At 45.3% G+C, this 255,431-nt stretch overlaps 5 protein-coding genes and 1 long non-coding RNA gene across 14 annotated transcripts; 1 reads left to right on the plus strand and 5 right to left on the minus strand.

Moving 5' to 3' along the window:
• Nucleotides 1-34,389: 34,389 nt before the first annotated feature.
• LOC125462917 (uncharacterized) lies at nt 34,390-53,443 on the minus strand. 2 transcript variants are annotated; one of them, XM_048553420.2, is made up of 6 exons: nt 53,266-53,443; nt 50,784-51,541; nt 45,372-45,518; nt 43,793-43,857; nt 39,850-40,110; nt 34,390-35,890 (listed from the first exon to the last, which is right to left on the minus strand). In XM_048553420.2, exons 2-6 carry the CDS (start codon nt 51,520-51,522, stop codon nt 35,849-35,851), a joined length of 1,254 nt encoding a protein of 417 aa, XP_048409377.1. In that variant the 5' UTR covers nt 51,523-51,541; nt 53,266-53,443; the 3' UTR covers nt 34,390-35,848. The 2 variants fall into 2 exon arrangements, with proteins under 2 accessions (XP_048409377.1, XP_048409376.1); XM_048553419.2 differs by having other exon boundaries at nt 34,390-35,893.
• An 11,472-nt stretch (nt 53,444-64,915) lies between these two features.
• LOC125462767 (uncharacterized) lies at nt 64,916-90,462 on the minus strand. Of its 2 annotated transcripts, XR_007249713.2 has the most exons (4): nt 90,351-90,462; nt 80,252-80,441; nt 74,968-75,253; nt 64,916-66,253 (listed from the first exon to the last, which is right to left on the minus strand). It is a non-coding gene; the product is annotated as an uncharacterized LOC125462767 (long non-coding RNA). The 2 variants fall into 2 exon arrangements; XR_009447017.1 differs by lacking the exon at nt 80,252-80,441.
• LOC125462766 (apoptosis regulator BAX-like) lies at nt 89,208-108,846 on the plus strand. 2 transcript variants are annotated; one of them, XM_059653485.1, is made up of 5 exons: nt 89,749-89,858; nt 93,650-93,869; nt 95,557-95,678; nt 100,535-100,759; nt 107,549-108,846. In XM_059653485.1, the coding sequence occupies exons 2-5, from the start codon at nt 93,770-93,772 to the stop codon at nt 107,567-107,569; spliced, it is 468 nt and encodes a 155-aa protein (XP_059509468.1). In that variant the 5' UTR covers nt 89,749-89,858; nt 93,650-93,769; the 3' UTR covers nt 107,570-108,846. The 2 variants fall into 2 exon arrangements, with proteins under 2 accessions (XP_048409069.1, XP_059509468.1); XM_048553112.2 differs by lacking the exon at nt 93,650-93,869 and having other exon boundaries at nt 89,208-89,858.
• A 626-nt stretch (nt 108,847-109,472) lies between these two features.
• Nucleotides 109,473-155,879, minus strand: klhl12 (kelch-like family member 12). Of its 3 annotated transcripts, XM_048553109.1 has the most exons (13): nt 155,700-155,879; nt 153,713-153,827; nt 151,667-151,901; nt 140,379-140,532; nt 139,328-139,545; nt 138,067-138,216; nt 132,019-132,133; nt 125,080-125,186; nt 122,619-122,814; nt 119,896-120,054; nt 115,564-115,662; nt 112,756-112,942; nt 109,473-110,454 (listed from the first exon to the last, which is right to left on the minus strand). In XM_048553109.1, exons 3-13 carry the CDS (start codon nt 151,847-151,849, stop codon nt 110,328-110,330), a joined length of 1,695 nt encoding a protein of 564 aa, XP_048409066.1. In that variant the 5' UTR covers nt 151,850-151,901; nt 153,713-153,827; nt 155,700-155,879; the 3' UTR covers nt 109,473-110,327. The 3 variants fall into 3 exon arrangements, with proteins under 3 accessions (XP_048409066.1, XP_048409068.1, XP_048409067.1); XM_048553111.1 differs by lacking the exon at nt 119,896-120,054; XM_048553110.2 differs by lacking the exons at nt 153,713-153,827; nt 155,700-155,879 and adding an exon at nt 152,749-153,294.
• An 11,689-nt stretch (nt 155,880-167,568) lies between these two features.
• On the minus strand, nt 167,569-191,471 carry LOC125463015 (adiponectin receptor protein 1-like). Of its 2 annotated transcripts, none has more exons than XM_048553632.1 (8): nt 191,380-191,471; nt 177,593-177,764; nt 172,706-172,831; nt 171,963-172,134; nt 171,400-171,586; nt 170,790-170,977; nt 169,234-169,427; nt 167,569-168,492 (listed from the first exon to the last, which is right to left on the minus strand). In XM_048553632.1, the coding sequence occupies exons 1-8, from the start codon at nt 191,424-191,426 to the stop codon at nt 168,364-168,366; spliced, it is 1,215 nt and encodes a 404-aa protein (XP_048409589.1). In that variant the 5' UTR covers nt 191,427-191,471; the 3' UTR covers nt 167,569-168,363. The 2 variants fall into 2 exon arrangements, with proteins under 2 accessions (XP_048409589.1, XP_048409590.1); XM_048553633.1 differs by having other exon boundaries at nt 177,593-177,787; nt 191,380-191,463.
• A 4,533-nt stretch (nt 191,472-196,004) lies between these two features.
• On the minus strand, nt 196,005-201,239 carry mrpl16 (mitochondrial ribosomal protein L16). 3 transcript variants are annotated; one of them, XM_048553649.2, is made up of 4 exons: nt 201,122-201,239; nt 199,660-199,732; nt 199,063-199,211; nt 196,005-196,511 (listed from the first exon to the last, which is right to left on the minus strand). In XM_048553649.2, exons 3-4 carry the CDS (start codon nt 199,135-199,137, stop codon nt 196,026-196,028), a joined length of 561 nt encoding a protein of 186 aa, XP_048409606.2. In that variant the 5' UTR covers nt 199,138-199,211; nt 199,660-199,732; nt 201,122-201,239; the 3' UTR covers nt 196,005-196,025. The 3 variants fall into 3 exon arrangements, with proteins under 3 accessions (XP_048409606.2, XP_059509469.1, XP_048409605.1); XM_059653486.1 differs by lacking the exon at nt 201,122-201,239 and adding an exon at nt 200,965-201,083; XM_048553648.2 differs by lacking the exons at nt 199,660-199,732; nt 201,122-201,239 and adding an exon at nt 199,529-199,653.
• Between the last annotated feature and the right edge of the window lie 54,192 nt (nt 201,240-255,431).

Consider the following 255,431-nt stretch of genomic DNA (forward strand, 5'->3'; position numbering starts at 1 on the left):
TGTGTGATGGACTGGTCTGGGCTGCATTCATGACTCTGTAATTTCAGGCTTGGGCAGAGTGGATGTCATACCAAGCTGTGATGCATCCAGATAGAATGCTTTCTGTAGTGCATCTATAAAAATTGGTAAGACTCACTGTGGACAAATTGAATTTCCTTAGCCTTCCGAGGAAGTAGAGACATTGGTATGTTTTCTTGACTGTAGCATCGCTGTGCATGGACCAGGACAGACTGTTGGTGATATTTACTCTCAAGGACCTGATAACTCTTGACCACCTTCACCTCAGCACCATTGATACAGACAGGAGCATGTCCTCCACTCCGCTTCCAGAAATGGATGACCAGCTCCTTCATTTTGCTAACATTGAGGGAGAGATTGTTGTCTTCACACCACGCCATCTTCTTCTGTCTCACCGTTGTTTGAGGTCTGACCCACTACGTGGTAGTGTCATCAGTAAGTCTGTAAATGGAGTTACAGCAGAATTTGGTCACACAGCTGTGACTATGTAAGGGGCTAAGTAGGTTCCCTTGTGGGATAACAGTGTTGAGGATTATGGTAGAGGAGGTGTTATCGCCAATTCTTACTGATTGCGGTCTATGGATCAGGAAGTCAAGGATCCAGTTGCAGACTGCAGGAGCAGACTCCTAGGCCTCAGAGTCTGGAAATGAGTTTTGTTTGGAAATGTGACATTGAAGACGAAGCTGTTGTCAATAAGTAGGAGTCTGTCACCGATCCTGATCTGGTGCCAGACCCAGTCGCTGATCCACGTCCTGATCCTGAACAGTTCTTTCTGATGTACCGACCTCAGTACGAAGCAGCTTCACTGGAGCGTAAACACAGCTCATTCTGAAACAATGTAACCCATTAGCTCCTGGCCAGACACTGATCCGTGTCTGTCTTGTTTCGATGGGAAGTTGATTGCCCAAGGCCTGGCTGTATAAATTCCAGTTCTGAGGTTTGCACATTGCAGATTCCAGCTAGGTTTAAACTTGGCTTCCACACTCGAGTTACTTTCGATCTGTGCCCTATGAAAAATATATCAACATTTCTATAACAACCCTGGGTTAAGGGTCACTTGACCACACCCAGATCTTTACTGATGGCTGTATATATCCCCAACTGGGTCAGCACCAATCCCTGCTCCAGTTCAACTCACAATCCACATCCCAGAAGCCCCCATTAAGCATGCCCCAACCAGATACCTGACTGTGGCCAGTCCCCTGGACTGGTGTAGCTGGCGAGACAAGACGTGGCATGGCATGAACACTGTGAGCATGCAGGTCGTTGCTAAGTGAGCAAGCACTGAGACAGCAAGTGTCTCTGAGGGTGCACCCTGGTCTAAGCCAGGAGCTCCAGCAAGCGTAAGGTCAGCCTTGAGTTTGTGGAATAGTACGTTTTGGGGCTGAATGGGTTACTCCTGCTCCTGATCCATATGTTCACATGTAAACATTCTAATGGCCAAGTACAAGTGTGAACCATCCAGGATGACTTGAGAGCTGAGAACTTCAAGACTGAAGGTTGGGTTGAGCATCACCAACAGCAGGATAGACTTGAGGACAGTTCCTAGTGGGGACAGTATGATGCTTCAGTCTGCAACCATTACAAGCATAGATCCATTTCAGTTTCTGTGAATGGAAATATGCTATATGGATATTCAAGCTTGTCCATCAATAAGGCTGATGAGAAGAGGATTACAAGTTTTCAAATGAAACTCAAGTTAAAGGGGCTTGGAATCAGCTGGCCAGAGCAAAGAGCCTGCAAATGTGTCTGCAGGAAAGTCAGAATCTGAACGTCTGAAGTGAAGTAGCAAAAATTGAGAAAGTATAACAAAAGCGCAAGGGAGAGTGAGAGTCTGTATTGATGTTAACAGAAGGTGAAACATTGAGAAGTACTCAACGGGTGAACAGTTCATGCAGGGAGGAATGACAGTGCCACCCAGAATTGAAGGGAGAGAGAGTTTCCCCGTGGGCAATGGTAACTGTGGATAGACTGAAAACTTGCCACAACAGATAGCTGGCAGAGCCCTTGGAGACACAAGGTTTGACAGGAGTAGGGGCCTCACCACGGCACCTGTGGGAAAAGCAAATACTCCTCATAAAGGTCAAAACACGTGCCTCCTAGCTGTTTCTCCACTAGTGCATGCTGATCTGCAAATTTGTCAGTTAAATGCTTGCAATGTCAGCATTACCTGCTGCCTTATTGGGTTTTCTTTTATTTATTTGCATTTGCTGTACCTTGTAGGCATGGGCATACAAGGGCAAGCTCAGCAATTTTACTGAGCCAGACACTCAGCTCTTATTCCGCTAAACCGCCTAAACTTTTCTCTTTGTATTTTGCTTTCTTGAGAACAGTATTGTTATTGGCAAGAATTTTGTATGCATTTATTTCAGACACAGAGCCTTAATCTTATGCAATTCACAAGAACTAATGACTACCTCTGAGGTGAGACCTGTCTTAACAATGGGGCTAAAAAGAAGGTGCTTGCAAGAAAGATATGTGAAGCTTTTAGATGTTAGCGAGGAATATTTTGTTTAGCCCAGGTGCTGCACATTCAGAAGCATTTCAAGGCAAGCCTGGAACCCAGTCCGTCACAGATTTGCCACAGTAGCGTCGTTGAGGGATATTCGTTATGTGGAGAGGTTCAAGAATTAATTTCTTTAAACTAGGGTGGGTTAAAATTTCAAAGGATTTTGGAAGCGTCAGTAAGAAGAAATATTTGCAGATACAGGATCATGTTAATTATCAAAAATAAAAGATGATGTGGGAAATACAGCACTTAGTTGCAATGATCACATTTAATCAATGGTATAAGAGTGGTGGCCTCAAACTTAATTGTATCTTTCAGAATGGAATTAAATAAATACTTAAAAATGGAAATATTGCAGGGCTATGGGTAAATAGCATGGAGTGAGGTGAACTGGGCTTTCAATGAGCTAGTACAGGCAGGATGGACCATAAGCCTCCGTTTGTTTCTCTGATGAATTGGTGCAATCTGAAGGAGTGTTGAAGTGAGCATGTTTTGAATTCTGATCCCTTCGGCTGAAACTGACCTGCAGTTCCATATCCATGTTCAACATCTTGAGCCACTAATCCAGTGTCTCCACCTTTTCCCAAATATTGAGGTTTGAAACTTGTCATGAGTTCTCAGTGTGAACTGTGAGAATGCAGCGGGTGAAAGCTGGAGTACAGGTGTTCTAACCCAGACAGATCTCTGCAGTAGCCATTGCCACCTCTGAACTCTGCACCCCAAAATGTAAACCGCCCTCCTGTTTGGGAAGCCCTGCCCTAACTATTCTGTCTCTTCCTCCTTCTGAATCAGAAGAACAGAAGTTACTGGGCCAGCATTGACAATAGTTTATCGAAGTCAGCATGGTGAGAATCTGCCCCAGATTCACGTTATCAAACAATTCATGAAGATGAATGCTTCTGATTCATTGCATACTGTCCTATTTTGATCATTAATACCCAGTAACGCAACAGTACAATAATAAATAGGAATAAAGGCAGCAACCTCAGTAAGAGACTTTGAGGTGTGTTTATTATGCTTTCTCAGTCTTTATTTAGTGTATTAAAGTCAATCCTCAAACCGTAAAATCTTTCCTTATTATCTTGAGATGGAGTGTGTTGGTAACTGTTCAAACACAACAAGATATCAATAGGAATCTGTCTCATTGTTATTCTTGTATTGTACTTGCCTCTGTCCAATAGTTATAGAATGTTATAGTCTGAAAATGTGTAATTGTAACAATGGATAAAGGAAACAATTGCAGATGAGATTAAAGATACAGAACATTTCTCAGAGCACTAGGACTTGGGTCAGGCGGTATCATGATGATCAGTTCTGGAGTCACTTCTTTTCCATGTAAATTTTAATAATTTGAATAGAGGTCAAGACAGAATGATGTTAAAATTTGCGTGATACCAAAATACAAACTGAGCTAATTTAGAAAAATCCAGAAAACTGTAAAGGAACATGAATAAATGGGGAACAGTTGAATGAATGGCAAATTGAATTCAATGTCATTATATGTGAAAAGATTGAGTTTCAAGCGGAAGGTCATAAGAGGGACATGGGAGAGGCAAATAATAACAACACCACTCCTCTCAGAGAGTTGTGTGTCTTTGGAATGGTCTCAGAAGGTAATGAAAGGAGGGCCATTGAATATTGGTAAGGCAGAGATAACATCTGATTAGACAAGGGAAATGAAGACAGATGAGAATATAAAGATGAGAAATTGAAGCAAACAGATTCACCATGATCTTACTGAATAATTGACTGGCTCAAGGGGCCAAATGGTCTACTTATGCTGTCAACTTGAACGTTTGTATGAATACGTAGCTCAAGTCCTGCTTCTTAAGGTGATTGTCTGGCTTCACAAAAACAAGGCGTTATTGATAATAACTCTTGTACCTCATATCCTTGATTGGCATCACATCTACAAGCATCCACTCATTCCACCATAGCGCTCAATACCAGCAGTGTGTACTATTGACAAGATGCACTGTAGAACTTCACCAAAGATCCTCAGACAGCACCTTCCACACCCACGACCACATCCATCTAGAAGGACAAGGGCAGCAGATGCATGGGAACACCACCATCTCCAAGTTACCCTCCAAGTCACTCACCATCCTGACTTGGAAATATATTGCCGTCTTTTCACTGTCGCTGGGTCAAAAACCCGGAATACTCCCTAACTGGTTTGTGGGTTTACCTACGACACATGGACTGCAGTGGTTCAAGAAGGAAGTTCATCAGCACCTTCTCATGAGCAACTGGGGTCAGGCAGTCAATGTTGGCCCAGCCAGCGACACCCACATCCCATGAGTAAATAAAGAAAAGATTATGCTTCAAAATTCCTCAGTTGGATAAAACATTTGAATTCTACACTCACGAAATAAAGCTAAAAAAGACAAGTTTGCTGTTTCTTTTGAAATGTCAAATTTTCAAATTATAGTCGTGGATGGAATGGTTTTTCAAAGAGAGTTCTAACTGTTCATCAAAAGCTGTGACAGCCAACTTCAGCATCGTAAGATAGAACTAGAAAAACTTCTGTGAAGAAGTCAGCACTAACTAAAGCATGTTCTGCAGATCAAGCAACAGGTTTGTGGGCAGGAAGTGTGGCTCTCTATCAGAATCAATGAAATATAGCCCTTAGCCAATCGTGTATTAACTGTTATGGAAACATCATTGGGCTGCAGAGAGTAAAGCTTTGCATTCAACTGCAACTTAATGAATATTGGAGAAATTTCCGGACACATTGGAGTATGAGCGCTGTGATGTTATAAATACATGTTGTTGTGAACCTCATCAATTCTTTTCAGCTTTGACCATCTGTTCCGTACTGGAGGCTGTTTCTCCCCCAGCATGGCAGTTCCATATTTAACATTCACATTGTGTACAACATCAACAATCCTGAGGAGAAATTAAAGTTTTACAACACCTGGGTGGCAAGATATGAGAAGGGGATCTTGTCCTTTAAATCTCTCTCTCTCTCTCTCTTCATTTTTAATTCTCTGCTCCTGGAATCATTTTCAGTTTGAATGCCCTGTGCTCCAGATATTCATTTCATTTCCTTACAATTCGTAGAATACAAGCTATCACAAGCAGGCCAACTATGACAACTGCAAGACATATATTGCAGTTACAGATATTTCCAAACAGCTTGTTCAGAGACATTATTAATCCTTCTCTGGAACAGATGGGACTTGAACCCAGGCCTACTGGCTCAGAGATAGGGGCACCATCACCATGCCTCAAGGACCCTGGATTGATGCTGCTTGTTTATATGGGAAGGGAAGGTTGTAAACATTAACTTGGTGGTTAGCTCCCCTTGTAGGAAGAAAGGAAAAGGGAGATAGACAAGTCATGACATAGCAATAGGAGAGAAAGCCAATAAGCTAAAGCTCATGTTACACTCATCTGCTGCTCCTTGACCAAATGGCCCATCTCCTCAAGGTCCCACTGTACTCTGAAGTAACCTTCTTCACTGCCCACTACACCACGAATGTTGGTGTAATCTGCAAACTTACTAACTGTACCTCCTATGTTCACATCAAAATCATTTATATAAATGACAAACAATAGTGGACCCAGCACCAATCCGAAAACAATCTTCCACCACCACCCTCTGTCTCTGAGCTTCAAACCAATTTTGTGTCCAAGTGGCTACCTTTCCCAGGATTCCATGGTGATATAACCATACTAAACCAGTCTCTCAAGCAGAACCTTGTTGAATGCTTTGCTGCAGTCCATATGGACAGCATCTACCATTTTGCCTTCATCAGCCTTCTTTGTCACTTCTTCAAAAAACTCAGTTAAGTTAGTGAGACATGATTTCCAAGTTGACTATCACTAATCAGTCCTTGCCTTTCCAAATACATGTAAATCCTGTCCCTCAGGATTCCCTCCAACAACATGTCCAACACCGATGTTAGGCTTACCAATCTATAGTCGCCTGGCTTCTCCTTACCACCTTTCTTAAACAGTGGCACCACATTAGCCAACCTCCAGTCTTCCAGCACTTCACCTGTGGCTATCAGTGATACAGATATCTCAGTGAGGGGCCCAGCAATCACTTCCCTAGAGATCCCACAGAGCTCTAGGGTACACCTGATCAGATCCCAGGGATTTATCACCTTTACACATTTAAAGATGTCCAGCACCTCCTCTGTAATATGTTCACTGTTTCATTAGTTATTTCTCCAAGTTCTGTAACTTCCAAACTTTTCTCCACAGTACATATTCAAATGAAATAATTGTTTAGTATCTCACCCATCTCCTGTCGTTCTACTCATAGGCGGCCTTGTGTTCTTTCAAGGGCCCTATTCTCTCCCAAGTTACCCTTTTGTCCTTAATGTATTTGTAGAATCTCTTTGAATTCTCCCTAACCCTATTTGCTAATGTTATTTACTGTCCCCTTTTTGCCCTCCTGATTTTATTCTTGAGAACACTCTTCGTGCCCTAATACCCATATAGGGATTCACGCGATCCCTGTTGTCTATACCCGACATACACTTCCTTTTCCTTGAGCAGAGCCTCAATTTCTCTAGTTATTCAGTGTACCATACCTCTACCAGGCTTGTGCTTTCCATTAGCAGGAACATACTGTCTCTGGGCTCTCCTTATCTCACTTTCCAACAGCCCTGCGAATATCTGTGAATTGCTTCTCGCAATCAATTTTTGAAAGCGCTTGCCAAATACCATTAAACTAAAGAATGCACTGTAATTATGTTGAAACGTTTGAGGGTGTGGGAATTGAGAAATAGTTGTTGTATAAGACCAATCCTCTTGGTGAACTGTTATAACTTCAAATATGTTGGAAAGATGCCAGATGACAAGAGACTGCATTTATAAGAAAGGAGATCAACAGTTTTTAAGATCTTTTTCCAATGATTATTGCTTGTTTTGTCATGACCAAGGTATTACAGGTTTTGAGTGAATTGACAGTTTTCAGTACTGCTCCTTGTTTGGCAGGAGTTAAAAACAGTAGGCAGGATCTTCCCTGGCTCTGGCCGATGCAAACAAGAAATGTTTGAAAAGCAATGAGATGTCCAGTGAGTTCCCTCTTGATGTCAAAACCAAAAAGTTGCACTTTCCAACCCAGTGCTAGACATTGAGATGAGATTCTTGGTAGTGAACAATGAGAGGCTTGTTAACATGAACTGTCACTTATTACCACCCTCATTATTAACTGAGTCACGCCAGTCAGGAGTCTGATCTGTCATCATAGAACCCCTACAGTGTGGAAGCAAGCCATTCAGCCCTCTGACTCCACACCAACCCTCCGAAGATTATCCCACCCAGACCCACTCGATCCCTGGGACCCCACATTTCCCATGGCAAACCCAGCTAACCTACACATCACAGTACAGTATGGGCAATCTTGGCAAGGCCAATCCACCTAACCCACACAAATTTGGACAGTGGGAGGAAACCGGAGGATCCAGAGGGAACCCACACCAAGAAGTGGGGAATGTGCAAACTCCACGTAGACTGTGGCCCAAGGGTGGAACTGAGGGTGAGACTGAGGCATCGTGCTGCACCCTCAGTCCTATTCTCCCACTCATTGCAGGAGTAGTCTTCTTTTAGGATATCCCATGATCCCTCTTTGGAGCATCATCTTTGAAGCCAAGTCAGACGCTGGCAGTCCAGAAATGTCCTTCATTGTACTGGGAGAGGAGCTACAAACCATGGTCTCTCAGGCCACAGCTAGCACTTCCCTGCATATTTGCAATTCAGTGGCTTCACAAGATGGTGGCAGAGTGGGTGGGCTCAGCATGGGGCACATCCACTCCAATGAGCTTCCTTCCTCTTGTTTCTTCTTTTTTTCTCTTTGGCTCTTTTCCTTTTCTTTATTTTTCTTCTTTCCTTTCCTTTTGAGTCCGATGGGTGAGGGAGGAAGCCTCTAGCAGCAGCAGCAACAACACTAGGATTAGCCAAACATGACTCCAACCCAGCCCCGGGTCTCCCAGCAACTAAGCAGGTCCTAGCTATTGCTCCCAGCCCAGACCTGCAGGCAAGGCTGAGGCTTCGGGTCCGCAGGTGGGCCCAGGAGCCTGAAGGAAGGGAGATAGCGGTCTTGTCCCACTGTGGAGGTCTTTGTCTTTGGCTTTCAGGTCTTCCAGCAGCCCAGCTTGGTGGTCTTGCCCTGGAATGACGGGTCTCCTTCTGGAATGACGGTCTTGTCCTGGATGCGTCTTCAGAGTATTCCACTGTTGCTTAATCAACTTTCCCCGAGCCCAGAAGCTATCATGTGAACTTAATTATAGTGAACTTTGTCTTAACTTTTTTTATTATTATTATGCATTGCGTCTGTCATTGACGCAGGTGCGACTATAGAGGTGACTTATAAAACTTTCCACTGTATTTTTCATTTAAGATTTTTATGTGACCATAAATTTCTATCCTATTCTGATGCTGTCTAAACATCCAGCCACACAGTTTGCCCATCCTTAGCCTCATTTCATTTTATATCCTGTCCAGATCAGTGCCACTCATTCCCCAGTGCCCAGAGTAACCCAGCATCTTAGCACTGTTTAGTGTGGGGCCATCACATACAGGAAGCCTGCAAAAAGTTCAAAACATTCATTTTAAACAGCGCCAACAGAAGCGCACGATAAACAAACAAACAGAAGCTGTGATAATATGGTGTGAAGCTGAGAAGGGTCTCGACCCAAAACATCAATTTTCCTGCTCCTCTGATGCTGCTTGGCCTGGTGTGTTCATCCAGCCTCACACCGTGTTATCTCAGATTCTCCAGCATCAGCAGTTCCTACTATCTCCCAAACAGAAGCTGTGTTCGCTTCTGGAACATACAGGAACTACAACGTTTCAAGCGCCGAAACAGTCGATCTGTCATCTCTGTACCCAGTTCTCATCAACTGGAGCCAGATTTTAATTAAGACCTGTCCAGCTCCAGGGCAACAGACTGTGGGCCTCCCATCTCTCCTGCATATCCCAAGTGGACCTCCAGTTATGGCCTCTTTATGGACAGGCAACTGAGCAGCCCCTAGAGGTTGCTGTTGGTCCTGGGCTTGCTAGTGAATCTGATCCACCCTCATTGCATCACTGCAACAGAATCTCTGCTGTGGCTGGGTCCATCGGTCACAATGACAGTGAACCAGGTGATCAGGTGATCAGAACAGGTTCCAAGGGGCGTGAGCAATTAGCTTTCACAGCAAATTCAAACAACGGATTAGCATGCTCCTTGATACAGTGGCAAATGGAGCACTCCTACACGGGGAGGGGAGGAGGTGGTTCCATGGAACCTTGACATTGGACCTCATTCTGAGGGACATACAGCACCAGCGACGAGGGACCAGTAGGAGATGGGAAATGCTGCATGAGACTGAATCCTTAGCATCCCAGCCAAGCATCGCTCCACTGAAAGGAATCATTACATCTGGTAGGTTGGTGAATTCTAACATTTCAAAAGGGGAGGAAATCAGTTCCACGCCCCTGTGCAGTCTATGAGGGCTTGCATTAGCTTTGTGCTTTGTGGTGCCCAGTCATCTCTTTTAAGGTCACCTGGGATTACAGCTGCTTAAGATGTGAATATCTTCAGCCTTCAAAGAATAGCGTTTGGATTAACAAAGACCAATAGCATGGTCGGGATTGCTAGTGAACAGCATTTACCCCTCCCAGTTGGATACTGCATGCAATTCACATACACCATTCTAAAGCACCTGTTTGAAGCAATTGCCATAAGGGTCACTAACCTCAATCACCTCAGGACATCTCTGCAGGAGTTTCTCAGGCTAGTGTCCTAGGCCCAACCATCTTCAGCTGCTTCATCAATTAACTTATCTTTCTATTTTGTTCGTGAAATGGGCATGTCACTGCCTGGACTGGTATCTATTGCCCATCCTTAACTGCCCTTGAGAAGGTGGTGGTGAGCTGCCTTCTCAAACCTGCTGCAGTCCACATGCTCAAGGTTGACCCATAATTTCTTTAAGGATGGAGTTCCAGGATTTTGACTCAGCAACAGTAAAGGAATGGCAATATATTTCCAAGTCAGGAATGTGAGTGGCTTGAAGGGGAATATTTTGCATGTCGGCCATGATACATACCACAACATGCTGCCATTATCCTTGAAGGTGCCAAGGAAGATGCTTTGGTAAGATGCTGCCATACATCTTTTACATGGTACACCCTGGATGCCAATCAAGTAGACTGCTTTGTCCTGGATGGTGTCAAGCTTCCTGAGCGTTGTTGGAGCAGCACTCATCGATGCAAGTGGGGAATGTTCCATCACACTCCTGTCTTGTACCTTGTGGACGATGGACAGGATTTGGAAAGTCAGAAAATAAGTTGCTTGCTGCAGGACTCCCAGCCTCTGACGTGCTCTTGTAGCCACATTTGGTTGGTCAAGTTCAATTTCTCCAAAATGTTGATAGTGGGAGTTTAATATTTCTGTTATGTGTCAGGGTTGGATTTTCTTGTGTTCAAGATGGCCATTTCCTGGTACTGCGAGTCAAAAATGTTACCCGCCACTTGTCAGCCCAAGCATGGATATTGTCCAAATCTTGTTGCATTTGAACACGGACTGCTTCAATATTTGAGGAGTTGTGAATGTTATTGGACATTGTGAACTCATCAGTGAACATCCCCACCTCTGACCTTATGATGGAGGAAAGGTCGTTGCTGAAGCAGCTGAAGGTGATTGGCCCAAGGACACTACCCTGAGGAATTCCTGCAGAGATGTCCTGGAGCTGATATGACTGACCTCCCACAACCACAACCATCTTCCTATGTGTCAGGTGTGACTCCAAACAATAGAGAGTTTGGCCCTGATCCCCATTCATTCCAGTTTTGCTAGAGCTCCCTGATGCCACACCCAGTCAAATACAGCCTTAATATCAAGGTCTGTCACATTCACCTCCCCTCTGGAATCCAGATCTTTTGTCCATGTTTGAACCAAAGCTGTAATGAAATCAGGAGCTGAGTGGTCCTGGCGGAACCCAAACTGGGCATCACTGAGCAGGCTATTTCTGAGCAGCTGCTGCTTGATAACGCTGTTACTGACACCTTCCATCTCTGGTGGAGTTAGGTATTTGGCTGAGTTTTGCTGGAATATTGTTGGGGTCCATCACCTTTGCAGGGTCCGATGCCTCCAACTGTTTCTTGACATCACAAGGGGTGAATCGAATTGGCTGAAGACTGGTATCTAAAAAGCTGGGGACCATAAGAGGAGGCTGAGATGGATCATCCCCTTACCACTTCTTACTAAAGATTACTGCAATGCTTCAGCCTTATCTTTTGCACTGATCTTCCACCGTTGGGGATGGGGATATTTGTGGAGCCTCCTCCTGGAGTGAGTTTTAATTTTCCACCACCATTCACGACTGGATGTGGCAGGACTGCAGAGCTTAAATCTGATCCGTTGGTTGTGAGATTGCTTAGCTTTGTCTATCACTCACTACTTATGCTGTTTGGCATGCAAATAGTCCTGTTTGGTAACTTCACAAGGCTGGCACCTCATTTTCAGGCATATCTGATGCTGGTCCTGATTTCCCGTCTTCCTCTCTCCATTGATCCCCTGGCTTGGTGGTCATGGTTGAGTCGGGGATACGCCAGACCATGATTTTGCAGATTGTGTTGGAGTACAATTCTGCTGCTGTTGACAACTCACAGTCGTTCATGAATGCCCAGTCTTGAGTGGCTAGATCTGTTCAAAGCCTGTCCCGTTTAGCAAACAACATGATGGTGGGTGTTCTCAATGTGAACATGGGATGAAAGCAGATTGTTTGTAAGGGAGTGTAATCTGCTTTAGTAATCTGCTTTCGTCAGTCTCTCCCACCCCCCAGGATGCCCCAGCTCCACGTCCTCCCAACCCACACTTCCTCACCCCCACCCCACCCTCACCTTCTCCCACCAGCACTTCCTTAACTCATCCCATTAAATGAAAATGCTTAACCTTAATTCAGCAAAGTGAACCAAGTATGACACTCCCCGTATGAAATCAATGAAACTATTTTTGTGATAGTTCCTGATTCATATAGGTGTAGTGATTGTAATGATGTCAACCAAGTGAACCTCGTAGAATATGAATTCGCTGACTGGGGCTGTTGGCCTGGCCTAACCAGGGAGCCCTCACTGACAAGAGTGGTTACTGTGTCTCACACCTACACAGACACACACAAAAAAAACAAAGAGATTAGCAAAGGCTACCTCCTCATTTATTTTTTATTTGTTAATTTTCCATGCAGCCGAAGAAGCTTGACGTATTCGACGAGTTGTGAATGGTGCTGAACATTGTGCAAGCATCAGATAACATCCCTGTTACTGACCTTATGATGGAGGGAAGGTCATTGATGAGGCAGCTGAATTGCCTTATAATGGCTTTCAACAGCAAACATTTAATTTAAATGCATAATTATTTCTAAGAACATGCAGAGGAATCATAATCCCAATTCAAAGAATTCATACCACTTGGAGAAAGGTCTTCTGATACTGTAGGTGGCATCCTGCCCACAAGCCAAGAGCTTGAGTCTCAAGTCCCATTCCAGGACTTGATAAAATGAAAGTTTATTTATAGTATAGCCAGCAGATTGTGTATCAACTTCTAAGTCCTTCTAATATCCACCAATGGCAGGCAGTACGATCTTCCTGGTCAGCCATTTATTTGAAAGAAATTGGTGCCTGTACCATTACCGGCCATAGCTCTAGACCACAACATGTACATGATGGTATATGTTACCATAGCATCTACATCCTAAGAACAAATTTAAAAAGTTGACTTCTTGGGCAAGCCCATTGGTCCAATTGTAGATCAGATAGGTTTCAAAAACACAGGGCTCTATTTCCATTCTGGTTGGGGTAGATGCAGGGCCTACCATCCTGTAGTGGTCACTGTAGAGATTATGGTGCAGGGCTTTTATTTACCTCTATGCTGAGAATTCAAGAAAGGGAATCATCTGGGGTTGTTAATCCAACCGAGAAATAGCAGGCACCATATTGTGAGAATGAGTAGTTGAGAAGTTAGTCACCAGCTCCCATTGTGTAATGAAACCTTCGGCCTTTTGTCAATAAACAAAGTATCAGAAGTGATTTGTTTTATCAATCCAGGCTCAATTTTCAAAGATTTCGGGGGCAAGTTGTTCAAATGGCCTGGAAACTTGAAAGTTATGGCACTTTTGATGAGTGTTTTTGGTAATTGCTCTGATGTGTATGGGTGTTTGCGTATCTAAAATGCACACAATAGAAATGTACTCTGTCCTGGCAAAATAATAAGTAGCAGGTTCTGTAGAGGGGACTTGCAATTTTCAGGCACTTCGATTATCTTCATCATGTTGGGAATTTCCACTGTGAAAATCAAGGTCCTTGTCTCAGAGACTCATTACTTGTAACTCTTCCATCACTCTGATTATTCTCCCTTTTGTTTGTTCTCTTTTCATCTAACCTTCCTTTCCTTCTCTTTTTCTGTTCCTATATCAGTACTGAATTCACCCATTCTAGTCCCCTGTCTCTTAGGCTTCTGTTGTTTATCTTTCTTTCTTTATTCTTTCATGGGGTGTGACTGTCTCTGTCTGGACCAACATGAGCTCCCATCACAAATTACGTCTTTAACTGAGTACTTTGTGCCCCCTTTCAGAGGGCAGTTAAAAGTCAACCACATTGCTACGTAGGCCAGACCAGGTAAGGGCAGCAGATTTCCTTTGCTAAAGAACGCCGAATGAGTTTTTACGATTATGCTTGAGACTCACTTTACATTTCATACTTAACAATTGACTTTAAATTCCACCAGTTATTGAGGTGGGATCTGAACTCATATCATTTGTGTTTCTAGTCCAACCGTATTACAATTATTATTCACCATCTGCCCTGTTTTATTTTCCAATCCTTAAATCTAACTGGGGGTGAAGGAGATCTCCTGTTACTTCCCTTGTTCACTTAGATCCTGCAGTCCTAATTTCGTCACCGTGCTGTTGGCAGGTCACTCTTTCAAAACTTTTCTCAGCTGAAGGTGAAGAGAACAATTCTAACAAATCGTGCATTCCATTAGACATAGTGCTTTGGAAAAACTAGCCCATTGCTAAACACAAATTGAGATGATTCTAACACACTGCCCTGTTCTTCAAACATATCAATATACATCAGATGCAATTACAATGAAATTTAATTGTTTTGCTGAAGAATAATAAATATCAACATCCCTAATTTTCACTATCTAATCTTGTGGCAACACTTCGTCCCAATATCAGACTCTCAAGTTTTTTTTGCTTGCTAACCTTTCCCATCCCTAGAGGGATACATAAACTAAATTAATGGTGAAGAGCTTGGAACAAGTTAATCTGGTATCACTGATAACCTGAAAATAGCAATTTGAATAAATCCTTTGCAATTCTCACAGAGGCTGAATAGGCTGGGGCTATTTTCCCTGCAGTTTTGGAGGTTGAGGTATGGCCTCATAAAAGTTTATAAAATTAGAGGGGCATGGATAGAGTGAATATCCAAGGCCTTTTCCCTGGGGTCGGGGAGTCCAAAACTAGAGGGCATAGATTTGAGGTGAGTGGGGAAAGACTTATAAAGGGCAACTTTTTCATGCAATAACGCAATCTGTACGCCTCTAGTTCTTTTTGATCTACGCATCCTTTGCTTGCTGTGATCTGCCTGCAGCACTCCTAAACAAAGCTTTTCACTGTGTTTTAGTACACATAACAATAAAGTCAATCAAGGGTTGAGAGAAAGAGAAGGAAACATTTGAACTCGTAGGAAGCAGCTTTATCATGCGTGATTCTCAGTAATATGCTAATCTGCATTCACTTTATGCTGAACAGTATCCATTAGGATAATATCAGTTTTCTGATCATATCATATTTTCATGCAGAGGATGGTGCATGTCTGGAATGAGCTGCCAGAGGAAGTGGTGGAGGCTGGTACAATTACAATATTTAAAAGGCATCTGGATAAGAACATGAATAGGAAGGGTTTAGTGGGATATGGGCCAAATGCTGGCAAATGGGACTAGATTAATTTAGAATATCTGGTCGGCATGGATGAATTGGACTGAAACATCTGTTTCTGTGCTGTATGGCTCTACGACTCTATGTCACAATATTCACGTAAATGCATTCTTATTTGGGGTCAAGGAGGGAGGAGCAGTTAAGAATGGGGATGCTGTCAACTCTATCTACATCACAAAGCCTAAGTCACAATGCCAGAAGTAAACCAGACATGCCTCACTGTCACTTTGGTTGGAATCAGCTAACTAAATATAAACCAGCAATCAAACCTGAGACTTCTGGATAACGTTTTTACCAACTGCACCTATGAATGCATTTTGAGCAAGAGACAAGGAGGATTGAGCAGGGTAGTGCAGTGGAATTTGTCTACACAGATTTAGGTAAGGTATTTGAAAAGGTTCCACATGTCATACTGATCACAAAAGCAAAACCCATGGGGTATAGGGGAATGTGGTGAATTGGATCTAAAATTGTTGCAGTGATAGGAAACAAAGGGTAATGGTTGATGGATGATTTAGTGATTGGATTGTGTTTTACAGTGGCGTTCCACAGGCTCCGTTGTGGCTCCTTGCTGTCTGTTATTCATATTAATGATTTTTGACTTAAATGTGGGAGACACAATTGGGAAATGTACAGACAACAGAAAAATTAGCCACATAGTTGACCTTGAAGAGGGTGACTGTTGATTAGAGGACAGTAGTAATGGTTTGATTTAATGGGTTAACAGTGGAAAATGGAAATCAATCCGGAGAAGTGTGAGGTGATACATTTATGGAAGATAAGCAAAGCAAGAGAGTACACAAGACCGAATATTGAGTGAGGTAGGACAAGTGAGAGACCATGGAGTGAATGTTCACAGGTCCCTGGAGGTGCAGGACAAGTAGCTGAGGTGGTAAAGACAGTATATATTATGCTCTCCTTTATTACATGAAGTACAGAATATAAAAGCAGGGGTGTAAAGCTGGAACTATAGAAGAAACTAGTTAGGCTACAGCTGGGGTTTTATGCCTTTTCACCACATTACAGAGGGACTGCACACTAATGAGAGTAGAGAAGAGGTTCCCAAGAATGTCGCCAGGACTGGAAAATTGCAGTTACAAGGAATGGTTAGGATTGTTTTCCTTGGAAAAGAGGAGGTGGAGGAGTGGCATAATTGAGCTGCGTAAAATAATGAAGGCGGAGGCCAATTCCCGGGGGCACAGATGTAAGGTGATGGTAGAATGATTAGAGGGAACAGCAGGAAAATCTCTTTCACCCAGAGGCTAGTGGATATCTGGTATGCATGGTCTAGTTTGCTGAAGGCAGTAACCATTTAAACACATTTAAAACAACCTGGATTGACACCTGAAGCACTGGAACACATAGGCTGTATACGAGCTGGAAGGCAGGATTGCGATGGGTGGCTAGGTTTCTTTCGGTCAACGCAGACACGATGAGCTAAATGGTCTCTTTCTGTGTCTTAACCTTTTTTGATTCCTAATTAGGTATCTGTTTTGATTGTTTCACATAATGTGTCAAACAGACAGGCACTCTTTCCACCTTGTAATTATTTCAGAAAACTGATATTATCCTGATGGATACTGTTCAGCGTAAAGTGAATGCAGATTAGCATATTACTGAGGATCACACATGATAAAGCTGCCTCCTACGAGTTCAAATGTTTCCTTCTCTTTCTCTCAACCCTTGATTGACTTTATTGTTACGTGTACTAAAACACGGTGAAAAGCTTTGTTTAGGAGTGCTGCAGGCAGATCACAGCAAGCGAAGGATGCATAGATCAAAAAGCACTAGAGGCGTACAGATTGCGTTATTTGAGGTTAGAGTGCATTCATCAGCTTAATAACATCCAGGAAGAAGCTTGCCCTGAACCTGCTGGTGCATGTGTTCTGACCTCTGTATCTTTTGCCAAATGGAAAAGGTTATAGGAGCTCATTACTTGGACACAATGGATCTTTGATGATGTTGGCCACCTCTCCATAGCAGTGAGCCAGGTAAATGGAGTCCATGGATGGGAGGTTGGTTTCTGTGATGGTCTGGGCTGTCCACACCACCTTCTGTAGTTTCTTATGTTCCTGGGCAGAGCCGTTGCCATATCAGGCCGTTATGCACCCAGACGCTGTATTTCCTGTAGCAGTTGGTAATGGACCTTACGGGCATGCCAGATTTCCTGAACTGCCTGAGGAAGAAGAGGAGTTGTTGTACCTTCTTGACTGACGCATTTATGTGGAAAGCCCAGGACAGGTCATCGGTTATCGTCACTCTGGGAAACTTGAAGCTCTTCACCTCTCAACCTCAGTTCCATTCATGTAGATGGGGGTGTGTTCTCCTGCTTTCTTTCTGATGTTCAGTTCTTTAGTCTTGCTGACATTGACAGACAGATGGTTTTCATTGCATCACGTCACCAGGCTCTCTATGCCCCTCTGTATTTTGACTCGTCATTGTTAGATATCCATCCCACTACAAGAGTGCTGTCAGCAAACCTGTAGATGGCATTCATTCAGAATTTGGCAACAGTCCTGGATGTACAGGGAGTACAGGAGGGGGCTGAGGACACATCCTTGAGGAGCTTCAGTATTGAGTGTTTTGTGATCTACTTTAATACTTTGAGCTACCCATTGAGAGCTTCCGTAATTGATGTAATGTTCTGTTGTCACAATCTGCTGTTTGTATACTGATATCCTACTAAAGCAGATTACACTCCCTTTCTCCAACATCAAGAGGAGAGTACATTTAGTTGGAAAAGGAATTATTGCCAATTTCTACGAAAACGAAATGATTGATCAGTGTTTTGTCATTTTCCAGGAGCTTATCTCTGTTCCTCTGCAAAAGATGAAAGGGGCAGCGATTTCATGCTTACATGGAAGAACTGGACAGCAAAGGGCAGTGGACCAAGGTTATAGGTAGATAGACGGGCTCTTGATTATCAAGTGGATCAAGGGCTTATGGGGAGAAAGCAGAACAATGGAGTTGAGGAACTTATCAGCCATGATTGAATAGCGGAGCAGACTCGGTGGGTTGAATAGCCTAAATTCTGCTGCTATGTCTTAGGGTCTTACAGTCTTATAATTATGAAGCAAAATATCGAGTGTTGGCGAAAGGTTGTATTGGAAGCGGAACCAGGCTCAGAGTGCATCCTGGAGCTTGTGGCCATTTATAGAAAAAGAGATTTACATTCTGAGAGTTCTGCTTTGCAATCACTGCTATTATCGTGGATATTAGCTACACTAGTGCTTATGTACACAGCAAAATAAAACTAAACTTCAGTCCAAACATGAATCTTGTGCAAATGGTTTCTTAAATGGCATTCTTACACAGATAACCAGTAAATCTCAAAACTCTGAGCTGGAAATCTGCTCAGACCAGCCTCCAGGTATACCTGACAGATACATTGTGAGACTCCCTGAAGGTCCTTGCACACTCGTTACTCAGTAAGTGCCCAGGAAGTGTAATGTCTAATCAGCAATTACCCAGCACCTACAGTTTTCTGAGGAAGTACCCCAATTCTGAGTTAGAGTTGAAGACTTCAGAGGCTGACTTCAGACTGACTAACCTGAATAGTCACACAGGAAAATTTGGGACTTTACAGCCTTCTGTAACTCTGGATGAGCTATAGTAGCTGATTACTTGCACTGTACTCCATGTTGATTACCAATCTTCCAAGAGTCATACCCTGGGCACCTCCCCTTCCCCAATCCTACCTCACCAACACGGGGTGGGTACGGTGGCTCAGTGGGTAACACTGCAGCCTCACAGCGCCAGGGACCTGGGTGCAATTCCAGCCTCGGGTGACTGTCTGTGTGGAGTTTGCACAATCTCCCCGTGTCTGCATGGGTTTCCTCCAGGTGCTCCAGTTTCCTCCCACTGTCCAAAGATGTGCAGGCTAGGTGGATCGGCCATGCTAAATTGCCCATAGTATTCAGGGTGTGTGGGTTATAGGGGAATGGGCCTGGGTGGGATGCCTCAAGGGGCAGTGTGGACTTGTTGGGCTGAAGGGCCTGTTTCCACACTGTAGGGAATCTAATCTAAACATACAACACACCTTTACCTGACCTGAGCCCTTCGTACCTGACCCACTGACCTATCATCTGTACCCCTTCACTTGCCTCCTATCTGACCCCGAGATTCACTGTCTCCCTTTACTCCCACCCGCCTCTATCTCCGTCCCCTACTCACCTGGCACTTTACCCTCTCACCTACCTGGCACCCATCCATCTGCCACCCCAGTCCCTAACTCAGTAACCTTCTCTCCTTGTCAAAGGGACCTGAGACCTCCAAATCCTGAGAGTATGGCAGTTACTGCTGTAAAAAGGGGATGTGGTTTGGCCCCTGCAACTGGTCCTCCTGCACTGTGCTGAGAGGCTCTTAGACCAGGTACTTTGGACATTTCTGAAGAGGCCTGAACGCCAAGTTCAGGACAAAAGCATGGTGCTCCAGATCAGGATTAGTAAAGTGCGGGCTGGCAATTTGACTATGAATGTGCCTTTTTCAGAAGTTCTAGCTCTTGGTTTTTCTGACTGCCATCACATCTTCGCTAAATACACAGGTCAGGTTCTTGATAGTAAAAGGAAGTTGTTTCAAACAAATGCAGTTCACTTCAATCTTTGTGATAGCTGTAGTTTATTTGAAAATGCTTAGAAACAAACGAGAATTAGGGAGACAATTTCACAACTTTAGAACTAGAGGTACAACTGCCAAACAAGCCAGTGGATGGAAGTAACAAAAACTTTGCAGTTTTGTAAATTTGAGGATTTTACAGGAATAGAGGTTGGGTATGACTAATGGAATTTAAAAACAATTTTTTAATCAAGACAGTGCTTTTCCAAGGAAAACCATGTAGGTCTGATTGGCTACAACATATGACCTGGAAGAGGAGGCCACAATGGGAAATGCATTGACGATGGTATTGAGGGATCTATATGCTCTTATTTCCATCTTGTCACTACATTGTACACTTGTACAATTGTAATTGCTGTTATCTCATTTGGGTATTTTAATTTAAACAGCATCAGCTCACTTTCTGTCGCATAATTATTGGAATTTCCTTTGTCCTGGTAATATTAGGCCAATGAATGTAACTAACCAGCATGTCTGTGCCATTGAAATGGATCAAGAATATTTTGTGTTGAACAACCTTTGATAACGAATTCCACACTGTTTCCCATTGCCACGAGGACTACAATAGGAGGAGATAGTGTAAGACTGAAAGTGATAGGGTTAGGATAGAGAGCAAGTTAAATGCCTTTATGCAGAATTTTCTCAGATTGCATGGTACAGGTCCAACTAAGGCTCAGGTCAATGAGAGTAGGATAGTCGACTGAAAGGAATATCAGGAGATAGGTGAGCACAAGAGATCGGACTGCTTATGTAGAGGGGAATAACCAACAAGAGCTATTTTGCAGGGATGTTGTAACCTACCTTCTATGTTACACATTAATAGTGACGGAATTTGATGGTGAACTGCTGGGTTACTCATTACAGTAGCTGAGCTGCTCTAGCAGAGCAGTAAACATTCAAAGACAGTTTTCAGTTTATGAGAAACTTGGCACGCAATTTGCAACCATAAAATGTGTTAGGCCGAGGACAACTTGTATTACGCAGAGTTCCTGGTAAGGGCAAACACTGGAGAACGCAACCAAGGGTCAACACTGCTGACGCATGAAATAACTGAGGGATCATTCAATGGGGCTTTGTGGATAGAGCTAAGAAATAAGAAGAGGATGGTGACATTGGGGTTGTGCTACTGGCTCCCAAATTGTCAACAGGAATTAGAGGAACAAATATGCAGGGAGATTGTGGAGACTTGCAGGAGAAAGAATGTTGTCGTAGTGGGAGATTTTAATTTTCTAACATAGGCTGAGACTGCCATAGTGTTAAGGGCTTATATGGGGTGGAATTTGTTAAATGTGCCCAGGAAAATTTCCTCAAGCAGCGTACGTACAGAGGGTCCTGCTCAGGAAGGGGCAACTCGACCTGCTCTTGGGAATTGGGCAGGGCATATGACTGTGGTGACAGTGGGGGAGCATTTTGGAAGCAGTGATCGTAGTTCTATAAATTTTAAAATAGTTATGGAGAGGGTAAAAAAAAACTGGTCCACAGGCTCAGATTCTAAAATGGGGCAAGGCAAATTTTGATGGAATACACAGGAGCTTGCAGGAGTTGATTGGAGTAGCTAGTTTGCAGGCAGAGGGACCTCTGGCAAGTGGGAGGCCTTTAAAAGTGTGAGAGCAAGTGTTCCAGTGAAGGTGAAGGGCAAGGTTGGCATGAGTAGGGAGCCCTGAATGACAACAGATATTGAGGTTTTGAACAGAAAACAGAAGAAGACACAGCTCAGGTCCAGGCAGCTGGGATCAAGGGAATCCCTGGAGGTCTATAGGGGATACAGGAGTTTACTGAAGAAGAAAATCAGGAAGATGAATAGGGGGCACGAGATTGATTGGTTGATTATTTATTGTCACGTGTTCCAAAGTACATATCCCACTTGGGAACCCTGCAGCCTAATGGTATCAATGTGGACTTCACAAGCTTCAAAATCTCTCCTCCCCGAACTGCATCCCAAAACCAGCCCAGCTCGTCCCTGCCTCCCTAATCATTCCTCCCACTTATCCCCTCCTCCCACCTCAAGCCCCATCCCCATCTCCTGCCTATTAGCCTCATCCCACCTCCTTGACCTGTCCATCCTCCTTGGACTGACCGATCCCCTCCCTAAATCCCCACCTACACTCACCTTTATTGGCTCCATCCCTGCCTCTTTGACCTGTCTGTCTCCTCTCCACCTATCTACTCCTCTATACATCTTCTATCCACCTCCCCCTCTCTCCCTATTTATTTCAGAATCCCCTTCCCCTCCCCCATTTCTGAAGAAGGGTCTAGACCCAAAGCATCAGCCTTCCTGCTCCTCTGATGCTGCTTGGCTTCCTGCGTTCCTCCAGCTCTACACCTTGTTATCTCAGTGAAAAGCTTTGTTTATGAGCAGTACAGGCAGATCACAGCAGGCAAGGACGTACAGGTCAAAACAACTTAGACAGAGGCATACACGTTACATTGCACAGGGGGTGCGCTAGGCAAGGTCAACATTAGCAAGGCCAGTGCTATTTGAGGCTGGACAGTCCATTCATCAGTTTAATAACAGGCGGAAGAAGCTGTTCTTGAACCTGCTTGTGCATTTGTTCAGACTTCTGTATCTTCTGTCTGAAGGAAGAGGTTGTAGGAGGTCATTACCAGGGTGCAGTGGGTCTTTGATGAAGTTGGCAGGCTTTCCACGGCAGCAAGCCATGTAAATGGTATCCATGGATGGAAGGTTGGCTTCCATGATGATCTGGGCTATGCGCACCACCTTCTGTAGTTTCTTGCAGCCCTGGGCAGAGCAGTTGCCGTGCCAGGCCATTACGCACCAGGGCAGTATGCTTTCAATGGTGCATCTGTAGAAGTTGATAAGGGTCCTTATGGACATGCCAAATTTCCTGAGCCACCTGGGGAAGAAGAGGTGATGTTGTGTCTTCTTGACTTTTGCATCTATGTGGGAAGTCCATGACAGGCCATCGGTTATCATCACTCTGAGGAACTTGATGCTCTTCACCCTCTCAACTTCAGTTCCGTTGACGTAGATGGGGACCTGTTCTCCTCCTTTCTTTCTGAGGCAATGATCAGTTCTTTCATTTTGCCAATGTTGAAAGAGTTGTTGTCATTGCACCAAGCCTTCTGGCTCCCTTCTGTATTTTGACTCATTGTTGTTAGATATCCATCCCACTTTGACTGACAAGATTAGGGTGAATGCAAAGAGATTCTTTAAGTATATTAAAGGAAAAGAAGAACTAGAAAGAGAATTAGATCCCTCGAGGACCAAAGTGGAAACCATGTGTGGAACAGCAGGAGATGGACAAGATCCTCAATGAATATTTCTCCTTTGTATTTACCATGGAGAAGACATGTAGACTTGGGAACTTGGGGAAGTTCCTGGGGACAGTCCATATCACAGTACAGGAGGTACTGGAAGTATTAGAATGTATGAAGGTGGATAAATCTCCTGGCCCTGATCGTATGTATCCAAAAACCCTGCAAGACTCTTAAGAAGAAATTGTGGGGACCCTGTCTAATATATTTGCATCATCGTTAGCCGCAGGTGAGGCCCAGAAGACTGGAGGGCAGAGAATGTTTTGCCTTTATTCAAGAGGGGCTGCAAAGCAAAACCTGGGGATTATAGACCATTAAGCCTAACATATGTGGTAGGTAAGTTATCTGAAAAGATTCTAAGGGATAAGATACGCATGCATTTGGAAAGACAGAGTTTGATTAGGAGTAGTCAGTATGGTTTTGTGCGTGGGAGATCATGTCTCACAAATTAGAGTTCTTTGATGAAGCGAGCAGGAAGGTTGATGAGGGCACGTCAGGAGACATAGTCTGTATGGATTTCAGTAAGGCCTTTGATAAGGTTCCACATGGCAGGCTGCTCTGGAAGATTAGATCACATGGAATCCAGGGAGAGTTGGCAAATTGGATACACAATTGGGTGGATAGGAGGATGCAGACGGTAATACTGCAAAGATACCTGTATGACTAGAGGCCTGTGACTAATGGTGTGCCTCAAGGGTCAGTGCTGGGCCCATTGCTGTTTGTTATCTATATTGATGATTTGGATGAGAATGTACAAGGCATGATTAGTAAGTTTATGGATGACAGTAAAATAGGCGGTTTTGTGGACAGTGAGGAAAGTTATCAGAAATTGCAACAGGATCTTGATCAGCTGGGGAAGTGGGCCAAGAAATGGCAAATGGAGTTTAATATAGATAAGTGTGAGGTGTTGCATTTTGGAAAGTCACATCAAGGTAAGCGTTTCATGGTGAATGGTAGGCCCTTAAGGAGTGTAGTGGAAGAGAGGGACCTTGGAGTTCAGGTGCACAGTTCTCTGAAAGTGGAGTCACAGATAGACAGGGCAGTTAAGGCTTTTGGCACACTGGCCTTCATCAGTCAGGGCATTGAGCATAGAAGTTGGGAAGGTATGTTGCAGTTGTACAGGACATCGGTGAGGCCGCACTTCAAATATTGTGTTCAGTTTTGGTCACATTGCTATCAGATGGATGTTATGAAACTAGAAAGAGCGCAGAAGAAATTTGCAAGGATGTTACCAGGACTCAAGGGATTGAGTTATAGGGAGAGGTTGGACAAGATAGGATATTTTTCTTTCGAGCATAGGAGACTGAGAGATTTGTCAGATCATGAGAGGCACCGATAGTGTGAATGCACTCAGTCTTTTTCCCAAGGTTGGGGAATTGAGGACTATTTGGAATGACCTGCAAGCGTGGTTAGGTGGGTACATTAACAACATTTAAAAAGCATTTAGGCAAATATATAGATAAGAAAGGTTTAGCATAATATGGGCCAATTGCAGGGAAATGGGGTCAGTGTGGACGGTCATTTTGGTCAGCATGGACCAGTGTGGGCCGTAGGACTCTATGACTCAATGAATCTTTCTCTGCACAGGGAATATTTTCCAATACAACTTTGCATGAAGTCTTTGAAAAATCCTTTGGTTGAATAATAATTGTGGTACAAAAACAGAAATTGCTGGGGAAACCCAGCAGGTCTGGCAGCATCTGTGAAGAAAAATCAGAGTTAGCATTTTGGGTCTAGTGCCCCTTCCTCAGAACTGGAGGTGGCTAGGAAAATTTTTTTTTAATGCAGAATAATTGTTATCCTGAGATCAGGAAGTCACTCCCCTCTACTGCTTTCAAAGGCCCCTCAAGACCAGCTCCTTGGACCATCATTTTGATCACCTGCAATGTATTTATGTGCTCATTTTCCCATTTTAAAGAAATGGCACTTATGAGCTCAGCTCATTACAGCTTTTCCTTTGTTTTTCAAAATTTATACAGTTGTCACAGAGCTCTGTGTGTGCCTGACAGGAGTTGAGTTCAGGCAACAGGATGCGAATATAAAAACCGCAGGAATGAAGCCGATCATAATTAACATACCTGAAAATCTTCATTTGGCACTTTCATCAACATCTTCCCCCCTTTCGACACCACCAAAAAAAAATTAGATGAGCTAGCCATTGAAATCCTCCCTGTGGAATCTCGCTGTGCACAGAGACTGCTCTAACAGCCTACACACCACCACTCACTGTGATACATTGTAAATGACGGACTTTCCCAGGACACAATTCAACAAAATTTTGTTCCTTTTTAAAGTTAGATTGCTGCTCTGATATCCCAGATATGGAAGAGACAGAACTTTTGAATTTGGCTCATAAGTCAGATAGTGGGGTTTGGGAAATTTCCTGGTTTATCCTGATGATCTCGAGAGAAACTTTCTTTAAATGACATGGTCTACATTCTGGGTTCGGGAAGGCTGTGCAATCAGAGTTAGGCTCACCAATCCCATACACAAACCAGTTTTTATCCATAGGATGACTGAATGCCAAGTTGGGTTCTTTTTAAAGACCGGCCTCCATTCACTGGACTTCACCCAAATATAGTGTTGGCCTCGTAACCCTCTCCCCCCACCCCCACCCATTCCCCATTACAAGGCAACAAGATGGGATAGTGTAGGGGGACAGGCTTAGAATAGTTCACAGGTCGGTGCAACATTGAGGGCCGAAGGGCCTGTTCTGCACTGCATTGTTCTAAGTTCTAAGAGCACAGGAATAAGGTAGTGTTGCTAACATTTTAGAAGGCTTTGGTGAGACCATATTTGCAAAATTGCCTGCAGTTTTAGCCTCCACATTTATGAAACAATGTGATTTCATTGGACAAGGGACAACGAAGGCTCACAGGATTGAGAGGGCTATCCTGTGAAGAGAAGCTGACTAAACTGAGCATTTATTCTCTGGAGTTTACAAGAAGGGAAGAAAATCGCATTGAGATATATAACATTCTGAAACAGTTTGAAAGGTTTCACATAGAGGCAGTTTCTGTTGGTCAGGAAATTGAAACATAGAGGCACGATCTCACGACAAGGGCCGACAATATTTAGACTGAGATGGGGAGAGAAAATATTTCATTCAAAGGGGTTAGATCCTTTTGAATTCTCCATCCCAGAGGGCCATGTGTCCCCAATAATGAATACATTTACAGTTGGGACGGACAGGTTTCTGGGCATTGATGAATATGGGGAGTAGGCAGAGGAATGGATTTGAAGCCTAAGATCACCCATGATCATAATGAATGGCAGGGCAGAATCCACTTGCTACTTCTGCATCTGTTTCTTGTGTCTCTCTGCTCTATAACATGCCAACACATGCTCCAAGCCGTCCCAATGTCCCCATGTATCTTCCATGCTAACCTGTTCCCTTCGCCATCCTCAACCACCCGTTATAGTACCCATGCTTATTAAATGTCTCATACCCCTGGCCCCGTGTCATCACAACCCAACCTAATATCAATCCATGCCTGTCCACCTAGCACCCTTTGCTCTTTTAAAAGTCACACTGGGACAAAACAAAATAGTTGCCTCATGTCTAAATTAGTCATTACTCTAGTAAAATAGATCATATTCATTAAAGCCCGTTTAAAACAACAAAAATACCTCCAAATCCCCTCACTTAATCCCCAAAAAATCAAGCAGTCACATTCATAACACCACATCAAATACAGTGAATCCTTCAATAACCTCTTCTAACTGTTAATCAAACTGTGAAAATAGGATCCCCTGCTGAGATAATGATAGGTTGTGAGAAACTGCCATATATTAATAATGACATTATGATATCATTTAAGGCAATGGCCAGAACATTTTTTCAACTCTGGTTGCCTGAGACAAACTAATGTTTTTTTTTAACAACAGCTGATTTAAATAACTTTACAACTTGAGCTTTTTTAAATTTCTCATTGACTTGGACTTTTTTTCACATTTTAAACAGTGAGGGATATAAAAAGAATCATAATCCTAGTTCATTCACCATAGACAAATATTTACTCCAACTCTAAAAATGTATCACTGCCAGATTGCATTCCGAGGCTCTTGCTGTAGCACAAATTGTGTCGCTTCGAATTCAGATTCCCCTTATGTGTGAGTTATATACCACTCACCTTCCCCACCAGTGAAATTCAACAGCTGGGGTAATGGATGGAACTTTGAGATCCAAATCCCACCCACCATTCTGTAGTTTGATTTGTCAGGACTCACTGTGGGAATGACCTGGAATCAAAGCTCACTACTCCCGGAACGATCACAAGAGCAAAAAATTTCCAAATCCCAGATTTACCCGTTTGGTGAACGAAAGTTGAATGGCATGTGACCATAAGTAAGCAATGGGCCCATCAAATGCACACTGCTTTTCACACTGACCTGCTGGGAGTGATTCACAAGCTTGTACTGGGCAGAATGAGAAGATGTTGGGTATTTTCCCTCTTGTTGAAGGAGCTGCTTCATTTCCAATCCGAGGAAACAAAGCCTGGTGAGCACCAAATCTGCTCATCCAGGCTGTCAACCAGCATTATTCAGCTCCAAAATGCTCATCATTCAAGAAATGGCAGCAATACCCAGGAGGATAAATACACCTCTCTTGTTGAAATGTCCAAACTTGTTGCTTCACACAGAATACAGAGAATAGCGATTGCTGTTCTTTGTTCATTCGCAGGGTGTGAGAACCATTGTGTGTGTGCTGCACTTACTTCCCATGCCTAGTTGCCCTTGAGAAGGTGGTGGTGAGCTACCTTCTTGAACTGCTACAGATCATATCCCCATGATGCTCTTAGGGAGGGAATTCCGAGATTTTGATCCTGTGACACGGAAGGAACAGCGATGCATTTCAAAGTTTGGATGGTGAGTGGCTTGGAGGGGAAATTGACGCTGATGGTATTCCTATGTATCTACTGCCCTTTTCCTTCTAGATACAGGCGGTCCTAGGTTTGGAAGGTGTTGTCTGAGGATCTTTGGTGAACTTCTGCAGCGCTTCTTGTAGGTAGTACACACTGCTGTGAATGAGTGTCGGTGATGGAGGGAGTGATTGCTTGTAGATGTGATGCTAATCAAGCGGCTGCTTGGTCCTGGATGGTATAAAGCTTCGTGAGTGTTGTTGGGAGCTGCATCCATCCAGGCAAGTGGGGAGTTTTTCATCACACTCCTGACTTAGAATCACAGAATCATAGAATCCCTAAAGTGTGGAAGCAGGCCATTTGGCCCGTGGAGTCTACACGGACCCTGCAATGAGCATCTCACCCAGACCCAAACCACTACCCTATCCCTATAACTTTGTATTTCCCATCCACCTGACTTGTGCCTTGCAGATGGTGGACAGGCTTTTGGCGGGGCAGGAGGGCATGGGTGGTCAGAGGTGAGTGCTTCCACTGCAGAATACCCAGCTCATGTCAAATTACAAGTCCATTTCAATTTGTGGTAAATAGTAAGCCCTAAGGCAAGATATTGGGGGATTTGGTAATAATAACTCCAGTGAATGCCAAGGGGTGATGGCTGCGTTCTCTCTTTTAGGAGATGGTCATAGTCTGGCACTTTACATGGTGTGAATGTTACTTGCTATGCATCAGCCCAGGTCTGGATATTGTCCAGATCTTGTTGCATGTGAACATGGACTGCTTCAGTATCTGCGGAATCACGAATGGCGCTGGACATTGTGCAATCATCTGCGAACATCCCCACTTCTGACCTAATGATGGAGGGAAGGTCATTGATGAAGCAGCTGAAGCCTAGGACCTAGACCTTAATGAGTACGCACAAGGAAGGAATGGCTATTACAGACCAACACATAGTCACCCACAACTGAAACAGATAAAATAATGAATGGCCATTATTTACTGCTGAGGGGGAGGCAGCTCACAGTTGAAACACTGGCTCAGGTTTACTGAGGATTCAGGGCCACTGATAAGCAATCGAGGCCCTCGGGCAGTTCAGCACTCCCAGAGGTCATTGCGTTATCTTTTCTGCCTTGACAAGGGAGATTGCCATTCCCACCATGCCAAACAGTGTGCATTTCTATAGTGCCTTTCACTTTAACATTCACAGAAGTGTCATCAGACTAAAACTAAAACTGAGCCAAAGTGGGGGACATTTTGCACAGATGATCAATTGCTTTGTTCAGAGGGGTAACACCCACCAAGAGCATGCTGCTACAATTTCATTGGCTTACAATCAATATCTTCTTGGTTTCAGCATCACAGTCCCTTCCTTAAGAGAAACATCTTTCATTAAAAAAAGTCAACATTTCCCGTCCAATATTCAGCTCAACAACTGTGGAAGGAAGTCATCTAACACAACCATCATTGGTTGCGATGGACACAATGATCTTGTTTAGTAAGAGAGAAAGGGATTTGAGACAGAATTTTCTGCTCCTTTGTGTTTGGGTAATAAGTGAGAAATGGGAAATATGGTGAAAATGAAGAAAAGTCTTGATGTCAAGAGAACAATTTCAGATTTCCCTCTTTGATTTTTAACTTTGTGTTCAGGATCTTATTACTGAATGACAACTGCACTATTTCCATGTATTTGCATCTTATTAATGGCCTGACTCAATTTACAGAAAGTAAATTTAAGTAAAAAAATTTCAGAATGTAAATTTACAGAAAGCACAGCTTCTGATTTACCTATTCTTCCACAAGAAGCTAGATGGCAGCAATGCACAACATGAAAGTCAGAGCGGTTTCCGAGCAGCAGCAGCTTCTCTGAGCCACCAGTTCACTCTGCTTCCATCACAGTGTCCCTTTAAGATTCAGAAACACTGCGATTCCCAATCCTTCGTTCACACACCTCTACTTCAGCAAACCACCAGCCTCAGCAACTCTCATGCCACGTCAGGACTTCATTTTGAAGCTCAGTGCAGCTTGTTTGCTTCTGCTTTAGTGGGGTCAAGTAGGAATTACAGACTGCGTCCAATCCCCGAGCTGGGCACTGTTAGTAAGGTACAGCTAGAGTCTGTGTCCTTGTGGTGCAGGCACTGGGTTAGCGCTCCAGGTGATGGGACTGTAATAGGTCAGTCAGGCTGCAGTGGAGAAATCTGGTCCCACAGGAAACAGGGGAGCGGCTGAGTCTGATGGAAGAGCAGTTAATGGTGCTGTTGGAGGAGGAGGTGAGGTGGCCTCAGTGAGTGAGTCGGATGCACTGAGAGCGGGAAACGCGAGTGGCCTAGAAGGATGAGGTGGGTGACAGCTGGTGAGGGGACAAGATGCAATGCTGAGTGCTGTAGCCCTGGTGTGGATGTGAGTGCAGGGGCAGGTTGTGACTGAGTGGTGGCGCTGTGAGTGTGAGGGAAGATGGTGGCACGTCGCCTTGAGGAGTGCACTGACCTCCTTCCTGCTCTGTTGCCCATTGTGTTTCACGTGAGGCATTGCACTGACTTTGAGCAGCTTTCTCAGTCCAGGCCGACTGGCTCGGGTCATGTAGTCTCCCTTGTCAATGAGCAGGAGACTGGCCCGCAATTGTCACCACCAGGAACCTTCAGATGCCTGTCGGTGAACCAAACTTTCCTTCCTGGGCCGTTTCCTTGGAGATGACGGCACAGGACCTCAGTATGAACCAGCTCCTGGTTCACAGCATCTGGAGTGCTGTGGAACAGAGTTTTAAACAATGATGTGAATGCCTCAAAGCCCCAGTAGATTTGGCAATGTCTGACTCTCCTCCTTCATGATTCCACATGACAGGCACCACACAGGCTAGTTACACAGTCAATGAGACAGAATACTGCTTGAGAAGAGTCACCATGAGCAGTGATGACATTGAAAATATACTCTATCACAAAATGGAAAATTGAGCCTTTGGAACTGAACCTTATATTTTCTTTGGTCAAGAGTGTGTTGTTTTGGATTTTTTGGAGGTTTTTTTTTCCATGAGGTCCAGTGGGTCATCTCACTGTATCTTACCAAACTCACCTCTTTGACTACCTGCCCCGTCCCTATGGCGACATCGGATCTAATTCTAGATCCACCTGATAATGTTCCATCCCCAGAGAAACTCCCAACTCGGCAAATATCCCAGAATTCACTGTCTTCCCTGTTTTTGGTGCCATTTTCAAAATCCCATTGCGCCCACAGACAAACACAGTCAGCCCAGAGCTGTCCTTCCCAGTAATTAGTGCCAGACATGGCAGATTAGTGCCTGTTTTGTGGGTAGAGATCTGCAGGTCCTTACCAAAGAGGGTGAGACAGAGCTAGGATGTCCACTTCCCTCAGGACCAGCAGAGGAGGACACCACATTAAATGATGCCAATCTGGCCATGATTACCATCTGGTTGGTGCAATTGGAGCTGTTTGGAGTAATGCCCAACACTGTAAGAAGAAGATCAATGACTTTCTCCTCTCTGCCAGTATAAATGCCACTATCTTTTCTCCATTACCTCACACTCACTCTATTTCCGTCCTGCACTCACCTGCTGCTGAGGCTCATGCTCTACGACTCTCACGATTACCTACACCAGCGCCCTTCGCTCACTCTCACCCACACCAACCCCTGACATCACTGACCCTATCTGCCCTCAGTGCTGCCCACTCACTCACCTGGGATACTTCCCCTTTTGCGCCAACTGTAATAGCAGGGGCCCCAATTTTATCTCCAACAATACCCACCTCTCTCTCTCATTCTAGGAGCAAACCTGCCTCCCAGTAGGGCAGAAAGACTCAAGACATGGAAGAGGGCTGCCTGACATTGAGTTCCTCACCCTTTATGAGGAGTGCGTTCTGCCTCTGTAGTCAGCTGACTGACCTTGTCCAATCCGCTGGACTGGGTAGCAAAAGCTGCCCTTGACTTACTGTGCTGGAAGACCCTCAGCAAAAGCTGTCCCATTTGACTTGACCAAGACCTGCAGGTAACCATGACAAACTTTCTTCCTTTGTATTTGCACTAAATGTCAAGGCAAGACAGTAGTGACATGACCAGGAATCTCTACCTGAGGGAGCAAGGTGATAAAAAGCAGCAGCGTTGCTGTTGGTGAGGTAGACACAAGGTAGTCCTCAGTGTTCATGTGAAAACTAACACCGTGTCTCCAGTTGTTGTCAATTAAGGGCAGCAAGTAGAGGAGAAATAGAGGGGAATAGGGCATGGATTGATCAAGGGTAACAGTGCTGAAGCAGAAAGAGAAGCCACTGTGAACGAATGGACAGCTAAGCTTGGAACTAGGTGAGGACAGAAAAACCCAGCGCCATCCAACTAAACCAGGTCTGACATTGTTAGCTATCTGTAACCTTCTGGGTTGTAGGAAGATTGCTTGGAAATGATTGGTGTGTGTCAAAGATTAACTCCCATTATCAGCAAGGCTCAAAACAGTCCAGCATCGGCAGTCCCCACTATCTCTGAATCAATCATTGCTTCCTCTCTCTGCATTGTTTTGCTGCTCCTTCATGCTAGTCCTGCGGATACTACAAATGAAGCTCGTGCCAGGGTGAGAGCAATTAGGAAATGTATTGGGAAAATTCCAATTACTTATTCACTTTTCCAATGCCTTTAAACATTTGCTCAAAAGAAATGCTGGAGGATAACCCTTTGTAAAGTGAATCTGGACTGTTCTGTGTGTGGATGTAGGATGAGTCAGGCCTCAGTTACATCCTTCACTTGTCATTTGCTAACGTAGGAACTGCGTCCAATGAGGTATCCATCAAGGCCCTGAGGTATAAACACTTCTGATTGGTCCACACTGGCTCTGCTGGTGCAGTGTAGGGAATTGAATAACCATATATCAGTGAGCAGGCCTAATCCACATCCTTTCCGTCAAGCCTAAACCATCATTATGTGGTCTGGCCTAGATGTGACTCCAGCAACCAAAGCAACATGGTCTGATGAATTGCCTAGGCCCGAAACGTCGGCCTTTGTGCTCCTAAGATGCTGCTTGGCCTGCTGTGTTCATCCAGCTCCATATCCAGTTATCATTGCTGACTTTCAGCTGCCCTCCAGGCCATTATTGATGGGCAGCAAATGCTGGCCCGGCCTGCAACAGCCACGTTCTGCAAATGAATGAAAATAAGCTCATTGCCCCAGATCTGTTTCAGGGAGACTGCTACTGGGAGAAGTTTATTTTTCAGTTGGAACATATTTTACTAAATATTTAACATTCACTGAGTAAACTCAAAACATTCTGATTCACTTCACAGCCAGTTAAAAACGTAACAGAGGGAAAATACCGTAGACAAACAACACACAGAGAGATCCCACAGCAACATAAATAAGCAGAAGAAAGATCTGTTTTTATTCGCTTATGAAAAGATAAACAGTAAGCTTGCATCTAAGGATGGTTATGTCACAAGCTACAGACCAGCAAAACCACATCAATTTCATTGTTCATGTTATATAAACCAAAACATGCTGGTAATGCTCAGCATGTCAGTCAGCAAAATGGCTTAAGACCATAAGACATAGGAATGGAAGTAAGGCTATTCGGCCCATCGAATTCACTCCGCCATTTAAATCATGGCTGATGGGCATTTCAACTCCACTCCCCTGCACTCTCCCCGTAGCCCTTGATTTCTTGTGAGATCAAGAATTTATCGATGTCTGCCTTGAGGCACTTCTAATTTTAAATCAAATTAAAATATTGGAGATTGAAATAATGTCAATCCAGTTCTAATAATGGAAACAGACACTTCACTCCAACCAGTTCATGCAGAAGAAAACTAGTTCCACCTGCCTGCTCCTGGTCCATATCCCTCCAAACCCATTCCTATTCATGTACTTATCCAAATGTCTTTAAACAAAGCCACTGCACTCCGTGGGGCTTTAAACTGGTTATTCTGTTCTAACCCGCCATCCCTCTCCATGGGACTGCCTCAAGGAGCTGATCACAGTAAATCTCTGAGATAATGGGAACTGCAGATGCTGGAGAATTCCAAGATAATAAAATGTGAGGCTGGATGAACACAGCAGGACAAGCAGCATCTCAGGAGCACAAAAGCTGACGTTTCAGGCCTAGACCCTTCATCAGAGGGCTCTGATGAAGGGCCTAGGCCTGAAATGTCAGCTTTTGTGCTCCTGAGATGCTGCTTGGCCTGCTGTGTTCATCCAGCCTCACATTTTATTACAGTAAATCTCTGTTGCAGATTTCTGAAGAAGGGCCCAGACCTGAAACGTCAGCTTTCCGGCTCCTCTGATGCTGTGTTCATCCAGCTCTACACCTTGTTATCTCAGATTCTCCAGCATCTGCAGTTCCTGCTGTCTTTAAACCTCTGTTGTTGTTCTATTGTGTTTATGTGGCCCTCTGTACATTAGCAGTGAGTTAAAAATAAACTATTCTTGCTGAGGATGATAATATTAGAACTGGATTGACATTATTCAATCTCCAATATTTTAATTTGATTTAAAATTAGAATTTTGTAAACTTTATTTGGTAGATGCTACGTGGACAGACAAGCATTTCATCAGAAGCAATACAGTGCAAGGTTTTAAAACAACTATCGAGCCTCAGAGTACAACGTGCATTGAGCTGGAATTATGAAACATTGACCTACTACTGCTTCTATTACCATCCAGCCTCAGGTCTGCTCTATCACTTAGATAGACCAGGTTCTGCCTCAGCGCAATTTCCTCCCATTATCCTCATATCCTTTTGATGTCATTATTACTTAGAAATCTATTGTTGTCTGTCCTGAACATACTCAATGTTGGAGTTTCCATATATCATAGACTCACTGCGTCATTCAGCACTTCACTCCAACCAGTTCATGCAGAAGAAACTTAGTTCCACCTGCCTGCTCCTGGCCCATATCCCTCCAAACCCATTCCTATTCATGTACGTATCCAAATGTCTTTTAAACATTATAATTGTACCCACATCCACCACTTCCTTTCTGCTCTGATCCCCATAGGGGCAGGACTGGCTGGAAGATACCGACCAATGACCCATTCAAAACAAATCAAAGTTTATTCTCAGAGTAAAGACACTGTTACCAGGTGCTGGGATCCACCTGCTCCTAGCAGCATCTATCACAGGGGATCCATTCACGTGGCTCACTCAGCTGAAGGCAGTACTGCAGTGACTGAGTGGTCCCAATGGTTTAACCAGGTCAAGTGAGCAGGCTAACTGCAGGACCTCCTACAGACAGTTTGTCAGCCAATTGTGAACCCCCCTTCCCCTCATAAAAGTAAAAGACTGATAATCTCAGCCAAAACTATGGCTTCTTTGTACAGGGATCTATTAATGGGATGAAAGTGTCACTGGTGAGCCCAGCATTAATTTTTCATCCCTAACTGCCTTAGAGAAAGTGGTAGCAAAACACCTTCTGGAAGTGCTGTCAACCCTGGAGCATAAATATACCCGCAAGGCTGTTAGGGAGGGAGTTCCAGGATTTTGTCTCAGTGACATCGGAGGGTCAGTGATATACTTCTAAGTCGGGACGGCTGAGCGCTGATTCAGCAGCGAGGCCAGTTTATCAGTCTGTGCCAGTCGAAAGTTTCAGGAAAAGCGGTGACCATCTCCAGGCAAGAAAACCGATTGTTGATTCACCCTTCGTCTTCAATCTGGACTTGGAACTCTCTCAGTGTTGTTTGCTGTTTCCTGCTGAGAAGATAGAAGATCGCACAAAGTGGGTTTGGTGGTCATACAATGTGGTCACAAAACCATGTGCTACAGGAGGCTAGCAATCTGGAGGGTGTTTGAGTTCAAATCCCACTCCAGCTGCTTGGAAATCTGAAACCAACATTAAAAATCTGGAGGTAAGGAGCTGGTCTCATTAATGGTGAGATGGGTTCACTAATATTTTCATTCTTAGCCAGTTGAGTTGATATGTGATACCAGTTCCACCTTAGTGAGGTGCAGTCTTAAACTGCTATTGGAAATGGTCCACAAACCACTCTGTTGTCTCAAACCCATTACTGGCATTTTCAGAAAAATATCCATCACTATTAGGGTAAGAAGCAGAAAATGTTAACAATGACCATGTTCCAAAAGTAAAGAAACTTTACGCAGAGGTTGATCCCAGGGGCTCATTCTGGGGAAGGCTCGGCTCAGGCAAAAGAAGGATTGCAGGCCGGGAAGTGATCATTTGTCTGGGCTGAAGTCTGAGGCCTGGTATGGGGAATGGGTTTGGAGGCCAAAGGCTTGGGATAGATCAAAGAACTTGAGAGAGGCTGGTGAGGGCTCTTGGTTGAAATAGGGGCCCGGCATGAGGTCTCGAGGCCTTAGTTGGGTGGCGAAGGCATGGAGATATGTCTAGGGGCCTAAGGGGAAGCTGGTAGCCTTGGAAAGGGGCTGGAGTTGGGGGGGGGGGGTTGGGGTGGCGGTGGTTGTAGTCAAGTTCTTGATGAATGGTAGATTTGGATTGGAAACAGACTTCATAGCTTAAAAATTCAGCCCCCGGCCCAGCCATGTCCAAACCAAATCAGCCCTTTCCTTTTAGGTTCATATCAATAACATTATAAGACAAATACCTAAAATGAGTTGATCTAAGGAAAGGCTAGGCAGGCCAGGCTTGTATTCTCTTGAGTTCCAAAGAGTCAGCGGTGACTTTGATTGAAACGTATAAGATCCTGAGAGGACTTGACCGGGCAGATGTGTGCAGTGATTGTAACCAGGTCAGCCAGGTGGACCTCATAGAAAATACATTCCTTGATTGGGCCAGATTAATACCCCCAATCAGGGAGCTCTCGCTGACACATGTAAACGGGAGTGTCGGGGTTCTGTTCACTCTAAGAACTGGCTCTGAGGAAGCCGGATCAGTGTTAAAGACTTTACATGTGTAAATAAAGGGTGACTGGTGATGGGATACCACTCTCTGTGGAGTTATTTCAGTGGTGACGAGAGGAAAGTAAGATCTCAAAAGAAGTTCGCTCACAGCAATCATCTGCTCACCTTTAAGGAGTTGATGTGCTCTGTACACATGTACAATAATGCAACTGTTCCTGGGGTGTTAGTCTGTTGTGGATTTATAAGCTGCACACACACACAAAAGTCAGTTGGTTTGCTACAATGTCTGTTTTATAACCTTTACTGTATTAACCCACAGAGTCGGTCAATCCCTGAAGAGTGACTATTAAACCATAATTAACATGACAGATTACATCTCAGGAATTAGACATATGATGTCAAAATTTGTAGATGATACCAAATTCAGCGATTTACCTAATAATGTGGGGGGTCTGCAGAAAAATGTAGAAACTATAAACCGGCCTACAGAATGGTGAAGCAATTGCAAAGGAAATTCAACATAACAGCATGGGGTGGTTCGTGTTGGTGGGAGTTATTAATCGCTTCATCGTTGGAAGGTGCAAAATGGAATGCGATGGAGGAGCAAAGACGTCTTAGAGCAGAGCCATGGACTGTTAAAAGTGCTGACACAAATTGGTAAGATCACAAAAGCAAAACAAAAATACTGGGATTCATTTCTAGAGGAAGGAGATGCCGAAAGAGTATTTGACATTAGTGTTTACTGTATGATTATATCATCGATAGCCACAGGTGAGATGCTGGAAGGGTGGATGTTGGCTAATGTGGCTTATTTAAGAAAAGTGATGTCAAAACCAGGAAACTATAGACCGGTGAGCCTGACATCGGCAAGATTTTGGAGGGAATCCTGAGGGACAGGAAGTACATGTATTTGGAAAGGCAAGGACTGATTAGGGAAAGTCAATATGGCTTTGTCTGTGGGAAATCATGTCTCACTAACTTGATTGCATTTTTTGAGGAAGTAATGAGGAGGATTGATGAGGGTAGGGTCATGGACTTGGTCTGTATGGACTTCAGTAAGGTATTTGACAAGGCTCCTCATGGTAGGCTGTTTAGCAAGGTTAGATCATGTGGAATACAGGGAGAACTAGCCATTTGGATACAGAAGTGACTTGAAGAAAGGAGACAGAGGGTGATGGTGGAGGATTGCTTTTCAGCCTGGAGGCCTGTGACCAGTTGTATACCACAAGGATCAGTGCTGGGTCCACTGCTTTTCATCATTTATATAAATGATCTGGATGTGAACAAAGGATGTATGGTTAGTAAGTTTGCAGATCACAGTGAAATTGGAGGTGTAGTGGGCAGTGAAGAGTACGATGGACCAAGGAGTAGCAGATGGAATATAATTTAGATAAATGTGAGGTGCAGTATTTTGGAAAGGCAAATCAGGGCAGTACTTATACACTTAACAATAAGGTCCTGGAGAATTGTGCTGAACAAAGAGACCTTGGTGTGCAGGTTCATATTTCCTTGAAAGTGGAGTCACAGATAGATAGAATAGTGAAGATGGCACTTAGTATGCTTGCCTTTATTGTTCAGTGCATTGAGTACAGGAGTTGGGAGGTCATGTTGTGGCTGTACAGGACATTGGTTTGGCCACTTTTGGGATACTGCGTGCAATTCTTGTCTCCGTCCTACAGGAAGGATGTTGTGAAACTAGAAAGGATTCAGAAAAGATTTGCAAGCATGTTGCCAGGGTTGGAGGGAGAGGCTGAACAACTGGGGCTATTTTCCCTGGAGAACTGGAGGCTGAGGAGTGACCTTATAGAGGTTTATAAAATCATGAGGAGCATGGATAAGGTAAATAGACATGGTCTTCTCCCTGAGATGGGGGAGTCCAAAACTAGAGGGCATAAATTTAAAGTGAGAGGGAAAAGATTTACGAGGGACCTGAGGGGCAACTTTTTCACATAGAGGGTGGTGCACACATGGAATGAGCTGCCAGAGAAAGTGTTGGAATCTGGTACAATTACAACATTCAAAAGGCATCTGGATGGGTATACGAATAGAAAGGGTTTAGTGGGATATGATCCAAATGCTGGCAAATGGGACTAGATTAATTTAGAATATCTGGTCGACATGCATGAGTTGGCCCGAAGGGTCTGTTTCCATGTTGTACATCTCTATGACTCTAATAGGACACAAAACTGAGAGATAATATCAGTTATGTAGAACCTTGGCTAGTTGGCTATGAAAATTGTGTAATTCCATTTGTTACAGTACAAAAAGAGGACACTGAAGCTCTGAACACATTATTGGAAAGACTCCCAGGAAACTGAAAGAATGCAGCTATCAGGATAGGTTGTACAGGTTGAGAAGCCTTTCCCTGGGAAACAGAAAACTAAGTCGTGACCTGGTAGAAATCTTTCAAGCTAAAGAAAGATTTGACAGGATGTACGTAGGGAAGCTGTTTCCACTTTAGGAGGGAGTTTAAGGTAATGAAACATAAACATAACATTACTGAGAACAAAGGATACGGAATATTCCGCAGAGTTTGGATTCACAGAGTGGTTGAAATGTTGATGCATTCAAGGAGAGGCCTGATGTATAAGAGGGGAATGTAGTGATAGACAGGTTTCAGAGATGGGAAGAGGAAATGGCAGTAGAAAGGTTTGAGGAACTGTATCTCTATAACAGAGCAATTGGGTTGAATGTACTGTATTTACGGTATACATAGCTTTATGGTGCATAATGATTGCTGAAGTGTGACCCTAACTAGTTGGAACCTGTTGCTCCTCATTAGCCACCATTCTTCTAGATTGCTGACTGGGTAAGATGTAGGTGGTACCCACCTGCACACTGAAACTGGGCAGGTGCCAACAAGTCTCCCGGAGATACTGGCTCCCAAAGCCAGTAATCTGTTTGATCTGATGGCCACACAGCCCTGCCACCTTCGCCGTAAAATCGAGTGTAAAAGCAAACTTGACCAGGTCAGGGTTCTCCTGCGTCACGTTGCTCCTGACTTCACTTTGGATGTATTGATCTGCCAGTTCTTTGAAGGAATTATAGCTGATCTCATTGAAGAATGTGGAAAGCAACACATCTCCTTGGAGCTGCCAGAGATAAATGAGAAATCAGGAACTCAGTGAGGTGTTGTGACTGAAACTAAAGTTGTTTCTGTAACATCTGTAATTTATAATGAACTACTCAAAGCAAAGATTTTAATAATTATATATGCATCAAAAGACTGGAAATAATTACAGAATATTTCTCCTCATACAGATGCACATGTATCTATATCTTATTAAAAATCAGCTTTCTGCACATGCTTTCTGTCAATCAATCTTTATTACTTGTTGCTGTGGCACTGTCATACTTTCTGTATAATTCTTCTCCCCAGATTCCTACATCCAACCTGATAATGGAAGCCGCCTCTATAAACATTGGATCGACGTCATGAGGGAAATACCTCATTTCAGCCCAGTGTCAAGTTCAGTGTGCATCAGGTCAATACTGTTCAGTTGTGAATCCCACAGATCTAGCATCCAAATTCAGCAGGTCATAGAGAATAACAAAGTGTGGAGCTGGATGAACACAGCAGGCCAAGCAGTATCTTAACAGCCTGTTCTTCCTCTCACCTATCCCCTCCTCCCACCTCAAACTCCACCTCCATTTCCTACCTACTAACCTCATCCTTGACCTGTCCGTCCTCCCCGACTGACCTATCCCCTCCCTACCTCCCCACCTATTCTCTCCTCTCCACCTATCTTCTCCTCTATCCAACTTCGGTCCACCTCCCCCTCTCTCCCTATTTATTTCAGAATCCTCTCCCCATCCCCCTTTTCTGATGAAGGGTCTAGGCCCGAAACATCAGTTTTTGTGCTCCTAAGATGCTGCTTGGCCTGCTGTGTTCATTCAGCTCCACACTTTGCTATCTCAGATTCTCCAGCATCTGCAGCTCCCATTATCTCTGGTCATAGAGAATACTGGCCTTTGTTTCAAAGGGAATGGAGTATAAAAATAGGGGCAGGGGGTATTGCTAAAACAGTGCCAGCCACTAGTCAGACCACAGCTGTGAACAGTACTGGTCGCCTCATATAAGAAAGGATACATTGGCATCAGAGGCAGTCAAGAGAAAGGTTATAGACTGAGACCAAGTATGGATGGACTGTCTTATGAGTCGAGGTTCAGTAGACTGGGGTGTCTACTTATGGAATATAGCAGAATGACAAGTGACCTTATTGAAACAGTTAAGATCCTTAGAGACTTGACAGGCTACATCATCATTGGCAATCACTCACTAACAAGTCTGATTGTCCACCTAGGAAATGCCATGTCTCCACGTGCGGATTCCATGGATCCCAGTGTGGCTGACACGCCCAGTCTCACCTCCAAGCACACATTTGGCAGGTGTTTCCAGGAGATAGAGGTGGTCCACGGCCTTGAGATCATTGACATTCCTTTTCCCAGTTTCTTTTCTGTCCCTTCTCTTATTGACAGGTGTTCTCAAAGAATTGTGTCCCATCATACAGGAGCTTCCTCCAAGTCAATCTGCTCAAAACAAGGATCTCCATTCATTGATGTCCATGTTGACCTCTTGAGGGGATCCTTCAGGGAATCTTTGAAATACTTCTTTCATCTTTGTCTTGTTTGACTTCCTGCCTTGAGCTGAGTGAAGATGATTTGCTTTGGCAGTTGGAACTCAGGCATCCTGAGCACATAGCCGGCGCAGCGAAGTTGGTTTTGGATGAGCATGGCCTCAATACTGGTGCTATTGGCTGCTTCAGGAATATTGATGTTAGTATGCCTGTCCTCCTAGGTGTTGTGGAGAATCTCTCTCAAACAGAGTTGATGCTACTTCTCAAGGGTCTTGAGATGGCACCTATATGTGTTCCCAAGTTTTGGAGAAATATATAGGAGTGTGAAGAATGACTGCCTTATTCTCATGGACCTTGAATGTCACTTTTGAAGACTCTCAGCCTTAGCATTCTGAAAGCAGCGCTTGCAGATTGGATGTGATGTTGAATCTCCACTCAACATCTGCCTTAGATGACTTAGGGTTCCCAGGTACGGAAAATGTTCCACGTTTGGGAACATTTCTCCATTGATTTGATGGAGCAATGGTTCGGAACATGACCGGCATGCATTGGTAACAGGATTTCAGCCCGGAGAAAGAACAGAATAGACATTGAGAGACTGTTTCCCCTTCTGAGAGAGTCTCAGACCAGAGGGCATGATCTCAGAATAAGGAGTTGGATATTTGCGAAAGCGATGAGGAAGAATTTCTTCTCTCAATGGGTTGTGATGTTTTTTACAACAGAGAGCTGTTGAGGCTGGGTCACTAAGTATGTTCAAGGCTAAGATAGACAATTTTTAATCAGTAAGGGAATCAAGAGCTCTGGGGAGATGACATGAAAGTGGAGTTGAGTGTCATCTGATCATCTGTGACTTGATTGAATGGCGGAACCGTCTTAATGGGCCAAATGGCCTATTTCTGCTCCGGAGTCTTATGGTCTTATAATACAATGCAGCTTCAGAGCAGCAGGTCAATACTGTTTCTGTGCTACAGGTCAATGCTGTTTCTGTGGGGCAGGGCAATAAAATTTCTGTGCTGCAGGTCAATGCTGTTTCTGTGGGGCAGGGCAGTACTGTTGCTGTGGGGCAGGTCAATACTGTTTCTGTGCTACAGGTCAATGCTGTTTCTGTGGGGCAGGGCAATAAAATTTCTGTGCTGCGGGTCAATACAGTTTCTGTGGGGCAGGGCAGTACTGTTGCTGTGGGGCAGGTCAATACTGTTTCTGTGCTGCGGATCAATACTGTTTCTGTGTTGCGGGTCAATACTGTTTCTGTGTTGCGGGTCAATACTGTTTCTGTGGAGGAGGCCAATACTTCCACTTCTATGTCTTATGGTCTTACTGCTTCTGTGGCGCAGGTCAATGCTGTTTCTGTGGGGCTGGCCAATACTGATTCTGTGCTGCGGATCAATACTGTTTCTGTGGAGCAGGTCAATACAGTTTCTGTGGGGCAGGTCAATGCTGTTTCTGTGGGGCAGGTCAATACAGTTTCTGTGGGGCAGGTCAATACAGTTTCTGTGGGGCAGGTCAATACAGTTTCTGTGGGGCAGGTCAATGCTGTTTCTGTGGGGCAGGTCAATGCTGTTTCTGTGGGGCAGGTCAATACAGTTTCTGTGGGGCAGTTCAATGCTGTTTCTGTGGGGCAGGTCAATACAGTTTCTGTGCTGCGGATCAATACTGTTTCTGTGGAGCAGGTCAATACAATTTCTGTGGGGCAGGTCAAAACTGTTTCTGCAGGGCAGGTCAATACTGTATCTGTGGGGCAGGGCAATACTGTATCTGTGCTGTGGATCAATACTGTTTCCATGGGGCAGGTCAATACTGTTTCTGTGGGGCAGGTCAATACTGTTTCTGTGCTGCGGATCAATACTGTTTCTGTGGGGCAGGTCAATGCTGCTTGAAAGCTTCTTGAGTAATTGCCCTCAGTTTCATTATCTCTCCTGACAACAGCATGGATAGAAAGTACAGTAAGATCACACTCACCTCCACATCACTTTATCCTGACTTGGAAATATAGTTGCTGTTGCTTCATTGTCACTCAATCACAGGAACTCCCTCCTCAAGGGCACAGTGGGAGCACCTTTTCCACATGGACTGCAGCAGTTTGAGAACATGTCCTCCTGCCACCTTCCTAGAGAAAACTGGTACTGGGTAATAAATACCAGCTTTCCTAGAGATGCCAAGATCCAGAAAATGAGCAAAAGAAATTCCTGTTTCTTACCTCTGTATCAACGCGATCACCAACATTTTGGAGTATTGCAATAATTTTGGAAATGGAGTTGTCGGCTGTTAGAAAGAAAAAAATGCAAGTATCACTGAGACCAGTCCACGTGATGTGGGTAAAGAGCCTGGAATTACTCAAAATCTCAGGCCTGTTTGCTCCCACCCTACCCAGTGTCCATCTTGTGAACTGGTTTACCCAATAATTAATGGAAAAATTTCTCTTTTGGATTGTCTTTTAGTAAATAATCTCACTTAAATCTTGAAGGAGCTGAAATCTCCTGTGTTCATGAAATTCCAGGATTGAAATGTTAGCTAACAATATGTGTTACTCTCGGAGAGCTGTGTTTCTTGTCACTCTTGGGGCAAAACAAGGAGGTAGGCTCCAAGAATAAGCTCAGCCAGTGCAGAGATTAGACAATAGACAATAGGTGCAGGATTAGGCCATTCGGCCCTTTGAGCCAGCACCACCATTCATTATGATCATGGCTGATCATCCACAATCAGTATCCTGTTCCTGCCTTATCCCCATAACCCTTGATTCCACTATTGAACCAGTGTAACTGTTTTAGCTAACAAAACCCCATAGCATACCTTCGGTTTCAGCATGTCCTTGTTCACCTTTATCAAATACTTTTCAAAACAGCAGGGTAACGGTGAGGGCTCAGTGGTTCTCTGAATATATTCTATCGCTTTGTAAATGTAGCCAGGATATTAGTGAAGGGCAGACCACAGGCACTAAGGGACTGGCTTTTTGATTGGTGCTTTCAGATCATTACATTCACTCAATCAGGAAGTGGGGTCTTGATTTAACATGTCGACCAAAAGGCAACACCTCCAACAGGGGAGCCCTCCCTCCTGCTGCACCCGCCTGGAGTTCTGCTCCAATCCCGGAGTGGGACTTACCCAGAGCACAGGACTGAAAGGTGAGGGTTGAGTGAGACAGACCTGTTAAGAAGGAACACGACAGATCAAAGGAAAAGGGTATTGTCACCTGTGCATTGAAGGCACTGTGGTACCTGGAAAGAGTTCTCTATTCGATTTTTATCAATAGTATGGGTGGAATTAATACTGACTTTCAGCTGGAAGACCTTTTGAGGACATGCATTAACTCAGGGCTTAGGACACGTTTTGGAGTTGGAGACTGGTACACTGGGTGCTAGAGCTCCAGGGGACTCCCCGTGCTTAGGTGCAGTGACAGACTGCTGTGCTACAGTCGGTGTGGGAACATTGTGTTCAGGTCAAGGGTCAGTATCCAGGGGCCTGGGTCAGGAGCAGCTCTGGCGCCTGTGATTTTTCCCCTTTGTCTGAGAGCAGTCAATGCACAAATCTGGCCAGCAAGTCCACATATTCAAAGCCTTTGTTAATGTTCCTAGCGTACTCAGGAGTTAATTCAGTAACTGGGCAGACTGCTTGGGAGTGAATTGTTATTGCATTTGGAGCTGGTTATAACTCTGTTTTATAATGCACAGAGGAAGCTGTAGATTTGGATGAATGAACCACTCAGACGGTGCAAAGTAGAGGTTCGATGCAGCAATGTGGTAATTACATGATGGCTGTTAATGCATCATTACACTCACCAGATTCTTTTGGCCCATCTGTTTCTAATTCTTCGACTGAGTGCGTTTCCTTCAGACACTTGTCTTTGCCTTCACTGGAGTCAAGAGTCCGAACTATCCGGTCCACTTCCTCGGACACCTGCTCATACACAGACTCAGAGTCGTGAGCTACAACAGAACACACAGAGGGTACACTCGAGTCTCAATGTAGCTTCCCAGGTGATAGAAAACCGTGTGAAAGCCTCAACTACAAGCTGCAGAAGGATCTCCGCGCACAATTCCTGCTGCCTTTCAGATTGGATGTCACTGATAAGCAAAGACGCAAAACATCATTTACAGAGGTGCAACACACTATTGAATATTTTGAACCTACGCTTTCTCGCATCAGAAAGCGTTTACTTTCATAATGAGTGTGAGCAGCTGAGCTCTGAACATTTGTACGGTTTACAGTAGATTTTGTGAGATTTAGTTAAAAGGATCCACCCACATCAGTGTTGGTGTTGAACTTGATAATAATCCACCCCCAACTCCATCTTTCAAACTCCAGCCCCATCCCCGAACTCCCTTTCCTTACCAAAATCCCAAATGTGTTGTTGCCTCCCAAACCATTCCCATCTTTCCTGGAATTCCACGTTTGAATGCACTCAATCTGGTTTCTGCTGGTGCCACAGTGTGTAGACAGCTCCCCTCTGGCCATGTCACAAATGTGTGAATGTGATTGAGGTAAACATGCCCTCCTTGTACTTGATGATCTGCCTCCAGCAGAGACGAACACCCCATCCTCCTGTGCCTGTCCCCTCCCATTCAGCTCTCGTTTAAGTCTTCTCTTCTTTATCGAATTATGGTAAGAGATTTTTATTTCCTGCCCCTGCACCATTACCTGTCCCTGTGCTGTCCCTTGACAAATTGGTTGAAAAAGATGTTACAAGTTTCCGTGTGACAGTGCCTAGCTCTCCTGCACCATTAACCTTCTCATAGAGAGATAGAACCATTCAGGCACAGAATGAGGCCACTGCCCATTAAGTCAATGCCAGCTCTCTGTAGAGTAATCCAATCAATTTGACTCACCCACTCCATTCCCTAGCTCTGGAGGTTCATTTCACTAATACAGGGTGAAGAAAGCAAAATTATGGGCAACAAAAACAGAAGTTGCTGGAAGAGCTCGGCAGGTCTGGCAGCTTCTGTGGAGCGAAATCAGAGCTAACGTTTCGGGTTGAGCGACCCTTCCTCAGAACTGAGGAAGCTGTGAACTCAGAACCCAGTTCTGAGGAAGGATCACTCAACCCGAAACGTTAGCTCTGATTTCGCTCCACAGAAGCTGCCAGATCTGCCGAGCTCTTCCAGCAACTTCTGTTTTTGTTTCTGATTTACACCATCCACAGTCCTTTCAGTTTTTATTTCATGAATTTATTGGTCTCGCTGCTCCTCATAGCCTTGTGTGTCAAGAATTCGGAACCAGAGTCACAGTGAGGTTGAGTTGTTTTCTACAGATTCAGCATAGACTCTTTATCACTATTTCCAATCAGTCTGTTTATAAGCTCTACAAACAAAAACACAGCTTTTAAGTTTGTTAAACTTCACAGCCACTGCTGCATCGGACAATTACACACAATCTGGTTAACCATATGATGCAATTTCTTCGAATCTGGCCCTATGTAACATTCAAGCAATAATATCTAGACTGTGTGACCTTGATCCACGCAAGCACTAGAAACAATAACCTCATGTATAGATGAGAATGGCTTAAACTAACAATGATGATATTCAATTTGCATGTGACTCCTTGTTTCTTTTCTAAGTTTAATAATAGCAAAACCTTCCCTTAAATTAGTATAAACCAACTCATGTGTCATAATGTGCTATTTCTGCCCACACAAGTGGGCTTGGTTAACAGAAAGAATACACTTTGATTGAGTGATAAGAATTTTCTCATCTTAAACTGAAGCTGACCACACATGCAAATGTCCAGTATTGATCATACAATAGGACAGCAAAGTACTGCATGGGGCTGAAAATCTGATATACAGTGAATGGTGGAAATACTCAGCAGACCAAGCAGCGCTGTGGAGAGAGAAACAGTTTCACAGCCTGCAAGAGTTTTGACAAAGGGTCACTGATGTCTGTGTCTATCTGCACTGATGCTGCTGGGCAGGCTGAGCATTTCCAGAGGTTCCTGCTTTCTTTTACACCCAGTAGCCAGCCTCCGAGAAGCACTAAGACTTCTAAGAGCTTCCTACTCAACTTCAGCAAGAAGCCCAGCAGCAGTTGTGCTAGATAACACGGTGTGGAGCTGGGTGACCACAGCAGGCCAAGCAGCATCTCAGGAGCACAAAAGCTGACGTTTCGGGCCTAGACCCTTCAGTTGTGCTAGTTCTGGTCTGGCACAACATTCAATATTAATGTATGAAGAAAACATGAACAACTTGCTGAGCAAAAACTATGTCAAAAATTGATCATTTGTAAATCAGTCAGTAATAAAAATGACCTTTACAAAGTACCATGGCCTAAGGCTAACTAATAAACACACAGACACACACAGTCACTTTCCTCGGTCCTGCATGTGCTTCCTTCCTCTCTCACCTCAGCTTTAGTGAAAAAGCCTAAATATCTCAACTTTCTCTTCCTAAGTCAGCCCTATGCCCAACCTACTTTTCCATTGAGCCTACAATGCACATTTGCCAGTACTTTTCCATCCTTTTGATATGAGGTACCTATAAACTGCCCAGTGATCATACACCCCTAATGATGGTCCTGTCAAATACCAATAGCTCCTTTCTCTTGGATTCTGTACATCAAGACACAGCCAGGATTTTATTATTGATTTTATAGCCTGTAAGATCCTGTTTCTAGCTTTCTTCCCATCGTACTTTCATAAACTCTTCACCCTGTCAACCCTCCAGTGAATCAATCAGCAGCAACTGCAGGAGAGAAATAGTCAGGATGGAGGAGGGACTCCTCATCAATTCTATTTATAGGAATTACTTTTCCCAATTAATCCTTCCATGACTGTGTTTTGCTGGGTGTTTTGGGACATACGTGTATTTTGAGTATTTGTGACTGCTGCAGTCCATTACTGGGGAGCTGCTAATATTGGAAGGCGAAAGGGTGGCCAAGGGTGGACTACATCACCCAGAATATACCCTGGTCACCAAAACAAATGGTTGCAGGGACTAAAGCTCTTGCTCCTGGATCTTGAACACTACCCCCTCAATACATTAGATACTCGTCTATGAACACACTGAGGCGTCTAGAGAGAGAGGTGTGCTAAGTGAGCTACATCAGAACTGCTTTTCTGTATTCACCCTTAGTTCATTGATGCATATTTATTTGCCCTGCATTTGGACACGCAAGTGTGAAAAGCATGAACATAGAATTGAGCTACAGTGATTAGTATTGTTAAAGCCTGCAGCCCCTGTTATGTTATGTCTCACAGTCAAGTGTATTTTTAAAGAACATGCCATTTCCACTGCATCATGGCATGTGACCTGAGGATCTAAAGGTGTCATACTCCATCATACCTTGGATCACTTGAAGCATGACACTCTACTGGAAGATTGCAGCTCCTTGTAACTGAATAACTTAAAATTAACCCAGTCACTTATGTGCCTGAGGAATGTAATGCTTGTGTCTGATCATTGTGATAAATATAGAACATAGAACATTACAGCACAGTACAGGCCCTTCGGTCCTCGATGTTGTGCCGACCTGTCATACCAATCTGAAGCACATCTAACCTACACTATTCCACGTACGTCCATATGCTTGTCCAATGATGACTTAAATGTACTTAAAGTTGGCGAATCTACTACTGTTGCAGGCAAAGTGTTCCATACCCTTACTACTCTGAGTAAAGAAACTACCTCTGACATCTGTCCTATATCTTTCACCCCTCAATTTAAAGCTATGCCCCCTCGTGCTCGCCGTCACCATCCTAGGAAAAAGGTTCTCCCTATCCACCCTATCTAACCCTCTGATTATCTTATATGTCTCAATTAAGTCACCTCTCAACCTTCTTCTCTCTCACAAAAACAGCCTCAAGTCCGTCAGCCTTTCCTCCTAAGACCTTCCCTCCATACCAGGCAACATCCTAGTAAATCTCCTCTGCACCCTTTCCAAAGCTTCCACATCCTTCTTAAAATGCGGTGACCAGAACTGTACACAATACTCCAAGTGCAGCTGCACCAGGGCTTTGTACAGCTGCAGCATAACTTCTTGGTTCCAGAACTCGATCCCTCTATTAATAAAAGCTAAAACACTGTATGCCTTCTTAACAACCTTGTCAACCTGGGTGTCAACTTTCAAGGATCTGTGTACATGGACACCGAGATCTCTCTGCTCATCTACACTAACAAGAATCTTACCATTAACCCTGTACTTTGCATTCCGATTACTCCTACCAAAGTGCATCACCTCACACTTGTCTGCATTAAACTCCATTTGCCACCTCTCAGCCCAGCTCTGCAGCTTATCTATGTCTCTCTGCAACCTACAGCATCCTTCGTCACTATCCACAACTCCACCGACCTTAGTGTCGTCTGCAAATTTACTAACCCATCCTTCTACACCCTCATCCAGGTCGTTTATAAAAATGACAAACAGCAGTGGACCCAACATTGACCCTTGTGGTACACCACTAGTAACTGGTCTCCAGGATGAACATTTCCCATCAACTACCACCCTCTGTCTTCTTTCAGCAAGCCAATTTCTGATCCGGTCAGTTCTTGACATAAAATTTGTCTCAAGGTGGTACTTCTTTTCAAATTGTTGTAAATTGCATAAGTTACTTAAATAAGCCAAGTGGCAACGTCTTTCAGGACTAAACTTCCTTGATACAAGTTCATTTCTAAGAATACTTCTCTGACATTATGAAGCTCCTGAACTCTCAATTATTTCTCTGCTTTCTGTACAAGAGGATGTTAAATTCTTGAATACCAAGGTATCCATGTCCACTATATTATGTTCTGTGGGATGATTTAAGGTAAGATACCCTGCTGGAGGCAAATTTACCCCCACCCCTCTAAAGGCTGGATAGGGTAGGACGATGAGGTCAATCAGATGGGTAGGTTCTCATCAGCTAAGGCCACTAATGGAATAAGCAGCCATTGGAGGGGAGGTGCAGGTCAACCATGATTGAATGGAATAGCAAAGAAGGCTCAAGGGGCCGAATGGCCAGCTTCCTATACCTCTTCAGAATTGTATGAAACTGAAAGCAATTTTGATTCCGTCAAAATTCCCATCATAGATATATACCCAAGGTCGGGAAAAGAGCTTGAATGTTTACAAAATGGAGAGTGAATGATATGATTCAGACAGACATACGCAGGTTTGTAGGAGGAAGTTATTGAAAAGACTGATTTGCTTAATGAGATAGCTGGCTTGAGATGTTGGTTGCAAGATATCTATCCAGCTGGAAAATCAGTAAACCCGTCCTACCTGTTTTATTCAGCCTGGGCTTGCACACAGTTCTCAGAACCAGTTGTTTCGGACGCTCTGCTCTAATCTTGCTGGCTCCTGGGCCTCCCTGGGCCTCTTTCACTTCAGAATTATACTTCTTAAAAGAGAAAACTCTGTAGAGACTGTTTTTCTTCCTGGCCTTGGTTTTGTGAGGGATGGTCTGCTGGTCTCCAGGTGCCTCCTGGCTCTCGCCAAGTAACTGCTCCCCATTCCCTTCAGAAGACTCTTCTGCCTGAGGAGCACCAAGCTCCTTGGATTTTTTACATCCATCTTCTTTCTTTTCATCGCCTTTCCTTCTCCACAGGAAGTTGGTGATCTTCCCGAAGAAAGTTTGAGACTTCTTCCCTCTTTTTGCCTCCTTGCTCCTTTCCTTGCTGGCTTCCTTCATCACCCCTGCCTCAGTGCTCAAAGAGTTATTGACTGGAGGTGAGCCCACATCGTCTCGTTCAGCCTGCTTCCTTTTGCTCTCCCTGCCTGCTATCCCCAGCTCACACAGCCCAGCTCCTTCTCGATGGCTCAGGCTCCTCAATGGGATCTTTGTAGGGAGCGATTGCCACTTCAGCTCCTTCCCGCTCAAATTAGCTTCTCTCACACTTAAGCTGCGCTTGATGTGGACTTCCACCATTCTGCGAGGTTTCAGCCCAGTAACGGTCACACCAAGAATATTCTCTGGGTGACCAGGGGAGCAAGTGACACAATGTTCAGGCACTGGCTCCATTAGCTGAGTGTCAGAGATCCTTTGTAAAAAAAGAAATACATCATACGTGAAAAGCTTACTTCAGGGCAATGAGCCAGACCCATACTGTGGTCCCAGCTTTTCAATTTTGCAGAAACAAATACTTTCCCATCAATAATTACAAGCTCAACATCTTCCATAAAACTGCGCAAGCAGGCACTCAGGGAATATCCCTTATGCATTGAAGGCTGTTTCATGTGCTAAATACAGCTAAAAATGGATCCATTAGAAAACCAAGGCGTTTGAATCAGTGTGTCCAGGCAGTGTATGTGAGCAGCCTGGATTTAAACAGTTGAAAACAACTGTTCTGTAGAGGGGCCACTGGGCTCAAAATATTAACTCTGCTGTGACTGTCCACATGTACTGCCAGATCAGCTGAGTTTGCCCTGCAATTTGTTTTTGTTTTAAAAGAATTAACCGGAATCACTAGTCGACGTTATGTGTGCGGTTGCCGTGTCTTAGAATATTAAAACACTTCTGACATTTAAAAGGTTTAAAATCCACTTATTCCTGTCCTTATACCAAGAGAAAAGCTTAATTGTAAGAAGCGTCTTCAGAGCGGGCAGGTGCAACACGCAGCTGTTGGAATGGTTAAATTCAGACTGGGCGGTGTAGTGACAAGTCAGTTTCAGCACAAATGTGTATCCAACAAGTATGAAAGGTCACAGAAACTTAAACTGCCAAAAGATATTATTTGCCATTGAATGTCCTTGATTCCTTTGCATTAGTTTACGGTCAATTTCATGCAATTTTCACTTGTACAATGCATGTAACCAAAACCCTTAAACTCACTGTACAGATAACACGCACGCAGGTCAGTTCCTATGCTGACCTCTCTGGTAAAGATTTCACCCTAACAGATTTCATCATAATAGTCAGAAATTGTTCCCAGTCAGGAAAGCGTCAGGAGGTCAAGGATTTGAAATAACCGGCATAAGCAGAAGTGACACGAGAGATATGTTTGAAAACCCAGTAAGTGGTTAGGGCCTGGAAGGCACGGCCTGGAGCCCAATGCTGCAGTCAAGTTCAATCAAAGCATTCTGGAGGGGACGGGCTTGTTACCTGAGAAGGAGGTTTGTGCAGGGTTTACACAAGAAGGCAGGTGCATGGCACCTGATGAGATATTTATTCAGAAACATGATGGGCCAAATAGCTTTGTGTGCTGTGATAACTGAATACCTTTGTGAGAGTATTTGATAACCTTGGTTAGGTTTCCGTGAGGGAGTTGTGTTGTTTGGGCACAATGACCTGGATGCTGTGGTCAGTGATGAAAGAATAATGCTTTCCTTGGTCCTTGGATAGGCAGATGGATAATGATGGGATAGTGTAGGGGGAGGGGCTTAGATTAGCTCACAGGTCGGCGCAGCATTGAGGGCCGAAGGGCCTGTCCTGCGCTGTATTGTTCTATGTACTATGTTCTTACTGTTCATCACAGTAGCAGCTCTCAGATCTCTGTGCTTAACTCCAGAGCAAAACGGCATCATTCCTCTCAAACTAAATACATTACTGTTCAGTCTGTCTGTTTCTGTCTCCACTGCCAGTCATCGGGCTGCATTCCTAATCCCCTCTGATTGCATTTGCAACTGGCAAGTGAGTAAAAGCCATTGGATGTTACCAGAGGGCTGAGAGGTGAGGTGTAAATATTGACAGTTTACTGATTGGCCAGGGCAGCTGTGCCCATTACTGCAAACTGTTCCCAGAAAGATTAAATCAACTAAAACTTACCTGTATCAGTAGAGGGGTGTGGAACAAGCCCTTGATTGTAGAAAAGCTGTTCTCAGTATACCAGAACTATGTACTATATATATGCACCTTATATCAAGGCTCAGACAATGAAAGATGTGTGACCAGCCTGCATCCTTAAATGGACTGGTTTACGATGATTCACAGATATGTAATCAAGGTAAAGGTTCGATTACATGGTCGGCTGACTGGTCTGTATTGTACTCAGGCTCCTGTAAATCAGCTGACATGAATTGCCTGACTCTGTTTATCAAACAAGGAAGCGGTCTACTTTCACCTCGCGACTTAGAACACTTCATCAGCTAAGCAGCAGCCTTAAAGAGACAGGCCACAGTGAAGTGGGAGGGCAGAAGGAAGCTAATAACCTATAATGGCACAACCATTCTCCCTAACCCACAGTATAACATGAGCAAGGACAACTTGTATTTCACAATCTCAGGAAATCCCAGACCAATTCGAGCCATTGCTGCCTGACTGGAAATCTAGGCGCCGATGTGATGTAGGAAACAAACAGCCTTGAAGAGCTGAACAGCCTACTTCCGGTCTTCATTGTTGTGTCTGACTTAGTTAATTTGTGTGCAGAAAGCTCCCACACACTGCAATGTGATAACAAACCGGGAATCCACCTCATGTGTGAGATGAAGGGTAAATATGGAGCAGGGCACTGTGGGGATAAGGCCTGGGCCTTTGGTATCCAATGACCTCTGTCTGGACATGCAGGAAATCAGTGTGTTTCTGGACTGATGACGGGCACCTTGCCTCAATCCCGTGGTGTGGCAGTGCGAGCGTGTTCAGTCTTGTTTTGACACAAAGTACTACTATGGAAACAAACATTGGTGACTCACATTGTACAGAAACAAACACATTCTCTGCAATCGTACTCACGCCTCCTACAGGAGCCAGCATCGATTCTTCTCCTCGGGAATGCAGGTCTTATTTGCCTCTTAAGAAAACTGGTACCAAAACAGAAGAAAGAATCTATCCTGAAGAAAATTTCCAAAGACAAATGCACCAGGGACCAGCCCTGGGGCTGATTTTGAGAAGCAGAATCAGGGACGGCAGTAATGTCAGACTGGCAGCCTGGCCAGGGAGAGGTGGGCACTGCCAGTGAGCCTTTCAGACTGGTCAGTGCCATCTCAACAGTTCAGAAGAACTGCAGCAGAGTTGTAAGAGAGTCAATGACGCTCTCTGCTCTACCAGGGTAACACCACAGTCTTCTCTCTGCTGCCTCACACTCACTCCTTCTCTGCTTCTGCACCCGACTCCCTCGAAGGTTCTGCTCTGTTACTCTCCCTGTTGAATGGAATGATTTCCCTCATTTGCTGTCACACTGCCCTCCCCAGCCTCCTACTGTATGTACTCTGCACTGCCTCCTCACTCCTCCTGGGACACCTCACCAGCTTACCCCTTCACACACCGGCACTGAAAGCTCCACCACCCACTCACTTCTCCCTCACTTGGCAGAATCTTTGCCATCGCAGGAGGAGGCTTGGACTCACCGACTGCCAAACAAGCACATATCACTCTGCACGTCTCTGCCACTTTGTCATCAGCGGTGGCTCAGTGGTTAGCACTGCAGCCTCACAGCGCCAGGGATCCAGGTTCAATCCCACCCTCGGGTGACTGCCTGTGTGGGGTTTGCACATTCTCCCTGTGTCTGTGCGGGTGCTCCGGTTTCCTCCCACAGTCCAAAGATGTACAGATTAGGTGAATTGGCCTTGGGAAATTGCCCGTAGTGTTCAGGGATGTGTAAATTAAATGGGTTAGAGGGGGAATGGGTCTAGGTGGGATGCTCTAAGGGTCGGTGTGGACTTGTTGGGCCGAAGGGCCTGTTTCCACACTGTAGGGATTCTGTTGATGAGATTCTGATGACGTGCAGGTTAAAGGGGATTGGCCATGCTAAAATGCCCACAGCGTCCAGGGATGTGCAGGCTAGGTGGGTTAGCTGTGGGAAATGCAGGCTTACAGGGTTAGGATGGGGGTGCTGGGTGTGGGTGGAATGCTTATCAGAAAGTTAGTGTGGATTTGATGGGCTTGCTTCCACACTGTAGGGGTTCTATGATTAACTGCGTTGTCACTGTCAATCATTACACACCTCTTCAAACAGCTGGCTGTAACACTTCCTCTGTCTCTACCTTGTACAGCCAGTGTCTCCACATTCTCTACAGAGGAACGTCCAAATCCCCCAGAGCTGCCATCTGAGGATGACAGTACTGAGGCTCAGAGGAAGCATTACCAAGGCTGCCTCCTGTCCCCTCCCTCCATCTCAGATACTGACACCTCGGTGGGAGCAACAGTTCGGTGAACCCTTCACCGTGACAACTCCACGGCTGGACAAGGTAGAAATGGCCCAGACTACTGTCAGAGACCAGGTACCTGCTCAGTGCCAGGCAGGAGAGGGCCCTGTGGTGTCAGTGATCAGGGACTTCTCCACACATACGCAGGCACAGATATGGCGCAGAATGGCCTTCATTGCCCAGAGGTTATAGCAGTGAAAGATGATACTATCTCTCTGCCTCCATGGAGAGGCTGGCAGTGCCATGCAGAGCCTGGCCCAGCATCCTCATGACCTGCTGGAGAGGGGCAGGCACCAGTATTTCTATGCTCCAACTAGCAGTCCTCGGGACCAAAGGCCTGGCAATGGGTGGCAGGAGGGTGTGAAACAGGGAACACTGACCTCACTCCAGGTACCCATTTTTCACAAGGAGCCAGGGCAGTGCCAGGTGGCACCCAGTTTAGAGTTTTAAACCAGGGAGAGTCAACCTGCTCCTGGCAAGAAGGCCCTTGCCATCCGGGGCCCAGCCAGACACAAGTCCCCCCGATGGATCACCAAACCAACCCCCGGAGAGCCAGAAAGCCCCACTGCCAAGGTGGCCCTGCCATCTGAATGCAAAAGCAGGAATGGGGAAGGGAGGGAGGTGGAAAAAAGTTACTCAGGTCACTTCTGTGGCTCAGGTGACAATAGCTTGGACGTGATTCTCGGTTTATTTATAAATGTTTGTTCTAGGTATGTTTGTTTGTCTGCTTTGTAGAAACACACCCGAGTACCATCCAGGAACAAGTCCCCTTTCCTACTGGCTTATCCCATTAAACCCACTTCCCAAAGTCTTCCCCAGACCTGTCTACATGAGGCTGCACTTGCCCATGTTTTCCATTCGGCCCCTGGCATTGGGGGGGGGGGGGGGGGGGGTGACCAAGCGGTGCGGTCATTCACTGCCCCATCAACCCTCCAAACTGGCCTGATGTTAGGCTGCTAGATAATGAAATGTGAGGCTGGATGAACACAGCAGGCCCAGCAGCATCTCAGGAGCACAAAAGCTGACGTTTCGGGCCTAGACCCTTCCGCCGCATCTGCTCCCATGATGAGGCATTCCACTCCCACACATCCCAGATGTCCAAGTTCTTCAAGGACCGCAACTTTCCCCCCACAGTGATCGAGAACGCCCTTGACTGCATCTCCCGTATTTCCCGCAACACATCCCTCACACCCCGCCCCCGCCACAACCGCCCAAAGAGGATCCCCCTCGTTCTCACACAAAACCCCACCAACCTCCGGATACAACGCATCATCCTCCGACACTTCCGCCATCTACAATCCGACCCCACCACCCAAGACATTTTTCCATCCCCACCCTTGTCTGCTTTCCGGAGAGACCACTCTCTCCGGGACTCCCTTGTTCGCTCCACACTGCCCTCCAACCCCACCACACCCGGCACCTTCCCCTGCAACCGCAGGAAATGCTACACTTGCCCCTACACCTCCTCCCTCACCCCCAGCCCAGGCCCCAAGATGACTTTCCATATTAAGCAGAGGTTCACCTGCACATCTGCCAATGTGGTATACTGCATCCATTGTACACGGTGTGGCTCCCTCCACATTGGGGAAACTAAGCGGAGGCTTGGGGACCGCTTTGCAGAACACCTCCGCTCGGTTCGCAATAAACAACTGCACCTCCCAGTCGCAAACCATTCCCACTCCCCGTCCCATTCTTTAGATGACATGTCCATCATAGGCCTCCTGCAATGCCACAATGATGCCACCCAAAGGTTGCAGGAACAGCAACTCATATTCCGCTTGGGAACCCTGCAGCCCAATGGTATCAATGTGGACTTCACCAGCTTCAAAATCTCCCCTTCCCCCACCACATCCCAAAACCAGCCCAGTTCTTCCCCTCCACCCACTGCACCACACAACCAATCCAACCTGTCTCTGCTTCCCTAACCTGTTCTTCCTCTCATCCATCCCTTCCTCCCACCCCAAGCCGCGCCTCCATTTCTTACCTACTAACCTCATCCCACCTCCTTGACATGTCCGTCTTCCCTGGACTGAACTATCCCCTCCCTACCTCCCCACCTATACTCTCTCCACCTATCTTCTTTTCTCTCCTCTTCGGTCCGCCTCCCCCTCTCTCCCTATTTATTCCAGAACCCTCTCCCCATCCCCCTCTCTGATGAAGGGTCTAGGCCCGAAACGTCAGCTTTTGTGCTCCTGAGATGCTGCTTGGCCTGCTGTGTTCAACCAGCCTCACATTTCATTATCTTGGATTCTCCAGCATCTGCAGTTCCCATTATCACTGAAGTTAGGCTGCTGCTGAGTGTAGAGAACCAGCCCTATCCCCTCCTCTCATATTATCTATTTCCCAGCCTGGTTTTATCAGAGCTCCTCCTGCAGATCCTGTTGCCCCCGCCTTCACGACTGTACTGTGCCCTTCCCACAGTCTGAAGACCCCAGTGTTGAAGATCAACCCACCAAGACTTTGTATCTTGCTGATGGCTGTCCCATTCCTCTCTCTCTTTCACCTTGTTTTCTGTGAATGGACCAGATGAACAGACTGACTGACAAGAGCAGGCAGGCCCAGATAAGATGTACCCAGGCCCCTGACTGATGTCTATACACCTCTCTGACTGCATTAGCTGTACCCTTAGACTGCGCACTATGGAGCTAGAGAACTGACCATGGTCAAGACTGGTAACAGAGTCTGACCATAACTTACTGACTTACTGAGGCAGGACCCCCTGACTGAGAGGTATGGACTGCAGTGAAGTTCTCTCTGAGACAGGCTGCCCAACACAGTGTATCAGCTGGCATATGAATTAGTACGTGAGATTGCTGTAGCACACTGCCATACAGCAGGTTGCCCAACCCCTAGACTGAGGACCCCCAGCAGCAAGGTGAGCTGACTGCTCCTGTAACTGCACCCATTGGCACAGCAGGGATGCTGTGAGCAGACAGCTCGGCACCAAGTGAGTGAGCTTGGAGAACAAGTGAACAGTGCTGAGATGCAGACTGGTCCAGTCTGCGAGCCCGGCGCGTATCTCTGCGCTCAGTGTCCCCGCTGCAGACTTCCAGACTTCTGCATGGCCTCAGAGTGGACTTCCAGCCTCGAGGTGAAGCCCAGCACAGTCTGGAGTCAAGGCCCATATCCCTCCAAACTTTTCTTATTCACGTACTTATCCAAATGTCTTTTAAACATCTACATCCACCACTTCCCCAGGAAGTTCATTCCACATGTGAACCACCTACTGTGTAAATAATTTTCCCCGCGTGTCTTTTTAAAGTCTTTCTCCTCTCACCTTAAAAATGTGCCCCCTAGTCTTGAAATCCCCCATCCTAGAGAAAAGACAACTACTATTAAACCTGTCTATACCCCTCATGATTTTGTAAATTTCTACAAGGTCAACTCTCACCATCCTAAGCTCCAGCGGAAAAAGTCCCAGCCTATCCAACCTTCCTTTATAACTCAAACCTTCCACACCTGGCAACATCCTGGTAAATCTCTTCTCAACCCTCTCCAACTTAATATTATCCTTGCTATAACTGGACGACCAGAACTAGACACAGTATTCCAGAAGAGGCCTCATCAATGTCCTGTACAACCTAAACATAACGTCCCAATTCCTATACTCAAAGGACTGAGCAATGAAGGCAAGCGTGCTAAATGCCTTTTTAACCACCCTATTTATATGTGACACAAACTTCAAGGACTTATGTACCTGAACCCCTAGGTACCTCTGTTCTACAACATTACCCAAGGCCCATCTTCCACCAAGGTGTATCAACTCAGGGCTGCCACTTTGCAAGCAGTTCCAAAAAGATCATGGTACAGGCCAGACTGTTGTCTTGAGAGCTGGAAACAGAGTTTTAATGTGGAGTGTGAGGAATATCCACTTTAGATTGAAAGAAGTTAAATCAGAATATTTTGTAAGTCATCAGAAACAAGAACAAAGGACAAAATGCTGCGTGTTTACACCAGACATTCCTTGGCCATGCAAACTAGTATCTAAAAATCAACCCACCTGACACACACTCTAGGCTTAAACTTACAAACTCAGAATGCCACTAAAATCAAAAAAAGTTGTAGGATTTGTTTTGAAAGGCTCCTTTCAGCATGAGAGAAGAGTTTACCTTCTCATTCAGTGTTTGCAGGGTGTTCTTTCAAGACCAGATCGGCTTATTTGCAGGAAATGAGTCTTAAAAGCCTGCTGCCATGGGAGATGGCGTTTGCAGAGTTATTTAAATGTTATGATCCTGGACCAGGCCACCAACTTGGTGTGATTACCAGCGACCAGGTCACCAAATTCTGTTACAAACTGGTTATGGAACCTTTAAATTTTAAAGTAGACTAAGCAGACAAAGATCCAGGAAGTTGCCAGGCGAATAAAGCCACAAGATTCCATGGTGTGAGCAAACAACAATAAACTTTTATTACACAATGTTAAAACAGTCATTTGATCTACAATACACATCCCACTTTTTTCTAACACCTGAATTAACATGTGCATAACAGACAATGATCAGAAGTCCCACAATACACATGAAAATAAAAAATGCAGTTAAGACAGGTCTCACAAATTTCTTAGTAACTTCACTGTGGATTATCAGATTTCATTACATTTCACAAGGATTACAATTCCTCACTTTTGCCGAGTTTGGAAAACGTTCAATTAATCCCAGACCTACCTCTTACAACATTAAATTTCAAACAGTCAAATGGAGCAAAACATTTTCACACAGGTCAGTACAATTTACATACAGCAGCCCCATCAAGAGTTCATTTTTTGGACTTGCTTCTAGAACTCACTGGGAGAGGCTGAAGGGAAAGCATCTTGGGGTTTGTGCAAAGTAGACATAGTTGTTGTATAAGAAATGCATAAACTGCATCACCTTCCAAACCCTCGACCACTTGCATCTAGAAAGACAAGATACATGGGAACAACACCAACTTCAAGTTCCTCTCCAAGCCACTCACTATCCTGGTTTAGAAATATGTCACTGTTTCTTCACTGTCACCAGGTCAAAATCCTGGAATTCCCTCCCTAAAGTCATTGTGGATCAACCCACAGCAGAGGGACTATAGCGATTCAAGATGACAGCTCATCACTGCCTTCTCAAGGCCAACTAGGGGCGGGCAATAAATACTGGGACCAGACTGTGATGCCCACATCCCATAAATGAATAAAAATTTTAAAATCATTCATGAGATGTGGACATTTATTGGCCATTCCCAGTTGCCTTGGAGAAGGTGTCGGTGAGGTGCCGTCTTGAACTGCTGCAGTCCCTGCGCTGTAAATGCCCACAATGCCTTATGGGGGGGGAATCCCAGTGACAGCAAAGGAATGGTGATATATCTTCAAGTCAGTATGGGTGTGTGGATTGGAGGGGATCTTGCAGGGCGTGGTGATCCCATATGGTCCTTGTCCTTTGAGATGATAGAGACTGCAGGTTTGGAAGGTGCAGTCACAGATGCTTCAGTGAGTTGTTGCAGTGCATGTTGTAGATGGCAAATACTGCTATGACTGAGCATTGGTGATGGAGGCCAGAGATGTTGAAGGTGGTGGTTGGGAAACCAGTCAAGCAGGCTTCTTTGTCCTCGATGGCGTCAAGCTTCCTGTTGGAGCTGTGCTTAGGCAAATGCATCACACTCCTGACTTGTGCCTTGTAGACGATGAGCAGGCTTTGGGGAGTCAGGAGGTGGGTTACTCGCTACAGGATTCCTAGCCTCTGACCTGCTCTTGTCCAGGTCAATTTCGATTCAATGGTGACAAAAGTCAATGCCTGGTATTTGTTGATTCTAATGTTACTTGCCATTTGCCAGCCCAAGCCTGGATATTGTCCAGATCTTGTTACATTTGAACCATGGATAGCTTTAGTTTCAGAGGAGTCGTGAATGGTGCTGAGCACTGTGCATTTAGAAAACTGCCCCACTTTTGACCTAAGAACAGAAAGGTCATTGATGATGCAGCTGAAGATGGTTGGGCCTAGGACACTACCCTGCAGAGATGTCCTGGAGATGAGATGACTGATGTCCAACAATTACAACCATCTTCCATGTGTCAGGTATGATTCCAACCAGCAGAGACCTTTGCCCATGATTCCCATTGATTTCCATTTTGCTCAAACCTCTTTATGGCATCTTTGTCAATATTGTCTTTAGAATGCCACACAGTTGCTCAGTGGTCAGCCTCACAGCACCAGGAACGAGATTCGATTCCAGCATTGGGCAACTGTCAGTGTGAACTCTCTCCATGTCTAAATAAAAACCAAAAGAACTGCGGATGCTGCAAATCAAGAACCAAAACAGATGTTGCTCGAAAAGCTCAGCAGGTCTGGCAGTATCTGTGAAAGAGAAAACAGAGTTAACTTTTTAGGTCCGGCGACCCTTCCCCATAAGACCTCCTCTGTTCTGGGGAAGGGTCACCTGACCCGAACCGTTAACTCTGTTTTCTCCTTCACAGATGCTGCCAGACCTGCTGAGCTTTTCCAGAAACTTTGTTTTTTTTTCCATGTCTACTTGGATTTCCTCCAGGTGCTCCAGCTTCCTCCCACAATCCAAAGGTGTGCAGGTTACATGGACTGGCAATGCTAAATTACTCATAGTATCCAGGGATGTGCAAGCAAAGTGGATAAGCCGTGGGAAATGCAGGTTGTCAGGGAAAGGGTATGGGAATGGGTCTGGGTGGGATGCTCTTCAAAAGGTCAGCATGGAATTGATGGGCTGATTCTGTGATTGTGTCAAGGGCTGTCACTCTCACCTCATGTCTGGAATTCAGCTCTTTTGTCTATGTTTAAGCCAAGGCTGAAATGAGATCTGGTGCTGAGTGGCCCTGACAGATCCCAGACAAGCCTGTCGACCACACCTTCCATCACTTTGCAGATGACTGAACGACAGTTGGAACTGTAAATGCTTTAAGGAAATATCAATTCAGTCCCACAGAACTGGGATTTCCACCAATGCTGTATTACCACTTGTGCCATGTTGCACCATTAACGCACCCTCCCCAGAACATCAGAACATTCCTCATCGCCCTCCCACTCTGGATCAGAGTCTTCACATGGACAGCTGAAATGCCTGCTATGCTGGTGATACAGGGCAAAAACAAACGTCCTTTTACAGAAGGCTTGGCTCAGTTGTCAGTGAATTCCCAGTGAAGTCACAAAGCCCTATTGTTTATACCTTGCCTGCGCTTCATTGTTGTCGTGGTAATTGATGCCACTGGGTTATTGTTTGAGACTTCCTGGACCACCGGGGGAAAGACGTTAGCAAACTCCCGCACCCGATGTCTCACCAAGTGAGAATCTGTACACGTCTGGATAACAGGATACTGCCCAGTCTCCAGGAGACCAGAGACTGTAGGACCAGGGATATATGGTGAGGGTTCCCCAGTCCACTCACCTGCTGGCTGAATGCTCAATAAATTACTGCAAATTATGTCATGGTCCCAGACAAGATCACCAATTTATGTTGAATTGAATTGAACTGAATTAGCTTCATTGTCACATGTACTCACAACGAGTGCAGTGACAAGTTTACAGGTCACCACTTAGGGCGCCATCTTAGGTACCAAGGTACCTAGGTACAGATTCTTAAGTACAAATTTGTAGGGGAAAATATTTAGAAAAGTAAGAAATAAGAAGCCCAGTAATAAATTAGAAAAAAGTAGAGAAATAAAAGTTCAGAACAACAGTCCTTCCAATCCAGACCATGTCAGGCTTCACCTTGAGGCTGAGATTGCTGGGAATTCAAGTCCACACTGAGGCCAGGATCCTGTTGGGGACCACTAACCCTTATTTTTAACATAGGCTAAAGATGAGATTCAGAGGACTTAGTGGGAGAACAAAGCTAAAATATTTCAAGTTTGAACAACAGGACTATAAGTTAGAACTGTTATAACGTCGTACATGGGCAGCTGCAGTGGATTGATTACTGCTCAGTACAGGTACTAGTCATTTCTAACAAGGCAGAATTAACATACGATTTATGTGAGTGACAGATTGTAATCCAACAGTGGAAAGTGCACATCAAATAGCAAATGTGATCAAGATAAATCCTTTCGATTTCTCAGCAATGTCCTCAGAAGTTGATGACACCCTGAGTCATCAAGTATCATTAAAACTCACAAGAGATGACAATTCTTCATTTCTGTTGGTTCAGCCTTAAAAGTCCCCTCATGAAACTCTCCATTGTGAACGGCTCAGCAACTGTTCCTGTTCTGTTCGATCACCTTCCTGTTCCTAAGTTCGCACTCCCCTTCACTCTCAAACTGAACCCCAGCACTAATTCACAGGCACAATTTCAATGTTTACATTATATAATTTAACTGAGTTACATTAATGTTAATGCTGATCCTTTCTAGGGCATTGTGCAGTGGTACCAATGTCTTCCCCATTTTACTCAGATGTACAGTGCATCCCCTTGTCCAGGCAGTGAGAATTGAGCTCCTCAATGTTTCAAGTTACTGTGGGTGCATCCGTGATATCGTTGTGATGTAGAATCATAGAGTCCCTACATGTGGAAGTAGGTCATTTGGCCCATTGAGTCCACACTGACTCTCTGAAGAGCATCCCCAACCCCGGCCCACACTCACCTTGTAACCCTGCATTTCCCATGGCTAATCTGCTTAGCCTGTACAACCCCGGATATTAGTTTGCGTGGCCAGTCCACCTGACCTGCACATCTTTGGACTATGGGAGGAACCCATGCAGACAGGATCCAGCCCCTCTTTTTCCTGCAGGATCCTGAGGACATTCCATGCTGACCACTTCCCAACGGACTTGTTGCCAAAGGTGTTTATCTTTGCTAACTTTTGCACAAGGGATGGGTGATACAGAATGGTCCAACTGCTTGGAGCATTCCACAGCACCCAGCCATACCTATCCTTCATAACTCCAGGGATAGGTAGAACTACAGTAATCATCACACTTGTGTTTATGTACTGAAGCTCTATGCACAGCTTGATGCAACCACATGTTAAGGTGCACCTGTTATCAACCTGTCAGTTAGAAGGTCAAGTTATGTGAATCTTGTCAATACACCACCCACTTCAATGTCTAACTGGCTGCAAGTGCCCATTAAATCTGCAAATCCATCAGCTTTGACAATTGCCTGTGCTAGCAATGGAGAGATAGTTAATGAAAATGGACAGTCATTGGTTACAGATAACAGGTTGTAGAGCTGGATGAGCACAGCAGGCCAAGCAGCATCAGCGGAGCAGACTGCTTGGCTCGCTGTGTTCATCCAGCTCTACACCTTCAGATTCTCCAGCATCTGCAGTTCCTACTATTTCTCAGTCACTGGTTAGACTTCAAGTTTACGGCAAGAACTCCGAGCCCTGCACTGTGAGCAGTGGCCTGTGTGCCACTGCTGTCTCATTGTCTTTGTACTGGGTGACAGCTGCCTGGTTAATACAGCGGATTCTCAGCTATTGCTCAGATGGTTCCTGAAGCCTGACCTATTGCTGGGAGCCCAGAAAACAGATGTCCAGCTTTTTATAGCTTGAAGGGAAATGATTTATTTTACATTTAGCATGTGCCTCAGTATATTGCTCCATTGATACAGACACAAGAAGAACAACCTCACACATTGCAGACACAGTCATTTCAGTGTTTCATTGGAGGCCAGGGCCTGAATTTTTGAACATCAGCCAGAGCACAGTGAGCAACGACTGATTAAAGGTGCCACTGACTTCTCCGATGCCAGCCTCATCTTCCAGTTGCAACATGGGAGTCAGACTGACGGTGGGCAGGATGGACACAATACAGGAATGTGACTGACAACTGCTACAGGACATGGGGTCAGGGAAGGTCACCAAATTAACAGGTTATTCACAGCACCACAGTGAGAACACCACAGGGAGGTGATGGCATGGTAGTACTATAACTATCACAGTTAATCCAGAAACACAGTTAATGTCCTGGGGGCCAGCGTTTGAATCCTGCCACGGAAGAAGGTGTAATTTGAATTCAATAAGATATCTGGAATTAAGAGTCTATTGATAACCATGAATCCATTGTTGATTGTTGGGAAAAACACAGCTGGTTCACTAATGTCCTTTAGGGAAGGAAATTGCCATCCTTACCTGGTCTGGTCTACATGTGACTCTGGACCCACAGCAATGTGATTGATTCTTATCTGTCCTCTGCCCATGAATGAATTACAAAAACTAAGAACCAATCTCAAAGAGGCATCAAGGCACTAAGGTTCAGCGTCGTTTCCACCACTTCAGATATTTCATACACCTACGTCATCCTGGCAACCTGAGGGATGGTACTGAGGAGATTCTGGGCATAAGAATTCCATTCCATTGGTCTTGCACCTCCATCACATTTGATGGCATTGTGGAGAAAGGAGATATGAGCTTTCTAGGGAATAGTTGACAAGGCTGTAGTAAAAACATCAGTCTCGAGCATGAACAAGGCTAAACCTAATGAGAGAGCAACCCTCTGGCCCAGTTAGGAAAATGGCAATATACCCGCTGCAAACATTCCAACAGCCAGTGAATTACATCAGACACCTGGGGTCCACAAGAATATTTCACAGATATAGATCGTCAGTTGTAAAAGCAAGTTGTTACATATTTGATTCAGAAGTCAGTTGCAATGCCAATTGGTCATTCTCTGGCTACAGGAAGTGACTGTTTTCTGACCTCCTTTGTTTCCCTCAAAAAGTAAATTACTGTCGATGTCATAAATCTGGAACACAAACAGAAAACAATGGAAATGTTTAGTAGGTATGGCAGCTTCCGCGCAAAGAAACAGGGTTAACATTTCAGATTGGGACAATCTACCACCAGAACTGATGAAAAGTCATTAACCTGAAACATGAACTCCTTCTCTCAGCACATGCTGCCTGATGGCTGAGAATCTCCAGTGATTTTTATGTTTCCCTCAAAAGTAGTCTTTCTACAAATGCCAGAAACACATTCATCAAGGTGTTCCCTTTCTTTTCATTTCTGACAAACAGAAACCTTTACCCAACTTCTTCCCTCATTTCATTTCCTGTTTCCTTCGTGTTTACCAAATTTCACGGATCTCTGATTCTAAAAAGGAGAAAGGTCGGGTTAAGATATTGTCTGAACCTGGGCCTGTATGGATCAACTGGGTTTTGTTTTTCTGGGAGGGGATTTTGCACTTTGTCTCCTTTTATCTTTCAGTTTCACTGCCAACTGGTTCCAGACATTTCATTTCTGAGTTCAGCGATCTTTGATCCGAAATTTAATTTATTGCTGCTGACCTTTTCTTTAAGAATGCCTCTGAATTTGCATGAGAAGAAAAATCATCCTTGGGAGCAAGCTGAATAAAAGCAAGCTGAACAAAAGTCCATCTTTTATAATAATAAGGTGCGGAGCTGGATGAACACAGAGCCAAGCAGCATCAGAGGAGCAGGAAAGCTGACGTTTCGGGCCTAGAGTCTTCTTCAGAAACGGGGGAGGGGAAGCGGGTTATGAAATAAATAGGGAGAGAGCGAGTGGTGGATAGAAGATGGATAAAGGAGAAGATAGGTGGAGAGGAGACAGACAGGTCAAGGTTATGGGGTTGGAGCCAGTAAACATGAGTGTAGGTGGGGATTTAGGGAGGGGATAGGTCAGTCCAAGGAGGACGGACAGTTCAAGGGGGCAGGATGAGGCTGCTAGGTAGGAGGTGGGGTGGGAGGAGTGGATAGGTGGGAGGACAGCTTAGGGAGGAGGGTATGAGCTGGGCTGGTTTTGGGATGCAGTTGGGGGAGGGGAGATTTTGAAGCTTGTGAAGTCCACATTGATACCATTGGGCTGAGGGTTCCCAAGCGATATATAAGTTGCAAAACCCTAACCCTGCAGCCCAATGGTATCAACGTAGACTTCACAAGCTTCAAAATCTCCCCTGCCCCGACCCAAAACGTCAGCCTTCCTGCTCCTCTGATGTTGCTTGGCCTGCTGTGTTCATCCAGCTCTACACCGTGTTATCTCAGATTCTCCAGCATCAGCAGTTCCTACTATCTCCGTATCCATCTTTTATACGTTCATCAATTTATTTCTCAATTCTCTTCATGTGAGATAGGTCTCAGTCTGAATGCTTGTTCTTTTCCCAGATTAAGTAATCATTCTTTCATTCCCTTGCTGTTTTGCATTTGCTATCACCTGCATGACTAACATTAGAAGTATTTGCATTTGTGTTATTTAAACACAGTGAACTCAATGTACAATATACAGAGGAATAAAATTGCTATTGTCCTAACCAGATCACAGGGCTAAGATAACAAAGTGTAGAGCTGGATGAACACAGCAGGCCAAGCAGCGTCATAGGAGTAGGAAAGCTGACGTTTCGGGCCTAGACCCTTCATCAGAAATGAGGGAGGGGTAGGGGGTTCTGAAATAAATAGGGAGAGAGGGGGAGGCAGATAGACGAGAGAGTTGCCCTGGGAGACAGATCCCCTGAGGATTGTCTCTCATCTATACAACTCCCCCTCTCTCCCTATTTATTTCAGAACACCCTTCCCCTCCCCCATTTCTGATGAAGGGTCTAGGCCCGAAACATCAGCCTTCCTGCTCCTCTGATGCTGCTTGGGCTGCTGTGTTCATCCAGTTCTACACCTTGTTATCTCAGATTCTCCATCATCTCCAGTTCCTACTATCTCAGATCACAGGTCTGCTCACACATTAGATTTAACCTAAGCATCATCATGCCTCAGGGGAGGGGAAGGATTGAGAAGGACAGTCCTTTATGGTAACCTCAGCCTGTGCAGGGAGTGAACACAACGGTAAAGGAAGATAAAGACAGGACTAAGCGGTTGATACAAACAATGTTAGGTGTGGTACAGTACTGACAGGTTTAATAGTGAAACTTCCAATGGAACTGATTTGTTTTGCTTTTACAGATGAATGTATGTCTACATGAATGTGTGACGTGTATACCTCTGACATTATTTTTACATTAACATGCATTAACAAGCATTACATTCCCAAAACAATGTCTGGCAATATATTTTGTTATGCGGGACACTCACTTGTCATTGTGGGCTGTATGCTCGAGGTAGGGTAGCATGGTGACTCAGCACTGCTGCCTCACATCACCAGGAACCCAGGTTCAATTCCACCTCAGGGAAACTAATTGTCTGTGTGAAGTTTGTATATTCTCCCTGTGTCTAGGTGGATTGCTCATGCTAAATTGCTCTTAGTGCTCAGGGATGTGTAGATTAGGTGGGTTATAGGAGGATCGGTCTGGGTGGGATGCTCGGAGGGTCATTGTGGACTTGTTGGGCCAAAGGGCCTGTTTCCACACTGTAGGCATTCTATGACTTATATACAGAGAATAACTCCACTGACTTAGCACTGGGTTACATTAACATGAGATTATCTTGGTTAAGCCCTTGTAGTGCACTTAATGAGGAAAGGAAAGTCTTTGACTAATATAACAAAAACAGGAGTTGCTGGAAAAGCTTAGCAGGTCTGGCAGCATCTGTGAAGAGAAATCAGAGTTAACATTTTGGGTCCAGTGACCAATCCTCAGAACATGTCTGTTAACTCTGATTTCTCTTCACAGGTGCTGCTAAACCTGCTGAGGCTTTCTAGTAATTTCTGATTTACAGCATCTGCAGTTCTTTTGGTTTTTATTTTGATCTATCTGATTCTTTTTATGCTGTCAAAAGGATTCAGAGCACTTTTGAATGTCTGGTGACTAATACAATGCGGAAGACGCGGCATCCAATTTGTGTCAGCAAATTTCTCCAAAAAGCAAGACAACCATTATTAGATAGTTTGTAAGTAATGTTGACTAAGTGATAAGGGCTGGCAAGGTCACTAGGGAAAGCTTCCTTCCCCTTTTTAAAGAAGTACTATTTTCTGTAGCTCAGCACATTAATTTCCGACTAAGTAACGTTTAGCCGATGTTGATTGTATTTTCTTTGTTACAGTGAAAACCTTAAAATGTGAAATCTTGATATGGGATTTTTTTAAATTCACCACTAGGAGAGTCATCACTTTTTTTTTAAAAGGCCATTGATAACTGGAAGTAGAATATAAATAATCTGCCTGACGGGAACCAATTGCAGATTTCAGGGAAAACAGAGGTGAATCATGCAAATCAATGAAAACAATCTTTCAGTCAACTTGTTTGACCAACAGAAATTGCGTACTTGCCTATTCACAATGAAAGTGAAAGTTGCGAAGCCTTATAAGCAAAGAGCAACATAGGTACAAAGGGCCACATTTAGATTGTAAAGAAGAAAGAACATTGAAAACAACTTCACTCAACAGTTCCTTGGCTCTAATGGCAGTATCAGAGCTGTTTCAGCAACAGACTGAGTATCTGGTGAATATTCTGCTGGATGAAGAAAGTTCAAGTGATTTTACAACAGGCTTTCGGTGCCTTGCATCCACTGAGGAACCTGTGGAAGGTAAAGTGCAATTTGGATTGTGTTGTGATCAAGACCAAGTTCAGACAGCCTTATACATGAGACTGACAAAACTAGAGATGGCAAAGTGACAAAGTGTTGATGGCTCAGACTGTAGATGCACCATGGAGGGTGCAGGGAATCACGATAGCTGCATTCCTAACCACTCACTCCCTTCTCTTCCTGGAAGTTTAGAAGCCTCTGGACCAATTTTAAAAGCTGCCCATTTCTGCGCATGTCCCAGAAGATTGGGAAGATGTACAAGTGGGAAAGAAAGTGAGATCAAGGTCAATCACCCCACACACATACATTTACAGTTTTTGTGCTCCTGACATGCTGCTGGGTCTGCTATGTTCATCCAGCCTCACATTTTATTATCTTACATTTACAACTTGTCTGATTGGGTCATAGATTACATAAAAACTAAAAGAACTGTGGATGCAGTAAATCAGAAACAAAACAGAAGTTGCTGAATAAGCTCAGCAGGTCTGGCAGCATCTGTGGAGAGAAATCAGAGTTAACGTTCCAGGTTGAGTCACCCTTCCTCAAACCATTCTCAGACGGATTATCTACTTGAAGCTAAAGATGGTTATGGTGACTTTCTAGACTCCCCTGTCATTGAGGATTGGGATGTTTTTGGTGCCTCGTCTTCCTTAACCATACCATCAGCCCTAATCCTAAAGCTTCATCCTATTTCATCCAACTAAAAAGATGTTGTATTCCTTGCCTCACTGTTTTCAGCTATTCTCAATGGGATGTAGGGGGAGGCCACAGCTTAGATTTCATCCATCGGTTCTGGGGTTACTTGGCTGTACCTTTCACCACTGTTAAGTATTTATCGTTGTAGATTGACTGAGTATACCTCGTTTGCTCTCCTGCACTTCCCACTGAACCAGGTTGATCACCTGACTTGATGTTAATGGCAGTGTGGGAGATATAACAGGGCTGGTGTTCCTAAAGTTGGCCAATGATATCAGATGTTAGTGAAAGAGAAGGTGGACTTTACTGTATTTAGTGCACAGATCAAAGCCAATCGTCCCTCTGCTTATGTTTCCTTGGCTTATTGCAGAACAACCAAAGGTTTGCCAGGCCTTTACAGAGAATGGTTAACTATTTCTGGAGCAATATGTTGTGTGTAGGTGTAGCATTGCGCTTCAGAAACATTGGAAACAGGCACAGGAGTAGTGTATTTAACCAGCTGAGATTGCTCCACCATTCAAACCAATCATGGCTACTCTTTTATAATCAGTGATATGTTCCTGCAATACTCCCCATATCACTTGTTGTTTTTAACATCTAAGTATGTATCAATATCTGTCTTAAATATACTCATTGAATCAAGGTTAATAAGTAGTGTCAGAGTAAAACATTACTGGGAAACAGTGATCTTAATACAACTGAATTCCACATTAATTTTGGAGATGATGTCTTCCAATATGCATCTTAAAACATAGACAAAACAAAGTATGAGGGAATAGATAACACATAATGTGGAGCTGGAGGCCATGCAGCATCAGCGGAGCAGGAAAGCTGATATTTCGGGTCGGTACTCATTTTCTGAAGACTCCAGCATTGGCAGTTCTTACTATCCCTGTATGAGGGGAGAGTTGGCTAAGGGTGATTAGCTAAAAGCTATGGCCAAAAAGAAACAATAGACATTTAATGAAGCAATTCAAAATGTTCAACAAAAAAATGTAATATTAAAAAACTAAGACTCAAAGAAAAAACTCCATCATGACCTTACTCATAAGTATTTAAACAAGGAAAGTGGTTGATAATGCTGCAAACCAGAAAGTATGATGAATTGGGAGAATTTCAGAAACTAACAAAACATTGGTTAAAAAGGAAGGCAAAATGGGAATTAACTAGCCAGGAATATTAAACTCATTTGTGAGACATCGAGGAAAAGAATGGCTGAGGTAAATGAAACAAAAATAGAAATTGCTGATGAAACTGCACAGGTTTGACTGTACCAGTGGGAAGAAAGCAAATCTTCGCCTGACTCAAAACATTAACACCACTTTCTGTTTTCGTTTCAAATCTCGAGCAACCACAGTTCTTTGTTTTATTTTAGCTAAAGTAAATGGTGATCTCATAGAAGCACAAATAAGAGGAATCATGTGAATAAGGAAGTGGAAGAAGTGTTGAAAAATTATTTACTGTCCGCTTTCACAGCAGAAGACATAAATTATATATCAGAAAATAAGAGTAACATGGGGGTTAATAAAACTGAGAAAATCAAAGTAATCCTTATCAGCAGAGATAATTCACTGGAGAAGCTCAAGAGACTAAAATCCAACAAATTCTCAAGAGGTTAAGGCCTACATCCAAGGTTTAAAGAGTGACTGATTTTCCAAAATTTCCTAGATTCCAGAATGGTACCTTATTATAAATTAGCAAATGTAACATCACTGTTCAGCACTGGAGGTAAAAAAGTAAACAGGAACTGTAAGCAAATTAGCCTGAGCTCAGTCATTGAGAGAATGTCAGAACCTATCAATAACATAGGCATTTGGAAGAGCTCAGTTTTAATTGGAAAAACCACCATGGTTATGTGAAAAAGAAATGCAGTTTGACAAACTTGTTACAGTTCTTAAAGGATGTAAACAGGTGTGTAGATAAAGGGGTCCAAGTAGATGCAGTATGGTCAGATTTAAATCATTTGATAAGATGCAACTGAAAAGGTTAAAACACAAGATAAGGGCCCATAGAGTTGGGGATGATTCCTTAGCACAGACACAGGATTGGTTAATGGGCAGGAAGTGGAGAGATAAATGGGACTTGTCAAGGTTTGGCTAATGAGATGCTGCAAGGTTCAATGTGAAGGCTGGTTATAATCTAAATTCATGACTTGGAAAAAGAGACAGTGAGTAATGTATCTAAAATAGGCTGATAACATAAAGCAAGGTGTGAGAAGGAGACAAAGAGGTTGCAAAGTATATAAGCAAGTTAACTAAGAAGGCCTACACTTTGTTGACTAAGAAGGCAACAAGGTAGCAGATAGAATATCATTTACACAGCCATAAATGTTGCTCCTCAGAGGGGTTCCAAAGAACCGTATTGTACTCAAAACATTAATGCTGTTTTTCTCTGTCCGCACAGATGCTGCCAGACCTGTTTAATTTTTCTTGCACTTCCCGTTTTTATATAAGGTTTGCACATAAGCGCAACAAGTGGTTAGGAAATCAAATTATATTTTGGCCTTTACTTGAAAAGGATTAAAGTCCATAAACAATGGGGCTTTGCGAGACCACGCCTTGATTACACTGCAATTATGTTCTCCACGTTGAAGGAAGGATTTAAATGCTTTGGAGATGTTTGACTGAAATTTAGACATTTAGATTAGCTCCTGTGATGAAAGGGGGTACAAAATGGGTCTTTATTTTCTGGCATTTGGAAAGGTGAGGGGATCTCATTGTAATGTTCTGGATTTTGAAGGAACTTCACAGGAAAGCCACTGAAATGTTATTTATTCTTCATGGGGAGCATATAGCATGTGCACAGTTTCTGTATAAAGGGCAAGTCATTTAAGACTGAGGTGAGGAGAAATGTCTTCAATCAAGGGTTGAGTGTACCTTTGAATTTCTCTACCTCAGAAGGTTCTGTTGATGATATTGTTAAGACTTGGGTTACAAATTATTGGTCTCTTAGTGAATCAATAGGCTGTAGGGAGTGGGCAGGAAGGTTCCCCAAGATTGTATTAAATGTTGGAGCAAACTTTCTCCTGTTCCTAGCTCTCCTTATCTTGTATATTCAGGTTGCTGTGATTATCAATCCTGGGATTATTTCCTCAACAATGTGCAAACTGACTCGGGGAGTGTAATGAAATCCCTTTTTTGCAAGCTGTATGAATAATCTATGGTTTTAAAGCCTGTGTTTCATGAGATGGTTTCTAACTGACACAGAAACCCAATATCTCCAGGCTTCTGAAGTTAGTTGGATTTCCTAGATCTGAAACCAAATTTGTCAGAAAGTGGCTTCTGATGGGTCTCAAGGGGCCATGTAAGCAAGGAACCCACAGTAGGCCACTTGGCCCTTCAACACTGTTTCACCATTCCATAAGATCATAGCTGAGCTGATTCTAATCTCAACTCTATGTTCCCGTACATCCCTGATAATCTTTGAATCCCCTGGGAATCAAGCATCTGTCTATCCCTCTCTTAAAAAGAAATTAAAGATTTTTCATTCACTGCCTTTTGTGGAATGGATTCTAGAATAAGCAAGGCTGCAAAATCACATTCTTCTGCCTGTGATCAGGACAGGATAGAGGCTGCTAGGTCTAGGAATGCTAAGGAGCTGGGTGGTCTTTAGCAGGGTTGACTACACTGTGTATCAGAGTGTCATTGAGTGGGCAGATTATGGTGACTGTTTAGAGGGTTGGTGTGGACTTGATGGGGCAAATGACATGATTCTATGAAAATTCTGCACAATAAACTCTATCAAAGGGACACACAGCTAGCAGGGTGGGCATTATATTTGGAACCATGCATGCTGGGGGAACCTAATTTTGAGATTTATTGCAGATTTAAAGTTTCGTCTACAGTATCCACTGTAGGCAACTTGATTACCAGTTGATATTTCATTCTTGTTTTTTTTGCAAGAAATCTATTAACATAACAATGGGATCTGTCCTTTTGGTATCTTCCAAAGATGTCATTTAAGAAGATTGGTTCTTTTACTTTATTGATCTCCAGGGACTTGTAAAAGAAAGAGTAGGCTAGTGAATATTGTGCTGAGGAATTCTTGTGGGCAAGTGCCTTTGATATCCATACTGGCACAGATAGGGACACTGGGATTAGGATAGACTGTAGCTGAGCCTGGCTAGGACTGAGGCTGGAAAGATAAATTATAGCAGCAGGAAGAACTGCGTATCTTCATTGGTTTAATCAGAGACAAGAAAGATATTAAACATAATTGAGGGATAAAAAAATGATTAGTAGCAAAATCCAAATCATTGGTGTTAAAGGTAATTTAATTATTTCAGGGACTGGAAATAACTAACAGATAAAATACTGGGCAGAGACACAGAGTAGCATACCAGGTCTAGCCAGGAGGTAAGGTAAGATTGGTCATCAAGCAGAAAGTTGTTGAAAACTTCTTGAAGTTGCATTGCTTTTGGCCAAGCTTCCACAGTTGACATTCAGCTTATTTCTCCAAACAATTATAGAATTCAGTTTTGAAGACGTAGCGACTCTCTTATTTTCCAGATGCTGAAGCAATCAACACCTTGGGCCATCATCTACGTGAGCTGGGAGATCTGATCAACAGGGAGCATTTGGATTCCTTCACAAGAGACTTCCAGAGGCTGGCAGCCCACCAAGCAGCTGAAAAGGTAACAGAATTGTGGGGGATCAGTTCATCAGTCATGTTCACAGCTCCTCTGCAAGTGGAGCTCTCTAACTATGCTGCATGGGGTGACCAGGGTATAAGCCAGCACTGTTGAGTTAGACCCCAGGTACAGGTCAGTTCTCTTGTTAATAAGTGTCAGTTTTGGCAGAGTGGTGGTATTCTTACCTCAGAGCTAGAAGGCAGAGAGTTCCAGTCCCACTCATGGACTTAGGTCATGATCAAGCTAACACTTCAGTGCAGTGCCGTACAGTCAAAGGGGCTGCCCCAGAAGTGAGCCATTAAAGTAAGAAGGTGGTGTGTATTCACAATGGACTCTGTATGAAGAACAGCAAGAGTTCTTCCTGGTCCACATTACTCAGTAACTATAATTAGTACAGCCTTTCTTAACGGCTTGAGAAAGTGGAGATGATTTAAACCCTCCAGCCTGCTCCATCAATCTGGATTATGGCTGATCATTTACCCAAAAAGCCATATACTCATGCCACACCTCTTGATGTTATCAGTGAGTAGAAATGAAAATGTTAGTTTCAATGACCTTTCACTGTCAAACTGACTGTTGTGTTTCCTATGTTCCAATTGTCGTCACACCAAGAATATTCATTGGTTATAAAGAGTTTTTGAATGTATGGATGTTGTGAAACCATTAGTGGTTTTACAATTTTGCAAAATGGTCCCTAATATGATTGTAAAACATTGCTTTCACACTACCAAACAGGTCTGACTTCTGTTTTTCTAAAGCTTATTGTTTCATTCTTGGGCTATGGGTGTTGCTAGTATTTATGAACCATCATAACTGCATCCAAGATGGAAAAGGGGTGACCAGGTAATTAAGGTCATTATGTTTCTTCTTCCACTAAAGTGCACTAGTGAAAGGATTGATTTCTTTTTATTGTTATGGTGCAATCTGAATTCTGATACTAATTACCAATCCAGTAATCTAACCACTACACTGTTTATCAGACTGATATCCATATAGAGTCATAGAGATGTACAGCATGGAAACAGACCTTTCAGTCCAACTCATCCATGCTGATCAGATCTCTTAAATTAATCTAGTCCCATTTGCTACCATTGGCCCATATCCCTTTAAATCCTTCCTATTTATCTACCCACCCAGATGCCTTTTAAATGTTGTAACTGTACCAGCCTCCACCACCTCCTCTGGCAACTCATGCCATACACACACCATCCTCTGTGTGAAAAAGTTGCCTCTTAGGTCCCTTTTAAATCTTTCCCCTCCTACCTTAAACCTATGCCCTGTAGTTTTGGACTCTCCCACCTCAAAGGAAAGACCTTGTCTATTCACCCTATCTACGCCCATCTTGATTTTATTAACTTCTATAAGGTCGCCTGTCAGCCTTCAAATCTCCAGGGAAAATAGCCCCAGCCTATTCAGCCTCTCTCAAAGCTCAAACCCTCCAAGCTTGGCAACATTCTTGTGGATCTTTCCTGAAGTCTTTCAAGTTTCACAACATCTATCCTGTAGCCGGGAGACCAGAATTGAACATAGTATTCCAGAAGTTAGGCAGTAAAATCCTTTTGGAGATTTATGAGGGTTTCATTTCTATAGTTTAGTACACACAACAATTTCTATATTTCCCTTCTAGACCCATTTCCAATGCAATTCGTGTTTTAAATCTTAATTAAACTAAATGTCAATTAGTCAAATTATAAGCGCTGTCCACCAGGGGTAGAAACCCTACTTTTGTTTTGCAAAACAGCAACTAATCATCCATTTTAAAAAATAGGTGCTTTTACGCACCTCTGAGAGTTTCTTTCCACCAGTAATCAGCTGTTCTAATTAAAGAAAAGATTTTTTAGCATTGACCAGCAGGTGCAGTGCAACAACAAAGGTTAAGGGAAGGCAGGAAGGGATGGAGGGGGCTACATTCTAAAGAAGGTGGAGGGGTAACTATGGCACTACGAGCCCCATGGTGCCCACCATTCAGCATTTCTAACGCTGACATTAACTACAATCTCCAACGTTAATACAGTGCGTAAGGGTACGAGCGACAAAGCAATAGACCAGCACTGTGTAATGATGACCTGCTGAAGAGTCAGTGCAGGCACAATGGGCCAAATGGCTCCTTCATCATCTTAACAATTCCACAATTCTGGCAGCATATCCAAATTGCCCTTGGTCATTGCTTTTTAACACGTGGTTCTAATAGCAGTTCTACATGCATTTGGAAAGGCAGGACTGATTAAGGATAGTCAGCATGGTTTTGTGCTTGGGAGGCCAGGCCTCACAAACTTGACCCAGTCTTTTGAAGGGGCAACCAATAAGATAGATGAAGGCAGAGTTATCTACCTGGGCTTTACCAAGCCCTTCGATAAGCTTCCAAACAATAGATTGGTCTGCAAGGTTAGATCACATGGGATCCGGGGAGATCCAGCCAATTGGATACAAAATTGGCCTCACAGTAGGAGACAGAGGGTAGCGCAGAGGGTTGTTGTTCAGACTGGAGGCTATGGCCGCTGGTGTACTGCAAGGAACAGTGCTGGGTCCACTGTTATTTGTCATTGATATAAATGATTTGGATGAGAATATAAGAGATATGATTTGTAAGTTTGCAGATGACATCAAAATGGGTACTGCAGTGGTCAGTGAAGAGGGTCACCTAAGAGTACAACAGGATCTTGATCAACTGGGCCAGTGGGCTAAGGAATGGCAGATGGGGATTAATGCAGATAAATACCGGGAGTTGCATTTTGGCCAGACAAACCAACACAGGACTTACACAATCAATGATAGGGCTCTGGGGAATGTTGTCAAAACAGTTGGATCTAGGGGGTCAGGTATGTAGTCCGTTGAAAGTGGCATCACAGGTAGACAAGGTGGTGAAAAAGGTATTTGACATGCTTGCCTTCATTGGTCAGAGCTTTGTGATCAGAAGTTGGGATGTCATGTTACAACTAGACAAGACATTGGTGAGGCCAAATTAGGAATGCTGCATACACGTCTGGTCACCCTGCTATAGGAAGGATGTTATCAAACTGGAAAGGATGCAAAAGATTTACAAAGATGTTGCCCAGACTGGAGGGAGTGAGTCATAAGGAGAGGCTGCATACTCTGAGACTTTTTTCACAGGAGAGTAGGAGGCTGAGAGGTGACCTTACAGAGGTTTATAAAATCATGAGAGACATGGATCAGGTGAATAGTCACAGAAAGCCTATTTCCCAAGGTAAGAGAGTCCAAAACTAGAGGGTCTAGATTTAAGGTGAAAGTGGGAAGATTTAAAAGGGACCTAGGAGGCAACTTTTTCACACAGAGGGTGGTGCATGTATGGAATGAGCTGCCAGAGGAAGTGGTGGAGGTGGGTACAAATACAACATTTAAAAGTTTGGTGGATGGGTATGTGAATACAAAGGGTTTAGAAGGATATGGAGCAAATGCTGGCAATGAGATAGTTAAGCTTAGGAAATCTGTTCCTAATGGACAACTTGGGCCAAAGGGTTGGTTTCCATGCTGTATGACTCTATAACTCTTATTGCTCACGAGTCACTGTTGCAAATTTTAACAAATTTAAACAAATGTTATTTATAATTCATGAAATCAATTCTGAGATAAAGGTTCGGGAAACTGGTTTGAATTGTTATGGGAAAATGAGAATGATCCCTTTACTGTTAGAATATGTTCAGTTTTGGCGAATTTGCTGGTTCCCCTTCCGGACACAATTCACATGACTATATCAGTTTAACACAGAGACCCACAGTTTGTAAGTGAGAGCAGGCCCAGAAATCCAACCACTCTCGGTGTTCTGGATTCAAGAGGGATTTAGAAAATCCACCACATAAGGCAGGGACTTATCTGCCCTGATCTCCTCTATATTCCAGAGTTTTCTGAGGCAGAATCTCAGTCACTTCTCATAAAAACATAAGAAATAGGAGCGGGAGTAGGCCATCTGGCTTGAAGAGCCTGCTCCACCACTCAACAAGATCATGACTGATCTTTTCACAGAGTCTACTCCACCTACCGGCCCACTCACCTTAACCCTTAATTCCTTTACTACTCAAAAATCTAACTTTGCCTTAAAAACATTAAACAAGGTAGCCTCATGGTTGGGAGGAGCCAACAGTGGGTTCTCCATAAGCTGCTCAATACCAGCTCTACTGGCTTGATCACACCTGGTTGCTAGGCAGGTAGCCCTCAATATCTGCTGGGGATGAGCTGGGTCGCCCTCCAGGTAGGTCTTTCCATGGAGTGGGCAGCAGGTTCAGGATGGGAAGTGGGCACATTTTCGGTTAAGTCCAGAAGGTTAGCCCAGCTGGCTAAGGTTGGAGCTGGCAATGCAGGGGGTGAATGGAGCTGACAATGGAGGATAGGATTTCTGGGGCTATTGCTTAAGTCAGTCTCTCTTGCTGTTAAGGCATGCCAGCTATTTACTGACACGGTGGATCAAATCAGCAAGGAGCAGTTCCATGAGCTTGCTATTGAGAAAAATCTGCTGAAGGTGGCGACTTCACTGGGAAAGCAAGCTTTCAAGGAAATGCCAGATCTGCTTGAAGAGATAAAGGCAAGCATGCAAAGCTTCATGAGTACCAGACTGGGAAGTTGGATAACAGCTGTCGGAGGATGGGTAAGTGATAAATGCAGAAACAGCTGCAAGATTCTGACCTCTTTCATCTTGTTATCAAGTATGTTGAGCATTTCCCAACCCTGGAAAGCTCCAGGATGGTTATCAGCTGCACTGGATCTCAAGATGGTAAATGCTCACGTTGTCTGCACCCTCTTCTGTCCTCCCTCGTTCTCCATAGCTCAGTAAACTGAAGGGCACCAGGACTGCAAGCTTGCATTATTCAGAAGTTTGCCATTCGCCCACCTGTGGACCCTGTCCCAATTCGAGTGATAGTTGTCATGAGCTGACCTCGAATTGCCCTATCACACAGTTACATCTGAATTCCTGCCTGTCAGTTCAGCAGTAAGATGAGGGTGAATGTACTCGTCCCGCTATTCTCAATTCTGCACTAACCTGGTCATTGCAATCCTTTCTATGACAAGTCACTTTTGACATTTTCCAACCATCTCTTCCTTTGTAATCCTTGTTTCTTGTCCCATGAATCTGTCAGCAGGGTTTTCCAGTGAGCACATCCTCGAATGTGTCCAAACTGTCACAGTCATTGGTCTTGACCTTTCACAGAAACATTGCCTCAGGGACGTGGCTTCAGTAAGACAACAAAACAATTTCATTTCAACACGGAAAGCCCTAAGTGACAATTAGATGATGTAGTTTCCTGCAATATCCTCATGCAAATCCTGTTTATGCTCAGAAAAGCTCTGGAAATTTATTCCCTGAGCTAACTGAACCAGTTAGTTGTGACACATGTGGGGAAACAGGACACAGCCTTTTCTCTGACTGTTCCCTTCAGTAACTCCGAGCAGTGATTGGCTGCTCCCAGTATCAATCGATAGTGTTCCCACTGGCCTCAGTCTGATTGACGATAACCTGGCACATTTGCGAACTAATGGAGAGAAATTGCCACACACGGTGATCTTTAAATAAAATAGCTGTACGGCTGTACACGGGAAGTTGTATACATGAGGGTGAATGCACATCAGCATGTGCAGGGTTTTATGTACATGAGCAGGGTTGATGTGAAAGTGGGAGAACATGAATGTACATTTGGGCCAGGAGTGTGCACAGGGAAGGTAATTGCTGTCAATGTGTCATTAGATAATCCTTGTTTTCTTTTCTTTTAGAAAAATGTCACTATTGAGTAACAGGCATTGATACTCTCCTGCCCTGGACCCACTCACCAGCTTTGAATTCACACTGAGAACAGCGAGTAACAACGTAAGATTGTTACATAGGAATAATTTAAAATCACACTGAGCATCCGTCATTACCATGGCCGAGCAATGGCTGATATTTTGCAGCAGGAAGTCTTTGACAACGTTACCCACGTTTGAATCTCGACCCTCCCTGATATTGGACTGTTTCTGTGGATACCAGCTGATGTGCCAGCTCTGGTTGTGCAAGCTGTTACTTACCACTCCTTTTAAATACTAAGTGGTCTGAAGCAGCTGAGGGTGTACCTCTCCGTAAACAGCAGCATCATGACATCCCACAGATATTAATCTCATAGGAGAAGCTGTCAACACCTCCCAATCTCCACTGTGTGCACTATACACACTGTAAAGACAGGGAGATTGAGTGACTATCTGCACGGGTATGGGGTGTACAGAAATGTCGATGTGGAGCATTAAGTGTGTGGATTGTTGAGATTATCTGGGGGGGCGGTGGGTATTGAGATCATTGGGGTATGTGTTGAGATTATTGGTGGGATGTGTGTTGAGATTACCAGTGGGGTATCTGTTGAGATTATGGGGTAGGGGAGTGTTTTGAGATTGTCAGAGGGATTTGTTGAGATTATACAGCGTGTGTTGAGATTATCAGGAGGTGTGTATTGAGATTATCAGAGGTGCGTTGAGATTATTGGGGGGAGGTGGTGAGATTATCGGGGGGGGGCATGGGTGTTCAGATCAGTGGGTTATGTGTTGAGATTACTGGTGGGATGTGTATTGATATTACGGGCAGGGTGTTGAGATTATTGGGGTAGGGAAATGTTGAGATTATCAGAGGGGTATGTTTTGAGATTATCACGGCTATGTTGAGATTATCGGGGAATGTTTTGAGACAATCAGAGGGATATGTTGATATTATCCCATGAGTGTTGAGATTATCAGGAGGTCTGTATTGAAATTATTGGGGATGTGTTGAGATTATCGGGGGGGGGGGGCGATGGTGAGATGATCGGGGGGGTGGTGAGATTGTCGCGGGATGTTGAAATTATTTGGTGTGTGTGTGTTGAGATTATCAGGAGTGTGTTTTGAGATTATCGGGGGGTGTTTGTTAAGTGGGTGTGAGTTGATATCAATGAGTACGGATTTTTGGGATGCTCTGCATTGTTCCTTGGGTCAATGTGAGTGATAGCTGTGATGTCTGGTCTGATATGTGTGGATGGTTGAGACTGACAGTTCCATATCCATATTGAGAGTGGGCAATTATGAATGGGTGTGAATGTGCTGCAAAAAAATGACAGCTTACATCAATAAAAGCAAAATACCACGGAAACTTGTACACAACAACTATCTGTTAGAACAACGGTATTTGTCGTTATATCTAGTCATGCAACAATAATGTAAAATTTGAAGAAGGATTAAACTGGATTAAACTTTTGGAGAATGAGGCAACTGAAATATCCCAATTCTTAGTATTCTTTCCTTCACAAGACCTCATAGCCATATCATGTAATGGTCAAGCAGCCAATTAGCAAATGCTCTGTAATTGCTGTAACAGTGACAGTGGATGTATCTCTTTGTGAATTCTTATTCTGATGTGATACCCTTCTGCCTATCATTGTTTTTATGTTTTGCAAATGATTTGCTAAATAAATAGAACTCTACTTAACTGTATTGCATTGGTGTGTGGGTTTTCACATGATCCTGTTCACAACCACATATCTTTTCACAATTAAAGTGTGAGAGATACATTAGCTGCAAAGTGTTGTGTAAAAGTTTGGATTTAGGACTCTGTATATAGAGGAGCCTCTCAGTGGGAGGTATTTGGACTCAGGGGGTAGGTCAGATTTTTCGAATGATTTTTTTACTCCTCAGATCATTGCATCTGTACAAGGTGGTAAAAAGTCACATTTTGTCGGCAGACAGCTGAAACAAATGGAGAGACAGTAGTGGTACCGTCACTGTCACCAGAGACCCAAGTAATGTTCTGGGGACCCTGGTTTGATTCCTGCAAAGGCAGACGGTGGAACTTGAATTCAATAAAAATCTGGAATTTAAAGTCTCATGATAATCATAAAACCATTGTTGGTTGACAAGTAAACCCATCTGTTTCACTATAGTCCTTTAGGGGAAGGAAATCTGCTGTCTGGCCACAATGCATGTGACTTCAGACCCACAACAACTTGTGATTACAGCACGTTTCTTCACTGAGCTCTGAAATGACTTACCAAGCCACTCAATCACTAGAAATTTTCTGAAGAAGGAACGAGATGTACTACTTGGCACCGACCATGGTACCAGAAAAAACAGCTGAAACAGCCTTGTTGACCCTGCAAAGACTTCTTTATTAACATCTGGGAGCTAGTCCCAATATTGGGAGAGCTGTCTCACAGACTTGTCAAGGCTTAATTCGCAGAACCATGTCATAAACACAACACCCAGACAACACCAACACTATCTCTGCTGGGTCTGTGTGGTGTTAGTACAGTGGTATACAGTAGTACAGTTGGCAGGGAGTTGGGCTGACAGTCCTCAACATTGATTCTAGCCCCCATGAAGTCTTGTGGCATCTGGTTAAACATGGGTGAGGAAACATCCTGGTTACCATGTGCCATCTTCCCTCAGCTGATGAATTGGTACTCCTCCATGTTGAACAACACTTGGAGGAAGCACTGAGGATGGGAAGGGCACAAAATGTACACTGGGTGGGAGATATCTCAATATCTGCCTCTAGGAGTGGCTTGGCAGCAGTGCTACTGATCGACCTAGTCAGGTCCTAAAGGACATAGCTGCTAGACTGGGTCTGCGGCAGGTGGTGATGGAACCAACAAAATGGAAAAATATACTTGACCTCATCCTCACCAATCTGCCACTGCAGATGCATCTGTCCATGACAGTATCAGTAATAATGACCATCACACGGTCCTTGTGGAGATGACATCCTACCTTCACATTGAGAATTTCCTCCATCATGTTGTCATGTCTTTGAACAGATCTAATATCTCAACTGAAAACAAAAAAAATGCTGAAAATCTCTCTCTCCACAGATACTGCCTGATCTGCTGTGATTTACAGCAATTTTTGTTTTGAGTAAAGATTCCAGCATCTGCTGTAATTTGCTTTTACTAACTCAAGACCAAACATCTATGAGGCGCTGTGGGCCATCAACAGCAGCAGAATTATACTACAGCACACTCTGTAACCTCATGGCCTGGCATATCCCCCACTCAACCATTACCATCAGGCCAGGGGATCAACCCTGGTTCAATAGAGAGTGTAGGAGGGCATGCCAGGAGCAGCACCAGGTATAACTGAAGATGAGGTATCAACCTGGTGAAGCTACTAAACAGCAACACTTCTGTGCTAAAAGAATAAGCACAAAGTGATAGACAGAGCTAAGCAATTCCACAACCAACAGATCTGATCTGAGATAATAAAATGTGAAGCTGGATGAACACAGCAGGCCAAGCAGCATCTCAGGAGCACAAAAGCTGACGTTTCGGGCCTAGACCCTTCATCAGAGAGGGGGATGGGGTGAGGGTTCTGGAATAAATAGGGACAGAGGGGGAGGCGGACCGAAGATGGAGAGAAAAGAAGATAGGTGGAGAGGACAGTATAGGTGGGGAGGTGGTGAGGGGATAGGTCAGTCCAGGGAAGACGGACAGGTCAAGGAGGTGGGATGAGGTTAGTAGGTAGGAGATGGAGGTGCGGCTTGGGGTGGGAGGAAGGGATGGGTAAGAGGAAGAACAGGTTAGGGAGGCAGAGACAGGCTGGACTGGTTTTGGGATGCAGTGGGTGGAATGGGAAGGGCTGGGCTGGTTGTGTGGTGCAGTGGTGGGAGGGGACGAACTGGGCTGGTTTTGGGATGCGGTGGGGGAAGGGGAGATTTTAAAGCTGGTGAAGTCCACATTGATACCATTGGGCTGCAGGGTTCCCAAGCGCAATATGAGTTGCTGTTCCTGCAACCTTCGGGTGGCATCATTGTAGCACTGCAGGAGGCCCATGATAGACTTGTCATCTAAAGAATGGGAGGGGGAGTGGAAATGGTTTGCGACTGGGAGGTGCAGTTGTTTATTGCGAACCGAGCGGAGGTGTTCTGTAAAGCGGTCCCCAAGCCTCCGCTTGGTTTCCCCAATGTAGAGGAAGCCACACCGGGTACAATGGATGCAGTATACCACATTGGCAGATTTGCAGGTGAACCTCTGCTTAATATGGAAAGTCATCTTGGGGCCTGGGATAGGGGTGAGGGAGGAGGTGTAGGGGGCAAGTGTAGCATTTCCTGTGGTTGCAGGGGAAGGTGCCGGGTGTGGTGGGGTTGGAGGGCAGTGTGGAGCGAACAAAGGAGTCACGGGGAGAGTGGTCTCTCTGGAAAGCAGACATGGGTGGGGATGGAAAAATGTCTTGGGTGGTGGGGTCAGATTGTAGATGGCGGAAGTGTCGGAGGATGATGCGTTGTATCCGGAGGTTGGTGGGGTGGTGTGTGAGAACGAGGGGGATCCTCTTTGGGCGGTTGTGGCGGGGGCGGGGTGTGAGGGATGTGTTGCGGGAGATGCGGTCAAGGGCGTTCTTGACCACTGTGGGGGGAAAGTTGCAGTCCTTGAAGAACTTGGACATCTGGGATGTGCGGGAGTGGAATGCCTTCCTTGAAGAACTTGGACATCTGGGATGTGCGGGAGTGGAATGCCTCTGATCTGATCAGATCTGATCTGTGCTCTGCAGTCCATTCAGTCATGAATGGCTGTGGACAATTAAACAACTCACTGTGCATGAAGACTCCACAAATATCCCCATTCTCAGTGATGAAAGAGCCCAACACATCAGTACAAAAAATAAGCTGAAGTATTCACAATCTTCAGCCAGAAATGACAAAGTGGTATCCATCTCAGCCTCCTCCAGTGGTTCCCAGCATTACAGACATCACTTTTCAGCCAATGTGATTCACTCCACGTGATGTCAAGAAACGGCTGAAAGCATTGGATACTGCAAAGGCTATGAGCCCTGACAACATTCTGACTGAAGACTCGTGCCCCAGAACTTGTCGCTTCCCAAGCTGTTCCAGTACAGCTACAACACTGGTATCTAACTGACAATGTGGAAAATGGCCAGGAGTGTCTTGTACACAAAAAGCAGGATAAATCCAACCTGACCAATTACTGTCCTATCAGTCTCCTCTCGGTCATCAGTAAAGTGATGGAAGGTGTCAGTAACAGTGCTATCAAGCAGCACCTGCTCAGCAATAAACTGCTCAGTGACGCCCAGTTTGGGTTCTGCCAGGACCACTCAGCTCCTGATCTCATTGCAGCCTTGGTTCAAACATGGACAAAAGAGCTGAATTCCAGAGGAGAGATGAGAGTGACAGGCCTTGACATTAAGGCTGCATTTGATTGAGTATGGCATCAAGGATCCCTAGCAAAATAGGAGTCAATGGGTATCGGGGGGCAAACTCTCTGCTGGTCGGTGTCATACCTGGCGCAAAGGAATACAGCTGTGATTGCTGAAGATCAGTTATCTCAGCTACAGGATGTTGCTGCAGGAGTTTGTCAGGGTTGTGTCCTAGGCCCAACCATCTTCAGCTGCTCTATCAATGACCTTCCCTCCATCAGAAGGACAGGGTGGGGATTGTTAGCCAGAGGCTGCAGAGAGGGAGGGGGGGGGAGAGAGAGAGAGAGAGAGAGAGAGAGAGAGAGAGAGAGAGAGAGAGAGAGAGAGAGAGAGAGAGAGAGAGAGAGAGAGAGATACAAATTGCTGACCTTGATGCCTGGGAAGACATTAGCCAGAGGCTGGGAATATGGTTTGGATGCGCCGGGGCATGTGCAAAAACTTGTGAGGAGCGTATCACCAAGGTGAGGCAGAAACTGAGTGTTTGGGAGCACTGCTCCCTCTCTATTGTGGGTGAAAACCTAGTGATCAGGTGTGAGGTACTCTCCCTGTTGTTATATATGGCATAGGTCTGGCACATTCCCAGAATCTGTGCAATTGCAGTCACCCGAGCCGTCTTCCACTTCATCTGGAGGTCTAACATGGACTGTGTCCATAGAGACACCACGTACAAGCCTCTGGATAATGGGGGATGAACATTCCCAACGTCACTGTCATACCGAAGGCCTCCTTTGTTTCTGGCTGCATCAAGCTGTGCGTAGACCTTTGGTACACAAACACCAAGTGTCACTCTGTACTGAGATACCACCTGTCCCTGGTGCTGTGAAGGATGGGACTGGCCATGAATACTCCAAATAGTTGGGCCATTCCCTATCACCTATCCTTCGTGGGGAAGTTTGCAATGAAAAATACTTTTGACCACAAGTCCATCAGCAAGTGGTCAGCATGTAGCATCCTCAAGAACCTGCAGGAAAAGAAGGTGGATCCTGTCACGTTGTACCCTGAGCAGACTGTCAAAGTCATTCAGCAAAATGTCTCATCACGAGAACTTTTCAACAACCACCAAGACAACACTTGGCTGTTGGTGACAAGGGCATTACCCATGAGACCCTAAAAGTACACCCGCACTCTGTGCCACTGCACGCTGCCCTCGAAGAGGCTGCTGGGAGTGGGGGTAGAGGCTGTCACACACCTCCAGCTGGAATGTGCCTTTGCAAAGGAATCTTGGAGAAAGATGCTGTAATTTTTGTAGAAGTTTTTCTCAATCAGGTCTGTGATGCAGCTCTCGGCTCTTTATGGGCTGTTCCCCATGATGCACACTGAGACAAACAGTGACGACACCTGGAGGACCATCAAATCAGTAAAAGACACTCTCTGGTCTGCCTGAGACTTGTTAATCTTCCAGAACAAGGAGCTGACCCCGACTGAGTGTTACAGGCTGGTATTCCTGCACTGATGGATGAACTAAAGTTTGAGGCAGCTGCCAAGGCATAGTGGGGGGAAAGAAAACACGTTCAAAGCTCTTTCAGCCAAAGTTTAATGGGGGCCTAAGGATCTTGCCTAAAGACCCAAAAGAACCCTCCACATTAGACGCGGATTCACCTGCAGATTCGTCAACATTGTCTACTGGATTCGCTGCTCCCAATAGGGCCTCCTCTACATTGTTGAGATCAAGCAGAGGCTCGGGGACCGCCTCGTAGAGCACCTGCGCTATGTTTTTGCGACAAACACCTCCCAGTCGCAAACCTGTTGTAACACCCACACCCTGGGGGACATGTCCACCCTGGGCCTCCTCCTCCAGTGTCACAATGACGCTGCCCAGAAACTGTAGGAGCAGCATCTCGTATTCCACCTCGGGGGCCTACAGCCCAATGGCCTGTGGAGTGTGGATTTTACCAGTTTTAAAAATCTCCCCAACCCTTAACCACAACCATAGATTATCATTTGTACTGGAAGGCAAATGGTTCCATCCCATCATCAAGGGTGGAATTATTTAGGTTTTAGAAACGTAGAAAAGGGACTTTTTCTTTTGTTCACCTTCTATTCCTGTCGAGAACAATATATATTATATATAAATATATATACACACACCACCCAAGTGACTAGAGTACTCCATCTCGTTAATGGCGCCGCAAACGGAGCACGCTCAGGGACAGGAAACCCACATGCGCAGGTAAAACGGGGGCGGGGTCAACGTGAGAGGCGGGCCGTCCAGTGCGAAGGGCGGGGCCTGTCCGAAGGCACGTGTCAATATAAGGGAGGGGCGCTCAGTGGGAGGGGCGCGGCCTGCGTTGGCAGCAGAGGGCGGCCAAAGGGGCGGGGCCTGAGCACTTGAGGGTGGAGCTGGCGTAAGGAGCGGTGCCTGAGTGAGGGGCGCGGCATCGGTCCGGGAAGGTCAAAAATCACACGACACCGGGTTATTAGTCCAACACATTTATTTGAAAACACAAGCTTCAGTGTCACCGAGGAAGGAATAGAGATGCGAAAGCTCGTGTTTTCAAATAAAGATTCTCTGAAGAAGGGCCTAGGACCGAAACGTCAGCCTTCCTGCTCTCTGATGGTGCTTGTTCATCCAGCTCCACACCTTGTTATCTTTTTTTTCACATAAACGTATTCGACTATAACCGGTTGTCAAGTGACATTTGTCCTCGTCCAAGGCCCCCCACTCCAAAATTGCACCTCCACGTGATGAGTCTGCCATGGAGGATGGGCGGGCGGAGCCTGTGGGGGGTGGGGACAGAGAGCGGGGGCGGGGACAGAGCGTGGGGACGGGGAGTGCGCGCGGCCCAGCTGAGGAGGCGGCGCCGTGATAGGGGCTCGAGCGAGGAGGAGGCGGCGCCGCCATGATAGGGACTTGAGCGAGGAGGAGGCGGCGCCGCCATGATAGGGGCTTGAGCGAGGAGGAGGCGGCGCCGCCATGATAGGGGCTTGAGCGAGGAGGAGGCGGCGGCGGCGCCGCCATGATAGGGGCTTGAGCGAGGAGGAGGCGGCGGCGGCGGCGCCGCCATGATAGGGGCTTGAGCGAGGAGGGGGCGGCGCCGCCATGATAGGGGCTTGAGCGAGGAGGAGGCGGCGGCGGCGCCGCCATGATAGGGGCTTGAGCGAGGAGGAGGCGGCGGCGGCGCCGCCATGATAGGGGCTTGAGCGAGGAGGAGGCGGCGCCGCCATGATAGGGGCTTGAGCGAGGAGGAGGCGGCGGCGGCGCCGCCATGATAGGGGCTTGAGCGAGGAGGAGGCGGCGGCGGCGCCGCCATGATAGGGGCTTGAGTGAGGAGGAGGCGGCGCCGTGATAGGGGCTTGAGCGAGGAGGAGGCGGCGCCGCCATGATAGGGGCTTGTGCGAGGAGGAGGCAGGAGACATGGGGGACTTGACTCTGAAGACGGAGCTTATCGTGGACAAATTGTTTGAAGAGGAGGAGGAAGAAGACTCCCTGGATGTCGATAGCGGCGGCAGCCAAGGTACGGTCTCCAAATCGCATCCAGGCCTCAGGAGCCCTCGCCACATCATTCCCCAATTACTAGCCCCCGGGGGACGTTTCCAAATCAGTGACACCCCCCTCTACCCAACCATAGAGAGTATTCTCCAAACCTGCCACTGTTCCTCTGAATAACTACCTGTTTCCCTGTGAACATTCTGAACCTTGCCACATTTCCTAATTCTACCCCCCCCCACCCCACCTTCCCTTTCCCCACCCTGAGTAAGTCTCCAAATCTCCAGTCTAAGTGGAAGAAAGTTGCGGGTTCGGACAAACCAAATAGCAAAGTACAGTTTCAGCCGCTCTCCTGCCAAATCCGTTTGGTGCCACTTCGAGGGAGCTTGGCGTGCCTCACTCCCTCCCTCACTCACACCGCCTTCTGTGTGTAAAACAAAAACTTCTTCACACGTCTCCTCTCTCACTTAAACCTTTGACATTTCCGCCCCGGGAGAAAAAAAAGATTGTGACTACCTACCCCATGCGAGCCTCTCATGATTTTTACATGCTTTCATCAGGTCATCCCTCAGCTTGGAAAGTGCTGCCGGGGCAGCTACTAGAAGGCAGACCCATGAGCAGGCAGCGAATAGAGCAATGTGGACCATGTGCAGGCAAATGGAATTAGTTTAGAATGATGCCTAGGTTTACATGCACATGTTGGGCTGAAAGGCCTGTTCCTGTGCTGTATTATTTTTGTTTATTCACACAGTATAAAAGGAAGATTCAGATGCTGCAAATTCTGTCTCTTGTGTTCACTAGAACCAATAATCAAATTGGAATATCAGTTGACCTTGTGCGATTCCAACTTGTTTCTTTTTTAATCAGCCACCTGTATGAAGATGGCCCCAGCATTTTTAGTGTAAAAAGATGACAAAGAAAATCTCCCTCTTGGTGTCCTTCCTGTGCCTTTTGGTTTGACAGCATTGGGGACAACTAACTGGCTTCTTATAACAGCATTCCACTATGATTGAAACTTTGTCATAACTGGTTTAACTGGACTTTCAATTGCCTGTCAACTTCACTAGTTCTCACATCAAGGTGTAGAGCTGGATGAACACAGCAGGTCAAGCAGCATCATAGGAGCAGGAAGGCTGACGTTTCAGGCCTAGACCCTTCATCACCTGAAACATCAGCCTTCCTGCTCCTATGATGCTGTTTGGCCTTTTGTGTTCATCCAGCTCTACACCTTGTTATCTCAGGTTCTCCAGCATCTGCTGTTCCTATTATCTCTGGTTTTCACATCATGCAATTTTATGTTTACAATCATGAGTTTGGGCTTAAGACAGATTGCCTAAGGAGAAGGCAAGGTCAAGAACTATCTTCAGAGTTGGTCTTATTTAGAGCTCTGCTTATCGTATTTTCAGATTAAGTACTCTTACATGTAACTTGAGATATAACAGCAAGGTTTGAGTCTGAAAATATAAAAACTATTCTGTGTTTCTCTGTTCAAATCTTTTCATAACTCTGAGAATCTAGCTAACTCCGCCCATGCTATGCTTGGAGCAGCTCCTTGATATTGCTAAAAGGTTGTATTGATTGTCCTTAAGCCCTTTTATGAAACACCGGTCACATTGTTGTCAAAGCAATGATTCTTAAAAAAAATACAGGCCCTGTAGTCAACTGGGCTGTAAAAAGAAAAAGAAACCTGGCAAAAAATTGCATCAGAAAGAAAGGAGAAAGAGAATGGCTAGAAGACAGGCCTCAGAGTATTAAAAACCGAAAGAACTGTGGATGTTGGAAAACAGAAACAAAATTTAAAAATTGCTGAAGAAATTCGGGTCTGGCTACTGAACCCGAGTTAATGTTTTAAGTCTGGTGACCTTCCTCATGCTTCTATTTTATTACCAGGTTTGGTTTGCTTGCCTCTAATAGCCATGTGATTTTATGTGATTTGCTGGAGGATAGCTTGTTAATGTGGATTTTTCTCCAGAGCTCAGTCAATAATGGCAACCCTGTTTCATGTTTTTCTTTTGGTGATTGAGAGTGCATAAACGATATAGAAAACAAGACTATGTACTTAATCTCTCCATCCCTAAGCACCCAGAACTTTAAAGAGCTCCTATTCCTTGTTTCTCAGTACACTGACACCCATTTGGATTCCACTTCAGATGCAGGACAAGCTTTGTTCAGATTTTTTAAAAATTTATTCAGTTGTGAGATGTGGGCATCGCTGGCTGGGCCAGCATTTATTGCCTTTCCTTAGTTGCCCCTTGACAAGGCGGTGCTGAGCCGCCTTCTTGAAATGCTGCCTGCTGTGGGTTGACTCCCAGGGAGTTTCAGGATTTTTGACCGAATACATGACCATCTCGGTCACATCTCTGAGGTGCTGCTCTGCTGTTCCATGTGAATCCTTCCTATATTACCTCCCCAGTCCCTCATATGTTGGACTCCAGATTGCTACAGTAAGTATTTCTGGAGTGTGTGAAACTCTCCCACTAAAGGGGGAAGGAGTGGCGATACATTTCCAAATGAGGATAGTCAGTGGCTTGGAGGGGAACATGAAGTTGGTGGTGCTCCTAGGTATTTGCCCTTGGCCTTCTACGTTGAAGTGGTCGTGGATTTGGAAGGTGCTTTCTGAGGATCTTGGGTGCATCTCATAGTACACATTGCTGCTACTGATCTTCAAAGGATGGGGGGAGTTAGATGGTTGTGGATGTAGTGCCAATCATGCTGGTTGCTTGGTTTTGGGTGGTGCCAAAATTCTTGAGTATTGTTGGGGCTGCACTCATCTGGGCAAGTGGGGAGTATTCCATCACGCTGCTGACTTGTGCCTTGGAGATTGTGCACTGACTTTGGGAAGTCAGGAGGTGTGTTAGTTGCCGCAGTATTCCTAGCCTCTGACCTGCTCTCGTAGCCAGTGTGTTTATGTGGTGAGCCCAGTTGAATTTCTAGTCAATGATAACGCCCAGACTGTTGACAGTGGGGGAATTCAGTGATGATAACACCGTTGAAAGTCAAGGGGTACAGATGAGATTGCTCTTATTGGTGATGGTCATAGCCTAGCAGTTGTGTGGCATGAAAATTACTTGCCACTTGTCAATCCAAGCATGGATATTGTCCAGATCTTGTTGCTTTGGACTGTTTGATTTACTTGGAAGTTGGAGAAGCATGGATTTATTAGGGATAGTCAACATGGCTTTGTGTGGGGACGTCTTGACTGACAAACTTGATTTTTTTTGAGGAAGTGATAAGGATTGTTGCCTGTTTCTGTGCTGTACTGTTCTGTGTTCTAACTTGTGGATGGTACTGTTTGTATTTGCTGCCATTATACTTCTAGGTGGTGGGTTTGAAACGAACTGACAAGAGATCTTTGAATGCTACCATGTATCTTATAGATGGTACATGCTGTAGCAATAGGAGTGAATATTTAAGATGGGATGCTAATGAAACAGGCTGCTTTATCCTGCATATTACTGAGCTTTTTTGAGTGTTGATAGAGCTGCATTTATCCAGACGAGTGAGATATATTCCATCAGGCTTCTGATTTGTGCCTTGTAGATGGTGGACAGGCTTTGGGGAGTCAGGAGGTGAGTTACTCGCAACAACATTCCTAGCCTCTGACCTGTTGTTGTCACAGTACTTATGAGTAGTTCAATTTATAGTCAAAGGTAAACCGCAGGATTTTGATAGCATGGGATTCAGTGATGGTAATGCCATTGAATGTCAAGGGATGATGGCTAAATTCTCTAGTTGGAGATGGTCATTGACTGGCACTTGTGTGGTGTGAATGTTACATGTTACTTGTCACTTGTCAACCCAAGCCTGGATATTGTCCAGGCATTGTTGCATTTGGACAGGGCAGTACCTGAGGAATTGTAAATGGTGCTGAACACGGCCTCCAGTGAGATCCCCACTTCTGACCTTATGATGGAGGGAAGGTCATTGAAGTAGCTGAAGATGGTGGAGTCTAGGCTACTCCCGAAGGAACTCCTGCAGAGATATCCTGGAACTGAGATGACTGACCTCCAACAACCACAACCATCCTCCTGTGTGCCAGGTATGACTCCGACCAGCAGAAAGTTTTCTCTCTGATTCCATTTATCCCAGGTTTGCTACAGAACATTGATGCCATACTCAATCAAATGTGGCCTCAATGTCTAGGACAGACATTCTCACCCTCGCCTCTAGATAAAATGTTTGAACAAAATGGGGTCAGGAGCTAAATGGTCTTGGTTGAACCCAAACTGAACATCAGTGAGCAGGTTATTCCTTTGCAAGCACACTTGACAACACTGTTGCTCACTTTACTGATGATAAAGTATTCGGATGGAGAGCTAATTAGGTGGCTTGGATTTGTCCTGAATGATTTTTTATTCACATTGTCAAATCAATGCCAATTTTGTAACTGTGTTGGACTAGCTGGTGTAGGGATGTAGCTTGTTCAGGGCTACAGCTTGATGATGTCAGGGCCTTTGCCCTGGGTGGAACTGATCACTTTTATAAAAGGTTTGTTTTAATGCATTCGTGGGATCTGGGTGTCACTATCTGGGCAATAAACGCTGGCCCATTCTTAATTGCCAGAGGACAGTTGAGTCAACTGCATTGATGTGGGTCTAGAGTAGCATAAAGGTCAAATAGGGTAAGAAAGGTAGTTACCTTCCCTAGAGAATATTCGTGAATCAGATGGTTTACTCAGACAATGGTTTCATGCTCATTAATGGACTGTTCCTGAATTCCAGGTTTTTAAATTCTACCATCTGCATGGCAGGTCCCCAGAGCATTACATGGGTCTCTGGATAAATAGTCTAGCAGTTATATCACAAGGCCATCACCACTTCTTGGAAAGGAAGGGACTGAACTTGAATCTGTTGCTTACTTGAGAAGAATTTGAGATGGAGCACCTACTTAGTACATAAGGCTGAAAATGCTGATGGGAGATTTTTGGAGCTTCCTCCAGTGAGTTGTTAAAATGTTCACCACTATTCGTTACTGAATGTGACAGGAGTGCAGATCTTAAATCTGCTCCATTGGTTGTATGATCACATGGTTGTGTGTGAAATTTGCATCCAGTATTTGGCATGCAAGGAGTCCTATGGTGTAGGTTGTTTTCAGATTGGTTCCTCATTTTTAGGTATGCCTTGAACCACAGTTGTTCCAATGGTTTGATAGTAATGGTAGACTGGGCCACATTACAGACTGTGAGGTTACAGATTGTGATTGAATATTATTCTTCTTGAAGCCCAGGTATGAAGTACTGAATCAGTTCAAAGTCTTTTCCATTTAGCACAGTGGTATTGTGAAGATGGGATTCTATCTCCACAACAAAGCAATTCGATGTTCGCTTCCACCAATAGTGTCATGGACTGAAGCAGGTAGGAGGGTAAGAATGTGAAGTTATGTAGGCTTTTTGTTCTTGTAGTTCCCCTTACCACCTGCCACAGACCCAGTCTAGTGGCTTTGTGCTTTAGGATTTGGCCAGCTCAATCAGTAATGCTGCTGCTGAGTCACTCTTGGTGGTGGACTTTGAAGCACTTGCCACACTCGGTGCTTCCTCAAAGACGAGAACTGAATCATCGACCAAGACTGGTGTGGTGCATATAATCCACTAGAGAGTTCCTTGTTCCTGTTTGGCTTGACATCTCCTTCAGACTGTCATGATTTATTTTTGTTTCTTTTCACTGATAAATTATAGAAATGAGGAGGATAATATGTTGGCTTCATATATAATGTATTCTGTATTCCAGAGGATGAAGTAGCTCGCAACGTAGCTCAGTGTCTACGGAAGCTTGGGGATGAGTACAATGCAATGATAGAATCACATATCAAGAAACTTAAGCCAGAGTTAAATCATTTGGCAAAAAAACAGGTATGTAAAATCTTGTTTGAAATAGATGTAGAACCTTGGAAGATGCAACAAGTATTCCTGTGTTTTGCACACTAACACAAGCAGCCGTTATTACACTCAGGTCCCAGCAGAGGTGCTATCTTGGTAGCCAGAGGCTGGATGTTCAAGTTACCGCCTTATCAGCAGTTTCAAGGTCTTAAATTCCACTTCCTATTGCTTTGAATCAGTCATCGTCACAAAGCTGTACAGCATGGAAATAGACCCGTCGGTCCAACTCGTTTGTACCAACCAAATATCCTACATTAACCTAGTCCCATTTGCCAGCATTTGGCCCATATCCCTCAACCATTCCTATTAACGATCCATCCAAATGCCTTTTAGATGTTGTAATCGTACCAGCCTCCACCACTTTCTCTGGCAGCTCATTCCATACGCGCACCACTCTCTATGTGAAAAAGTTGCCTCCTTGGTCCCTTGTAAATCTTTCCCATCTGACCCCAAACATATGCCCGCTAGTTTTGGACTCTCCCACCCTGGGAAAAAGACCTCCGGCTATTCACTCTGTCCTTGCCCCTCATGATTTTGTAAACCTGAGGTCACCCCTCAGCCTCAGAAGCTCTAGGGAAAATAGGCCCAGCCTATTCAGCACCTCTCTATAGCTCAAACCCTCCATCCTGGCAACATCCTTTTAAATCTTTTCTGAACTCTTTCTTGTTTCACAATATCCTTCCTACAGGAGGGAGACCAGAAGTACGCACAGTATTCCAAAAGTGGCCTCACCAATGTTCTGTATAGCTGCAACATGACCTCCCAACTCCTGTAGCCAATGCAGTCTTCCAAAAAAAAGGCAAGAATACCAATCACCTTCACTATTCTGTCTATCTGCGACTCCACTTTCAAGGAACGATGAACCTGCACTCCAACGTCTCTTTGTTCAGCAGTACTCAACAGGACCATACTATTAAATGTATAAGTACTACCCTGATTTGCCTTTCCAAAATGCAGCACCTCACATTTATCTGAATTAAACTCTATCTGCTTGGTCCGTTGGCCCATCTCATCATGCTCTGGTTGTACTATAACGTAACTTTCGGTGTCTACACTTTTGGCATCATCTGGAAAACCTCCTACCCATACCTCTGTGTTGACATTCAAATCATCTATATAAATGACAAAAAGCAGTGGACCCAGCACCGATCCCTGTGGCCACCACTGGTCACAGGCCACCAGTCTGAAAAGCAACCATCCGCCACGACCCTCTGTCTTCTACCTTCGAGCCAGTACTGTATCCAAATGGCTAGTTATTCCTGTATTCTGTATGACCTAAAACTTTGCTATACATTCTAGCATGAGGGCCATTGTTGAACACCTTACTGAAATCCATATAGGTTCACTGCTCTGCTCTCATCAATCCTCTTTGTTACTACTTCAAAAAACTCAATCAAGTTAGTGAGACTGTTCCCCATGCTCAAGGCCATGTTGACTATCCCTAGTCAGTCCTTGCCTTTCCAAATACATGTAAACCCTGTTCCTCAGAATTTCCTCCAACAACTTGCCCATCATTGTCAGGTTCAGCAGTCTGTAGTTTGCTGGCTTTTCCTTACCACCTTTCTTAAATAGTGGCACCACATTAGCCAACCTCCAGACTTCAAGCACTTCACCTGTGGCTATCAGTGATACAGGTATCTTATCAAGAGGCCCAGCAATTGCTTCCCACAGAGTTCTAGGGTCTACCTAATCAGGTCCAGTCACGCATTTTTTTTATTAGTACCGAGAGCTCAGGCTGCAACCAATTATAAACCTGCTGTTGAGAGTTAGCAAATTATAAAGTTGCAGTAACTTTGGGAATACTTAAAACCTTGTCATTCATTTAAGGAGAAAGCAACAGAATGATTGCTACTAATTCTCCCTTAGATTAACAGGGAATTGGAGCTGTAATTCTAGAGGGACCCCAGGGACAGGTCATTAAAGAATGCTTGTTTTTTGATTTAAAACAGTATGTCATGATTAAAGTGATTTAGAATTTGACAGTTGATTGCCAATTTTACAAGTTAATATATTTAGAATACCCATCACAATTGTCACAATACCCACCAACTCTTCCCCACCCTTCCTCACAATCACCGTTCCCCATCCAACACCCCACCCTCTTAAACACTGTATCCATCACACTGTCGCTGTCAGTCATCTGTGTGCGTGCACATTCACACACACACTCGCTCTCTCTCATTATTCATCCAAATTCTCAGCCTCCTAGATACACCCTTTCCTTGGTGTCAGTTATTTTGTCACAGAAACAGGCAGTTTGACCTATTTGCACCATCTTTAAGTGTCATGCTGGCTTGCTCCTTAATCTTCTCTCATCTCTTGATTATCTCCTTTCCCTACTGAAGCTTGAGGTGGCGCTCCTATCCTGCTCTGTCCAGTTCAATCTGCTTCCATTATTCCTGAGTCGTTAATGCTCTACATCTCCCTATGCTGCAGCCTAAAACACTCTTCCCAGCCTCTGTAAATACATGTGAAATAACCAATATTTAAAAATGAATATTTAAAGATACTTAAGTTGTGTATTTGATACTGTTTATAGTAAATTATTGCCGTTTGCTTCATGCTCCAGAGATTTTAGAACTTAAAAATTACAGACCTGACTCTGCAAACCATCAGATGCAATAACATTTAACCATATCACTTTTATTAGGCTGGGTGGGTGTGAGAATTGAGCAGTCTGTTGTATTGTTACACAGAGGACATGAGGAAGAATGCACACAGGTTGTTTTAATGTGGAAAAAGGGACTTCGGAGCATTCGGTTCCTTCCTTGATAGAAAGCTTCTCCACACTGGTCACCAGTCAACTCAGAAGTAGCCAGGATGGTACAAACCCTCTCTGCTGCTTTGGTTGAGGTTTATACTTCATTTTGATGTGAAAGCACAAGTCATAGTTGCGCGGAAGAAAGCATCAACGAAACAGGAGAGTGAGGTTAAGTGACATTAAGTTTACCTTTCAGGACTACTTCCTCAGGCCTTGAAAGAAGTGACTAGTGAGATAGTTGGTACTTTAGGTGCTTTGGAAAATGAAATCCAGATTTGAGACAAGTTCCATTAGACTGAAAAATGATGAATGTAACTCCTTTTAGTTTTAAAGGGAGAGTGATGGAAAGCAGGAAGCTAAAGGTCAGATGCTATGACATCTGACATAGGTATAACATTACAAGCTATTATTAATGATGTAATTGTAGGACACTTAGGTAATTCAAGGTAATCGGGCAAATTGAGCAAGATCTGGTGAAAGATAAATCAAGTTTAAGCAACTTATTGGAGTTTTTTGAAGATGTAGATAACGGGGAAACCAATGGATATTTTGTACTTGAATTTCCAAATGACATATGATAAGGTTACATAGATATTTGAAAAGAATAAAATTGTTGTAGAGACATACGAAAGTAAATAAAAGGTTGTTTCCTCGAAGAGAGCCAAAGTTGGCATAAATGGCACAATTTTTGAATGCTGAGATGGAATGAGTGATGTTCCACAGGGATCTATCTTTTGAGCCACTCATGAATGACTTGGATGAAGGGACTAATAGATATTTTTAAACAACCTGTTCAGGTAGGTGTTGACACACCTCTGGAGCAGGTGGGACTTGAATCCAAGCCTTTTGGTTTAGAGTTAGGTGAATTTACACTACCGTGAGTTAAAAGGAGCCGTCAAAATCCAGAAACATGAACTGCATGGAAACCCTATGAGCCTGACATGATTTGAACATTCTGATCTGAAGTCAGGCTAAAGACTGTTGTGCCACAAGCCTACCCCAGGAATGATGGTGTACCTGATCAATTTGCTGATGTCACAGAAACAGACAGCAAAGCTGTGAGGAGAACATGGGGGCGCAAAGGGACACAGGTCAAGTGACTGGGCAAAATGCGAAAAGATGTCAAATTGTCTATTTTGGCACGAAGAGTTAAAAAGAAGTGCATTAGCTAAATATTGAGAGGTTGCAGTGTTTGGAGATGCAGAGGTATTCGGGCGACTTAGTGCATCGATTATAAGAGGTTAGCATGCAGGTAGAGCAAGTAATCGGGAAAGCTAATAGAATGTGTGTTTATTGCAGGGGGAATTGAATACAAAAGAGGGAGGTTATGCTTCAGTTTCATAGGGCATTGGTGAGACCACATCTGGAGAACTACAGAGGGAAAATCACCATAGACTTAGAGGACTATCAGCTATTTCTCAGTTGAGAGAGCGATGACTGGTGGTGGTTTTAACCTGAGGATCACCATGCCTCAGGCAAGGGCAGAGGTTGAGAAGGAGAATTCTTTGTGGTGATCTCACTGTTGATATTGCTGCGTCGTAAATCAGCTGTCCGGCCAACTGAGTTGACCTTCCTTAAGGAAAAATGTAATCGCTTTGGAGGCAGTTTAGAAAAGGTTTACCAGACTACTAGCTGGATAGAGTGGGTTGTCGTATGTCTTACCTAATACCATGGATCACTGTTTAAAAATACAGGGTGATTCGTTTCAAGTCAGATGAGGAAGAGTTTTTTCTCAGAGTTGAGATTATTTGGAGTTATCTTGCTTAAAAGTTGCTGTAAGAAGAGTCTTTAAATATTTTTAAGGCAGAAATAGGTTCTTGAATAGCAAGCAAGTGAGAGGTCATCAGGTCGGTGGCCATGTGGAGTAATCAGAGGACGTGATTTTGACTGATGGAACAGGCTTGAGGGCCGAGTGGCCACTCCTCCTAAATTGTATGTTTTTTATGGATAGGATAGCTAGATGAAGATAATCAAGAAATTATCTCTTTGTATCCTGGATGGATTTAACAATGTGAAGACCTATTTACTTGATAACCTTTGTTTTTTCCGTTTCTAATGTTCCCTCCAGAGTATGGAAATATTTTCTAGCATGGTGACCGAGCTAAGTAATAATTCTGAAATGCAGACATATCGACAACAGCTGGGTTTTGAGATGACCCTCCTGAAAATTGCTGTCACCCTGGGACTTGGGATAGTTAAGGAATCACCTAGTCTGCTTCCTGCCGTCAAGGATGTCATGGTAAACTTCATCAATTCAAAACTGCTGAGCTGGGTTCAACGTTCAGGAGGATGGGTAAGTACAATGCCCATTTCATGTTGGGGCATCACTTTTTCAAGGCCATTTCTTATTTAGGAAAGCAGTATTAACACAGTGTCCCTTCCCTCTGTGTGTATACTTTTATCAGAAAGCAGTTTGAATTGCACTTTTGGCTGAATGGTTCAAGTCCTACTCCAGCAATTTGAGCACTAAATCTAGGCGGACCGATCCGCGCTGTGCTGACTTAGTCTGGCATTACAGAGAAGTAGGAGTTGGCCATTCAGCCTGTCAGACTGCTCAGATATTCAGATATTCTCAGATAAATGTAAGGCATTTGATAAGGTTCCCCACGGCAGGCTCATTCATAAAGTCAGGAGGTATGGGATACAGGGTGACTTGGCTGTCTGGATTCAGAATTGGTTGGCTGACAGGAGGCAGAGTGGTTGTAGATGGTAAGTGTTCTGCCTGGAGGTCAGTGCTGAGTGGTGTCCCGCAGGGCTCTGTTCTTGGGCCTCTGCTCTTTGTAGTTTTTATAAATGACTTCGATGAGGAGGTTGAGGGGTGGGTTAGTATGTTTGCTGATGACACAAAGGTTGGCGGTGCCGTTGATAGTATCGAGGGCTATTGCAGGCTTCAGCGAGACATTGACAGAATGCAGAGCTGGGCTGAGAAATGGCAGATGGAGTTCAACCTGGATAAATGTGAAGTGATGCATTTTGGAAGGTTGAACTTAAATGCTGAATATAGGATTAAAGGCAGGATTCTCGGCAGTGTGGAGGAACAGCGGGATCTTGGTGTTCAAGTGCATAGCTCCCTCAAAGTTGCCACCCAAGTGGATAAGGTTGTTAAGAAAGCATATGGTGTTTTGGCTTTCATTAACAGGGGGATCGAGTTTAAGAGCTGTGAGGTTATGCTGCAGCTCTACAAAACCCTGGTGAGACCACACGTGGAATATTGTGTCCAGTTCTGGTCGCCCTATTATAGGAAGGATGTGGAGGCTTTGGAGAGGGTGCAAAGGAGGTTTACCAGGATGCTGCCTAGACTGGAGGGCTTGTCTTACGAGGAGAGGTTGACTGAGCTCGGACTTTTCTCTCTGGAGAGAAGGAGGAAGAGAGGTGACCTGCTCGAGGTGTACAAGGTAATGAGAGGCATGGATAGATTCGATAGCCAGAGACTTTTCCCCAGGGCAGGATTGACTGCCACAAGGGGTCATAGTTTTAAGATGTTATGAGGAAGGTATAGAGGAGACATCAGAGGGAGGTTCTTCACCCGAGAGTTGTGAGCGCATGGAATAGTTTACCAGTGGTAGTCGTGGAAGCGGAGTCATTAGTGACATTTAAGCGACTGCTGGCCATGCACATGGACAGCAGTGAATTGAGGGGAATGTAGGTTAGGTTATTTTATTTTTGGATTAGGATTATTCCACAGCACAACATCGTGGGCTGAAGGGCCAGTACTGTGCTGTATTGTTCTATGTTCTATGTTCTATGTTCAGTTCGATTATGGGTGATCCTCTACCTCAATGCCACTTTCCACATCCCTCTATGTCATTGTCTCCAGAAATAGATTGGTTTTTGTCTTAAGGATGCCTAACTTCCACAAATCTTTAAGGAGAGAATTCCACAGATTGACCAACTTTTGAGTGGAAAAAACATTTTCTTGTCTCAGTCCAAAAAGCCCCTTATTCTGAGATTGTCTCCTCATTCTAGAGTCACCAACCAGGGGAAACTTCTACCTCTGTCACCTCTGTCTTCCAGTAAGAATTTTGTAAGCTGTTTGCTGAAATCACCCACCATTCTTATAAACTTTAGAGAATATACACCTACTCCATAATATGGTCTATCTTGCATGATCTAGCCCATTCACTTACCCTGTCCAATTCCACTTGAAGGCTCGTTGCATCTTCCTCAGAATATGCATTCCACCCAGTTTGGTATCATCAGCAACTTTGGAAATACTACAATTGGCTCCCAGGTTTAAATCATTTGTATAGATTGTTAATAGTTGTGGATTCTGAACTAATGCGGGTGATACCCCAGTAGTCACAGCCTTCCATCCTGAAAGTGCTCTACATGTACATTCTGGCTGTCAACCAATTCTCATATAGTTCCCACAATTTTATTTACTAATCTTCTGTAGTGCCATCTGAAAATCCAATTACACACCATCCACTGGTTCTGCTCAATCTATGCTGCAAGTAATATCCTTGAAAGAGTCCAACACGAATTCCCCTTCGTTCATCCATATTGACTCTCAAATTTTATTGTTCTTTTCCAAGTGTCCAATTATCCTCCATAGTAATAGATTTTCACATTCGCCCTCTTCCTCCTTTCTTAAAGAATAGAATTATATTTATTACTTTACAGTCCACAGAAACCTTTCCAGAATCGGCAAATATGAAAGTTAACCACCAAAGGATCCACTATTTTTCTAGCCGCCTCCTTCAACTTCCTGGGATGAAGCTCATAGAGCAGGGAAACACCATTCTATCCAACACATCCATGCCGACCAGACCTCCCAATTTGAGCTAGTCCCATTTACCAATATTTGGGCTCATATCCCTCATAGCCCTTCCTGTTGATATACCCACTCAGATGCCTTTTAAATGTTGTAATTGTACCAACGTCCACCACTTCCTCTGGCAGATCATTCCATTTACACACCATCCTCTGAGGGGGTATAAGTTACCCCTCAGGTCCTTTATAAATCTTTTCCCTCTCACCTTAAAACTATGCCCTCTAGCTTTGGACTGACCCACCCTAGGAAAAAGACCTTGGGTATTCACCCTATCCATGCTCCTTACAATTTGATAAACCTTTCAAGGTAACCCCTCAGCCTCCAATGCTCCAGATAAAAAAAGCCCCAGCCTACTTGGTGTCTGTCAATAGCTCAAACCGACCAACCTGGCAACATCCTTGTGAACCTTTTCTGTACACTGTCAGGTTTAACAACATCCTTCCTGTAGGAGGGTGACTAGATTGTATGCAGTATTCAAAAAGTGGCCTCACCACTGTCCCATAACGTGGCATCCCAACTCCTATACTCTATGTTCTGACCAATGAAGCAAGTATACCAAACACCACCTTCACCACCCTGTCTATCTGCAACTCCAGTTTCAAAGCACTATGCACCTGCACCTCCGGGTCTCTGTTTGTCAACACTCCTCAGCAACCTACCACTAACACTGTAAGTCCTGCCCTGGTTTGTCTTACCAAAATGTAATATCTCACCTTTATCTAAATTCAAGTCCATCTGCCATGCCTCGATCCATTGGCCTGTCTGATCAAGGTCCCGTTGTACCCTAAGATAATCTTCTTCAATACCCACTACACCACCTATTTTGGTATCATCTGCAAAGTTACTAACCATACCTCCTAGAGTCACATCCAAGTCATTTATTATAAATGGCAAAATGCAGTGAACTCAGCACCAATCCTTCTGGCACACTACTGGTCACAGGCCTCCAGTCCAAAAAAGATCTCTACTATCACACTTTGTCTCCTACTTGATCCAGGAGGTGTATCATCAGCTTTCAATCTGGTTTCAAGTGCGCTTTACTTCACAGCTCACTCTGTTCACCTTTCACTAAGGGATACTCTCCTGACTTTGCAGCCATTACTGGCTATGTAATTTGAAAACCTTGTCTCTTGTATCAAAATTCTGAGTCACGAGCTAGTTTAGTTTCTTTGTCAGAGATGTTGGTTTTTGGATGTGAAATTAAGGGACGGGATCTGATCTCCCTTCTTGGTTAGATTTCACAGGTGTTCTGACACTATGCAACTAAAAGTGGGGAATTCTTTCTCTTTTGGCATTTATCTGTCAGTCAACACCAATTGTTTTATTGTTTCATGTTTATGTATTTTTTTTCCCCAATGTAAATTGGCTGCTACATTTCTTTGTAGCACAGACTTTACTTTGGAAGTAATTAATTAGCTCTGGCATGCCTTTAGAACTTGCCTGGGTCATCCTAGGACATGACTGCTATCATTGGATGGAAGCTAAGCCTCAGCTTCGTAGAGTTACAGACCCAGTTAACATGTAGCTGTTTCTAAAAGTGCTGCAGAAAATCCGAAAGCTCTTCCGAACTGTTCCGATTCATTTCCAAGAAGGCTAATATTAGATTTGAGACACTAACCCTGTTTCTCTTTCCCAAGTCTTGGAGAAACGCAGGAGGGTCTGGCAGCATCTGTTCTTGTTTCAGGTCTCCATCCGCACACTTTACTTCTATTTCTGGTCTACTTTCTGTTTTTGTTTCAGATTTCCAATATCTGCAGTTCTTTGTTTTATTAAAACACAAAAGCAAAGTTGCCAAACCCTAACCCTCATCAAGAAGATATTGGGTGTGAAATGTAAACTATTAACTATTACTTTATTTTTCTACTATTCTATGAAGTAATGCTTACGTTTTTAACTCTCTTTGAACTACTTTGTACCGAGGTACCTTGGATATCTAAGATGGTGCCATCTTTGGCGACATTTTGCACTTTTCACAGTACTCCTGTACTTACGTACTTGACTACACGTGACAGTAAAAATGTAAAATCTAAATCTATTTGGGTTTGTGTGGGCAGCGTGGAACAGCCATATAAACAAGTTGGTCATAGCCTAAGCCAAACAAGGGCATCTGAAATGGTAACTAAAGCTTCGTTGTGTCAACCCACAGAGCAAAGCGGGGAGGAAAAAACACCCCTGGGGACCTTCCACTTAGTGACTCCTGCAATGTGGACAGGATTGGCTCAGCTGAGATGGTTACTCAGACAGCAGGGCAAGAGGATTATTTAGAATGATACAGGGACCAAGAGTAAGACCCCTTAAAGAACAAAGAGGTAGTCTTTGTGTTGAGCCTCTGATCTTGGGAGAGATAGCAAATGACTATTTTGCATTGGCGTCTACTGTGGAGAAAAATGGAGGCTAGAGTAGTCAGAAATAAATACTGAAGTTTTGACAACAGTTCATATTACAGAAGAGAAAATGCCAGAGGTCTTATAAAATATAAAGGCGATAAATCTCCAGGACCTGATCTAATGTATCCCAGGACGTCATGGGAAGTTAGGAAATTGCGGGGCCCCTTGCAGAAATATTTGTATCATCTTTAAATAAGAGTGAGGTGCCAGATGACTGGAGATTGGCTGATCTGCCTTTAAGAAAGGATGTAAGGAGAAGCCTGGGAATTATAGACTGGTGAGTCTGACTTCAGCGGTGCATAACTTCTTGGAGGAGATTCTGAAAAACAGCATTTATATGCATTTGGAGAGGCAAGGGATGATTAGGAATAGTCAGCATGGTTTTGTGCGAGGGTGTCTCACAACTTAATTTTTTTTTTGGAGGTATCTGAGAATATCAGGGGCAGTGTAGTAGACGTTGTTTACTTGGTCTGCCATGCGGAACCTTGTCAAAAGCTTTACTAAAGTTAATCACATTGGATTCTGGGTGAGTTTGCCAATTGGATGCAAAACTGGCTTAATGGCAGGAGACAGTAATGGTGGAAGGACTGTTTTTTGGACTGAAAGCTTTTGACCAGCAGTGTTCAACAAGGAATTGGTTCTGGGTCCACTTTTATTTGACATTTTATATAAATGATTTATATACAAATATTTAAAGCATGGTTAGGAGGTTTGCGATGATACCAAAATTGATGGTATAGTTGAAAGTGAAGAAGGTTATCTAAGATTACAAAGATATCTTGATCAATTGGGTCAATGGATTGCGGAGTGGTGGATGAAGTTTGATTTGGATAAATGAGAGGTATTGCATTTTGGTAGAACAAGCAAGGGCATGGTTTGTACAATTTAAAAGTAGGGCCTTGGGTAGTGTTGTAGAATAGAGACGTAGAGGTTCAGTCACATAATTTTTTGAAGTTTGTAGACAGTGTGATTAAAAAGGCATTGAGCACACTTGACTTCCTTGCTCAGACCTTTGAGAATAGGAGTTGGGACATCATGCTCAGGTTGTAAAGGACGTTGCTGAGGACTGTTCTAGAGTACTGTGTGCAGTTCTGGTCACCCTGTTATGAGAAAGATATTATTAAGCTGGAGAGGGTTTAGAAGAGATTTACCAGGATGTTTCTGGTAATGGATGGTTTGAGTTATGAGGAGAAATAGGCTGGGAGATTTTTTTTCACTGGAGCATCGAAGTTTGAGGGGTGGCCTTATAGAGGTTTATAAAATCACGATGGGAATAAATAAGGTGAATGGCAGATATAACAAAGTGTGGAGCTGGAGGAACACAGCAGGCCAAGCAGCATCAGAGGAACAGGAAAGCTGGTATTTAAGAAGGGTCCGACCTGAAACATCAGCTTTCCTACTCCTCTGATGCTGTCTGGCTTGCTATGTTACTTCAGCTCCACACTTCATTTTCTGTGACTCCAGCATCTGCAGTTATTGCTATCTAAGTTGAATGGCTGGTATCTTTTGCCTGTGCTTGAGGATTTTGAAGACTAGGGGACATATTTTTAGGTGGGAGGAGAAAGATTTTAAGGAAAGGCATGAGGGGCAATATTTTTAACACGGTGGTTATTGTGTAGAATGAACCTCCAGAGGGAGTGGTGGATGTGGGGACAGTTACATCATTTAAAAGACATTTAGATTAGTAGATGAATAAGAAATGTTTGTAGGGATGTGGGCCAAGTGCATGCAACAAAGTCAAATCTCAACCTGTACTCACATAACTGGCACAGAAATGTTTTGTCTAACTTTTGCACTTAAGACAGAAAGGGGGCTGAGTCAGAAACAGAATGGGTGCTATTCAAGCTTAAACTCAAATTTTTGATTGGAATCTCTCTTGCCTTGTATTCATAATTAATTTATTTCTGATATTTCTTTTTAGGAAAAAGCTTGTTCACTGTGATGTAATGGGTGATCGCAATGGGTGATGGAAAAAACGAAACTGATGAAAATATACATTAAAATACATTCCAAATACAATTTGACATCAAGCTGAAGAACATTCTACATTTCAAACTGCCACCCTCAATTTCCTGTAGTTTCAGTATCCCCTAGAGTAAGATGGCTACCAAGCAATGTAACAACCTCCTCAAGAACCTTTGCTTTTGGTGTGAGGGCAGATTGCCCATTAAGAGACTGTGGTGAAATTGCCTTTCTTTGAAATGAAGCTACTTTTCCCTGCTGTAGGTACATGAAAACTAAAAGGAAATTTGAGTTAGCCCAGGAGTGAAAGTCAAAGTCATAAACAACACCCACTAAAAAGAAAATAAGTGACTGGTGGAGTGAGACCAATGACAAGTGGAATAACTAATTTTTAGCTTCTGTTCAGATGGAGCCTTGGTATATTTAGTGTTCAGAAAGTTAACTGCTCAGTGGTAAGGAATAGGTTTCGTTTGCACTTAAATTCAACGAACTAACTGGTGAAATTGTGCTTGAATTGTAAATGTGGCACATTTTGCTTGCGGTGAGAATTAGTCATCAGACTTCTGATTTCCTCCACTCAGCAGATGTTGGAAAATCTGACAACTGAGTTGGTTTAATCTTGTTTTTTAAAAAAAAGTGCCAAAGTCAAAAAGTTTCTTTTTTGTATACTGTGGTGAAAGGTTCATGGCTGGCCAACAAGCATGAGCAACGATGGATGTAAAATACCAAGCTTTGGAAAGTAATTCAAGGAAACCTGTCTCACTTGCCACATTAATCAAAAACAAACAGTGCCACCATCTTGGAAAGGTGGTGGTAACCGTGATCTCCTGTGGTAGGGTGTGGGTATTTAACATTGTGATTACAGCAATCAATCCAAGTTTCATAGACCTCAAGAAAGTGCATTAGATTCCTCACACTGAGGTGTCCGATTAAGAAATGATTTGGCATGCAGCACAGCTCTCCGAGCACTGAGCTTCTACAATGTTCTTGTCCGACTTCCCACCAGTGTTTCTTTATTCAGTGTAAAAATGTTGGATTGTTACTTGTCAATGTAAAATTGATAGGGGCCTTGTCACATTCTCAGCTGAAACCATGCAGTGTTAACAGACCTGCTGCCCATTAGAAGACTGTAATCATGCTGGAAATGGTTAGTATGGAATGATCATCAAGAATGTAGTATAGAAGATAGTGTATTAAAATGCCATTGTAAAGAGTGTGCAGATGGAAACTCTGGCATAATAAAATGTTGGATTGTTACTTGTCATGTGCCAAAGTTATTTAAATACCAGAACACATTGTCAAATTCTAATCTATTTTCATCATTAATGTATGAAATTCTAGTTAAGTTGTGGTTAGAAAGTGAAACTTATTAAACAGCATTGAAGGGGAAGCTAGATAAGCACACATTGAGAAATGAATAGAAAGCGATGCTGCTACATGTAGATAAAAGTGGCTGAGATGCAGCTTGTGTGTAGCATCAATACCTATACCAGACCAGACACCTCTTTGTGCTGTATATTTTGAGAGATTCAGTATAGAATTCTTCCTTCAATCCAAGGACAAATGTCTTTACATTTGTAGCTTGCAGTCAGCTGAGTATTGTTACAAAAATTTTGTTTCCTATCCCTCTGTCTACTCCGGCTGATCTCCAGCAGGGAACTGAGGCTGTTATGTAGGTGAGAAACGCTGTGTAAATTTGAAGTGCATCACCCTCCAGGCTGTGCACCAGGTCTATCCCTCTCACTGGTAGCAGTCAAACTGTTGGCTAAGGTGAAGTATGGAGGAACAGCAAGCAAGTGCCTTCATGTTTTGAAAGATTATGTCACAGTGACAAAAGTGTTGACACTTGCATCATTTTAAAGAAAAAAACTGAAGAAAGCTACTTTAAAAATGTAACTTTTAATATTCAAGTCTTCCAATATCAACTAGTCCTTCTCTGATAGAAGCTGCTGTAAGGATAACCTGTGTGAGGGTATTTATTGAACTTGTGACTTACAGGAGAGGGATTATTAGTTCACTTTCAGTACATGACTATAGAAAGTCACTTTTAAATAAAATGCTGTCACTCAGTACTGGAAAGATTCATAGTGGACAGTTCTCACCATAGCCCAGTCAGTACCACAGTAAAAATAATGCTTCCAAGTCAGTGCTGATGCTACATTTGAATCTGGCTCTGGCAGTCTTGACTGGCATTTTGCATTTTAGACTGTTACTGTTTCTTTCACCGATTTATGGAGAAAGCAGAGGTGCTAAATTGACTGCAGTACACGAGAGTTCTGGTGTTCAGTGCTCTGTTGCCAAGATATGCAATGAACACAGATCAAAATGCTTAATGTTAAAATCCTTCTAAGTTCAGGTTAGTTAGTGACAGGATGAGGTGTGGTCTCACATTCAGCTGCTCTCCATGTGTACAAATAGCTCATTCCAGTCCACACTGATTTCCTTAGCTTTTCAGTGGACATTGACATGAAATGCAAACGAAAACAAAAATTCTTACATACATCTATTGTCTCTAAGTTTCTGAACTGTATACTTCACTTAATCCAGGTTCTTAGCTGCACGGCTTCAAATGTTTTTGTGCAAATCGTTGCTCATTTTCTAAAAGTTTTACATTTAGCTCCAAATATTGCACTCCAAGGAAAAAAAAAGACAAACATCACAGCTGAAGGCATGGATGAAGAAGTGCTGAAACACTCTGTTTTCATTTGAGATTTCATTCCACTCTTGCTGTTTGTTTCTCATTTCTCACGCAGCACACACACTCCGGCATCACAGCGTTGGGTTCCCATTGAAGTTACCACATCCCAGCTGTCGATGATGGGGTCATAACACTCTATACTGCTCAGCAACGAATTCCCATCGTATCTGTCAAGAATAAACCAGAGAAATCCACTTTTAACCAACAGAACTTTTCTGTCTAAAGAAACTAATCTTAGTGCTGGAAGTCTCTATCAGGCTATTAAAGACTATTTTGCATTTCATGAGACTCCAGGTGGGAGGTGAGGTAAACTGTGACTGACGATTTGGTGGAGAGCTGTGATAAGAACCTGTCCTGACAGTGGACTATGATGCTGATGCCTTGGAACTGCTGCATGCATCAACAGCAAATATAGTACTTTAATGTAGAGCAGAAAGTACATCCTCATTTGGAATATTGCATGCAGTTCTGGTCGCCCCATTATAGGAAGGATGTAGAAGCATTGGAAAAGGTGCAGAGGAGATGTTACCAGGATGTTGCCTGGTCTGGAGCGTAGGCCCTATGAAGAAAGGCTGAGGGACTTGGGTCTGTTCTCATTAGAGAGAAGGAGGCTAAGAGGGGATTTAATAGAGACATACAAGATGATCAGAGGATTAGATGGGGTGGACAGTGAGAGTCTTTTTCCGAGGATGATGACGTCAGCTTGTACAAGGGGGCCTAGCTACAAATTGAGGGGTGATAGATTTAAGACAGATGTCAGAGGCAGGTTCTTTACTCAGAGAGTGGCAAGGGTGTGGAATGCCCTGCCTGCCAATGTAGTTAATGCAGCCACATTAGGGGCATTTAAACAGTCCTTGGATAAGCATATGGATAATCATGGGATAGTGTAGGGGGAGGGGCTTCGATTAGTTCACAGGTCAGCGCAACATTGAGGGCTGAAGGGCCTGTTCTGCGCTGTATTGTTCTATGTTCTATCTGTAGGAACTTCAGTGATCTTATCAAAATAACAGAAAGTCAAAGGATATAGTAGGAGGCGTAGCTAAAACCTTGCTCAAAAAGGAGCAACAGGATTTGGTGCAGGATAGAATATGGACAGAGGTAGCTTACATGATATGAAGTTTACGGAGAGTCTAGGACCAGAGGGCATAATTTCAGAAAAAGGGGTCATACATTTAAAACAAGTGAGCCATTTTTCTCTCAGCGGGTAATGATTCTGTGGAATTCTTTACCACAGAGGACCGTTGAGTAGATTCAAGGCTGACATAGACAGATTTGTAATTAATAGAGGAATCAAGGCTTATGTGGAAAAAGCAGCAAAGCAAATTTGAGGATTATCTAATCAGCCATAATCACACTGCATAGCATCGCAGGCACAATGAGCTGAACAGCCTAGTTCTGCTTGAACACTTTATGGTCTTACAAGAGGTGACTTGATTACAGATTTTCTGGAGTACTTAACCAGCTATTCACAATACAGATTAATCATTTAGACGGGGGAACTGAACGTAATGCAGGCCACAAAGGTGGATGGGAGGGTGAACTGTGAGAAGGATGCAGAGATGTTTGTGTGAAAGATTTGGACAAGTTATGCAAGTAGGCAAATGCATGGCAGATGCAGTATACTGTGGATAAACGTTTATCCACTTTGGTACCAAAAACAGGAAGGCATATTATTTTCTGAATGGCAAGGGATTGGGAAAGGGGGAAGTGCAATGAGACCAGTGTGTCCTTGTATACTAGTTACTTAAAGTAAGCATGCAGGTACGGCAGGCAGGGAAAATGGTAAATAGCAAGTTCAACTTTCCAGTAAGAGGATTCATGTACAGGAGGAGGGATGTCTTGCTGCATGTGCACAGATCTTCAGTGAGGCCACACCTTGAGTCTGTGTGCAGTTCCAGTCCCCCTATCTGAGAAAGGATGTTCTGGTTGCACAGGGAGTGCATTTATGAAGCACTTGCACAAAGCAAAATGCCTCTAAGGGCTTTAAAGGAGTGGAATACGACAAAACTGAATTGAGCTAAAGAAGAGAAGGTTAGGAGGAGAGACAGACTTAATAGAGGAATTCCAGAGTAAAAGGTCTAGACTGAAGCTAAATGGCACAGCAATTAATGGTGGGAGGAAGTGCCTGAAAGGCAGAAGGTCAGGATTTGAGGAATGCAGATTCTTAGATGATTGTGGAGCTAAAAAGGTTACAGAATTAGGGAATGCCAAGGTTACAGGGAAATTTAAACGGGTCAATACAGTTACCAATGGGAGCAAGAGACAGGGGCATGGATGAATGCTCAGAAAGAGAGTACACAGATACCCATTAAATATACAGACGGAACAAGGACATTATGTGCCAGTTTCTAAGTTATTCTGTAAAATTCAGGACACTAATTCAATATATTAATGACATTCTGCAGGACAAGCTGGCAGACTGGTAAACTACACTGAAGTTGCAACAGCTTGGTTGTAATCTGACATACCCAGCGATAGCATATAACCTCCCTCGTAGTACAGCTGCTCCCACGTAGCATCGAGGTGTTGTCATGTTCGTTATTGTTACCCAAGAATCTGTGCGAATGTTATAACCTTCTACCGAGGCAAGGTGGGCAGTTCCATCAAAGCCTCCAACCACATAAATATGATCATTCAGCAAAGCCACCCCAGCACCTAGGTGTCAGTGAAGAGAAGATGTAAAATACAAATCAAATTCCCCCAAGTTCAGTTCAGTTCAGTTCTGGTCAACAGAAATAAGAGTAGACCAACTCCACCTGAAAGTTAAAAACCTCAGTTCAGATCATTAGAAAACAGATATACACAAAAGATCATCAGCTCAGAACTGTAACTCAGTTAGATTTCACAGTGTCATGCAGAAGACATCAAAAATTTCAAACTGGGGAAAGGGCAATTTTACCAAGTTGAGATGTGATTCAGCAAAAAATAAACTAGAAACAGCTGCCTGAAGGTAAATCAGTGTCAGAGCAGTGGGAGGGATTCAAGGAGGAAGCAAAGAAGGTTCTGACAAAGGAAAAGGTACAACATATCCCATCCCCTCCATAAATATGTCCTGGCTGTCAAAGAACATACACAGTAGAAGGCAGAAAAAAGAAATCTGTATCAAATATGAGAGCTCAAAACTGCAGAAAGCCTGGGGGGGGGGGGCACTTTCAGGGCCACAGTGCAAGCAGAGGGATCATGAACTGTTTTTAAAAGCTATACTTTCTTGTTAAATTTTAAACTGACTTAGCTGGACTGGAACACAGTTGCTAGAGGGACAGTGTCGAGGAGAGCAGGGGACGGGCCGGGCGGCGTCGAGGAGAGCAGGGGACGGGCCGGGCGGCGTCGAGGAGAGGACAGGACAAGACAGATGGTATAGAGGAGAGGAGGGGAGGGGTAACCAAAAAAAAGAGGGAAGCGATCAGGCAGAGGAGGCAGTGGGGACTGCCTAGCTCAGTCTAGGCACCAACAAACTGTGTGTATATGTCTGCATGTATGTACGTCTGCACATGTGTGCCCATCAGGGACGATGGGCTCCTTCACTTGGGGTGGCACGGTGGCTCAGTGGTTAGCACTGCTGCCTCACATCACCAGGGACCCGGGTTCGATTCCACCCTCGAGTGACCGTCTGTGTGAAGATTGCATATTCTCCCCGTGTCTGCGTGGATTTCCTCCGGGTGCTCCGGTTTCCTCCCACAGGGCAAATATGTACAGGTTAGGTGGATTGGCCATGGGAAATTGCCCGTAATGTTCAGGGAGGTGTAGATTAGGTGGGTTATCGGGGAATAGGTCAGGATGGGATGCTCTGAGGATCGGTGTGGGCCTGTTGGGCTGAAGGGCCTGTTTCTACACTGTAGGGATTCTATGATGTATATTTGAAACGAAAGATCTTGGCTATGGTCTAATAGCTGCAAAGTGGAGACAAGCACTTTATTGTCAGAATGTTTGATCTCTTTTTGGTCATTTTCTAAGTAACAAAGACCGTGCAGAGGTCATTCTTTCAATGCATTTTAATTTCCTGAAAAGTTCTGCAAGATTTCCTACCCCTCCCAAAGGTGAATCTACAAAAGTACAAAGTCTACAAAACTGTCTGTCGTCAAAAGATACAGGGACGAATGTTAACACTAATGTCATCCCAGACGGAATGGTTATGTTTCATTTAATCCTCTCCATCTGGAGTGCTGGTGACTGCACGATCTCTCACCAGGTACTTGTTCACTGCATTGTCTGTCACACTGCTGGCTGTTTTAGCAGACAGTCTGTACCAGTTGTCTATGAGCGTAGGAAAAAGAGATAACTTCATCTCAAAGTCTTATACATAAACAAAGCTGAAGTGATGTCTGCTCACAACGAATGGAGTAATTTATTTTGACATAGCCCTCTAATGACCTTGATGTTTGTCCTCCCTGCACTTAGCCTGACTACCTGATTGGAAATGTTCAGTAAATGGTCAGTAAACATTGTACTATCACAAATGATTCAGGCTTGAAACCTCATTTGCCAAGACTAGTGCAACCGTAGCAGGTGGAAATATACTATTCTTTTCCCGGGAACTGCAGTGATCCTACTTTAAGCATGTATCTTTAATGAGATGATCTTGGCGGCATCAGCCAGGGTGAAAATGAAATGAATCAGTCTCAGAGACATCATAAGGACAGAGTGACAAAGCTAAATAGGATTACTTATTTATAGGTGAATAGCGGAGTGTTCAAATCAGAGCATGACCCCAGCCTTTTCATTACCACGCAGTGGCTTCTCCTCAAAAATGCACATGTAGAACAGCAGAGCTGTGAAGCCCTGTGCAGTCTGACAGTCAGCTGATTCCAATCAACACTAACCCATATGGGTTTAACACTGGACAAACTAACCCTACGGGACAATTCAAAGAGTTCAGCACATAATAACTAACCTACAAGACAGCTCGGAGAATTCAGCACGGAGTAACTAACCCAATGGCAGCTCAAAGAGCTCGGCATACAGTAACTAACCCCATGGGACAGCGCAGAGAGTTCAGCACAAGTGTAATTAACCCTAGGGAACAACTCTCAAAGACCTTTGACACAGAGACAAGAGGAACACCCCAGATTCACAGCTGTGGATTTCGCTGACATTGATGTGTAACAGAGCAAGCTCAGTGAGCAAAAGCTTTGAAACGGCAATATCTTTGCACCTGATTACTTCCTGCACTCTGCAAGTGAGGACAGAATTGGAGACAGCAGTCTTCACTTTTTAAAACAGCTGCCCATTTTTAAATTAAATATTTAATCACAGTCAATCCCCACATTCTTTCCTACCTGATCGTTTGGTAGCCATTGGTGTGACATGTGTCCAGTGTCCCGTATGTGGGTCGTACCTCTCCACAGAGCTTAAGATATTGATCCCATCATAGCCACCTGGAACAAAACCACGAGGATTGTAATACACCATGCCACACAGTACACAGTAAACACTGAGCAGAAAAGCTTCAAAAATCATTTTCCGATCCTTACTCAATACAGGTGAGGTACCAGAGGATCAGGGGCTTGAAAAATTGTGCCATTATTTTAGACAAAACGGTGAGTGGAACAGGCTCAATAACTTTACGCTGATCAGTCTGCCCTGAATAGAGGGCAAATGGCTGGAATCAATGCCAAGAGATAGGGTCATGAAAGAAAGAATTGCAGACACTGGAAAGTTTGAAATTAAAACAGAAATTGCTGGAGAAACTCTACAGGTCTGGCAGCATCTGTGGAGAGGAAGCAAGAGCTAATGTTTCAAGTCAGTGACTCTTTTTTCAGAGCTGCCAGAGAGGTTTAACTGTTAACTTTGAAAGGCAAGGATTAATCAGTCAACATGGTTTTGTTAAATAAATTACAAAACTAATTTGTTTTGACAAAATCACAAAAAGGATTGAATGAGGTAGCACAATGGATGCTTTCCACATGGATTTTTAGTGAAGCACGTTGCAAGGTCCCACATATCAAGCTGACTCGGAAATGTAAAGCTTATGGAATACAGGAGATTGTGGTGAGTTAGATCCAAAACTGACTCAGAGATAGGAAACAAAGGGGAATGGTTGATGTATGTTTATGGAAAGTGGATTTTAGTGGTGTTGCACAGGACTCAGTTCTTTGCTGTCTCTGAGATATACCAATGATTTAGATTTAAACGAGGGAGGCTTGAGTTGGAAATGTGCAGACAACTGAAAAATTATCTATGGAGTTGACAGTGAAGAAACCAGTATCAATGACAGGATATCAATGTTTTTGGTTAAATGTGCAGAAAGATGGCAGATAAATAGAATTCAATACAGAGAATGCGAGATTAAGCATTTGTGGAGGGCAAACAAAGCAAGAGAATCCATTCTAAATGGGAGGATTGTTTGAGAGGTAAATGAAGCATAACCAGGTCAGCACACCAACTCAAACGAGTACGCCACACTGGCTGATGTAAGCAAACCTGGCCAGGGCTGTGATGTACAGTTGAAGTTTCTCAGATATATACATTCTAGTTGTGATAAAACATCGGTGAGTTGCTGAATGTTGCAGCTCCCTTTATACATTCAGAGGTCTACAACATAGGAAAAAGGCCCTTCCCATCATCCTCTGGCTGAGAAGACATTTTCATCAAATCCTTTCTAAGCCTCCTGCCACTTACCTTTAATCCGGGTCACTGATTTATGGTTTACCCGTGAACCCTGGCAATGTGTGACAGGCTATACCACAGTGGTTTCAATGGCACTATATTGGTAACTGCAATAAAGTGACTGATACAGATTGCATATAATGCATTGATAAAGATGTCTGGCAGCCAGTCTCCCGTGAGACAGTCCACTGCACTCCAGTGCGAACTTTCAGACACACAGCTGCATGAAGCATTGAGGGGGCAGTGGTACATACCCTGGCAGAGCACAGCAGATCATCCATTCTCAGGGGGCACTGGAGCTGGGTTCTCTCGTGCCACCCACAGGCAGTGACCTCCGCAGACACCTCTGCCCAGGCTGCCTTTGTCACTCAGGATGGCCACTTGCTGCCATCTATAGGGAAAAGAGCCTCATGGAGAGGAGCTTTACATGGTGGCAGGCCTGAAGTGTGGTACCACTTTTTCCTTCATTTCTGTCATCTCCAGGGTGTGTGGGGTGGGAGTGGAGGTTGATGAGCAAAGGTTAAGTGACAGTCCAGTGTGTCTCTTAAACATATTACTGCAGATGCTGGAATCTGTCTTGAAAACAAAAAAATGCTGGAGACCACAGCAGGTCGTGGAGAGAGAGCAAGCTGACACTTCGAGTCTCGACGACTCTTCATCAGAGCTGATGTGAAGTGTGGAGAGGGCAGCCTTTATGCTATATTTGGAGGGGTGGCACACTGGTGGAGAAAGAATATTGACAGTTCAGATTAAGTGACCTGGAATGTGAGAATGGCAGAACAATGGTGTATCTACCTGCCAAACAATTAGTCCCACGAGAGTGGGAGGAGGGAACAGAGAACATGTTGATAGAGAATGCAACAAATAAAACTAAAACAAAGGGAAGGAATGGGGCTGGCTTCACAATTTGAAGCAGCTGACTCAACATTAAGTCCAGAAGGTTGTAAAGTGCCCAGTCTGAAGATGAGATGTTGTTTGTGCTGTGATTCACTGAAGCAGTGCAGCATGTGAGCAGGATGCTGCATTCAAATGGCCGGCTACGGGGTCATGCTTGCTCGCAGACCGGAAGTGTTCTGCAAAGCAGTCATCCAGTCCACATTAGGTTTCTCCAATTTACAGTAGGCCACACTGGGTACTGCAAATAGGCAGCACAGTGGCTCAGTGATTAGCACGGCTGCCTCACAGCACCAGGGACCCAGGTGTAATTCCAGCCTCGGGCCACTGTCTGTGTGGAGTTTGCACATTCTCCCTCTGTCTCGTGGGTTTCCTCTGGAGGCTCCAGCTTCCTCCCACATTCCAAAGATGTGCAGGTTAGGTGGAATGTTCATTTTGTCCACCAATGCCTAAGCTAGATGGGTAAGCCATGAGAAATGCAGTGTTACAGGGATAAGCTAGTGAAGAGGAGACTCAGTGGCATGCTCTTCGGAGGGTCAGTGTAGACTTTGGGCTGAATGGCCCGTTTCTACGCATTAGGGACTCTACAAAACGAGCTACTCCAATTAAAGTCGAATAATTCTCTGGATCAGATGGCTTGCTTCACTGTCACCATCAATACAGCAGATTGAGGAGGTGCAGGTGTCTTTTAAACATGGTGCTGGGGCAGTCCCGGCGGGAACAGGAGCTGCCTGCGCATTGCCACCACCCTGTCCCTTGTGAATACTTAATGAGGTGCAAACCATAATCGTGTGGGTTAGCCTTGCCCTCCCACAGACTGGGGTCTCTCCTTTCACACTCACCTCTGCCTACAGTCATCTTAAAGAAAGGCTGCAGAAATGATAGAGGCAACATGCTGAAAATCCGAAGTTTATGATGGAGCAGAGACTAAATTATTTTAATGAAGAATTATGTGATCCCAACTATGAGCAGCTAATAGGGAGGGACATGCAATATAAATGGCACTGAGGGATTTTGGAGAGATGAGAGAATAATCATGTCTGACTAATCCTCATGGTTTATGACAACATCTCAAGTTGCTTCTGGTAGTCTTTTTTGAGTGCTTTACCTTGACTTCAAAATGACTCTTTTATGAACTTCCCATTAAATTCTAAACTCTGGGGAGCAAGTTAAACCCTGAGGGGGGTGGGGGGGGTGTTGATTTAAGGCTAGAGTCAGAAGGTTTAGAGGGTATGTGAGGTAAATTATTTTTAACCAGATGGTGGTGGGAATCTGGAACTCACAATCTGTAAAAGGTGGTAGAGGCACCTAAAACTTAACAAGTACTTTGATGTGCACTTGTGAGGTCAAGGCATGCAGGGCTATGGGCCGAGGGTTTGAAAACAATATTAGAATAGCTAAATGGTTTTGGCTTGTCGGGTCAAACTGCCTTTTTCTGTACTGTAGATCTCTATGACTCTACAACAGCTAAAACAAATAAAGAAATAACACCAAGGTTCCCAAAGCCCCTGCATGTGAAAATCAAATGAAGACATAAGTGACTGAAGTTCACTAACACCCCATGTTAAGGCTCACATGGTTGATGGCTTAAGAGAGCAATATATGTGGAAGCATTGGAAATGGTGCAGAGGAGATGTTACCAGGATGTTGCCTGGTCTGGAGCGCAGGCCCTATGAAGAAAGGCTGAGGGACTTGGGTCTGTTCTCACTGGAGAGAAGGAGGCTAAGAGGGGATTTAGTAGAGACATACAAGATGATCAGAGGATTAGATTGGGTGGACAGTGAGAGTCTTTTTCCGAGGATGATGACTTCAGCTTGTACGAGGGGGCATAGCTACAAATTGAGGGGTGATAGATTTAAGACAGATGTCAGAGGCAGGTTCTTTACTCAGAGAGTGGTAAGGGCGTGGAACGCCCTGCCTGCCAATGTAGTTAACTCAGCCACATTAGGGGCATTTAAACAGTCCTTGGATAAGCAGATGGATGATGATGGGATAGTGGCGGGGGAGAGGCTTAGATTGTTCTGCCCTGTATTGTTCTATGTTCTAAATACAGTTAAATAAACATCAAGGATAGGCCTGATTAATGCAACGGAAGCACAGTAACCTACCAAGACAGTAGATGACTCCATTGGCCACAACAAGACCAGCTCCCTCTCGTGCAGTCTGCATATCACCCAGCATACTCCACTGGTCAATATTTGGGTCATATCGCTCCATACTTGTGTGACGTCTGCTGCCGTCAAATCCACCAGCCACATAGATCATATCTGCAACGGGCAGATTGCAGGGTCAGCAACACAGCAAGGATGCAGTGACAGCCATGACTGAGTGGAGATTCAAAAACACCCATCAATCTTCCAGTATAATGTAATGGGGAGTAGGGAAGAAAGAGAAGCAAAGGTGTGTAGGAGAGGGCAGGGTGCAAGAAGGACTGCAAAAGGGTGTGAAAGAAGGCGATATGGAGGGTAGCAAAGACAGACAGCTGGGATCAGGGTGTGAGGATGCTGCCTATAAAAGGGGAAGCTTAACAGTGAGGAAACATTAGACAGGCAAAACAGAGTCTGATGGGAGATCAAAGTATACCATATCCAGGTAGGGTTGATAAAAGTGACCTAATTCCACAGCAAAGAGATCATTTACCAGATGGATCAATTTAAAGTAACTTGGAGAGGGATGATGGGGAAGTCGTACTAATGCTTTAAAAATGGAGGGTGATGGAGGTCTTTATCTGAAGGATGTTTGAGGCAGAAATGCTCCCCATATTTATAAAAATTTGGATAGACACCTGAGGAGACAGTGTTACAGTGTCGTCGAGGACAGGTCTCAATGCTTCAGACCAAGAACTGGAACATTGGACAAGGTTGCAGTGCTTACTCTCAGTCAGCTTGCATTAGGCAGTGGGAAAACAGGAGTGTGAGAGAGGGAAAACAAGCATGAGAAATAGTGCATTGAAGAGAGAGAAAAATGACAGACAGAATAAGAGCAGGAGACAGAGAGAGCAAGAGCAAGATAGCGAGTGTACGGAAAAGAAAGAGCAAGTGCATGAAACAGTGAGAGGGAGCGATGCAGCTCATCGGAGAAGAGACAGTGTATAAGACAGAGAGGCAAAACATGAAGGAGAAACAGCAGGTGCACCCCAGAGAGGAGGGAGAAAGTGAGCATGTGAGGGAGGGAGAAAAAGAATGTGCGAGATGGAGAGGGAGCACACAAGGGTGGGGTGGGGGGGGAAAGAGAGAGAGAGAGAGAGAGAGAGAGAGAGAGAGAGAGAGAGAGAGAGAGAGAGAGAGAGAGAGAGAAAGAAAGAAAGAAAGAAAGAAAGAGAGAGAGAGAGAGAGACAGAGACAGAGACAGAGACACAGAGAGAGAGAGAAAGAGAGAGAGAGAGACTATAATTAAATTGAGAGAGGGTTCAGAAAAGATTGAGCAGGTTGGTGCTGGGGGTGGACGGTTTGAGTTATACGGAGAGGTTGGATAGGCTGGGAGATTGTTCACAGGAATGTCAGAGGCTGAGAGGTGACCTTATAGAGGTTTGTAAAATCATGAGGGGCATCAATAAGGTGAAGGCAGCATCTTTTCCCTATGGTGGGGGATTTCAAGATTGCCGTTATATTTTTAAAAGTGAGAGGAAAATGGGCATTTTGGACACTTTTTTTAAAAACAGATAGGGGTTTGTATGTGGAATGAACTGCCAGAGGAAGTGGTGAATGTGGGTACCTTTACAACGTTTAAAAAACATTTCATAAGTTCATAAATAAGAAACATTCAAAGAGATATGGGCCAAGTGCAGGCAAGTAGGACTGGTTTAGTCTGGGATTATCATCAGCACGGATCTGTTAGTCCAAAGGGTTTTTTTCCCCCTTTATTCATTCATGGGATGAGGGCATCACTGGCTAGGCAACATTCATTATCCCTATTCGCCCAGAGGGCAGTTCAGAGTTAACCTAGAATCTAACCTAGGGTCTAGAGTCACACGTAGGCCAGACTGGGTAAGGATGGCCATTTCCTTCCCGAAAGGATATTAGTGAATCCAGACTTGTGTTTGTCCGACAATGGACATACAGTCATCATTAGATTCTTAATTTCGAATATCTTATTGAATTCAAAATCCACCATCTGCCATGGTGGGATTTGAACCCAGGTCCCCAGAACATTAAATGGGTCTCTGAATTAATAGTCCAGCCATAATACCACTAGGCCATCGCCTCTCTTTCCAATCCCGTATGACTCTCCATTCCGTATGACTATGAGTATGAGAATGCATTGGACAGTAAGTCAGAGCCAGTATGCAGAAGAGAACATGAGAGATCAAGAGAAAGAATGAGAATGCAGAGGGAGAGCGCGAAATAGTGAGAGGGATAGAGAAATTGAGAGAGAGGAGGGCAATGAAAAAAAAGCAAGCAACGCCATTTAAAATGATGAAACCGAGCTTCAGTCTAGCTCAATTGTTCCCATTACAAACCAGTGACCTGTGAACCCCATCTCCCATCCCTTCCCCACGCTTAGTTATCATGGAAACCTTCCAAACCAGCCACTCTATACTGTGGTCTACTTAATCAAGGCTATAGTTTTCAAGTGACTACAAATTTTAACACTGTTTCCGAGCCAGCTACTCAGAGAGTGGTGGGGGCGTGGAGTGCATTGCCAGAGAGGGTAGTGGAGTCAGCCTCATTAGGAGCATTTAAGTGGTATTAGATAGACATATGGAGATAGTATAAGATGGGGTGGAGGTTTGATAGACCTTAGGATAAGGGTAAAAGTTCGGCACAACATCGTGGGCCGAAGGGCCTGTACTGCACTGTATTGTTCCATGTTCTGTGAAGCAGGCCCTCACCTCCAAGTGTTGTTGCTCCAGCCAAGCCTCGGCGCACATTCATTGGGGCCACTGAGTACCAGACACCATCTTCATCAGATGTGTAGTCCAGGCATTCTACTGAGCTGAGTCTGGAACGACCATCATAGCCTCCAATCACATAAATACGATCATTCAATGAGACCGTGGCCACGTACCTACGTTTCCGAGTGATGCTCTGTCGGGAACAAAGCAAACAGGAACTGAAAACACTGTCTATGGCAGACAGCATCTCTGAACGGAAGACTCAGACATTTCCATTACATTCTCTTCTTCGGAATACAAGTTCAAAAGGTCGAACAGCTCTTTCTTGCCCAGGCTGACTGACTAACCTGCTCGCCAGTATTTTATTTCAGATTTGAAATTTGACCTTTTGATTGTGTTAATGGAGAACAAATCATTAAAAGCAAAACGTCATTGGTTTAGGCACTGTTATACATGTCACAGGCTGAAGAATAAAACTTTCCACTGAAAATCACCATTAAGAAAGTGCTGGACACGTACGCCACGGCCAGACAGGAGGTAAAGTCATTCTCTACCTTTCCCCAACCCCAGAATGCCATAAAAGGGACATTATTTTCCAAGAATTTTCAGTTTTGCCAAATTAGGTATCGTATTGCATATCAGTGCACAGCATTTTAAGATTATATTTAGACCTGAAGTAAGGAAAGGAGGGGGGATTTTCTATATGGCACATCAGACTGCCGCAAAATGCTTTGTATCCAATTACAGCGGCTCCCCGATTTACAAACACTTGTGTTTATGAATGCAATCTCAATGTAATTTTAAAGATCCAAAATAAGAAGATTTCCTGTACTTGACGAATGGTTCCTTTATATTGTCCTGTAATGTATTCTGACTTGTGCACAAATTAGCATACAAGCAGACGGCAGAATGGAACCCATTTGTAAGTGTGGATATTATAGTCACGTAGGGAAATACAGCAGCCAATTTACACACACTAGGATCCCAATGTTTAGTGACAATAACTAGTTTATTTGTTTTACTGTCGTTGGTCACAGCGTATATATTTACCAGAACATTGAGCAGAACCTGAGTGTGTGTATTTTCTAAATAATCATTATGGCCGAGAGACGCCATTCAGTCCATCAAGTCCAGGCTGGGAAATTCTGCCATTTCTGGGACACAGACTACATTTGGACAGAGACTAGAGCCTCAGTCTAATATTTTAAACAACTCAATCACACAACCACATAAGAACCATGGGATCTTTTAGATGCATCTGGTAGAGCAAGTGTATCCTCAGTTTAATGTCACATTGAAAGGACAGATCCTCCTGTAGTACAACACTTCGTGACAACCTAAATTTGGTGCTCAAGATTTACAAGCAGCATTTGTGCCTAAAACATTCTGAGTCAGAAGCAGGTGCGCTACCCACTGAGACACAGTTAGCGCTGAAAGGAGGAAACACCTTGTGTTGATATTAGTTCTAGGATTTCCATTATCATAATAAGGACATTGCTGGTTAAGATTATCATTTATTTCTGATCTCAGCTTATCCTACAGTCATACAGCAGGTACAGACCCTTCAGTCCAACCAGTCCATTCTGACTATGTTCCCAAATTAAACTAGTCTCATCTGCCCGCGATTGCCCATATCCCTTCAAACATTTCTTATTCACATACTTATCCAAATGTCTTTTAAGCATTATAACTGTACCCACATCCAAGGCTTCCTCTGGAAGTTCATTCTACATATGAACCAGTCTCTGTGTAAAACAAACCACTCATGTCTTTTTTAAAAAGTTTTCTACTCTCACCTTAAAAACACGCCCCCTAGTCTCAAAATCCCTCACCCTAGGAAAAAGACATCTGCCATTCACCTTATCTACATCTCTCATGATTTTATAAATCTCTATAAGAGATGCTTCAGCCTCTGAAACTCTAGTGAAAATAGCCCCAGCCTATTCAGCCTCTCCTTATAACTCAAACCCTCCAACCTTGGCAACACCCTGGTAAATGTCTTCTGAACCCTCTCCAGTTTAATGATATCGCTCCGATAACAGGGTAACCAGAATTGCACACAGTACTCCAGAAGAGGTCTCACCAACGCCCTGTACAACCTCAACATGACGTGCCAACATCTACACACAAAGGTCTGAGCAACAAAGGCAAGCATGCTCAAGGTGGGCTTTCATGAATAGTTTCATACTGAGTTACTTAACTTGGCCATTCAGAAAACAATTGAGAGCCAGCCACAGTGGTGCAGGATGAGTTATTTACAGTTATTGTACAAAGATTGCATTGTGAAGTTTTTCGTGAGCTCACATTAGCAATGGGAGATCAGGTAGTTTTAGTTTTTGCTCTGCAGCCTGCCCTACAAACCTACTTTTGGTGTAAATCAAATCCTCATCATAAAAGGGAGAAATGATTCACAACTGGTGTGGAATGGACCAGGTCACAGGTAAAAACAACTACTCACAGGCAGGAAGCTCCACTCCTGAGACTTGGGATTGTACTTCTCCACAATATCAATTGGAGACTGTTGACTTCCGAACCCTCCGATCACTAACAATACCTCATTGGCTCCTACAGGAATAAACACACAGTCAAAAACCTGTATATTCAGTACTTTCTTCACATGAAACAATATAGCACCGTTCACAACGTCAGCATGTCCCAAATCAGTTATGGCCAACGAGTTACTTTTGAAGTGCAGTCACTTGTAGGAAATCTGGTGGCAAGAGGGATGAAGAGATTCAAGGTACAAGGAAAAAGTTAGTAAGCTAGCTAATACTCAACTCAGATCTCTTCCTAAAGAACAAGAGTATTCCCTACAACATTACCCTGTGCTAGAAGACCTCACTGCTTAATAGGAAAACTGAATTAATACTCTCATGTTAACTTGTTTGCCTAGGCTAAGGGACATGGTAAACGGCAGCTGCACTACACTGTGTAGCTATTTTCCACCCGTTTGTTTCTTATTGGCTCATATATTCTCAGTGGACAAATGCATTGATTACACATCCTGGCGGTCAATTAGAAGTAAATTTATGTTTGTCATAGCTGTAGATTGGCAGCCAGTTGTAGTAAAACCCCAACATTTGCATTTTAGAAAGAAATCAGGTTACTAAAGTCAAAAAAACACAGGAAATGACTACCTCTCTTTTTATATTTTCCATACTTGGAGCATGACAGAAATGAACCATTTGCAGAATTTGAGTTTCAGCTTGTAACAAAGGGGTGCCTTTTGCAGTGAGATGTTGAAAACATGACTCTTATAGGAACAGTTGAAGAATCTTGTGGTATATCGATGATGTCCTTAACTCTGGGGCAGGATACCTAGATTCAACTCCCACTGGCCCCAGAGGTGTGTAACAGCATCTCCAAATAAAGGTTATTTAACATAACTATAAAGGACTCTTCTGATGCAATGATAGTTTTCTATCTCCAGGCGAGGAGACCCAGGTTCAAGTCCCACCTGTTCCAGAAGTGTGTAATACCGTCTCTCAACAGGTTAATTCAGAGGGTTAAAAATCAAAAGAACTGCAAATGCTATAAAATCAAGAACAAAAACAGAAGTTGCTGGAAAAGCTCAGCAGGTCTGGCAGCATCTGTGAAGAGAAATCAGAGTTAGTGTTTCGGGTCCAGTGGGCCTTCCTCAGAACGTATCAGTTAACTCTCATTTCTCTTCAGAAATCTGCTGAACCTTTCTAGCAATTTCTGTTTTTCTTTCTGATTTACAGCATCTGCAGTTCTTTTTACTTTTATTTTGATTTATCTCATGCTCTTTGTGTTGTCAAAAAGATTCAGAGCACTTTTGAATGTGTAGTCACTAATACAATGCAGAAAACGCAGCACCTAATTTGTGTCAGCAAATTTCTCCAAAAAGCAAGACGACCATTATCAGATAGCTTGTAAGTAATGTTGGCTGAGTGATAAGGACTGGCAAGGTCACTGGGGAGAGTTACCTTGCTCTTTTCAAAGAAACACTATGAGGAAGGGTCATTGGACCTGAAACATTAACTCTGATTTCTGTCCACAGATGCCGCAAGACCTGCTGAGCTTTTCCTGCAGCTTCTATTTTTGTTCCTAATTCAAAATGTTCATCAATTAAGACATGCATATGGGGTGGAGGAGGAATGATGGTTGCCAGAAAGCAAGTCCACTTCAGCTGAGGTAAAAACTGATTTAAAGGTTCCTGTACAGATATAGGATTTTTTGATTCTTTTTCACACTCCAAGCAGTCAAAGTCAGCTGAATTAGCCCACTGGGAGCATGTTAGACTGAAGTTATAAAATAATGACAGCAATAAGAAGAAACTCCCAGGTATATTTAGGAGAATGTACTTTCAAACTTTAAACTATTTGCACCTGATTTATTTTTCTAAAAAATGTGCCTTCAACTGGGCTGCAGAACCAGCTTGGCACACCAAAATGACATGAAGCTCCATAAGCTTCAGAAACATATCAAGCCATTTATTTTCAAACAAATAAAAAGGTAAAGCTCTGTTGCAATGGGAAAGCTAAACAGCAGCATCCAGAAAAAATGGTAACGCCATCTGGTGTAAGAGGACTGAAAAACAATGTATAGGAAAGAAAGCATTGTAATACAGCCCATATTACGTAAATTCTCATTATATTTGGGCGGTAACAAGTATCATAACGAATAATATAAACCATGACAGAACGCTGAAGTTCAATATACGACACACTTAATACAAGGAGCCTGCCCTTAGTTTTGGCAGTCAGTTGATTTAATTTTCAGGGAACAAACGCTGATGGAGGAGTTGCAGGTCAATCTGCAACTTGCTCAACACAGCAACCCAGTGGCCAAAGCCTGCACATACATTCTGATACAGAACACAAAATTCAAACAGAAATGCTGACCAGGTGTCGATTTGTTAAAATCTGAAATGCTGGGAAACAAAAAGCCTACGTTGTTTTGGCGGTCCCTACATTCCATGATGACCACTCCTCGCGGTCATCAGTCTCTGTTGTGGATCTTAAGTGACTGAGTAAGCTGATTCTTGACCAGCTGATCTTTGGGCACATGGGACTGGATCTCACTACCTCGTGAGATGACCCGAGTGCAGCAATTTCTCTGGCACACTTCAGTGTTGCTGATGTATTGTTTGTGTCACACTGCAGTATAAGAATACAGTGACAACAACTGCTCTGTACATTAAGACTTCTGTTGATTTAAAGATTTATTGTCAAATATTCGTTGCCATAAATATAAAAGGCTGAGCTGATCCTTTGTTGAATCTAATCAATGATGTCCTTTTGAGACAGGCAGTTGCCAAATTGTGGAAGGTGGTCAATATATTTCAGAGCGTCTCCTTCAACATGTATGGGATATGGGATATTTGGCCGACCAGGTGTGGATCAAAAGGAGGAGTTTTGTTTCGGCAACATTCAAGGACAGGCAGAACTGAAGTATGGTTTATTAATGTGGTGCTGTCATTATCGTGCTGTTGATCATGGCCATCCATGGTGGTCAATTCAGTTTTGGGAAATGACCGAGGTTAAAGAATATTTCACCTGGACGGTATTTTATAGTGATACCAAAAGGAAGCTGATATTTGAAGAGGTTTATAGTCACTGGCAAATATTTATAATCTATCACAAGTGCTTGCTTCGCCCCAATCCAGACCTGGAAGGTGTCTGTTTCAGATCTCCCACTCTAGACAGCTGCCATCAGATCACCACAAAGTAACTGCAGGATTGTGAAGAAGTTTCTTTGGAGCACAGTCCATAGAGCTTTGCAAATAACAGAGCCAAATGCTTTAGTTGGATTAACAAATCTAATAAAAAGAGTTGATAGTGACGTTCTTAACATTTTTCATGGATTTGCCTGGCAACTAAGACCACATCAGAAGTTTCTCTGAAATCTACAGTGACACTGTTGATCCGAGAAGATTTTCTCAGCCATTGGAAGCAGGCAATTCATGCAATAGAAAAGAGGGAAACAACTTGATAAGTTTCTACAACAGGATTTGTCTCTTTTCTTGAAGGTAATACAAGTTTTGCATTCTTGAAATCAGATGGGAGTTCAGTTTCCTTTCAAATTTATAGTGTAAGTGGATGGACGTGCAGTGCAATAAAGGTCTGCCAGTTCTGAGAACCTCAAAGCTTTGTTACAGAATCAGTGCTGTAGGTTTTGGGGTTTTCATCTGTTTGATTACTTGTTACAGCTCTCTCACTGACAGTGGTTCACGCATGGATCATACTGCAGGGTACTGGGAGATGGCCTGGATAGTGTCAACTGTCACTGAGGATTCACAGTTGACACACTGTTCAAAATGTTCTTCCTAATGGATGGCAACGTCATCCTTTAGAAGTCAGACACCGCCCAGTCAACAAAGAGGACTTTGTTCATTTGATCTTGGTGGCCTCAAAATCATTTTCCACAAAAGATGGTCAACATACCGTTGGATCTCTCAGGCTGTCTCTTTCCGTCACAGCACTTCTCTGCTGGATTTATCTTTCAGCATCAAGCCAAAGAAGGTTGCAGTACTGTGCACATTTTTTTCTAGGTGGTCACTCGTTTCAACTTAACCTTCATCAACTCAGTCCTGGGGCAGCGACACTCGAATTATCGGAGCACCGGACTCCAGTCAACTGATTTTAATTGATGCTAGCGAGGGGATGTGAACATTTTCCAGACTGATCACGGGCTACATTTGATTTTATCTATTTATATGGGCTGCTTTAGGGCTGAGACATCCTTTTCCTGAAGAGGCATTCTTTGAGTTTTCCATTTGCAGTACCATCATGCCCTTTTGGCTCAGCACCACCAATTCTTGTGTCATTTTCTCCCAGCTGTGTTCATTTATTTCATTCTTTTTCCTGCCTCCCCTTCCACTTACTCATAGCTACTTATTTTTCTAACTTTTCCCAATTCTGGTGAGAGATCCTCAAAACAAAATGGTAGCTTTCCAACATTTTTCTTTTTTTATTTCCAGCATCTACAGTATTTTTCTTTTCTGCGACTCAGATGCCTAGGTGAATGGTCTCATCCACACTAATTGCACATTGTTTTCTGACTGGTTTCAGAAATCCAGGTCAGCTTTGAGAAAAGAGATTTACTGCAGGCATTTCTATCACCAATAACTGATTTAAGAATTGCAATGTGCTATCTTTAAGCTACAGAATGAAAAGAGGAAGGGTTTTATTTTTTGGCTGACAAAAGTGCTTTGATTCCTGTGTTTTTTTTAATGCATACTCTCCATCTTTGGTAGCTTTGATGTGAAGTATTTTTGATTGTTGTAAATAGTCCATTATTTATATGAATCAACTTGCCCTGTAAATAAATGATGATTTTGTCCCGCAGGCCTGGCACCTCAAGAATCGTGGAATGCAACAAATGATACTCTGCTTTTCTAATTCTGGCTCTCAAGTCTCCCTGACTTTAATCATTGCACCATTGCAGCTCTGCAATTCCACCCTAAATCTCTCTTCCTCTCTGCTTAACCTCCGTCCTGTAAGATATTTATTAAAAGTTACCATTATGACAAAGTCTTTAGTCATTTCCCTAATGCGCTTTGGATGGGACAGCATCACATTTTGTTTTATAATGCTTCTAAGAAGTGTTTTGAGACATTTCATTCTGTTAGTGGCACTGCAAGGCATTTTATCTCAGCAGAGTTAATTAACATTGGTGATTCTGTTTGATTTCAAAAGGTGACCACAGAAGAACAAACATCTTTCTATATTTTACAGTCATGATAAAGTATTTAGATAAAGCATAAAATGGTCTTTATTCTCCCATCCTCAAGACAAGCACCAGTGTGATATTTCAGTATGCGTGAGATCTTTCTCAGAAATTAGAATTCATTAGTGAGCTCAGGCAGCTTCTTGTACCTTGGCTTGGTACGCACTAGGGAATAGGTTGAGAATATGATTTTATTTTGTACATTCTCAGTCAATGGAAAGGAGACTGTTGCCGTCATCAGACCAGACTTGCTGTGTTCATCTAGCCTCACACCGTGGTATCTCAAGAAGTTCCAAGACTGGCCTGACAAGACAGTATGAGCTACACAGTCTATCACAAGTGAACTTAAGACAATTGGAATCTCTACATAGCTTCAAACTGTCACCCAACCGTCACAGAGTCTTACAGCTCAGACACAGACTCTTCGGTCCAACCAACTCATGCCAACTATAATCCCAAACTGAACTAATTCCAGCTGCCTGTGCTTGGCCCACATCCCTCCAAACATCTCTGGTTCATGTACTTATCTAAACATCTTTTAAACGTAACACTTTGCAGATCCAACACTTCTTCTTAAAGTTAATTCCACACACAAATGACTGTGTTAAAAAAAACTGTCTATCCTGTCTTTTTTAAATCTTTCCACACTCACCTTAAAAATATACCCCCTGGTCTTGAAATTGCGCACCCTAAGGAAAAGATACCTGCCATTCACCTCACCTGCACCGCTCATGATTTTATCAACCTCTTTAAGGTCACCTCTCAATCTCCTACACTCCAGTACCAAAAGTCCCAGCCTATCCAGCCTCTCCTTATAACTCAAATCTTCCGTTCCTGGAAACCTCCTGGTAAATCTCTTCTGACCCTCCCCAGTTTGATAATATTCTTCCTATATCAGGCCAACCAGAACCCGGCATAATTCTCCAAAAGAGGCATCACCAACATCCTGTACAACCTCAATAATAACATCCCAACTCTTACACTCAAAGGTCTGAGCAATGAAGGCAAGCATGCTAAACACCTTCTTAACCACCCTATCTATATGTGATGCCAGTTTCAAAGAATTACACACCTGAACCCTGAGGTGTCTCTGTTCTACATCGCTACCCAAGGCCCTGCTTTTAATTGTAGAAGTCACGCCCTTGTTTGTTTTTCCAACATACAAAACCTCTCATTTATCCAAATTAAAATCCATCTGGCACCGTTCACCCCATTGACAAGATCTGTTAGTAATCTTGGTGAACTTTCTTCACGATTCAGTAAACCACCAATTTTAGTATCATAGAACTCAGAACACAAAACAGTACAGCACAGTACAGGCTCTTCGGCCCACGATGTTGTACCAACCTGTTATCCTACTGCAGTCTATTACCCTATTATCATCTGCAAACCTACTAACTATGCTGTCAATATTTTTGTCTAAATCATTTTTATAAATGACAAACAAAAGTGGACCCAGCACTAATCCCTGCGGAACAACACTGGTCACAGGTCTCCAGTCCAAACACACATCTTCTACCATTACTTTCTGTCTCTTGCCGTTAAAGGTCAGTTCACCCTGAATCCCATGTGATCTAACTTTGCTAATTAATCTACTATGTGGAACCTTGTCAAACCTTGTCCTTCGCATTTTCACCGGATTTTCATACAAAGAATAGACTCCAATATGAATGCAAGGATTACCTAACTGTTCACCGACACGTACCCAATCTTGGTCTAGTCCTGGGACTCTGCATCTGTGTGCGGATTTCTGGTCTCAGGTGAAATTTCTTGGCTTCATCCACCAGATCTCGGCACTGAAGACTATACCGAATCAGGGGCTGGATAAAGACAGAAAAATGTCAACTAATGCTGTTCGTTTCTAATTTCACACATGGAGTAGTGTAAGATGGTCACTCCATCACTGTGCAGTACAAACTAGAATCAGCATAAACCAAATTAATGTAGAAAATCAAAATCCTAGACCTACTGACACCACTGGTCTAAAAGAGCAAATTAATAATTTCAAGGCACAAAACTGATTTGTCAATTGGAATGCCCCAGGAAGGAAACGATTCAAAGGAATCCCTCATCTCATTTATTACGGGAATCAGGCTTAACCGTACAACTATTGGAAACAACTTCACCTGCATTCCAAGAGAAACATCTCATTAAATTGTTTAAAATAAAACCCAAGAACTAATACAAAATCTCGTAAAAACTTATTTTAAAAGAAGATAACCACGGAAAAAACCAGCTTGAGTATGGTCATCATACTTTGCTCCTGATGGGAAGGCCCTGAACTGTCTCTCTTTCCCACAATGTAATGAAGTTTTGCCTCCTCACTTCACAAACCTATCGTTGTCCATCATGGACTCCTCCTACTCACTCATACAGTTCCATCCCTAACCATTCTTTTCCAATGTTGGGGAACACAATTTTAAGGAACGCTCTAGCCAAGATAATGGCAAAGTAGCAATGACGCATTTGAGCTCCTGATCTTGTCCGCTTTTGCATTCTTCTTTTGTTTTCTTTTTTCTTTTTACTGGTGCTCTACTCTTGCCCTTCTGTTCCCAACTTTAAAAGCCTTTATCGGTGTCTCGGGCAGCGGGGGGGGGTGGAAAAAGGGGGCCCTGTCTCCTGAGCACGTGCTGCTGTGGTGGCAACCGTGTCGGCTCTTATCAGCATCGGAAAACTCACAGGGAACAAAACAGCGCCCAGTACCAGGAGCAGGGAGCAAAGTGAGAGAGCGCGCCCAGCACCAGGAGAAGGGAGGGAAGGAAGAGAGAGAGTGCCCAGGACTGGGAGTGAAGAGAGAGAGCTCGCCCAGCACTGGGAGTGGGGAGTGTAGGAAGAGAGAGAGCTCGCCCAGCACTGGGAGTGGGGAGCGAAGGGAGAGAGAGCTCGCCCAGCACTGGGAGTGGGGAGCGAAGGGAGAGAGAGCTCGCCCAGCACTGGGAGTGGGGAGCGAAGGGAGAGAGAGCTCGCCCAGCACTGGGAGTGGGGAGCGAAGGGAGGGGTAGCACCAGCACCGGGAACGGGAAGCGAACACGCACAGCACTAGGAGAGGGGAGCAAAGGGAGAGACAGCGCCCTGAACCAGGAGCGGGAAGTGAAGGGGGAGGGAGAGCGCCCAGCACCTGCAGCGGGGAGCGAAGAGAGAGACAGTGCCTAACACCAGGAGAGGGGAGCAAAGGGAGAGAGAGAGTGTCCAGCACAAGGAGTGGGGAGCGAAGACAGAGAGTGCCCACCACTGGGAGAGGAGGGAGAGTGCCCAGTGCACAGAAGGGGGAGAGGACAGCACTAAGGGGAGAGAGTGAGGCCAGCATTGGGGGGCTGGGGGTGAGAGGAAAACAGGCCCTGCACAGTGGGGAGAACAAGCACAGCATGGTGAGGGGGGGGGGGGGCGCGGCACAAATATGAGCCCAGCACGGCTGGCAGGGTAGATAGGCTTCAGATTGGTATGACAGGTCAGCACAACATCGAAGGCTGAAGGGCCTGTACTGTGCTGTAATGTTCTATGTTCTATATGGGGGTGGGTGACGGAGCTAGCCCTGAGGCAACATCAACAAGGTAAGTGATGGTTCAGAGCCAGCTGAGAACTCCTATGTAGATGGACTTCCCTTTAAACCGTTTCTTATCATTTTCTCTTATTCTTAAGCTATCAAAATGGCACTGACTTACAGCGCCAAGTAAAAGATTTTTCACTTCATTTTATTGCATTTCACAGTAAAATATGTGTGACAATAAATCATTAATTCAAATATTTTTTACCTCTCTGTTTCTTCATTCTTTTACTTAATTATCATTCTCGATCAGTTTGAAAGAAGGGAAAAGCACAAAACTTGTGCAGTTAGAGAAGATTTTCTCTATACAAGGCTTTGAATGTTAGATTTAGTCCTATGTTGTTAACCAATATCTACTGTACTGGTTTTCCATTCAATCTCTGTCTTATTATATCGCTACCCTCCCCAGTAGGTTGGCAGACACAGAAGTATACACAGATTTTGACAAGTCTGTTCTGAGGAAGGGACACCGGACCTGAAACGTTAACTCTGATTTTTTCTTCACAGAAGCTGCCGAGCTTTTCCAGCAACTTCTGTTTTTGTTCTCAGCATGTCATGTACCTGACTGGCCCAAAATAGTGATCCAGTTGGTATGAGATGCACTTTCAGTATCTACCAGCTACCCAATCCCAGTCCACAATAGGACCCGTTAACTTGGTGCTACATATTCTATTTACTTAGACAGTATACAACTTGCCTGTATGCAAGCCTCTCTTGGCCTAAACCATCTCCAGGGTTAGATTACTTCACCAGTGTCCGAACAACCAAACATTTTTATTTACCCTTAAAGGCAGAAACTCACACCTAGGATTTACTCTCAAAGTGTGCTTTGATGAGCTCTGAATCTGATTTTAAACTAATATGTCAAGAAGGTAACCCTGGAGAATTCCTAATTGATTTAAGTATTTTGTAAAATCAGACTTCTGCTCCAAACCTCACACTCCTGTCCAGTCATGTGGGTTAGACTGAAATTGGGGATCATGTTTTCAGAATGCGATTAGGCTTGGACTTCACACATTGTGTGTCTGTTTTCATACAAAGAATCATTCTGGGAATCAAAGATCTGATCTGGACGAAGAAGTTGGAAGTAAATATTGGTGAAGAAAAATACTGGAAAAAAATCCCCCAACACTGACAGACTACATATTCTGGTTTTAGGTGTGTTTACAGAGGTCAAGGATTGAACGGCTTTGATTTTCAAGTATTCAATAAATTCTAGAATGGTGCTCTTGGGCTGAAAGAGTCAAATGCAATCTTGCGATTCAAGAAAGGAAAGACAGGGAAAACAAACACATTTAGCCAGGCATTAGCAGAAGGAACAATGTTGAAATATATTGTTGCGAAGTAGTATTGACGCATTTTAGCATATTTGACGTTTAGAGTATATGAGGGAAGAAACAAAGTAGGGTAGCAACAGCTGATCGGGTCACACACACACACGCAATCTCTCTCTCACGCCCACAGCCCCCCACACACACTCTCTCATCCCCTCCCTCCCCCCCCCCCCCACACACACACACACACAAACTCTTTCTCCCCCTCCCCCAACTCTCACCTACACACACACACACACACACACACAAACTCCCTCATCCGCCCACACACACACACACACACACGAACTCTCTCTCCCCGTTCCCCCACTCTCTCTCTCACACACACACACACACACACACACACACACACACACACACACACACACACCCCATCCCCCCACTCACACAGACACGAACTCTCTCCCCCCTTCCCCCCCCACACCCACAAACTCTCTCTCCCCCTCCCCCTCCCCCCACACACACGAACTCTCTCTTCCCCCTCTCCACACACACATTCTCTCCCCCTCCCTCCCCCCACTCGCGCACACACATGAACTCTCTCTCCTCCCGCCCCCACACAAACTCTCTCTCTACACCCCCTACACACACACACAAACTTTCTCCCCTTGCCCCCCCAACACACACACACACACACACACACACACACGAGCTCTCTTCACACACACACACACACACACACACACACACACACAGCCTCTCGCCCTCCCCCCACACACATACACGAACTCTCTCTCCCCCTGCCCCCACACATACAAACTCTCTCTCTACTCCCCCTACACACACATATACGCATACAGATCAACCCTCAAATACTGACTGTCTCTCTCACTCTCACACACACCCTGTCTCTCTTCTCCCCCCGCCTACACACACACACACACACACACAAAGCTACAGGTTGAATTTGTGTTTTCAGATACATTCTCTTTTGTTTAAAAAGCTCATAATTTAGAGACAGTCATTCAAAGAGCTGCTTTATAAATTCCTACTTAGAAATAAAACCAGTCTGTCTCCAAACCAAAACCCAACAAGAATCTGAAGAAAGCCTCACGCTTGATCTGCACTATCTCACCTAAAATATCATGTCTTGTTTACACTGTCAAACCCTTTAGTTGTGTCAGGACATTGACTTCAAAGGAATTTTGGGATTTACAGATGCATATTAAATCAAGTAAAACCATCTAACTGATTAAAGATTTAACAACATCTTAAATTTGTTTAGTACATCCTCCTCAGTGGTGTGACCCTTTGATCTTTTATTTATAAATTCTGTGCCTGATCCTGCCTCTCTCGCTAACACCTGAACAAGGAGTAAGACTCCTAAAGCTTGTGTTTTCAAACACATCTGTTGGATGATAACTTGGTGTCAGGTGATTTCTGACTTTGTACACCCCAATCTTACATTAGCACCTCAACATCATGGGAACAAGGCGCGGCTAGTGGAGATCTACAAGGACCAGATATTTACAATGCCTATCAATGAATCAGGTAAGGAATAATACAGTCAATGACTCAAAGTGAGGCCATTCAGCCCACTGAGTTCACGCTGGGGTACATCTAAATTTACTGACGGTACAAGGATAGGTGGGAAAGTAAGCTGTGAAGAAGTGACACCAAAGAGGCGACAAAGGAATATACATTGGTTAATTTATTGGGCAGTCAGATGACAAATAGAGTGTGGCATGAGGGAATTATTTATACCTATTAATAAAATTATTAGAAGAGGAAAGAAATTATCATTTTGTTAGGAGGGACAAAAAAGCAAAATGTTTATTAAAAAGCGAGAGACCAAGAAGTTAAACATTACAGCACAATACAGGCCCTTCGGCCCTCAATGTTGTGCCGATTAAGTTATGTGATATTTATATGAAGTTATATGATGTGGGCATTGTTGACATCCCTAAATATATGACAAGGTCCGGGGCTACATGAGTAAAGTGGTCATGCTGCTGTTATATGGATACTGGTGCCAGACATTTTGCCTCTCCATCTATTCCAGCATTCTGTGATCTAACTCCAGGAACACATCTTTGCCTGTATCCCATACTACCTATGAATACAATTATACAGATCACCCTTGAAGCTTTCTCCTGTCTGATCGATACTCTGAATACAAAGCTGAAAAAGAAACATTTCTTTTAGAGCTCCCATCTCACTAAGGCGGCTTTAGGCCAATCCACATCCAACATTCTGCTCTGAAAATTCTGCTCACATTAGCAGCCGTGACAACTCCACCACAGCAACATTCTCAATTAAACAACACATAAAATCCTAAAAAACAGTCAATTTACTCTACTTCACAAGATTAACAGAACTTTTAAAAATTCCAAAATCCAGATGTACATTTTCGCCAAATACTAATTAGTTCTCTCTTGGGCCATGTGCTACCTGCATACCAGGTGCAGCTGAAATCCATCCTTTGTTTTTGTGATATATTATTTATAAACAGACCAAAAAGGGGAAAAAAACATTACATCCACCCACATTCAGTGGCAACGGCAATGAGTTGAAGTTAGGTTAGAACAAAATGTTACTATCTCATAATCACGAGAGGAAAAACAAGGCAGATACATCAGAGCACAGGCAAAACACAGATAACAATAGGCACTGCCAAACTGCAAAGTAGGTGCAAATAAGTGCATATATTTATGGAGCAGTAACCAGCAGTGAAATAAATTGGAAAATGGGCACCAGTGAATACTGAATCTGCAAGAAGCGGGCATACTCATAAATTATTAGAGGCGGCAAAAAGGGATACGGAAAGAAATATGGGGCAAGGATAGCTTTTAATTATTGGCATGATATTTTTATGCCAAATAAAGCATGTAGTTGCCTCACAAACGGTAGCAGTATACTTGAAGAGGGCACACACCTCAGCATCAATTACATCTGTAATGTATCTCGGAGTCAGCAATGGCATTCGGACATATTGCAGCAGATCCGGTAGGAACTCCTCTCGTTCTTTCTTGGAATGTTTTACCCAGTTTAATACTGCTTCAAACACTGGTTCTTCTGAATCCACCTAGAACAGCAGCAGTTCATCAGAACCCAGACAGCAATTCATTGTACAATACGGTGCTAGTGGTAAAGCTCCACAAATATCATCATCCAACTCAGGTCACGGTCAAGTCCCCACCGACAAGGTGATAACTGCAGAGCTAGGGAGTGTGTGTGGGGCGGTATGTGGGGCAGTGTGGGTGGGAACAGGTGAGTGTATGGAGTGGATGGGGTTGGAGTTGTGGGGAGGTGGCTGTGTGTGGGGTGTATGCTGTAGTGTGTACCTGTGTGACAGTGTGAAAATTTGTGCTGGTGTGTGGATCTGTATGTATCTGTGTACATGTGGAGTGGACTGGGTAGTTAAGCCATATTTCTCCAAGTGGTGAAGAACTCAACACAAATTTACTGGCTATGGCTACATTTCCACATTCCACACTTTTTGAAATTATTCTTTATACCCGTGGGGTGGCACGGTGGCCCAGTGATTAGCACTGCTGCCTCACACTGCCAGGGACTCGGGTTCAATCCCACCCCCGGGTGACTGTCAGTGTGGAGTTTGCACATTCTCCCCAAATTTGCATGGGTTTCCTCCAGGTGCTCCGGTTTTTTCCCCCCCACAGTCCAAAGATGTGCAGGTTAGCTGGATTGGCTATGCTATAGTGCCCATTATGTTCAGGAATGTGTAGATTAGGTGGGTTATAGAGGGATGGGTCTGGGTGGGATGCTCTGAGAGTCAATGTAGACTTGTTGGGCTGAAGGGCCTGTTTCCACACTGTAGGGGCTTCAATGATCTATGATCAAATTATAGCCTATCGTAATTTTGAGCATTCATCAAACTTTACCAGAGGATCAGCAATACTTTTCCCCAAGAAAGTTGAACTAAGTTAAGTGTCTTTCTAAGTCCATTAGCAATATTGCAGATGTAGGCATTGTAAGGAGATGGCAACACTTAAAGTGGCATCAATTGGTAAATGCCAGCAGAAGAAAGTGTTGTATAAGGTGATGCCAAACTACAATGCACCGTGAATCAACACTCCATTGGGTCTTCAATTCTGAACCTCATCTGCCCTTTGTTATCACACACTGTTTGACATAAACAGCCTTTACAGCTTCTCCATAAGTGGCTGAGGCCTCACCTGAATTTCATCACACCGAATGAGTTTTTCCACTTCCCCCTTGTTCAGCAGCATGAATTCCTCATGTTGGACAACTTCTGGAAAGTTCTTCTGGCTGAAAACCTCCGCTGCTTGCATCAGATCCACACAGCTGTGTGTCTCAGCAAATTCCTGGATTCCCAGACAGTTGGAAGGGTCTAACTGGCTCTCCAAAAATTCACAGCAAGCCTGCTTCACACCTGTTGAAAGATATACACACAGTTCTACACATTGTGTAGTCTGCAACTTTATTTCAGCAGCAACACCCACAGCAAGGAAGTGACACCGTCTGGGGCGAAACAGAGACGGAAGTTGGTTGAGCATTTTTTGCTCAAGGGCAGCATGTTGAGTATACAAGCCTCGTTTCTAGACACTTGAGCCCATAACCCAATGTAGTACTGAAGTAGTATTGCATAGTCAGAGGTGCACTCTATCAGAATAGACGTGGAACTGTGGTGCTGTGTGTCATCTCAGATGGATGTACACATGAATCCAGACAATGTGGAATTTTCCTGGTGTCTCAGCCAAAATTGGTTCCTCAACCCCCAAAGGGGGAAATGAATTACTGGTCACATTGGAGCTCTAGTTTGATGTACACGAGTTGGACCAAAGCGTCTATTAGTGTTATTGTTTTTCTTTCCCTTCTGGCACCCCCCACCCCATTAAAACTGCTTATTGCTATGTAAAAATTCCTTGCTGCATGCAAATTGGCCATTTTTTCCTAACTGTGAAAATAACTATTCTTCACAAGTATCACATCTGGTTTAAAGTACTTTGGGCGATCCTGTAGTCAGCAGAGGCTCAAGGTAAATACAGGGTCTGTCTCTCTTTATGAGTAATACTGCTTGTTGCTCTCCACAGCAGAGCTGATGGAGCAGCAATTATATCTGGTTGCTATCTGCAGTGTTAACAGGCCTGAGAAGAGCTGATAATTGATGTCACACAGCACAGCAATGCAGTTTTACATGAGGAGCTGTTTGCCAGTCTGAGCCCTGGACTGCCCAACAGTAGTGAAACTGAGAAGAGAACTGACCTTTCAGTTGGAGGAGACAGGCTGCGGGAAGCAATTCCTGAACATTTTCCACTGTGACATGGACTGTTTCAGTATATACAAAATCCAGCAAGATCTCCATAGTGGAAGCAGTGAGACCCTGGATATCAATGTCAGGTTTACCTTTCTCTGAAAGCTGCAAGGGAAGAAACAATAACCCAATCACCTAACAGGAATAAATTCAAGTGTTTTCTACTTGTATTACAGGCATATTTCCCAATCACTCACTATCACCCTCCATCCCCCTCACACTCCCCTCCCCTCCCCATCACCCTCCATCCCCGTCACAGTCCCCTCCCCTCACTATCACCCTCCATCCCCGTCACAGTCCCCTCCGCTATCACCCTCCATCCCCGTCACACTCCCCTCCGCTATCACCCTCCATCCCCGTCACACTCCCCTCCGCTATCACCCTCCATCCCCGTCACACTCCCCTCCCCTCACTATCACCCTCCATCCCCCTCACACTCCCCTCCCCTCACTATCACCCTCCATCCCCCTCACACTCCCCTCCCCTCCCCATCACCCTCCATCCCCCTCACACTCCCCTCCCCTCCCCATCACCCTCCATCCCCGTCACAGTCCCCTCCCCTCACTATCACCCTCCATCCCCGTCACAGTCCCCTCCGCTATCACCCTCCATCCCCGTCACACTCCCCTCCGCTATCACCCTCCATCCCCGTCACACTCCCCTCCGCTATCACCCTCCATCCCCGTCACACTCCCCTCCCCTCACTATCACCCTCCATCCCCCTCACACTCCCCTCCCCTCACTATCACCCTCCATCCCCCTCACACTCCCCTCCCCTCACTATCACCCTCCATTCCCGTCACACTCCCCTCCGCTAGCACCCTCCATCCCCATCACACTCCCCTCCTCTCACTATCACCCTCCATCCCCGTCGTACTCCCCTCCCCTCACTATCACCCTCCATCCCCGTCGTACTCCCCTCCCCTCACTATCACCCTCCATCCCCCTCACACTCCCCTCTGCTCACTATCACCTTCCAACTAACCCTATTATCTCTGAGCCATCAGAACAGTTTCAAACTTCACAAAGTTCTGATTTCATTGGACAAGAGTCCTCTCCTCGTCCCAAGACCCCTTTTCCCAATTACAACACTCTTCCCTCCACCTGGACCCCTGCCTCCAGCCTTTTACCTGTACTCGATCTTTTCATTGAGAACTGTCAATGTGCCATTAGTCTCCTCAGTTTTGCTGCCACCTCACCAAATCCAACCTATCTCCCTCTGAACTGACTGCACTCCGTGCACTCACATCTAACTGCACAGGCGGCACGGTGGCTCAGTGGTTAGCACTGCAGCCTCACATCTCTGGGGACCCGGGTTCGATTCCAGCCTCGGGCAACTGTCTGTGTGGAATTTGCACATTCTCCCAGTGTCTGCATGGGTTTCCTCTGGGTGCTCCAGCTTCCTCCCACAGTCCAAAGATGTGCAGGCTCAGTGGATCGGCCATGCTAAATTGCCCGTAGTGTTCAGGGGTGTGTGGGTTATAGGGGGGATGGGTCTGGGTGGGATGCCCAAGGGGCGGAGTGGACTTGTTGGGCCGAAGGGCCTGTTTCCACACTGTAGGGAATCTAACCTAAACCTGACTTTGTCATCAAGCCTGCCGATAAGGGTGGTGCTGTTGTTGTCTGGCGTACTGACCTCTACATTGCAGAGGTTGAGTGCCAGCTCTCAGATACCTCCTCCTACCTTCCCCTGGACCATGGCACATCAGGCCATTGTGTTCACTATGGTCATGGATCTAATTTCTTCCGGTGATCTCCCCCACATCCGCTTCCAAGCTAATAGTCCCCCACCCCGCACAACTTGTTTCTACCTCCTGCCAAAAATCCACAAACAGGACTGTCCAGGAAGATCCATTGTTTCAGCCTGCTCACGCCCCACAGAACGCATCTCTTCCTACTCAGTCTTCTCCCCCCCTCCACCTTCGCTCCAATCCCTACCCACATACATCCATGATTCATCTGATGCCTTAGACCGGTTTCAAAACTTCCAGTTTACCGGCTCCGGCCACCTCCTCTTTACCATGGATGTGCAATCCCTTTACACACCCATTCCCCACCAGGAGGGTCTTAGGGCTCTCCTCTTCTTCCCCACCCACCACTACCCTCCTCCGCTTGGCCAAGCTTATCCTCACCCTCAACATCTTCTCTTTCAACTCCTCTCATTTTCTTCAGGTAAGAGGGGTTACCATGGCTACCCACATGGGCGCTAGTTATGCCTGTCTCTTCATGGTCGTGGAACATTCCTTGTTCCAGTCCTATTCCGGCCCCCACCCACAACTCTTTCTCTGATACATCGATGATATCATTGGTGCTGCTTCCCTCTCTCGTCTAGAATTGGAAAACTTCATCAATTTCACCTCCAATTTCCACCCTGCCCTCACTTTCACCTGGTCTATCTGATTCCTCCCTTTCCTTCCCCGACATTTGTGTTTCCATTTCTGGAGATAGACTGGCCACTAATATCCATTACAAACTCACCGACTCCCACAGCCACCTGGGCTATACATCCTCACACCCTGCTTCCTATAAAGACTCCAACCCATTCTCTCGGTTCCTCCGCATCCGTCGCATATGTTCAGATGAGGCCAACTTCCGACAAGGGAGCCTCCGAAATGTCCACATTCTTCGTCAACCGAGGATTCTCCAGCTCCGTTGCCAACAGGGCCCTCAAATCGGGTCCGACCCATCTTCCACACTTCTGTCCTTACACCCTCTCTTCCCTCCCACAACAGCAATAGGGTTCCCCTTGTCCTTACCTACCATCACACCAGCATCCACATCGAGAAGATCATCAGATGCCATTTCCGCCATGTCCAGCGAGATGCCACCGCTAGACACACACTCTCCTCCCTTCCCTTGTCTGCCTTCCAAAGGGACCGCTCCTTCCGGGACACTCTGGTCTATACTTCCTTCACCCCCAACACCTCCCCACAGCCGCACGGCACCTTCCCCTGTAAGTGACGAAGGTGGATACCTGCCCGTTTACCTCCTCCCTCCCCACTATCCAAGGGCCCAAACATACCTTCCAAGTGAAAAAACACTTCACCTGCACTTCCCAGAATCTAGTTTACTGCATTCGCTGCTCACAATGTGGTCTCCTCTACATTGGGAGAACAAAGCAAGGGCGTGGCAATCGCTTCACAGAACATCTACGTTCTGCTCGCAAAAAAGACCCAGAACTACCTCTTGCCTGCCACTTCAATGCATCACCTTGCTCCCTAGCCAACATCTCTGTCTCCAGCTTGCTACAGTGTTCCAGTGAAGCCCAATGCCAGCTGGAGGAATGGCACCTCATTGGACTCAATACTGAGTTCAATAATTTTAGGGCCTAAACTCTCCCATGTCCCATGCCCCCACCCCACACACCAGGCCTTGTTACCACTACACACCCCTTGTTGTTAGTCACTAATAGTCCTCATTAGCAACTACTCAGCCTCCCAGCCTGATCATTAGCAACTCCTTTGTCTGTCCAACTGTGTTTCTCTCTCTTTGGGCTCTATCCTATCATTCACTCCCTACCCCATCCATCTCCCTATTTTCAGCATATGAACTGATGTTTTCCCAGCCACTATCAGTCCTGAGAAGAGTCACCAGACCCGAAACGTTAACTGTTTTCTCCTCCACACATGCTGCCAGACCTGCCAACAACTTTGTTTTTGTTCAAACTTCACAAAGCTCACCTCATACTGCCGTCTCCACCCCATGGCCAAGGAATGCCTCACACTGACCCCAACTTTCTATGTATGAAATTCATGAACTTCAATGCAGTAAAGCCAAGTGCTGTGTAACTCATACTACTATAGCCATATTACACATTTATTTCTGGTTTCTTCCTACTGTCGTACTCGCAAGAGGGAACCCAGAACACAATGTACTGATTTATGCGACGCTCTCTGCATGTGGAAATGGGTGCTACAATCCATAGAGATGGATTCAGCAAAATCACTAGGAGAAAGGGTTAACTACACAGCACTACCAGCAGCTGGTATTTAAACCATGTAATGACAAGGCAATATTTAGACACTAGAGTTAAACTATAACCATTAATCAAGTCATTGGGCACATCCTCATATTTAGAATCTTTTAAAAAGGAATCCAGTTTTCTTTCGCCACCAGGAGTGATTTCTCACTGCAAGAGTTGTTGTTCTGAGAGTCAACTCTGATCCTCGATTAATTGGGAAATTGGCTCTGATCTAATGTTTTGTCTAATCCCTACCCCTCAGCTAATGAAATCAATATTCCCACATTGAACACTAGTTGGAAGAAATACTGAGAAAAGCAATGGAAAGAAGTGCCTGTCCAAGTTACAGGGCATCCTGACGCATTATGCCTTCAGGGTCACTGTATCAAAATCCTGGAACACCCACTCTAAAAGCACCGCGAGTGAACCTACACCACAAGGACTGCCACAGTTCAAGGCAGCAGCTCACCCAGTATATCTTTCACTCTGCCATTACCATTACGCCAAGTGACCAACTTTGGTTAAACAAGGAATGTAAAAAAATGCCTCAAGCAACACTCAGCATATGTTGCAATGAGAGGCCAGTCTGGTAAGGTTAGTGTCACAGGAATTCTAAATGGCGGCAGCATTGTGCAATAGACAGAATACAATGTGAATGCACCAGTCCTACTCCATTCAGTTATGAATCCTGGTGGACAATTAAACAACTACCAAGACGAAGAGGCTCTATAAACACGTGGCCAATTCAAATGAATAGGCATCAGCTAATAATGACAGCTTTACAGGGCTGAAACGGCTCTTGTGATGCACTGATAGTATCCCCACCTCTGAATCAGGAGGTCTGAGTTCAAGTTCCACTCTTTCCAGAGATGTATTACATCATCTCAGAATCAAGTTGATTAGATAAATCTAAAAGTTGCAGAGTAACATGCAGGTAATTGCATGATGAGCCTTACTACAGTAAATCCTTTGTATCCACGAGTTTACAACTTGTGAATTTTCCAAGAATTAGCAACAGAATTCAACATATGCGAGCAAACTCACGTATCCATGATTTTTAACAGGCTCTGCACTTGCAGATTTCAGTATTCGCGGGGGCTTACAGTAATGGAACCCTTGGGCATACAGAGGAAGACTGTATTGTCTTTCATTTCTCTTATTTAAGTTAACAGGTTAAACATACAACTACAGATTCTAAGTTGGGATAGGTTTACATTTGGTCATTTTTAAGTGTTAAGTTTTATTTGTGGTGCATTTAGTTAGCATCCAAGGCAACTCAATCTGGTAGCATCTCTATCGTTTACCATGTACGAAGTTGAGGCAGTTCTCCTGCCCTGGGCAGCCACAAGTATAGGAAGTTGTAGCAGTTGGAGGAGCTGGCTTCTGGCTTTCAGAGGTCAAGCAGCAGCTGAAGTCACTGTGTGGATGTGGAAGAGCTCAGGAGGTGATTATCCCATAGCTTAACAGTGTTTAGTAGAGAGGACATGGGTAACCATCAGATGGTCAGGGAGAACCAAGCAAGTAAAAGCAGCCTCAATTTCTGGCTGGAAATCAGTTGTGGATAAGGAGGAGGGTGGGGGTTCTCCTGTGGAGTGCAGATGAAGGCAAGGCAATGGCTCAGCTGTGTGGGCTGGGAAGGAATTGTGATATAAATTAACTAGGAGGGCAGCCAATTATTTCTACAACTGCAGAGCGTTTTGAGGGAAAAGTGAACTGTCAAAGCCAATCTGTATCCCTCTGCTCCCTGCCCATTCACATAATCTGTCTAGGTACATCTTAAAAGATGCTATCATGCCTGGCTCTACCACCTCCGCTGGCAACGCGTTCCAGGCACCCACTACCTTCTGCGTACAGAACTTTCCACGCATATTTCCCTTAAACTTTTCCCCTCTCACCTTGAAATCGTGAACCCTAGTAACTGAGTCCCCCATTCTGGGAAAAGCTTCTTGCTATCCACCCTGTCTATACCTCTCATGATTTTGCAGACCTCAATCATGTCCCCCCCCACCCCACACCTCTACCTTTCTAATGTAAATAATCCTAATCTACTCAACCTCTCTTCATAGCTAGCACCCCCTATACCAGGCAACATCCCGGTGATCCTCCTCTGCACCCTCTCCAAAGCATCCACATCCTTTTGGTAAATGTGGCGACCAGAACTGTACACAGTATTCCAAATGAGGTCAAACCAAAGTCCTATACAACTGTAACATGACCTGCCAACTCTTGTACTCAATACCCCGCCCAACGAAGGAAAGTATGCCATGTGTCTCCTTGACCATTTTATCAACGTGCGTTGTCACCTTCAGGGTACGATGGACGTGCACACCCAGATCTCTCTGTTCACCAATTTTCCCCAGGGCTTTTCCATTTACTACATAGTTCCCTCTTGAACTGGATCTTCCAAAAGGTATTACCTCGCATTTGCCTGGATTGAACCCCATCTGCCATTTCTCTGCCCGACTCTCCAATCTATCTACGTACTGCTGCATTCTCCAACAGGCCACTTCACTGTGCTACTCCACCAATCTTAGTGTCATCTGCAAACTTGCTAATCAGACCATCTAGACCTTCCTCCAGATCATTTATGTATATCACAAGCAACAGTGATGCCAGCACAGATCCCTGGTCACTTCTCCATTTTGAGAAACTTCCTTCCACTACAACTCTCTGTCTCCTATTGCCTAGCCAGTTCTCTATCCATCCAGCTGGTACACTCAAATATGTAATACGTAGAAATAACAGCTATGAGACAACTGAGGCACGTAAAAGGGGCAATCTGGTACAGGGTGCAACCGATCAATGATTCTCCTTATATGCCAGAAAAATAATGTGTAGATCGTATTTTGTAATAACTATCATGCATATAGGACCATGAATAAGCAATCATTGGAGCAACACAATAGAGGGCATATAATTAAATTCTAAAACAAAGATCGTTTTAGATCCCACATCAGAGAGAAACAGAAGCAAATATGTATGTAATTTGTTGAAAAGTGCAGAAACAAACAATATTAGAGGATTTCAACTCCCCTAATATTAACTGGGATAAAAGGTAAAGTGTAAAAATTTGAATTGAATTCTTGAAACAGTCAGAACTGCACACATAGCAAGTCCAACAACAGAAGGATGAGTTTTGGATTTACACTCAGATAGTGAATCTGGGCATGCAGGGATATCAGAGGGACAGCACTGTGGTAATAATGATTAGGATATGGTTAGATTTAGTGTATTTGCGGTAAACGATAAAGGGACATCAAGAGTAAAAGCTTTAAACTTTAGAAGGCTGACAGGGGTAAACTGAGATCTGGTTTAGCAAAAGTGGTCTGAAAATGGGTAAATCACTGTCAGATATTCAAGGTGGAAGTGAAGAGGGTGAAGAATAAAACAAAACGCTAACAGACAAAAAAAAATGGGACTAACAAATCTCGATACCAGCACTCCTTCTCAATGGACGTCAAACAGCATACAAAGTACGGTAAAGGGGATTTAATGGTGATAGTGGTAATATCAATGAACGAGTAACCCAGAATGCCAGGTTTGTGTTTTGGGGACTTGGATTCGAATCCTACTGTGGCATATAGGGAAATCTGAATCCAATAGTAAAAACAGGTCTTGAATAATGATAACTGCATAACCAGTGTCGATTGTTGTTAAAAAGAAAACCACCCGATCTGCGTACATGTGACTCCAGACCCACAGCTCACTGTGCATTTAGAAATTGGAATGAATGCTGACTTAGCCAGTGATGCTCAAGTCCCATGAGCATTTCAAAAAATATGAAAGCTGATTTCAGCCACCCAGAAGGGAGGTGACGGCACAGTGATATTGCTGCTAGGCTGGTGATCCAGAGAACCAGGTAATGTTCCAGTGACTGGGATTCAAAGCCAACAGATGGTGAAATTAATATTTTAAAAATTTGGAATTAAAAGTCTAATGATGACTGTGAAACCATTGAAATTTGTCATTAAGTAAAAATCACTAATGTCATTTAGTGAAAGAAATCTGCCATCCAGAATTGTAGCCCCATTGTTATTAAAAGTAGATTAATGTTGCACCTTTGAACATTGAAATGGAGGAACTGTGAAATCTAACTGGAAAACTGAATTGACTGGGCGATCAAACTAGGCCAGATGCTATTTCTGAAGTATTGAAATTGAAAGAACTGAAAACTCCCAAGGTGGAAGATATTGTTTGAGCAGACACAGCATTTAAAAAAATTAAAAATGAAGAACTGTATTTTGACGTTTCCATCATTAGGAAATTCCAGGAACAAAAAGTTTCTTATTTTTATTGATGCTTGTAATGGAAATCTGTGACGGGTTCGCAAGTGTAAGAAGATTTATCATCTTTCTAGTGATAAAGGGACCCAGGTGTTGCCCTTCAGCTTAGCAAGCTAAAAACAAAAATCAGAATAATAAATAATAATTAAAAAAAATAAAAAAACAAAAGTTTTAAAAGATCAAAAAACAATTGAAGGCACATTTCTGAAGAAGGGTCCCGGCCCAAAACGTTAGCTTTCCTGCTTCTCTGATGCTGCCTGGCCTGCTGTGTTCCTCCAGCTCCACACTGTTATATTGGAGATGTAGGTGTTTTTACTGATGGTGGTTACCAGATAAAAAATACGTTACAGTGATTTTGGGGACGGGAAGGTGCTCAGTTGTGTGTGATAATGGTTCCGGGTAGACAAAGTAAAGGAACAAAAAAGACCAGAAGAACCGTAAAAAGTACTTTAGTGGCCAAATGTCTTGTTTTGGTGACATTCAGAATTCTCATGACACCAGGTTACAGTTCAACAGGTTTATTTAAAACCACAAGCTTTCGGAGCGCTGCTCCTTTGTCAGGTGGAGTGGAGAGAGGCTCACAGGCACAGAGTATACAAGCAGCCTATAAATTCTATTATATTATGTCTATATATTCAGTGCCTGTGCGCCTCTTTCCACTCCACCTAATGGAGGAGCAGCAACTACAACTTGGTGTTGTGTGACTTCTGACTTTGTCCAACCCAGTCCACCTTGTTTTGGTGGAGATAGATATGCCATTTTTCTTAGCAAAAATACCCAACAGTATCCATTCAGTGTTACAATGAAAGTAAGTCACTAAGGGATAAGGTACACTAAAAAAAAGTAAAAGACGACTAGAGTTGGTCTCCTGGCTTGATGGTAATGGTAGCACGGGGTCATGCCAGACCTGGAGGTTGCAGATTGTTTGCTTTTGCGAACAATTTTGTTGCTGGTGGCAACTACCAGATGCCTAATCTTGAGTTGCTATATTTGCTGAAAGTCCACATCAACCCTCAACAAGTGCTCACCCGAGCTATAAACCCACTGCCCGCCATGGACAGGGCCAATTTCATCTACAAGATTCCCTGCAGAGACTGCAAGGAACGCTACATCGGACAAACAGGAAGGAAACTAACAACAAGAGTACGTGAACACCAACTGGCTACAAAAACACATGACCAACACGCACTCATCTCAATCCACATGGACAAGGAGAACCACGACTTCGACTGGGACAAGATCAAGATCCTGGGACAGGCTAGGCAGAGACAAGCACGGGAATTCCTAGAAGTATGGCACTCTGCAAAGCAGGCTATTAATAGACACATTGAACTCGACCCCACATACATTCAACTACTGGGGCAATCCTTCGCAACGTACACCAGAGTTTAAAAACCAGGCAGAAAAACACACCGACGCTTCATCAGAGGCTGCACTGAGGATGTTACCAAGCATGGTAATGAAACGTCTGCGGAACAACAAACCAGCTCGGTGTGCCAACCAACCTCAACACCCACAACCCAAGCTACGAATCTACTCCAAAACCTTATTAAAAAGACTATTTTTTTAAGCAAAGTAGTTGTGCTACACAACACAGTGGAAGATCCATACTGCAGTTTTAAAACAGGTGCTGGAGAACAAAAACATCTCCAGATTAAAACAGGTGAATAACAGCAGTCAGCTATCTGATATAACTGTTGGACATACTGAGAAAAAGACAGTGATTTTAATGTGCAAAGAAAAAAAGCTGTAATTTTACATCTTGCTTGTTTTCCTCAATTATTATTCTATTGTCGTTTATTTCAAAAGTAACAAGGGAACCTGTTATCAACTAATGTTTGTTAGTTTAGAACTTAAACATTTTAAGAGGAGACTAGAAGGTGGATCTTTACGTATTGATAGGACACAAGAAACTGACTTGAAAAAAAGATACACCATTTTACACAAAATAAGAAGGGGATCCTGTTTGGCTGGGCCATAACTGGAATGGAGATGCAGCAAGAATAGTTAACTGTCAATCTTAATTCTCAGACCAGGCAGGTAGATTCTGATTATTCTGCTGCATCCTCATGGCAATCTCCATGACATCTCAGACCCTTCTCCTCCAACCTCAACCAATAAAACAGTTCTCCTCCATGTCGAACAACATCTGGCGGAAACTAAGCGTTGGAAAACCATTGGACATACTGTCGGTGAGGGACTTCAACATCCATTACCAAGAGTAGCACAGCAGCAGCAAAACTGACTGAGCTGATAAACGACGTAGCTGCTAAACTAGGTCTGTGGCAGACAGTGAGGAAATTACAGTATTGCTAAGAGTAACTACTGCACAGTCATTGTGGAAATGAAGTAAAAGTCTTCAAAACGATTATATCTTCTATCGTGTTGCATAGCACAACCACTGTGCTTTAAAAAAAGACTTTTAACAAATATAGCAACTCAAGATTAGGCATCTGTTAAGTGCCATCAGCAACAAAATTGTTCTCAAAAACAAACAATCTGCAACCTCCTGGTCCGGCATGACCCCGAAGTTACCATTACCATCAAGCCAAGGGACAAACTCTAAACAGAAGTGCAGAAAGGGATACCAAGAGCAGCACTAGGCATACCTACAAATGGGGTGCCAACCCGGGGATGCTGCAAACATAACTACTTGCAAACCAAACTGTACAAGAAACAAATGACAGTGCTACGCAATCTCACAAACCAACAGGTCAGACCTAAGCTCTACAGACTTGACACATTCAGCCATGAATAATGGTGTAGAATTATAAATAATTCATTGGAGGAGGTTATGTTATAAAAATTCCTATCCTCAATGATAGAGGTGCCTAGCACATCAAACGAAGGCTGAAGCTTTTGCAACACGCTTCTCCAACGTGGTTCGTTAATACCTTTGCTTTTCATTTGACTAAAATTGGTAAGCCGACAACTGTTAGTGTTACTGTGAGAAAGGAGTAACCAACCTTTACAGCCAAATTCATGGCCAGCTTACCTCACTGGTGAACATGGCACAGAAATAGTCACTGCAGGCAGCCAACACAATACGATGGGCAGGAAAGTCCTTGCTATCAACTCGCAAAGTGACATCACACAGGGTGTTACTCTTCCTCAGAGAGTTCATCGTGTTAAGTATGGACTTGGCATGTGAGTTGGTCATTATATCCCGAGGAGCCATGTTCCGCCTTTCCTCTTTTAGAGTCAGTGAAGAGAGAGATAATCACCTACAGCTGGATTAAAATCACACCAACAACACATTATTAAAAAGCTAGGAAAATCAATGCTCTCATGTTTAATATGTTATTTGCAAAATTTGAGGCTGTAGGATCAATATAGATTTTAAAGCATTTTTGTTTAAAGAAAATATTTGACAAACGCACATCCGACAGTACTATCTGAGAAATCATGGACAACGTCCGCAATACCCATCTTTTTCCTCAGCTCTTTGCTATGATTTTACCTGTTGGCTAACCTAAAGAGGCAATTTGCTTCTTTGTGTTTTGATCTCAAGACCTCTTTCCATTCCCTATCTGGTGCATCACACTGACTGTTCGTATATCTTCTCACTGGTTACACTGACGAGATCGCCATACCAACACTCAAGTACAGGCCGCCACACTGCTGCTAGTCCATCCATGGCAATCTATCCCCTTCTTAAAAGCTGCTGCATGGCAAATCAGAAACTCATTTCTCAAGATATCTTGGGATAATTTAGTTTTAGGATTAGTGCATTTTCAATCTAAGATTTACCCTTTTTTGTTGTTGCCAACACAAATACAAACACAAGCACATGTCTGCAGGCCACAACACAACAGAACCGTCTTTGTAACTCTGTCCATTGTTACCATGTCTCTAATCCAACCACAAGGCAGAGATCACTCAGTCATCACCAACACACTAAAGTTCTCAAGGTTCTAATCTTGGCTTAGTACTAGAATACTAATATCCCACTCAATGTGATTTTAAACCTTAGTACTTTAGGCCGGTGCTTAAGGAGTTCATTCTAACTGGAGGTGATATCATTCAGATGAAACGTTAAACTAAAGTTTCTCTCAAAAGTGATGTAAAAGATCTCACGTTCTGGATGAAGAGGAGCCTGATCCAAATGTTAAACTCAACATTCAGGCCTCGTCTGGACAGCATGGATTCAACTTGCTCTGAAAAACATCCCCAGAAATTGACCCTTTAATCTTTTACTTATAAATTCTGTGTCTGATATTACCTGTCTCACGAACCCCTGAAGGAGGAGTAAGACTCCGAAAGCTTGTGTTTTCAAATAAACCTGTTGGACTATAACCTGGTGTTATGTGACTTGACCCCAGAAATAGACACAGTGCATCAATTCCACCTAAATGTTTCCCAAATGCATATTCCACATCACAACAGACAAAGGAACCCACTTATGAACCTTTGGTTATCGCAATGAACACCAAGGTTTCTGATTAAAACAGAATGCCTTGGTGAGTTATTACAACCACTTTCCTGTCACAAACACAATTTATTTGCCAACTCTTGATTCTATTCCACTTCAGATAAGGGCAACAGGTTAAATATATTGCTCCAATTCTGAGCACAGACTGACAGCTTATTGTCCCAACAGTTTTACGATATTTATACTCAATCAAGTCCAAGAAATAACAGACCTGGTGTCTGAGTACTTGAGGCTAGATCTGGTATTAGTGGATTAAACTGAATAAATTAATTTAAGAATCCACTGGCAGAGGTGCTGCAACAGAAAATAATGCAGTGGGAGCCTGAAGATCCTTGTGATCCTGAAAAGCAACAAACAACCCTGTAGTCTGACCACAGAAACAATGAAAACAGGTTAAATTGCAAAAACAGCCTGACAAGATGACTTGGGAATGTTTTAGGAACACTGAAACGAATTAGACATATTATTTGTCTTCACGCCACAGAGATGGCTTATTCTTACTGCATCCACAGTTCTTTCGGTTTTTATTTAGGCTTATTCTTAGACTTGTTTGCCAAACCAGAGTTACTACCACATTTGATAAGCCATGGCAGAACTGAAGTCCATCACCTGCCAGCAGCATAAAATTACTCCTGAGATTTTCTGTTCTTCCAGAACCGGGCAAAGCTAATTTCACAGAATTTCTCCCAGTTCAATCGCCTTCAGCCATATCCAGTCATATCACCTGCAATTAAAAAAAATCAATATGATAAAATTGATTCATTTCTCAAAGAATGCACTTCCACCATGTGTGCACAACCTGAATCTGTATCAGGAAATGAAAATACTACAGTGTTACAGGCTCTGCTTCCTCTCCAGGCAGGAGACATCTTTCTATCAGTAGAAAATTGCAACCCCCAGGAGCCTGTTCCAGTAATTCAGCCATGCACTATGGAAACACTTACTTTAAATAGGTCACAGAAAAATGGTTCCACAGTATTCTTGATAACAGAATGGCTTAAATAGCTTCTGTAAACCTTTTTGGTCGAGCTGGGATTTTCTTTGTGTTAACTGTTTCCTCCTCTTTCGAGTACTTTCATTTGGAAGGATGCATACGGACCTTCCAAGCTGTCTTGTTGACCCTTTTCTGGTATGTTAACACATCCTGCGCTGCTCTAGCACTAATATTTGTGCAACAAAGAAAGCATTTAATCAATTGGCATGGGTCTGTAACCATAGGCTCTATTCAACCATTACCAATAGGTTTAAAGATGCCATCTTACTGCAGATCTTAAACTCTACTGCAACTCTCTTGAATCCTTTGCTTTAACCATATTGCTAACCACCCCCACCCCAAACACAAGTAGTGTCAAAGTCTCCAACAAGATTAGGTCCACACTCTGGAACTTACCTTCTTAAACCCCCCTATTTAATTTTTAACATTTAAACATTCGAAGCACCTTGGATGCTTTCCCCGTGAAACCACTGCGAATGTGAGCAAGACCCTTTTCGGCACCAGCAAAAGTAGTTATAACTAAGAAATAAAAGCAAACTACTGCTGGAGTTCTGAAGAAGTCATATTGGATTCTCATTATAACCAAGAACCAATGCAGAGCAGACACCTTCTTGAATGGACTCTCGGGAAACTTCTCCCCGAGGTAATTATTTCCACATCAAAACCTTTAAACCTGGAGTCAAAATTTCCAAACTAATTCTTCGTCTATCACAAAGTATCTGCACCATTTATGTGGTCTTCTTTAAACACTGTTGTCTATTTATTGACCTTTGCTGCTGTTCTTGTCTCCCCATATTCTTCCCTCTTGCTACCCCTTTCTGTGTTTATTTCCAATTCTCTGGATTCCTCATCTTTTCCTCCTCTCCTCCTACTGTTCATTTTCTACTGCATCCTGGATCTGCACAACTCCAGTCATGCCACCTGGATTCCTGGAGGTCTCTCCACCTTGCCCTTCCTCCGGACGCTGGTCATCTTGTCTCTTCCTCGTGATCACACCCTCCCCCATTCATCATCCCCATTCACCTTCCCCCAACGACCACCCCCATTCTGCTCTCCCTCAGTGATCACCCCCAGTGATGACCTGCCATCCCACACCATCAATGATCTTCCCCAATGACCACCCCCAATTCCCCTCTCCCTCAGTGATCTCCCCCCATGATTACCTGCCATTCCCCTCTCCTTCGGTGATCTCCCCCAATGACCACCCCATTCCCCTCTCCCTCGGTGATCTCCCCCAGTGATTACCAGCCATTCCACCCCCTCAGTGATCTCCCCCAATGACCCACCCCCATTCCGCTCTCCCACAGTGATCTCCTCCAGCGACCAGCCATTTCCCACCTCAGTGATCTCCCCCAATGACCACCCCATTCCCCTCTCCCACGGTGATCTCCCCCATTGATTACCAGCCATCCCACCCCCTCAGCCATCTCCTCCGAACCCAGTGATCAACCCCAACCCCTCCCTCAGCGACTAACCCAGTGATCATCCCATTCTACCCCCCCTCAGCGATCTTCCTCAGTGATCACCCCGAGATGTACAGCCTTGACGACCAATTGCAGGGTTTTCATCTTTAACATAAAACACAGAACATTTCATCTTTACCAGGATCATTCCCGATCCCATCTCTCCGCGTTTTGCCGGCCGGCCGGCCCTTTCCTCACCCAGATGAGGGGATGGGAGATTGTGTAGAGGAGCTAGGGGTCAGGCCGCAGCTCCAAGGCCCGAGCCCCAGCCGAGCTCTTACCGCCCTCCAGCCGCGGCTCCTACTGGACTACAACACCCACAATGCACGGCCTGACGCATGCGCGCGTAGTGAAAGCTCACGTGACATCTTTCAACAGCTGATCCTCACCCTCCCATACCAAAACCTCCCCAACCCCCAAACCCCGCCTACCATCACCTTCCCCACCCCCTAAAGACCCCCTACCAACACTTCCCTCCCCCAAACCCCTCCCATCATCACCTTCCCCACCCCCTAAAGCCCCCCTACCAACACCTCCCCACCCCCAAAACCCTTCCCACCATCACCTTCCCCATCCCCTAAAGCCCCCCTACCAACACCTCCCCATCCCCTAATCCCCTCCTACCATCACCTTCCCCACCCCCTAAAGCCCTCCCACCATCACCTTCCCCACCCCCTAAAGCCCCCCTACACACCTCCTAGCATCACCTTCCCCATCCCCTAAAGCCCCCTACCAACACCTCCCCACCCCCTAAACCCCTCCTTCCATCACCTTCCCCACCCCCTAAAACCTCCCTACCAACACCTCCCTCCCCCAAACCCCTCCCACCATCAACTTCCCCACCCCCTAAAGCCCCCCTACCAACACTTCCCTCCCCCAAACCCCTCCCACCATCACCTTCCCCACCCCCTAAAGCCCCCCTACCAACACCTCCCCACCCCAAACCCCTCCCACCATCACCTTCCCCACCCCTAAAGCCCCCTACCAACACCTCCCCACCCCCCAAACCCCTCCCACCATCACCTTCCCCACCCCCTAAAGCCCCCCTACCAACACCTCCCTCCCCCAAACCCCTCCCACCATCACCTTCCCCACCCCCTAAAGCCCCCCTACCAACACTTCCCTCCCCCAAACCCCTCCCACCATCACCTTCCCCACCCCCTAAAGCCCCCCTACCAACACCTCCCCACCCCCAAACCCCTCCCACCATCACCTTCCCCACCCTAAAAGCCCCCCTACCAACACCTCCTCACCCCCAAACCCCTCCCACTATCACCTTCCCCACCCCCTAAAGCCCCCCCTACCAACACCTCACCACCCTTTAAACCCCACCGACCATCACCTTCCCCAACCCCTAAAGCCCCCCTACCAACACCTCCCCACCCCCAAAACCCCTCCCACCATCACCTTTCCCATCCCCTAAAGCCCCCCTACCAACACCTCCCCACCCCCTAAATCCTTCCCACCATCACCTTCCCCATCCCCTAAAGCCCCCCTACACCCTTCCCACCATCACCTTCCCCACCCCCTAAAGGCCCCCTACCAACACCTCCCCACCCTCTAAACCCCTCCCACCATCACCTTCCCCACCCCCTAAAGGTCCCCTACCAATACCTCCCCACCCCCCAAACCCCTCCCACCATCATTTTCCCCACCCCCTAAAGCCCCCTACCAACACCTCCCCACCCCAACCCCTCCCACCATCACCTGCCCCACCCACTAAAGCCCCCCTACCAACACGTCCCCACCCTCTGAACCCCTCCCACCATCACCTTCCCCACTCCCTAAAGCCCCCCTACCAACACCTCCCCACCCCCAAACCCCTCCCACCATCACCTTGCCCATCCCCTAAAGCCCCCCACCAACACCTCCCTCCCCAAAACCCCTCCCACCATCACCTTCCCCACCCCCTAAAGCGCCCCTACCAACACCTCCCCCACCCCTGAACCCCCCACCAACACCTCCCCCATCCCTAAACCACCCACAAACACCTCACCACCCCTAAACACCCCACCCCAAACCACCCACCAACAACTCCCCACCCAAAATCCCCAACCACCAACATCTCCCCACCCCTGAACCCCTCCCACCATCACCTTCCCCACCCCCTAAAGCCCCCTACCAACACCTCCCATGTGGGTAGGGGTCCGTGGGGGAGGGGAATGTGTGTGTGCAGAGGGGGATTGGGGTAGGGAGGGGAAGGTGGGTGCATGTAGGGGATTAGTGGCAGGGGAGCTATGAGTGGATGTGGCGGATGGGGAAGAGGGTGGCAGTGGGGGAGGAGGGTTAGGGGTGTGGGAGATGTTGGTGGGAGAGGGGGATTAGGAGTGGTGGAAGAGTTGGTGGGGAATGGAGGTTAGTGGTGGGGGAGGTGTTGGTGGTGTGGGGACTAGGGGCGGGGGAGGGTGATTGGGGTGGGGGAGGTGGTGGTGAGCAGGGAGATGTTGTCGGGGGAGCGGAATTAAGGGTGAGTGAGGTTTTGGTGTGGGACAGGGAGGTGTTGGTGGGGGGTTGTTTAGGGGTGGGGGACGTATTGGAGGGGGAAGGGGATTAGGGGTGTGGGAGGCCTCCCCCACCCCTAAACCCCCCAACAACACCTTCCCCACCCCTAAATCCCCCACCAACACCTCCCCCACCCCTAAACCACCCCCAACACCTCCCCCACCACCAACACCACCCCACCCCTAAACCCCCACCAACACCTCCCCCACCCCTAAAACCCACACCCACCAACACCTTCCCCACCCCGAAACCCACCCCCACCCCTAAACCCTCCCCCACCAACACCTCCCCGCCCGTAAAGCCCACCCCCACCAACATCTCCCCCACCAACACCTTCCCCGCCCCTAAAGCCCAGCCCACCCCACCAATACCTCCCCCATACCTAATCTCCTAGCCCCACCAATACCTCCCCCACCTCGTAGCCACCACCCTCATCAACACATCCGCCATCCCTAATCTCCCCCACCCCCCCAACACCTCCCACACCCCAATCCCCCTCCCTCTCCAATACGTCCCCCACCCCTAAACCACCCCCCACCAACACCTCCCTGTCCCACACCAAAACCTCACTCACCCTTAATTCCCCTCCCCCGACAACATCTCTCTGCTCACCACCACCTCCCCCACCCCAATCACCCTCCCCCGCCCCTAGTCCCCACACCACCAACACCTCCCCCACCACTAACCTCCATTCCCCACCAACTCTTCCACCACTCCTAATCCCCCTCTCCCACCAACATCTCCCACACCCCTAACCCTCCTCCCCCACTGCCACCCTCTTCCCCATCCGCCACATTCACTCATAGCTCCCCTGCCACTAATCCCCTACATGCACCCACCTTCCCCTCCCTACCCCAATCCCCCCCTGCACACACACATTCCCCTCCCCAACAGACCCCCACCCACATCCCCCTCCCCCCACACACATCTCCCTCAACTGACATCCCCCTCCCCCATACATCCCCCACAGCCACCCACACATCCCCCACCCCTATTACCTCCCCCACACACACATCCCGCTCCTCCACACCTCCCCCACTCTTAGTCCCCGACACCTACACACTTCCCCCACCCCCTCCCTCCTTCCCATCCCCGCTTTATCCTCATTCCCCAACATTCACCCTCCCCTCTCCCTCATCCCCACCTTTTCCTATGGTCATCTCCCACCCCCTCCCTCTGGGAGTCAGGAGGTGGTTTATGGCAGTTTTCCTGATCACTGAACTGCTCCTGTAGCCACTGTGTTTATGTGGTGATTCTAGTTGAGTTTTTGATAAATGGTAACCCCAAGTATGTTGATAGTGAGGGATTCAGTGATGGGGGCAGTAGTTAGATTATTAGATTAGTGTCCTGAGACCATTCTGAGGGAGGGTGAACATGGAAAGGGATTGAACATCGCTGAAGATGAAGAGGAGGCTGCTGGAGCCCGTGAACTGATGTAAAGTGATGGAAAAATTGTGTTTGTAAGTGGAAAGGAACTAGACAAGGGGAGAAAAACAATCGGGTTAGGGCAGAGATCACCAGTGAAATGAGATTAGTGACCAAGTGGACACAATAGCCTGGTGTTCAATGGTAGGGTCATGGTCCAGGACCGAGATAGGAGGACGAGTCTAATAGCTGCACTCAGCCAGTATAATGTAGAAGCCAGCATATCAGACAACAACAGCACATTGCTAGGCTTGATTACAAAGTCAGAGTAGGATTGGAGAGCACACAGTGCGGTCAGTTCTGAGGGAGATGGGTTTGAATGGGTAAGGGGAGCAGAGAAATTGAAGCCACTAATGCCATGTCAATGGTTCTCAATGAACAGGTCGAGTGCAGGTAAAAGGCCAGAGAGAGGGGTCCAGGGAGATTGTTGGAGTTGGGTGAAGAGGTCTAGGGACAGGGAGAGGACTCTTATCGGAGGGAGGCAATGGCCTACTGGTATTATCGCTGGACTGTTAATCCAGAGACCCAGATAACATTCTAAGGATCCAGGTTCAAATCCCACCACGGCAGATGGTGGAACTTGAACTCAATGAAATATCTGGAATTAAGAATCTAATGATGACCGTGAATCCATTGTCAATTGTTGGGGGGGAAACCCACCTGGTTCACTAATGTCCTTTAGGGAGGGAAACTGCCAACCTTACCTGGTCTGGCCTACATGTGACTCCCGACCCAAAGCAATGTGGTTGACTCTTAACTGCCCTCTGGACAATTAAGGATGGGCAATAAATGCTGCCTAACAGCGATGCCCTCGTCCTGTGAATGAATTTAAGAAAGGATAAGAAGGCATTTTGTCTGTAAGAGTTGCTCCTTTTTTGAGGTATTTTCAGTTTTGAGCTGATTTCTTCAAATTCTAGGAGCAGTAATTCTTGTTTTATAACCTGTTGCATTGTTTTGGAAGACTGGGAGAAAAAAACAGATCAAAACAACAGCTTTAAAAAAAACAGGAAGACAGACAATGGCAGTGGCAATGACCAGGTGGGAAGGGATTCAAACGGAGAAATAAATCTGCACTGCTGGGTCTGACCTAGCTGACTGTTCTGCTGTTTGATTTCAAGTATCTCTGGCCATCGGAGCTCATCCAAGCAAAATTAACAAACAGTAAAATTCACAGCTGACCTAGGAGAAACCCGTGTTGGACATCTCACAGCAGGGGAGCAACTAAGTGGCTTTTTAAAGTGTAACCTTACTAATTATTTTGTACAACTACAACAGTGGGTTCTCTTGCAATTATATGTTTTATTGCGATCTGTCTCTTGACACAGATACTAAAAACAGATTCTAAGTTAGCTCGGAGCAGTGTTTTTAGAGCAGTAATACTGTGCTATTTTCTGAGTCTGTAGACAGTAGATAGTTGTAATGGTGGCCTTTAGAGCAGTGTTTGTACGCTTCCTGTTGGATGTGGGAGACTAGGGAGTCTTTGTGTTACTGATGACTATGTCGGCAGGAACTATGTTTGGTTGCAAATGTTATTGGATCGCATGGATCGATTGGAGCATCACCGAGAGACAATGTGGAATCTACAGGAGCTAGGGGTTGTGATGTATGACATTTTCGGAAAGGGAGAAAAACTGCAATATAGCCAGGAAGATGGGTTACCTCCAGGAAAGGTAGGAGAGGGAGGTAGGTATTGCAGGAGTCTTCTGTGGCTATCCCCATCTCAAACCAATATGCTGTTTTGGAACGTTTAGGGATGATGGACTCTCAAAGGAATGTAGCAGGGACAACCAGGTTTCTGGTATGAGACTGGCTCTAATATAATGAGAGGTACGTCAGGTTCCAAGTGACTAACTGTGATAGGGGAGTCACTAGTCAGATGATTCTGTGGCCAACAGCAAGACATCAGAAGGGCTACGGGGAGAGTGCAGGGAAGTGGAGTTGAAATGCCCATCAGCCATGATTTAAATGGCAGAGTGGACTTGATGGGCTGAATGGCCTTACTTCCACTCCTATGTCTTATGGTCTTATGTTCTTATGTTCTGTCCCTCATACACAGATCAAGGATATTTTGGAGAAGTGCAGAATATTCTCAAACAGGAGTGGGACCAGCTGGAAGTCATTGTACACATTGGAACCAACAGCATAGGATGAGAAATGGATGAGATTCTGAGGGGAGAAGATAGGAAGTTAGGCAGGAATTTCAAAAGGAGGTCCTCAAGGGTAGTAATACCTGGATTACTCCCGGTGCCACAAGCTAGTGAGGGTAGGAATAGGGGGATAGAGCAGATGAATGGGAAGCCTTCAAAAAATGAGATGAGAGTCCAGAGGCAGTATGTTCCTGTGAGTGTGAAGGGCAAAACTAGTAGGTGTAGGGAATGCTGGATGACTGGAGAAATTGAGGTTCTCGTCAAGAATAAGAAGGAAGTATATGTCAGGTATAGACAGCAGAGATCGAGTGAATCCTTAGGACAGTAAAAAGGCAGTAGGAGTGTATTTAAGAGGGAAATCAGGAGGGCAAGAAGGGGACAAAGCTTTAACAAAAATAGTTAAGGAGAATTGAAAGGGATTTTATAAATACGTTAAAGACACAAGAGTAACTAGAGATAAAACAGGGCTCCTTAAAGATCAGCAAGGCAGCCTCTGTGTGAAACCATAGGAGATGGGGGACATACTAAACAAGTATTTTGCATCAATGTTTACTGTAGAGAAGGATATGGAAAATAGAGAATGTGGGGAAATAGATAGTGACGTCTTGAAAAATCTCCATATCACAGAGGAGGTGGTGCTGAACATCTTAAAACGCATAAAGATGGATAAATCACTGGGATCTGATCAGGTGTACCCTAGAACTCTGTGGGAACATAGGGAAGTGATTGCTGGGCCCCGCGCTGAGATGTTTGTATCACTGACAGCTGCAGGTGAGGTGCCAGAAGACTGGAGGTTGGCTAACGTGGTATCACTATTTAAGAAAGGTGCTAAGGAAAAACCAGGGAACTATAGACCATTGGCCCTGATATCAGTGGTAGGCAGATTGTTGGAGGGAATCCTGAGGGACAGGATTTACATGTATTTGGAAAGGCAAGGACTGATTAGGGACAGTCAACATGGCTTTGTGTGTAGGAAATCACATCTCACTAATCTGATTGAGTTTTTTGAGGAAGTAATGAAGAGAATTGATGAGGACAGAGCGGTGGATGTGATCTATATGGACTTCAGTAAGGCGTTTGACAAGGTTCTTCATGGTAGACTAGTTAGCAAGGTTAGAGCACATGGAATACAGGGAGAACTAACAGTGGATACAGAACTGGCTCGAAGGTAGAAGAGGGTGGGTGGTGGAGGGTTGCTTTTCAGACTGGAGGCCTGTGACCATTACAGTGCCACAAGGATCAGTGCTGGGTCCATTGCTTTTCATCATTTATGTAAATGATTTGGATATGAATATAGGAGGTATGGTTAGTAAGTTTGCAGATTGACAATGAAATTGTAGGTGTAGTGAACAGCAAAGAAGGTTACCTCAGAGTACAACAGAATCCTGATCAGGTGGGCCAAGGAGTGGCAGATGGAATTTAATTTACATAAATGTGAGGTGTTACATATTGGAAAAGCAAATCTGGAAGGACTTATATACTTAATGATAAGGTCCTAGGGAGTGTTGACCTTGAGGTGCAGGTTCATAGTTCCTTAAAAGTGGTATCGCATATGGAAAGGATGGTGAAGAAGGTGTTTGGTCTGCTTGCCTTTATTGTTCAGTGCATTGAATGTGGGAGTTGGGAGGTCATGAAACAGCTGTATTGGACATCGGTTAGACCACTTTTGGAATGCCGTGTTCCGTTCTGGTCTCCCTGCTGTGGGAAGGATGTTGTGAAACTTGAAAGGGTTCAGAAAAGATTTACAAGGATGTCGCCAGCATTGGAGGGTTTGAGCTACAGGGAGAGGCTGAGTAGATTGGGGCTATTTTCCCTGGAGCTTCAGAGGCTACGGGGTGACCTTATCGAGGTTTAAAGAGGGAGGGAGAGTCCAAAACTAGAGGTCATAGGTTTAAGGTGAGAGGGGAAAGATTTAAAGGGATCTAAGGGGAAACATTTTTGCATGCTTGTATGGATGGTGCTTATATGGAATGAGCTGCCAGAGGAAGTGGTGGAGGCTGGTACAATTACAACATTTAAAAAGCATCTGGATGGGTATATGAATAGCAAGGATTTAGAGGGATATGGGCTAAATGCCAGAAAATGGGACGAGATTTATGTAGGAAATCTGGTTGGCACAGACAAGTTGGACTGAAGGGTCTGTTTCCATTCTGTATATCTATGTGACTATGACTCTAAATGGGTATGGAGGTGAAGGCGATAGAAGAATCATGTCTAAAATTCATTGAGATGGGGACAAAGAAGGATAAAACTAAGACCTTTGCTGAGTACAGAATGTACAGCATCAGAGCTGGAAGGTATAGCCAATACATGACAGGAGGTGAGGTTAGGGAAGGGGAGGGTAGGTAAATTCCAAAGAGGAGTGGTATCTCTAAGTTGTTGCATCTTGTGTTCATTAATGCCTGAAAGGAAAAGTTCCTTGTTAGAATGTCGAATGAGCTGTGGAATGAAGTGGAAGTGGGGGCCATGGCAGCTCTGAAGCAGCATGAGGTGGTGCTAATGGAGAGAGCGGGTGAGTGTGTGCATAAGGCAACACATGGCGCTGAGTGTGGAACTCAGGAATGAGGTGAGAGCAGCTATCTGAAGAACATTATACCTGTGATCCTGGGTGGATTTAAAACATGGAGGATAAGACTTCAGTTGAAATCCACGTGGGGTGAGCCGGAGGCAGTCACTGAGGAATGTCATGTGGCTGTGTAAACAAGTTTTGGCAAATACCTTGTCAAACACCAGGAACGACAACAAAAGGACACCAGGGAGATAAAATGCAGACTACGCAGCTGCTTTGCAGAACACCTACATTCTGATAGCAAAAATAACCTTAAGCTTCCTGTTGCCTGCCACTGTGTTCCCTGGTCAACATGTCTGTCTTGGGCTCCAAGAAGCTCAGCACAAGGTGGAAGAACAGCATGTTATTTTACGCTTGCGACCCTACAGCTGCATACTGAGTTCAATAATTTTTGGGACCTTAGCACCTTCTCCCATGTCCTTGCCCCAACCCCCACACACCAGACCTTATCATCACATGAGCTGCTACTGCACATGAACCATATTGGCTGTTGGTTTTCCCAGGCTAATTTATTACCATTTATTAGTCTGTGGTTCTCTCCCACGGCTTAACCTCCACTTATCATTTTCTCCCCCGACTCCATCTTCAGCATATATACCAACCTTTTCCTAGGCACAATCAGTTCTGAAGAAGGAGAATTGAACCTGAAAAGTTAGCTCTGTTTTTCTCTTCACAGACACAGACACACCTTTTGAGTTGTTCCAGCACTTTTTGTTTTTGTTTTTGATTTCTAGCATCTGTAGTTCTTTCTTGTTTTTGTGTCTAGAACGAGTTGGCAGTTTATGTGGCATGCTCTCCTTTCAGCGTATCTTCAATAAGGAGCAGAGTCCTTATCATTTGAAAAAATAACTAATTTAGCAATTAGTGCATCTCCTGTGCTGGTTTTGATTGTCTGAAGGAATCAGAGAGGAATTTCCCGGATTTATTTCCAGACTGATCCTAGATCTTTTCCTGAGTTTTGATCCTCACAAGATATAACATGGGAGCTGGGATCTGGCCGTACAAGCTAGGCGTCTTATGCCGGCGGATCTTTCTCTTTGAAATAGCCAAATGCTCAAGTATCGCCCAGCATCTAGATTGAAACTCATGGTTTTATCATCTTCCTCCCAAAGTAAATCAACATGGCAAGTAGGACTAGAATGAGGCATCGGTCAAGTCTTAACTAGGAAGAGTACACCAATGATCATGCCATCACAAAATGTGCAAATCCCAACTACACCAACAAAATAAGCAATTTGTTGACTCAGAACAACTTGAAAGATTCTTGGCGCAAGTCTTGAATTTTCCCTCTTACTACTTCCAAAAAGCAACATTGTATTGCGCAGCTCAAAAATGTTTGCAGCAAATGATTTGCACGTTGCAAAACTCTCATTTCTTTTATCACAGTCTAGCCTTCGGTTTATAGTTTCAAAGTGAAAAAGCTGTGGCCTCATACAGATTGGACTTTGCCTAGACGTTTCAGGCTTCCTGGAACATCACAGGTTGCCTTGCAGAGGCAGATGTTTGCCATATAGCTTAGCTGCAACATTTCACATTTGGGATTGCAACTAAGAAAGATGGTGTGCAAAGGCTAGGAGTAAAACGCGCCTGTACGTAGAGAACCTAGCTGAGTTTTAGGGTTGCTGCAGACGCAGCATGTTCAGTCGGTGGTTCCACCAAATAGAAGTGAGGTTTGATGTGTGTCCACACTTGTGGGCAGCCAGACATGGTTATTCAGTTGCTACATCACCCTCGTGTAATCGTTGGGGTATCAGCTGCTGTGTAAGTGACTTCAAGCCTGTAAACTGGCAGCTAAGACATATCAATTACAATTTTCCATTTCCAATTGGTTGACCAGCTGACGACAAATTAGAAACCTGTTGATCATTTGTAGCAAACTCTGTGATCACAGCAGGAGGAGAGAATGGTGACTGACCAGCCAGCTGAGTTCAGAAGGACCTGGATGACTAAATCTGTCACTTTGAACCAAGGTTCATAAAACCTGACTGCAGATAACTCTCCTTGCTAAATGTTAAACAAGAAATTGAAGAATGTAGTCTCCTAGTAAGTTGTGTTTTTGAGCTGATTAAATTTCATTTCTAAACTTGTGCGTATTTATGGTCTAAAAACCTTGGTTCTCACCGATCCTTGTCTAGTTGAGAGAGAATGTGTTTGGGTAAAGCATATCTCCAAGTTGTCTATTCCATTTGGCTAGGCAACACATAAGAATGGTGATGGTCTTCCCATGTGTGTTAATAGCCAACTAATTAAAAAAAAAACAAAGGCCAGTTTATGAATGGACTTAATGGGACTGAAGCGTCATTCCCATAATGGGACTGAGCCAAATAGATGAGGATTGGTACAACTGAATAGCAATAAATGTTGGGTCAGATGTAACTGTGTCAAAGACAGATGTTTGAAAAGCTGATTCAGAGAGCTATGGCTACCAATTTTAGAGATTTCCCATCATCAGAAATGCAACTCTCAAGCTGTACACCAATGGCACGTTGCTTCACAAAATGTCTGTCTCAGAAGAACGTGTCCTGAAAGTACTGGAAACCAGTGTTTTTTTTAAATAAAATCAGGATATGGGAAATAACTGTGATAATGGGAACTACAGATACTAGAGAATCCAAGATAATAAAATGTGAGTCTGGATGAACACAGCAGGCCCAGCAGCATCTCAGGAGCACAAAAGCTGACGTTTCGGGCCTGGACCCTTCATCTGATGAAGGGTCTAGGCCCGAAACGTCAGCTTTTGTGCTCCTGAGATGCTGCTGGGCCTGCTGTGTTCATCCAGACTCACATTTTATTATATGGAAAACAACTGGTAGGGCCAACTTTTATTGTCAAAGCCCAGGTTTACTCGAAAGTGGCAGTAGAAGCACCTTCCTGAACTGTTACAGTCCATGTGGTTTAAGTAAACCCAGAGGATGTTACAGATAGAGTTCCCGGTTCTGATCCAGACCAGTGAAGGAACAGCGATAGATTTCCAAGTCAGGATGCGTGAAGCCTGGAGAGGAACTTGCTTGTTCCCAAGTACCTCGTTGCGTTTGTCCTTCGAGACAGTAGAAGTCACAGGTTTGGAAGGTGCTGATGAAGGAGCCTTTGCAAGCTGCAGTAGTGTATCTTGTAGATGGTGTGTTGGCAGTGGGAGGATGTGGAAGAAAAACAGGGCTTCAATTTGTAATTTAAAGAGTTGAGGAGGTATGTTGTCTTGGGAGTGTAACATTTCTTCCGATTTTTCCACTGTAATCAACAACCCCCCACTGGGTATAGTATGAGTAATGGGCAGAGTAATGTGCTCCCACACATCAGGAGAGCATTAATCTCCACAAGGCTGAAAATAATATTGATTTATCACAAAAAAAACAAGAAATGCTCAATCAGAGCTAGACCAAGGTTTTTATTGCAGGATACAGATTGACTCATCTACATCAGTGGGTCTATTCCAGCAATGCCTATTTACAACAGGAAAGCCCCTAGGCCCCTCCCCCCGAGATTTAATTTACAATGCCTGTGAAGAAATGTACATGTCTATAAAGGCAAATCAGAAAACCCCTTAAAATAAATACTGTGTTCCACATACATCACTGAATATAAAGTGCCTGCACATCAGAGCTACCATACTGCTAGGTTTAATTTCCCACCACGTGCTCCGTTTTTGCTAAAATATTTCAGCAGCTGAGAGAAAGGAGCTGAGCAGAATTAGTGACATAACAAGATCTGGAAGTGTTCAATCAGTCAGTTTCGACCACAAGCAAGGCCATTCCCAAAATACTTATGAGGGATTATTCCAATCTCACCCAGGGCAAGTGGTTTCTTGCTACTTGAAGCCTGAACGGGTCACAGTGCAGCAAGGCTGGGTTTATTTCACATGTGGAAGAGCTGCCAACGTCCTCAATGGGGGCTTGATCGGGGCGTGTGATACAGAGGTAATCTCACTAAATGTTTGCTCAGCCTCTCTCTCAGCAACTGTGCCCTCCCTCCCCCCCCCCAAAACCCTCACCCCTCTCAAGTGTGCACTGACAAAAGAAGCAGTCCATTTTGCTTTCTTTTGTTTCTGAGATGAGGGATGGCTAGAAGGGAATTGTTTTAGAAAAAGAAAAGAAAACGAAGACAAAAGTTTCAATGCACTTCAGGCTGTGTTGTTAGAAAACTTTGTGCAGCAGTCCCACTCTTCAGAGGAGAGAATCATCTGTGCAGCCTCCCTCCAGCCCATATCGGAATTCCTGCAGGTTGGAAACCCCATGGAAGTGAACAAAAGCTGCGACTACCACCAGGACGTGGAACAGCTGGTGTGACTGGAACTGGGTAGAGAAAAGAAAAAGCTCTGGTTAGTGAGAGCCTGCTTCAGCCTGGCAAGGCACAGATTGTTTGCAGCCTGCTCAGAAACAATAGAGAAAAGTGTTTTGCATTTCTTCAGGACCTCAACAAGTGCATCAGCCAATTGTCTAAGAATGTGGAAAACACGACACCCAATTAGCACACAGCAAGTCGATATTGAGAAGATGTTGTATTTTTTAATGCATGATTTGAGGGCAGGTATTGGCCAGGATGCTGGGAGGAATGAATGCAAGATACTGCAGGAGCTGGAGAGAAGAGAGAAAATGCTGCAAATACTCAGCAGCAACATTCCCTCTCATTTTCTTCTGAGGTCTGTGCACAGTAGTGGCTTCTCCAAACAGCAGTTATGCAGTGGCATGGTGATTGAAATGTATGGGGGTTCCCAGCAGCTGTGTGGTCAGGTAGCTCAAGAGAAAACATCACTCAGGAGCTTCAGAGAGAGCAACCCAGTGATCATTTTAAATCCATTCTGAAGCTTGAAATGCTAACAATGTACCCACTGAATCAAAGATCAAAAAATACTAGTTTGATTGTAAACAAGGTACAAGACTTGCTGTTTGTCCCTCTGAAGTAAACCAGAAAGTAGCAGCTTAGAAATGTATGGGAGAGGGGTATACTGAGCAAAGCAGGAGATGCTGAAATTGGTCAGGCCAGCTCCAGTAACAGAGGTTGACAAGTATCTCAAGAGTTGATTTGTACATTACCCATATATCACATTTGCCAGGGAAGAATCGTTCTGGAATCCGAGCAGCATATAACCCAGCTCCGGTGATATACATCGCAGCCATCAGGAAGAACCAGCCCATCTGTCCAACAGTTGTCGCTTTGACAAACCCCTCAGCGATAGTGAAATGTAATGTGGGGACAATTCCACTCAGGCCAAGTCCAAGAAACACACCTGCATAAAGAAATGTAAGAGTGAATACATACTACTCAGCTCACACACCGTTGGGCACAATTTGCACACAAATCACTGGGCTACTAGATGCCTGAACTGCCTGGATTATACTCCTAGGCACCCGCACTTTCAGACAACAGCAAATTTCTGCGTAGTATTTTTACTATGGTAAAATTTGCCAAGGTACTTCACAGGAGTGACCAGTGGGCAGCAACTAGATGATTACTTATGGCAGATTCCCAAATTTGGTGATTGAAATGAAGGACAGTCTTACAGGAGTCAGAGTAATAGATGGGGATTTCCAGAGTTTAGGCCTGGACTGATGAAAGCACAAGTGCCAAAGGCAACATGATTAAATTCAAAAGATGCCTAAGAAGCCAAAATTGGAGGAGTGCAGAAATTCCAGAGAGGCAGAAATCCGGACAAATCTTCCCCAAACTCCTCCTGTAGCCCTTTGTCTTTCCCTGTACTTCTCCTTTCCAACCCCTGCTCTCCGTCCTGGAGCAGTGAGGGAGCAAAGGGAATGCAGAGAAACGGCCGAGGGGACAAAGGAAAAACCAGAGCAGAGCTGGGTTTTCCTTTACTGTTTTTGTTTGTTTGTCACTGCCCGTTACAAAGGTTCTGAAAAGAGATAGGAAAGCAATCAGGTGAGAGCAATTCCTACCAGCCAGAAAATAGTGCACACAGACAGCACAGGCACCATCAGTGAACATTAATGTACACGAGGATACACACAGGGAAGATCAGAATGAGTTTAAGTTTAGAAGTATGAAAGATGGGAAACTGATCCAGACAGATCAAAGGGAGGTTGCAAATGATAGGAATGAGCAGTATGGATGTGGTAATAAGAAGCCTTCATGATGGTATGGATACCTGGTGAAAAACTCACCTCAGACTAATGTTATTGCAAGGGTGTAAGCAGGCTGCTCTCCTGCTTTAGCCTCAGAGCTGCCAGAAAGAAGGATGGAGTTGGTGATCCAGGAACAGAGATTGTGGTTAGGACCAAAGACAATGACTTTGATCTTTCCGAGAGAGAGAGAGAGAAAGATATGGAGGGTAGAGACAAAGAGGAAGGTATAGAGAGAGATAGGTAGGATAGAGACAGAGAGAGATATACGGAAGACAGAGGAGAGAATTACAGAGGGTGGACAGATACAGAGATTGGGAGGATAGAGAGAAGGAGGATGGAGAGAGAGGGAGAGATACAGTGGTGTATGAAGAGAAATGGAGGGTTGTGCAATTAATATCCCACTCTGCAGGAGTGGTAAGGAAGTTAACTGAGCAAAGGGAGGTTTCACAGATGAGAAAGTCAATAGTTCCCTATTTCCTCATTTCAACTGTACTGGCCCACATGATACTCACCTGCTCTTGTGAGCCGATGTTTGGGAGTAGCAAATCGATCCCATTGAGCAACAATGATGGCTGATATTCCCAGAGCACAAACAATGCCGAGGTAGATGAGCCGGGGCTGGGGTGAGCAGTAGAAGGAGTAGTATAGCCAGGGCACGAAGCTCCCCATGATGAGCAAGGCAATTCCAGAATAGTCCAGTCTGAAAACAAAGAAAGAATAAACATGTGAAAGGTAGAGCACAAGTGGTGGAACTGACATGTCAGTGTGTTAGTGACAAACATTAACAATCTTTCATTTGCACAGTGTAGTAAAATGTCCCGAGGTGATTCATAGCAGTGTTATCAAATAAAACTAGGCTCCAAAGAGATAGTAAGGTAAATGACTAAATGTTTGATTGAAGAGAAAGGCTTTAAGGAACATGTTCAAGCAGAGAGAGGGAATCAGAGAACTTTAGGAAGAGAATCCAACAGCTTAGGGCTGAGGCTGGCCAATGGCAGAGTGATTAAAATCAGGGACATGACAGATCAAAGTTAGAGGATTGACAAACTGAGGATACAAGTTGCTACAAACTAGATCCCTCAACCACCATCTTCAGGCAGGGTCCAAGTGCCCAGTACTCACTTAGAGAACGTTCTGGAGACTTTCTCCGAGTGACAGTAGACCGTGTGGAAGAGCCAGGAGAAGCTGAGGCAAAGAACAGCTCCCAGGAAGAACATGCCAAAGACCACCTTCTCCTGCAGAGGCGCCATGAAGTACATGTTTGGCCTCAGCAACGTTAGAATCCCCAGTCCCAGGAAGAAGACAAAACCTGTTCAAGAGCTGCAATTAATGAAGGGTTCATCAACCAAGATACGCAATACATTTTAAAGAAAGACATCTCACGCAACGCTGCCCTCTGTTGGGAACAGTGTGAACATGTCCACAGGGAGATCAATGCCACTCCCACACACCTGTCCTGTCCCCTGAGACACACTTAACCAACACATCCTGATACTCTTCCCCCTACCCTAACCCTCACACACTCTCCCCCTACACACACTCTCCCTCAGGTTTTCCACAGCTGGGAAACGTGGTTTAAAGATGTGCTGACAGTTTATCGGGAAATAAGAAAGGACGTCTCAGAACAAAACCAGGAAGTGACAGAGGGACTAACAACCCAGGCATAAATTGTGACTCCCCCTTACCCAGCAGATGTGTCCAGATGTTCCCTGTCTCTGTGTGGATCCTGAAGATACTCTTGAAACAGGCTCGGAATGATGGCATGGGCGGCCTATGTCCGTACAGCAGATAATCATTATCTTTCAGCCAGTCTGGGAGTACATCGTAAGGTATTACTCGCCAACGACCCTCCCAAACCTACAACACAGGATAACAATTATCACCAGCAACAGTTACCAGCTTTACCGTGTATCACTGGCACACTGCCTGCTCATTTTTAAAGCAGTATTCATTTCAGACAGATCTCAGGCCAGGTAATCAGACATACCACTGTCAGTAGCATTGTGCCATGGAGACTGTTTTCACAGGCAATCATTAACCTCACAGTAAGCAGGCCATCACCCACTCCATGCCTGGACCAAATTCTGAATTAGATACATGAAAGGGTCTAGTGCAGGCAATATGAATGGAGCTGACGTGAAAGCGGGGTTAGTGTGTGGTACAATCCTTACAGTGGTGTTTTGGGCAACCTTTACAAATGGGGAGTGGAAACTGGGTGGAGCTGCTAGGTAGTGTATAACATTGTTGGTGGTTGATAGTCTGGTATAGGGACAGACACAGGAAATCTTATCATAGTGGAGGCTTTGGAGTAACTCTCAACTCAGAGAGCGCCCACTGAAACTGCAAACAGTTGAACGCAAAGAGAACATCCGCAGGGACAGGGTGTTACCCACTCTGTACTCTGATACAGTACGTCACCGAGCTGTACCTTGTATACAAACTCCTCCATCTTCTCCATTGCATGATGGGCCTGCAGTGGCAGCGTCAGCACGCGCACCTCTTCTTCCTCCTCCTCCTCAGGCTGTGTTGTCGAGTCAGTTTGGAATTCCATGCCCTACAAAGTAAAAGCAGTATCTTCCACCATCTGATGTTAAATGTGTGACATTTCGTCCAGCCACATGCTGCACAGTCCAACACAAACTGTCAGCTACTGGCTTCCTTCACTGCCTTTCTGCTGTTGTCTCTCGTACACACAGACCTTGCTGGGAAATGTGCCATTACTCAGACACAACCCTCTATCTCCACACATGAATGTAACAGACTGCAAAGCATAGGCTTTCAGACAGCGGTGTAGAGTCACACAGAATGGAAACAGACCCTTCGGTCCAACCAGATCATGCCAACCTTAATCCCAAACCAAACCAGCCCCACTTGTGTGTGTTTATCCCATATCCCTGCAAGCCTTTCCTATTCATTCACCTATCCAAACAACTTTTAAACATTGTAACCGTACCAACATCCACCACTTCCTCTGGAAGTTCATTCCACACATAAACCACTATCTGTGTGAAAGAAATGTCCCTTACCTCTTTTTAAAACCTTTCCCTCTCACCTTAAAAATGCGTCTTCTAGTATTGAAATCCCAACCGAAGAGAAAAAAATACCTGTCACCCACTTTATCCAAGCCCCTCTACAAGGTCATCCCTCAACCTCCTCCACTCCAGTGAAATAAAAGTCCAGCCTCTCCTTATAACTCAAACCCTCCATTCCCGGCAACACCCTGGTAAATCTTCTTGCATACCCTTCAGCTCAATAATATCCTTCCTGTAACAGGGTGACCAAGATGGGCACAGCATTCCAGAAGAGGCCTCACCAACATCCTGTACAATCTCAACATGGCATCCCAACTCCTCTATTCAAAGGTCTGAGCAATGAAAGCAAGTGTGCTAAAGGATCTCAGATCTTCACAGAGAATTGAGGATAAAAGTAGGGAGCATGAAGTTGTACAGGTCTTGACGAAGCCAGATGTGGAGCTCAGTGTACAGTTTTTGTGTGTTTATGTGTGAGAAAGGATGGATTGTGCTAGAAGCAGGCTTTTTTTGGGGGAAGCGGGGGGGCGGGAATTGGGGATGGTTTCTAGATTCATTTCTGCAATGCAGAGTTCATCTAACGAAGAATGATTTAACTTGTTGGAACTCTATATCTGTTGGATTTCAGAAGAACGAGAGGTAACCTTATTGAAAATGTGTGAAGATCCTGAGGGGGTCTTGAGAGGGTGGATACCAGGAGTATGTTTCTTTTTATGAGGAGACTAGAACTGAGGAACAAAGCTGAAAAATAATTCGCCTCTCAGATAGTTGTTAATCTGTGCAATTCTCATCTCCAGAAAAGCATTAGAGTCTGGGTTATTGAAGATTTAAGGTTCAATCTGACAGATTTTTGATAAACAAGAGAGTCAAGGCTTGCAGGGAAAACAGCAAAAGTTTCAGTCAGGATCTAAGCAAATGGGAGAACAGGCTTGAGGGGTTGAATGGCTTCCTCCAGCTCCAACTTGCTATATTCCTAAACTGATCCTAGCCTGTCTGCAACAGACTGTTCACATGAATCTCTATGGACCCCCTGGACGATGTTTCATATCCCTATCCTGTGGTTGCACCAGCTGACTGCAATCCAGCCTGGCTACCCTGCTCCTGCAGACTGAGTGCTAATGTAGTTTGAGAACTGAATCACAAGACCAAGAGAGGTAGTTTCAATGAACTGTTTAATGCTTCCAGTTTAAGAACAACTGCACAGCCACAAAAGCCAATTTCTGTTCTAAATGTACCACAAGGTCAGCTCAGTGGACTTCTAAGTCACAATCAAATTGTCATATCATCAAACCTAATTCCTACACAAGGTTGAGACTTTTTTTAAAAATCCCCTCATGGGATATGAGCATCACTGGCTAGACATGCTCACACTTCAGATCAACGGCAGAGAGTGAAATATTCACCGGGGGTCCCCAGATCATTTAAAAACAATGCCACGAGATCTTTTACGCTCAGCTGACAGCGTCTCAGTTAAACAGCCTCTTTAAAAGGGATCACCTTTAAGCAGTGTCAAACCCTCTGTACTGCCCTGGAGTGGGAGTCTGGATTCTGTGCTAAATTTTAACTAGTGCTGTGATGAGTAGACAGCAAAATCTCAAGAGAAAAAAGGCTGCTAAAATGTAGAGTGTGAGCTGCTAAGTTCGCGCAGGCTGGGAGGCTCGATACGGAGTGGGAAGGAAAGGTCATGAGATAATGGGAACTGCAGGTGCTGGAGAATTCCAAGATAATAAAATGTGAGGCTGGTTGAACACAGCAGGCCAAGCAGCATCTCAGGAGCACAAAAGCTGATGTTTCGGGCCTAGACCCTTCATCAGAGAGGGGGATGGGGAGAGGGAACTGGAATAAATAGGGAGAGAGGGGGAGGCGGACCGAAGATGGAGAGAAAAGAAGATAGGTGGAGAGAGTATAGGTGGGGAGGTAGGGAGGGGATAGGTCAGTCCAGGGAAGACGGACAGGTCAAGGAGGTGGGATGCGGTTAGTAGGTAGCTGGGGGTGTGGCTTGGGGTGGGAGGAAGGGATGGGTGAGAGGAAGAACCGGTTAGGGAGGCAGAGACAGGTTGGACTGGTTTTGGGATGCAGTGGGTGGGGGGGAAGGGCTGGGCTGGTTGTGTGGTGCAGTGGGGGGAGGGGACGAACTGGGCTGGTTTAGGGATGCAGTAGGGGAAGGGGAGATTTTGAAACTGGTGAAGTCCACATTGATACCATTGGGCTGCAGGGTTCCCAGGCAGAATATGAGTTGCTGTTCCTGCAAACTTCGGGTGGCATCATTGTGGCAGTGCAGGAGGCCCATGATGGACATGTCATCTAAAGAATGGGAGGGGGAGTGGAAATGGTTTGCGACTGGGAGGTGCAGTTGTTTGTTGCGAACCGAGCGGAGGTGTTCTGCAAAGCGGTCTCCAAGCCTCCGCTTGGTTTCCCCAATGTAGATGAAGCTACACCGGGTACAGTGGATGCAGTATACCACATTAGCAGATGTGCAGGTGAACCTCTGCTTAATGTGGAATGTCATCTTGGGTCCTGGGATAGGGGTGAGGGAGGAGGTGTGGGGACAAGTGTAGCATTTCCTGCGGTTGCAGGGGAAGGTCATGTTCAGCTTTTCTAAAGTGCAGATGTCACACGGCCAACCGCAAAGGCTACTAAAACCACAATGACTTCTTCCAGCTTGCCGACTTTGCTGAGGCTTCACTATAAAATTGCGAAACTGGGGCCAGATTTTCAAGGTCGCTCATCAACACCTGTAAATGCACTGAACCTGTTTAAACACACCACATTCATTTCAAAGTAACTGCGCTTCCAAACACCGGCTGCTCACAGCCTCCAGATTAGTCTCAACCTTCATAAATTGCCATAAATACTCATGTAAAGTCAATTTCCTGTAAAAGATGACCACGTAATTTCTGGCCTTAAAAATCCCTAACTCTTCGTGGATCCAGTGTAACAACCTGAACTTTTCAACGAGGTCAGAAGCCTGGCGTTGTAAAAAGTTTCAAACCAAAATATAAATACTGTAGAGAGTAATGATTCTGGTTCAGTGTAAATTTATAAATACGGGAAAATGAGTATTCAGAACTAAAAATCAAAATATTTCTGTGTTTAAATTTTGTTTGTATTTGTTCAAATATTAAAGTGATCAGATAATAAATAATTAGAAGGAATTCTTTCACATTGACAGCTTTTGCTTTAATCCATTACTTATCCAGTTTTTATTCGATTTCACATGGGGGCCCCAATCAAGCCCTTCTTTTGTCAAAGTCAACTGCATACCTTTTACCTGAAAAACTGATCTAAAAATATGATTTTACACAAAGTAATAGAAGGCTACACAGCCCAGAATTGAAGGAGAGTCATAACAGTTCTTTCTGTCACCACAGGACCTGCTAGACCGATTGAGCTGGTCTCAGACTTTCCTACACTAACTCTTCTTTAAAGGAAACCTGTAACTGTTCAGTTACAGTTCTGCCTGCCAAACACTGATTCCAACTTAACTGGGTCAGATATCTCCTCAGCCCAAAGAAGCTGGCTCTTCCCCAGTTAATTTTCCTCACTCTGAATTTTATTTTGTCCTTTTCCAAGGCCAGCCCAGACCCTGTGATACAACAAATCGCTATCACCTAACTACTCCCTCACTTAACATTTTATTCACATGGTCTACCTCGTTTCAAAAACTGACTCTTGCAGTGCATCCTTTCATTGGACTGGAAATATACCACTGAAGGGAACTATCCTCAACACAGTCCAGAGACTCTTCTCCATCTGTCCTTTACAATACTACTATCCCAGTCTATATGCAGACAGTTAAAGTCTCTCCTTACAACAACTTGAGCATTCTTGCACCTCTCTGTAATTTCCTTGCAACTGTGTTCCTTTTGACTCCAGTGTACACAGTAATCCGATCTCTCCCTCCCTAGATGCTACACAGTCGCTTTTAAACATAATGGAAATGGGATCTTGTTAAATGCAAGACCGGCGTATGAGGACCTCTGTCCTATAAACTGGGACAAATGTGCGAACACTAACTGAGGTCCTGGCCATTTATACTAAAACACATTTTAAATTAATGCCCATCAGGTCCAATCGCTGTCCACAGAGTGTCCTGCTGCCAGACAATCTCAAGGAGAACGTTCTCAGTTTCGAAGCATCATTTCTGAGCAATCATTTTAAAGGGCGCAGTTTAATACCAGCCTTGGGATGACAATTATAAATCAAGGCAGCTTCAAGCCTATGTTTGGCGATGTCAAAATACTGTGAATACAGCTCTGAAACTCCCTTAGGCCTCCAGTACTCACAGCTGCTGAATCTCCTCCGGCCTGGGAATCAGATTTCTCCTCCAGGAGTTCAGTTAGTTCAACATCATTTCTAGGGCCAATGCTGTTAGAGTCTCCACACGCTTCACTCGGTGACCTCTGGGCAGGCATGGATGCTGCAGACAGAGCCTTCTCCTTCATAACCTGGGGAAGGCTAAAGCAAAACACAAAACTGACCTAAAGGGAGAACATAAAGACAGTACTGAAGCCTTGCCACTTCTGCTCCTCCTGCAGACAGTGTACACCCTACTCCACCCATTTAATATCCATCCACCCTCACTACTTAAAATAACCCCCCCACACACAGCAGCATATTCAGATCCAGGATAATGATGGGGACATTGCTATTTCAGCCACTCAGCGTCAGCACCAATCATTTGCAAGAGGATTAACTCTTTACGATAAGTAAACACTTACTTCAGGTAGAATCACATTTTGAAGGCTGCTCAAGCTCATTCTCATTTCACTCTGTTCCCTTCCCCCATTTAATCTCCTGCAATCTGCAGCTACATGACACCCCACCGAGACCTCCTTGTTCTGGCCTCTCACTTCCACTTTCCCAGCCGACCGTAGCTATCTGGGCCATCGGCTCCCAGCTCCTCCTTTGTGAAATTTTACTGCCCCCACAAGATTCTCCTGAAAGCCTACATCTTTTACCAGGTTTTTTGTCCACTTTGTCCTCATCTCTTTCCTTGGCTGGGTAGAAAATTTTGTCTTGTTTATCTGTCTTAGGATATTTCCTGTTGTAACAGGTGATAGAGAGTAAACTGTTGTTGTGAAATAGCGACTTGGTATGTATTTAGAGATTCTCTCTCTCTCCCACAAATCCACGTCTCTCCCTCAACCAACGATCTGTACCTTTATCTCTGTACTCTATTCTCCAACAGCTTTATTGATCCCAGAGTTGTTCTGCTGTTCAGCTCCAAACAATTCCCACAGCTCCCCGTTTTCTTATCCCTGGCAACACTCACTGAAGTACCTAAGCAGGTGTAGTCAAGCCTGCTCCTGTTCAATAACGATCAAGGCTGACTTCCAAAATAGACCAAAGGTGTGGCAGGCGGTGTTTAATTTAGATAAATGCACATTGGTAAGACAAACCCGGCCAGGACTTACAAGGTGTTCCGCGTGCTTGCCTTTCTTGATCAATATATTGAGTATAGGAGTTGGGATGTCATATTGTGGCTGGATAGGACACTGGTTAGGCCACTTTTAGAACACTGCATTCAATTGTTGGTGTCCTTATTTAGGAACGATGTCGCTAAACTTGAGAGGATGTAAAAAAGATTTATAAGACTGTTGCTAGGATTGGGTCAATAGAGGGTTTGAGCTACAGGAAGAGGGTGAATAGGCTGGGGTATTTTTCCCTGGAGCGCCGGAGGCTGAGGGGTGACCTTATAGAGGTTTATAAAGTCATGAGTGGCATGGATAGGGTGAATAGCCAAGATCATTTCCCTCGGGTGGGGGAGTCCAAAACTAGAGGGTATGGGTTTACGGTGAGAGGGGAATAATTTAAAAAGGACCTGAGGGGCAAGGGTAGAAGGGTGGTGTGTGTATGGAATGAGCTGACAGTCAAAGTGTTCGAGGTGGGTACAATTACAACATTTAAAAGGTACACGAATAGGAAGGGTGTTAAAGGATATGGGCCAAACACTGGCAAATGGACTAGGTCAGCACAGACAAGTTGAACTGAACTAACTGAGGGGTCTATTTCCGTGCTGTAAGATTCTATAACCCTACCCTCCCAAAGCTCCCAATGGCCCTCAATTCTGAGACCTAAATTCTGTCTTCTGTATTCTGAATGTCTATGTTCTTACGGAGTACAGAATTCCAATGACCTTGAATCTTGTGAGTAAGGAGATCCCTCACCTCATTCCCAAACAAGTGGTTACATTTCCAGAGGCTATACCCCCATCGCCATGTTTAAGTTTTCCCAGCCAGTGGATCATTCCCTCAGTCTATACCCTGCCAAGCTCCTCATTATTATTCTCCAAGGAGATCCAGTCAGAATTCCACACAGTGAATTAACATACAATCTCCAATACCCAGAATGCTCGCTTCCTTACTCCGTCAAAATTCCCGCTCTCATTCCAACACCATTCGCCCCATTCTCACTTTCAAACTATCCCTGCCCTTCCTCATGCTCTGTAATTCACATTCACTATATCTCTACCTCCTGCTCCCTTTACTTCTCTATCATTCTAATCCACACTCACTTTCTGTCTAAGCCCCGCTCCATCTGTGTCTCTCACTCTCTACTCCACGTTCAGTTCCGATTGAATCATAGCTCACCCACTCACTCACTCTCATCGACTGCAGGCTTGCAAACTAATACCCAGCACTCACTGTGTCTCCATGTGCTCTCTCTATTTTTCTGATGCCCTGTTCTCGCTCACTCTTACATCCCCTGCTCTCTCTTACTCTGATCACTTGCTCTCTCTTTTCCTGACTTCCTGTGATCCCCCGCTGTCTATCTCACCCTCTCAAATCCATACTCACTTTCTCTCTAATCCCCTGCTCCATCTAGTTCGTCTTTCTCTAATCCACACTCACCATTCATTAAATCACCAGCTCACTTAATCATTCTTATAAAATGCTCACTTGCAAACTAATGCACAGCACTCAATGTGATCCCATGTTGTTTTTCTCTGAATCCCAGCATTCTCTCACTCCCTCTGATCCCTGCTTGCTCTCTCTCTGATCTGCCCAGTCTCTTTCTGTTCCCCTGCTCACAGCCTCTCTCTCTTGATCCTCTGCTCACCTTCTCTCTCTGAACCCCTGCTCATTCTCTCTCTCGATCACTGATCCCCAGCTCGCTCTCTCTCTGTCTGTGATCCCCAGGTTGCTCTCTCTCTGTCTGTGATCTCTCAACCTCACTCTCTCTCTCTCTCTCTCCCCCTCCCCCTGATCCCCTGCTCACTCTCTCTCCCTCCCCGATCCCCTGCTCATTCTCTCCCTGCCCCTGACCCCTGCTCGCTTGCTCTCTCTCCCTCTGATCCGCTGCACTCTCTCTCTCTCCCTCTCTCTGATCCCCTGCTCTCTCTCTCTCCCCGTCTGATCCCCTGCTCTCTCTCTGTTACTCTCTCCCTCTGATCCCCTGCTCGCTCTCTCACCCTCATATCCCCTGCTCGCACTCTCTCTCTCTGATCCCCTGCTCGCTCTCTGTCTCCCTCTGATCCACTGCTCTCTCTCTCTCTCTCTCTCCCCCTCTGATCCCCTGCTCTCTCTCTTTCTCTCACCCCCCGATCCCCTGCTCTCTCTCTCTCTCTCACCCCCCGATCCCCTGCTCACTCTCTCTCTCACCCCCAATCCCCTGCTCTAACTCTCTCTCTCTCTCTCTCCCCCTCTGATCCCCTGCTCTCTCTCTCACTCTCTCTCTCTCTCTCCCTCTGATACCGAGGTCTCTCTCTCTCCCTCTGATCCCCTGCTCACTCTCTCTCTCACCCCCAATCCCCTGCTCTAACTCTCTCTCTCTCTCTCTCCCCCTCTGATCCCCTGCTCTCTCTCTCACTCTCTCCCTCTGATACCGAGCTCTCTCTCTCTCTCCCTCTGATCCCCTGCTTGCTCTGTCTCCCTCTGATCCCCTGCTCTCTCCCTCTCTCTCTCTCTCCCCCTCTGATCCCCTGCTCTCTCTCTCTTTCTCTCTCCCTCTGATCCCCTGCTCTCTCTCTGATCCCCTGCTTGCTCTGTCTCCCTCTGATCCCCTGCTCTCTCTCTCTCTCTCTCTCCCCCTCTGATCCCCTGCTCTCTCTCTCTGTCTCTCCCGCTCTGATCGCCTGCTCTCTCTCTCTCTCTCTCTCTCTCCCCCTCTGATACCCTGCTCTCTATCTCTCTCTCCCTCCCTCTGATCGCCTGCTCTCTCTCTCTCTCCCTCTGATCCCCTGCTCGCTCTCTCTCTCTCACTTTCCCTCTGACCCCCTGCTCTCTCTCTCACTCTCCCTCTGATCCCCCGCTCTCTCTCTCTCTCCCCCGCTCTGATACCCTGCTCTCTCTCTCTCTGATCCCCTGCTCTCTCTCTCTCCCCCTCTGATCCCCTGCTATCTCTCTCTCTCTCCCCCTCTGATCCCATGCGCTCTCTCTCTCCGTCCCTCCCTCTCTCTGATCCCCTGCTCTCTCTCTCTCTCTCCCTCTGATCCACTACTCACTCCCTCTCTCCCTCTCTCTGATCCCCTGCTCTCTCTCACTCCCTCTGATCCCCTGCACTCTCTCTTTCTCTCTCCCTCTGATCCCCTGCTTGCTCTGTCTCCCTCTGATCCCCTGCTCTCTCTCTCTCTCTCTCTCTCTCCCCCTCTGATCCCCTGCTCTCTCTCTCTGTCTCTCCCGCTCTGATCGCCTGCTCTCTCTCTCTCTCTCTCCCCCTCTGATACCCTGCTCTCTATCTCTCTCTCACTCTCCCTCTGATCCCCTGCTCTCTATCTCTCTCTCACTCTCCCTCTGATCCCCTGCTCTCTCTCTCTCTCACTTTCCCTCTGATCCCCTGCTCTCTCTCTCTCTCACTCTCCCTCTGATCCCCCGCTCTCTCTCTCTCTCCCCCGCTCTGATACCCTGCTCTCTCTCTCTCTCTGATCCCCTGCTCTCTCTCTCTCCCCCCTGATCCCCTGCTATCTCTCTCTCTCTCCCCCTCTGATCCCGTGCGCTCTCTCTCTCCGTCCCTCCCTCTCTCTGATACCCTGCTCTCTCTCTCTCTGATCCCCTGCTCTCTCTCTCTCCCCCTCTGATCCCCTGCTATCTCTCTCTCTCCCCCCCTCTGATCCCATGCGCTCTCTCTCTCCGTCCCTCCCTCTCTCTGATCCCCTGCTCTCTCTCTCTCTCTCCCTCTGATCCACTACTCACTCCCTCTCTCCCTCTCTCTGATCCCCTGCTCTCTCTTACTCCCTCTGATCCCCTGCTCTCTCTCTTTCTCTCTCCCTCTGATCCCCTGCTCTCTCTCTCATCCCCTGCTTGCTCTGTCTCCCTCTGATCCCCTGCTCTCTCTCTCTCTCTCCCCCTCTGATCCCCTGCTCTCTCTCTCTCTCTCTCCCCCTCTGATACCCTGCTCTCTATCTCTCTCTCACTCTCCCTCTGATCCCCTGCTCTCTCTCTCTCACTTTCCCTCTGATCCCCTGCTCTCTCTCTTTCTCACTCTCCCTCTGATCCCCCGCTCTCTCTCTCCCCCGCTCTGATACCCTGCTCTCTCTCTCTGATCCCCTGCTCTCTCTCTCTCCCCCCTGATCCCCTGCTATCTCTCTCTCTCCCCCTCTGATCCCGTGCGCTCTCTCTCTCCGTCCCTCCCTCTCTCTGATCCCCTGCTCTCTCTCTCTCTCCCTCTGTTCCACTACTCACTCCCTCTCTCCCTCTCTCTGATCCCCTGCTCTCTCTCACTCCCTCTGATCCCCTGCTCTCTCTCTTTCTCTCTCCCTCTGATCCCCTGCTCTCTCTCTTTCTCTCTCCCTCTGATCCCCTGCTCTCTCTCTCCCTCTCTCTCCCTCTGATCCCCGCTCTCTCTCTCTCTCCCCCTCGGATCCCCTGCTCCCTGCTCTCTCTCTCTCCCTCTGACCCCCTGCTCTCTCTCTCTCTCTCTCTCTCTCTCTCCCTCTGATCCCCGCTCTCTCTCTTTCTCTCACCCTCTGATACCGTGCTCTCTCTCGCTCCCTCTCCCTCCCTCCCCCTCTGATCCCCTGCTCACTCTCTCTCCCTCTGTCTCCCTGATCCCCTACTCTCTCTCTCTCTACCCCCCTCTGATCCCCTGCTCTCTCTCTCTCTCTCCCCCTCTGATCCCCTGCTATCTCTCTCTCTCTCACTCTCTCTCTCCCCCTCTGATACCCTGCTCTCTATCTCTCTCTCCCTCCCTCTGATCCCCTGCTCTCTCTCTCTCTCTCTCCCCCTCTGATCGCCTGCTCTCTCTCTCTCCCTCTGATCCCCTGCTCGCTCTCTCTCCCTCTCTCTCTCACTCTCCCTCTGGTGCCCTGCTCTCTCTCTCTCTCACTTTCCCTCTGATCCCCTGCTCTCTCTCTCTCTCTGATCCCCTGCTCTCTCTCTCTCCCCCTCTGATCCCCTGCTATCTCTCTCTCTCTCCCCCCTCTGATCCCGTGCGCTCTCACTCTCCGTCCCTCCCTCTCTCTGATCCCCTGCTCTCTCTCTCTCTCCCTCTGATCCACTACTCACTCCCTCTCTCTGATCCCCTGCTCTCTCTCACTCCCTCTGATCCCCTGCTCTCTCTCTTTCTCTCTCCCTCTGATCCCCTGCTCTCTCTCTCCCTCTGATCCCCGCTCTCTCTCTCTCTCCCCCTCAGATCCCCTGCTCTCTCTCTCTCTCTCCCTCTGACCCCCTGCTCTCTCTCTCTCTCTCCCTCTGATCCCCGCTCTCTCTCTCTCTCCCCCCCTCGGATCCCCTGCTCTCTCTCTTTCTCCCTCTGATCCCCAGCTCTCTCTCTCTCTCTCTATCCCTCCCTCCCTCTCTCTGATCCCCTGCTCTCTCTCACTCCCTCTGATCCCCTGCTCTATCTCTTTCTCTCTCCCTCTGATCCCCTGCTCTCTCTCTCTCCCTCTGACCCCCTGCTCTCTCTCTCTCACCCTCGGATCCCCTTCTCCCTCTCTCTCTCCCTCTGAACCCCTTCTCTCTCTCTCTCCCTCCCTCCCTCCCTCTCTCTGATCCCCTGCTATCTCTCTCTCTCTCCCTCTCAGATCCCCTGCTATCTCTCGCTCTCTCCCCCTCTGATCCCCTGCTCTCTCTCTCTCTCTCACTCCCTCTGATCCCCTGCTCGCTTGCTCTCTCTCTCCCTCTGATCCGCTGCTCTCTCTCCGTCCCTCCCTCTCTCTGATCCCCTGCTCTCTCTCTCTCTCCCCCTCTGATCCCCTGCTCTCTCTCTCTCTCTCTCCCCCTCTCTCTCCCTCTGATCCCCTGCTCTCTCTCTTTCTCTCACCCTCTGATACCGTGCTCTCTCTCGCTCCCTCTCCCTCCCTCCCCCTCTGATCCCTTGCTCTCTCTCTCTCTCCCACTCTGATCCCCTGCTCTCTCTCTCTCTCTCTCTCTCTCTCCCCCCCTCTGATCCCCTGCTATCTCTCTCTCCCTCCCTCTGATACCCTGCTCTCTATCTCTCTCTCCCTCCCTCTGATCCCCTGCTCTCTCTCTCTCTCTCCCCCTCTGATCGCCTGCTCTCTCTCTCTCCCTCTGATCCCCTGCTCGCTCTCTCTCTCTCTCTCTCACTCTCCCTCTGATGCCCTGCTCTCTCTCTCTCTCACTTTCCCTCTGATCCCCTGCTCTCTCTCTCTCTCACTCTCCCTGATCCCCCGCTCTCTCTCTCCCCCGCTCTGATACCCTGCTCTCTCTCTCTCTCTGTTCCCCTGCTCTCTCTCTCTCCCCCTCTGATCCCCTGCTATCTCTCTCTCTCCCCCTCTGATCCCGTGCGCTCTCTCTCTCCGTCCCTCCCTCTCTCTGATCCCCTGCTCTCTCTCTCCCTCTGATCCACTACTCACTCCCTCTCTCCCTCTCTCTGATCCCCTGCTCTCTCTCACTCCCTCTGATCCCTTGCTCTCTCTCTTTCTCTCTCCCTCTGATCCCCTGCTCTCTCTCTCTCTCTCTCTCCCTCTGATCCCCGCTCTCTCTCTCTCTCTCTCCCTCTGACCCCCTGCTCTCTCTCTCTCTCTCTCTCTCCCTCTGACCCCCTGCTCTCTCTCTCTCTCTCTCCCTCTGATCCCCGCTCTCTCTCTCTCTCCCCCCTCGGATCCCCTGCTCTCTCTCTCTCTCTCTCCCTCTGACCCCCTGCTCTCTCTCTCTCTCCCCCCCCTCGGATCCCCTGCTCTCTCTCTCCCCCCCTCGGATCCCCTGCTCTCTCTCTCTCTCCCTCTGACCCCCTGCTCTCTCTCTCTCTCCCCCCCTCGGATCCTCTGCTCTCTCTCTCTCTCTCCCTCTGACCCCCTGCTCTCTCTCTCTCTCTCTCCCTCTGATCCCCGCTCTCTCTCTCTCTCCCCCCCTCGGATCCCCTGCTCTCTCTCTCTCTCCCTCTGACCCCCTGCTCTCTCTCTCTCTCCCCCCCTCGGATCCCCTGCTCTCTCTCTCCCCCCCTCGGATCCCCTGCTCTCTCTCTCTCTCCCTCTGACCCCCTGCTCTCTCTCTCTCTCTCTCCCCCCCTCTCCCTCTGATCCCCTTCTCTCTCTCTCTCTATCCCTCCCTCCCTCTCTCTGATCCCCTGCTCTCTCTTTCCCCCTCTGATCCCCTGCTCTCTCTCTTTCTCTCTCCCTCTGACCCCCTGCTCTCTCTCTCTCACCCTCGGATCCCCTTCTCCCTCTCTCTCTCCCTCTGAACCCCTTCTCTCTCTCTCTCCCTCCCTCCCTCCCTCCCTCTCTCTGATCCCCTGCTATCTCTCTCTCTCTCCCTCTCTGATCCCCTGCTCTCTCTCTCTCTTTCTCCGATCCCCTGCTCTCTCTCTCTCTCTCACTCCCTCTGATCCCCTGCTCGCTTGCTCTCTCTCTCCCTCTGATCCGCTGCTCTCTCTCCATCCCTCCCTCTCTCTGATCCCCTGCTCTCTCTCTCTCTCCCCCTCTGATCCACTGCTCACTCCCTCTCTCTGATCCCCTGCTCTCTCTCACTCCCTCTGATCCCCTGCTCTCTCTCTTTCTCTCACCCTCTGATCCCCTGCTCTCTCTCTCTCTCCCCCTCTCTCTCCCTCTGATCCCCTGCTCTCTCTCTTTCTCTCACCCTCTGATACCGTGCTCTCTCTCGCTCCCTCTCCCTCCCTCCCCCTCTGATCCCTTGCTCTCTCTCTCTCTCCCCCTCTGATCCCTTACTCTCTCTCTCTCTCCCCCTCTGATCCCCTGCTCACTCTCTCTCCCTCTGTTTCCCTGATCCCCTACTCTCTCTCTCTCTCCCCACCTCTGATCCCCTGCTCTCTCTCTCTCGCTACCCCCCTCTGATCCCCTGCTCTCTCTCTCTCCCCCCCTCTCTCTGATCCCCTGCTCTCTCTCTCTCCCCCCCTCTCTCTGATCCCCTGCTCTCTCTCACTCTCCCCCCCTCTCTCTGATCCCCTGCTCTCTCTCTCTCTCTCTCTCTCTCCCCCTCTGATCCCCTGCTCTCTCTCTCCCACTCTGATCCCCTGCTCGCTCTCTCTCTCCCCCACTGATCATCCCTTCTCTCTCTCTCTCTCTCCCCCCCTCTGATCCCCTGCTATCTCTCTCTCTCTCTCCCCCTATGATCCCCTGCTATCTCTCTCTCTCTCCCCCTATGATCCCCTGCTCTCTCTCTCTCTCCCACTCTGATCCCCTGCTATCTCTCTCTCTCTCTCTCCCCGTCTGATCCCCTGCTATCTCTCTCTCTCTCTCTCCCCGTCTGATCCCCTGCTCTCTCTCACTCCCTCTGATCCCCTTCTTGCTTGCTCTCTCTCTCCCTCTGATCCGATGCTCTCTCTCCCGCCCTCCCTCTCTCTGATCCCCTGCTCTCTCTCTTTCCCTCTGATCCCCTGCTCACTCTCTCTCTCTCCCTCTGATCCCCTGCTCTCTCTGTCTCTCCCTCGAATCCCCTGCTCTCTCTCTCCCTCTGACCCCCTGCTCTCTCTCTCTCCCTCTGATCCCCTGCTCTCTGTCTCTCTCCCCCTCTGAACCCCTGCTCTCTCTCTCTCTCCCTCCCTCCCTCTGATCTCCTGCTCTCTCTCTCTCTCCCCCTCTGAACCCCTGCTCTCTCTCTCTCTCCCTCCCTCTCTCTGATCCCCTGCTCTCTCTCTCTCTCTGACCCCCTGCTCTCTCTCTCTCCCTCTGATCCCCTGCTCTCTGTCTCTCTCCCCCTCTGAACCCCTGCTCACTCTCTCTCTCCCTCCCTCCCTCTGATCCCCTGCTCTCTCTCTCTCTCCCTCCCTCTCTCTGATCCCCTGCTCTCTCTCTCTCTCCCTCTCTCCCCCTCCCTCTGATCCCCTGCTCTCTCTCTCTCTCCCTGTCTCCCCCTCCCTCTGATCCCCTGCTCTCTCTCCCTCCCTCCCTCTGAACCCCTGCTCTCTCTCTCTCTCCCTCTGATCGCCTGCTCTCTCTCTCTTTCTCTCCCTCTGATCCCCTGCTCTCTCTCTCTCTCTCTCTCCCCCTCTGATCCCCTGCTCTCTCTCTCTCCCCCTCTGATCCCCTGCTCTCTCTCTCTCTCTCCCCCTCTGATCCCATGCTATCTCTCTCTCTCTCCCCCTCTGATCCCCTGCTATCTCTCTGTCTCTCTCTCTCCCCGTCTGATTCCCTGCTCTCTCTCACTCCCTCTGATCCCATGCTCGCTTGCTCTCTCTCTCCCTCCTCCCTCCCTCTGATCCCCTGCTCTCTCTCTCTCCCTCTCTCTGATCCCCTGCTCACTCTCTCTCGCTCCCTCTGATCCCCTGCTCACTCCCTCTCTCTCCCTCGGATCCCCTGCTCTCTCTCTCCCTCTGACCCCCTGCTCTCGCTCTCTCTCTCTCTCTCTCCCCCCCTCTGATCCCCTGCTCGCTCTCTCCCCATCTGATCCCCTTCTCTCTCTCTCTCCCTCTGATCGCCTGCTCTCTCTCTCTTTCTCTCCCTCTGATCCCCTGCTCTCTCTCTCTCTCTCTCCCCCTCTGATCCCCTGCTCTCTCTCTCTCCCCCTCTGATCCCCTGCTCTCTCTCTCTCTCTCTCTCCCCCTCTGATCCCCTGCTATCTCTCTCTCTCTCCCCCTCTGATCCCCTGCTATCTCTCTGTCTCTCTCTCTCCCCGTCTGATTCCCTGCTCTCTCTCACTCCCTCTGATCCCATGCTCGCTTGCTCTCTCTCTCCCTCCTCCCTCCCTCTGATCCCCTGCTCTCTCCCTCTCTCCCCCTCTAATCCCCTGCTCGCTCTCTCTCTCCCCCTCTGATCCCCTGCTCTCTCTCTCTCTCCCTCCCTCGGATCCCCTGCTCGCTCTCTCCCTCTCTCCCCCTCTGATCCCCTGCTCGCTCTCTCCCCCTCTGATCCCCTGCTCGCTCTCTCCCCCTCTGATCCCCTGCTATCTCTCTCTCTCTCCCCCTCTGATCCCCTGCTATCTCTCTGTCTCTCTCTCTCCCCGTCTGATTCCCTGCTCTCTCTCACTCCCTCTGATCCCATGCTCGCTTGCGCTCTCTCTCCCTCCTCCCTCCCTCTGATCCCCTGCTCTCTCTCTCTCTCTGATCCCCTGCTCACTCTCTCTCGCTCCCTCTGATCCCCTGCTCACTCCCTCTCTCTCCCTCGGATCCCCTGCTCTCTCTCTCCCTCTGACCCCCTGCTCTCTCTCTCCCTCTGACCCCCTGCTCTCTCTCTCTCTCTCTCTCTCCCCCCCTCTGATCCCCTGCTCGCTCTCTCCCCATCTGATCCCCTTCTCTCTCTCTCTCCCTCTGATACCCTGCTCTCTCTCTCCCTCTCTCCCCCTCTGATCCCCTGCTCGCTCTCTCTCTCCCCTTCTGATCCCCTGCTCTCTCTCTCTCTCCCTCCCTCGGATCCCCTGCTCTCTCTCTCCCTCTCTCCCCCTCTGATCCCCTGCTCGCTCTCTCCCTCTCTCCCCCTCTGATCCCCTGCTCGCTCTCTCCCCCTCTGATCCCCTTCTCTCCCTCTCCCCCTCTGATCCCCTGCTCTCTCTCTCTGATCCCCTGCTCCATCTCTCTCTCTCCCTCTGATCCCCTGCGCGCTCTCTCTCTCTCGCTCTGATACCCTGCTCTCTCTCTCTCTCTCTCTCTCTCTCTCGCTCTGATACCCTGCTCTCTCTCTCTCTTTCTCTCTCCCCCTCCCTCTGATCCCCTGCTCTCTCTCTCTCTCCCCCTCCATCCCTCTGATCCCCTGCTCTCTCTCTCTCTCCCTCCCTCCCTCTGATTCCCTGCTCTCTCTCTCTCCCTCCCTCCCTCTGATCCCCTGCTCTCTCTCTCTCTCTCTCCCACTCTCTCCCTCCCTCCTTCTCTCTGATCCCCTGCTCTCTCTCTCTCCCTGATCCCCTGCTCTCCCTCTCTCTCTCTCGCTCTAATCTCCTGCTCTCTCTCTCTCTCTCTAATCCCCTGCTCTCTCTCTCTCTCTCCCCCTCTGATCCCCTGCTCTCTCTCTCCCTCTGATCCCCTGCTCTCTCTCTCCCTCTCTCTCTCCCTCTGATCCCCTGCTCTCTCTCTCTCTTTCTCTCCCTCTGATCCCCTGCTCTCTCTCTCTCTCTCTCTTTCTCTCCCTCTGATCCCCTGCTCTCTCTCTCTCTCTCTCTTTCTCTCCCTCTGATCCCCTGCTCTCTCTCTCTCTTTCTCTCCCTCTGATCCCCTGCTCTCTCTCTCTCTCTCTGATACTCTGCTCTCTCTCTCTCCCTCTGATCCCCTGCTCTCTCTCTCCCTCTGATCCCCTGCTCTCTCTCTCTCCCTCTGATCCCCTGCTGTCTCTATCTCCCTCTGATCCCCTGCTCTCTCTCTCTCTCTCTGATACTCTGCTCTCTCTCTCTCCCTCTGATCCCCTGCTCTCTCTCTCTCTCTCTCTCTCCCCCTCTGATCCCCTGCGCTCTCTCTCTCTCTCTCTCCCCCTATGATCCCCTGCTATCTCTCTCTCTCTCCCCCTCTGATCCCCTGCTATCTCTCTGTCTCTCTCTCTCCCCGTCTGATCCCCTGCTCTCTCTCACTCCCTCTGATCCCCTGCTCACTTGCTCTCTCTCTCCCTCCTCCCTCCCTCTGATCCGCTGCTCTCTCTCTCTCCCTCTCTCTGATCCCCTGCTCGCTCTCTCTCGCTCCCTATGATCCCCTACTCACTCCCTCTCTCTCCCTCGGATCCCCTGCTCTCTCTCTCCCTCTGACCCCCTGCTCTCTCTCTCTCTCTCCCCCCCTCTGATCCCCTGCTCGCTCTCTCCCCGTCTGATCCCCTTCTCTCTCTCTCCCTCTGATACCCTGCTCTCTCTCTCCCTCTCTCCCCCTCTGATCCACTGCTCGCTCTCTCTCTCCCCCTCTGATCCCCTGCTCTCTCTCTCTCTCTCTCCCTCCCTCGGATCCCCTGCTCTCTCTCTCCCTCTCTCCCCCTCTGATCCCCTGCTCTCTCTCCCTCCCTCGGATCCCCTGCTCTCTCTCTCCCTCTCTCCCCCTCTGATCCCCTGCTCTCTCTCTCTCCCTCTGATCCCCTGCTCTCTCTCTCTCTCTCTCTCTTCCTTGCTGTCTCTGATCCCCTGCTCTCTCTCTCTCTCTCTCCCTCTGATTCCCTGCTCTCTCTCGCTCTCTCTCTCCCTCTGATCGCCTGCTCTCTCTCGCTCTCTCTCTCCCTCTGATCGCCTGCTCTCTCTCGCTCTCTCTCTCCCTCTGATCCCCTGCTCTCTCTCGCTCTCTCCCTCTGATCCCCTGCTCTCTCTCGCTCTCTCCCTCTGATCCCCTGCTCTCTCTCTCCCTCTGATCCCCTGCTCTCTCTCTCTCCCTCTGATCCCCTGCTCTCTCTCTCTCTCTCCCTCTGATCCCCTGCTCTCTCTCTCTCTCCCTCGCTGTCTCTGATCCCCTGCTCTCTCTCTCTCTCTCCCTCTGATTCCCTCCTCGCACTCTCTCTCCCTCTGATCCCCTGCTCTCTCTCTCTCTCTCCCTCTGATCCCCTGCTCTCTCTCTCTCTCTCCCTCTGATTCCCTCCTCGCACTCTCTCTCCCTCTGATCCCCTGCTCTCTCTCTCTCTCTCCCTCTGATCCCCTGCTCTCTCTCTCTCTCCCTCGCTGTCTCTGATCCCCTGCTCTCTCTCTCTCTCTCCCTCTGATCCCCTGCTCTCTCTCTCTCTCTCTCCCCTCTGATCCCCTGCTCTCCTCTCCACCTCCCCCACCCCACCCCGATCCCCTCCCCGCTCGCTTTCTGTTGCCCCGGACTCCATTCCCGTTCCTACCTCCCCTGTTTCGGGCCTTTTGGCTGCGGACGCTCGGGTCCCGGCATCAGCACCTGCGGGGCAAATTTCCACTTCCGCTTCCGCGCGCACTTCCGGCTTTCGGGAAAAAGCCGGCGTCATGACGTCAGCCGCAGTTTTTTTAAACTCCGAGTTGAACCAGGGGTCACCGAGGACAATGCCTGGGGTCAGCTCTTCCAGGGTTTGATACCAAGGTGTGTCAGGACTCCCCAATCACAGTCAACATTTCAGTCATTACACCATTAACACACATTAACCAAGTAACCATGATATAAAGTCTGAAAGTAATAAAGAGCCCAAGTGTAAATGCAATGATTAGTAGCAGAGGTTTGGGTCTCACTGGGGCAGTTCTCACCTGAAAAGCCAGACCAATGTTGGCCACAGTTCCATCCTGGCCACAGCTCATTCAACGACAAGTATGAGCACATTGAAAGCTGCCATGGTCTGTGAGGTCATTGGATCAAGGCTTAATTTCCTCAGCAGGAAATCAGGCGTGGAGGATATCCTGCAAATTTTCTCTTCCCCCACGACCACGGTACTGAGGCCAAACGAGGTGCCCGTGAGTTTGGGCGGGGACAGACAGTAGGAACTGCAGATGCTGAATAATCTGAGATAACAAGGTGTAGAGCTGGACGAACACAGCAGGCCAAGCCGCATCTTAGGAGCACGAAAGCTGATGTTTCGGCTCGAGTGAGTTTGCTTTTCTTTACCTGAGCTCGTCTTGATGCCCCATTATCATTTTTCTCCCCCATTGATGGTTTGCTGTAGAGGGAGGGTTAGGTTCTCTCTCCTTCCTGGACCTCTCTGTCTCCATCTCTGGCATCAACCTGGAAACTGATATCCATTTTATATATCCATAAACTCTGCCACATCTGCTCCCGAGATGAGGCATTCCACTCCCGAACATCCCAGATGTCCTCTTTTTTCAAAAACCGCAACTTCCCCTCTAGTTATTGAAAATGCCCTCAACCGTGTCTCCCACATTTCCCAAAACCATCCCTCACACCCCCATTCGCAATAATAACCAAAACAGAATTCCCCTCGTCCTCACATACCATCCCACCAACCTCCAAGTCCAACGCTTCATCCTCCGATATTTCCACCATCCGCAATCTGACCCCACCACCAAAGACATTTTTCCCTCGCCACCCTTATGTGTTTTCCGGAGGGACCATTCTCTCTGTGACTCCCTTGTCCACTCCTCGCTCCCCTGCAGCACCAGGGCGGCACGGTGGCTCAGTGGTTAGCACTGCAGCCTCACAGCACTAGGGACCCGTGTTCAATTCCAGCCTCGGGCAACTATCTGTGCGGAGTTTGCACATTCTCCCTGTGTCTGCGTGGGTTTTCTCCGGGTGCTCCGATTTCCTCCCACAGTCCAAAGATGTGCAGGCTAGGTGGATTGGCCATGCTAAATTGCCTGTAGTTTTCAGGAGTGTGTGGGTTATAGGGGGATTGGACTGGGTGGGATGCTTCCAGGGGCGGTGTGGACTTGTTGGGCTGAAGGGCCTGTTTCCACACTGTAGGTAATCTAATCTAATCACCCCCGGCACTTTTCCCTGCAGCAGAAGCAAGTGCTATACCTGCCCCTCACCTCCATCCCAGGGCCTAAGAAGACTTTTCACATCAAACAGATGTTCACCTGCACATCTGTTACTGTGATGTACTGCATCCGCTGTACCTGGTGTGGCTTCCTCTACATCAGGGAAACCAAGTGGAGGCTTGGGGACCGCTTTGCAGAACACCTATGCTCACTTCGCAACAAAAAACTACACCTCCCCAGTCGCGAACCATTTCAACTCCGCCCCCCTCCCACCCAACTCCGCAGATGACATGTCCATCCTGGGCCTCCTGCAGTGCCACAATGACGCCACCCAAAAGATGAAGTAACAGCATCTCATATTTCGCTTGGAACCCTGCACTGCATTGTGCAAGAGGGTTATGGCCAGGTGCTTCAGATAGAAACCAAAGCAAACTGCCTTGTTTTACTTTAAGAGATAAAACCTAGCTTGGAAAAACAGTGCAATGGGTCTGATTTAACCACTAGTTTTCAGTTTATTTAAAGAACTGATTTTTCAGAAGTTCTTCAATTTGATTTAGTGTAAGTTTGCAAACAACCTACAATCGATGAAGAGAGTTTAATCACCATAAAACTTCCAAGGCAGTTATCAAGAACACTACAAAGTAAAAAAGCACAGGCTCGCATAAATAGGAGATGGCTAAAGGCTTGGGAGGAGGTATGTTTTAAAGAGCATCCTAAATAATGAAAAGATATGTAGAGATTTGTTAGGGAATTCCACAGTTTTGTGACCCAGGCAGGATGATGACATATGCACTTGTGGTGGAGCAACTAACATCAGGGATGGTCAAGAGAGAATTTCATGAACACAGTTGTCGCAGAAATTGAGGACTGAAGATGACAGATTAAGAGGGGCAAGGTCATGGAAGGCACAGGAAATAAGGATGAAAATTTTTAAATCAGGGTTAACTGGGAACCAACGTAGGTCAGCAAACGATGATGCGATGTACATCTTGTGTTGATACGGTAAAGCCTGGGCACCTGCGTTTTAACAATCAACTCCAGAGGTATAGATGAGATTTTCAGCAGCAATGAGCTAAGGGCAAAGTAACGTGCTGTCACAAGTGGTAATAGGTTTTCTTAGTGTTGAGACAAATACACAACTGATGTTTCCGCCGTGGGCCCTTTCTGACGAAGGGTCTAGGCCTGAAACGTCAGCTTTTGTGTTCCTGAGATGCTGCTCGGCCTGCTGTGTCCATCCAGCTTCACACTTTATTATCTTGGATTCTCCAGCATCTGCAGTTACCATTATCTCTGATCACAAGGTTACAAACTGTCTTAGATTAGCCTCAGATGTTTGTCAGGATGAAGTATGCAATTAGTAATTAGGGGTTGGTTTCAAGAAGGGACTAAAAGCAATGACTTTATTTAAATGGAGGTAATTTCTGCACATCCAGTACTGAATGATCAACAGAAATAATTCAACAGTCATGAAGGAGTCAAGGTACATGTTGATGAGGTATAGCTGGGTACTATCAGCCTGTGTAAAAAATTAATGCTGTATCTTTAGATAATGTTTCCAAGGCTACATAGCAATGACATACAGGAGCAGTGAGATGATATTCTAGCTATGTGTAAAGTGTAAACACAAGTGCAAATTAAACAGTGGCTAACAAACTCTCACTCACCTTTATTGGCATGAATGAATTAAAACATCCAACTTTAATACATATTCTTGGTATATTTAGTGATTGGTTTGAAAACACATGGGACAGCCCAGTAAAGATGGTGACCAGAATCACACGACTGGACTTAGTAGTAATCTTCCAAAAACTTCTCAGAAGTTAAAGTCAGCCAAAGAACATCTCATGTGCCTCCTGATGGGGACTGGAATGTTAATTGTTGTGTTATAAATTATTACAGAGATGAGCCACTGCAAAAAGAACCACAAGTTATCCCTGTCCTGGAAAGGGATGTTAATTACTCCACACAACTTGAGGGGCATCATAGATAGCTGATTATTTGCAACACAAGCTTTTGTCTTGATGGTAACTGTTACCTCGCTTTACAGCATACGCTCCACCACAGAAAAAGCTTGGTCACATGAATGGCACAGTGCTGAATCCAACTACCTAGTAACCAAACCATTTTGAAATAGCTGTCAGTTAGTTCCTTCATACAACATCCAGTTATGATACTGAAACCCCTAACTTCAGGCTACAAAGGAAAAGCCAGGAAAAATTCATTTTGTGCTCTGTATAATTAACTTTCTTTTGTCAAAAACTGCAAATCAGCAAGTACATTTCAGAAATATTTCTCAGGTGACTTTTGAAGGAATTTAAATTCTTGAAATGCCAATTATTCTTAAAGGAAATTCAGACAGATGACTCCATCTTACAAGTAAAGACACTGACAAAAATTATGTCTCTCAGTTATTTCACAAGTAAGCTGTTGCTAACTGAATAATCTATTTATTCTTTTTGATTTGATATCTCCATATATGTTTGCAAGTATGCATGTGTTCAAAATATTCAACACATGAAAGAGAATCTCCTATTTTATACGTAGCCATACTACAGTGTGGTGAGGGCTTTACAAAGTCAGAGTTCAGAGAGATGTCGGAGAAATATATCACCACGGTTTAAAAAAAGGAAAAAATTAAATTGGAACTTGTTAGGGACAGGTGGTGAGAAAAGGGAAAGAGATTAGTTTTAAAACTGTAAAGCTATCTACAAGAGTAGTATTATCACTAGACTGTTAATCTAGAGACCCAGGTAATGTTCCGGGGTCCTAGGTTCAAGTCCCACCACTGCAGATTGTGTTGAAGGAAGTGAATGGGCACAGGACAGGAAGAGGGCTTTGAATGCAGCAAGAGGATTAAGGATGTTGAGCTAACTAAACCTCAGGTTATCATCCAAAAGACAACACCTTCAACATTCCCTTGATAAGACTGAATCTAGAACTCTCCAACTCCTTGGCATGATCCTTCCAATCCAAGGATGCACCCTGCTTGCAGATTGGAAGTGTTTAAAACGTGTTCTGATACAATATCCCACACTGAATCAAAATAAACAGATTAAAACAGAGAACATTCTGTCACATATTTTAATCTTCACACACGATTAGGTACGCGTGATTTCCCGTAGAATTTACCATGATACTTTAAGTCAAATGGACTCAACACTTTGCGAATCCCCATCATGTTCATTGTTGCAATTCTTGCAAAAGTCCATGGATTCTGGTTGTTTCTGGCCTTTTGCTCATCTTTGTTCCACATGTCCTCCAAAGCTTTCTTGCTGACTGCCTTGGCAGGAAAGGGCAGTTTTTTTGCAACTTCTGACAAAAATGGTTCCACTTCCTCAAACGAACACCGACCTCCAAACTCTACAATAATCCGGCCATATTTAACCGGAGTGACATAGTGATCAATGGCTCCTTTCCCACCACCCATTCTCTGACCTAACCCTTTGCGAGTAATGGGTTTATATGGAGCATTTACACGCCAGCGAGCAAACATGTTTTTGGCATCCATTCGCCGGTTAATAGTGAGGCGCATCATCTCAAAGTGACCCCAGTGAAGATAACCACCTCCAAGAGCCTGGGAGAAAGGGGGCAGAGGGTAGGAGAATGGGAACAGAGAGGTGAAAGCATAGGAAGTGGGACGGAATAGTAATGTAGAAGAGATGGAGGGGGCAGCAGGAGAGGATGGAGAAGTTGGGTGAAGGGAGGAGTTTAGGGAGAAAGGGGAAACAGAAAGGTGAAAATTAATGTAATATTGGCATTAAAGCTGGTTTTTGACACAGTTTGGTTTGTTTCATTACTGCTACATTTTCTAGATTGAACGGTGATACACAAGGCCCAAACCAAAACGTCACCTTTCTTGCTCCTCTGATGCTGCCTGGCCTGCTGTGTTCCTCCAGTTCCACACACTTATCTCTGCCTCCAGCATCTGCAATTCTCACTAGCTCAGAGTCAACTCATTCAGATTTTGCTTCAGAGGCCTGCTGTGCCATTCCACGAAACTGTAGCTGATCTGACGTTCTTCACATCCACTTTCCTGCCTTTTCCCCGTAAGCCTTGATTCCCCAACTAATCAAAAGGCTGAGATTGATAGATTTAAGTATACTCAAGGACTCACACTATGGCAAGGAGTTGCCAAGACTGTCCACCTTCTTACAGAAAAATTCTTCCTCATCTCAATCTTAAATTGGTGTCCCTTTATTCTGAATCAATACCTTCTGGTCCTGGGCTCTCCCATGAAGGGTGAACATCCTCTCAGTGTTTACCATATCAACACACATTAAGAATCCTATATGTTTCAATAAGATTACCTCTCATTCTTCTAAACTCCAGTAAGTGCGATCCCCGTTTAGCCTTTGCTCTTAAGCAATCCCTCCCTACCAGGTATCATCCTAGTGAACTTTCTCTGAACTGCTTCCAATGAAATATCTTTCCTTCAGATAAGGAGTCCAAAACAGTTCACAGTACTCCAGATGTGGTTTCACCAACACACAGTTGTAATATGATTTTCTTACTCATACTCCAACTCCCTTGGAGTAAGGGCTAATCTTCGGTTAGTGTTCTGGATTACCTGCTGCACTTGTGCGCTAGCTTTCTGTGTTTCATGCACAAGCATCCCCACGTCCTTTTGTGTAGCAGCTTTCTGCAGTTTCTCTCTATTTAAATAGCACCCTATTCTTTTGTCCTCTCTTCCAAACTGAACAATTTCACAATTTTCCACATTATATACCATTTGTCAAGTTTTGCCACTTACTTCACCTATCAATATCTCTTGCTCTTTATTTGTTAAACTGTTTCTTTACTATCTGTAAACTGAACTATTTTTCCTCTCAACATGCTGTTACATCTATTTTTGCGTCATCTGCAAACGTGGCTAGAGTACATCCACCTCCTTCCTACATGTCATTAATATGCACTGTAAAGTTACAATCCCAGAACTGATAATCTTCCCACAGTGATCTAACAGACATCATTTTTTGCAGCTCAGGTTGAATCAAGGCATATCCATGTTCCATACTCACCCAAAATTTACAGTTTGAACACAGTCCACACTCTCCACTATAATCAATTGCTAGAGTGGCTCAGTGGTTAACACTGCTGCCTCACAGCACCAGGGACCTGGATTGGATTCTAGCCTCAGGTGACTGTGTGGAGTTTGCACATTCTCCCTGTGTCTGTGTGGGTTTCCTCCGGGTGCTCCGGTTTCCCCCCACAGCCCAAAGATGTGCAGGTTAGGTGGATTGGTCATGGGAAATTGCCCATAGTGTTCAGGGAAGTGTAGATTAGGTGGGTTATAAGGGAAATGGGTCTGGGCGGGATGTTCCAAGATTCAGTGTTGTGTTGTTGGGCCGAAGGGCCTGTTTCCACACTGTGGGGATTCTATGATTCTACAGCCAGTATTAGCAGCCCACTGCTCATTACAAAACCTTTGTTTAGACGTAACACTGCAGCTTACATGAAGGGAACAAAGGTGCCTTTGATTCAGAGCACACCCCGTTCCTCACCTATGTGTAAAACATCCTTGCCCCAGACACTTCTATATGATTTACTGTTATCTTGGAAGTTCCCCGACATCTTCCCAAGATGCTTTGTTAATTTCAGTTTAGGCAGGGTCAAGAAATAACCACCGAGATACTGGGAGAAGGAACAGGAAAGGCAATTCCACGCCTGCTGTGGATGCCCATCTGACCCTGGGGAATCAAGCTGTGCAATATAGATGTCCAAATCTGTAGTATGACATCTCTTCATTGGGCAAGTGAAGTCATACGATTGAGTGCTCACAACTGAGCTGATGTGCAGATGCCCAGAGATTCACAGAATTGTTACAGCACAGAAGAGAGCCATTTGGCCCAGGGAGCCTACCCGAGCTTTTCAAATGCGCCTCACTACCTAGTGCCAAGCTCCTGCCTTTTCCACATGTCCGTGCACATTGTTTGGATAGAAATAAACATCCAATGAACCTGCCTCCACATTCTCACCATGATTGATGCCCAAGGGCCCAATAGGCAGAGAGTGAAATTATAATGGGGAGTCTTAACTGCAATAATCAAACTGATTTTTGTTTATTCACTTAAATAAAAGTTTAACAACCTCAGCAGTCTCCGAGTTGGGAAAATGCAGATACTTACTACAATGCCACACTCTCCCCTTGTGAGTGTATTAGCCCGTGTTGCTGGCCCACGGATGTCTCCCAGCCTTTTCATCCACCGCCTGGGTTTCTTGTAGTTAGGGACTTTATTGAAGAATTTTAGTTTGGGCTTCTCTGGGATGATCACATCTAAAAAAAGAAACTCTCAGTCTTCAGTCAGACCATCTCAGCATCTCACCGTGCCCCAGCAAAGATTTATATTGAAAAGTCTGTGCCTTCTTTCACAAAATGTGCTTTGTTGTGTAATGAACTTTAGTACAAAAACATACAAGTATTAGACAGGTCCTGTGATATTTTTCAAAGCTAAGGGGACATCTCAGATGCAGGAAAAAAAAGGGTGAGAACTCCCACCCTACATTGTAACAGCACCTCAACTTCAACCTTTAAACTGTTAAACATGCAACTCATTTGATGTGAAATAATAACCATGTGGTGCACTTACTAACCGAGCCACTGGGATGACACCATTATCATTAGCAACCGATCAAGAGCAAATGTTTATCCTGCTTCCCATCAGGTCTCACTACAACCCTGCGCGGAAGCATTGCACACAGCGTAAAAATTTCTTCCGTCTCACCATCATAACGAGGAGGAAGCTCATACGTCTTTAGTCCAGCAGGGAGAACCTTTGGTATCAATCTGATAGAGGCCTGGAAAGGACATAGATGTTATTGAACATGTAACAGATCATGTGCAGCACCAGCATCTACTGATTAGGATGCTCCCTGATGCATTTGTTGAAGGACTATGAACAGAAGACACAAGGCCTCAGTTAAGATAACAAAGTGTGGAGCTGGATGAACAACAGCAGGCCCAGCAGCATCTCAGGATCACAAAAGCTGACGTTTCGGCGCCTAGACCCTTCATCGGAGAGGGGGATGGGGATGAGGGCGATGGGCATGGGGGGGGAAAGAGGGCGATGGGATGGGGGGGGGAAGAGGGCGATGGATGGGGGGTGGAAGAGGGCGATGGGATGGGGGGGGAAGAGGGCGATGGGATGGGGGGGGAAGAGGGCGATGGGATGGGGAGGGGGGAGAGGGCGATGGGATGGGAGGGGGAGAGGGCGATGGGATGGGGGGGGAGAGGGCGATGGGGATGGGGGGGGAGAGAGGGCGATGGGATGGGGGGGGGAGAGGGGCGATGGGATGGGGGGGGAGAGGGCGATGGGATGGGGGGAGGAGGAGGGGGATGAGGGCGATGGGATGGGGGGGGAGAGGGCGATGGGATGGGGGGGGATGAGGGCGATGGGATGGGGGGGAGAGGGCGATGGGATGGGGGGGGAGAGGGCGATGGGATGGGGGGGAGAGGGCGATGGGATGGGGGGGGATGAGGGCGATGGGATGGGGGGGGGAGAGGGCGATGGGATGGGGGGGGAGAGAGGGGCGATGGGATGGGGGGGAGGAGAGGGCGATGGGATGGGGGGGGAGAGGGCGATGGGATGGGGGGAGAGGGCGATGGGATGAGGGGGGAGAGGGCGATGGGATGGGGGGAGAGGGCGATGGGATGGGGGGGAGAGGGGGGAGGGGGGGAGAGGGGGAGTGAGGGGGAGGGGAGGGGGGGTGAGGGGGGGGGAGAGGGGGGGAGGAGAGGGGGGGAGGGGGGGAGGGGGGAGGGAGGGGGGAGAGGGAGGGGGGGGGAGGGGGGGAGAGGGAGGGGGGGGAGGGGGGGAGAGGGAGGGGGGGGGGAGGGCGGGGGGAGGGGGGAGGGGGAGGGGGAGGGGGGGGGAGGGTAAGGCCTCAGTGTCTGACATGCTGTAGCAGGCTCAACGAAACCACATACAGGGTTAGCAGGACAGCTGTGATGTCAGTGTAAAAAGCAGATGTCCTCTCTGCTGGGTTTGTTCTCAGCAAATCTGTAGCCTATTCATAAAGAAGTCTATCACCTCACTGTGGGTCACTGTATCAGATTCGGAGCCCACTAGCACCAGCCGCTTCACTTCAGGAAGACGCGGGGAGGTTAGAAACTCTCTATCCGTCCTGGCACATTAGTTACACCCTCTCCCTGCCCGGTCACCCCCGAGGAGGAAGGCTCGTCGTTACCTGCCCGGCCGGTGCTGTTAGTAACCGCCAGGCCCCGTGAGAAGAACCGCCATGGCGCCGGTGTCACACTCACATCGAGCCCCCCGGAACGGACACTCCGCCGGGCCCCACACAAACGTTTCCGCCTGCCGTTCGGGCGGAAGCGGGACAGCGCCCCCCCACCCCCCGCAACGGCCCTTCAGCCTGAGGCCCGTCCGGCTTCCCCTCAATCTCATACTGATCAGCAAAACACCTTCCCTTGTGGTGTCCCAATCCACCTCTCCCCTTGGTTTCCCAGTCCCTCTATCCTTGCTGGCCACCTGGCCTCACTCTTCCCATTGATCCCCTTCTCTTTCTGCTTGACTGCGGCTTAAATCCTTTACGTTGGTCCTTTACATTTGCTGAAGATCACAAGAACAGGGGTGGGATGGTAAATGCAGGTAAGATGTTCCCGATGACCAGGGAGTCCAGAACCAGGGGTTACAGTCTCAGGATGCATTGATTGATTTGATTTATTGTCGTGTACCTAAGTACAGTGACAATCTCTGTTTGCAAGCAGTACAGCCAGGTCATAGTGACCAAGGACACACAGATCATAGCAATCAAGAGTATAGACATCATAGCAAGGAGTGGAGATCATAGGGTGAAAAAAACTGGGACAGAGTAAGGCATCCAGGTACACTGCACAAGACGTATGTAAGGCATTTCAACATTAACAAGATCAGCATCATTTGAGGTTAGAGAGATCCATTCATCAGTGCAAAAATGGCAGGGAAGAAGCTGTTCTTGAACCTGCTGGTGTATGTGTTCCAGCTGCTGTATCTTCTGCCTGATGGAAGAGGTTTACAGGGATGACCATTACAGGGGTGGGATGGGTACTGGATGATGTAGGCAGCCTTTCCAAGGCAATGAGATGTGTAAGTGGAGTCCATAGATGGAAGTTCGACTTCTGTGATTACTGTGCACAGGAAGGAGAAAGAGGGCTTGGTGACATGGTGCAATGATAACAACCTCTCTCCATTCAACAAAAAACAAATAATTAATTATTATTCATCTATAGCAGGATTATATCTATCCTACTGTAGCCGTAGGAGGTTCAGTTTTAAGATCCTTGCAGCATTAAGATACCACACCTGAGGCATTTCTGTTTTAAAAAGTACTTCATGTAGCACTGGTTATTTGGCTTTTTAACAAAACACTACATTTCAAAATTGGAGACACCAGATATACTTCAAAATGTGCTAAGATAATTTTTCTGCTTCTTTCTGGATCGCAATGTTCATAATTGAGATAAGGCATTATCTATGTTTCTACTCAAAGTGTTCATGATATTTTCCAATCAACTTATTCAGAGATGTTAATACACTCCTCTACATAGGTGGGACTTGAACCCAGGTGTCTTGGATCATAGGCAGGGACACTGCCACGTGTTTTTTAAGCTTCGTACTTTGCAGAGTGTTTTTGTGATCCCAAGACATTTGTGAAGTGCAAACCGATACATCAACTGTATCAGTAAGAACTGCTGCATTCAGCTCTCATATGTTTAGAATTTTAATTAAAATAAGTCAACAGTGATTCAAACATAGAATCCCTCCAGTGTGGAAACAGGCCCTTTGGCCTATCAAGTCCACACTGACCCTTGGTGCATTCCACCCAGACCCATCCCCCTATAACCCACACACCCCTGAACACTACGGGCAATTTTAGCATGGCCAATCCACCTAACCTGCACATCTTTGGACTGGGGGAGGAAACCGAAGTACCTAACCCACACAGACATGGGGAGAATGTGCAAACTCCACTCATAGATAATCACCCGAGGCTGGAATCGAACCCAGTTCCCTGGTGCTGTGAGGCTGCAGTGCTAACCACTGAGCCAGTGTGCTGGCCCAATCCATTTTCTTTGAAAGAAAAAGGTTTCCATAATTCAACCCACCTAATAACATCCAACTAGTTGTGACTAGCTTGGCAAAACTGGCATTTTCTCCTCTTCTATTCCATATTTCTAAATGGACCAGTCTTGGGAATTTATGTATCATTGTGTTGTGTGATTCCAGATTCAGATTAAATAATTATGTTTGAACTTTGGTTTGCCACTTTGCTGAGTATAGGAGTTCGGATATCTTGTTGCAGCAGTGCGAGGCATTGGTGAGGCCACATTTGGAGTACAGCACACAGTTCCAGTCATCCTACTACAGAAAGGGGATTACTAAATTAAAAAGACTGCAGAAAAGATTTCCTGAGATTCTAGCTGGACTGGAAGGTTTGAGTTACAAAAAGAGGTTCAGTAGGCTGGGACCTTTGTCCCTGGAGTGCAGGGGACTTAGGGGTGAACTGATAGAGGTCTATAAAATCATGAGAAGCATAGATAAGGTAGATTCCTAACAGCTTTCCACTATGGTAGCAGAGTTCCAGAGGGCACAGATTTACAATGAGGGGAAGTCTTATAAAAGACCCCAGAGGGGATTCTTTTCACACAGAGGGTGGTGAATGTCTGAAATGGACTGCTAGATGTAGTGGTGAAAAAGAGTACAATTTTGTCATTGAAGAAACATTTAGACAGGTACATGGATGGGATAGGTATGGAGGGATATGGGCCAAACACAGGCAAATGGGACTAGTTTAATTGTGATAACTGGGAAGCACGGGCAAGTTGCGTCAGAAGACCTCTTTCCATGCTGTAGATCTCAATGACTCTATATTGCAGAGGGAGATCACAGCCTATGTATTTTTTTATTCACTCGTGGGATGTGGGCACCACTGGCAGGCCAACATTTATTGCACATCCCTTGCTGCCCTTGAACCGATTGCAGTTCAGAGGGCAGTTGAGGTTCAACTATATTGTTGTGGTTCTGGAGTCACACATAGGCCAGACCAGATAAGGACAGCATATTTCTTTCCCTGAAGGATATCTGTGAGCCAGATTGGGTTTTCCATCGATCGACAATGGTTTCTTAGTCATCCGTAGAACCATAATTCCAGATTTTTTTTTATTGAATTGAAATTCCAATGTCTGCCATGGCAGGATTTGAACCTGTGACCCCAGACCTTTAGCTGAGTTTCTCAATTAATAGTCGAATGATAATACCGCTAGGGTATCACCTCCACAGACACGGCGGTACATAGTACAATCATTGAGCAGTTAAACACAGGAGGCAGCGACTTGACCCACTATATCTGTTTAGACTCACTGAAAGACAAATTTACCCAATGCCTTTCCCCTGTTGCTCTGCCAGTTTCAGATCATGATGTAATTTCTGTTTTGAGGACTCTGTTGGCCCTGTTCCATTGCTGCACTCGTGCAATGCTTTCCAGATCCTGACCATTCGCTGAGGATAACGTTTCTCCTCATGTCACCATCATTTCTTTCACAGATTGCTTTCAATCTGGGTCCTCAGGGTCTCGATCCCTTCAGCAATGACAACTGTTTCGTCCCGTCCACTCTGTCCAAATACTATTATTTTGAACTTTCCTATCAAATCTCTGCTCAAACTTCTCCTCAGCTAGGAAACCAGTTCTAACCTCTTCAAGCTACCCACAGAACAGAAATTCCTCACCCTGGGGAAAGATCAAGCATAAGAGGGCACTGATTGAAGGTAGTTGGCAGAAGAAGGAAAAATGACATGAGGATAAACCTTTATCATGTAGCAAGTGGTTAGTGTCTTGGCCAGAAAGTGTGAAAAGTCTGAAAGTGTGGTGGAGGCAGGTTCAAACAAGGCTTACAAAAGGAAATTGTGACAGTCACTGGAAAAGGTAGAGTGTGCAGGGCTAGAGGGAGAAGGTGAGAGAGGAGCACAGTAAAATGTTCACTTGGAGGGCTACTACAATGGGCAGAATGGTCTCATATTCTGCTGTAACAATTCTCTGAGAGGCCTCAACATTTGCTTTTACCGGAAATCACCTGCACATGTTGTCCTGGCTTCATGCAGGTCAAAAACAAGAAAGCTGCAGGGACTGCTGCCAGAGCTCCACAGCGAAAAAAAAAAACATTGGTTCAGATATTCCCGTGAGTGTCAGCATTTTCTTTTCCATAAATACTGAGCTCTGCATTTCTCCTTCTCAACCTCTCTCCTCCCCTGAAGCATGGTGACCCTCAGGTTAAACTTTCTGAGAGAGCAGCCCTGTGGTCCTCTGGGACAATGGTGAATTATCTTTACCTCTGAGATTTAAACATCCAGCAGCACAGCCAGACAACGTAACAGCTGCTCTTTAAGGGATACTTGTGTGAGATAAACTGGAGGTCAGGTTGGTTATTGAGACTCATGAATTCAGTACAAAAAGCTGTGTAGTAAAGTTACCATCGTCCTATGAGGCCATAGGGCTGCTAGAAGTGAAGCAAAAAAAAAGCTGCATTCAAGAGGTTTTGAGTAGATCATACAATTGAGCATTAAGTTTCATGTGGAAGATTCAAGGAAGAATTAGAAAGAAAATACTACAGAGAGACATAAACAGAATAGGGGACGAGACAATGTAAAAATCGTATCCTTTTATTTCCTTTAGTTTTAGACTGTGGACTGAAAAGGAAGATATTGCTTTAAACCAAGGATACAATACCAAGTTTTTAAAAAATACAGTTTTCTGGATTGCATTGTGTGTTGCATTTGGGGTTGGAACATTGAGAGCTAAAGCAGACACTGCAGGGCCAATAGCTTCGAAATGAAAAGAAATTTGTTTGACAACAATGCTCATGACCAGATAACCACGGCTTGTGCAAGGAACAGAACCACCTAACTTGCAAAGAGAAGGCATAAGATTGAAGGTGTGTGTGTGTGTGTGTGTGTGTGTGTGTGTGTGTGTGTGTGTGTGTGTGTGTGTGTGTGTGTGTGTGTTGTTGGGGGGGGGAGGGGTTGGCACAGGAGGAAAGAGAGACTGTCACGACTGAGGAAGCATCACTTGATCAAAGACTTTTAAGTCCAATTTCTCTCCTCAGTATTGGAGAGATTGTAAACGTTACAATGGTATTACGGTGTGAGAGAGATCGGGAATTATCAGTGACATAATAAGCGATTTCTGGGAGTTGAGGCTGGTGCAATCTCTGGGTTGAATACTGCAGTACAGCAGCTGCCTGCACTGAAGATGGTGCCACTATCCTCTAGAATATAAAAACCAAAAGAACTGCGCTGCTGTAAATTAGAAACAGTTCTGAGGAAGGGTCACTCGACCTGAAACATTAGCTTTGATTTCTCTCCACGGATGCTGCCAAACCTGATGAGTTTTACCAGCTATTTCTGTTTTTGTATCTGACTTAGAGCATCCAGAGTTTTTTCACAGAATCCCCACAGTGTGGAAACAGGCCCTTCAGCCCAACAAGTCCACACTGAACCTCGGAGCAACCCGCCCAGACCCATTCCCCCTTTAAACCTATAACCTACACCTCCCTGAACACCATGGGCAATTTAGCATGGCCAATCCACCTAACATGCACATCTTTGGACTGTGGGAGGAAACTGGAGCACCCAGACGAAACCCACGCAGACACGGGGAGAATGTGCTAATGCTAGTGTTGCATGTTGGATGTAATGCCCAGACCACAGGCAAGGTTCCCATTTGTCACAGTTAGAATTGGGTTTTATTGTCACATGCATGCAAGAGCAGAAATACTGGAATAAATGAAAAGTGTGCATATTGACTATTCTTGGTGTCATTTTAGATACAAAGTTAAAAAGAAAGAAATATGTTTAAAGTTCAGCATTACTGACATTCTTTAGCTATGGGCATGCAGACACTCCACACTGGCCTTTCCCCACACACTCCTCTGTGCTGGGTCCGATCTCCTTCACTCTGCCATCTTGCTGCCAATTGCCAGAGTCCCTCTCATCAGCTGCCTCACTGTCAACTACTCTCGGCCTCCACGATGTCTCAAAGCTGCCAAGTGCTAGATTTCTGCCCAGCTCATCAGCCACCTCGTCACCAAGCACCAAGGTCTCACTCCAATGCCTCTATGTCAAGTAAGTTTTAAAAAAAGAGGAAACGAGAAAAGAAAAACAGTTTTTTTTAGTTCCAAGCGAGACACTACAAATTGTGATTTATTTGTTCACGCATCCCCTTGTTTTACCACAAGATTAATTTATCAAGGATCCCTTCCCTTATGGATGTCATTCACCCAGAGCCTTAACTTTGCAGATTGAGATTCTGTCTTCCTGACTCTATAACTTTGGTTGAATTGTTTCAGAGGGCATCCTTTAGATGCCCTACTTCCTTTCATTTGGCTGCTAGCTAGCTGCCTCTAGCACTCAGACTGGAGAGTCTTTTACCCATAACATAGGGGTAATTACAGAACAGTCCTTGAACTATAACCTTCACAGCACACTAACACTCAAACTCAGGCTGGTCTATGCTAGTAAGTTCACTCCCATCAACACACTGGCTTTTTAATCCCTGTCCTCGTGTTTTCTTCAAAAGGAAAAGCATGTGTCTGCAGTATGGGGTAGAAATTGCGGAGGGTTGGCTTGCTTTGAGCAGGAGATCATCGGCCCTTCATTATCTTTGTAGATCACCGTCCAGTCTGTTTTGATTTGCATCCCCCATCTTTTGAAGGCCTGTGATTTGAAATTCCCTTTGCATCCACAGATATGACATTCCGAGGCCCGTCCTCTCTCTTAATCCAGAGAGCCACGTATTTTAAATCTGTAGTCAATTTTGGTTGTATCAATCCTCTGCTAAGAAACATGTTTTGGAATGTAGATCCCAGTGTGTTTAAAGTCCTGATTTTTCACAGTGATCCAGGACATGAACCCACAAGATAACAAGGCTAATTTTCAGACCAGACTTGCAGTCGCAAAATACATGGCTTAATTGCTGGATAGAACAGATTCAGGAGAGACAGGAAAAGGGAAGGCAAGAGGAGAGTATTTAAATTCATTAATTTCAACTGTTACAACTCAAATTACAATCAAGTGTATTGGTCTGAATCCTCCACACAATAACAGCTAAAGTTTTATCAATTTTGTCGACAATTGGGGTGGATGCGAAGCACCATTTTGAGCAGCGTAACACTGGTGTGAAGGACGCATGTCAATCATGGTGAGAGAGAGAAATTTCAAGGATGCTGTGGAAGAACATTACCAAGAAGCAGTTTGTGTTACAGGTTGCTCTATGGTTGCTTTGAACCACAAGGTGACACCAGCAGCACTGGTTCAATTCCAGAACCAGCTGAGGTCACTGTGAAGGTCCCACCTTCTCAACATCACCTTCGTCTGAGGTATGATGACTGTCAGGTTAAAGTCACCATCAATCAGCTCTCCCCAGTGACAAAGCCCAACATATGGTCATCTGGGACGATGGCAACTTTACTTTCAGTGTTACTGGCTTCAGTATAGTTTTACTTTGCTGTGTGCACGGACAACAATGTGATCAATGCAAGAACGTTTCAGGGACAGGCCTGCTCCTCTGTTTAATAAAATGACATGAGACTAAAACCGACTAAGTACTGAATACTTCGGGTCAGTCTGACTGAAATTCTGAAGAATTGTAGCGAGGTCCCTGTGACAACTTCAAAGCTTGGCTCTGCCGGTTGACATAAAACACAATGATTCAAGACAACTAATAACACTTATTTAGTGTACATTACACAGTCCTTATGTGCCCCACTTTGCAATTTAACTCCAGGGCAAATTCCCACATGCCTCCTGCAGATTCTTTACTCTCTCACTGAGAGGCCTGGTAGATCGTATGACTTCTCTTCCAAAGCTTGTCCTTGAACAGCAAACCTCCAAAGCCACCTTTCGGGCATTCTGCAAACCCTGCAATGAGGGCAAACATAGTGTGTGCCTCTCTAATTACTTGCTGCACCTACATGTTGACTCCCTGTGTTTCATGTAAAAGGACATGCAAATCCTTCTCAACTCCAAAGTTTCACACATCAATAACAGTGAGAATAGTAATACATGACTCACAAGGTCAGACGTGAACAACAATAACACAACTTTAATTCATTGTCCATGTTCTCCAACACTGCCATGGAAGCCAGAAGCTGCTGCATGTGATCACTGGTTCTTTCAACTCTAAATTAAACATTAACCAGGCTTTCTATAAATTGCCACAAACCCAGGGATGTACTTTGTGACTGGTTCAGCTTCACCTTTTTACCAAACATTAGTATTTTGCTGCACAACTTTAATTCATTGTCCATGCTCTCCAGCACAGCCATGAAAGCCAGAAACTGCTGCATGTGATCACTGATATAACAAGGTGTACAGCTGGATGAACACAGTAGGCCAAGCAGCATTAGAGGAGCAGGAAGGCTGACGTTTGGGCTTAGACCCTTCTTCAGAAAAAAAAAGTTGTTGTTTAAGGACAAGCTTTGAGAATAGGAGTCAAATGACCTGCCAGGCCTCTCAGTGACAGAGTGACGAATCTGCAGGAGGCATATGAAAACTGCCTCTTTCAACTCCACCCATTAAAGAGAGGTATGCAGCTGGAAGATAGGAGAACACTGATCAGATATTTCCTCATTAGCAATACTAAATACAGTTCACAGATAACTTATCTTTCTTCCACGCGGAATGTTATACTTGGCTGCATTCAAATGTAGTTTCCTGCTGTTTTTCTAAGTTCTAAATTGTTCCCCCAATGCCCTCTGCCCTGAGCATGTGAGTATCAGTAAATGGTGTGGCGATAATGTGAGATATGTAATTGGATTGGGAACAGTGCAGAGGAGGAGTAATTGAAGTGGGGACGGTGCAGGGGGCTTTTGAATAGTGTGGGGGAAGATGTTAGTTGGGATGGGACTTCAAGGGGGTGGGAATAATTGGAGTGGAGAAAGGGCATGGAAGGGAGTAATGAAGTGCAGACAGCGCAGGAGAGGGAGGAATTAGAGTGGGGACAACACAAGGAAGTGGGCTGTTAGAGTGGGGACAGTGCAGAGGACTGGTATTGGAGTGGGAACAGAGCAGGGCGGGGGGAGCTGTAGATAGGATGGTGCACAGGAGTTGGAATTGGAGTGCAGGATACAGGTTTAATGGAATGGGCACAGTGCAGGGGAGGAGACTATTAGAGTGAACATGGTGTAGGAGAGGAGATAATATGAGTGGGAACAGTACAGTGAGGATGATAGTTGGAGTAGGGACAGTGCAAGGTACAGAGTTAATGGAGTGGGAAAGTTCAGGGGAGGGGGTTGTTGGATTGGGGATGGTGCAGGGGATGGGGTAATTGACTGGGGCCAGTGCAGCGGGAGAGAATTATAGTGAGGACGGGGCAGGGAGGCAGTAACTGGAGAGATAGACAGTGCAGGGTAAGGGAAAAATGAAGTAAGGACAGTGCAGTTGAGGGGTAATTAGAGTGGGCAATGCAGTGGAGAGAATAACTGGGGAATAGACAAGACAAGGGTGGGGCAACTGATGCAGTAATTGTGGTGGGGGGGCACAGAGGGGAAGAGCAGAAGAGAGGCTAACTGAAATGGAGACAGTACAAATAGGGGGTAATTTGAGAACAGTGCAGGGGAAAGATAGTCCAGAGTGGGGGGGGTGGGACATTGCTGGTATTAGGTAGAGCACCACACATGCATACGCTCACAGAATTAATAGATAAATGAATAAACCAAAAGGAGCAGCAGCTATTTTTAATCAAGATAGTGCTGTCATTCGTACTCACGTGGTCAAAGCATGAGAGCATCCACAGCAATTATTAATACTCTTGATCATAAAAAGTTTAAATAATTTATGATGTAGAACCACCAACATAACTGTATCATATTGGTCCCATCATGTCTGCACCTTGTTGACGCCATGGAAAGCCAAGTCCAGCAGAGAGTTCAGAGGCTTTGGGAGATGCAGACAGACTTGCACACCATCAATTCAGCCACATGGTGCTGAGCATCAGCAGTGAGGTGATGGGGAATGAGAGGACTTGACCTCACTCTAGTGGCCCCTTCCTCTTGAGGAGACAGAGTTCGACCAACAGGCACACAGATAGAGGATTGACCTACACACAGCCACCCACCACACAGCTCCACAACTCACTCCAAAGTCTCCTCTAACCCCACTACAGGAGTACAGAGCCCCTCCGCCTCCAACCTGCCTGTGATCCCCAATCTTGTGGAAGCTGAAACTAAAAAGAGTGAGTCTGCAGCTGGGCAGGACACTCAGCACCGCTCGCCCTTCCGGCCACAAACTCCTCAGGAAGTTGCAAAACCTCAAGGCCAGCATGATTCACAATAGGACAGGCTTGCTCCATCTGAGCTGTGATCTCCAGAACTTCACCTTGTTGTAGGAAATAAAAACTTCTGAGGGGCCTTAGATTCCATGGATGACACTTGTAGATTGAATCTCACATTTGTAATTATTTTGATGCTTTAAATCAACATCTGTCTGGTTGTTTTTTAGATACAGCTGCAAGAATGAAGCTACAGTGGCTTCCATTCCTTACCACCTTATGATCAAACCCTGTCTGAAGCAGTGCCACTCTTTCCTGAATGACAATTTACGTAACATGTTGTCACTGTTGAATATCGAAACGTGAGAAGTTGTAAAGACTTCAAACAAATGTGAACATTTTATCTTTTACTAAACAAAAGGGAAAAGTAAGAAGGAAAAGAAGCAACATTTGCTTTTGATAGTACACGTTGGCTGCTTTTGGAGCAACAACTAATTTCAAGGGAATGAATTACATCTTCATTCACCTTTGATCTATTGGAAGTCGGAGTCAATTAAGCTCTACCTGGGTTGTTGCTGCAACACTCTGCCACTATGAAGATGATATCATAGTGAAGGTATGTTCCTCCTATTTCACGTCCTTATCTTCCTCCTTGAAACTCTGTTACTGCTCTCAAAGCTTTTTCAGCATTTGTCACTCCACATTTTTCCCTTCTCTAGTCATGCAGAGCACAGGATGCAAAGACTATGTGGCACACCCTGTCTGAGGTATATACAAAGCCTATGCCAGGGCAATCCAAATATCAGACCCTCATCTTCAGAAGATTATTGTCTTCACACAGTGTAGCAGCCTGACCCTGATGGAAGTATGAGCTCCATTGTATCTACGATAACAAGATGCTGCTTGTCCTGCTGTGTTCATCCAGCGCCACAGTTTGTTATCTTGGGTTCTCCAGCATCTGCAATTCCCATTATCTCTCCATTGTATCTACGCTTGGTCTCAATCACGGAGTTGTTTAATGACCATCAGCCATGATCAGAGAGAATAGCTACTACCTCGTAGTAGCCACTGTTTTCAGGAAGGGACCTCTCTGGCCCTTGAAAAGAAGCAAGAACCTGAGAGATATCAAGGATATAGGCAACTTCCAGCGTACCTAATGCAGACCTCTAAGATGTGGTACTGATGATCACAGATGACATGGAACCTTTACCATTTAATGAATTCAGATGCATTAAGCTTTGGTGCTCTCTCTCTGGCTGCAGCATTGATTTCATTACACGGAGACATAACAAAGCGGTGAGATCTTACAAAAACTGCATCAGTTACAGTCATGATCTATTTGTGGGTTGAGGTATCAATTGGAGGTAGCCAATTACACAACATTAAGCCCTACTCTTACATCAATGACTATTGGAATCAAATGGACACCTATCCCTTCAAGTCACACCTGTCACAAGTCATGCTCCAATAAATGACACATTCCTGTAACAGTGTCCCATGACATCTTCATTTGATGGCAGCACCATACTTTGCTCATCTGCAGGTAATGGCAGTCAGGCTTGTACAGTCTTGGCTTTCAGGACCTCCTTTGCAGCCTCAAGCGCCTTCTGAGGAGGCTTCTGCTATGACTTCTTCAGGTGGAGGCTGTTACACTGCTGCTGGAGTTTGCTGCTGATCTGGGGGGTGGCTGTCGCTGTTGGACCTCCTCAATTTCTGTTTGTCTCGGTTGAACAGCAGCCACAGCTCCGAGGATCCATTGGGAATGTTCCCAATGACCCTATGTGGGAATCAAACAGCTCCTCAGTATGTGACTAGGCAGCAGTCACAAGCAGACATGAATGAGACATTACAATAGGCCTTGATATGTTAGGATATGGAAGCCACCATCTGGGAGGGCTGAAGGGTGCCTCTACATGGACCGCCTACATATTAGGCCTTAATTAGATGTGTGCACCACGAGTCATGTCATGCAAATACACTAAAATTGGGCGCACAGATTATTGAAACATTCCTCTCTCCACCATGACGTCAATATCACCCAAAAAAAGCAGCATTTCATATAAGAGCAAGTTCTGACACACATCCAGTGTGACCCAAGGGGAAAACAGCTCCACACCCTTGTGTACCCTGAGAAATTTTGGTACGTGTTCGGGACTTGTTGACTGCGATGATACTTTAAATGTCACCTGCGCTCACCCATTTCTGAAGAAGGGTCATGACCCGAAATGTCAATTTTCCTGCTCCTCTAATGCTGCCTGGCCCACTGTGCTCCTCCAGCTCCACACTGTGTTATCTCTGACTCCAGCATCAACAGTTCTTACTGTCCCACCTGTGATCAGTTGTGTTCCACAAACATTAATTAGGAATAATTTGTAATGATCAATGACACAGGCAGGAATATGTGTGGCTAGAATTGTAATGTAAATAGGTGTTAACACATGAGGTGCACATGCTGAATTTTGGGATTGCAGATTATTTCAATGCTGAATCTGAGTGCCTGACTAATGCAATTGCCTCACACTGCATACAAATAGAGCCTACCATTGCAGATAAACCAAAAACATATTCCACCCAATCTGGGTGTGCTTGCAGATACTTTTCACGTTTATTATGCAGTTGAGAATCAGATGAAAATGGAAGGCTTTCCATACTGCTCTCGAGAAACTGAGTTGTGGACTCCACCTGTTATTCTAGGTACCACCCATCAACTTTCGTGCTCCTTTCTGTATTGCAAACCCCTTCAGCTGCATCAGGTTTAAGAACCACACACCCAACCTGGCATTCCACCCAAACACTTTTTCTTAAAAAAAAAAATCATCTCCCCACTTAATGTCCTGAGCTCTGAGCCTAATACATGGCAATGCCTCACATCATGATGCAATGTCCTCCTCATCAAAGCCAAGTTGCTGGCGACTATTCCCCCAACCCAAAGTATCCTGTGGCTTTTCACACTATATGAGCTCACAGTCTTAAATGTAGAGTTTCCCCTGACACAGTGATTATCTCATTTGCATCTCAGCATTTTCTGTCCAGTCTCCACACTTGACTTCCTCAATTGCCCCACTACAGTCCTGCTGGTAATATTGACCCCACCCTTAGCAGTCAGTAGACAAACTCCCGGTACCAACCTTGGTCAGCTCCTCAAATTGCACTGGGAGGACAGTTCCGACAGATGATGGGTTACATTTCTGACTTATTTCTGTGCCCCTCTCCCACTGACATACCGGTAATCCGCAGATTGGATGGAGTGATTCTGTGTCAGAGGTGCTGTCTTTTGGATATGATGTTAAAATGAGAATCCATCTTCAAAAGGGTTAGCAATATTTGAGAATGAGTAACACTGCAGTAAAGAGAAACAGAATGTTAGTTATAAGGGATCAGTAATTAATAGGAATACAGGATATCATATGAAGTCACAATTGAGGGTTCAGAGTGAGGAAAATCAGGAAGGGGCTGGTGAGGAATTTGGAAAGCTGGAGTAAATGCAAACTATGTCGCTCCACTTATTCCGAGTGAAGAATCTTAGCTGTTCTTCTTTTTCATATTTGTATCTTAACCTTACAAAATTGACTTTGTACCAGGATTCCCAAATGGCTTGTGATCTTATAGAACAGAAGTTCTGAATGTGAAATCAACAATTATCCTGGTGCATCAGCAAGTTAGAAAAAACCCAAATGTATTTTTCATTCCAAGGTACATCAACCTAAAGTGAGTGCTGTTGCAAAAATTGTGATGACGACGAACTTTGGGCTAAATACCCACAAAGAAAAATGTTGTATTGTATCATTGTTCAGCAAATTCTGTAAGAGACCGCGTATTTTTTGTTTTTTGGAAACTTTAAACTGAAAGTTGGACTGCCAGAACTGAAATATGGAGAGTCTTTCAATTTGAAAATTAAATCTTAGATATTGTTGAACTGTGCAATACAATGCTTTTTTTGCACTGTTATAAGAAGGTGAATTCAAAACTGAACAGCTCTGAGGATCTTTCTAATTAAGGGAATTATACTTGATAGTGGCCCTCTGATTGGTCGAAATGCAACATTTTAAGAAGGTTAAGCCAAGAACAGCAAGTGTGGAAGAAAGATAAAGGGCCTGCAAACTGAAAGTACCCATTTCTCTCTCTCTCTCTAACTCTCTCTCGCTGTGGGGTAATGAAAGAAAAACCAGGAAAGTTTAGAAGAAATAATCTGTACAAAAAAAAATCCATGTTCTGGTTGTGAGTTTGCTCGCTGAGCTGGAAGGTTAGTTTTCAGACGTCTCAACACTTTTTTTTATTTGAAAAAATGTAATTTATTCATAGGATGTACAAAAAAATAAAACATTGATACACCTACCCAGTCACGCAAGGCGTTCTGGGTTACCCGGGGGTACGTACACCAACTAAAGGAAAGGAAAACAAAGAAGCAAAAAAAACAAAGCAAAGAAAATACCCCGGCAGTCGTCACCCGGCACAGTCCCTGTTGGCCCCTGACCAGTTGGGGAAGGCGCCAGCTGGGCCCAGTTACCGGATAGGGTTCTTTTTTCTATTCTGGACGAGGGGTTTCATACGGTGGTCTTTCCCCACCGCGCCTTGGCGGCGGCTGCCCCAAGCTTTAGTGCGTCCCTCAGCACGTAGTCCTGGACCTTGGAGTGCGCCAGTCTGCAACACTCGGTTGGGGTCAGTTCTTTCAGCTGGCAGACCAGCAAGTTGCGGGCAGACCAAAGAGCACCTTTCACTGCATTGATGGTCCTCCAGGCGCAGTTGATGTTGGTCTCGGTGTGCGTCCCGGGAAACAGCCCGTAGAGCACGGAGTCCCGCGTCACGGAACTGCTCGGGACGAACTTTGACAAATACCACTGCATCCCCCTCCAGACCTCCTGCGCATAGGCACACTCCAGAAGGAGGTGATTGACAGTCTCGTTCCGCTCCCCCCCCACCCACCCCACCACAGCTGCCTCGAGGGCAGCGTGCGGTGGCACAGAGATTCCAGGCATGCATAAAGGATCTCACTGGCAGAGCCCCTCTCACCACCAGCCAAGCAATGTCCTTGTGCTTGTTTGAAAGTTCTGGCGATGAGGCATTCTGCCAAATGACTTCGGCAGTCTGCGTGGGGAACCACACAACGGGATCCACCCTCTCCTTTTCCCGCTGAAGGGTCTCGAGGATACTACATGCTGACCACTGCCTGACGGCCTTGTGGTCAAAGGTGTTTCCCTTCAAAAATTTCTGCACGAAGGACAGGTGGTACGGGACGGTCCAACTACTCAGAGTGTTCCACGGCAACGAGGCCAGGCCCATCCTTCGCAACACCAGGGACAGGTAGAACCTCAGGAAGCAGTGACACTTGGTGTTTGCGTACTGAGGATCTATGCACAGCTTCATGCAGCCACACACAAAGATAGCCGTCAGGGCGAGGGTGGCGTTCGGTACGCCCTATCCCCCGTTTTCCAGGTCTTTGTACATGGTGTCCCTGCGGACCCGGTCCATCCTCGACCCCCAAATGAAGTGGAAGATGGCCCGGGTGACCGCAGCGGCGCAGGTCAAGGGAATAGGCCAGGCCTGCAACACGTACAACAGTACCGAAAGCCCCTCGCACCTGACAACCAGGTTCTTACCCGCGATGGAGGGGGACCGGAGCGCCCACCTGCCCAGCTTCTGCTTCAGTTTGGTGATACACTCCTCCCAAGTCTTAGTGCACACCCCAGCTCCATCGAACCAAACACCCAGCACCTTCAGGTAGTCTGTCCTGACGGTGAAGGGGATGAAGGAGCGGTCGTCCCAGTTCCCGAAGAACATGGCCTCGCTCTTACCCCTATTGACTTTGGCACCCGAGGCCAGTTCAAACTGGCCGCAGATGTCTAACAGCCTACTCACCGACCGACGATCGGTGCAGAAGACGGTGACGTCGTCCATGTACAGGGAGGTCTTGACCTGAAGGCCTCCGCTGCCTGGGATAGTCACGCCCTTCAGGCTCACGTCCTTCCTGATGGATGCGGCGAAGGGCTCCACACAGCACACGAACAAGGCAGGAGAGAGCGGGCAGACCTGCCTGACTCCAGATCTGACGGGAAAACTGTCCAATTCCCACCCGTTGATCAAGACTGCGCTAACGATGTTGGTGTAGAGCAGCCGGATCCAATTGCGGATGCCCTCCCCGAACCCCAATTTGGAGAGGACGTCCCTCATGTAAGCACGAGAGACCCTGTTGAAGGCCTTCTCCTGGTCCAGGCTGACAAGGCAGGTGTCCACCCGCCTGTCCTGCACGTAGGCGATCGTATCCCTGATGACCGCGAGGCTCTCAGCGATCTTCCTGCCCGGCACAGCACAGGTTTGGTCAGGGTGAATCACCGACTCCAGGACAGACCTGACCCGGTTGGCTATGACCTTGGCCAGGATTTTGTAGTCCACGTTCAATAGTGAAATGGGACGCCAATTCTTAATTTCTTCCCTCTCCCCCTTCCTCTTGGAAATGAGGGTGATGATGCCCTTCCTCATGGACTTGCACATTTCCCCTGCCCGAAGCGCACTATTGTACACCTCCAGCAGGTCCTGGCCAACCAGGCCCCACAGAGCGGAATACAGCTCGACCGGTAAGCCGTCGCTTCTGGGAGTCCTATTCCTCTCCAAGGACTTGAGGGCTCTGGTCAGCTCGTCCAGGGATATCGGCCGGTCCAGCCACTCCCTCGTGCCGTCATCTAAGACCTCCGTGATAGACGACAGGAACGACTCGGAGGCTGTGCTGTCCGTGGGCTTCGTGTTGTACAGTCCGGCATAGAAGGATCTGCTGATCCTCAAAATGTCGGGCCGAGACGACGTCACCGAGCCGTCGTCCTCCTTCAGCCGGCTAAGCTCAGAGCTCTCTTTGTGCACCTTCTGAAAGAAGGAACGCGAGCACGTCTCGTCCTGCTCCACGGAGCAGACCCTGGACCGGAAGATTATCCGGGAGGCCTTCGCGGCGTAGAGTGAGGCTTGCTGGCCCCTCACCTCGCGGAGGTCCTCCGTGACATCGACCCCCATCAACTGCAGAAGGAGCAGGTTCTGCACCCTTTTCTGGAGTCGCGACAGCTTTCCCCACCTCTCTCTTGCCTTCTGAACACCCTTGAGGACAAAGAACCTCTTGATGTTCTCCTTCACCGTCTCCCACCAGTCGCCTGGAGACTCAAAGAGGGGTTTCACGGTTCTCCAGCCGGCGTACTCCCTCTTAAGCTCCTCGACGTTCTCTGGGGTCAACAGAGTCGTGCTGTGCTTCCATGTCCCCTTGCCGGCCTGCTGGTCGTCCTGTAAGTGACAGTCAGCCAGCAGGAGGCAGTGGTCAGAGAAGAACACCGGCTCGACGGCGGTGGACCTGACCGAGAACGTCTGTGACACAAACAGGAAGTCTATCCTTGAGCGAATAGACCCGTCTGGCCGCGACCAGGTGTACCTCCGCTGCGCTCCGTCTGCAGGGGTGCTGAAGATGTCGAGCAGCTTGGCGTCCTTCACCGTGCCCATCAGGAATCTGGACGTGACGTCCAGTTGACTCCCCCCACCCGCTGTCCCCACGCTGGATCTTCCATCTGCATCGATGATGCAGTTGAAGTCTCCGCCTAGGATGACCGGCCTGGACGTAGCCAGCAGGGGTGGAAGCCGCTGCAGGACGGCCAACCGCTCACTCCGGACTGCTGGGGCGTACACGTTGATCAGCCTCAGGGGACCGTTCCTGTAGGTGACGTCAGCCACTAGGAGGCGCCCCCCCACCACATCCTGAACTTGAGAGGTGGTGAAGTTGCGCCCCTGCAGCAGAATAGCCAGGCCCGAGGAGTGACAGTCGTTACCCCCCGACCAGATCGAAGGCCCACAGGTCCAGGCGCCGGACCATTTCCCGTACCTGCCGAGGTGCGGTATCCTGCACTCCTGCAGAAAGAGGAGGTCTGCCCTGATGGTGTTCAGGTAGGCCAACGTGGACACACATCTCGCGCTTGACTTGACACTGCGCACATTAATGCTCGCAACACGTACCCCCATTGTGGGCAGTGACCGCAGTACCCTCCCCAAGTCCAAGGTCCAGCCCCCCCATCTGTCCCTTCATGCCCATTGCCCGAGCTAACTGCTGGACGCTCTCTGGGCTCAGGAAACCGTCCGTGCTGCCTTCCGGGTGGCGTCCCCCCGTCAGGGGTGCGGAGGCAGGAGGGTCCGGCTCCGGGTCAGGCTGGGGATGCGCTGTTTCCTCCTTCCCGCCTGGAAGTTCCGGGGGGCCCTCCAGTGCTCCAGCGGCACTTGACTGGGTGTCGGAGGGAGCCTCAGGACGCCTCCCGTCACCTGGAAGCGGGCTGCTGCCTTCCTTCTCCCTTGAGATCTTTAACTTCTGCTTCGGGTGGGCCCTCTCTGAATCCCCCTCGTCAGAGGAGCTCTTATAGCCCCCCTGTAGCTGCCTCTTCCCGCCTGATGGTTGCGGTTCCTGGGCCCATCAACGCACCTTCCTCCTCACTTTCCGGACTGTTGTCCACTCCCCTGGGTCGCCTGTCGCCGCCTCCATCGACTCCGGGTTGTCGGGGGGGATCGGAGCCTGCAGGGGTGCTTTGCTGGCCTCGGGCCCATCCTGCATGGCCTGGCCCTCCTGCACATTAGTGGGGTCCTTGCTGGGCCCTGGTGCCTTCCTCTTCTCCGGGGTGGCTGGCCCCGCATTGTCCCTGCTGGTGACCTGGGTGTAGGTGGTCCCCCGCTGTGGGCATGCCCTATAGAGGTGGCCCGCTTCCCCGCAAAGGTTGCAGCTTTTCTCTTGTGGGCAATCCTTTGCAAGGTGTCCCTCCTCCCTGCAGATGGTGGCTTTGCAGTCGGCCGCCACGTGACCTGACCTACCACAGGCGTGGCAGACTTCAGGTTGCCCTGCATAGGTCAGGTAGCCCCTGCTCCCGCCGATCGCGAAGCTGGATGGTGGGTGTACGACATTCCCATCCGCGCCCATCCTCAGCGTCACCTTGACCTGCCTCTTACTCGTCCAGATGCCAAAGGGGTCCATGATGTCACTTAGGTCCCCTTCCACCTTCACAGACCTTCCGAGGAAGGTCAGGACATCAACTGCTGGCACATGTGGGTTGTACGTGTGTACAGTCACCATACGGCTCCTCTGCGCTGGCATCACAAACAGCAGGACAGCGGTCAATACAGAGAGGGGGCCCTCACCTCCTTTCTCCTTGAAAACTTCCAGGAAGTGCTCGCAAAGCTTGGCACTCCTGAAGGTCACATCGTAAAAACCTCCTCCGGGGAAATCCTGCAGGCAGTAAATGTCCACAGCAGCGAACCCACAACAGTCCAACAGGACCCTCTTCACGAAGAAGGTGCGGTCCACAGGTGCACCTACATCCACCTTCTTTACAGAAACACAGATGGTGTTCCAGACCCCCTGACCTGGGGCACGAGCACTTGCCGCAGCCATCGTTGCAGGTTGGCTGCTCCCCTGAACCAGCGTTAGGCCGAAGCCAGCATTAAGATCCACTGGTCGCAAGGGTGCACAGCCAACCTGACGTTCTCCTTTCACCTCCAAGTCAGCACTCTCCTCCTCTCGGTCCACAAGAGAGTGGGTCTTTATTTTGTTCCAGATGTAAGCTGGTTCACTGAGCTGGAAGGTTCGTTCCCAGATGTTTTGTCACCATTCTAGGTAACATCATCAGTGAGCCTCCAACAAGGCACTGGTGTTTTGTCCGGCTTTCTATTTATCTGTTTAGGTTTCCTTGGGTTGGTGATGTCATTTCCTGCATTGGTGATGTCATTTCCTGTTCTTTTTCTCAGAGCATGGTAGATTGGCTGCATATTCACCTGATCAACCTTTGAATTGAAGGACAATGATCATCCTATAGTCAACAGCATATCATCATTGCAACATCAACAGGACTGTGACCAAAATATCTTTCCACCTGGTAGTCTGGACTCTTGATCATCAGAATTTTGGTTATCCTGTCTACATTAATTTCCATCCTTAATAAATGTATTAAACTGTGTTAAGAGACACTTTCTGTCTGTCTTCATTGTGATTGAGTGTTTGTGCATTCAGGGTTTTTCCAGCTACAGTTTGAGTTGCATAGTTACAGGTTAGAATTTTTTTCCCCTGTTAAACTACATAATAATCCAGAGATATTTCACACAGAAGAAAAATCAGATGTGAATTTCTTCTGTCCTGAGTCGCAGTCAGCCAGGCAGATTAGTCACTTTGGTCAGCTCATTGGAATTTGATGTATTTATACATTTGTGACAGTTTGTGGGCAGCGGGCACAACTCTCAGCGCACTCTTACGAGTTAAGTCATGGTAATGTTTGCAGCCATGCATGTCACAAATTTTAATACAATTGTTAAGCTATTTTATTGCGCTGACAGTTTGCTGCCATTTAAGAGAACGGAAAATGATTTATCAGACTTGCCAAGTTCAAACAGCAAAGCACTAAGATTGAAAATTAAAACTGAAATGCTATGATGTGTTTTAACATTTGCAATTCAGTTGCTGGACTTTGTTACACTGGCAAAAACTAACCTTTAAATTTTCAGATTTCATTTCTGAATATGTACTAACTTTAGCAGCATTTGCCTTTATTGTGCTCATTTGTCCTAAGGCTTCTCATGTACTTCAGGCTGCAGAAAAGAATTAAAATAAACACTCAACTGAGTTTAACAGTAGTCAACTAAAAAAGCCAATTCAGGACTTTCAGAATATCATATGCAATCTTCATTACATTAACTTCTCTTCAACTGCATACTGACTATAAGATGCTGCAATGTCACCAAACAGGTGCTGGGTCTTAGATGGATATTAAAACTATTAAGATGGAATGTTATTGGTAATTCCAATAGGAAACCGCAGCTGCAGTAATGGGCACAATTCTTTTGTTTCAGTATGAATGACCAAGTCTGCTGGTAATTGGAAAACAATTTGTTATTTGCTCATCAATTTAAATCCAGTTGGCTTTTACAACACAGTATTTGGCAGTTTTTGCATTCCTGCCGGAAAGCTTGCCATCCTAATGGACGCACAGGTGCTGAGTATTAAATGCAAAAACAAGCAAGCTCCCTCAGAATGATGGATCCAAAGCCTACACAAAATTCATATCTGGTTTTAAAACATGACTTCCCAAAAATCTCAAATTTGTATTGAAATTAAAAATTGCAACCATTATTGGGTGGCTGGCAGACTCTACCCTGACATTGTCGAGGAATGAGGCACCATTTTTAGTACAGGCACTTGCTGTACTACAATACTCAGCTCTGCGTATGTGATGGGACAACCCAGAGGTCACATTTGCCTCATCTCCCAGCAATTTGGATAAACGGCATTTTGTCCTCATTATGTCGTTGATCCTTCCAGATCACTCTCACACTAACACCATCATAACCTTTACAATCTCTCCAACATTACAATCTCTCCCACAATGAGAACAAGAACTACCACTGGGATCATTTAGGTTTCACCAAAGTTCTTTCCTCAATCTGTCAGTTTGGTTCAGCACACTTGCTTGCCCAGGTCTGATGCTTATGGTTCCAACTACTAACTGAGTAAATAGGAATATTAACAACGCAAGGTAAAACAAAATCCAGCATGCACAAAATCTTTTATCAGAATGTTCAATATTCTTTATTTTCATTAATACTGACACAATCATTGTCTTTACACATATATACAGAAACTAATGCTGGCAAAACTGCCAAGTTACTGATGACCTAAGGGAAAGGTATAGATGACATAAAAGATACGCTAAACAAGTTGGAAAGAAACTCAAGAAATCATATAAAACTGAAATAACTATCATCCATGACTGAAACATTCCAACATATAAATGCACAAAAATGTTACTTGATTTTTTAAAATTAGAGAATCCCGTTGCCTGCCCCTTGGGCATGTCGTGTCCTGTCCAAATTGTTTTAACCTGCCATCTAAAAGGGAGTCTTCAGAACTTGTCCGAACAAATATAAAAAAGACACCAAAAGCTATGTTCAATTCCTAAATAAGTTTGAAAAGTGAACACGAGTCAGAGGTGGAAGCTGTCAGGGGTGAGAATTCTTTGTATCCACATGACTGTAGCACATATTGTATCCAATAACATTGTCTGCAGCTGACAACTTGGTGATGCCTTAGACAAGTTCCAGCTTGTCAGGATTTTTGTTACAAGTTGCTTAGTTTACTTTTAAGCCGCTTTACTTAATTTAGCAAGACAGAACCTGACTGAAAATCATTGGACAGGTTCCCAAGTTAAAAAGCACATCAAAAAATACAGCCAGTCCTAGTCTCAGGAACTGAACTAGGGAAAACTGATTAACTTACTCACCTGAGCAACCAATCAAGGCTATGGCAACAGGTAATGTATCTGTTTGATTTAAGGCATATTGATATTTCTTTATTGAACAGTGAAGACAATCCCATTATCAATATTCATAATCAGTGAAAATATTTCACAACATTTATCGAGGATATACACCAATGGCAATCATTATCAAAACCATAAGGAAAGTCCAATACATGGAATCAACACTATACATGTGCAACATTATGAAGAGACAAGCAGTTCAGGTCGCTCTGTGAGCCCGTTCCCCCATTCAATGTTGTCTTGACGAATCTGCAGTTTAACTCTAAATACTTGGTTTAGTGCCAAATACCTGAATAGGAAGGGTTCAGAGGGTATGGGCCAAATGCAGGCAAAAGGGACTAGATTATTATAGGAGAGCTGGTCGGCATGAATGAGATGAACCAAAGGGTCTGTTTCCCAGATGTACACCTCAACATTTCTACCTTAATCGTTTCAGCTAATAAAAACATTCTGAAGCCCTGTTTAAAACTGCTGTTTGCAGATATGAATTCCAAAATTCTACCATCCTTTGTAACTGGAAGTGTTTCCTAATTGCACTCCTGAAAGGATTGACTCTAATTTTTATACTGTGCTTGTTAGTCCTGAACCCTGCCAACTGATGCAAATGAGCTTCTACCAATCTATTCTATGTTTTCCCATAAATTTCATTGTGATTAGCTCGGTTGGCTGGATGTCTGCTTTGTAATGTAGAGTGACAAGAACATTGTATCTAGGTACAGGTGACTGTATATTAAATAAATCTATGGGTACCAGAGTGACAAAAGCAATATTGTTCATTCCTGCACCAGTTGAGGTTAATGAGAAGGATTCTTCTCAACATCTCCCCTCACCTGAGGCATGGTGATCCTCAGGTTAACTGACCACCAGTCATCTCACTCTGATGAGACAGCAGTTCTAAGGCTTGGCACAACTCTGGCAATTTTACCATTACAGGCATTCTCAAAGTCCATTGGTATAACACACCCCTGGTTCACTACTTTAGCTACCTCTTCAAAGGAGTCGATGAGATTCATCCAGACCTGTAAAAAAATTAGTGTCTGTCTGTATTGAGATGACATTTTTCAAGATCTTTATCAAAACTCAGCAGATTGTCACGTCTGATCTGAGGTTGTTCGGTTGACCCCTGCCGACCTTCACCTTCATTGCACCATGAGGTTTCATGAACATCATTTGACTTGCGCACTTTGGGCGGCACGGTGACTGCAAGGATTTTAAATGGCAGGTTAAAACAATTTGGACAGGACACGACATGCCCAAGGGGCAGGCAATGGGATTCTCTAATTTTAAAAAGTCAAGTAATGTTTTTGTGCATTTATATGTTGGAATGTTTCAGTCATGGATGATAGCTATTTCAGTCTTATATGATTTCTTGAATTTCTTTCCAACTTGTGGTTAGCACTCCTGCCTCACATTACCAGGCACCTGGGTAGAATTCCAGCCTCGGATGACTGTCTGTGTGGAGTTTGCACATTCTCCCCTTGTTTGCGTGGGTTTCCTCCGGGTGCTCCGGTTTCCTCTCACTGTCCAAAGACGTGCAGGTTAGGTGGACTGGCCATGTTAAATTGCCCATAGTGTTCAGGGATGTGTAGATTGGGTGATAGGGGTATGGGTCTGGGTGGCATGCTCCGAGGGTCAGTGTGGACTTATTGGGCCTAAGGGCCTGTTTCCACACAGTAGGGATTCTACGATTATCAGTTTATTCTTAATAATTGACGCTAACAATGCCCCCATAACATAATAAAGTTAACTGGCTTACAATCGTCTGATTTCCCTCTAATAACTTTTTTAAATAACAAAGTGTCTGGAACCATGTTTGAACCAAAAATAGTATTTTAGGAAATAGACATCACCTGATAGATTGTAGCAAAGGTAGCTACATCAATCTCACCTTTAAATTCTTTTAAAACCCTGGGAAGGAAACTATGCTGTCTTACGGAGCTGTAGGATCATTAATTTCATTGACACCATGTCAATGTTTTCTGAGAGACATTCTGACCTTTTTCTTTTCCTGTAAAATGGTACAAAACTAATTACTTGGCTTGTACATATCTCCTTATCTCCAATGACAACATCAGTTACCAGCTTTCAAACCTTCCACGTAAGATGAGGCTACCATCTTTTACCCATCAGAATTTTGATATGTTTCGCATTTGTATGTCTTGCATGTTTCCATATTGTCAAACTTTTAAAAAAAATTCACAAGAAACACAGATCAATTATAATTCCTATTCATCTATCGCAGGATTATATCTATCCCATTGTAGCAGTAGGAAGGTTCAGCTTTAAGATCCTTGCAGCATTAAAATACCCGACCTGAGGCAGAAACTCCCCGATTTTATTTTCTATTTTAAAAACTACTTGATTTAGCACTGGTTGATGCCTATAATAAAAAATTACACTTCAAAATTGCAGGCACCAGATATCCTTTGAGATGTGCTGAAGTAACCCGTGTGTTTCTTTCTGGTTTGTAATGTTCCTAATCAAGATAAAGCAATATCTATGTTCCTGATCAAAGCGTTTGAGAGATTTTTTAATTGACCTGGTCAGAGATGTTAATACACTCCTCTGGACAGGTGGGATTTAAACCCGGGTCTCCCAGCTCAGAGGTATGGATACTACCAAGTGGTTTTGAAGCTTTTCACTTTGCAGTGTTTTTATGATCCCACGCTATGTGTGAGGCCCAGAACCGATACATCGACCGTATCAGTAAGATATGTAATCAATATCGATTGAAATCTATCCTTTTAATGAAAGATAAATGTTTCTATAATTCGGCCCACCTCATAACATCCAACTAATTGTGACTCGCTCGGCAAATACGACATTTTCTTCTGCCCTTTTGCATGTTTCTAAACGGGCCAGCTTTGAGAATTTATACAGCAATGTACTTTGTGATTCCGGATTCCGAGTCAGTAATTATGTTTGAACTGATTCTATTTATAAAACATTCCAGGCCCAGCCTTCACCCACACAAAATGGCGCTGTGGCCCAGCGCGCGTGCGGCCTTTCCCGCCAGGCCGGGCACATGCGCGGCAGTTCGGAAAGCCCGCACGCTCCAGCTGCTCAGCGGAGGACACTCTGCCCATCAGCACTGTGTGCTGCCATGCTACTGCAACCATTTCATGTCATCATTCAGGTAACTCACCATCTTGTTTCCTTTGCTTAGGGTCTCAGCTGCTGCTGCTCTGCTGGATTTCCAATGGGTAAAAAGATCTATTGTTTTTATCTCAGCGTCCGTCCCCACATACACCTCTGTCAAGTCTTCCCTTAAAAAGCTTTATCTGAAAAAGAAACTGGGCTTTTCCAAGTTTGACGCTGATCCTCCTCTCCCATGAGCCTCAATTTTGTTCACCGGCTTTTCATGTGGTACTTTTATCCTATTTTCATAACATCTCTTGGCCAATGTTCTTTTCCTCTTCACTGTACCTCACAAGTTATAGTTCTCACTTTAAAAATGTACTTGAGAGACATCATGCACCTTCCTTTCCCTGTTTCATTATGTTTTTGATCTTCTCCATTGAAGGAGCATTGACTTTCTCACTTATTGGTTACAAACCTGAACCTGAATCTGCACTTGAATATGAATGTTCACTCGCTCTTGCAGATCGTTCATTGTTTGTCACCATTACTTATGACATGTTTATCACTCTTACCTTGACCAACCTCATTGCCCAGCAGCAGATCCAGCCATGTTCCCATACTGAGGTACTGTACCTGCTTTATCCCCACAGCCACTGATCCCTTTACTCCCAAGTGTGATGTTCAACTCCTAATAAAACTATGCAATGTTTTGCACTCAACCACTTTCTGTGGTAGTGAATTCCACAGCTCAGCACTCTCTGGGTGGAGAAATCTCTCCTCACCTCAGCCTGAAATAACCTACCCTGTATGTTTAGATGGCGACCCCTGGTTCTGGACTCCCCAGCTATCATGCAAATGTAGACAATAAGAACAGGAGTAGACCATTTAACCTCTCAAACCTACTATGCCATTCAATACGATTGTGGCAGATCATCAGGCTCAGTGCACCCACCCTTGATCCTTTACCCACCAGAGCTATATCTACCTTGGAGCAAATTACTGCGGATGCTGAAATCTATGCTGAAAACAACAAATGCTGGAGATCACAGCAGGTCAGACAGCATCAACGGGGAGAGAGCAAGCAAACATTCTGAGCCTAGATGAGCCTTCATCAGAGCTGAAGTGATGTGCATTCATGCAATGGTTGGTGGGGTCTGTGAAAGTGGTGGGTGTAAGGTGCTGGTGGAGAAAGGGTGTTGATGGTTACCTGATTGAAATGTGAGAATGGCAGAACAATGGTGTGAGAGATAATAGGAACTACACTTGCTGGAGAATCCGAGCTAACAAGGTGTGGAGCTGGATGAACACAGTAGGCCAAGCAGCATCTTAGGAGCGCAAAAGCTGACGTTTCGGGCCCAGACCCTTCACCTGTCCACCTACCTGACTGGAAAGAGCAGACAGCTCACACTGGGGTTGGGGTACAGGACAGAGGACATTGTGATGGAGAATTAACAAGTAAAGCTAAATGAGAGGGAAAAAAATTGGAGAACGTAACAGCTTTACTTGTTACATTTTCACTTATCATGTCCTTCCCCACCCCCTGCCCAGCTTCTCCCCCCCGCCGCCCCCTGCCCACCAACCCCAGGAGGACTGACTGCACTTTCACATCTGGCAGGTACACACACCATTGTACTAGCGTTCACATATTCCGATGACTCAATCTGAGCTCTCAACATTCTTCCTGCAGCAGAACCCTACACTACCATGTCACAACCCCCCACCAACTATAGCATAAATGTTGCCTTCTCCGCACTTCATTTCAGCTCTGATGAAGAGACATCCAGACTCAAAATGTTAGCTCGCTTCCTCTCCAGTCATGCTGTCTGACCTGCTAGGATCTCCAGTATTTGTTGATTTCAGTTATATCTACCTCCTTGAAAACACGTAATAATTTAGCCTGAACCACTTCCTGTGGTAGAGAATTCCACAGGCTCACACTCTTCACACGAGAAATTTCTCCTTGTCTCAGTCCTAAAATCATTATTAAACTAGAACTTTTTCTGATGAAGGGTCTAGGCCTGAAACATCAGCTTTTGTGCTCCTAAGATGCTGCTTGGCCTGCTGTGTTCATCCAGCTCCACACTTTGTTATCTCATAAAACTAGAACCTCTGGTTCTGGACTCCCCCACCTATGGGAACCTTCTGCCTGCACCAAGCCTGTCTAGTGCTGTCAAAATTTTATTGGTTTCTATGAGAGCTCCCCCTCCATCCCAGCCACATTCTTCTAAACTCCAATGAATACAACCTTAACCAACTCAATGTCAACCCCAAACATCAGCCCTGGCATCGCAGGGATCAATTTGGTAGACACTGCACTCCCTCTACAACAAGAACATCCTTTCTCAGATGACCAGTCCAAAACTGCACTCAATACTTCAGGTGTGGCCTTTCCAATGCCCTGTGTAATTGCAGCAACACATCCCTGCTGCTGTACTTGAATGCTCTTGCTACAAAGGCCAAAATATAGTTTACGTACTTTACCGCCTGCTGCACCGCACCCTTATTTTCAGCAACTGGTGCATGATGATACCAAGGTGTCATTGAAAGTTCCACTCTCTTCATTTACAGTCATTCAAATAAAAATCTGTCTTGTTTTTATGACAAATGTGAATACCCTCAAATTTTACACTGCATATGCCATTCTTTTGCCTACTCAATCATACTGCAACATCTCTGCATGCTCCTCACAGCTCATCCTTCCAACTAGCTTTGTGTCACCTGCAAATTTTGAGATTCTGCATTTAGTTTCCTCATCTAAATCATTAACATATATCGTAAATATTTAGGCACTAATCACTCTCTGCCATTCAGAAAAAGACCCATTTGCACCTACACCTGCTGACCAATTTTCTATACATCAAGCCACTACCTCCTACGCCATGTGCTTTAATTTCACACCTAATCTCACATGTGGGACTTTTTCAAGAGCCTTCTGAAACTCCAAATAAACCACATCCACTGCCTCCCCTCCAATCAACTCTACAAGTTACAAGTTTGAAGAATTCCAGTCGATTTGCCAACCGTGGCTTCCCTTCTGTGAATCCATGCTGACGGTGTTGCATTCGAAAATTGTTTTCTAAATGGGCTGCTGTAAAATCCTTGTTAATAGGCTCCAGCACCTTCCCCTCTATCAACATCACTCATTAGTCTATAATTTCTTATTTTCTCTCCACCTCCATTTTTAAACAGCGGGGTTAATTAGCTACCCTCCAATCTGTAAGAACTGTTCCAGAGTCTAAAGAATTTTGAAAGCTAACTACCAAGGCATTCACTACTTGCAGGAACCTTGTGTTCCCCATCATTCCTGGTATGTTACTCATGTTCTTCTTTGTGAAGACAGAAGCAAAGTAAGGCTGTAATGTGTCAGCCATTTTTCCCACATTATAAATTGTTTCTGGCTATAAGGGACCTACATTATTTTTCACCAATTTTTTTCTCTTTAAGTGCTGCCATGTTAAATATGTAGGTCAGTTCTTACATTTGCTGCAAGCTCACTCTTCATACTCTATTCTCTCCTTCTTAATCAATCCCTTGGTCCTCCTTTGCTCACTTCCATACCATTTTCAATCCTCAGGTTTACTGGTTTTTCTTTCTACTTTGTATCTCTTTTATGTATCAAGAACAATTTCAAACTTCCTTCTTAAGCCATGATTTTATGATTGCTCTCTTTACACTCTTGCGCCAGACAGGAATAAATAATTTTTGTACTTCATCCATTCACTCCTGAGTGTTTGCCGTTAACTATGCACCGTCATTCCTTTCCAATCTATCATAGCCACTTCCCAATCTATCATAGCCAACTCATGCCAATATACCATTGTAGATTCCCTGATGAAGATTCAGGACTCTAGTCTCAGAATTAATGACCTCACTCTCCATCTTGATGGGAAAGTTTACCACATTATGGTTACACATCCCCAAAGGGGTCTCTCACAACGATATTACCAATTACTCTTTTCACAGTGCATAATACCCAGCCAAAGATACCCTGTTCTCTCGTTGGTTTCTCAAAGTATTCGTCCAGAAAACCACCCAATATACTGTAGGAATTCTTACTCAATGGTATTGATATGTTCAATTTACATAAAGATTAAAATCACCCGTAATTACAAATGTTCCTTTCCTGCATGTATCTCTGATTTCCTGTTTCATGTCATTCCCAACATCACCATTACAGTTTGGTGTACGTCTATGTACTTTCTGCATTATTGTTTTTTTTTGCCCCTTGGGGTATTTCTCAATTCTACCCACACAGATTTTACATTGTCTGAGCTCATATCTTTCCTCAATATTGTGTTTATATCCTCTTTTACCAGAAGTGCAACTCCAGTGCCTTTTCCTTTCTGTCTGTCCTTCCTAAATACTGAAAACTGCGGGATGTTTTGTTCCCATCCCTGGTTACCCTGCATCCGTGCATCTATAGTCACTACTGTATCACAGCCATTTACAACTATTTACATGATTTATTCATCTGCCTTAGTTCAAATGCTTCATGCATTCAGGGACAAAGCCTGGAGGCTTGTCTTTTTAACATTCCTTGTCATTCCCAGTTCTTTTTTACTGTGGCTCTGTCTGATTCTGGCCGTGGATCTGCCCATCACTTCTCCCACTCCTCTTTTTGTCTTTTGTTCTTATCCTTGATTCCTGCTCCTCTGATACTTTGCGTAGATTCCCATCTCACTGCCAATTTACTTTGATCGCACCCAAACACAACTTTTCAGAGAATACTCCCCTGAACGGCACCAGTCACTGTCCCTCCGGTTGGTTCCAGTTTTCCTCAGAAACCACAATGCCCCAAGAATCTGAAAATCTTCCCCTCATATCATCTGTTTTGCTACATAATTATCCACTACGTTACGCTATTTCTATTCTGATTAACAACCGGCATTGGGAGTAATCACCACCTTTCAGATCTAATTCTCTATATTCTGCATTTAAAACCTCCTCCTTTTCTTTTGGCCCATGTATTTGGAATCTGTGTGTACCACAAGCACTGGATGTTCACGTTCCACCTTCAGGATGTCCTGTCTGCTCTGTGACATCCTTGACCCGAGCTCCACGGAAGCAACATATCACCCAGGAGTCTTGATGTGGCTATAGAAACTCTGATCTATTTGCATTTACAACTGAATCTCGCATGGTAACACATTACTTTTTGCTCCCGATCCGTACAGCAGAGCCAGCCATGGTGCCACGATTTTTGCTTACTGTTTTCCTGCGAGAGGTCATTCATGGAATCACTACAGCGTGCAACAAGGCCATTTGGCCCAACAAGTCCACATCAACCCTCTGAAGCACTTCCCACCCAGACCCTACCTTTTCCCTTTCACCCCATTTTCCCCCATACTTAATCACCTACACACCCCTGGACACTATGGGCAATTTCACACAGAATTGAACCCGCACATCTTTGGACTGTGGGAGGAATCGGAGCACCCAGAGGAAACCCACACAGACATGGGAAGAATATGCAAACTCCAGTCAGACAGCTGCCTGAGGGTGGAATCAAATTCAGGTCCCTAGTGCTGGGATGCAGCAGTGCTCAACAATGATCTCCTGTGCCTCCCCTCCCCAGTATCTAAAGCAGTTTATATGTTTTGCAGGGAAATAACCCACAGAAGATTCTTGCACTGCCTGCCTTGTCCTCTTACTCTGCCGGTAGTCACCCATTCCCTTTTTGCTTGTGAAATCTTAGTCTGTGGTGTGACGGCGATTCTCTCAGCTCAGTGGATGCTCCTCATCTCAGTCCTTTCTCATATTCAGGAATGTCCTTCCTCCATCTATCTTGTCTAGTCCCATTAGAATTTTGTATGTTTCTATCAAATATTCCATCATTCTTCTGAATGCTTCAAAACATAATTCTAATTGATTCAACATCTTCTCATATGTCAGTCCCACCATCACAGGAATTAGTCTGGTAAACCTCTGTACTCCCTTCATAAGAAGAACACCCTTCCTTCGCTAGGAACACCAGATCTGCACACGATATTCCAGACGTAGTCTCACCAAAGCACTATTCAATGGAATTGATGTCTTCTCACTTTCTCCAACCTATTATTCCCTGTGTTGTCGATTATGGCTCAGGGATTTTTTTTCAATTTTAAGATGTGCAACATTTGGAAACAAACTTTAACGAATAGCAGATAAATCCAGTTTTATCTGCATAATTTATTTGAAGAGACAGTGCAGATGAACTTTGAAGATACTGTGAAGGACAAGTGAAGAGAATACTCCTTAGCAGTACAAGTGTATTTTTTACAAACACAGCTGCAAGATAATCACATCAGTCTGATGCTGAACAACGATGAGAATTATTTTTTAATGTTTCAGGAACAATTTGTAGACACTGTCTGGTTAACCCTTCCAAAGTCCCAGACTTGGCATTCACATTTCGTGAATAACAAACACCAGCAAACCCATTTGAAGTAAATAATATCGCATATTTTCACCCCTTTCTTGCAAGTTTACTGCTGAATTTTTTCTTGTGTACCTACAGTAGGAGATTATGCTGGAAACTAAGGGTAACCAAATAACCAATAAGATTCAGAAAATTAATACCATCTAATTAAATTTATTGTGGAAAAACTTAAAGGACTAATAACTGGTAAGAGCCCATGGCCAGATGGTCTGCAATTAGTTTGTAAAAGATAACTGCAGAAATAGTAGATACTCTGACTGTGTTTTTACAAAGGTCCTTGTATTCTAGAATGATCACAACAGACTGCAAGTTAGAAATTGCAATGCACGACATATGACAAACTCCCTGTCGGAATGATTTGCAAGAATTACTACAAGGTTGGGATTATTGTGGGAATTTATCATTCATTTTCTGCTGTCTAACTGCTTTATTTTTTCTCAGATAACATTGACAATATTGTGGACGTAGGCAGGAGACTCCAACAGATGGGTGACCAGCTAAATGATAATTATGACCAAAATGTGCAATTCATCCAGCGTGCTCTTGTCGCCATTGATGAACTAGTGAGTTTAAAAGTTAATATTGGTGCTAAAGATCTATGTAGATGCACTCATCTTTCTGAGTTGTATTTCAAATGTTTAAATGGAAAAAAGAAGATATATCAGAAGAAAGGTATTACGTTTCAGAAATAATGAGACAAACCAGAAGTAGAAGACTTAATTTGCTATCTTTCCAGGGAAGGTAGCTGGCAGAACAAATTGAAAGAACCTCATAATTTTCACAGGATTGACTATCTGATTGCACTTGTTGGTTGACAAAATGTAGATAAGGGACTAATGGGGAAAAAATAATGTTATCATCTTTCTTCTTTAATGTATTTTTTGTCAGGTGGGATTCATTCAGAAAGTGTCTGTGCTACCAACTGAGTTTGAATTACATCAGCAACCTTTTGTCATTTCCTATCATTCTCACTTTTATAATTTTCCCAACTCTGCTATGCCATTGTGTCATCATCCACATAGAGTCAGCTTTCAATATGTCCTAGAGCTGTACAGCATGGAAACAGTCCGTGTGGTCCAATTCGTCCACGCTGATTAGATATCTTAAATTAATCTAGTCGCAATTGTCAGAATGTGGCCCATATCCCTCTAACCCTTCCTATTCATAAACCCATCCCGATGCTGTTTAAATGTTGTAATTACACCAGCCTGCACCACTTCCTTTGGCAACTCATTCCATACATGCATCACCCTCTGCACAAAAAAATTGTTCCTTAGCTCTTTTTTAAATCTTTCCCTTCTCACCTTAAACCTACGCCTCATAGTTCTGGACTCCCCAACCTTAGGATAAAGACTTGGCTGTTCGCCCTCTCCATGCCCCTCTTGATTTTATAAATCCTCTATAAAGTCACCTCTTCAGCCTCTGATGATCCAGGTAAAATTGCCCCAGCCTAGTCAGCCTCTCCTTGTGGCTAAAGCCCTCCAATCCTAACAATATCTTTGTCAACCTTTCCTGAACGCTTTCAAGCTTCACCACATTTTCTACGGGGCTGGGAGACCAGAACTGAACATGGTACTCCAAAAGTGGACTAACCAACATCCTGCACTGCTGCAACATGACCTCCCAACTCCTAATCTCAATGTACTGACCAATTAAGGCAAGCATACCAAATGCCTTCAAGTCTAATCATGAAACACAACTTCTCTTAATTCTTAATACCACCCCACATGATGTCAGACTACTTGACTTGTATCAAGTTACGGAAGAGTAACGATTTCCCTCAGTGGAAAACTGAACGTCATCATTCCTGGTGCTTGTAGTGTCATGAAAATGCATTTGTTAATGACATGATGTCAGTCTGACATCAGCAGTCACATGTTTTTGTGACTCAAACAGATGATGGAATTTTTATACTAGAAAGCTGTAATACAACAATCAACATTTGTCTGCCACACCAGCATTCATTGGAACTCCAGACAGACATAGCCACTGTTAGATAGGGTACAGGCAGAGCTGCATCAATTTTAGTGAAGTGGCAGGCTAGTCTAAGTGAGCAGTTTATACAGGAAGGACTGAATCCCAATGCCCAGAGCTAATGGTAAGCAGCACCTACAAGGACAAAGCAACTTCGGATTGTCTCAATGGAAGTAGTCACTTCACAAACCTTCCTGCCTTGTTAATAGGATGTTAATATCTATCCAAAGCCTCTGGTATGGATTGAATGAGACTGAAATTTTGTGACCTAATTCAATCTTGAATTAAGCTTCAAAATCCAAATTCTCCCCATCAATGGTGCAGTATTTTCACCTTCCTAATACTATTTTCCATTACCTCTGCATGAACATAATTTTTTTCTACTTAAGTGTTACCCAATCTGCTTCAGTGGCTTGCTGGTGCAAATTCCAATTCGTCCAAACATACTGATTCATATTCTATCTCACATTAAGCCCCTCTCACCATTAATCTGAATCTTCTAGTGAACTAACTCCAAGGTTTTAGTCCTTATCTTCAAGTCCTTTCATAGCCTCAATTCGCCCAATTTCTCCAAACTCACACAGACCTAATGACTGCCCAACTCGCCTTTGACTACAAATTGCAAATCTGGCCTAGACTTTGGTGTGAAGGGCACAATTTCAAAATTTCTAAATAACACAAAAATTGGAAGTATTATGAACTGTGAGCAGGATAATGTTAAACTTCAGATGGAGTAGACAGATTCATGAAGTGGACAAGTGGTAGATGAAGTGACTTGGACTTGATGTTCTGAGGAGCAGTAATGCTTCCACTTGAAAATTTCCCCAAATGTTGCGCATTTCAATGGGGACTTCCAACTCTGGATTTAACCGAAAAGTGCAGCATGATGTTCCTGGGAAAACTCTGCCTGAGTGGAATAGAACTGGGGGTAAGACAGGACACTCCCTTTTTAATGGCACCACATTACAAGAAGATCCAGTCTAACAAAATGACTGACAGTAAGAAGGAAGATGGAAGGATGTCTGGGGATGTCAGTGAGGGGAGGAGGTAGATGAAGCAGTAAGTATGTGGGGTGGTTGAGGGATGCAAGAGGGTGAGGGGGAGGTCAGGTCAGGGGTATTCTGGGGCAGGCCAGATTGGGATGATTAGGCAGGCCAGAGGTGGTAGCTGGGTCAGTTTGGAAAGGGTAGTGAAATTTTTGGGTGAGGAGAGGGTGCAGTCAGATCCGTGGGGTTAACACTGTCGCGAGGAGTAGCCAGGTAAGTGGAATCATCAGATCTGGATGCAAGGCAGAGTCAGGTTTCGGGATGGGGGTAAATAGTTTTGGAAATAGTTAGGTTCAGATGAGAGATTAGTTGGATAGTCCAGGCCCAACAGTTCTGATCTAACTGTTTACTAGGTTTCTGCCTTCCATTTCCAAATATTCATCTTTCTCTTCTTAATCTACAATCAGGTTTCCATGCCACTGCTTTGTTTATTTGAAGCCTTCTCCAACAGAATGACTAAATCCCACTGTGAGTGTCTTGGTCCTGATGGGTGTATCTGTTTAACTTATGTCATTTTCCTCAGTACTGGTCCCAATGCCGCGGATTCTAAAGTCTTCCTTTCTTGCACCATCTCTGCCATCATGTATTCCACACCTTCTCATTTGTCTACTCAGTAGTGTATGATATTAGGAGTAACTCACACATTAACACCTACATTAATGTCTGTTCCCCTTGACTGAGAACTTTTCTCTGAAGTTGTCTGGGTTCTTTTCAAGATATATGACACAAAATGGTTGATCACAAACTGTCTTACACAGAACAAAGATTAAGATGGCTATGGCTCCCACACTAGCGAATCATGCTGCCATGTTCGGCACTAGGACCACATAGATCTCGATGGACAGGGGCAGCTGATCCACGGAAACACCACTACCTGCAAGTTCCCTTCTAAGCCACTCACCATCTGGACTTGGAAATATACTGTTGGTCTTTTACTATCATTGGGTGAAAATCCTGGAATTCCATCCCAAGCAGCATTGTGGGTCAACCAACTGCATGCAGCCTGCACTGGTTCAAGAAGGCAGCTCACCACCACCTTCCCAAGGGCAGCAAGAGATAGGCAATAAATGCTGGCCCAGCCAGTGACACTCAGGACCTACAAGTGAATAAAAAAGATACTCTTTTAGCCTACAATCAAAGTGCAGGAGAGACATGTTCCTGTGAAAATGAGGAATAGAAAAGGCAAGATTAGGGAGCCATGGAGGACAGGTGAAATTGTGAGACTAGCCAAGAGAAAAAAGGAAGCACACATGAGGTCTAGGCGACTGAAGACAGACAAAGCTTTGCAAGAATATCGGGAATGTAGAGCGAATCTGAAAAAAAAAGGGATTAAGAGGGCTAAGAGAGGACGTGAGATATTGCTGGCAAACATGGTTAAGGAAAATCCCAAAGCCTTTTATTCATATATAAAGAGCAAGAGGGTAACTAGAGAAAGGATTGGTCCACTTAAGGACAAAGAAGGAAAGTTATGTGCTGAGTCAGAGAAAATGGGTGACATTCTTAACGAGTACTTTGCATCAGTATTCACCAAGGAGAGGGACATGACGGATGTTGAGGTTAGGGATAGATGTTTGCTTACTCTAGGTCAAGTTGACATAAGGAAAGAGGAAGTGTTGGGTATCCTAAAAGACATTAAGGTGGACAAGTCCCCAGGTCCGGATGGGATCTATCCCAGGTAGCTGAGGGAAGCGAGAGAGGAAATAGCTGGGGCCCTAACAGATATCTTTGCAGTGTCCTTAGACACAGGTGAGGTCCCAGAGGCCTGGAGACTTGCTAATGTTGTCCCCTTGTTTAAAAAGGGCAGCAAGGATAATCCAGGTAATTATCGACCGGTGAGCCTGACGTCAATGGTTGGGAAGCTACTGGAGAAGATACTGAGGGATAGGATCTATTCCCATTTGGAAGAAAATGGGCTTATCAGTGATAGGCAACATGGTTTTGTACAGGGAAGGTCATGTCTTACCAACTTAATAGAATTCTTTGAGGATGTGACAAAGTTGATTGATGAGGGAAAGGCTGTAGATGTCATATACATGGACTTCAGTAAGGCGTTTGATAAGGTTCCCCATGGCAGGCTGATGGAGAAAGTAAAGTCACATGGGGTCCAGGGTGTGCTAGCTAGATGGATAAAAAACTGGCTGGGCAACAGGAGACAGAGGGTAGTAGTAGAAGGGAGTTTCTTAAATTGGAGACCTGTGACCAGTGGTGTTCCACAGGGATCTGTGCTGGGACAACTGTTGTTTGTGATATATGTAAATGATCTGGAGGAAGGTGTAGAGGGTCTGATCAGCAAGTTTGCTAATGACACTAAGATTGGTGGAGTAGCTGATAGTGAAGGGGACTGTCAGAAATTACAGAAGAATACAGATAGACTGGAGAGTTGGGCAGATAAATGGCAGATGGAGTTCAAAATGCGAGGTGATGCATTTTGGAAGATCAAATTCAAGGGCGAATTATACAGTAAATGGAAAAGTCCTAGGGAATATTGATGAACAGAGAGATCTGGGTGTTCAGGCCCATTGTTCCCTGAAGGTGACAATGCAGGTCAATAGGGTGGTCAAGAAGGCACATGGCATGCTTTCCTTCATTGGGCGGGGTATTGAGTACAAGAGTTGGCAGGTCATGTTGCAATTGTATAGGACTTTGGTTCAGCCACATCTGGAGTTCTGTGTGCAGTTCTGGTCGCCACATTTACCAAAAGGATGTGGATGCTTTGGAGAGGGTGCAGAGGAGGTTCACCAGGATGTTGCCTGGTATGGAGGGTGCTAGCTACGAAGAGAGGTTGAATAGATTAGGATTATTTTCATTAGAAAGACGGAGATTGAGGGGGGACCTGATTGAGGTCTACAAAATCATGAGGGGTATAGACAGGTTGGATAGCAAAAAGCTTTTTCCCAGAGTGGGGGACTCAATTACTAGGGGTCATGAGTTCAAAGCGAGAGGAGGAAAGTTTAAGGGAGACATGCGTGGAAAGTTCTTTACACAGAGGGTGGTGGGTGCCTGGAATGCGTTGCCAGCGGAGGTGGTAGACGCAGACACATTAGCGTCTTTTAAGATATATTTGGACAGGTACATGGATGGGCAGGGAACAAATGGACAGAGACTGTTAGAAAATAGATGACAGGTTAGACAGAGGATCTTGATCGGCACAGGCTTGGAGGGCTGAAGGGCCTGTTCCTGTGCTGTAGGTTTCTTTGTTTCTTTGTTTCTAACTAACTTCTAATTGTTTCAGCCGTTAGCTGAGATGGTTTTCATTGTCAGGTTGTTGAAAGCTAGGAAGAGATATTCACAACTCCAGGGGATCTTGGTTGAATACGATTACCGTTGGGAATGGATATTGATGAAGGCAGAGAGGTGGAAGTTGTCTATGTGAACTTTAGCAAGGCATTCTAAAAGGTTCTGCTTAGTGGACATATCAGCAAGGTTAGATCACATGGAATACAGGGGGTACTCACCAATTGGAGACAAAATTGGCTGAAAGGTAAGAAACAAAGGGTGTGAGTACAGAGATAATGGGAACTGCAGATGCTGGAGAATTCCAAGATAATAAAATGTGAGGCTGGATGAACACAGCAGGCCAAGCAGCATCTCAGGAGCACAAAAGCTGACGTTTCGGGCCTAGACCCTTCATCAGAGAGGGGGATGGGGAGATGGAACTGGAATAAATAGGGAGAGAGGGGGAGGCGGACCGAAGATGGAGAGTAAAGAAGATAGGTGGAGAGAGTGTAGGTGGGGAGGTAGGGAGGGGATAGGTCAGTCCAGGGAAGACGGACAGGTCAAGGAGGTGGGATGAGGTTAGTAGGTAGCTGGGGGTGCGGCTTGAGGTGGGAGGAAGGGATGGGTGAGAGGAAGAACCGGTTAGGGAGGCAGAGACAGGTTGGACTGGTTTTGGGATGCAGTGGGTGGGGGGGAAGAGCTGGGCTGGTTGTGTGGTGCAGTGGGGGGAGGGGACGAACTGGGCTGGTTTAGGGATGCAGTAGGGGAAGGGGAGATTTTGAAACTGGTGAAGTCTACATTGATACCATATGGCTGCAGGGTTCCCAAGCGGAATATGAGTTGCTGTTCCTGCAACCTTCGGGTGGCATCATTGTGGCAGTGCAGGAGGCCCATGATGGACATGTCATCTAGAGAATGGGAGGGGGAGTGGAAATGGTTTGCGACTGGGAGGTGCAGTTGTTTGTTGCGAACTGAGCGGAGGTGTTCTGCAAAGCGGTCCCCAAGCCTCCGCTTGGTTTCCCCAATGTAGAGGAAGCCGCACCGGGTACAGTGGATGCAGTATACCACATTGGCAGATGTGCAGGTGAACCTCTGCTTAATGTGGAATGTCATCTTGGGGCCTGGGATGGGGGTGAGGGAGGAGGTGTGGGGACAAGTGTAGCATTTCCTGCGGTTGCAGGGGAAGGTGCCGGGTGTGGTGGGGTTGGAGGGCAGTGTGGAGCGAACAAGGGAGTCACAGAGAGAGTGGTCTCTCCGGAAAGCTGACAGGGGAGGGGTTGGAAAAATGTCTTGGGTGGTGGGGTCGGATTGTAAATGGCGGAAGTGTCGGAGGATAATGCGTTGTATCCGGAGGTTGATAGGGTGGTGTGTGAGAACGAGGGGGATCCTCTTGGGGCGGTTGTGGCGGGAGCGGGGTGTGAGGGATGTGTCGCGGGAAATGCGGGAGACGCGGTCAAGGGCGTTCTCGATCACTGTGGGGGGAAAGTTGCGGTCCTTAAAGAACTTGGACATCTGGGATGTGCGGGAGTGGAATGTCTTATCGTGGGAGCAGATGCGGCGGAGGCGGAGGAATTGGGAATAGGGGATGGAATTTTTGCAGGAGGGTGGGTGGGAGGAGGTGTATTCCAGGTAGCTGTGGGAGTCGGTGGGCTTGAAATGGACATCAGTTACAAGCTGGTTGCCTGAGATGAAGACTGAGAGGTCCAGGAAGGTGAGGGATGTGCTGGAGATGGCCCAGGTGAACTGAAGGTTGGGGTGGAAGGTGTTGGTGAAGTGGATGAACTGTTCGAGCACCCTGTGAGTACAGGGTGCTTTTTGGACTCGAGGCCTCTGTCCAGTGGTGTGCTGCAAGGATCATTGCTGGGTGCACTGCTTTTTGTCATTTATATAAATGATTTGGATATGAATATAGAAGGTATGGTTAGTCGCTTTGCAGATGACATCAAATTGATGGTGTAGTGGACAGTGAAGAACATTAGCTCACTGTACAATGGGATCTGGACCAGATTGGCAGATGGGTGGAGGAGTCGCAGATGGAGGTTAATTTAGATAAATGTGAGGTTCTGTATTTTGGTAAGGCTACTCGGGCCAGGACTTACACACTTAATGGTAATGTCCTGGGGAGTCAGAGATCATAGATCATAGAATCCTTACAGTATGGAAATAGGCCTTTCAGCCCAATAAGTCCACACCGACCCTCAGAGCATTCTACCCAGACCCATCCCCGGACACTATGGGCAATTTAGCATGGCCAATCCCCTGAGGCTGCACATCTTTGGACTGTGGGAGGAAACCACAGCACCTGGAGGAAACCCACGCAGATACGGGGAGAATGTGCAAACTTCAGACAGACTGTCGACCGAGGGTGGAATTGAACCCAGGTGCCTGGTGCTATGGGGCAGCAGTGCTAACCACTGAGCCACAGTGAAGAGACCTTGGAGTGCAGGTTGATAGTTCGCAGAAAGTGGAGTCGCAGGTAGATAGGACAGTGAAGAAACCATTTGGTATGCCTCCCTTTATTGGTGAGTGCACTGAGTACGGGAGTTGGAAGTTCCTGTTGCAGCTGTCCACGGCATTGATTGGGCCACTTTTGGAATAATGCGTACAATCCTGTTCTCCCTGCTAGAGGAAATATGCTGTGAAACTTGAAAGCGTTCTGAAAAGATTGCGAAGGATGTTGCCAGGGCATAGGTTTAAGGTGAGAGGGGAAAGATTTTAAAAGGACTTAAGGGGCAATGTTTTCATGCAGATGGTGATGTATGTACGGAATGAGCTGCCAGAGCTAGTGGTGGAGGCTGGTACAATTAGAACATTTAAAAGGCATCTGGATGGGTACATGAAGCAGAAGGGTTTGGAAGGATATGGGCCAACTGAGACATAAGACCATAAGACACAGGAGCAGAAGTTAGGCCATTCAGCCCATTGAGTCTGTTCCACCATTCAATCATGGCTGATAAGTTTCTCAACCCTAATCTCCTGCTTTCTCCCCGTAATCTTTGATACCCTTCAATGTTAAGAACTTATCTATCTCCGTCTTAAATATACTCAATGAGCTGGCCTTCACAACCCTCAGTGGCAATAAATTCCATATATTCAAGACTCTCTGGCTAAAGAAGTTTCTCCTTATCTCTGTTCTAAAAGGTCTTCCCTTTACTCTAAGCCTGTGCCCTCGGGTCCTAGCCTTTCCTACCAATGGAAACATCTTCCCACATCCACTCCGTCCAGGCCATTCAGTATTCTGTAAGTTTTAATTAGATCACCCCTCATCCTTCTAAATTCCACCAAGTGTAGACCTAGAGTCCTCAAATATTCCTCATATGTTAAGCTTTTCATTCTTAGGATCATTCTCATGAATCTCCTCTGAACCTGCTCCAGGGCCAGTACATCTTTTCTGAGATATGGGGCCCAAAACTGAAATCAATACTCCAAATGTGGCCTGACCAGGGCTTAATACAGCCTCAGAAGTACATCCCTGCTTTTGCAATCAAGCCCTCTCAAAATAAATGCAAAAGTTAGACCATAAGACCATAAGACATAGGAGTGGAAGTAAGGCCTTTTGGCCCAGCGAGTCCACTCCGCTATTTAAATCATGGCCGACGGGCATTTCAACTCCACGTCCCTGCACTCTCCCCGTAGCCCTTGATTCCTTGTAAGATCAAGAATTTATCGATCTCTGCCTTGAAGACATTTAACGTCCTGGCCTCCACTGCGCTCCGTGGCAATGAATTCCACGAAAGTTGCATTTGCCTTCTTAACTACTGACTCAACCTACAGGTTTACCATAAGAAAATTCTGGACTAGAACCCTCAAGTCTCTTTGCACTTCAGACTTCTGAATTTTTTCCCCATTTAGAAAATAGCCTATACCTCTATTCTTCTTGCCAAAGTGCATGACCTTACACTTTCCCGCGTTCTACTCCATCTGCCACTTCTTTGCCCGCTCTCCTAGCCTGTCCAAATCCTCCTACAGCCTCACCACATTCTCAATGCTACCTGTCCCTCTACCTATCTTTGCATCGACTGCAAACTTAGCCAGAATGCCCTCAGTTCCTGCATCTAGAATGCTAGCAAATGGGTCTAAATTAAGTGAGGATATCTGGTCAGCATGGCGAGTTAGACTGCAGAGTCTGTTTCCATGCTGTATATCTTTTTGACTCTATGGTTTTCGAATGGTCAACTGTGACTCCTCCCTGAGATAAATATTCCTGCCATGATATCAACCAAAGTCCACAAGGTTAGTCATTTGACTTCTGGGAACCATTCCATAAAATCCTTTGTGAATTTTACAAGTAAACATTATTTTCAAAATACACTATATTATAATAACACAAACAGAAATCGTTACTTGTTTTAAAATTCATCTTTGGGATGTGGGTACTGCTGGCTGGCCAGTATTTATTGTCCATCCCTAGTCTACATCAATCCTAAATTCCTCTTGCCATTAATGGGACTGCTTCTGACAAACTGGACTCGTACCTTGCAATCTCGAGACCCAGTGAAAAAAATAGATTTTCCTGCATTGACCCAATAGAAAAACTGTCAATGGGCATCTAAGTGCACCAGATATTTCTGAACATGTGACTGTGAGCAGAATGAATCTTAAATGTATTTAATGGAAGTGAACTCAGTTTAAAATGCTAACAGTTCACTTGTGTTGTGACAGGCTCAGCCAGAAAGCATTATACTAATTGCCAACACAGTACGCAACCTGCTTCCAGCCATTGGAATTCCAGCTGTTCAACTTCGGCCACAGAGACCCCTGTCACTCTGGAGGACTGTGATCAGAATGGGAGTCTTCATTCTGGAAGAATTGCTGAATACGTAGGAGCCCTTCAACTGCCCAGTATCACTGCACCTTTATCTGTGAAAAGAGATAAATAATTATGAACAATGCATTTCGGGTTACTTGATAATCTGTAATTAACTTGCATTGTCTGTATTGTGGTTAATAATTCAAGTTAAATACCGAGTTCTGAAGATTCACAAAACTTGACAGTGACATTTAAAGTGAGTTAGAAGGTTTTTATAATTTGGGATTGTGATCTCTCTAGCAATTGTCTGGTTGTATCGACTTTGAAAAGTTTCTGTTAAACTTTAAAGCAATTTCCTTAAGTTTATCACAGTGTTCACAAGTTACAAAAGGTGAAAGAAATATCTGACTTAACTTCAATGTTTTGTTCAGTGTAAATGGAGAGGACAGTTCTTGGAATCACATTGGAATGCATCTCCACTAAACAGAACCAAAAACAGGAAAGGGGAGAAAAAACTTTTGAAAAGATAAATATTTTAAATGAATTTGTAGGCCATGCGGTGTTTCATGAGTTGAATTCATACCACAATAACAGCATCAAAGCACTGAAGTTGGATTTCACACCATTGCTGCAATTGGAATGGAATTTGCAAAGGACCAGAGCAGAATTAATCTGAAAGCAATTTGATCTCTCCATTCCACTAAAATCCAGTGTTTCTGTTAACTGATTTGTTCTGTTTACATTTCCTGATTTCAATTCAAGAAGATTATGTATTTTTGATAGTTTGAGAGATGTTTTATTTTGGTAAACTCTTGAGTTCCTCCAAAATTTATGATTCTTGAAAACAATAAACTGCTTGTATTGCTGCATTGTTTAGCTCTTTTTTTTCCTGCTGCAACAGGTAGAAATAACTGAAGTTGCTAGATACTTGGCAAATCAGGTCGTATCAATGCAATAATTAACATTGATTAGTATGAAGTGGATGAAAAGAATAACCTATTACTTAAACTAATGAAATTCCAATGCAGGACAGCACCAGCAAGTGCTGATTAAATAAGGAATCCGTATCACAGGTGGGAAAGTTATCAATCCAAGTTTGCTGATACCTGGGCAAGTTCCAGAAAATGAAGAATGTGTCAGTAAAACAAAACATATTAAAAGGAAATGTGGCTGTATACCTGATTTGCTTCAGGACATGGTCAAGCAGTTTTGGGGCCAAACAGATTACGAGAGGGTTGCAGTGGGATAGAGATTCGCTGAGGTCTTTCCAGAGGGAGGAGGGTAACTTCTTCAGGGTAGGCGTCCTTAGCAGAGGCTTCGCAGCGGGATTAAAATTGTTACAGAGATAATAGGAACTGCTGATGCTGGAGGATCTGAGACAACAAGGTGTAGAGCTGGATGAACACAGCAGGCCAAGCAACATCAGAGGATCAGGAAAGCTGACGTTTTGGGTCGGGACACTTCTTCAGAAATGCGGGAGGGGAAGGGGATTCTGAAATGAATAGGGAGAGAGGGGAGGCGGATAGAAGATGGATAGAAGAGAAAATAGGTAGAGAGGAGACAGACAGGTCAAATAGGTGGGGTTAGAGCCAGTAAAGGTGAGTGTAGGTGGGGCGTTAGGGAGGGGATAGTCAGTCCAGGGAGGACGGACAGGTCAAGGAGGCGGGATGACACTTAAAAGTTAGGATTTGAAATGGTTGTCTTTGTTTAGCAGATGTAATAAAATCTGAGACACGAGCAGACAAATGCCTTGATCGAGTGGTGTTTTGTTATAGGTCCCTGAGAACATTTGTTGTAGCTTTGTAGTGTTATATGGCAAACATCAATTTGGTGAAGATCATAATAGTGTGAGAGAAGCTGGGGAAGAATACATTAATTTGACAGTCTCACTGACCTAGAATATGGCCTTTGGTTGGAGGATTATGCAACTATATAATTGAAAAGTAGCTAAGATTAACATTTGCTGAAATATGGGCATCTGACAAACAGTTTTTCCATAATCACTGCTAATGCAGGCAGCTGCTCATCTACTGAGATTCTAGTCCTTCTCTGGTGTTGTCTGGGCTGTTGATCTCCAACTGTTCATCAACTAACCATTTATAAATGCTGTCAAACTCTGCTTTTAGTGATATTAAACTGCCCCTTTCATGATTCAAAACAATTTTGTGAGAAATTGTCTCTTCAAATGATCCATTTCTCTTCAGTTCTTCTTGCCATACAACTATAATATTACACAGCCTCAGTTCGGGCCTGCATAAGCCATGTCACTATGATTGCAAACAGTTTTGTATCCACCTCTCCCCTTCCATTCAAAAAACTGATTTCTTCTTTTACGGTTGAAAAGTCTTGGTTCATGTCCGAAATTTATAGTGCAATCTTTCAGTACGACAGATGGTGAACAAAATTAACTCCACTTTACTGCCCCTACCCCCCATAACCCTGATTCCCTGACTGATTAAAATCTCAGCCCTAAATATGCTTAAATTTCCAGCTACAACAGCTATAAAAAATTCCACAGAGTCACTATCCTCTCAGAGAAGAAAGTCCTCCTCATCTCTATCTTAAATGTTCAACTCCTGATTCTGACATTATGGTCCTAATTCCTCTGACGGGGGAAACAATCTTTTGCACATTGGCAGTGTCCAGTCACCTGAGTATCTTGTATATTTCAAATATAGTCACATCTCATTGTTCTATATTCCAATGAGTACAATTTACCCAATCTCTTCTCATAAGAAAGTCCCTTCATACCATTATCAGCCGAGTGAACATTCTCTGAACTGTCTCCAATGCAAGTATAACTTTCCTCAGATAGGGGGGTCAGAACTGTTCACAGTGCTCCAGCTAAGGTAAATAAAGGCAGGGGTTATACACTTAAGTGTAAGATTCTGGAAGAATTGCTGAAGAAAGAACCTTGGAGTGCAGGCCCATTGTTTCTTGAAAGTAGAATTGCAGAAAAACATGGAGCGAAGTGGGCATTGGGAATGCTTGCCTTTATTGGTCAGTGCATTGAGTATAGGATTTGGGCATGTCATGTTACAGCTGTACAGGCTATTGGTTAGGCTGCCTTTGGAATACTGGGTTCCAGAGGAAAGAAGTTATGACACTTGAAAGTGTTCAGAAAAGACTTACAAGGATATTGCTAGGGTTGGAGAGTTTGAATGAAAGGGAGAGGGTGAACAGGTTGGACCCATTTTCCCTTCAGTATCAGAGGCTGAGGAGTGACCTGATAGAAGTTTACAAGATCATGAGGGGCATGGATAGGAGTGAATAGTCAAGGCTTTTCCCCAGAGCAGCAGAGTCCAAAATTAGAGGGCAGAAGTTTAAGGTGAGAGCGAAAAGATTCCGTCTGCCTTTAGATTCCATCTCCCCTGCTTATGCCCACTCACTTCATCTCTCTATCTCCCTGTGCAGACGCTTTGTGTCATCCGTATCAATTGCTTTCCCACTCAGTTCTGTGTCATCCGCTAACTGGGCCATCACATATTTTCCCATCGAAGTCACCAATGTTGCGAATAAATGTGGCCTCAGCACTGAGCCCTTTGGCACACCACTGGATACAGGCTGCCATCCTGAAAATGCCCTCCTTATCACAATTCTCTAACTTCTTTTAGTTTGTGAGTCCTCTGCTAATATATTATGTTCAACACCATGGCCTATTATTTTGCAAAGTATTAATGTATGGTCAATCCAAATATATTACATCCACTGCTTCCCTTTTATCTTTCATGTTTGTTCCCTCCTCAAAGAATTTTAGCATGATTATAGGGTCTGCTTTCCCTTCATGAAGCCAAGCTGACTCTGCTTGATTATATTATGCATTTCAAATGCCATGCTATTAAATCTTTTATAATTTATGTGTTCAACGTCTTTAATGTTTTCCTAGTAACAAACATTAAGCTAACTGTGCTAAATTGCCCTTTACTATGTCATTTCCTTTGGAAATTATGGTCCAAAATCACACAACACCAGGTTATAGTCCAATGGGTTTATTTGAAGATACAAGATTTCGGAGTCTCACTCCTTCTACAGGTGTCAGTGAGAAAGGTGGCATCAGACACAGAATGTATAAGCAAAAGATCAAAGGGCCATTGAACTGATGCAGTGTTGAACAAATTTAAAACGGCTGTTAATTCTTTAATCAGTTTGAAAGGATTAATATGCAAAATCCCAAATTTCTTTCCAGTCAGTGCCCTGAGATAACTAAAGGGTTTATCTGTTCCTTCAGTATACCAGAGGTGACATCCCAGGTCAGACAATGCATTTTAGGTATGAGGACTTGTTTAGAATCTGGATGTATATCGACTGGGAGACAGATTGGTTTTATTTCCAAAGTAGGAATTTATAAAATGCCACATTGACTGTTGACAAATTGTGTGCTTTTTGAGCAAAACAGAATGCATCTGCAATTACAAATCTGCCAGTACAAATTCCCCCTACGGATAAGCCCTACGCATACACAGGATTTGTTCAGGTGAGGAGGAATGCAATGGACACTTGAAGGTGCTGAAGGACACCCTCATAAGAACGGGGTACATTGTGTGATATTTGTCCTTGCCCACTGCAGTCCAACACCAGCACCTCTACTTCTTGGAAATTAAGGTGTTACACTGGCAGTTTTTCAATCCTCTGGGACTTCTCCAGAGCCTAAGAATTCCTGGAAAATTACTACCAGTTCATTCGCTGACTCTGTAGCTGTTTCCTTTAATATCCTAGAATGCATCCCAGGGGACTTAACAGCCTTCAGTCGCATTAGCTTCCCTGGCTTTTTTTCTCCAGTGACAGCAATTGCATTTATTTCCTCTCTTCCTTTCGCTTCTCAATTATTTGGAAATTTGGGAATTCCAATACTGTCTTTGCTGTGAGAACTGATGTAAGCAATTTGCTCAACTCATCTGCCATCTCCTGGTTCCCCGATATTACTGCCCCTGCCTCATTCTCTTGGGGGCCTGTGATCACTTTGTTTTTTCTCCTCCTTTTTATATGCTTGAAGAAGCTCTTGCTTTCTCTCTTGAAATTACTTGCACATTTACCTCAAATTTTATTTTCTCCCTATTAATTTTTAATTTTGTTTAACCAATAAGATGAGAAACTGCAAATTTTACGTCTTGGTCGACCCCTTTTTTTTGGTCATTCATTCAAATGAATTTTGCCTTTGGACTGTGTAGTGTTTGTCATGAGGGAGCCAGGTGGACCTCATGGAATATGAGTTCCCTGGTGTAGGCTACAAATCTGATCCAATCAGGGAGCCCTGGCTGACAGATTTAAACAGTAGAATCAGAGGTTCTGTTCAATCTGGCAGCTGGCTCTGAGAAGCTGGATCAGTGTCAAGGATTCTCCATGTGTAAATAAAGGGTGACTTGGTTTCTCGATTAGATTCCAGTTAGATTCCCTACAGTGTGGAAACAGGCCCTTCGGCCCAACAAGTCCACACTGCCCCTTGAAGCTACCCACCCTCCCATCCCCCTATAATCCACACACCCCTGAACACTACGGGCAATTTAGCATGGCCAATCCACCTAGCCTGCACAGCTTTGGACTGTGGGGGGGAACCACAGCACCCGGAGGAAACCCACGCAGACACGGGGAGAATGTGCAAACTCCACACAGACAGTTACCTGAGTCTGGAATCGAACCCGGGTCCCTGGCGCTGTGAGGCTGCAGTGCTAACCACTGAGCCACTGTGCCGCCCCTGTGGTGATGAGACATTGGCCTCTGTGAAGTTACTTAGAGTGCCTCTGAAATTGGCCAAACAACACAAACGATACCAGTGACCTAGTGTTCACTTTCACACAAAAGCACCAAAAAAAAGAGCAAAACCCAGATAAGAGTGAGGGGATTAGACTACATGATAAATGGATATCTATTCTTCCTAATACAGTCTGCATTCTGCTCATTCCCATGGCTTTGGCATACAGCCAGTGCTCTGCAAGTTGTTAAGTACACCTGGGAAGGGATACAGAATGTGAGGGGCTAACACAAATTCAAACAGCTATTTGCAATAGGCCTGCTCTAAAAAAGGGGGAAGGTTCTTTTCTGCTGGATTATGTGTTTGATTCTGCTGTCTGAGTGTCTGCTAGTCACTTTAATGGTGATAAGAATCCAGGCATTCAAGGTCATGCGCAATGTATATTGATTAGTTGTATTGTATTCATGGAAATCCACTGTATAAAAACATGAGAATAATGAACATAACTTTTAAAAGATCTCAACTGAGTTCCTAACTCTCAGAATCTCAGTAATTATTGGATTCTCTTCTCTTGTTCTGTACTTCAGGTGGATCCAGATGGTTGGGAACAGAGTTATTAAGAATTCAAACCAGAAGGGTATGAATCCCAAGGTTTCTCCAGTTAATTGGCTTGTTGAAAAATAGCACTTATGAATTCTGCTTCTGTTCAGCAGTCATGATGTTCCTTAGATTGCTATATTGAGGAAAGGGAGCACATGCCTTTCGTGTCCTAAGGACCCAAATGCTTTTGAATTAAATACGTCTGAAGTGTCATCATTGTTCTAACATAGTACACACAGCAGCCAATATGTATGGAACAAATAAACAGAAAATGCCGGAGAAATGAGCAGGTCAGGCAGCATCTGTGGAGACAGAAACAGAGTTAACCTTTCAAGTGTGGTCTGACTTCTTCAGAACTGAAAGCTGTCAGAACATTTTTACATATGCTTTTGACAGAGGAAGAGACCCAATGCAGAAGACTAACGGGTTGTGAATGGTGGAGAAAGAAAAGGCGATATAAAAATGGGGGTAAATTAAAATGTGAATAGGAGAGAATAAGCTCTTTCCATTAACAGCAAAGTAAGAAAGACACAAACAAAACAAGGCTGTCAGTCTGAAGACAGAATGTAAGGAAAATGGAGGAGCATCATTATGCAATCTGTTTTGAATTAAATATTGAGACTTTGAGGCTGTAAATTGCCTCAGTAGAAAATGAGGTGTTGTTCCTCAAGTCTGCATGAAGTTGCACAAATGAAATTGTGCTGATCTGCCTTAATTAGGATACTTGTGGGATAAATCTTGTCCAAGACTCTGGAGGGACTAGGTGTGTTCTTCAAAACTGTGTGAAACAGTCTGCTCAGAGGATCTAGAACTAGGAGTTACTATTTGAAAATAAAAGCTTCTCCATTTAAGATACATACAGGTAGTTTTGTGATAATGCATGTCGTTAACACGAATTGGTTGTAACACTACTGATGAATAGTGGACGCCAGTTGGATAACACAAACTTTCTGTGTACAGGTATAGCAATTTCCTTCTCATGTAATTTTCTCTCGTGTAAGGTCACAAAACAATAACACTGAGCCCTGCTGAGTCTTCACCATCTCCCCAGGCCTCCCCCCTCACTGAGGACCAATGGTCAGTCCTCAATAAAGGATTCACCTTTGTCCCTCTCCACCCACACATCGATGAATATAGCTCTCGTTTGAACATTGAACAGTTTTTCTGCTGCCTCCGACTCCGCCCTTATTTCTTTAATCGTGAGACTGACCCTCCCTCTACTGAGCCCTTCTCCTGCCTCCAACGCACCCCCTCCTCCTGGGCACCACCCCAAGGCCTCCTACTCTCCCTCAACCTCTTTGTCTTTAATTGTTGTTGAGACATCGATTGCCTCAATCTCTCCACCCCTCTCACCCACTTCAACCTCTCCCTGCAGAACGTACAGCCGTCTGATCCAATCCCACATGCACCATAAAACGCGCAGACGAGGGAGGCGCAGTTGTAATATGGCACTCTGACCTCTACATTACTGAGGCCAGGCACCAACTCTCCAACACCTCCTCTTACCGTCCCCTGGATCATAACCCCACCCCCAAAAACCAAATCATCATCTCCCAAACCATCCACAACCTCATCACCTCAGGTGACCTCCCACTCAAAGCCTCCAACCTCATCATTCCCCAACCCCGCAGCCTGCTTCTATCTCCTTCCCAAAATCCACAAACCTGACTGCCCTGGTCAACCCATTTCTCTGCCTGCTCCTGCCCTACCGAACCTATCTCCACCTACCTGGATTCCTTGGTCCAGGAACACCCTACCTACGTCCAAGACATCACCCACGCTCTCCATCTCCTCTTGAACTTCCAATTCCCTGGTCCCCAACACCTCATTTTCATCATGGACGTCCAGTCCCTATATACCTGCATTCCCCACGCAGATGGCCTAAAGGCCCTCCGCTTCTTCCTGTCCCGCAGACCCAACCAGTCCCCTTCCACCGACACCCTCATCTGCTTATCTGAACTCGTCCTCACCCTCAACAACTTCTTCTTTAATTCCTCCCACTTTCTGCAGACAAAGGGGATGGCCATGGGTACCCACATGGGCCCAAGCTATGCCTGCCTCTTTGTAGGGTACATGGAACAATACTTCTTCCAAAGCTACACTGTCCCTATCGCCCATCTCTTCCTCCGTCACATTGATGACTGTTTTGGCTGTTCTCACAAGGAGCTCAAACAGTTCATCCACTTCACTAACACCTTCCACCCCAACCTTAAATTTACTTGAACCATCTCTGACACCTCTCTCTCCTTCCTGACATCTCTGTCTCCATCTCTGGCATCCACCTAGAAACTGACATCCATTTTAAGCCTACCGACTCCCACAACTACCTAGAATATTCCTCCTCTCACCCAGCTTCCTGTAAAAAGGCCATCCCCTATTCCCAATTCCTTCTCCTCCACCACATCTGCTCCTGAGATGAGGCATTCCACTCCCGAACATCCCAGATGTCCTGTTTTTTTCAAGAACCGCAACTTCCCCTCTACAGTGATCAAAAATTCCCTTGACCATGTCTCCTACATTTCCTGCAACTCATCCCTCACACCCGCTATCTGCAATAATAACCAAAACAGAATCCCCTCGTCCTCACATACTACCCTACTAACCTCCAGATCCAATGCATCACCCTCCGACATTTCTGCCATCTGCAATCTGACTCCACTACCAAAGACATTTTTCCCTCCCCACCCTTATGTGCTTTCAGGAGGGACCACTCTCTCCATGACTCCCTGGTCCGCTCCACACTCCCCTTTTGCCCCAACACGCCCAGCACTTTTCCCTGCAACCGCAGGAAGTGCTACACTTGCCCCCATCCCTCCTCCCTCACCCCATCCCAGGCACTAAGAAGACTTTTCACATCAAATAGATGTTCACCTGCACATCTATTAATGTGATATACTGTATCCATGGTTCCCGTTGTGGCCTCCTCTAAATTGGGGAAACCGAGCGGAGACTTGAGGACCGCTTTGCGGAACACCTACGCTCCGTTTGCAACAAACAACCACACCTCCCAGTCGTGAACCATTTCAACTCCCCCTCCCCCCGCCCAACTCCTCAGATGACATGACCATCCTGGGCCTCCTGCAGTGCTACAATGATGCCACCCGAAAGATGTAGGAACAGCATCTCATATTTCGCTTGGGATCTCTGCAGCCCAAGGGTATCAATGTGGACTTCACAAGCTTCAAAATCTCCCCTTCCCCAACCACACCCCAAAACCAGCCCAGCAAGTCCCTCCTCCCTAACCATTCCTTCCACCTGAAGCCCCACCCCCATCTCCTACCCACTAACCTCATCTGCCTCCTTGACCTGTCTGTCCTCCGGGACTGACCTATTCCCTCCCTAACTCCCCACCTACACTCACCTTCACTGGCTCTAACCCCACCTCTTTGACCTGTGTGTCTCCTCTCAACCTATCTTCTCCTTTATCCATCTTCTATCTGCCTCCCCCTCTCTCCCTATTTATTTCAGAATCCCCTCCCCCTCCCCCATTTCTGAAGAAGGGTCCTGTCCTGAAATGTCAACCTTCCCTGCTCCTCTGATGCTGCTTGGCCTGGCTGTGTTCGTTCAGCTTCATACCATTTTTGCGTCGTCCGCAAATCTGGCTGGAAAGCATTCTATCCCAGTATCCAAGTCATTAATGTAAATTGTAAATAGCTGGGGTCCAAGGACTGAACCCTGTGGCAACCCACTTGTTACTCCTTGACACCCAGAAAGAAACCCATTTAGCCCGACTCTCTGTCTTCTGTCCATCAGCCAGTCACCTATCCAAGCTAATAAATTACCTTCTAGTCCCATATCATCCAAACTTGTGAATTAACCTTTTGTGCGGCACCTTATCAAAAGCCTTCCAGAAGTCCAGATATGTTACATCTACAGGATCCCCATTATCCACTTTGCTTGTTACATCTTCTAAGAACACTTGCAAATTAGTCAAGCAAGATCTGCCCTTCATAAAACCATGCTGACTCTGATGGATGGCATTTTGACTTTCCAAACGTCCTGATATTGCTTCCTTGACAGTTGATTCTAACACATTACCAACAACAGATATCAAGCTAATTGTTCTGTAATTTCCCACATGTTGCCTTCCTTCCTTTTTGAATAGTGGCATTACATTAACCTTTTTCCAAACCACTAGAACCTTTCACGTCTTGAGTATTTTGGAATATTGTTACCAATGGGTTCATTATCTCTGCAGCCACTTCCTTCAATACGATAGGGTATAGGCCATTAAGCCCAGGGGACTTGTCTGACCTCAATCCTAATAGTTTGCTGAGTATCTTTTACTTACTCTTGTTGATTGTTCCAAGTTCTATCCTTTCTATTGCTTTTGACCTGTCCACTCCAAAAGGAATAGTACTATTGTCCTGCACCATGAAAACTAAGGCAAAGTGTTGATTCTTTGCCATTTGTCTTACCCATTATCTGCTCTCTGGTTTGGTCTTCAAAAGGATCAACATTTACCTTTGCAAGTCTCTTCCCTTTTATATACTAATAGAAGCTTTGCTGTCCTATTTGATATTTTGTGTTTGTTTTCTTTTGTCGTTTATCTTAGCTCTTTGTGGTAATTTTTTAGTATCCCTGTTTGCGTTTGCAAGTTTCCCAATCTTCCAGTCTACCGCTGGCCTTTGTAATATGGTATGCTTTAGTTTTTGATTTTATTTTGCCCTTGACCTCCTTGTTTAGCCATGGATGCTTCTTATCCCCCTTATCATCTTTTTGCCTTACTGACGCATATTTTAGTTGCAAGGAAATGAATATCTCCTTCAATAACTGCCATGACCATTCCACTGTTTTACCTTTCAGCCTTCCTGCCCAATCTACTCAGGCCAAACGCATATGTAATCTCCTTTGTTTAATTCCAGAACACTACCATGGGACTCCACTTTCTCACCCCCAGCCTGAACTTTGAATTCTATCATACTATGGCCACGACTCCCGAGAGGATTCTTACCCATGATGTCATCAATTAATCTCTCCTCATTACAAAATACCCAATCCAGAGTAGCTTGCTCCCCGGTTGGTTCCACAACATACCACTCCAAGAAACAATCTCTAATATATTCAATGAATTCTGCCTCTAGTCTACCCTTGCCAATTTGATTCTTCCAATCTATGTGCGTGTTAAAACCGTTAAACACGAATGATTATTGC

The sequence above is a fragment of the Stegostoma tigrinum genome, chromosome 21 (genome assembly GCF_030684315.1).
Source record: "Stegostoma tigrinum isolate sSteTig4 chromosome 21, sSteTig4.hap1, whole genome shotgun sequence".
Taxonomy (NCBI): Eukaryota; Metazoa; Chordata; class Chondrichthyes; order Orectolobiformes; family Stegostomatidae; genus Stegostoma; species Stegostoma tigrinum.

What these genes read in the sequence shown, in the direction of transcription:
- LOC125462917 (XM_048553419.2), bottom strand. Translation starts at nt 51,522, where the DNA reads ATGGAGCCAGTGCCTGAACATTGTGTCACTTGCTCCCCTGGTCACCCA. An exon ending in AGATGGGCCAAAAGAATCTG is followed by an intron (nt 43,858 to 45,371) that starts GTGAGTGTAATG and finishes TCTTTCTAACAG; the next exon opens with CCGACAACTCCATTTCCAAA. An exon ending in TGCCCAGTTTCAGTGTGCAG is followed by an intron (nt 35,894 to 39,849) that starts GTGGGTACCACC and finishes CTATCTTCTCAG; the next exon opens with CAGGAAACAGCAAACAACAC.
- LOC125462766 (XM_048553112.2), top strand. Translation starts at nt 89,759, where the DNA reads ATGGGGGACTTGACTCTGAAGACGGAGCTTATCGTGGACAAATTGTTT. An exon ending in CGATAGCGGCGGCAGCCAAG is followed by an intron (nt 89,859 to 95,556) that starts GTACGGTCTCCA and finishes TCTGTATTCCAG; the next exon opens with AGGATGAAGTAGCTCGCAAC. An exon ending in TTCAACGTTCAGGAGGATGG is followed by an intron (nt 100,760 to 107,548) that starts GTAAGTACAATG and finishes ATTTCTTTTTAG; the next exon opens with GAAAAAGCTTGTTCACTGTG.
- klhl12 (XM_048553109.1), bottom strand. Translation starts at nt 151,849, where the DNA reads ATGGCTCCTCGGGATATAATGACCAACTCACATGCCAAGTCCATACTT. An exon ending in CAGATGTAATTGATGCTGAG is followed by an intron (nt 132,134 to 138,066) that starts GTGTGTGCCCTC and finishes GTCTTTATCCAG; the next exon opens with CCCCTGATTCGGTATAGTCT. An exon ending in AGGAGTGGAGCTTCCTGCCT is followed by an intron (nt 122,815 to 125,079) that starts GTGAGTAGTTGT and finishes TGTTCCCGACAG; the next exon opens with AGCATCACTCGGAAACGTAG.
- LOC125463015 (XM_048553632.1), bottom strand. Translation starts at nt 191,426, where the DNA reads ATGCCGGGACCCGAGCGTCCGCAGCCAAAAGGCCCGAAACAGGGGAG. An exon ending in TGGAGGAGTTTGTATACAAG is followed by an intron (nt 172,135 to 172,705) that starts GTACAGCTCGGT and finishes CCTGTGTTGTAG; the next exon opens with GTTTGGGAGGGTCGTTGGCG. An exon ending in GTCTCCAGAACGTTCTCTAA is followed by an intron (nt 170,978 to 171,399) that starts GTGAGTACTGGG and finishes CTTTGTTTTCAG; the next exon opens with ACTGGACTATTCTGGAATTG.
- mrpl16 (XM_048553648.2), bottom strand. Translation starts at nt 199,556, where the DNA reads ATGATAATGGTGTCATCCCAGTGGCTCG. An exon ending in GGTGTCATCCCAGTGGCTCG is followed by an intron (nt 199,212 to 199,528) that starts GTTAGTAAGTGC and finishes TTCTTTTTTTAG; the next exon opens with ATGTGATCATCCCAGAGAAG. An exon ending in GGGGAGAGTGTGGCATTGTA is followed by an intron (nt 196,512 to 199,062) that starts GTAAGTATCTGC and finishes CCTTTCTCCCAG; the next exon opens with GCTCTTGGAGGTGGTTATCT.